General features: G+C 45.1%; 1 protein-coding gene and 1 pseudogene across 2 annotated transcripts; one reads left to right on the top strand and one right to left on the bottom strand.

Annotated features, from left to right (window-relative positions):
- Positions 1–27067: 27067 nt before the first annotated feature.
- Positions 27068–28218, bottom strand: LOC142836116 (small ribosomal subunit protein eS4, X isoform-like; annotated as a pseudogene).
- Positions 28219–121280: 93062 nt separating this feature from the next.
- Positions 121281–266966, top strand: Peli2 (pellino E3 ubiquitin protein ligase family member 2). Of its 2 annotated transcripts, XM_075949336.1 has the most exons (7): positions 121281–121717; positions 172258–172387; positions 214868–214930; positions 247579–247680; positions 256711–256905; positions 258540–258728; positions 262194–266966. In XM_075949336.1, the coding sequence occupies exons 1-7, from the start codon at positions 121641–121643 to the stop codon at positions 262758–262760; spliced, it is 1323 nt and encodes a 440-aa protein (XP_075805451.1). In that variant the 5' UTR covers positions 121281–121640; the 3' UTR covers positions 262761–266966. The 2 variants fall into 2 exon arrangements, with proteins under 2 accessions (XP_075805451.1, XP_075805452.1); XM_075949337.1 differs by lacking the exon at positions 214868–214930.
- The last annotated feature ends 21392 nt before the right edge of the window (positions 266967–288358 follow it).

The following is a 288358-nucleotide window of genomic DNA, read 5'->3' as shown; positions in this document are numbered from 1 at the left end:
GCTTACCTGGCAAAGTTCCCAGCGTCTGTCTCTGGTGGCTCCATGACTTCTCTCTGACTCTGTCTTTCTTTCTCCCAGCATTCAGTCCAGTCCTCCCCACCTAGCTCTGCTCTGTCCACCCTGCTCTGCTATAGGCTCAAAGCAGTTTTTTATTCATTAACCAATCAAAGCAACAATTAGACAGAAGGACCTCCCACATCATTTCCCCTTTTCTGTTTAAACAAAAAGGAAGGCTTCAACTTTAAGATAGTAAAATTACATATAACAAAACAGGTATCAAGCAAGAATTACAGTTACAATATTTATATCTATTTTATCTTTTGTCATATCTAAGGAAAACTAACTATAACTATAAATTCTTTAACTCCATCAAAGACTCCAGAAGGATATATTACCTAAGAAAACAGGAAGTACATTGTAAGCAAGTTCCAAAGCTCTAGAATTGACAGAGACATCTCTCTGACTGGACAGCCACCCAAAGTTTTTCTGTACCGTTGGAGCATCCATCTTCAGCCTAATGGCCTATAGTATCCAGCAGACTTTTCTATGAAGCAGGAAATTTGAAAGACAGTTCCACCTATATTGACAGTTTTCAGTCACTTTCTTCTATGCCCTGAAGAATGTCTGGCAGACTCTTTCATGAAGCAGGAGCCCTGAAGGATCATCTCACCTTTAGACAAGTTTAGCAGTCATTCCTCTGTGGGTCTTGCATGTCCAGTTCAGCAGTCCATGCAGGAGCAGTTTCTTGCCAAAATGGCTAACCAGCTCCATAAGGAGCCTCTTCAATGCACATCTTCCTGTTGAAGTAGCTTGTGCTGCCAGGAACAGATGTGTCTCATTGTCATAAAAAGTCCTAAATTATTAAAACATTTTAAATGCCATATTTTGAATGTCTCTGAAAGATTTGAATAATACCTATCTAACTGAAATATATCTCTATAATCTAGAAAATCTAACTAACATGACTACAAGCTTGACTATTATAAATGAGTATCTATTAACTTAAATTTCTTAATTATACATTTTTAAATGAGCTACAGAAACAAAATACCTTAATCAAGAGCAGAAATACACATATAACAAAATTGACCTTAAATTTGTATCAATAAACCAAGATCCATACCAATGCAAATTATTCATATCTATATCATATCCCCATTTAAATGTAAACAAACATTTATAGACAATATTTGGGAATATGGGCATAGTTTTGCTTACCAGTGTAAAATTCTGGCATCTGTCTCAGGTAGGGCTACATGGCATCTCCCTCTCTGCCTAGCTCTGCTCTGCCCCACCCTGCTCTGCTATAGGCTCAAAACAGTCCTTTATTCATTAACCAATTAAAAACCATATAGACAAAAGGACCTCCCACACCACAGGAGTGCAGGCATCTTTATGCAGCTTAGTAGGAGGCAGGCTCAGGCCTAAATAGCTCCCAGAGGAATCATTTTCTCTTGTGTTCCAGAGACAGCAGGTGCAGCAGGTGGAGTGGAGCTTCGGGTAGCTTTCTCTGGGTGTCACAATGTAGTTAAGTCCAGAACCTAGAACCCAGAGAGAGACACTTTGCCTAGCCCAATTGGCAACTAAGCAAGGAATATTTCATAGGGAGGCTGGCTCAAGGTGAATCAAGTTATGGATGTTCTTCTGCTTTTATTAAATATAATATCACCAAACCATTGAGTAGCTTGCCCACATAATTACTTAATTTTATACAAACTACAAAAATCCCATATCTAGGAAAGTTTACAATCACTGTTGGGCCATTTAACAGATGGCAAGTGAGGTAGGCAAGGCGCCCATCCCTTCGGCTGCAATTTGCTCCTTGCATGTTTACAGGCATGCATGTATGTGGTGGTAAGCACCAATATGTGATTCAGTTCGGAGTGAATATGTGTGAAGTGGAGGTAGTTCCACTTCATTGCCGCAGCCTTCTAAGAGTAAGAGCCACGGTGAGAAATGAAACGCTAAGGCATTATGTGAGAGACACAAACCAGAGCTTTCGACAGGTGATGGGTAAGAGGAAGGCACGGACTTCAAAATGCAAAGGGGATGCCCTGAGGTTCCTCAACAGAACGATCTCGAGAAAGCTTCCAACAGGAAACCGCATCTCACTGCTCTTCGTGGAGAGGCAGAGCAGGGCTTGGATCTTACATCTACCAACAGTAAAGGCACTGATCGGTCACTCCTTCCGAACTCCCAGGCCTCATGGCCCAGCCTTCGGGAATGTCTCAGGAATCCTACAGTGTGAGAAGTGGAAAAGTACTCAGAGGTTTTAAGGCCTGACGAAGTATGAGAATGAAGTATGAGCCAGGCCAGAGAATCGAGAGACCATCAACTTAGTATACACTGATAGCCCTGGCAACACACTTTCCTAAAACTGAGCTCACGAGATGTCCTGAACCCCATGCCTGGCATCACAGTAAGAATATGAGTTCTGAAACAGATGGCCCAGGTTCCAATGACCTTGTCACGCATTGGTCCGGAGCCATAATAATTCTAGCAGATTTGCAGAATTTTATAGAGGACCACGTGAGATACAGCGAGTGCCCCTTGGGTGGTAAATCTGTGTGCCTGTATTAGCAGACGCATGTGTGGGAGTGGATATTCGTAAGATCAGCTTGGAGCGGCACTCCTCAGGAGCCGTTCGCCCTGTTGTTCCAAACCGGCCTGTAAATCACTTGTTCTCCTTGACTGGTTAGCAAGCTGCAGGGTCTGATCATCTAATCCCAACTGTGTGAGTGCAAGGGCATGTTTCTTATGTGGATTAAACCCAGGTCCTCAGGCTTGTATGGCAAACATTATAGCAACTGAGCTATTTCTTCCTCCCTGTGGTCAGTTAATATTAGCCACGGTGATGGTGATGATGATGATGATACACCAAGCATGCTTCCATATGAGCCAACATTGTCTTCCCAGATTCCCAGGTTCTTAAACTAAATCTTATTTTTTTAATGTGTTGGAGTTACACTGAATTGCCTCTAACTCTCCAGGGCAACAATGGCACCCAGTCTATTTAAGTCTTTTAATGAGGGTCTGCATTTTTCTCCAAAAGGGTGGGGAGGAGGCCTACATACCCTGCATGAATTTATTCTCATTTACTGTATTCTCTGTTGCTCTGACAAATGCTGTTTGTTTAACTTGAATTTTCTAATTACTTTTTGCTATTAAAATGCACTTGACTTCCTTATATTAAACAATCTGTTCCACGTCTTATAAACCATCCTTCAATATCAATTCTATATAATGATTTATGAGAAAATCTTTGGCTCTCTGCTACCCTCTCGTTGCTTCTTGTCATTGCTGAGTTATATTAAACTTGGTTTCAGTCCCTCTGAAAACCTCGGCTGATGGAAATTTACCCAGTGGCTGGGCATGATAGCATCAAATGCCGCCTGAGAATGTCACCACCCAGACTGTCTTGCAGCCAAACCTCACAATACATCTTGAGCTGGGCCTGAAGCTTAATGACTTTGAAGGTGGCCAAAGCTGCCCAGTCAGCCAAAGGCATCCACTTTATTAATAATGATCTGTGGCTCCTATCTGTTTATGCATCAGTGAGCATCCTGGCAACACAGCTCGTCTCCACGCTGCCCTTCAATATTTTTGGCTTCCTGGATTCTGCAATATTTTCTGAGTAGAGATAAATTTGTGTTTTCGACTAGAGGCAAACTAAGATGCTCATCACTCAGAGATGAAATGTCTTTATGAAAAAACTAGCTTATTAAATATGTGTGACTTTAGAGGCTTGTGTATTTTCTTGGGAGAAACTGAGAAAGAAGTCATTTTAAAATGTGCACAAATTCACTGTAACTCTAGGACAAACCCCAGAACCTCAGAATCTCTGCCTGGTGTCCTGACTCAAGGCCCAGCAATAAATACTGACTTTGGAATTGCTCAAACAAACAAACAAACAAACAAACAAACAAATTCACTTATCTCCCTTGACCAAGGAGTATAATTCTTTTTTTTTTAGAATAGGAAAATTTATTACTGTGCTTCCACTGTCAAAATTTAGGATCTTGGTCTTTCCTTCTTGCCTTTGTACAGGACCAAAAGGGACACTTTGGCTACTTTAACAACCTTAAAGCAGACTCCAGGAATATCACCTAGGAGTATAATTCTTTATTGAAGGAAGCAGCTTTCTCAGTGGACTTATGCAGCAGCTCGCTCCTGAGAATTTCCTAGAGCCTGGCTAACACCATGGATTTAGATATTGTAGATTGCTTTTGGGTGGGCTACTCAGTCTAGGGGTTGTAACTCACCCGGCAGTCAGTTATTCCAGGGTCCCGGAGAGGCACTACCTAGAAGATATGAGCTAGGAGACAAGAAGGAGGCTAAGCTGGGGTTCCTGTCAAAGCCTCCGTTTATTACAGATGGGGTACAGCTTATATATGGTAAAGAGTTGGGGGATGGGCACAGGGGCCTGGGCTCTTGCCGCGTGGTTCACGTTGGTCACATGGTCCGAGTTGATCACGTAGGCCAGGAAGTCATGAGTTGACACACCTAGTTCCCTAGATAGTTTGGAATGTGGGGTGGATTCCGCTAACAGATAGCTCTCATTAACAGCCAATTTGGGTGTGGGGTAGGCTCTGTCAATAGAACCATTCCTAACACAATTAAGGGTGTGGGGTTCTCTGCAGACTCCCCAGGGTGATGGTTCCTGCAATGATTTTAGGAGGAAATTGGCTCCTGACAAGATATACTTTTGTATGTATGCTTTTAAATCCTATTCTTGCACCTAGCATTCATGACACTGGGCAGGCCACTGACTCTTTCTGCCTACTGCCCGGTGTGTTTGCTTCCATAGTTGACAAGGACAAGTGTGATGGAGACAGCCACTATTTGTTATCAAGCATTTGCGACCCCTGTGTACTTGCTTTCTTCTTCCACCCATGTCTCCAATGCTTGGCGGTATATTCCGGTCCCACAGACATGGTTCTGTCCTCGACGGTGGCTGTCACACCTGCTGCAAACCACCGCCGTCGTCACTGAAGAAACAGCTCTCTTATTCCTGCCTCTTCCTCATGCTGGGGACAGTCATCCCCCCACCCCGGATCCTGCAGTGTTGCTAGGATGTGACTGATACTCTCATTTGCTTTCCTTAGGCATGAAAACCTTCTCCTTTATGTTGTAGGGCTAGAGCTACCCCAGACAAACTAATGGAACAGACGCTTGGTGCCATCATTCATGTTCCTGAGTGCCGTATAACATATACCACTTTTTCTTGCATTATTTAAGGATATTGATCAGCCCAACTCTAGGTTTATTGAATAAACGGACCCAGATCAAGAACTGCCCTACAGAATCAGGATGCTTTAAACAGAATGAATTTTGAAAGACATAAGCCAAGACTAAAAGCCACTATATCCCAAGTAATCTGAGACAGCTCTCTGACTTGCATTGGATTTTCTTTGGCACTGTTAGAAGATATTACAGAGTGAGTTTTTCTATGTCACCCAGGGTCACGATGGGATCTATTCTGTTGCTGCAGAGACCAGAGGATCAGCAACTCTGACCCACAGCAGGTAATCAGCCTCCAAAGTGGAATGTCTTCTGCTGAAGACAATGTAATATTTCTTTCTATTGGCTGTGATTTGTTAATAGTGTTTGGGAAGGAATTTAATTTAACTCATAATGCACTGATTTCCAAATTACAGCATGCTAAACATCTAGTAAGCTATTTTATACAATTCAACAGGCTTAAGCAACCTTGGAGTCTTATTACTGACACAGTCAAGCAGTGCCTTGCAATCAGATCACACTCTCCATTCCTGGGCCCACCAGAGACACGGTGCAGCATTCTCAAAGCACCCATGTTTGCTACCGATGCTTTTCTGCTGTTTTGATCAGGCCCGGTCATCTTTGAGCCTGAGCAAGTCCATTGCATGGTCATAACAGTTTGTTTATTCATTTACTTTTTAACGGTTATTTGCGTTGCTTGGAATTCTATTATGAATAATGCTGGGGACTGGCAAGATGCTTCAGTTGGTAAGGTGATTGCCGCTCAAACACGAGGACCTGGAATCCAGTGCCACAGAACAGCCAAGTGGGGCAGGCACATCTACAAGCTTAGCACTGGCTGAGGTGGAAACAGGCAGATCCCTGCAGCCCACTGGCTGCCGGGCAGGTTGAATTGGTGACTTCCAGATTTGATGAGAGACCCTGTTCAAAAAAATGTAGCGAAACTGATAAAGGCAGGGGACTCAAATGCTGGCCTCCATATGCACACACGTGCACACACGCACACGCAAACACGTGAACAGGCACACACAGAGAGAGAATAAACCCGCTACAATCGTGTAAAGGATCTTTGTGTGGAATTGCTGTGTCCTGTAAGTGTACCTTTAAAAACCGACATGTCCACTATAGCAACTGTAGCGTTTTGTTTTCAGATTCTTATCAGCACTCAGGAGTACCATTTACTCTTCACCATCACCCACAATAGACACTGTCAATCTTCTCGATTTTAGCCACTCCTGCTGAATAACTGTCCAGTTGGTCACTAACAACATAAAGCAGGTGAAAGCAGCATTCATTCAGTAAATCTGAATTTTGGCCTTTTCCTGAGCTAGCATGTACAGCATGGTCATCTCGTGATGCAGGGAGTAGCAGGGAAAGAACCACAGTACCCAATCGGCTGTGCAATTGCCAGTGTCAGCAGCCCAGGGACGGCGGTGTACCGTGTCACTGAGTACAGCGTTCAGTAGGTTGAATGTATGAAATGCACTTCCCACTTAGAATCTTGCCAACTTACAATGGGATTATAGGATATAATGCCAATGAAAGTCAAAGAAAGGCTCGCATGTTTTTCATAAGCTCCTGGGCATTGTTAATACATATCTAAATCTAAGAGATCAAGACTACAAAATCACTTACTTCTTTGAACCTAAAAACAGTTCAGGTCTTGAATTCTAGCCCAGCTCTGGTCTCTCTCTGTGTTCACTTCTGACTAGCAGGATTCCACACCATCTCTAGTATCTGGGCAGCCAATCTCGTTAGCTCCCTGCCACCATTGCCTACTGTCTCATCAAGATCAACCCAGGAACTCACACTGGCCAACTCTGTGACTATACACCCTGCAGCTGAGTTTCGGTGGGTAAGTGGATGTAAGGGGAAGAAGATAGGGTTCACATTCCAGACAGAGGGACCCACAGGAACAAGGATTCAGAGACACAAAGTAGCCCTGCACACTCAGTGGAGGGGGAGAGAGTTAAGTGTCTTGACAAGTGTGGAACAAAGAGAGAACGAGAAAAGGTAGCTGGGAATTCAGACCGTGCTGGGGCTTCAGGCGTTTCCCTGGAGAAGCCTGAGTTGTGGAACGTGGAGTGCTGGCTTTGGTTCAGAGATGTTGCTGTCGTGTCTGTGAGGAAATGAGTTCAAGGGGAGGAAAAGGAGGATGGACAATTCGAACCAACACTGGTTTGCAGATGTGTCCTCAGGACGTAACCCAATTCAAGCTCATGGTGGTGCCTCATAGTTATTTTTGAATGAAAGGTAGAAGAAGAAGAAGAGGAGGAGGAGGAGAAGAAAGAAGAAAATCCTCAAACAGGTATATTGCACACCTGCCTGCAATTCAGCTATGGGAGGTCAGTCTGAGACACATGAGACAATCTCAAAACAAAACAAGAAGGAAGGGAAAAATCAAAACCAAAAGCAGAGTGAATCTTTTTGCATCTTTGGTTTCTTTCTTTTCTGTCTTTCCTCCTCCCTGTGGCCCCATCCACACTGACTGTGCACAGGTCTGAAAAACGGCTTTGCCAGTCTCTGAATTGTGTTGCCATTGGTCGGAGGCTGGGACCCTTCGCTCAGTTCTGTGCTCACTTTGGCCTTTTTGTCTTTACAGTAAGAATGATGTAAGCTGCCCCTCTAGGAATGAGAAACAGCCTTCCTGTCCTCGGGGGCTCTGGGGCTTTCCCATCTTCTTCCACGCGCAGGCTCCAGGTCTGCAAACCTCCTACAAAGGGACAACTAGTGACAGGCTGGCTTTGTAAGCCACTTTGTTCTGGAGAGCTACACAGCTCTGCAGGTCACTTTGTGAGCCACTTTGTTCTGGAGAGCTACACAGCTCTGCAGGTCACTGCAAAGTTGCCATAGGCGATGCTCACCTGGCAAGCCTGGATGGGCTTTCATGAGATTGTACTTAAATACAGAAATTTGAATTAATGTGATTCTTATGTGCTGTGAGTGTTATTCCTCACTTGGTTTCTTTCAGTCATTTAAGCATGTAACAATGGTTACCAGTTCTAGATTTGTGTAAAAATGGGAGAAAGACAGTGTTTGGTTTGTGTATCTCAGTCTTAGCTCTCATCTTCAAACATGGGTTATGGTTCCCACTGCCAGAAAGCACCCTATTTGCATCCCCTATAGGAGGTCTTTCTTTGGACTGCCAACTCCCAAATAATGACATGGAGACTTATTATTAAATATGAAAGCTTGATCTTCACTTAGGCTTGTTCCCAGCTACCTCTCAAAACTTTTTTTTCATTTGTATTCTGTTTATTTTTTTCAAGATTTTCAGATTTTTTTAAATTTATTTATTTATTAAGGATTTCTGTCTCCTCCCCGCAACCGCCTCCCATTTCCCTCCCCCTCACCCGATCAAGTCCCCCTCCCTTATCTGCTCTAAGAGTAATCAGGGTTCCCTGACCTGTGGGAAGCCCAAGGACCGCTCACCTCTATCCAGGTCTCCTAAGGTGAGCATCCAAACTGCCTAGGCTCCCCCAAAGCCAGTACGTGCAGTAGGATCAAAAACCCACTGCGATTGTTCTTGAGATCTCAGTATTCCTCATTGTCCGCTATATTCAGCTAGTCCAGATTTATCCCATGCTTTTTCAGACCCAGGACACCTGGCTTTGGTGAGTTCCCGATAGAACATCCCCATTGTCTCATTGTGTGGGTGCACCCCTCGCGGTCCTGAGTTCCTTGCTAGTGCTTCCTCTCTTTCTGCTCCTGATTTGGACTTTGAGATTTCTGTCCGGTGCTCCAATGTGGGTCTCTCTCTGTCTCTGTCTCCTTTCATTGCCTGATGAAGGTTAATATTCATGAGGATGCCTATGTGTTTGTCTTTGGATTCACCTTCTTATTTAGCTTCTCTAGGAACATGAATTATAAGCTCAATGTCCTTTATTTATGGCTAGAAACCAAATATGAGTGAGTACATTCCCATGTTCCTCTTTTTGGGTCTGGCTTACCTCACTCAGGATAGTGTTTTCTATTTCCATCCATTTATATGCAAAATTCAAGAAGTCCTTGTTTTTTTACTGCTGAGTAATACTCTAATATGTATATATTCCATACTTTCTTTATCCATTCTTCCGTTGAGGGGCATCTAGGTTGTTTCCAGGTTCTGGCTATTACAAACAATGCTGCCATGAACATAGTTGGGCATATACTTTTGTTGTATGATAGGGCCTCTCTTGGGTATATTCCCAAGAGTGGTATTTCTGGATCCAGGGGTAGGTTGATCCCGAATTTCCTGAGAAACCGAAACTGCTTTCCAGAGTGGTTGCACAAGTTTGCATTCCCACCAGCAATGGGTGAGTGTACCCCTTTCTCCACAACCTTTCCAGCAAAGGCTATCATTGGTGTTTTTTATTTTAGCCATTCTGACAGGTGTAAGATGGTATCTTAAAGTTGCCTTGATTTGCATTTCCCTGATCGCTAAGGAAGTTGAGCATGACCTTAAGTGTCTTTTGGCCATTTGAAGTTCTTCTGTTGAGAATTCTCTGTTCAGCTCAATGCCCCATTTTATAATTGGGTTGATTAGCTTTTTACGGTCTAGTTTCTTGATTTCTTTATATATTTTGGAGATCAGACCTTTGTCAGTTGCAGGGTTGGTGAAAATCTTCTCCCAGTAAGTGGGTTGCCTTTTTGTCTTAGTGACAGTGTCCTTTGCTTTACAGAAGCTTCTCAGTCTCAGGAGGTCCCATTTATTCAATGATGCCCTTAGTGTATGTGCTGCTGGGGTTATACGTAGGAAGTGGTCTCCTGTGCCCATGTGCTGTAGAGTACTTCCCATTTTCTCTTCTATCAGGTTCAGTGTGTTCGGACTGATATTGAGGTCTTTAATCCATTTGGACTTGAGTTTTTTGCATGGTGATAGATATGGATCTATTTTCATTCTTCTACAGATTGACATCCAGTTTTGCCAGCACAATTTGTTGAAGATGCTCTCTTTTTTCCATTGTATACTTTTAGCTCCTTTATCGAAAATCAGGTGTTCATAGGTTTGTGGGTTAAAGTCAGGGTCTTCTATTCGATTCCATTGGTCGACTTCTCTGGTTTTTTGCCAATACCAAGCTATTTTCAATACTGTAGCTCTGTAATAGAGTTTGAAGTCAGGGATGGTAATGCCTCCAGACAATCCTTTATTGTATAAGATTGTTTTGGCTATCCTGGGCTTTTTGTTTTTCCATATAAAGTTGATTATTGTCTTCTCCAGATCTGTGAAGAATTTTGATGGGATTTTGATGGGGATTGCAATGAATCTATAGATTGCTTTTGGTAGAATTGCCATTTTTACTATGTTGATCCTCCCAATCCAAGAGCAAGGGAGGTCCTTCCATTTTCTGGTGTCTTCTTCAATTTATTTCTTCAAAGACTTATAGTTCTTGTCAAATAGATCTTTCACTTCCTTGGTCAGAGTTACCCCAAGATATTTTATGCTATTTGTGGCTATCGTGAAAGGTGATGCTTCTCTGATTTCCCTCTCTGCTTCCTTATCCTTAGTGTATAAGAAGGCAACTGATTTTTTGAAGTTAATCTTGTATCCTGCCACATTACTAAAGGTGTTTATCAGCTGTAGGCGTTCTTTGGTAGAGTTTTTGGGGTCGCTTATGTATACTATCATATCATCTGCAAATAACGAAAGCTTAACTTCTTCCTTTCCAATACGAATCCCCTTGATCTCCTTATGTTGTCTTATTGCTATTGCTAGAACTTCAAGCACTATGTTGAAGAGGTATGGAGAGAGTGGACATCCTTGTCGTGTTCCTGATTTTAGTGGGATGGCTTTGAGTTTTTCTCCGTTTAATTTAATGTTAGCTGTTGGCTTGCTGTAAATAGCTTTTATTATATTTAGGTAGGACCCTGTATCCCTATTCTCTCCAAGACCTTTATCATAAAGGGGTGTTGAATTTTGTTGAATGCTTTTTCAGCATCTAATGAAATGATCATATGATTTTTTTCTTTCAGTTTATTTATATGGTGGATTACATTGATAGATATGCGTATGTTGAACCAGCCCTGCATCTCTGGGATGAAGCCTACTTGATCATAATGGATAATTTTTCTAATGTGTTCTTGGATTCGGTTTGCCAGTATTTTATTGAAAATTTTTGCATCGATATTCATGAGTGAGATAGGTCTGTAATTCTCTTTCTTGGTTGGGTCTTTGTGTGGTTTTGGTATCAGGGTAACTGTAGCTTCATAAAAGGAATTTGGCAATGACTCTTCTGTTTCTATATTGTGAAATACATTAAGGAGTATAGGTATTAGTTCTTGGAAGTTCTGGTAGAATTCTGCATTGAAACCATATGGTCCTGAGCTTTTTTCAAAGGGAGATTTTTGATAACAGTTTCTAATTCTTCGCGAGTAACTGGTCTATTTAGATCATTCACCTGGTCTTGGTTTAGCTTTGGTATATGGTACTTATTTTAAAAAATGTCCATTTCTTTTGCATTTTCCAGTTTTGTGGCATACAGGCTTTTGTAGTAAGATCTATTGATTCTCTGAATTTCCTCTGTGTCTGTGGTTATGTCCCCCTTTTCATTTCTGATCTTATTTATTTGCGTGTTCTCTCTCTGTCGTTTAATTAGTTTGTATATGGGTTTGTCGATCTTGTTGATTTTCTCCAAGAACCAGCTTTTTGTTTCATTGATTCTTTGGACTGTTTTCTGTGTTTCTATTTTGTTGATTTCAGCTCTCAGTTTTATTATTTCCAGTCTTCTACTTCTCCTGGGTGCGTCTGCTTCTTTTTTTTTCTAGAGCTTTCAGGTGTGTTGTTAAATCCCCAATGTATGCATTCTCCGTTTTCTTTAAGTGGGCACTTAGTGCTATGAACTTTCCTCTTAGCACTGCTTTCATTGTGTCCCATAGGTTTGAGTTTGTTGTCTCTTTATTTTCATTAAATTCAAGGAAGACTTTAATTTCTTTCTTAATTTTTTCCTTGACCCAGGTGTGGCTCAGTAGTTGACTGTTCAGTTTCCATGAGTTTGTCGGCTTTCTGTGGGTAGCATTGTTGTTGCCTTCTAACTTAATCTGTGGTGATCAGATAGGACACAGGTGGACACTGATATTTTTTTGTATCTGTGGAGGTTTTCTTTGTTTCCAAGTATATGGTCAATTTTTGAGAAGGTTTCATGAGCTGCAGAGAAGAAGGTCTATTCTTTCCTATTTGGGTGGAATGTACTATAGATGTCTGTTAAGTCCATTTGCTTCATTACCTCCAATAATTCTCTTAATTCTCTATTAGGTTTCTGTCTGACTGATGTGTCCCTTGGAGAGAGAGGTGTGTTGAATTCTCCTACTACTAGTGTGTGTGGTTTGATGTCTGCCTTGAGTTCTAGTAATATTTCTTTTACATAAGTAGGTGCTTTTATATTGGGGGCGTAAATATTCAGGATTGAGATGTCATCTTGATGAATTGTTCCTGTTATGAGTATAAAGTGACCATCTCGGTCTCTTCTGATTGATTTTAGTTTGAAGTCAGTTTTGTTAGAAATTAGTATGGCCACACCTGCTTTTTTCTTAGGACCATTTGCTTGAAACACCTTTTCCCAACCCTTTACTCTGAGTAGGTGCCTGTCTTTGTGGTTGAGATGTGTTTCTTGCAAACAGCAGAATGTTGGATCCTGTTTTCGTATCCAATCTTTTAGCCTGTGCCTTTTTATAGGTGAATTGAGCCCATTAATATTAAGTGATATTAATGACCAGTGGTTGTTTACTCCGGTTATTCTTATTGCTTTTGGTAGTAGAGATTGTGTGTCTCCCTTCTTTGAGATGTGCTGGTGAAGGGTCACTAGATGACTGAGTTATTGTAGGCAGTGTTGGCAGTGTTGGATTCCTTGGATTGCGATTTTCCTTTTATTACTTTCTGTAGGGCTAGATTTGTGGCTACGTATTGTTTAAATTTGTTCTTATCCTGGAATGTCTTGTTTTCTCCATTGATAATGAACGATAGCTTGGCTGGGTATAGTAGTTTGGGTTTGCATCCATGGTCTCTTAGCTTCTGCAGTACATCTATCCAGGACCTTCTGGCTTCCATAGTTTCCATAGAGAAGTCAGGTGTAAGTCTGATCGGTTTACCTTTATAAGTTACTTGTCCTTTTTCCTTTGAAGCTCTTAATATTCTTTCTTTAACCTGTATATTTTGTGTTTTGATTATTATATGGTGAGGAGATGTTTTTCTTTGATCCAGTCTGTTTGGTGTTCTGTATTCTTCTTGAATATTTAAATGAATATCTTTCTTTATGTTGGGAAAGTTTTCTTCCATAATTTTGTTCAAAATATTTTCTGGGCCTTTGAGCTGTGACTCTTCTCCTTCTTCTATCCCTATTATTCTTAGGTTTGGTTTTTTTTTTATTGTGTCCCATATTTCCTGAATGTTTTGTGTTGAGAATTTGTTGGCTTTGCTGTTTTTTTTTTGATCTGTTCGTTTATTTTCTCTATGGTGTCCTCAGCATCTGAGATTCTTTCTTCTATCTCTTGTATTCTATTGATTATGCTTGTTTCTGTAGACTCTGCTCATTGACCTAGATTTTCCATATCCAGCTGGTCCTCAGTTTGTATTTTCTTCCTTGCCTTCATTTCAGTTTTCAATTCGTGAACTGTTTCCATTACCTGTTTGATCATTTTTTTCTTCGTTTCCCAGGGTATCATGTACGTATTTACTCATTTCTTCAAACTTTTTGTTATACTTCTCATCCATTTCTATAAGGGCATTATTTACATGTTGTTTAAGGGACTCTATTGCCTTCATAAAGTCAGTTTTTCCCACTTCTTCTGTGTTAGGTTGTTCAAATACTTCTGTTGTAAGATCCTTGGGTTCTGGTGTTTTCATGTTATTTTTCAGATTATTGGGTGAATGCTTGCCTTGGCGCCTGCCCATCTCCTCCTATTGATCCTATCTAATGGGTCTTTTAAAAACCGAATCAGGTTTCCCTGCTGGCCAAGGGCTCCGCTTACAAAATGCCCTAGCTCTGTTTCCTGGTTCCTGCCGCAGGCCAAGAACCCTCTCACCCCTCCGAAGGGTCTTCAGGACAGGACCAAGCTCCCCGTTTGCCAGTGACCTGGCCAACCAAAGGCCTACCTCTTTGATTTAATTGTAGTAGGGCGATCTGCTCTCCTTATTGCACGCCTGTCCCCGCAGCTTGTGTCTGCTGCTGCGCAGGTCCCCCAAAGCCTCTTCCTAAATGCGGTGTCGCTCTGCTGCGTCTGGACCTACCTCTCAAAACTTAAATTAATTTGTTTATATTAATTTATGGTCTGCCACCTGACTTGTTACCTCTTCTCAGTACGAGTCCCACTCCTCTGTTTCTGGCTTGAGAATTCCCTGCACCTCAGATTCTTCCCAGAGTTCCTATCTCTGTCTGGAAGTTTCACCTATCTTTTCCTGCCTAGCTATTGGCCGATTAGCTCTTTATTAAACCAATCAGAAGGTGCCTTGACAGAGACACATCTTCACAGTGTACAAACAGAATATCCCACAGCAATCCCTGTTCAGTTTCCTGCTTCCAACACTAACCCAAGTCGTGGATCTTTGCTGTGAGAATATTCTCCCTACAGTATAAACATGGCCCATTCCATCAGTCTTTGCTATATACACAGCCAGGTGTCCCCAAGCTGTACCACAGGGTCAGTCCCAGTGTTACGGACCTGGCTGCCTCTGCTCCTCACCCCCTCAGGTTATCTCTATTGCTCCCTCCCCTGTCTTCCATATATCAAGTGTCTGTCGCCTCTGTTCTATCTAGTTGCCTCATCCTTTGCTTTGAAGGCTAATCCTGTATCTTCTGCCAGGCCATCTCCCTTGACCTTTCACCCTGGGCACAATTAGGCTTGGCCCCTTTGGGTACCCAGCACTCCATGACCCCTTTGAATATTTGTTGTAATATGGAGTGGCAGGCCACTTCCCGCCACCCGGCTAGCTTTACCCGAAATAATTACATGGAAACTGTATTCTTTTAAACACTGCCTGGCCCATTAGGTTTAACCTCTTATTGGCTAGCTCTTACATATTTCTAATATTCTGTGTAGCACCACGAGCTGACTTACCAGGATAGATCTTAACCTGCATCTGTCTGGAGTTGGAGAATCATTGTGACTGTCTGACTTGGCTTCTTTCTCCCAGCATTCTGTTCTGTTTACTCCGCCTACCTAATTTTCTGTCCTATCAAAGGCCAAGTAGTTTCTTTATTAATTAACCAATGAAAGCAACAGGTAGAAAGATGACCCTCCTCTATCAAATATCTTGTTTTTTTTTAATCACCAAGCTCAGTGGTGTGTTCAAAGCAGATGTTCTGTAGATGGCTTAATAAATTCTGAAATACAGACTCATTTTATTAATATATAATATATATTAATATATGTAGTAGTCTACATGCATTCCTTTATTACTTTCTGCTCCTAGTTTTGTGTGTTATTTTTAAGTTTTATCTATAGATACAGGGTCTATATATTTAGTATTGGCCTCCTCTTCCTTCCAAACACAGACAAGCGTTCTGCAGTCTGTGGGTTCTCCAGGATACCTCTCATAGGCTTCCATTGGAACAGATCTACCAGCTTGCCTAGGGGTATCCCAGTGTCACCAGGGCCCTGTTGGTGTTGATTCTTCTTGCCAGATAAGGATCCTCAGGAGGATGGGTCAGCTTGCCCAAGGATACTTGGCTGCTAATAGCAAACTCAAGAGAGGAGCTGGCTCCTAGTCCTGGTGTTACGGACATTCTAAAATTTGGGACCATCTGCAAGTGAAAGGGCTGTGCCCTGAGGGTGGTCTTGCACAGTGATGAGCTCATAGGTGGGGGTAGGTGGGAACTGGGCATGCCTGCAAGGCGAGGGGGATGGTGATCTTTTGTGCTTCTTGTTCTCTGAAAAGGATTCCTTGTTGGCTGCTGTTCCAAGTCTTTTCTTGCTCCTTCAGCGTATCAATCATTTCCGTAAAACATTGACACTCATTAGAGCTTGCAGACAAATGGTCAAGAACTAGGCAATGCCAATTATTTCACTCAGCATGTGAGGTCGTTTTATGAGAGTTCACAGACCTGAGCGGTAGTGTGGAAAAGACGCAGGCCCCTAGAAGGAACTCTTTGCAGAGGAGATGAGAGCTTGTGTTTATCGCAGCCAGGAAAGGCTTGCTGTGCTATGTAAATCAGCAGAGTTAGAAGGTAGGAGTGTGGAGCCCAGGATCCCCCTGGAACATCGCTTCTGATTTCATCACTCTTTTCTGTTCAGCTATGGAACAGTCTCCTAATTACCATAGAACTCATTTTCTCAACCAAATAGAGCTGCGGTCACCTTGAATCATTTTGTTTTGTTTGTTTTCTTTGTTTTGATTTTCAAGATAAGACAAGGTTTCTTTGTGTAACAACCCTGGATGTCCTGGGAACTCACTTTGTAAACCAGGCTGGCCTTGAACTCACAGAGATCTGCCTGACTCTGCCTCCTGAGTGCTGGATTAAAGGAGTGTGCCACCATCACCTGGCTCACCTTGAATCTTTAAAGGTCTCTTAGAGTCTTGCAATGGAACCCGCCATGGTACCATCTTCACCATGCTGTCTACCTGGGCAGTTAAAGTTTTTGAAATACCAAAAGGGGCCTCATAAAAAGTGCTTTCAGGGGCTGGGCATGTGGGCCAGTGCACAGCACCTACTTAGCTTGTGCTGTGCCCTTTACACTATCCCTAAGTTTAAAGGGGAAGAAAGTGGTCTCAATCACAGGATGACTGTGTGCACACATGTTTTTAAATGCTTAGAAGCCAAAGGCACACATTTCAAAGGTAATTTTGTGTTTGCTATCAGTTGCCTTTTACTTGGACAGCACAGGCAGCTTCTCATTAGATAGGGACTTGTAGGGATGGAGCATTGCCTGGAAAACACATTGACAGCAGAGCCAGAGAGATGCTGAAGATGACTGGCATCTCTCCTCCCATTGTCTCCAGCCAGTAACATGAAGGATTCCTGAGGACAAGCAGGAGAAGCATTCTCCAAGTGACATCATACATCCCAGCAATACCTCGAGAGAGGCAGCCATGGGCAAGCTTGCTTCAAGTTAGGCTGGGCTGGAGAGAAAACTGCCAGTCCTTGGGCAGCCTCCTGCTCTTGGCACCCTTGGCCAGCCCTTGACTGGTGGAACCTCAGGAAATCAGTGTGCAGTCACGGGAATGGATGCCACCATGTCTAAATGTCAGCAGAGGCGAGATGGTTTTCTAAAAGCAGTCGCGCTGGAGTCCGGCACCTCCACCGAGGAGCAGTGCTATCCCTTAAAGGGGCTGCATTCGCTGCCTTTCCCGTCACTGAGACTGCGCGCCTGGAAACTGCAGCTTAAGGAAAGACGAGTTTCTTTTCCGCTCGTGGTCCAAGCATATAATCATCACAGTGAGTGACGTCATGGAACCGGCAGGATCAGGCTGCTCATGTTGGTCCACAGACAGCAATGGATGTCCGCGCTGAGCTTGTTTCCTCCTTTTCAATTGATGCAGGACTCCAGTTTATGGAATGGCACCACCCGTGTGTAAGGTGGGTCCCACCCACCTCAGTTAACCTAGTCTAGATAATCCCACGGGGATAACCAAGGAATTCTTTTCATAGCAGTTCCAAACTACAGGGAATTGATAATATTAACCATTTCAGCTACCCAGAAAGGCTCTGACAACTGGGGAGGGTTAGGCTGGTATGGAGAGGCAGGGAGACATTTTTCTCTAAATTTTCCCTCCGAGGCTTAGAGGTTAAGGAGTTCTCTTTTAGCTCTAATTGTCTTTTGATTGGTTTTTTTTTCTTAATATCAAACGGTTTGGAAGACAGCATGTCACCTCCACATGGGTTATGCTCCTTGTGGTTTGTACAGCTGGCGGGGGGGGGGGGGGGGGGGGGAGGGTGCTGGAGTGACTGGGAATTTACACAGTTCAGGCTCATGTACTTTCATGAAGCCCAGGCCTGGGTGGGGTCTTGTTCGTGGGCATAGTGAGATTCCGTATATGCTGGGTCTCCCAATGGTCTGTGGTGAACTTCTCTCTCTGAGGCTCACTATTAGTGGAGGGAAATGAGGGTCTCTCTCTTTCTGTTTTTTTGTTTTGTTTTTGTTTTGAGACAGAAGCTCACTATGTAGCTCAGGTTGGCCTCAAACTCATAGATTGGCCTGCCTCTGCCTCCTGAGTGCTGGGATTAAAGGCGTGCACCCTGTCTTGTGCTCTTGATACCTGAGGAGCCTGGAGGGATGGGAGACTGGTGGAGGCCTAGGGGAAGCAGTGGACAGAACTGTGTTAACTGTGGCCATGTGATTGATCAAGCAGAAGAACCATGGGGATCACAGTGTCGTGGGATTTTATTCCTTTTTGCCTGTTTCTTTTATTGTTACTTTTCAAATCCTTTTTATTTTTCCTCCAAAAAAACAAAACTACACATGAAAAAGAGAGATCTGAAGAACTCTAAACCAAGAAAAGCCGTACTGAATATCATACTGAACCACAACTGGACTTTGGCCTGACAGAGGCAAGAAACGGCCTTTTAAAATATTCTGAGAAGGGGCTTGCTTGGGAAACAGAAAATATAGAGTTCTGGCCTCAGAGAGTGTGATTAATTCTGGGAGGATGCAGCGGCTCTAGCCACGTAGTAATTTTAGACTTTCTAATTGGCACTTTAAAAATAGCAGCCAGCTTCTGCTTTGTTGGTCCCTTTGTTCTGCCTGGGGCTGCGCCTTGTGCTTAAGTTTCCCCCATAAGTCCTAATACAGGTCTCCTAGGGTACCTGACTCTGCCCTGAAACACCAGGGAGCAATAACCCCTTGTGGCCTTTGGAAACCTTGCCATCCCCACATCAGCCCCCCACCACCCCCCTGCTCACAGATCTAGCCTCTTCCTGCCTAACAACCAGGTGCCTAAGGGGTGGATTTTACCGTGGCATTCCCTTCAGACCACACATCTGGGCACTCTAAGTCGCCAGCCGAATGCCATCATTTCCCAGCCAGGTAATAAATACTTTAGGCTGGCACCAGGTGAAGGGAAACCGAGTATTTACCAAATCCTTTCCCAGATCTGAGTGGGTCCCATTCCTAGGCAGAGGTAAATGCTGGCCTCTTCATTGTGAGATACTGGATCAGCAGAGATGCCACAGCAGAAGCAGCTGCGTTTGTTCCTTTCATTCGTTCCCAGAGGCTCTGAGAGTCCCATCCCACCAGGTGCAAAGTTCCACTCGGAGACAGAAGGAACACTCGGAGAACCTAGCTTCGTTCTCCGAGTGTTCCTTCTGGGGGATGCCTGCAACTTCGCTAAGGACAGTAGGGACACCAGAGTGGTTAGCTGCATGGAGTTGTTCCTCGCGACAAGAACTGGGGTTGCATAAAGCCTCTAGGATCATGATTGGGTTCTCTGCTGCCGATAGTTTAGAAAATGACCTCTGGTTTCATTTGTCACATGACAGTCAACGAGAAGAATCGTTTTGTATCGGAGGAGAGCCATCTATTCCTGGGTTCTTACAATTTTTATATGGCACAGGAATTACATTCATTAGAGTCCAGCCCACCTGTATGCAGGGGCTTTCCTTCAGACCCTGTTCATGGTGTTTGTTTGTTTTCATCGCATTGGGTATGCTTTAAATGTATTTCCTCCCCCCTGACTGTAACTCCATCTCTAATCACATCCTTCGGAAAACAGCTGCCTTTGGGAGGAACCTTCTCCTGTGAAAATATTACAATACTGCCCTTCCTGTGGGGTTTAAAGGTTTATGTGGGATTTTTTAAAAAAAAGAAAAGAAAACGTTTTGAGTTTGCAAGCAGGTACTAGGGGCTGCTGGGGGAGTTGCTGCTGGCTCCCACACGCCCTGCGTTTAGCATTATTTTCAGGGAATCTTGCCTTTCCTAACCAGTAAGGCTGCAATACAAACTGTTTTAAACCGGTCAATTCCAGACTGCCCTAGCCCTGGTCTAATGACTCAGGAAAGTGGCCTTTCTCTACCCTGCCAGTTGTGACTGTCCCACTGGAAGGCAATGGAGGCAGCAGCGTGAAAGCCCTGCCCTGTGAGAGGACAGAGTGCCCTGCCCCACACCTCCCTGCAGGGTCTTTCACTCTCTGCTCCTGTGCCTCTGAAAACCTCTTAGCGTGAAACATTTGGGAAACAGAAAAACAGTTGTTTTATTTTGCAGCAGAAGGTAGAGTCCACTGACAGAATTTTCTCTTCCTTCCCAGGCGCTCCAGAACACAAGAGACATATTAATAGAGGGAGGTGCCCCTCTCTTCAAAAAGGAGAGAGCCCCAGAAAAACAGACCAGGCCAGTCTCTTTCCCTGCAGAGTGATGGTGAGAAGGGCCCTCCGTTCCAGGGAGGATGAATGGGCAGCCTTGGCTCTCCTGTTGCAGGGCTAGGCCTTAAGCATCTTGGTTTGCCCATCATTAGTAGGACCCGACAATCTCTCCTGAGAAATGAGGGGAGAATGAGCTGGAAGAGCCAGCCGAGAACACATGCCAATGACATTCGGGGTACAGGGCTGTGTGTGTGGCGGAAAAAACTTTGAATAATTATTAAGGCATCTTTGGCGATTGCGATCCATGGTCCTTCTATGATATACCCAAGGTAAGACCTTGGACACAAGAGGCCCTCACCCTCAAGGATGAAAAGTCATTGTGCCTGTCTCTCAGCCCAATGCACCTGAGCTCGTTCCTGGGTTCCCTGCCATCGCACAGTCTGGCTATGCTCTCCTGGCTCTTCTCACCTATCTCTTTTGAACATGCTATGTGTGTGTATGTATGTTATATGTATATTTAATATATATATAACCAGAGGAAGAGATCAACAGATAGGGGAAAGAGAAGGTGATGAGTTGATATATACTATAAAACTTCAGAATAAAAAATGCTATATAAACAGCATGCTAACGAGCAAAGAGGGGAGTGACAAGATACAGTCCTCTCCCTACATAGCCCCGCCCCTTCCCAGTATGCCCCGCCCCTTCCCGGTTTGCCCCGCCCCTCCCCAGTCCTTCATTTTCAAAGCCAGCAATGGTTATTGAGTCTTTCTCATATAAGATCTTCTTGATGTTGACTGTTCTTCTACCTCTATCTTCTACTTAGAAGTACTGTGATTAAATCAGACTTCTGTACATAAATCTGAACAGCCTAATTCCAAGGACAGCTGACCAGAATTCTTCCACCAGCATATCTGTGAGGGCATTTTCTTGATTGCAAATTGCAAAACAAATTAGGATGGACAAGCCCGCTGTGGGCAGTGCCAACCCTGGGCAGGCAAGCCTGGGCTGTATAGGAAAGACAGCTAAATGTGAGCCTTCAAGCAAGTTGGGAAGCAGCATTCCTTCGTGGGTTCCATTTCAACTTTCTGCCTTTAATTCTTGCCTTGGTGTCCCTTGATGATGGGTTGGAACCTCTAAGCAAGCAAGCCCATTCCTCCCCTCAGTCACTTTTAGCCCAGGTATCAATCACAGCACCAGAAGGCAAGCCAAACAGGCATCTTTAGAAGTCATTGGTCTTCCAGTCCTGTAGGCTGCGCTCCTTGTCCATGGCGTAGGACCCATCAAGAAGTTGTACAAAAGCTTCTTGCTCAGGATTTAGTGGTAAGAAAGAAAGTTACTTCCCCTGAACTTGTTGGCTTTATACTTCAGTCCCCATATCTTAGACATCAGAGCAAACTGTGGACATTAAAAATCATAATTTGAAGTAAAAACTTGCTTTTATTTCATGCTCCAAAGCAAGGGAAGAGGCATTGTAGTCTACCCAAGGACTTCCTTCTGTCCTTCCATTTATTTATTATTTATTTATTTATTTGATTTTTCAAGACAGGGCTTCTCTGTGTTGCTTTGGATCCTGTCCTGGAACTAGCACTTGTAGACCAGGCTGGCCTTGAACTCACAGAGATTCTCCTGCCTCTGCCTCTTAAGTGCTAGGATTAAAAGCTTGCGCCACCATCCCCCAGCCCAAGGAGTTTCTTAAAGTCACCAATAAATCATTTACTTTTCAGCATCTGGTGCTAAGATTGGATTGGTTTGAACGGTGCCAACCCTGGTTCATCTCTCCACTTACAGCTCAGAGTATGAAAAAGTTGAGGTCACTGTGCAACGCACAGCCTGTAAATTTCCACCTCGCAGCCTAAATGTGCACCAAGTGGCATGTGTATGTCTCCAGCTAGACTTTGCGGCCATGGAAGAAAAATGAATCAAAGGTACGGATTGGTCTTTTAAAGACTCAGAGAAATTTATGGCTCAATTTAAAACCACTTGCAGTTTATCAAAGCAAAAGAAAGGGAATGGCCAGCTCCAGGGCAGAAATGAAGAGGAGCCCGTGCTGTCCAGGTCTGCATGCCAGCGTGCCCTTCCTGCATCCCTGCTCCGAGGCTCTCACGGGCTCCTAACAATGCGAAGCTTAACCCGAGTTTCTGAGGGTCCAGGCAGGCTGCCTTTCTTAGCGGAGGCTGGCTGGAGAGCATCCATGGCCACTGGCGATGGCTGAGGTTAACGAAGGAACAGGAAAACTATAGAGTGTGGGGAACACACAAAGCTTACTACTTAGTCTCAAATTTGACTGCTGACACCCACAGCTTTTCCAAAGCAACCAGTTTCCTTCGTGGGGGTGAGGCTGTGATGCTGAAGATCCATCGGCAGATGGGCTTCTGTTCTTTGAAAGGACACAGTGGTCCAGTTTGGGAGTCACAGGAACAAGCACATTGGTGGGGTTACACATATAGGATCCAGGTCCTGGGGGACAAAGGCACCTGGCAGGGATTGCACAGTTTAGGTCCACTGGTGCTCACGGCCTCGAGGCACGAGGACCTGGAGAGGATGACCTGAGCACAGGATGGATTTCCCTTGCGGATTTGAAGTGTGGAGGTGAATACAGACTGACCCTAGGTCAGTAGCACAAAGATGTTGGAGCTGAGCTCTCTGATTTGCATGGGCTTTTCCTCGCTGTCTCCAGTTGGTTGCTGCAGTTCCAGCCATTATAACCTGAACCTCGGGAAGCAGACAGGTGGGATGGGAGAGGGCCGGAAGTCTCAGCCAGTGACGAGTTCTGGAAGCATCACACGTGCCGCACCTACATGGAAAGACTGCTTTGTTTTCTTTTCTCCCCATTAGGCACCTTTGATCCCCAACAACACAGAAGAGGAACATGAGGACTGGGTAGGAAAGACGCTTCTTTAAAAACTCACACCTGACGTTCAGTACCAGAAGCCTGCTGGCCTGACGTCCAAGTGGCTGAACTCGGGTGGGTTTCATGAAGCTTTTCCGGATGCTTGTAGTATTTATTCCTCCTCGCTTTCTTGTGGAGTCTGTTTTAAAAGCCCTTTGAGGGTCTGGAGAGACAGCCCAGATGGGAAAACAAGTGCTGTGCAAGTGTAAGAGCTAGAGTTCGGATCCCCGTAGCCACACCAAAGTGTGTGTGTCAATCCCAGGAGCAGACAGGGATAAGCTGACTTGCTAGGCTGGCCAAATCATTGAGCACTGTGTTCAGTTTGGAGACCTTGCCTCAATAAACAAGATGGAGGATAATGGAGGGAGATATGGGACATCAACCTCTGCCTTCCACATGTACCAGTGTACAAAGCACATGTACACTTGGGCACACACACACACACACACACACACACACACTATAGATACACACACACCACAGACACACACACATACACCACAGACATACACATGCAATAGAATAGAATTAAAAGGAGTTTTTTTCCTTAACATAAGCTATTTTTTCTCACTCTAGGATCAAGGGTTATACATCATGGATATTAGTGGGTTCTATAAAAAAAGACACTTTCTGGAAACAACGTATTTACCAGTGGTTGTGGGGACAGTTATCTGCCAAGCTTATAGAAATGCTTTGCAAAATGGGAGGGGTTGCTTAGCTAGTGTCAGGAGCAAAATCATTTCCCAGATGTTAGATGGTAGTGGTAACTGTAATTATTATAAGGGTAACTATAGCTTACTGAGAGAAACACAGGTGCATAAGAAAATACAAGAAGCCCACAACTACATCTATGGCCCCAGCAGTGAGAGGGGTAGTGTGGCCGTGTCTGTTAGCATGCATATATAAATCAGGACTGGCGTGGTGGCATACACACCTGCAATCCCTGCACTTGGGAGGCAGAAGCAGGAGAGCTATGAGCTTGAGACTAGCCTGGAACACACAAGGTAAGCCTGTCTCAAATAACGACAACACATAGAGAGTAAATGTCACATATTTCCAAACTCAGCATCTCATATGCTGTGTATATATATATATATATATATATATATATACATATATATATTTAAAAGTATTGAGAGTTGATATGTCAGGCAGAAAAATTACGCAAGCACAGAAACCCAGCTTCATCTTCAGAATTCACTTTTTAAAAATGCCAGGTTCTTGTAATCCCAGTGAGGTGGAAACAGGCGGATCTCTGGGGCTACTGACCAGCCAGTCTGGCCTACTTGATAAGGTCCAGGCCTGTTTCAAACGAGGAAATGAGGGAGGAGATGGCACCTGGGGAAAGACCCTTGAGGCTGCCCTCTGGCCTCCACACACCTCTACACGTGGAAGAAACCAGTGCACCGAGATTTGCACCAAGCGGCGCCGTTCCTCAAGATTGCTCCCAAGCCTCTGCTTCATGAACTGTGTTGTTCTGGGGTCTTCTAACATCTCCCTGTCTTCCTCTCCCCAGAGTGACCTGCACTGTGTGCACAGGCTAGCCTGGAGAGCAAATCTGCCGAGATGGCGGTGGCCTGGAGCCCCAGCGTCCGGGCTTCTGTCATTTTCTGTTGCCAGTCAGGGGATCTTTACCCCTCAATCTGTGACCTGCTTGTTCACAGCCCTGTCTTCTGCCAAGGTGAAAGAAGGCTTTTGGCCCATCAGTCTCTCTTGGTTGCCGCATGGTAAGCTTTAGCTCACAATGGCTGCTTGGTCTGGAGTGATCCTAGACATTGCTGTTTTCAACCAGCTAAGACTACTTCCAGCCAAAGGTAAAAATTTACATTTCAATGATCAGCAAGTTTTCTTCGCACACTTAAGAAACTGGCCTGGGTGCTCAGCCCCTCTGCACAGGTTTTGTTAATGAATTTGGCAGGAGGAGAGCTGCATTCCTAGGTTAAGTCTGAGAACAAAAAGGACCTGTTTTCCTGTGTAATGAATTGCTGAGAAATTATTCAAAATGTGACTTAGAAAGTCTCTAGCCTGCGAGCTCAATTCCCTGGGCCACGAATTAGATAAAAGGCTTTTTCTATGAGTCCACAGAGGGAGACCTCTGAGGATTTATGTGGGCGAGGAGAGAATGTCTGTGCTGTGCCACTGCCTCCTCCCCAGGGCCCATGCACAATGCGGAGGCCCAGGGACATCACATGCCAGCACCAGTGCCAAGTGGAGCCACAGCAGGGATGGACAAGGCAGTGCACATTATTGTTTGCCCCTAGCTCAGAACTGCAGTGCTCACTGGAGCCCAGCGGGGCACCAAACCTGCCCTGCGCTGGGAGCTAGAATGACTGGAAGGACATAAAAGGTCTCGTCCCAGGCCATCACCATCCTAAAGACATGTCCCTGTCCCCTTTCTCCAACATTAATTCAAGTGAGAAGCCCTGAGCCTCCTGTGCCACTAGGATGCAGGGATCCACATGGAGGAACGTTTGAAGATGCTGTCCCAATAGCATCAGCATCGCCTGCACAAACAGAACTCTGAGAATGAAAGGGGAGGGACAGCCAAGAAGGTGGCAGACTTGACAGTCCTTTAACGGAGCTGTCCTAAGGATAAGTCCATTCACAGGCACGTGGAACTCTTCAGTGCAGTGATCCTTCCCCTCCTCCTAAGTGTTCTCCGGTACAAGAGACACAGCCCGTTTGATCATGAGCACTTTGGATGTCTTAACTTTGATGACCTACAAGGCTACATTACATGCCTGCCATGAGCCATGAATGTCTCAGATTGTGCCTCGTGCCTCCTGCCTACCTGGCTGTATGTGCCCTTGTCCTGTCCCCGTGGAGTCCTGACCTGGCTCCCTCCAACCACTTGGGCAGGAGGACAACCTGGATGTGACATCTGTCAGTCCAATAATGGCCAAGCCAGTCTGGCAACACCTACCTTGTTTGATTTCCCAAATGTTCCCCTGAAAGATTAACAGTCTAGTGGCCATGAAAAGCACAAAGGATTTTTCTCTATAAAACTAAGCTACCTGTTATACGAAGGGAAATAGTAAATAACAAACAAGAGAGAAAAATACAATGGACAAGAGTGTTCTCTACTATTGTACTAGACGCTCCACCCCCAGTACAACACCTGAAAAAGATCAAACCCTCTTCCTACCTAGGTGATGTCATTATGAAGAGAGTGAAGATCTCCATCTTTTAAATTCTTGCATCTATCTCGCCAAAGCACAAGAAAACATAGACTTAAGAATATGTGCTGCTTTCTAAGAGCTAGGAGGGCAAATCAATCCCAACAGGAGTTATCCTGCTGGATGAATCCTGGAGGCATGACCCTAAAGCTGAAAGGCTCGGTAATTAGAATGCCAGTAAACGGATTGCCACTTGAACTGGCAAGTGTGTTGGTTAGCCTTGGCACTCTAGTTTCACGTCTGGTCACCTGGTGGCATATAAGTACATGTCCATATCATCCCTCCTTTAATTCAGTTCATCTGTGTGAAGTGCAGTGCCCAGCATTGAAAAAGGGGTTTTCTGAGAGGAAAGAACCAGAGGGACTTACAAACCACCTCAGGATGCCTGGCATCTGCCTGCTTTCCTGCCTTCCTTTTTTCCATTTTTTTTCTTTGAAGTTGGCTTCATTTTAAAATTCAACAAGCTGGTAACCTGTAGCAGAAACAAATACGCATGCCCTGCAGAGTCTGTTTCACCCCCTCTGCTTTGCCGCCAGCCTTCAGTCTTCCTCTTAGGTGACACAGGTTTCTTTTCCTTGCAGAAGAGAAACCCACAGCTTTGCTGCCCTTGCAGATTACGAAGATGTAGGAGAGGAGGGTATTAAAGCCATTGCCATTGCCATCCTTCACGTGGACTGTGTCAAATGAGACCGGGTGATGCTCCCAGTTGGTGATGGCCTTGATGCAGACATACCGGTGCCTCTAGTCACCAAGCACAGGTTGCACAGGTTGAACCCTATGGCATCAGTGATATTGCCAGTGTCCAGCGAGATCAGCACTGTACTGTTGACCTTGATGGGTGGGTTGGAGTAGTGGGTGATGCGTGTGCAGTGCATCACGAGGTGCAGGATGACTTTGGTACCCACAAGGACCTGCCTCGCCTTGCACAGCTTGTGCTGGGCCTCCTTCGGCATGATGCAGTGCATGGCGAAGTGACCCCTGGTGTCATACACCAAGCAGAAGGTCTCTCCACTCTTGTTGATGGTGATGACATTTATGAAGCCCACTGTGTAGGCCACATCAGTTCTGACTTTGCCATCTGCTGTGGGACAATGGTCTTGTCACTTATACTGGCCAGTAGCCAGGCAGGAAAGATAAGTGGGGTGACCAGAACAGGAGAATTGTGGGAAGAGGAAAGGCTCAGTCTGCAGTGGTCATCCAGATGCAGAGAAAGCAAGATGAGAATGCCTCACTGATAAAGGTACCAAGCCATGTGAATAACACAGATAAGAATTATGGATTAATTTAAGATGGAAAAGTTAATAAGAAGCCCGAGCTAATAAGTCAACCAGTTTTATAATTAACGTAGACCTCTGTGTGTTTCTTTGGGACTGAACGGCTGCAGGACTGGGTGGGACAGAAATCTCTGTCAACAGCCGCTGACCTCAATGAGGCACTGCTTGGAGATCTTCTTCATCTTGTCTCTCATCAGTACGTATATAAATAAGTCTGTTCCTGAGGAAGATGCCAGGCGACAGGCACTGGCACCAGCAGCATCCTGTGGTGGAATTCTTAGGACCCCTCCCAAGTCATGGCAGAAAGAGGCAAGCATGTGTGCACAAGCAGAGTGTGTCATTCCTCTTTTCCTTTTCATTCCAAGGTTCTCCTTCTCTCATACCTGATGCTTTTTACTAGGAAACTCAGCCTCATGTTTCTCTACCATTGCTACCTCAGACAGCAACAGGCTAGCAGTTCCACAAACCTCCCTGGAATCTGGCATTCATCTGGCATCTGCATGCCCTAGAACATAGCCAGGACCAACTGCCTAGTCTGTATTATCTTGTGCAATTACTGCTCCTGCTTTTTTATCTGTGCTGCCCTCCTTCACTGTTGCCATGAGGTGGGAAGTTTTCTTTAAATGCTAAGCCATTTCTTTGAGGTCTAGAGAGCTCACTTGGCTTTTACCAGGATGTGTTTTTCAGGGGTGAGAACCAGAATGGAGCCCTATCCAACAACGGGAAACAGCCACAGCCACTTCTGGTGTATATACTACCAGCGCCTTGCTGCCTACTCTCACTGCTTCCCATGCCAGGAACACTTGGCCACTGCCGCTTGCTGGGTCAAGGCTGAGTGTGGTTTTGACTGTGGGGTGACCGACCACCTGTCCCTTTCTGGCCTACTTACATTCATGTCATGCCCTGGTCTCATCTCTCTTCATGGCTCACACTGACACCTTGCCTAAATGAGAGCTGAAAGCCCGGAGACACTAACCCTTGTGACCGACAACCACCACCAGCTTTGTATGCTGGGATATTCCTTTCCCATTGAGTCAGCTCCAGAGTTCTGGCCTCCCAGGGTGACTTCCTGAGTTAGTGCTGGTTGTGCTCTTTCCCCTAATTTCCCAAATTTTCAAATCCAGCCTTTGGCTAAACAAAGAATTTAGCACCTACCTCTCTATATGGTCTTTCTCTTCCCCAACCATTCCCTTCTAGTTTGAAACATCAAGAAAGTTTTAGCAGAATAGAAAAATGAGAAGTGTGTGAGTGTGCACGCACGTGTGTGTCTGTGTGAGTTAGATATAGTTGTTCTAGAAGTTAATTAGCAGTCACGGATAATTAGTAGTGTAGAAGTTAAAAAGAACTCAACTAAGGAAGCATCGAGTAATGCACCCTTACCCATCCTTGCTCTTAATTGGCCATGGAAGGTATCTCTTCTCTTTTCTCCCTAAGAATGTTATTCCTCTTTTCTGTTACTTATTTTTTATTACACTTATCTGTGTGTGTGTACTCACACTTTGTGGTAGGAATGGTAAACATTAAAAGCAGGGAGGTGAGGAAGTAAGGGACACTTATCTGTTCTTCCGCTGGACTTGGATTCAATTCCCAGCACCTATGCAGCAGCTCACAACTATCTGTAGCTCCAGTTCCATGTGGATCAGACCCCTTTTTCTGACCTCTGTTGGCACGAGGCACACATGAAGTATACATACATACACGCAGGCAGGCAGGCAGGCAGTCACCCATCCATAAAAAATAAAAATAAGTCCTTGGGTTTTTGAGAAACTATTCTGCTTACCATATGTAGAAACTATGCTCGCCAAGGAGGAGAGCAGAGCTTTAGAAAAAAAACAGAACAGATTTTAGATGACATCATGGCCCTAGCCATTTCTAAAACATAATGTCCCATGAGCTATTCAGTCCAAAAACAAATACTGTATGTTCTAAGTGAGCTTGAGTTAAAGTTCTCTCCTTTTAAATAAAAACATTCATAAAAAAATATATGCATTATCATCAAGATAATAAAGACATCTCCCAGGACATGATGAAATCATGGGGGAGACAAGTGGTGGTTGTTAATACACGGAAACAACACTTGTAGCAGGAAACACACAACAAGCTCACAACAATCAGCAGGCTTGGCTTCTCAAAGTATTTATTCACTCATAAGGAGAGTGATATTTAAAAATGAAAGACTTCTTTTACTGTAGAGCCCAGATAGTTATAACATGAAAACAACAGTTTTCAGATCTGCTGACTAAAGCCGCTGGAAATTGCTGCGTGGTCAAAGCCTCTTGAAGGAAAAGTGCTTTCCAAAGCATCAGGAATCGAACTGGAATGAATTGAATGACAACAATCTCTGCTTCCCACTTCTTGAGAAAATACAGAGGGATGAGCGAAAGCTAATTGCCCACTGAGCATATCATACCACGATCCAGGGTTTCTTTTAGGATGGGGACTACTTGCAGGTACCACCCGTTAGCCTCACAGAAGAGACAAAGTAAAAGACTCAGTGGCTGAAGTAGAACAGGAGCTTCTGTCTGTCATCACAGTGTAGGGTCTTTCCCAGCTCTCTAACTCCAGTTTCATTGCTTCTCTCCAGGCAACTAGATGGACGTCCTAGTCAAGAGTACAGCCCTCCCTGTCCAGAGTTTTCCACAAAGTCACACGGAACTCTATGACCTAAACTTAGTCAATGTGGTCACCCAATTTTATGGATCAAAAATACTTTCAACAATGGCAGCCTGCTCAGCTACAGATCAGAAATTACATTACTAAGAAAAAGTGAAGGATGTATGTTTGAGGCCAACTAGCAATCAGTGGGTGCCAGGGCCTGGGGCAATAGGCAGGGGCAGCAAGGAAGGATTCTGAAGTGTTTAGGACTGAACTATCATTGCTTTCTAAACTGGACACGTCTTAGCAGAACTGCTGAACTGCCTTTGATAATGACTGTTTGATCTCTTGGATTCTCTGAAAATGGTTGCATTCCAGCTTTCTCTGCTAGGTCTTTCATAAAAAAAAACAAGTTCCTCAAATACATTCTCTAGATGTTTCCATTACCCCCGGCTTTATAATTATTGTATCAGCTAGGCTATCATATAGTTGCTAATAACAGTTGTAGATCAAGATTTTAATGATAAAAATAAAATATGAGTATAGCACTTTTTCTCTCGGTCTGCATCTTTTCAAGTATGTTTTCTGAAAGTACAAAGAAAGCAATCATAGCTGTTAGACTAGAGACCTGCACTTTGGGTGAAGCATTTGGATGATGGTTAGCTCATTATGGAGGAGGATGAGGCACACAGCACTTTCTTGGCTGTTCCACATCTCTCGGTGTTCCTCCAGTCCCACCTCCTTGCTGCCTTCTGACATCTGAAAGACACTCACTGGCACGGCCAGGAGCATGCTCTCAAACCCAGGGGATTGCTAATGGGTTTTAGCACATTGCTGTGTGATAGTTTTGCTGGTTGGTGAGTAGGTGAGTTGCTTTTGGAGATAAGAAGGATTAGAATCCACGCGGTCTCCCCTCCTGAGGTTCAGAGGCCATCAGGAAGGTGAAGAGATTGTAGGAGCCGGAGGTCTGGGAAGATTGGTGTGAAACGGTGTCTTCTGGGCATGACAGGACCACCCCACTCATCAACTTACAGTGCTGTGGTTGCCTGCACGAGATCAAACCAGCCACCGCTAGAACACAGAACAGGAAAGGGTGCACGAGCCCCTTCCCCTGACAGCAGAGAAATGGACAGTGGTGGCTTGTTGGGGGAAGGAGTAGTCAGGTTTTTTTAAGGCTGTGGTTCCTTGTAGGTTGAATATATTCCAGTGGTGGCTTCATATACCCAGGAGTATATGAAAAGCAGAAATTGGAGTTGCTAGGTTATTTTTCTTTTAACACCAGGTTTGGGGGAAGTAGGGAAGTAGGAGTGGGTATTGGAGGAATAAGTATGATCAAATTTATTGCATGAAATTTTCAAAGAATTAATAAAAGTAAATTGTAAAGGATTAGAGTTTATCGAGACCTCCAGTCCAGATGTTACCATGCTTTTTTTATTCTTTGAAGTACCCACATGCAAAGCATATCACAAAAACAGACTTATTAGTATGAACCACATGACGTGTCCAGTGGTTAACCAGCTTGCCAACAAACTAGCGATTTCATATGACTAAGTTTAAGGACAAAGAGAGAAAGAAAGCAAAAAATAAAATATCCAGGGTCATAAATAAGATAAAACAACTAAAGACTAGATTTGGGGAAGAATTATGAGTTGGCAGAGAGCCAGGGTGTTGTGTCACACTCGGATGGAAGCAGGCATGAATTTGGCTCGTATGGTGGAGTGAGGCATCCCAAATGCATAGGCTCCTAAAGGAGTCTGCGGATACAAACTGTAGACTGTTTCCAGCAGCAAATGGCAACGGAAGGTGTGGAAAGCCACAGACTGTTGCTGGGTCTAATGGTTCCCTCAGGGGAGGAGGTGAGAAGGTGCAGAGTCAAGGGCATAGACACCAGGAATTAGGCCAACCGCAGACTCCTTTATTCAGCAATGGGGAGAGTCTTACACACCCTCCTTCCAGCGCCCAAGCTGAGTTCAGACTCATTGGCATTGCATGGTTGCCCCTCATTGGCTGGCACAATCCAGACCTCTGACAGCGCTGTTGCTGGGCCCTCAGGCAGACTCCAGGTTGCCTCATTTCTGGGCTTTGTAGGTCTTATCTTCCTATAAGACTCAGTCTCCCAAATGCAACCAAATCAGATGCTGGTTGACCCAGCAAATCCATGTTACCAATATCACATCAGAACAAGAAAACTAGCCTGGCCTTGTGGGCACATCTGAGAACAAAATAATTACATGCATAAAGCCACTACTCAAAGAAGACTGGTAATACCAAAGGAGAAAGAAAAAAAATCCAAGATGGGCGTGAAAACCCAAAGTCTAGAGCACAGAGCAGTGCCTGTTACAATAGCCAACTTGAGTCTTTAACATGAGTTTGTTCTAGAGGAGAGGAACTCTTAATAAGATTGTGACAAAACTTTAAACCTTGATTGACAACAAAAGATAAATTAGAAAATAGCAAAAACTAATTAAAGTTTTTCAAAATTAAAATAGTCATTGAAGTAAAATGCAGTAAACGCAATTTAATCACAATTATAGTGAAATTAGGGACAACAAATGAGTAATTCATCTGGAAGACAGCATAGAATAGAGAGTGTTTAAAATCACTAATAAATAGTTGAGATATACAGGACAACCCGAAAGTCTCTAACACACATCTGTAGGAGATCCAGAGGAGGTGGTAGGTGTGGTTAAAAATGTATTCACTACTCTCGCTTGCCAAAACTTTACTACATGACATTAAGGGAATAAAAAAGACAGAAACACATAAAAATATAGGTTAGAAAATAGAAAATAGATGGAAATTTTCAGAATCTGGGAAATAAATAACTTAGTAGATTTGGCAGAAACTTAAACCTGAAAGAGAACTTTACAATAAGCTTGTTCTACTTCTCAGGACACAGGAACAGTCAGGAAGTGGAGGGCAGGGTGCCGGAAGTGGAGAGTGGGGTGCCGGAAGTGGAGGGTGGGGTGCCGGAAGTGGAGGGCAGGGTGCCGGAAGTGGAGGAAGTGGAGAGTGGGGTGCTGGAAGTGGAGGGTGGGGGCCGGAAGTGGAGGGTGGGGTGCTGGAAGTGGAGGGTGGGGTGCCAGAAGTGGAGGGTGGGGTGCTGGAAGTGGAGGGTGGGGTGCCGGAAGTGGAGGGCAGGGTGCCGGAAGTGGAGGAAGTGGAGAGTGGGGTGCTGGAAGTGGAGGGTGGGGTGCCGGAAGTGGAGGGTGGGGTGCTGGAAGTGGAGGGCGGGGTGCCGGAAGTGGAGGAAGTGGAGGGCGGGGTGCTGGAAGTGGAGGAAATGGAGGGTGGGGTGCTTGAAATGGATTTGCTGCGAGTCCCTGGCAGCTTGCTACAGGATCAAGACCATGTGGCAGGTCCCCAAACGAAGGTGGCTGGTCCCCGGCCATGTGGAGGCTGGCTGGTCCCTGGTGAGCGGTGTGGGCAGGCGGTGGGTGGGAAGCACAGAGACAGACACACCATACAGAATAAAATTGAAAGTTTATTAGATGGGCTATGGAGAGGAAGGAAAAGGGAGAGAGAGGGAGAGAGAGAGAGAGAGAGAGAGAGAGAGAGAGAGAGAGAGAGAGAGAGAGAGAGAGAATGGGAGAAGAGAGAGGGGGAGAGAGGCTGACTTTCTGAGGGGACAGGAAGAGAGAGAGAGGGGCCTCAGGCTGCAAGCTGGAAGGGAATGGGCTTGTCTTGTCTCTTAAAGAGACAGAACATTACAGTGCTAGAAGTGGAGGGCAGGGTGCTGGCTGTATTCACAGCCCTGTGCGTCTCTCACCAGGTACATCAAGGGGATCTCTCCTGCTTGCTCTCTGAAAGAGGACTGCAGTCTCGCTTTTGAATAAGTGTGCTGGGGAACTCTGGGATCAGAGACAATAGACCTATGTAAACTTAATAAAAACACAATTTTGAATGTTAAAGAAATACATTTGAAGCTTAAAAGGGTCCATCAGAGATCCAGATAAAAGGACCATCTCAATTTTCAAGTCTCTAGTTTGTAGCAATTAAGAAGATCCTAGCATATTTGGAATGCTGTTTTTAAAAGTTTAAGCCCAACACATCCAAACTCAGAAGTGGGGGGGGGGGGGGGCTGGGGGAGGGACTGAGGGTAGAAAACTTGCCTAGTATGTGAGAGGTTCTGGGTTCCATCCTGGCCACCTTAAAAACAACAACAACAACAATAACAAAACATTTAAGCCACTTGTATTTTTCTGTTTCTGTGTCAAACGCCCTGCTGTGTCACAAGCCTTCACTGAAGGAAGTTAAGGCAGGGACTCAAGGCAGGAAGTGAAGCAGAGCCACAGGGGGACACCGCTTACTGACTTGTTTTCTGTGGCTTTTTCACCAGGACCAGGTGGTCCAGGATGGCACTGTCCAGAGTAGGCTGGGCCCTTCTGAGTCAATCCTTACTTAAGAAAATCCTGCACAGACTTGCCTAGAGGCTAGTCTGAGGGAATAGCTTCTCAGGTAAAGTGAGATGACTCTGGCTAATGTCAAGCTGGTGAAAACACTAACCAGCATGCTCAGCACCTGTCCGCTTGATACACAAACACATCATAAGTAAACCATCCTATTTCCTTTCTTGCTTGTCCCCAAGATCTCAGGTCAGTATAACCTTAAAAGCCCCACGATCTTTAATATATTCGCCACTTTACCAGCTCAGTGTCATCTTAAACATCCAAAGTCTCTTAACCGCAGACTCCTGTAAAATCTAAAATAAGTTTCCTACTTTATTTCCAAAGGAAGAAAGAGGGTACCATTGCAATCAGATTAAAGCAAATCAGAAGTCAATGATGCAGAAAGCTCAGTGTGCACTTCCTGAGGCTCACAATCTTCTGGGACCCGGAGGTCTTGAGCGCGTCCACTTCTTCAGCCTTGCCATCTGCAGGAAGCAGAGCTCTTTGCATAGGCTCAGGCTGGCTCACTCTGCACCTGCCTCTGTCCACGGCAGATGTCCCATGCTCCTGAGCCTTCACCAATGGCCTCCAGGCCTCTTCTTGGGTACTCCAACCCAGCTCTATGAGCCAAGACTCAGCTTTTCTGCATGACACTTTCAGTCCTGTGGTTTCCATTGCAATTGGACTGCACCTTTACCGATGGCCTCTTCGAGGGCTGTAACCTCTTTAATACTACAGCTTTCGAGCCATCAAAACTAGTACCACTATTACATATTCACAAGTTCAGCTTCCAGCACAAGGTACCTTCTGGACCACAGCTTCGACTTTCTGATTTCAAGGAATTACTGCCCAGAGGATTTTACCTAAATGATACTGGTTTCTTCTTGATCACCAAAAGTTTCTTGGCTCCAGCTGATCAACATCAATTTTCCCAGTAAAGAAAAGATTTCACCTTAATGGTGCTGGTTTCTTGTTAATCACAGCTGATTCTTTAGCTCCAGCTGACCACAAACCAAAGATTCCTAACTCAAATATACCATACAAATGGCTCTAATAGTCTGTTTTTCTCTGAGATGTCATAAGCCGATTCCATCGTCTGTACCCATCTCAATTTTCCTGTCTTCCAAGAGCCTACAGCTCCAAGGAAGAGTCTCTTCCACCTCTAACTTCCAAAGTTATGAACGCTCTCACAGCCTTCCCCCAAACAGTCGTGTCTCTCACAGCAATAGCCCACTCGCTAGAGCCAATTTCTGTCCTCCCTGTCCTTTGATTGCCGAGATAAAACCTTCCAGCCAAAATGGGGTCTGTTTGGTTTACTTACTTGTCCCAATCACACTTCATTGCCAAAGGAAGTCAGGACAGGAGTTCAAGGCAAGAGCATGGAGGAGAGGCCGTGGAGAGACACTGCTTTCTGGCTTGCCCTCTATGACTTACTCAGCTTGCCTTTGTACAGAGCCCAGGGCCACCGTTCACAATGGGCATGGCCCTTCTACATCAATCATTAATCCAGAAATTGCCCTGATAGATTTGCTGACACTCCAATCTGATGGAGGCATTTAAAGTTTCCTTTCTCTTATCAGATGACCTTACTTTGTGTCAAGTTGGCAACAAACAAACAAAACAAAACAGCAGCAACAACAAAAACCCCACAAAACAAGACAGCACACTATTCAACAGCAAATTCTGAGAACGTGTTTTTCAGTCGTCATAATCCTTCTGGAGAACTAACCAGGGTTCTGTAGGTGGAGATTTCCTGTCCCGACTGCCTGTTCCCAAATAACCAGCAGCCACTTCCCAAGTAACTGACCCAGAGACTTAATATAAATGCTCAGCTGAAAAAGCTCAGGCTTGTTACTAGTTAACTGTTACATTTTATTAACCCATATTTCTTATCTATGCTTTGTCATGTGGCTCATGCTTTGGTACCTCATTTTCTACACATCCTGCTTCCCCAGCGACTGGTTGGCGGCTCTAGACTCTGCCCTCCTTCCTCCCAGCATTCTCCTAGTCTGCTTCTCCGACTAACTTTATTCTGTCCAGCTATTGGCCAGTCAGCTTCTTTATTAAACTAATCACAGTGACATATATTCACACAGTGTCAAGGAATATTCCACAGCAGGATTCCTTAAGAAAAACACAACACTTTTCAAGAGAATGCTGCCAATGACAAAGGATCTTCAACCAGGCCGATTCCTAAAGGTCTTGCTGGCTTGCTCATCAGAGAACAAGCCTCTGATCCATGAGCCCTTCTGGGACAGAGAGCATGGAAACCAAAGATTCACTTTGGACAAGTAATCAACCTCTCTAGTTTCTTTTTTCTTCCATAAAATGGAGATGATAATAAAATTTACCTAGCAAGTTGCTTGTAAGTATTCAGTGGGTTAGAACATGTTAAGTACTTAAGCCTGTCCCTGGTACATTGCTTTCATAAAGTGTTTAAACAAGAGGCTAAATAAGTGAACAGAATTAAAAGGACCTTTCTGTGCTAGAGTTCCCAACACAGTCATTCCTCTGAGTTATTTGCCAAAACTATAAAACCGCATGTTGCCCTATTGTCCAGAATTACCAGTTGGTGGCTAGACTAGACCCTGCATCACCTCCGTGAGCTAAGAGTTGGAGGTCACCTGATCGGAGGAAAGGACCCTGACCTAGTCATTAGGGATATTTGCTTTTTGAGTCAGGCACTGTTGTCTTTAACCTTTCTGTTTGTGTAACTGAAGGACCTATAGTGAGCTTCCATGTGGGGTAGCCATGGGTCTTTTCCTCACTAGTAAAGGCAGACTGTGAAATGTGTCATTTGTTGGAAGGCATGGTCAGGAGGAAAGAGTATAAGGAACTGTGTGCCCGAAGATCAAATAGCCCACGGAATTACTCTTTGCATTGGATGATGTCGGGACCCTGCAGTTCATGTTGCCCTTTTGAATTTGTTGTCTCTGACACAATCTCAGTTTACTCCTGAAGCTTTATCCTAAAAACTCTTTAGATCCCCCTGGATGGGATAGGGATAAATAGGAATTTGTCCTGCTGTTGGGCAGTGGTGGCACACATCTTTAATCCCAGCACTCAGGAGGCAGAGGCAGGTGGATCTTTGTGAGCTCAAGGCCGGCCTGGTCTACAGAGTGAGTTCCAGGACAGCTAGGGCTACCAAGAGAAACCCTGTCTCAAAAAACAAAATAATAATATAATAATAATTATTATTTAGGTCACAGCTGGCTAGGAAATGCTTTGTTTCTTTGGGCTGTGTGTGGGTATAGTGTTGTCATTACCACCCCAATAACACTTTTCACCTTCTAGCCTCACACAAATGCACTTAATGGCAGAGATCAAGGTTGATCTCAGTTTATTAGTGATTTTGGTGACTCCCTTTTGAAGACGGTAGATACAAAAAAAATATCAAGAAACGTGTTGAAATTCCATGTGGGCGTAAAAGACTTCTGTGCCACAAATGCTTTCTAAGTTTTTATAATTACATTTACCTCCTGTGATCAACAGTCAGAATGTAGGGGTGTGATGGGACATTCTCATAGACAGAGAGAAGGGGAGGGAAGAGAAGAGAGACAGAGTGCCGAAGACCAGGAGCCTCCAGCAGACCATCTGTGTAAACAGCCTCAGACCACGAGGAGAGGTGACAGAATTATTTTCCAATGTTAGATGGTTGGGTATCACCGAGGGAACTCGCCATCTGATTAAAAATAATTACAGCTGGCAATGAATCCAACTAAAAATGCCCCACACAATTTATCTTCTACTCCATGCTGCTGCCATATGCCTGACGTGGCGGAGCAGAAGCATTCCCTCCCTCTCTGATAAATAGTACTTTGTAAATATTTGGAGACGGAAGCTCTGGATCGCTGAGCAATCCTGACAGGGAACACGCGCAAATGAGCCTGTTTATCGTGTTCCTGAAAGAGGTTCTCTTTGAGGTGCAGGACCCACAAGCAGGCAAGAAGCTGTGAATTTTCTTCCCCCAAAGCCTTGTTCATAATTAGCAGCCCCGGGAGGAGCCTGGCAGGAATAGCTACCACCAGAGATGCTTTCGAAAAAGCCCACATACATTGGAGGGAGACATTTTGCTGTCTGCCAGGCGCTGTGTAAGCTGATAAATTGCTATGTTTATTAAGCTGGCTTTTCTTTGAACACTTGACTCAAGAAAGAAACCACACCTAGGGTGACATTATTTGGAGATTAAGTCTTTACAGAAATGCTCAAATTAATATGAGGCCCTTAAAACAGGCTCCATTTCATTAATGAATGGAGTCTTATAAAAGAGCACATTGGGACAGAGAGGTGGGCAGTTGGGGAGAGGGAGACAATGTGAGGAACTGAAGATGGGTATCTACAAGCCAGGAGAAAGGCAAACCTACAGAACAAACCAGTCCCTTTGTGTTAAATAATAATGTCCCCTATAAAAAAATAATGTCCCCTATAGACTATGTTTAAACACTTGGTGGGCGGTGCTGCTTGGGTAAGGCTTAGGAGGTGTGGTCTTGTTTGAGGCAATCTGTCACTAGGCATAGGCTGTGAAGTTCCAAAGACGCACGCCATTTCCAGTGTTCATCCTCTACTTCATTCTTCTATCTCAGGGGGTAAGCGCTCAGCAACTGCTCCAGCTGCTGCCATGCTATCCCGACATTGTAGGCTCGTCCTCGGGAACCATGAGCTCGAATAACCTCTTTCTTCCATAAGTTGCCTTGGTCATGTTTCGTTACAGCAACAGCAATGTAGCTGAGACATATGTCAGCACCAAACACTCAGTCTTTCCAGCGGCTAGCGTTATGAGACAGTAAACTCAATCTGGGAAAGCCACCAATTTGGAGCACCTTGTGACCACAATCTTAGAAGGTCAACATAGGAAGAAATAACAGTGTTCTTGGGAGTTTCTGTGTGGAGAAGTTCCAGTCACCTATGAGAAAAGAAAGACTTAAAGGAAGGTTTGTCTCGTTTTCTTCTCAGGTGAAGAGATTGGGCCAGCTCGTGACCCTAGAATTTGGTCATTGATTCCAATGGCCAGCCTTGCTGTCACTGGGCTGACTGACCTCGAAGCTTTCTCTTTTCTCCACTCCTGATCCGTGTAGCAAAGACTCCAGACCATGCTAGCTTCACTGGGGAAGACCATCCATGCTCTAGAAGGGCTACTCTGGTTCCTTTCAGGGAAAGAAGTCCTAGTTCAGACCCTTCTCAAACACGGTCTCCACCCAACTTCTTGGAGAACACAGTAAGTAGTTTGGTATCCATCTTCTTACCCCTGGTAAGAATGTTCCTTTGGCTACAATCCTACAAGGCTGAATAACCTCCCTTGAGTTTGTCAGATTGGGAAGACCCAGACTCCTCTAGGCCTAAGGATGTGGGCTATGGCATTCTTCTTACTTGTTTGTTCGCATGTGGCTATCCCCAAAACTGGAAAAGATTAAAAATAGTAATTGCAGCTGGCTATGGCAAGGATATCAAGAGTTCGATGCTAGCCCGAGCTACGTAAACAAATGAAAATAGTAACCACAACATTCAGTTGTGTGGAGTCAGATTCCTCCACTTGTGCCATTTGTGGAGATCTAGGGTGTTGCCAAAATGAAGGAAATTGCCTGATTAGTGATTCTTCTATGATAGCTGATAACATTCCTGGGAGGAAAAAATTATTGACTGTTTCCAGATCATTTCCGGTGGGCTTCTTCAGGGGAACACCCTGTCCTCATCCATCGGGATCTCTGTGGGAGATGCCACCTCTTTCTGAAGAATGCAGAGCTAAACTGGAGCAGCCTACCAAGGGCAAGGCTGGGCATTTCAGGGTACCAACTTCATCACCTGCCAGCGTCTAGCTGAAAGTCACGTGTTAACCCTGGACTTGCCTCACTAAGCGTGTTGGGTGTAACTATCAAAAAGTCACATGTTCACCTTGGACTTGCCTTGTTAAACATTTGCTGCATATGATTAGCAAAGTTAAAGAGTTTTTCACTCCGCGAGGGGGGCACTAGTAGGGTTTTGATATAGAGAATAGACTATATAGAAAAGCAATGTCAAATGTCATTAGAAACCAAGAACAAGAGGTAAAAATTCTAGAAAAGTGAAAGGCCAGGAAGCAATTTCACTGTTATTTCAGAACCCAAAGATACTCTAAGGGAACGAGAGAGTCCGTTTTCCTTGTTCTGACATTGTGGCCAGAGCCAGCCAGGCAATCAGAAAGAAGGAGGACGGCGAAGAAGAGTCAAAGACAACTATTAGTCGTTTTGAGGCTCGAAGGGAAAAAAGTAGAGGAGATGGTGCATCTGCGTGTATTTTCTCCTGATTCAAACTGCAGAGATAAGTACCAGGGCTTTTCTAAATAGTCATCATTTTTTATAACTAAATATTAGACTGAATGGTATTTTCAAATAGCATTCATACAGAACACAGGTTCTCTGTTCTTTCTCCTCTACCAAATAAAGCAATACTTTACTAGAAAAATTTGAATTTTATGGCTATACACCAGCAGAAATGGGTTTAACACCTTTAAAAAAAACAGATGATTTAAAAACAGCAGTTTCTGCATTTTTTTTCACTAGTGGGAGAAGTAAAAATTCTTTGTTAGGCTAGCAAAAAAAAAAAAAGCCCTCCCTGCAGAAGGGCTGCAGGCTATGCTTCAGTTAAAGGGGCTACAGGTCATCTTCATTATATCAGGGTGACATTAAAGTTCACCATAGAGAACTAAGAGAGGAACAGAGCCGCAGTCCAGAGAAACCTGTCAGGGAACAGCCCAACAAAAATACCTCTTGCCAGGGTAGAGGCGTGGGGATTTAGAAATATAGTAAAGACATGAATGAAAATAATACAACAGAGAAACATATGGAATAGGATCAGGAGGGAATTCTGGTGAGTACTGAAATTAGCCCATGTTTAATTTCCAATTCCTAAAATACCCCTGACTCCAAAAGGGAGGAGTAAGACAAAAAGACTGCATTAACATAATGCAAGGAAATGAACAGACCAGTTGAAGGTCATGGGCTACATTCATAGTTAAACATCCTGTTGCTAGAACAAAACTAGTCCTGCTCACAGCCTAGACCAAAACATTCTGTAGGCAAACCAAATTCTGTAGGTGGAATCCAAAGTTATCTCCTTAAGGGAACTGGAATTTAGTTGGATCCTTAGACTTATGTTCAAGGTAGGGACTTATCTACTTCTCTATTCCTTGAAATCCAAGGTCTGGATATTAGCCACAGCTGTTGACAATAACCTTGAGAGAGCAGAACCTCTGAATTGAATCAGGAACTAGAGGTAAGTTCCAACTCTCTGACCTTTGGTCCATGTGGAAATAGGCTCACATTTTCCGGCCTCCACAGAAACTCCTGGAATGTTGGAAGGTGTGATGTGGGCTGCAGGGTAAAGGCGGTCCCTTCTCAAGAGCTGTCATTGAGTGTGAGAGAGCTATTCTGAGCTTTACTACAACTGGGATTACCTAAAACCCAAAATTCGTAAAGAAATTTTTCTTAATTAAATCACTTAAAGTGGAAAACCACTTTTAATCCAGATCTTTATTTCAATGGCATCCCCTAAAACTTAGGATTCATATAAGCAGATATGAATTTTGTCCATCCCAGTACTAAGTTGACACCTTATTTTTTTCCTATCATGTTTGAACTTTTTAAGCATTTATTTACTTATTGTGTGTGCAGGTGGGCATGCATGTCATGAACAGAGGGATGAGAGGGCAGCTTGCAGGAGTCGGTTCTCTCCTTCGACTGTGTGGGTTCCTTCCAGCTCATCATCGACCCACTGAGTCCTCCCCCCAGCTCCGGCATCACTTTAAAGAGTCAGAACTCCCACTGATGAAAAGTCTTGTGGCTGTGGGAATCCCTCACAACGCTATCAACCCAGCAGACTGGTTAGTATCCTCACTACCTACTCCCATGAGGTTCTGTGGTGAAGACTAGCTACCTTCCAGTTGGGAACTGGCAGGGAAAGGGGATGGTCTCTGTCTTAGTTAGGCTTCTATTACTGTGAAGAGACACTATCACCGTGGTAGCTCTTATAAAGGAAACATTTAATTGGGGTGACAGCTTACAGTTTCAGAGGCTTAGTTCATTATCATCATGATGGTACGTGGTGGCGTGCAGGCAGACGTGGTGCTAGCTACATACAGATCAGAAAGAAATAGGAAGTGGACTCTAGGTGGTATCCTGAACATAGGAAACATCAAAGCTCACCCCCACAGTGACACACTCCCTCCAATAAGCCCATATCCACTCCAACAAAGTGACAGCTTCTAATGGTGCCACTCCCTATGAGCTAAGGGGGCCAGTTACATCCAAACCACTAGTCTCTAAAAGGTTAGGGGTTCCAGAGTCTGGGACACAGCTTTCCTTAGGAAAAGGAACTGTCATACTTTCAAGTTTGTACACTAGCTGTAAGGGTTAGATAGAAAACAAAGAAAAAGAAAAAAGAATGCCTGGAAGGCCAAAGGCTTGGCCTCAGCCTGAACGTGATGAGCCCTCTGTACCTGTTTTTCCAGCATTATCAAACACCCCACAAGCACTCCTCCTCTGGATGATGGCTCGTGTCTCTTTCTTCTGTTTTCACATCTTAAGAATGGGGTTGGGGCAGGATTGCTAATTTCTCCACTTTTTTGTTTGTTACTCATTCATCTGATTATGCTAATACAGAATTTAATAGCTGCTGCTTCTTATCTTTTCAATAGCAATGTCTAAGTCCCTCCCAGGAGATTGTAAGTTTCTGAGGACATTGACCTACCACAAAATATTTATTTTCCTTATACTGCCAAGCAATGATGTTTTAATTAAAAGATGGATGGAAGCTAAGGTTTTTGCTTTTGTTTTCCTGTCCCTGCGATTCTTTTCATCTCTTTGCCAAAACTGCTAGTTGGTCAGGTTTTTATGTCTATGATGTGTTGTATGTGGTCCTAGAAGCTGAACCCAAGGACCTTGAACATGCTAGGTAAGCAAGGTGTCTACTCCGAGCAATAGCCCAACATTTTGTGAAGCAACCAATGGCACAGATTCTGAAGCAAAATTTCTTGACCTCCCAAATCTGGCTGTGTTCCTTCCTAGACATGTGGCTCTGAACAGATTTCCTCATTTGGAAAACACTGCATAGAGAAGCTTATGTCACACCAGAATTGTGGGTTTACACAGACGGTCTGGACAGGGCAGCTATCTAGGATATCTTGAATCTGAATATACGCTGATGTGATTCAAGTTGTCTGAGTGTTCAGTGATGATATCCTTGATCATAATGGCAAAGTGATAAGACCTGGAGTAAGTGGATGAAAAGATATATACTGACTAAAGTAAAAAGGTAAAATAAAATCACCAGTAAGACTAAAGTTATGACACAAATTTCTGTAGTGTGCTTCCAATGTGCTATGTCCAAGACCTGAAGAATTAAACAATGTATACTAGAAATAAGCACAAGGATATATATATATATATATATATATATATATATATATATATATATATATATATATATATTCCAGGACATCTAACAGATGATGAACAAACTTTAGTGGCCCGAGCATGAAATTTTCCAGCATTTGGCTATTTATCTGGACACACCAAATGCAAATAACCTAGACTCTTCTAGGAGCCAAGTTATGGCCTGCTTGCTTTACAGGATAGCTGGAATGTAGCCTAGCTAGGTTTGCTCCTGAAGAAACAAACTTAGAGGTGGAGATTTATTTGCAGGAGGTTGACTTGGCTCATGCTCAGGAACAGGCTGGTCAGGAGACAGACCAGCAGAAAGAAGTCCAGTGGCGCCATAGCAACAGGTGCTCCAACATCAATGGGGGGGGGTGGTTCTGAGCCAGTGTACCATGTCCACTGGCCCCATGGACCAACCTGAGGAAGGAGGGGGCAAAACAATGAGCAAGGCAGTTCCTCTCAGCTGTTGGCATCGCCTAAAGGGCCACTCAGCTGGGAGGCTTCAGTAGACAGTGCTCCAGAGGCTGAGGGACTGAGTAGCTAAATCCTGAAAACACGTTCTGGGTGACCCCTTCAGCGTTTGACATATCATGCAAGAGTCAGCGGTTCACGTGGACTGGCTGTACCATTCTGATTAGTGAAGTAAACGACATAGTCCCTGGCAGTGGATTCTAATCTCGCTAGTCTCTGAATCCCAATTACCCAGGGTTCCCATGTGGACGTTAGAGTTACTGCGGAAGAAATTGCCAGATTTGGCCAGGCAGTGGTGGTGCACACCTTTAATCTCAGCACTTGGGAGGCAGAGACAGGTGGATCTCTGTGGAGCGGTGTTGTCTTGATCACAGACAGCCCTTCCTCAGGGCTGTTACTTTAAGAGACAGATTCCTAATCCTTGTGATTTTTTTCCCCCACCTTAGGCCAAAAGAATAGCTTATACACCCTGTCTATTGAATTCATCTTGAATTTCTATGGGCAAGTAGGGAAGAGGTAATCTGGTATAATCATATGGACTGTGAATTGCATGGTATTTCCTTCCTCACAACCAAATCTACACAAAAAATGAGAAAATGGGAGGATTCTGCACACCCTTTGTGCATCTGACCCCGGGAGGTGTCATAATTTCTGTTTTTTTTTTTTTTGAAATCTGACTGAAGCCCTTGAGTAAACAACATGTATTAATTGATCCATGCATTTAGGTGAATAATAATTTTGAGCCCTATAGATTGATTTTTTTTCTTTCCTGAGCAAGACAATGGAGTGAGTAGACCCTGCATTATTTATCGCTGGCTAACCAGTTCAGGGTGTGAGCCCCGCTTCACGTGTCTCCTCCAGGAACACAGTGGGCTAGTGTGAGGGGAGGTCAGGCTTTTATGCCGCATCTGGTTTTCACTCCGAGCCTTCTAAAGCATCACAGAGGGAGCACCAGAGTGTTGTGTCTTCCAGCTTGCCCGGTGAGCAGAAAAATACCAGGGAAGATAGTCGCCTGCGGCCTCGGAAAGAAGGCAGCAGACCCAAATGAAATCACAAATATTTTTACCAATATATGAGTCATTGTGCCCATGAGGTTAACTATTATTAATGATGTTAATTAAGGAATCTCATGAAATATTTTTCTTGGAAAATGTGGATCCATGTGCCTTTGTACTGTTGGATTTTAGCTTTCTGCTGTGACTGCCTGCTTTCAAAGCATCCTATTAGTGTTTAGTTTCTGGTGCCCTGTGTTAAGAGAGCGAAGCCGAGGGCCTACTATACAATGGCATCAGCCACCTTTTAGCCTGACATTTAACTATCAGTGGAGCTGGATTTATTCTTGTTCATTCGAAGCCCCCAACTTGGAATGTAGAAGACAAATGGGCCAATTGCACCCATTCTAATGCAATTAACTGGCAATTGGGGCATTCCATCAGAACCTGCTTGAAGGACTTTGACCTGCCAAGATGCTGTTGGTGTGGGGGGAAAAGAAAAGATTAAACTTCTAGTTCATTTCACACCTATACTCTCACCCTGAGCCCAGATCAAACACAAATTGAGCTCACCAACAAATAATAGTATATGGGTTGAGCACTTATGAACATGTCTTACAGAAAAGATGAACAGAGTTAGAAGCCATTATTATACCAAACACTCAGGTCAATAATATTCATGTTCTGGGTGTACATGACTAAAATCATGCACGCTAGGGAGGCTGAGACAAGAAGGTGATGAGTTCAAGGCTAGCCTAAGCGACATGGTGAGACCAAAAGAGGAGAAACTTTTAGGAATAATATAGGTGTTGAAATCAAGAAATCTCAATGACCACGTTTTAGTACTATAGAATATCAATGAAGCGAGTAGTTACTTCAGTTTGCTACCTAAAAATCAGATAACCACCTAACTTCATGATAGACACATGGAAGAGGCAACAGACAAGCAAGGTTTTACGGTTTGCATAAAGTATAATCAGCATTATATATGTATTTGCAAGTCAGTAGTTAAGCCTGGCTATGCAGTAGAATCATGTGGAATATTCTAAAAAAAAAAACAAAACAAAACAAAAGCAGAAACAAACAAACAAAAAAACCCAAAGTGATTTCTGAAAAAGATTTGCTGTGGTTCAAGTATGATTTAAGTAGGTTCCCAAGGGTAAGTGTGCAGAAGCTTGGTCTTCAGAGTGATGGGGGCAGAAAGCAGGGGAATCTCTAAAAAGTGGAGCTTAATGCAGAGTAATTAGGTGATTAGGCAGGAATGTAGCTGGAAGGAATCATTGTAGCTCTCATTAGGTCCCAGCTAGTCCCCACAGAAAGGACTGATCTAAAAATAAGATGGCCCTTGCCTCCTCCCTGGCTCTCTGTCTTGCCACATGATCCCCTTCACGGGCGGCCTTGCTGCTGTGATACTTACTATCCAGCCGTGAGTTCCCACCACAGAGCCCATGGCTGTGCCTTGTCCCTGAGCCTCCTCAACTCAGCAAAGGAAGTCTTTGTGCTTTCTGCCTTCCCAAACGTTCAGGCTACGTTTCTGTTGCTGTCCTAAAACACTCCAACCAAAAACAGCTTAGGGGAGGAAAGGGCCTGTTTAGCTTACAGTTCCAGGATGCAGCCCATCCATCCTCATGGGAAGTTAAGGCAGGAACTGAATCTGCTAGTCACATGACACCCAGAGTCAAGAGCAGAAAGAAATGAGCGCATCATGCCCGCTGTTTGCTGTGTTGCTTATGCTTGGCAAGCTTCTCTATCCCTACTGTCCAAGACCACCTGCTCAGGAAACGGCGCCACCCGCAGAGGGTCTTCCCAAACCAGTCAACAGTCAGGACAACTCCTCACAGACAGACATACACACCAACCTGATCTAGATATTTCCTCCGTTAAGCCTCTCAAGTTCTCAGCTAAATTCAGGTTTGGACAAATTGACACTTAAAACAATCATGCACACCAGCCTCGGGACACTTGTTTTAGTTCAATCTGAGCAGAGGATCATTGAACCATTGCATGCATTTTTAGAACAAGTTGGATTATGTCAATGTATCAAAAAGCACTAATATAAGCAAATAAACTCTTTTTTAGCTTTAATTGATGGATACAAAATGTGGGAAATGTAGGTGTGAATGTAGATGGATAGGACTCCTGCTGTATATATAAGAGGAAAAAACGTATTCTTGGACCGTCTAAGTCTGGCTTTGTAATTGCTTCTCCGCCGAGAAATTGCAAGATCTTTCTGGCGAGCAGAGAGAACTAAAGAAGCGTGGTCTTTGCCTCACGTCAATCCTCCGAATCTCAAGCAGCAGCGTTCCTGTGCTTTCAAGGGCAGAACAGGAAAACCCTGGAGGAGGAATGAAACAGAGGTTGAACACAGCATTTGAGACATTTCTCGTTGCTAAGGCAGGAGCTTGGTTAGTCAACCAGGATATTTGGTTGGTTCATTTGTGGTCCCTTTCAAGGCCTTGTCATCTGGCACACACTGAAGTTGGTTGTATTTCTTGCTCAGAAGACCAAGAACCATCTCTAGGAGATCAGAGCACATGCCTTTTCCTGGTTTTCACTACCATTGAGTGATGCTGTCTCAGTTACTTTTTCTGTGGTTTTGATAAAATACCCTGACAAAGGCCATGTAAGAGAGAAAGTGTTTATTTTGAAACACACTTCTGGGTTTCATTCTGCCATAGTGGAGAAGAAGCAGGCAGGAGCTTGAGGGTGTTAACTACATGGTATCAAGTCAAGAAGCAAAGCAAAACCGATGCAAGCTGCTGCTCCCTCTCCCTTGCTCCAAGTGTATAGTCCAGGACCCAAGCCAAGGAATGACGCCACCCACAGTGGACATGTCATCCCACCTTGATTAAATGCAATGAAGATAATCCACCTACCTCGATTAAACGAAATGAAGATAATCCACAGACATGCCCAGAGGCCTAGCTAGTTCCAGGTGACCCTTACACTCATATCAATACCTATGGTAAAAACTTGCTCTCCTCCACTTAAGATTTCAGTATTTAACTGCTACCAAGCGTATCTAACTAAAAAGTCTAGGTAACCTCAAGTTACATCTTGGCAGGACTACACTTGCCACTCTTCTGACACTTTAGGTGTTAATAATCTTACTTTCATCAGGCACTCAGCTGCATCCCAGACTCTGTGTGAAGCACCTTCTTTTGCCTCACCTCCCATATCTATCTCTCATAGTCCGTGATTTGCCTCCTCAATCTTTCATATTTATTTCATACTCGTCAGCCATGCTAAAGCTTTCCAGTTCAGAACTGTATCATCTCCCAGGGAGATTCTACAAGAATTTCCTGGCTTATCTGCCTGACTCCAGCCTTCAACTTTCCAGACTTTTGAGGTCATCTTCTATATCTGATCTTAGTCAAATGCCAGAGATGCTACTTGAAGTTTTCTTTAATCTGATACAGGCTGACCTCTTCCTATCTTAGGGTTTCTATGACCAAAAAGTAAGTTGGGGAGGAAAGGGTTTATTAGGCTTACACTTCAGCATTGCTGTTCATCACTGAAGGAAGTCAGGACAGGATCCTGGAGGGAGGAGTTGATGCAGAGGCCATGGAGAGGAACTGCTTACTGGTTTACTTACCATGGTTTGCTCAGTCTGCTTTCTTATAGAACCCAGGACCAGTAGCCCAGGGATGGCACCACTGACCATAGGCCCTCCCCCACTGATCACTAAATGAGGTGATGCCTTCCAGATGGATCTCATCCAGGCATCTTCTCATCTGAGGCTCCTTCCCCTGATGACTCTAGCTTGTGTCAAGTTGATACACAAAACCACCCAGTACACTCTATATTTGCCATAAATGTGAAACAATGTGATGGGTATTGGCAACTGTCAACTTGAAAGACTCTGGGTGATGGGCCTCTGGGCATGCCTGTGGGAGATTAACTTGAGGCTAGTGATGGAGGTGGCACCATTCCTGAATAGGATACTGGGCTATACTAAACAGAGAAAGGAACTGGGCCACACTCATGCGTCACTGCTCTCTCTGGCTATGGACATTACATGACCGACTGCTTCTGCTGTGCTTACTTCCCACCATCACCAATCTTACTGTGAATCAGAACAGGCTTTCCCCCCTGAAGCTGCTTCCATTGGAGTATTATGTCCCAGCAACAAGGAAAGAAATTAGTGCAATATGTAAGTGGATAATCGTGCTACATTCATGGGTGCTGGCTAGTTTCCGTCAACTTGATACAAAGTGGGTTTGTCTGATAAGAGGGAGCTCCAATTAAGAAAATGCCTCCATTCTATTGGCCTGTAGGCTAGTCTGAGGGGGCACTTTCTTGATTAATGTTTGATGTGGGAGGGCCTAGGCCCCTGGAGAGCAAACACAGGCAGATGGTCCTTAAAGGTGCAAGAAAGCAGGCAGAGCAAGCCATTGGGAGCAAGCAGCAAGCAGCACCCAACCATGGTCTCTGCTTCAGTTCCTGCTTCCAGGTTCCTGCTCTGATTTAGTCCTTGCTTTGGCTTCTCCTCTCAACAATGGTCTGTGACTGGGACATATAAGCTAAACAAACCCTTTTCTCCCCAAGGTTATCACAGCAACAGAAAATAAATGAAGACATTACTCAATAAAGTTACTTGTTATTTTAAAAAATGAACTGAAGATTTATGTAAAGACATGAGTGAATTTTTGAATTATTATGGAAAGTGATAGACACACTATACCATTGATAGCACATAAGACCCAACTATGGCCAAGATCAAAAACACTGATGACAGCTTATGCTGGAGAGATTGTAGGGTAAAGGAAACAATTCTGCATTGCTGGTGGGAGTGCAAGCTGATATAGCCCCTTTGGATGTCAGTGTGGCGACTTCTCAGAAAATTAGGAAACAACCTTTCTCAAGACCCAGAAATACAACTCCTGGGTATATCCAAAGGATGCTCAATCATACCTCAAGGACATATGCTCAACTATGTTCATAGCAGCATTGTTTGTCATAGCCAGAATCTGGAAACAACTTAAATGCCCCTCAACCAAAGAATGGATAAGGAAAATATGGCACATTTACACAATGGAGTACCACATAGCAAAAAAAAATGACATCTTGAAATTTGCAGACAAATGGATGGATCTAGAAAACATCATATTGAGTGAGGTAACCAAGACCCAGAAAGACAAATATCATATGTACTCACTCATTAGTGCCTTTTAGACATAAAACAAAGAAAAACTAGCCTACAATTCACAATCCCAAAAAATCTAGACAACAAAGAGGACCCTAAGAGAGACATACATGGGTCTAATCTACATGGGAAGTAGAAAAAGACAACATGTCCTGGGTAAATTGGGGGTATGGAGACCACATGAGAGGGTAGAAGGGGAGGGGGAAAAAGGAAGGGGAGTGGAGAAAAATATATAGCTCAATAAAAACAATTTTTTAAACATTCTAGAAAAATGAAAACTAACTTATGGTGTCAGAAAGCAAACCAGTTTTGTACCCTAGAACAACAAGGAGAGGAATTTAGAAACACTGGAGAAAGTTTGGAATGGGGTGGCATACTTCCCCATCTTGACTAAGGCAATAGTTTCAAAAGGTATGAATGGACCAAAATATCAGGTTGTAATCTTTCTGTATAACATAACAATTGAAAGCAACACAAATTAATGGCCATCAGCACAAGGACAAATCTAAGTATTTTTGACATACATTATAACATATCTGCATAGTACATAAGAAAACTAAATTGTCATAAACAGAATACAGCAGGAGTCAATTTTTTTTAACTTTAATGTCCAAAGGTGTCACCTGAGATCCCTCAGTGTGGAGTGGAACTTGATATCCTGCCTCTTTTTGTTACATTTGTTTATTGTGTCCGTGAGTATACAGTGTGCATGTCTGACATGAATGACATAGACTGATGCCTGTGCATGGACAGTAGCTATAGCCTGCATATGCTTCACATCCCTGCCTTAGTTACGCTTTCTGTTGCTGTGAAGAGACACTAGGACCATGGCAACTTTTATAAAGGAAAAAACATTTCATTGAGGTGGTGGTTTGCAATTTCACAGGTTCGGTCCATTATCATCATGGCAGGGATCGTTGTGAGGTTTGGGCAGACATGGTGCTGGCTACATCTTGAACAGAAGGCAACAGGCAATGGACTGTGATACTGGGTGGTATCTTGACCACAGAGGACCTCAAAACAAAGCGACAAACTTTCTCCAACAAGGCCACACCCCCTTCAAAGGGTCACACTTCCTGATAGTGCCGCTCCCTTATGAGCTTAGAGCGGGCAGTTACATTCAGACTACCACGGTCCCTCATCACCAAGTTCATAGGAGACTCTAATTTACAAAGTCTTGAGTTACTGGTATTTAAAGAGGCTTAGTCTGACTGAGATGCTTAGAGTTGAGGACGGGGGCTGGAGCGATGTCTCTGAGGTTAAGAGCACAGGCTGCTCTCCCAGGGGACCTGCGCCCATGTGGCAGTTCACAGCCTTGTGCAGACAAGTCATACATGCAGCTAAGACATCCATACACATGATTTTTTTTAAAGTAGAGGTTGGGCTTCAGGAATTTGGCAGATTAAATCTCTGAAGTGACACCCCAGATTCAATCTCAGTGCTTTACCAGGAAGAGAGAGAGTCCTACCTAATGTAGAAACATATGCACTTTTGCCACGGTGGGATCTAGTCAAGGGAGACACTTGCCATGGTCTAGGCAGTGGTCATCGGACTTTGTATGGCCATAACTGAGTCAAAATAAATCTCTTTCTTTATAAAGTAGTCTTCCTTGCTTACTTCCTCAGCGTAACTAAAATCTAACAACCATTTAGAAAATAGAGAGGAGAAAAGCAAGTTGCCAAAAAAGATGCATGTTACATGATATATTTGGCACAAACGTTTTAAAAGCACAAACCAATATTACATCATACGTTGCTCATAAATAGACATGATTACAACCGAAAAATGTAATATAGACATTGAGCTTAGACAGCAGGAAAGGTTAATTATAGGGGGAGTAATGAGAATAAGGAAAACTGGGAAAGGAAATAATAATTTATATTTCAACCACAGCATTCTACTTTATTTATATATTTTTTAAAAGCCTGAGGTAAAATCCAAAGCAGTAACATTCCTTTCTTTCATTGGATGTATGATGTGTATACAATTTTTTATAGGGTTCTGTTAACATTGGCATATTTCAAGCCTATAAAACAATCACTAAAGGCAGCAAAGCCCCAATCCAGCCTGTTATGCCACTCAGCTTCCATAATAACAGGCCTATATCGCTACACACTGGGTGTTGAGACGGCTAAGTTTCCCAAGGCTCTAGCAAGCACGTCAGTCATGTTTCCTGGAGAGGAGGGGCATCTCCTGATTATGTGTAATATCAGGGCAGCACTCCGAATATGATCCCACTTTGTGCCATAGTCTTGCTCTCAATCTAGTTCCTGTTGCTGGAACAGAATACCCAGGGCTGGGCAATTAATAAAACACAGAAATGTATTTCTTCCAGCCTGCATGCCGAGAAATCTGAAAGCATGGTGCTAGCAGTCAGCGGGAACATTTCTGCTGTTTTATCTCATGGAAGGACGGGAGGCCATATGAGATAGAAAGAGTGGAAAGAAAGAGATCAAAGAGTTCCCTTTCATTGGGAACTTGTTCCTGGAGTAACTACCCCGTTTCTAGGATCCAGTCATTCATGAGGGGACCTTCTTTGTGACCTAGTCACTTCTGAAGGCCCTACCTCTCAACTCTTACAATGGCCATTAGATTTTTGACATGCGTTTGAAAGGGTAGTCAAACCATAGCAGTCTCCCTAAGCAAATGTCATTTAGTGACATTTTATTTCTTATTTATATCCGTGCCCTGGTATACTCAAAGTTAATGGGATAAACTTGTAAGTACCTAATGTAATTGGTGTGTGTGGTGTGTGTGTGTGTGTGTTCCCTGTGTGTGAGTGCAGACACAATACTGTCATTTGCTGGTGTGGGTCCTTGCCCTCCACACTTAATAATAATTTATAAAGTTGGTTGCAATGTGATGTATGGCTGTGTGGATGATCTTAGCTATATGATTTTAACTGTTTCTATAGTCTGGCTACCTAGTACATGATAAGACAGTCCAGGCTTCATGACTGATATCTGTCTGCCAGAGATGGACCAGTATTAGTTGACCCCTTGAAAGGGAAAGTCCTAGAGAATCTAAAGCATCCCTAAGCTGTACTACAACTGCTACCACTCTCAAGACCTTTTAACTGTTTCTTCTTTCAAATGAACAGAGAGCGACTAAACTCAGGGACCCATAGTCTGTCAGAGCGACTCCCTGTTCACTAGATCACTTGACCTCTCCTGAGCTTACAAGAAACCAGCCCTACGTTTAATATGAACCCTCCCCGCTTGCCTCACTGGGTCAGTCAAGGACAACAGAGGATGTTAAAGCTAACTTGTTGTTAAAGCGTCCTCTGAATCCATGCTTTTGTGTGGAGGAAAACTATCACGTTTCACTTCCGGAACTAGAGAGCGCCCTTAGACACATGGAAGAGAGGCCTTTCGGTGCAGAGCTCTCTGTGGTGATGACAAGTGAGCCTCAGCCTGCAATCTGCTCTCCTCACTCACAGAGACATTGTACCAGCAGCAGGATGAAGTGGGATGCTGCAGCCCAGGGCCCTGAAGTACAGAGAAGCCTCTGTAGAGACAGAACTTGGCTCCTGGTCCTCTGGCCACCTGTAGAGGTAGAAGTCCATTGGTCTTATTGTTGGGAAACTGGAGAGATGCCACCGTACCTTGAGGCCAGAGATCTTGTCATCATCCTGCTTATTTTTCTTTTTTTAAAAAAAATGAAGACTTAAGAATGCTTTTCTTCTTTAGCCCAGTCAGGAAGATGAGAGGAAGAAGGACGGCTCATTGAGCTTGCAGTGCGACAGTACTTAATAAACAGCCTGTCCTGTTTCACGAATGACTGACGAATGCTGTCAGCAGGGCTCATTCGGCAGATTCTGGTTTTTAGCTGTTGGACCATTTCCGAAATCACCTCTCCATAGCTCTCCATGACTACTTGTCTCTAAGACTTGGTTGTCTTGCTAGCACCTACTGAGACGACCCCAGTTCTAATGTGGCTGTGCGGGGGTGAGCACTGGACAATATTCAAGTCCCTTGTTTTCCCTGCTGTCTCCAGTCCCTGTGTAAATGAGTGGATAGGAGGAGAAATGCGAAGGGCAGGAGCAAAGTCTACATCTGCTGGCCTGGTGCCTGAGGGTGCAGTGTCTGCCCAAGCATAGCAGGGACTCTGTGGTCAACGCGTTACTCTCATTTCCTTCATGGAATTCCATGATTATCACGTGGACTTGCACAAATATTCAAATATGATCTAGATACGACAGTCAAAGCTCAGTGAACGAGGGTTGAATCAGTAGTTTAGAGAACAGAGAACTAGGTGGAGAAGACAGATGAAAGGGGAAGACTGTGAGAAGTGGCATTACAAGCTCTTGGAGAGAAGTTAATAAGCCCAGTAAACAATTCACAGGCTGGGTGGACCTGTACGTGTGGAGAGGGATTGGGGAACTGTCTCCAGGGCAGGGCTCCCAGTGGAAACCTACCCTCGTAGGTGGGGCAGGAAGGCTCACAGTCATGGGCAGTCAATGGCAGGCAAGAGGGCAAAGCTTAGCTGTTTAATGAGTATAGGAAGCTCTGCCCACTGTAAAAATGCAGTGGGCTGATAACTGGGTCAAAGGGGTGAGAGACAAGAGAGGACTGGGGAAAAATAGGTCAGAAATTGCTACAGTAACTTGAGCAAGATCTGAGGTGAGGGGGAGAAGGAGAAATCCCAGCTGTTGTAAAAGAATATCCTCTAGTACCAGGCAGAACAGGAGGGTGAAAGAGTCCAAGGAGCCCAAGGAGCCTGTTGAATGATGGGACAGTTGAAGAGGAAAGCCATCGAGAGGAGTGACAGGTTCTTCTGAGGCCTGTGGCCTTTGAGGTGATGGTAAAGTCTGCAGTCTGACAAAAGACAAATAACTTAAAGAAAGACAGATGTCAAGCACAAAGTTGGAATTTAGCTTGAGAAGAGTAGGCTGAGACTGACGGCCTACAGTGTAACTTAACCTCGTGACATCTGGAATTTTCGATAGGCATAAGTAAAATGGTCAGAGAAACTGGAAATAGACAAGACTCCATTCTGTACCATGGGGTGTCTGTGGTGAGGATCATTCACGCAGACACGAAGGTGGTGCTTGTGAAGAAGCAGCTGATTGGTCTGTTTTTTTTTTCCGGTGTATCACCTCTGCCTCACATCAGCATCAGGACCATGGACCCTACAGATAAGAACTGAGGGAATTTACAGGGTCTTCAGGGATTCGGGTATATTCTAGCCAAAGACAGTGCTTGGCTAACATTCCAAAACACAGATGAAATACTTGGGTGATGGAGGTGGGTCTTGTATCTTATCTGTTGCTTTCATTGGTTAACTAATAAAGGAAACTGCTTGGCCCTCTGATAGGGTAGAATTTAGATAGGCGGAGTAAGCAGAACAGAATGCTGGGAGGAAGAGGAAGTGAGCTCAGACTCCATAGCTCTGCTCTCTGGAGCAGATGTGATGAAGCTCTGACCCAGGATGGACGTAGGCTAGAATCTTCCCAGTAAGAGCACTTTGGGGTGCTACACACATTATTAGAAATGGGCTCGTCCAGGTGTGAGAGTTAGCCGAGAAGAGGCTAGATATAATGGGCCAAGCAGTGTTTAAAAGAATACAATTTGGGGCCGGGCGGTGGTGGCGCACGCCTGTAATCCCAGCACTAGGGAGGCAGAGGCAGGCGGATCTCTGTGAGTTCGAGACCAGCCTGGTCTACAAGAGCTAGTTCCAGGACAGGCTCCAAAACCACAGAGAAACCCTGTCTCGAAAAACCAAAAAGAAAAAAGAAAAAAAAAAAGAATACAATTTGTGGGTTGTTATTTCTGGTATAAAGCTAGCCGTGCGGGAGCCGGGTGGGATGAAAAGCAGGCCCGCAGCTCTTACTACACTTGGGCCAGAATATTTGAGTTGACTATGTAATGTAAAGAGAGAAATAATTATTTTAATCACAGATACTTCTGGGAAAGCCTTTTGACTAGCTGTGAGTTTGAGTCATATAAGACCGAGTTTGGAGCTTTAGGATTTGGCTGGCAGAGAAGAATTTGGATTTGGGTTTTGGAGTGGAGAAGACTAGGCTGTGTGGTGTGGGTTGAAATGTGCCAGCAGTATCTTTACAGAGAATGGAGAGCCAACCCAGAAGACTATTGTTCAAAATTACTGAAATCTTATGTTTGGATCACCTCCTCTTGGGAATAGACAGTATTTCTTAAGAAACAGCTTTTTAAAAAAAGGTATGAACTATATAAGAAAAAATTTGGTAAGTCTGACTAACAAGCATCAAAATATAACAATGGGGCCAGCAAGGTGGCTCAGTAATGCAAGTCTGAGGACCTGAGTTCAAATTTCAGAAGCTATGTGAAGGAGGAAAGAGCGGAGGGCTCATCCTCCCACCCCTCACCCCTGTGTATATCAACATGTGCCTCATCCTACACATTATGATAATAATTGATTTTAAAGACAGCATTGGAGAACTGAATAGACAAAATCAGTCAGAGGAAACGTCTGTGGAGCATCTCTGACAGAAGACTTCTTCTATCTAGAATAGATGAAGAGAAAATGTTTGCAGAACATCTCTTGGATAGAGGGCTAGCTTTTGTCTAAAACAGATAAAGAGCACTCAGTTTGACACACACACAAAAAAAGCAAGTCGGAGATTTGAACAGACACCTCAGCAGAGAGAAGTATGAACGTCCAATGAGGACCTGCAAAGATGTCGGTGAAATAAGGGAACATACGATACCCACAGCTAGATGGTACCCACAGCGAGACGCCACCACACATGTCCTGGGACAGCTTTTTTAAAAAGACTGCCAATGTCAAACACTGGTGCAGTATACAGGAACTACCTTCTCACACGCTGTCAGTGCGGTTCTAAAACAGTACAATTAGAGTAAAAAAGAAATGCCAGTTTTATGAAATTAATCATACTTATTGAATAGGATGACCATTCCCAATCTTGGTATTTTTCCAAAAGAAAAAGAAAACTAGATATCCACAGATAGACTTTTAAATAAATGTTCATACTAGATTTAGCTATAATCACTAAAACCTCAACGATATGCAAATGTTTACTAAGAAATGAGTAAATAATTTGCACTATAACTGTACAATGGGCTATTACTCAAAAGGGGAACATATACATATTGTTTCAGCCATTCACATCTCACCAAGGACATATTTTAAGAAATACACACTTGGGTGATTTAATCGTGTTACCACACAGTATACTCGCACAGATAAAGATGTCTATGACATTGCTGGACAACATAATCTTACAGAGTGGAGCTGTTGCGTGTGTGTTCCATTACTGACCAAAACAAAACTAGGCAGTGTGTAAATATACATACAACAGAGATGTACCTCAAAAACATGTTGACCAGGCCAGGTGTGGTGCAACTTGCCTTTAATCCTGCACTTGAGACGCGGAGGCAGGCAGATCTCTGTGAGTTCAAGACAGCCCAGTCCACATAGTGAATCCTGTCAGGAACAGGACAAAAATCAGAGCAGTGTTTGTGGAGAACTAAACGTGTAGCGGCGTGCCTGTGAGACCAAAGGACTTTGCATGAAGACAGAGTGCTGTGTAGTTTAATTTTCACAACTACAAAATAATGGTGTTGACCAACTGGACACTTAGAAGTAATGCTTTTGATCCCATGCCTTTTCGTCTGCTTCTTTTCTTACCCCAAATGCTCACTAGACCACCTCTTAGATGTGCAGCTGTATGCAAATGTTTTGGAAATTAAAATAGTTCACATCAGGGTTAATGTGTTATTGGATAGAAGATCACATTTGAGTTAGTGCGAAGAACCAGAAATTGGGTTTCTGGAGTGACGCCTTGAGCCAGCAGTGAAAGCCAGAATGCAAAAGGAGGTTCTCCCATGCCCATCACCCCCAGGCCTCCATGCCACTTCCTGAGCCTTCCAGAAATCTCATCACGGAGTCATTTGGACCTGCATAAGATACAGTAAGGGTATAACTTGTCTAGGTTTCAAGGGGACTAGGAGATTCTAGCCCCCACATGGGCTGAGTAAAGAGGCTTCACCCCAGCAGTTCTGCTATGACTCACTGGATTGGATAAGCATTTGAAAACTTCGTATCCAAGGACCTTGAAGGATCCTTTTCAATCACTTCTCAGCAACTGTTACTCAGTTCTCACTGGTGATGATGTCAAACTCAGCTTAGCATGCTAAGTTCTTGTTTCTGCTCTGTGAAGACTTACAAACCAATCTTCTCTCCCATCTCCTTCCTCCCCCATCCCCTTTCTCTTCCATCTCCTTCCTTTGTGCTCCCTTCCTCTTATTTCCTGTTTCTCTAAACCTTTTTTAAACCTCTATTGACATAAATACTGTTTCAAGGAATGACCCTGGTAAAAAAGAGTCACCATTTATTTAAGAATAAAAATTAACCCTTGGTTTGATCCTTAGTAGTGCTCATTCACACACACACATACAAACACACATACACACACATATACACACATACACGTACAAATACACATACACACACATATACACACATACACACATACACATACAAATACACATACATACACATACATACACACACACCACTTACTTTACAGACTAGTACAATGACGTATTGGTTAAAGGAACTTGCTGCTAAGCTTGTTGACCTGAGTTCAATTCCTGGGACCACTTAATAGAGAGGCAACTATTCCCACAAGTTGTTCTCTGATCTCCATAACCATGCTATAGTGCACACACACACACACACACACACACAAACACACACACACACACATGCATGCACACACTAATTAAAAATTCATTATGGTTCCATGATTGTCTAGCTTGAACAAGGCTGTGTGTTTGAAAACACAAAATGAAATCTAAACATCCAGGCATAGTGGTGCCTACCTGTAATCCCAGCATTTGGTAGTTTGAGACAGGATGATTATGAATTTAAGACAAGCCTGGACTCCAAAGGACTCTCCTATATAAATAATAATAACAACAGTAATTAAGAAAAGAATGATTCTACCACATTAGGCATTGTTTTATTTAACTACCAAGCTCATGCATACAAAACAGTTGAACCTCAAACAATGAGTTGCGATGGTAGGGTCATGAAGATGCCTTGCATTCAGACAAGCTTGAACTGTCATCCAAAGGAAACGAACACCAAACAAAAGGTCTGGCTAATTTATGAATGAACGCCTTATATCAACTCACACAAAGAGCATAGCTGTCCTCATATTGTCCTCCTATGGCTACTTCAGGCTTGCAGCACTAAGTAGTAAACAGCAGCGAGGAACAGCCCACCAAGCAGGCACAGTGCTGAGCAAATTAGCCAGAGAAGGGAACAGCGGATGTCATTTTTGTGTTTCTTTTATCGGGATTGTTTTTAAGTCAAAAGATGCTAAGACTGGAAACCCATAATAGACTTGGGACAGACATAAAAACTGTCTGCGGCTCTCTAGAGAGAAAGAAAATGGACAGCTTCCAAAGCATGGGGTAGCTGTGGTTGCAGAGAAAGCTTTGGCTCTCAGTTTTCCCTCTGCATCTGAGGGCTCCCAGAGCAGCTTACAATTAGGCAGAGAAAAACCTTTGAGAACTTATTCTAAAGGGGTTATTTTTGGGAAAGTGTAATTGAAAGAAATCATGGCCAGTTGGTTTAGAATTTGCTCATGTAAAATGCATGCCGTCCACAATGCACAAAGGGTTCCTGGTATAAGCCTCCCTCATACCAGCGAGGAGAACTGGTCTACTGGCAAATTTATTGAGGGATTTCTCAGCTTAAATACTATTTGTCTGTGAAATCTTTTGCAGATGGTAAAGTTATTTTAGTTCACCGCGATATCCTCCGCATTTGTAGAACAGAAAGACAGAAAACCCTAGACCTGTGGGTTGTGATGCCAAGAACTACTTACACACTGTCCAGATAGTTTGAAGGAAGACATAAAGTCTAGCTGATGTCAACAACTCTTATTTTAAAATAAGATAAAGAATGTATCCCAAATAAATAATCTAATGCTTCAAGGCATCAAAAAAGACAAAAAGGAAGGGAAGGAGAGAGGAAAGAAGGAAGGAAGGAAGGAAGGAAGGAAGGAAGGAAGGAAGGAAGGAACGAAGGAACGAAGGAACGAAGGAAGGAACGAAGGAAGGAAGGGTGGGACGGAGGGAGGGAAGGAAGGAGGGAAAAGGGGGAAAAAGGAAAGAAGGGACAAAGTGGGGAGGGAAGGAGGGAGGGCAGTGAAGTAGAAGCAGAAGGGAAGGGCGAGAAGGAGGAAGGGAGGGAAGAGGGTGCTTCTCACTTCAAAAGGAGAAGGTTTGCAGAAAAATAGAACCCATTCATCTGCCACCTGAGGCACCAACTTTTAGCACACATGTCACTGACCCTGAATAGGATATCAGCTGTGGGCCATATGTGCTGTTGACAAGAAAAGGATGCCATTCTGAAACCTCAGGTTGCTGTCTCATCACCAGGAAATCAACTGGCCTGGACAGTCAAGGGTGCCATTTGTCTTAAAAGACCCCAGGAACCACGAAGAGAGACAGGTAAGCTCCCAGCCAGCAATGCTGGAGCAAGAATGGAAAGCAGAGGACCTGCCTGTCACAGCACCATCAGTGACGATGACTTAGAGCATGTGGCTTGAGTGTTCATTTCATTTCAGCGGCTGCTCCTAGAGATCAAGGTCAACACCTTTGTCCCCACAGGGGATAAAACTGATAACAAGAATGAAAGAAAACACGGCTTTGGGAGGCTAAGTGATGTGTCACAGCCAGAAGAGCAAAGGCCCAGTGGCATGGTAGCCACCATGGAACCAGTACTCACCTCTGCTACTCTGTGTGGGGGTGGACAGCGGAGCATCAGCTCTTGGGCTGCTTCCCATTTCCTGAGTCCCTTTCTACTCTCCACAGTGCACTTCTCTTCCTTTATCCCCACCCCCAAATGGCAGTGCTGAGAAAGGCAACTCCTCTGTAGATTATCCAGAGAAGTAAATAAATAAATTCCCGCCACAAATAACGGCAGGCTTTCTCTACAGCCAAAGCCCAGAGACCCGAAGAGCCATGGGCAGATGGGACAGAAGGGGCAGGTGGGGAGCAGGAGGGAGCCCATCAGCATGCAAGACACCCGATGCACTTCTCTGTTTACCACGGATTTTCTCTGTTTTATGTGGGCAATGCTTCTGTGTTTCATTTAATATCAAAAGAAAGTTGGGAAGCAGAGTGCCAAAGAGAACTCTGAAGTTATTGGACAGGGCCAACAGTCTAAGAGATTTCAGCCAATGGGAAGGAGAGGGAGAGAACCACGATATGTGTTGTCCTCAGCTAAGGGAGAAGCTGATCTATGTGTTAATTTCCATATGGGTAGCACCTCAGCCTGGAGATGAATGTCTCCAACAGCAGTGTGTTAGAAATTGGACCACTGCAAAGTTAACTGAAAGAAACCCTTTTCCTCTCTTCCCTAAGTTTGCAGTTACAAGCCGAGGAGCACAGCTACTGTCCACTAGGTAGTCACGAAGGCAAATGGACCGTCACGGTGCACAGTGGGACACAAGGCTACCAGTTATTAAATCTAAGGAACAAATGCACTGACACCAGACGTGTCCTGGAAGGGAGTGAAGGCTGGCAGCGGGTAAGATGTGTCCTGAGGTCCCAGCACAAGATCTCAGGCGTGTCACTGCAGCCCGGACCTGCTCAGTCCTTTGTCTGCCAGTGCCTATCACTGCCTCTAGCCCCATCCCCACTTCTCAAAACCACCTCCAGGCCTTCAGGCTAACGAAGGGCCACGTGCTGCGTTAAGAGCTCACTAAGCCCTTTTGCCCAGACTTGTAGGATTGGCTTTTCTCTAATCATTTTAGCGGCATTGTCTCAATAACCAGGGCCACCTCACTCATTTGATAAACGCCAACATTTACCCAAATGTTTGGTTAACGTTTCTGCATAGTAACATCCTTGGTCAAAACAGGATAACCAGTGCCTTAACCCTTGACTCAAGGCAGGTCTTCTTTCAAGAAACCAGCTAGTGGGAGTGGGTGGGTGGAGAGATAACTAACATTTAAGAGCATGTCCTGAAGACCTGCGTCCAGTTCCCAGCGCCCGTGTTGGGCAACTCACAATCACCTGCTGCTTTAGCTCCAAGGGTACAGTATCCTCTTCTGGCAACCGTAGACAGTGCACTTAAGTGAACAATTTATACATAGATGTACACATATATGCATAATTAAAAACAAAGAAAACCTTATGGAAAAAAAATCAACCAGATTAAAAAAAAATTTTTTTTGAAGGATGTAGAGCCAAACATGTTCCTCATGGTAATAAAGCAAAAGCAAATAAAAGTTTGGGAATTCTTAATTTTTAATTTATTCAACTTAGCATTTAAGGATTATCCAGTTGTCCTTAACATAGTATTTTCCATAGGCCTTCTTTCTTCTGTTTTTTTTTCTTTTCTGAAAAAATTGTGTAAATCTAAGAAAGTCTAATAGGAAAAGTGGGATCAGCTGAGGTTTTGAGTTAATCCCTTTATGTACTTCATATTCATGCCTTACATTAATAACGCTCTGTAGATAGCCTAAAATTAAAATAATGCTGCATTCATGTTTTCAGATAAATTTTGTAATTATGTATTGGCATTTTAAAAATTGGAAACAAAACTGAAAGAAATACAAAATACCAAAGTTCTTAGATGTTTTAAAAGTAATTCTTTAAATCAAGCCCTTGCCTCTGTCCTGTGTATTAGTTTTTAATAATGGTATTTCTGTGGATATTATAAAAAAATCTGAAAGTGACTGACTAGAAGCCATTGTCCCTTCTTAAACAGAAAGATGATATAATGATAAAGGTGATATTTGAAAGTTTGGCAGCTTTGGGGGCTGGATATAGAAACCAGAACACTGTGGGAGCTTCTTAGAACAGTTGATTCTTCTCATCTTCAGCATGAGGGGAAGTTTCAAATAGATAAACATATCATTTACAGACATGCTGAGGACATGATGTTAAGGAAATTAGCAGAAATAGAGATGTCCCATCACCAGAACCAGGAACATGTCTTCCATGGAGCTGCTCGTCTTTAGAACCCTGAAGACCTCGACTCTGCCAGCCTAGCTGCTGCAACAAGAGGGTTCTCCTTTGTTTCTGCCCTTTCTTATTAGCCCCAGACCTGGAATCCAGGATAGCTGCCTCTGGTTAGTCAAGCCCAGGTGCCAGACCATGACAATAGCTGCAAGAGAGGCAGAGAAAATCATCTACTCGCGTTGCCTTCTACAGCAGAAAGAGGTCTCTAGCTTCTATTCAGATTCAAGCAATTAAAACTTCTCTAAACACTGGAGAAGCAGTCTGTTTACCACGGCCATGCTCAACTATTATACCATGGTGGCTTCATAACAGTGTAGTGAAAAGGGCTCAGAGAAGGAGGCAGACGAAGGAAAAGCTAGAAGAACTAATCTGAGAGGTGAGAAGAAGAAACAGATGTGGTGATGGTGTGTGTGTGTGGGGGGGTGATTAAGGAAAGGCAATGGAGAAAGCTAACTCTAGGCTTCTGTCCTAATATGGGTAAGAAGCAAGTACTATCGACAGATACAAGAACTGAGAGAGGAGGGAATTTTAAAAGATCCTAAAGTTGCATTAACAGCATCAGACAGCTTCATTATTTTTACCTATCTCCTTCAGTTAGTACTAATCTTTGAGTTTATTTGTAATGACTGTGTAATGATATCTGTAATGTCTATTACTGGCTTGAGGACTTTTTCAGAATATCTTTGGTACTGCTGGTGGTCCGATAGTCCTGATGGCTCAGAGCTCATTGAGTCAGTATTTCCAGGTAACACTGTAGTCTGAACCCGCAGTCTTTTTCATCACTAATTTTCCATGCATTTTAGCTAAAAAGGAATTTTAAAGAGTGATAATTTCTCTTAAAGTTGTATTAGTTGGGACTCACAAGAATCAAAATTCTGAAGCCCTGGGTTCAATCCCCAACACCACACACACACACACACACACACACACACACACACACACATCACAGTTCCCATTGATCAAGTTTAATGTCACAAAAGTGTCTGGTCCATCCCCAGAAGCACACACCTGCACAGAATGATAAACCTGTATAGTCACTAGCTGCCTACGTCACTCTTCTTGTAATGTGTGCTTCTTCTGTTGTCATTGCTCTGGTGCCTTTTGCTCTCCCCCTTTGGGACTGGAACTAGGAACTCATCATTATTGATTGACAAGGTTGATGCATGAACTTCCTCAGTGGCATCACGTGTCTGACTGCAGGTCTGTTCTACTCCAGACTTTGCAATTATGGAAGCAGCCTGGGGGGCAGAGGGACGGCTCATCAGATAAAGGTGTCTGCTGCTGCCAAGCTCAATGATCCAAGGTCAGCACCTAGGACCACATCGTGGAAGGAGAGAATCAACTCCTGGAGTTAGCCGTACTCTAACCTACACCACACACACACACACACACACACACACACACACGCACACACCATGGGCACATGTGCTCATACCCAGAATGTGGTTTAAAAATTAAAATAATAAATAAATAGAAAGTGGGTCGAATATCAAAGGCAGGTGAAAACCAAGACCAGAGAAAGTTTCGAACTGGTTCTAACTCCCTTGCAGCCAGTTTCCATCAGAAGAACAGACTCAGACTCAGACAGACCCCCAAACATCACGTAGCACTCTTTCCCTGGTAGCCGCTCTCCTAACACCTTCTTTTCCTTATACGTCAGAAAAGGAGAGAAAAGCGCACAGAAGGGATCGAGCTGGAGTGGGAATTGGGCATTGAGAAACTGGGGAAGAAAATCTTCTAAGTTCTGGATAATATAAAAGAAGTCAGAAAATACATGCTGATGGGTTTTGAATGAGTCCAGATAGATTACTTTTGTGATTAAAAAAACCAAAAAGTCACTTTAGACTCCAGTTCAGCCTTCACCCCCACCCGCACCCCAGTGCTTCCTGATTCTTGCGCCAGCAGGCATTAGGGACTGGAGATTACTTTCTTAAATTCCAAATCAAAGGAAATTAAAAGCAAGGAGGCAGCACAAACCCAGCTGCCTTTTGTTGGCTTCAAAAGTCTAAAAGGTGCATTGCACTATAGGATACTTAGGATGGCTACAGGTCATCCTGAGGTCATCCTCCCTGGAATCACCTGCAGGTCCCTTCCCTCAGGAAGCTCCCCCTCACTCCTCCCACACCCCCAGGCCACACCCCATCATCCACCTCTTAGAGGTCACCTCTGGCGATGACTGACAGGGCCAGTTGTCACATCCCCCCCATCTTCTTTTCATAAAACTCAAAGCTGCACTCAGAGACCGAATCCCACACCCCAAGAACAGGAAGATGACTTTGGGGTGGGGTGGATTTCCCCATACCTTGCTCTGGGCTTTATGATTAGAAGTTTCTCTGTAACTGCTTCCTTAATTGACAGTTCCTCCTTTGGCAGAGGCCCTGGGTTCCCACTCTAACCTTGCTCACACCAATCCTGTGACCTTGACTGCCTCTCCTTGCTAATATAGATTATTTATAAAGAGAGGACTTGGAGAAAACGGAAACCTTAGGACTTTGTCCTGTTTTTGTGATCCTGAAATGTTAGCTACCAAACTGTTTTGGTGGGTTTTGTTTGTTTGTCTTGTAAACTAAGTGAGATTTAATTTAAAGTTTGTTTTCTTGAGAGTAACTACTGTAGAGTCTTGGTGACGTGTGAAAAAACAAGGCCTCGTCAATTACTAAGATAATCAAACCTGATTGTTTTGAGCTGGGGGGGATGCTGATATTGAGATAGTTGTGGGGGGGGGTCCAAATTATCCACTCATAGGAAATACAAATTGCTGAAAATAAGGTTGGGGTGGGAGTGGGCATCTATCAAAGTGAACCAAAAAGCTGTTTTAGGAGCAACTAGTGGGGAAATTAAGGAAACCCTGGTGTGTACACAGGGAGCAAGCCTTCTGCCTTGTGGGGGTGGACAGGTGTTGTATGGAGCTGTAGGGCTGCGTTCAGCTGCCCCCGCTCCCACATGGCTAGCTTATGCCCCGAAATAATTATACAGAAACTGTATTCTTTTAAACACTGTCTGGCCCATTAGTTATAACCTCTTATTGGCTAGCTCTTACATATCAATTAACCCATTTTTAAGAATCTGTGTAGCCCCACGTGCTGGCTTACCAGGAAAGATCTTAACCTGCGTCTGTGTTGGGTGGGAGAATCATGGTGACTGCCTGACTCGGTTTTTTTCTCTCAGCATTCTGTTCTGTTTTCTCCGCCTACCTAATTTTCTGTCCTATCAGGGCCAAGCAGTTTTCTTTATTAATTAACCATTGAAACAACAGATAGAAAGATGACTCTCCTCCATCATTTCCCCTTTTTCTGTTTAAACAAAAAAGAAGGCTTTCATTTTAACATAGTACAATTACATATAGCAAAACAGTTATAAAGCAAGAATTATAGTTGTAATATTTATATCTATTTTATCCTTTATCATAACTAAGGAAAACTATAACTATAACTAACCATTTTTTAACTCCATCAAAGACTCCAGAAGGATATAATATTACCTAAGCAAACAACTTCCAAAACTCTAGAAATGACAGAGACAACTCGCTGCCTGGACAGTCACCCAAAGTTCCTCTGTACCGTTGGAGCATCCATCTTCAGCCTACAGGCCCACAGTATCCAGAAGACATTTTTATGAAGCAGGAACTTTTAAAGACAGTTTAGTCACTTTCTGCTGTGTCCTGTAGAATGTTTTGCAGACTCTTTCATGAATCAGGAACCCCAAAAGACCATCTCACCTTTAGGCAAGCTTAGCAGTCCTCTCTCTGAAGGGTTCTTTGTGTCCAGTTTATGCAACAGTCCAGGCAAGAGCAGTTTCTTGTCCAAATGGCTATCAAACTCCATAAGGAGCCTCTTTGATGCCCATCTTCTTCTTGAAGTAGACTGGTGCTGTCAGAAGCAGACATGTCTCATTGTCATGAAAAGCCCTAAGTTATTAAAACATCTTAAATTGCCATATTCTGTAGTCTTTGAAAGATATGAAGAATGTCTATCTAACTGAAATATATCTCTATATATCTTATATTTTGGTTGTGAGCCTAGCCTTTAACGGCTGAGCCATCTCTCCAGCCCTATCTCTATATATCTAGAAAATCTAACTAACATGACTACAAGCTTTACTATTATTGATGATTATCCTTTATCAACCTATATTTCCTAATTATACACTACATTGTTAAATGAACTACACAATCACAATACCTCAATTAATATCAGAAATACATATACATATAACAAAATTGACCTTAAAATCCATACCAATGCAAATTATTCATATATATATCATATCCCCCTTTAAATGTAAAAGAACATTTATAAACATATAATTGGGAATATGGGCACAGCTATTTCTGGCCCATTAGTTCCAGTCTCTTATTGGCTAGCTCTTACATAGTGATCTAACCCATTTTTAAGAATCTGTGTAGTCCACGAGGAGGCTTACCAGGGAAGATCTTAACCTGCGGCTGTGTCAGGTGGGAGAATCACGCTGACTGCCTGACTCGGCTTCTTTCTCTCAGCATTCTGTTCTGTTTTCTCCGCCTACCTAATTTTCTGTCCTATCAGGGCCAAGCAGTTTTCTTTATTAATTAACCAATAAAACAACAGATAGAAAGATGACCCTCCTCCATCAGACAGGGAAGCTCCTGAGGAAAGCATGGACATTGGAGTGCTTGGTGACTTTAGGCTGTCACCTAACAAGAGTCTGCAAATCTCTATCAACCTGTATAGATCTCCACACATTTGTCATCTGCCACGTTCTGCACCTTGGAAGAAGACTGAACTCCACCAGGCACTCAAGCAGGGAAACATCCCTCCCTGCCATGCCCCAGCCATGACCATGACCAGTCTGTGTCCAGTTGAAGGGATGAGCTGGGGCCCTCAAGAATCAGTGAAATTTGCCAAAGAAGAATAGATAGGACCAGAGCAGATTGCACACCTTGGATGCAATGTCTTCTTAGCCTCTGCTAACCCTCAAAGCCATCAGAGACTCAATATGTCTGACGGCTAGGCTACCACTTCCAAGTAAGTCCTTTGTGGCTCTAAAAGGCTCCTCTCTTCTTCTGGCAAGCTCTAAACAAAGAGGTGGAGAGAGAGGCTGAGCCAATGAAACAACCACTGAGCTCTGCTGAGTGACTCAGGACTAGGTACTGTGAAAAAGTTGCCGCTTTCTCTGCAGAACGGCTGTCTGGCGTAGGCACTTTCTTCTGGATTTACTCTGCAGGATAGCTGTCTGGTGTAGACACTTTCTTCTGGGTTAGGAAACTGAGGCACAAAACCAATGACTCATTCAAGGATGTGGGCTGTTCAGTGGGGCCAGGATCTGTACCCAAGATATAGGACTTAGCAATCCACACTTTAGCTACATGATCAAATGACTCCCAACCCACAGCCAAGACATTGAATATCAAATATTTACCCATGGATTACTGGGCATACGTCCTTGAGCAGGGTCCGTAGCTGACATAATAAAGGTTAGTCAGTCTCAAAAGCTCCTACCATTATGTAATTTATATGACCTTCCTTCCTCCCTCCTTCCCTCCCTCCCTTCCTCCCTTCCTTCCTTCCTTCCTTCCTTCCTTCTTTCCTTCCTTCCTGTCCCTTCTTTCTCCCCTTATCCCACCCCCTTATTGTGAGATACAATTTTTCTACATGGCCCAAGCTAACCTAGAACTTGCTATGTAGGCCAGGATGACATGGAATTTGCAGTTCTCCTACCTTGGTATTGATGTGAGCCAACACACTCAACTCTCCCTTTAATTCTAGACACAACTGTAATATGGAGGAAAGTAAGGTCAGCATTTGTACAGGATCATCTAGATCAGTCCTGGAATGAAATAGGACAATTGGATTTCTGATATAGGAAATCCTTTAGATTCCCATGACTGGTTTGGGGGTCTTAACAAACCAACAAGGAACTTCCCGAGGTGAGAGGGATGCAATTCTGTTAGATCTGCCATTTGGGAATCAGTGGTATCTGAGTTTTAGTGTAATTTTCAGGGCTCTGAGGAAAGCTCCAGTTTCTTCCTTGAAAACTCAGGGGATTAGGTCAGGGGTGTTCCCTTCATTCACTGAGGGCTCCTAAGAATAGAAATGCCCTGTGCCCAGCCCTGATTCCTCTGGTTGAATCTGCTAGGATGGGACCTGTACATCTGAAGTTTGCTCAGTTCCCTAGGTGACGCAGCAACGCAGCCAGGTTGATGACATGATGTCCGAGAGCACCTTTTGTTTTTCTCTGAATGGATCTAAGCATTCATATTATAGAATCACTGGACCAGGAGAGAGGCAATCTCACCTGGTTGTAGTAATGGGAGCGGCGGGGCTGTGTCCCCGGCACCCCGGCCGCCTACATGGTTAGCTTATGCCCGAAATAACAACACACAAACTGTATTCATTCAAACACTGCTTGGCCCATTTCTATCTAGCCTCTTCTAGGCTAACTCTTGCACCTGGACTAGCCCATTTCTAATAATCTGCTGTAGCCCACGAGGTGGCTTACCAGGGAGATTCTAGCCTACGTCCATCCTGGGTCGGAGCTTCATGGCGTCTGTCTCAGAAAGCAGAGCTCTCGCATCCGCCCTGGAGATGGGAGCATGGTGTCTCTCTGAGGTGTCTGCTCCCGAGAGGAGGGCTGTCGAGTCTCTGAGCTCACTTCCTCTTCCTCCCAGCATTCTGTTCTGTTTACTCCTCCCACCTATGTTTTAACCAATAAAATGGGCCAAGGCAGTTTCTTTATTGCTTAACCAATGAAATCAACAGATTGATATGACACTCCCACATCACATGGTCTTTAGGGCGGTTTGTGTCCGGAACGCAGAATCGCTGGAAGTTAAATGTTTGGGTGTGTGTACATGCTCACATCATATGTCCTTATGAAGAAATTGCCCGTATTAAGCATTGTCTGTGCATTTCTGGGCTGGCAGATGTCTGCATGGGGAGTCTTTTTTTTTTTGGACCTAAATGCACTGTGTTCTTCATTCTCTCTAAACTGACATAAGGGGGGCTGGAGAGATGGCTCAGAGGTTAAGAGCATTGCCTGCTCTTCCAAAGGTCTTGAGTTCAATTCCCAGCCACCACATGGTGGCTCACAACAATCTGTAATGGGGTCTGGTGCCCTCTGCTGACCTGCGGTCATACACACAGACAGAATATTGTATACATAATAAATAAATAAACATTAAAAAAATAAAATAAAATAAACTGACATAAGAAGTTAGCTAAAATCCCTAGGAAGTTCTAATTTGATTTTAGTCTGTTGTGGAGAGTAGGAAGAGCATTGTCGAGAACAGAGCTCAGAGCCAAAAGTGTCACTCACTGAGAGCAGCGAAAGAGTGGAAGAGGAAATGGGGACAAAGTATTTGCTCTAAAAATGCATGGCCTGAGAGTATTCATTCTCTGGATTAGGGTAGGTGCATAGCTCTATTACAAAAGGGGGAGTGGTGGACAGAGAACAATATCAGTCCGTTGAGTCAGTAGCGTAGCTAACAGCACATTTACCTACACCATTTCTAATCCCAAACATTCTGCTTAAGTGATACCCAACCTTTACCAGGAAGGAAACAAGTAAGGAATCTTGACAACGAAACATATAGGGAATCTAGTCTTAGAGTGATTGGGAAAGCTCCGAGGATGAAGTTTACAGCATTTGCCTCTGGTTTATAGCATTTGCCAGTCCTCCTGGTGCAAACACCCTCACCACGGCTGACTTCAGGCTGTCAGCTGGCGCCCTTAATGTAGAGCTGAGGTGTGGTCAGTCATGAGCTGCCCCAGCATACCCTACTCAGGCTCATTCACAGAGTCAGGTAAACTAACCAATGAGTCTATTTCTGTGTCTGTGACACATGAGCAGCTAGTAAGCTTCTGAATGACACAGGGGTAATGGGGGGGGGGGTAAGTAAGGTGACAGGAAAGAAAGCCGGGCATAATGTGCAAGCCGTTGCCAATCATTTCATCGTTGTTTACACGTGGATATTATTTATGAACTTCTTTAATAAATCTTTAGTTGGGCCATGATAGAAAGTCCATTATGGTTTGAAGCAGAATGCCATCTTCTTTCTTCAATTTATAATCAAGATTTGCCTAGAGCCGTTCTGAATCTTGGATGGTGTTAAGATGACCTTTCCTGGGGTTTATATTAAACTTTGTGTGCATGTGATCTGGTACTTGATCTCAGGATGCTTGGCATGCTGGGCAAATATTCTATGATGAGGCTACATCAGACCAGAAGGGAGACCCAGTGGACAGGGTTGTCACAGTGACCATCCCGCTATTTAGATTCAAGGGAAGGATCAGCAATCTATAATGTTATTTTAAGAAGAGAAGGAAGAGTCAACAGTCCCCAATGCTACAGCCCTTGTAAGAAGCATCCTGATATGGCGTGTTAACAGAAACAGTTGCATCCTTATATATAAGAATATATCCCTAGTAGCATTGCAATTGTTATGAGGCAAAACAACAACAACAACAAAAAAAACAAAACCAGCTCCCATTTCTTATTAAAATTATTTGAGGAGAAATATAATTCATAATTTTGTTTCTCACCACTGTATGACAATGAGGCCTTGCAGCATCAATTGCTTGAAACAGAAACATTGATCTTTTGTCAGTCAATACCAGTTTTCTACAGGTTCCTTTTTTCATTCAGTAGGGAGAAGGTGAGGAGCAATTACCCAGTGGATTCAGGAATTGGGGGAGGGTGATAGAACCTTCTAAAATTAATTGTAGTAGTGGTCACTATACCCTGGGACAATAATTAAGAGTGTTCATTCATTTATTCTTTAAATGTTTATAGTGCACCTTCAACGTGCCAAGCCTGGCTATTTCTCCTAGAGATACAACAGAGAACGAAACAGGTGCAGCCTTTCCCTTGTTGGGCTTACAATCAGGGGGAGGGATTCAGAGAGCCAAGGCCAGGCAAACCAGTGGTCATTGGAAGAACAGATTCAACATACAACCCAAAATTCTGTGCTCCGATAATGAACTGAAGTACAATTTTTGAGCCCTGGCATATTTCTCAAAAGCTTTAGGTTTCCAAGCATTTCATACTTTGAATTTTTAGATTCACGATTGCCCTCATTGCTTTCTGTTGCTGTGATAAAACCTGACTTAGTTAGGGTTTCTATTGCTGTGGACAGACACCACGACCATGGCAACTCTTATAAAGAAAAACATCTAATTGGGACTGGCTTACATTGCAGAGGTTTAGTCCATTATCAGCACAGCAGGAAGCATGGTGGCATGCAGGCAGACATGGTGCTGGAGAGGAGCTGAGAGTCCTGGTTCATCAGGCATCGGGAAGAGAGTGACACACTGGGCCTGGCTTGAGCTTCTGAGACTTCACCTACTCTAACAAGGCCACACCTCCCAATAGGGCTGCTCCCTATGAGCCTACTCCCTATGAATGCCACTTTCTTTAAACCACTACATAGCCAAAAGCATACTGGGGAGAAGAGGCTTTATTTGGCTTCCACTTCCACATCATAATCTATCCCTCAGGGAAGACAAGGCAAGAACTCAAGACAGGAACCTAAAGACATGAACTGAAGCCGAAACCATGGAGGAATGCTGACTACTGGCTACCTCTCCCGGGTTTGCTCAGCCTGCTCTATTTTACTACCTAGGGCCACTTGCCCAGGGGTAGCCCCATCCCCAGTGTGTTGGGCCCTCTCACATCAAATTATTAATCAAAAAATGTTCTGCAGATGTGCCTACAGGCAATCTGATGTGGCTGTTTCCTCAACTGAAGCTCCCTCTTCCTAGATGACCCAAGTTTGTTTAAAAAAAAAATCAAACAGCACAATGATGTTACATCTATGCAAATCTCAGCAACATTTCTAATCCCAAACATTCTGCTTAAGTGATACCCAACCTCTACTAGGAAGAACACAAATAAGGAATCGTGACAAAGGCAAATATAGGGAATCTATCTTAGGGTCACCGGGACAGCCCCCAAGTGCATGTCAATCTAAACATGAACGGTGAGGGATCAGCTAAGCCAAGTATGGGGGTATGGAGCCTTAGAGCTTTGGAGCTGCCGGAAGCAGCACTCCATGGGCAGGACAGAGTTTGGCGTATTTGAATCTAAAAATAAGCCCAGACAAATGTATGAAGACGGAAAGTAGATAAATGGTTGTCTTGGCAAGTTGGGGGAACTGCTAATGGGTACAGGCTGGAGGAGTGATCAGATGTTCTAAAATGGTTATGACAATGGTCAAAGAAGCCTCTGAAGTCTAAAATCCATCCAGTCACATACTTTAAATGGCTGCTCGGCATGCCATGCCAATGGTAACTTGAGGACATTGTTTTCTCAGCACCGTCATATGGAGTCGAATGAACGAGTGTTGGAAGTCAGAGAATAAGATGACGTTGGCGGTTCTCAAGCAGGCTCATGGGTCCTGGGAGGAAGCTGAATTTAAGGAGCTGTCCCAGTAACATTGGCACTGTTTGGATTTAGGGAGGGCTGGAAAGACAAGAGGAAGGAGAGACACCAGCATTAGAATGGCCCAGGTGGGATGTGCTGGCTGACGGGGCCCAGGGGGTAGGATAGGCACAGGGAAGAGCTGTGGCACAGAGCAACTTGAGGGTTGAAGAGCTTACTGTCGCAAGTTACAGTCCCTCATGGCAGGGAAGCCGAGGCACCCAGAGCCTGGGGGAGCTAGTTCATCACATCCTCTCCTGCTGGGTTTGTGGAGATGCCACAAATCCCAATAGCTCTTGTTATGTCTTTCAAACTGTTGAAACATCTGAAGAGCCTCATTTTTACTATAGTGGTTTTAGCCAAGTCTATCGGCTGGGGAAGGGGGCACAGGAGGGAAATAAATGATGACTGCATTTTTCCCTTCTCTGTGAACCCATCAGCTTGTCCATCGTCTGTGCCACCATTGCCCATTGTCTGTCACCATTGCCCATCGTCTGTCACCATTGCCCATCGTCTGTGTCACCATTGCCCATCGTCTGTGTCACCATTGCCCATCGTCTGTCACCATTGCCCATCGTCTGTCACCATTGCCCATCGTCTGTGTCACCATTGCCCATCGTCTGTGTCACCATTGCCCATCGTCTGTCACCATTGCCCATCGTCTGTCACCATTGCCCATCGTCTGTCACCATTGCCCATCGTCTGTCACCATTGCCCATCGTCTGTGTCACCATTGCCCATCGTCTGTGTCACCATTGCCCATCGTCTGTGTCACCATTGCCCATCGTCTGTGTCACCATTGCCCATCGTCTGTGCCACCATTGCCCATCGTCTGTCACCATTGCCCATCGTCTGTGCCACCATTGCCCATCGTCTGTCACCATTGCCCATCATCTGTGTCACCATTGCCCATCGTCTGTGTCACCATTGCCCATCGTCTGTGTCACCATTGCCCATCGTCTGTCACCATTGCCCATCGTCTGTCACCATTGCCCATCGTCTGTCACCATTGCCCATCGTCTGTCACCATTGCCCATCGTCTGTGTCACCATTGCCCAAAGTCTGTCACCATTGCCCATCGTCTGTCACCATTGCCCATCGTCTGTCACCATTGCCCATCGTCTGTGTCACCATTGCCCATCGTCTGTGTCACCATTGCCCATCGTCTGTCACCATTGCCCATCGTCTGTGTCACCATTGCCCATCGTCTGTGTCACCATTGCCCATCGTCTGTCACCATTGCCCATCGTCTGTCACCATTGCCCATCGTCTGTGTCACCATTGCCCATCGTCTGTGTCACCATTGCCCATCGTGGGTCACCATTGCCCATCGTCTGTCACCATTGCCTACATTCTGTACCTTCATTCCACCAGGTAAAGTTGACTTCTCCTACAGTAACACCGTATTTCCCTCCCAAAGCCACCTGAGATGCTAAGCCTCTGGCCTTTGAAAAGACTTTTGTCACTGCAGGAACTCAATGACTGTGGCCAAGTGGTGACCCTAGGAGAACTCACAGCACATCCCAGTGGTGAAGGTAGCTTCCTGGTCTCGCCACCCCCATTGCTGGGCCCACCTTGCTTATATTGGCCGCCTCTCTGTTATCCATATGGCTCTTAAAACAAAAATATGTCTTTCCTTAGGCCAAAAGGACATCTGTCCATGTCCTTAGTGACACCTCCATCCCTGTATTCCTCAACTGTCTCTTGACAAAATGGAGAGCATTGAAAAAGTGGTTTTAGAGTCAGACTTTGGCAGCAGACAGAAGACTCCTTGCTCTTCTCACTTCTGTTGACCAAAACTCTCTCCAGAACTTCAGTTTTACAAGGAACCACTGAAAACAAAGCCATGTGTACATACGAATGGCTGCAAGGTCAGACATCATTATGTACATCAGTGAATGTTATCGGCATCCACCCTCGGCAAGGGGGCTGCTGCGGAAAGCAAAGCACACGAAGCTCTGCCCAGTGGCTGTCACATTCTCTCCTCTAACTCCTAAGAATTTGCGGGACAGGGCAGTAAGGTGCTTGGTGAGTGGAGAGCTCGCCACGTAAACATGACTAACAGAATTCAATCTGTAGAAGCCACACCACGGTGGACAGAGAAAACCAACTCAGGAAGTCGTCCTCTGACCTCAACGTACACACTGAAAGTCACAAACACCGACAGTACACAAAGACATTTTTAAAGTCTGGAAACATGATACAGCCCATATGCAGAGAAGCACACGGATCCTAGATGTGCATGCTGTGTGTGTGCATGTGCGTGCATGTGTGTGTTTGTGTGTACGTGTATGTGCATGTATGCGTATGTGCATGTGTGTGTGTGCACGTGCGTGCATGTGTGTGTTTGTGTGTACGTGTATGTGCATGTATGTGTATGTGCATGTGTATGTGTGCGCGTGTGTATCAACGAAACCACCACCCAGGCAAATTCCCCAGCCCACACTACCAGTGCTTGCTTCTAGGGGAGTAACTTCTCTTCTGACGCCTATCCCCACAGACTAGTTTAGACTCATTTCTACAAATGAAATCAAATATGTCCTTGTGAGCTGTTATTTTTACTTAGCCTCTTTTACTAAAAAAAAAAAAGAAAGAGTTGTAAATGTTTTCATATTGTTGCATGTGCTGTTGATTTTTTTTAGTTACTGTACAATATTTCATTTTTGTAGTATTGGGAACTGAAACCAGGGCATTTCATATGAGCTACACCCCAGAGATGTGTAATATTTCATTAAATGAACACATTAGGACTTATCTCTCCATTTTCCTTTTGAGTAATAATGGATTGTTTCCCATTTAAGCTTTCGTAAATACAGTTTGATTATGTACTTGTTCCTCCTATATATTTAAGAGTGGCATTCTTGGCAATATGGAAGCTTCGATAACCTTGGGACACATTGACATATGGTTTTCCAAAGTAGCTGTAGCAATTTACAAACCCGTCAGCAACATGTCAAGATTCCATTTGCCAGTGGAGAGGAGGGCAGAATGAAAACATGTACTGTGGCCTCTTAGAAAGCTGCATAAAAACAAAACCCGGAGGGAAAGGAGGAACTTTAAGCAGTGAGTTTAGACATGTCTCTCTCTCTCTATCCTTTCAAACCATTTTCTATCCAACATATTCAGAAGTGATTTGACTATCATTTAAAGGGAACAATCTTTATTGAGTGTTTGCTGTGTCCTCACCACTCCATCAGGGGGACGCAGAAGAGGAATCCAGCAGGCAGGCTGTCATCACAGTGCCAAATGGCCTCCTCTGAGGAGGTGCAGATCTCACTTGCCCAAGACGTGGTCATCTTGGCTATTACAGTCTCTGTTATTCACAGTTAAACCTAATCTTAATGGATAGACAGCCGCTTTGATTTGGAAGGGTTTTTTTTTTTTTGACAAATTAAAATTTACAAACCAATTGCCAGGTGATTACCATCACACATGATAGGAGCTGCTCTGTTCATTCTTCCAGTTGCATTTTAAATCACAAAAGTAGGTTCATACTTCTAAATTCTATGAAGATATTATATATATATATTATATATATATATTTAATATATATATATATTAAAGATTGACAAATTCTCTTCGAAATTCTTACCCTTCTCTACTCCTTTCTACTTCTGGCTTCCAAAGTACACACGTGAAAAGCAGACATCATCTCACAGTTCTGTAGGCAGACACTTATGAGCATCCTTCAGCCCCCATACAAGGCACACGCTTTTACTGAAAAGCCTAATAGGCATGTTTTATGCAACTTTTTTTTTGATGATTTTAGTTCTGTAGTGTGAATTCTGTCTGAATTGGGGGATATTTTTCAAACACTTTGAAGCATTTGATAAGTACAGATAAACTATAATTATTTAATAAGTTGCCTCTCCCTCTCTTCCTGAGTTGAGTCTCACTATGTAGCCCAGACTGGCTTCCAACCCATAACCCTCCAGCCTGAATTTACCAAGTGCTCAGATGACAAGCAGGTGCCACTGTCCTGCCACAGTTGCCTCAGGTACACTCTCAGGTAGTCCCCAGTTCTCAAATTATAAACAACAGTTTGAACAAGACCCCTGTGGTCATATAAGCTTACTAATATGGACATTCAGCAGCGAGTCTACCTACATTTCTTAGTGGTCAAAAGCTCCATAAAAATTCTTTATTTTTCCTTCAAAGAGCAGATAGATACAAGATGGCAGAACTCAGGATAAGATGGTGATAAGGCTTGGTGCCCATTTCATCCTAAAGAGACTGGAAAGGGCATGCTCTGTGAACTGAGAGACATCCTGTGAGTTCAAGAAGGGATGGAGCCCGTGGCCACATCTGACTTTGTGTCCACTTGAGGAGAGCACTTCCTGACTTCAGATGCCCCTTCTCCAACTTCCCAAGTTCTTCTTTGTGGCATATTTATCTCAGAGATAATATGCAGTTCTTCCCCCTTGTTTTATAATTATTAGAATCATAATCTGATTTAAAAGAAAACAAACACAAGACCAGGGTCTTGCTAAGTCACCTGAGCAGATATAGCCCTACATACTCAGGATCTGATTGCCTCGGCCTTTCAGGTGCAGGTCCTGTAGGCTTGCTCCACCATGTTGGGCTTATCATATCTGAGGTTAACAGTCAAACAGCATTGCGTGTTCATCTTAAGAGTGCCTCATGACTAGGATCAGAGCGGACCATCGCGTTGGCTCACAACTTCCCAAGAACAACAAAGGAAAGCTCCCGGGGCCTGTTTTGAACATAAGACTGAATCTACAAAAACCAACTATTTTGGGAAGGAGGCCAGAGCTTCCTAAGCAAACAAGTCATGCTTCATCTCCATTTGCAGCCAACTATTTCCTTTGATTCCTCATCTATTTCTGGAGCCCTTAGAATAGGTCACATCCTTCTCAGCGTATGGTTGCTCAGCAAAAGCAGTGACCTATTGACCAGGATCACAGCCTTCAAACTCAGGACCATAAGTTCTTGACCTTTCTCTCGTCCATGAATACATTTGGCAGCTTTCTGAAGCCCATAAACTCCTTCTTGGAATAATGTTTATAAAAATATGTGGCATGACAAATGAAGTAATATCCAAATAAAGTTATTAAAATATTAAAAATGAATGTGGGGTAAAAATATATATATGCCTTCTTGTCTACATTAAATAACAACATTTAGCAGTAGGCCTAACAGCTAACACTATTTTGAAAAAGTAATAAGTGGAAATAGAATTTCAGATGTTTGCAATGACCAAGGCCTGCTATGAACATGTCTGTTTCTAAAGCAGCTAATCCTGGGCTTCTACTCATACTCCTGTGCTCTGTGGCCCAACCCCATAAAGGAAGCTCAGAATATGAGTTTGAGCACAATGAAGAGAAAAATGTGCTTTTTTTTCCCATCTAGTTTTAAAGACCTTGGTCTCTACTCTAAGAATTTCTATATGAAAATCAAGAGAGCAAGGATTTGTGGCACTTGGTGCATAGAGGCCGTAGGATGGAAGTTCAAGGCCATCCTAGACAGAAGGAGATCCTGCTTCAAAACAGCCACCATCAAAAGACCACAAATCAGAATCCTTAGATTTCTCAAGAACAATCAGAGAGGAAGACAATATCTGGAAACACCAAATAAAAGTTATTTCCAGCCTTGAATTATAAACAAACATTCTGCAACAAGCCAACTGTGGTTTATGGTAAGCACAGCTGACGTGGGAATAGTTCTTACACAGTTATAATCTTACACACAGCACTGAGAGCTGAACAAGACTTTCACTGTCACCATTTGGTGACCAGAAAGTCAGGAAACAAATCCTATAGTATCATTTATACTAATTGAATGTCAATAAAATCATTTTAGACATCTGCCTGCATATTCTCTTATCTGTCTGCTGGATCTCTCACCTTGATGGTCCATAGGCAATCTAAATTCATAGTGGCATGAATTCTCCACTTCCCATGTTCAGAAACACACCGCTCTTCCTTTGAATTCCTCCTGCGTCTCCTCCTCTCCACACTGCTGTTCTGTGCATTGGATGGTGTCTGTCTGGACCTCTGCCCCTGCGACCAGCCTTCTAGATTGTTGTGGGGTGATGATTCCAACACAGCAATGTCTTCACTGCTTCCGTAGATTTGACCTCTTGCATGACCTCCAGTCAGAGCAGTCTGCCTAGCATGACTTGGAAGACCTTCTGAGGCTTGGTCCTACCACATCAATGTCTCTGTCAGGGGGTTTCCTCGAGAGCACTCCAGGATCCAACCAGAGGGAGGGCTCCACTTCTCCACTTCAGGCAGCCTAACCCAGATCCCACCCTGTTTCCTGAGTCAGTACCCACTTGGTCTTCACTTACTTTGCTAGGCTGGTGAAGGGCCACCTTTCCCACGAAACTATGAGTCTGCATCCCTAGCCCTTTCTTGTAAAGGGTTTTCTTGATTGTCTCATTTGAGGTGGGAAGACCCATCCTAAATTTAAATTATCTGAGGTCAGGAGACCACCCTAAATTTGGGCTACACCTTCTGGTGACAGCCTACATGAAAAAATATGGAACAATAAAGCTTTTGCTTTTGTCTTCTTGCCCTCACTCTGATGGGCAAGTTCATCTATCCGGTTACTGAGGCATTCCTTCCCTGGTGTTAGCACTTCGGATTCCGTCAAAGACTCTCTGAGAATTCACTAAAACTCCGGCACCAGACTGAGACTACTGAGGCAGCCAGTCCTGTGGGCTGAACAACTACTGAACCTTTGACCTTCTCACTAGGAGACAGCCATTGTTGGACTCCTCCTACCACAGCCTATTAAGACACTCTAATAAATTCCATTATATATTATATCATCCCACTACATATACATGTAATAGTATATAATGTATGATGTAAACTTATGTATAATTATATACATAATTAATATATAATATGATAATTATATACAATATATCACAATGTATAATTACATATAATATTATGTATAACAATATAATGTATAATTTTATATATTCTGTTTCTCTACAGAACCCTGACTAATACAGCAACATTAACTTCTGGTCTCCATATGCAGATGCACAGGTAAAAACACACACAGCTCTTGACCCTCACCTACTGCATTAATTTGCAAGCAATGACTGGTCAGGACTGGTTTACTGGTATTGCAGAGCTTAGACCCAAATGGTGTGGAGTGGGGGTTGGGTGGAGACAGCAGCAGTTCCCCAGAATTCTTTCAAATGAAGAAACAACATTGACCTTTACCCCTTTTTCAGATCTGTGAATAGAAGAATATTATTCCATGGGCCATCAAAGATGCTGATGGTTTTTATGATGGCATTTTGGGATTGTCTGAAGTTTCCCTGCACATGTGTCCCGTCGTCCACGCCTCTCGCCATGGGCTTCTCATGTAGCCGTGAACGGTATGTGAAGTGAATGAGCTGCAGCAACCTCCTTGAGAGTATTTGGCTTTCCTGTTAGGAAGACCTTCATTATGACAGACTTGAGAATGGCTGCCAGGTACAAGACAAATGTGATGTTGCCATAGTCATCCATCAAGTGAAGGGAGAGAGTGACCTTTGCCATCTATTAGCACAAGATGGAAAGCTCTGGCGTTCGCTCCTTTGGAACGGTGTATCCATCCATGTCTGTCCTATCAGATGTAATCATGGTATTTCTAGGCGCCGTTTGGCTGAACGGTCTGGTCCTCCACAGATGATGTTTTACACAATACAGTCTCTTATCCCAGTGCCTCCCCTGGTGCCCTGTCCTGTGAGACTCCCCATCCAGTGTCTGCCTTGTTCGGACCAGAGTCATCTTCTGAGAAACAGGAGAAAATCTCCCACCAGAGCGGGCTGCCTTCGCTGAGGTCTCCCCTTTCTTCTGGTTTTGCAAGCATAAAGCACACATTTCTTTGGCTAATTAGTATTCCACAAGCAAGCTCAGGGACAAGGCAAGGAATCCAGAAAGTTTTTAATTTGTAGAAATGTTTTGGTTTTGATGTAGCCAAGGCAATTTAAACATATACTCCGTGAGAAGCAAGAGAGACATGGGAAGTGGCTGTGAGGTCTCGAGAACTCAGAACAGAACAGAAGATGGGTCATAGAAAAAGAATGGGAGACTATTAGGGAAAAAGGAAGAGGACCAGGGGGATAAAAGGGAATACTGGTATGGATAGGACCCAAGTATATTGTGTGCAAGTATGAAACTGACATAATGAACTCATTTTTAAAATCTGATTTCTTTTGAATTCTCACACATTTACCCCAAGGTATATGTGTGCGTGCACATGCATTTAGGTGCCCATGGACACCCCGTGTGTGTGCTGTGTGTGTGCACATGTGTGCAGATGCCTGTGGACACCCCATGTGTATGCTGTGTGTGCACATGTGTGCAGATGCCTGTGGACACCCCATGTGTATGCTGTGTGTGTGCACATGTGTGCAGGTGCCCGTGGACACCCCATGTGTGTGTGTGTGCTGTGTGTGTGCACATGTGTGCAGGTGTCCGTGGACACCCCATGTGTGTGTGTGCTGTGTGTGTGCACATGTGTGCAGGTGCCCATGGACACCCCATGTGTGTGTGCTGTGTGTGTGCACATGTGTGCAGGTGCCCGTGGACACCCCATGTGTTTTCTGTGTGTGAGCACATGCGTGCAGGTGCCTGTGGACACCCCATGTGTGTGCTGTGTGCATGCACATGCATGCAGGTGCCCATGGACACCCCGTGTGTGTGCTGTGTGTGTGCACATGTCTGCAGGCACCAGTGGACACCCCATGTGTGTGCTATGTGTGTGTGCACATGTGTGTAAGTGGATATCAGAGGCCAGGGATATTGAATTTCTCAGGAGCTACAGCTTGTTGTGATTCACAGGTGCTGGGAACTGAGCTCCAATCCCCTGCAGGAACAGTGTATGCTCTTCACCACTGAGCCATCTCTCCAGCCTGCAAACCCGCATTTTATAATCAATACATGGTAATTAAAAAGAATCCTGATGAGCAGACTTGAGAGCACCTAGTCTCTGCATATAGAGGGGGTCTCAGCAAGAGTAGTCACAGATACGGACCTTGTCACCTCAGGATCCTGTATCTCTCTGTCTTTATAGCATTTATTTTGTTCTCCTCCTGCCAAGTTCTCTGAAATCCTAACACTGCCAAAAGAGCTGGTCTCCTTAGAGACAAAACTAGTGCAGGCAAAAGCAAGTGTTCCTACTGGGCCAGACTGTTAAATACTCTCAGGCAAGTCAAAGTGCTAAGGCATAGAGTAGGCTCTGTGGGGCAAAGCGACCATTAGAAGCCTATGCTAGGGAGAAAGTTTCAGGAGCACGAGGTTCCAGGAATCAGAGCCAGGCTCTAAGAGCCTTGCCAAGAGCTGCCAAGCCAAGGGATTAAGAGGGGTATTCCAGGTCACTGACCCCAAAGTTCTCCCCCGGACAGACTCAGATCATACAGAGCATAGGGTTCAATGGAGCTGGATGAGCTGCTACTCTCTAGCTGAACCTATCTAGTGTGCATATATACAGGACATTCGGGTCCACACTGGTCCTGTCTTCTATCTCAGAAAGATGCATTCATCCATCCTTAGTAGAGCTAGGGCCCTACCAATGAGTGTCCTGGATTGCACGTCCCTCCATGACTCCATGGTGATAGGAAACCACCATTCTGGAAGTTTTGATAAGTGACCTCCTAAGGTCCGTCTGTAAAAGGTTTGGTTCCTGAGGCAGTGCCGCTGGGAAGTGCTGTGGGGGTAACTGGAGAACATAAAGTTTGGAGCTGTGCCCCTGATGGCTTGGTCACGAGATGTTCCTCTCCTCTGTCCTGGCTCATGATGTAAGTGTAGGTTTTTCTCTGCCACATGTTCTTTACCACAAGAGGCCTAAAGGGATGGGCCCACTTGATTTTAAACTAGGAACTCAAGAACCACAGGTCAAAATGACCCCTTTCCTCTTTATAAGTTAACCACCTTGGTTTTTTGCTATAGGGACAGAAATTGAACTAATATGGCCACGCTCTGTCTGTGCCCCTAGCATCTTCACGATGTCTCTCTTTTTTGGGACTTCACAGCATCCATAGAAACCTGCTCTGTTTCCTCCAACCTCAGGGGTCAGGCAGAAGAATGGCAGGAGGAAGAAGAGGAAGTCATTGTCTAGTGCAGTGGTTCTGAATCTTCTGAGTGCTGCGACCCTTTAACACAGTTCCTCATGTTGTGGTGACCCCAACCAGAAAACCATTTTGTTGCTAATTCGTAATTTTGCTACTGCCATAAATTGTGATGTAAATATCTAATATGTGACACTAGAGGGTGACAGCTCACAGATTGGGAACCGTTGCTCAATCAGTAGCAGCAATTAGGATCCAAAGCTGATAACACAACAGTTGGCTGAAAGATGCCTACCGCTCAAGGAGACTGTATTCCCCTTTGGTTAAAAAATCGATTTACATCTCACATCCATATGAATAGCTCTCTCTTATTTCATTCATAATCAAATGTTTTACGATGACTTATTTGGGGGATGTTACCTTCTGCCGCATCTGTCTATGTAAAGGTACCACACTACACGCTACAAGGTTCTGTGATAAACCTGGTGCCCCTGTGACTCGTGATATTTCAGCTTTTGTTTTCCTTCCTTTTCTGCACAACTCCTTGGCCTGTCGGTAGTATGGCCTGGGATCTCATTATCTCTCATTTGCTAAAGAGCACTTAGGTATAAGACACAAGGTTTGGGGGCTACAGATAAGGCTCTCTAGTTAAGAATGAATATTGCTCTTCACGTGACCCAGCACGGGTTCTCAGCACCCAAGTCACACTCACAACCTCCTGTAGCTCTAGTTCTAAGAGATCCAATGCTCTCTTCTGACTTCCAGAGGCATCTGCACATTTGTGAGAAGAGAGAGGGAGAGAGAGGGAGAGAGAGAGAGAGAGAGAGAGAGAGAGAGAGAGAGAGAGAGAGAGAGAGAGAGAGAGAATAAATCTCTAAGAAAGAAAAGTTATACTTGAGAAGTGTTTGATCTCCTTCTGTTGCTCTGGTTTTGGGGACAGGCTTGCTTCTAGAGGAGGGTTAAATAATCCAAGTGTCAGGTTAAGATTAAGTAAGAACTGATTACTAAAGAAATAAGAGTCTCATAATTATGTAAATGGAAAAACCAAATCACACACACAAAGCACAAAAAGCAAGGCTAAAGTGTGAAGTGAGCAGCAAACCCACCTGGAGTGCTTCCCCAAGTCTCTCCTTCCAGCTGCACGCTCCGTAGGAATCCAGGATTTTAAAGTTTTGTGTCATCCGAGTTATTATTATTAATTCTCTGTGTTTCTGGATATTAATGTTAATATTCTACTATCTTCAGCAAGAAAGTAGCGGTCATCGATATGCCCTGATTCAATTCCAAGATCAAATATTTGAAAAGTGAGGGTGAAGTTACATATAGACCAGTTTTACCCCCCACAATAAAAGACAAGAGTCTGAAACACGTGGAAATTTGCCCTTTCTCTTCGTCCCACGCCCAAGGTCAACAGCAACAGAACCTCATAGCCCTCCTTCCTGTGCTCTGAATGACAGCCTTCAAGTCACCAGTATGGCAGTCAGTGTTGGGGGTGTGTCCAAACAGATTCTCACTTTTGCTGGCACTGATGGGGGCGCGTGGGTACAGGAATTGTCGATCATCTTTGTCTCAGTCACAGCCCTGAAGGAACACTGGCTGCAAGAACCTGGGAGTGGCTGTGTGGAGAAGGAGCCTTGGCCAAAGGGGCAGCTGAGCTTCTGTGATCAGACAGAGAGGAAGTTAAGCTAGGGAAAAGAGCACCCAGCTTCTTAGTTTCCTGACCTCTGACCTCCTGATGGTGTGTGCTACCAGCCGGGTCCTGCTGCTATAGTTTGTCAACAATCCCTGGCTGCCTAAAGTAGAGTGCAGAGTTGACCAGATGGGATCATGGGAAAATTCCACCTGCTATCAGGATGGAAGTGTGCTGTTGGTTGGTGAGTGCTGAGCAAACAAAGCAGGGTGGGCTGTGGATGCCAGGGGCCACCGGCCTTTTCCTTCTCTCCTTTCCCAGCAGCCAGACAGAATTGCGCCCTGGGCCTCTCAGATGGATGATGCAATCTCCAGGCCAAGTTTAGCAGTCTAAGTCCACTGGATGGTTTGGCACGACAGTCCCAGCCGGTGCTGTTAGAGAAGTGGTAGACTATTTTGCTCCTAACAAGTCTGAAGCAAAACATCCAAGAAAAATTTCCTCTCTCCTTTTCATCATCTGCGTATGGGATTCTTATGCTTCTCTGCTTCTGAATCCCTGGCCACCAGAGATACTGGGCTTTCAGGGGGGTTATTTATACCCAGCCTCTGTGGTTTTGATTGAAACCTGACACCTTGACTTCAGTGTCTCACCATGGCCAACAACAAATGTGCTTTTTGTGGGGAAGGGGTGTTGTTTGATTGTTTGTTTGGTTTTTTGGTTTTTTGAGCCAGGATTTCTCTGTGTAGCAGCCCTGGCTCTCCTGGAACTTAAGGTTTCAGCCCACTACTGGTTTTTTGTGTCACAAAGAGGAAGCTGGTTTTTGTTGTTGTTTGTTTGTGTTGTTGTTTTCCTCTGTTGTGGAAAATGTTTGTGTGGCAATTTTCAGAAATAAATACTCTAAAACTGTCCATGGAACCTTCTAGAAAGGACCTTAAGAGTGAGAAAGGCTTTTCTACGTCAGATTCGTGTTAGCATCTGCCTTGTCTTTAAATGATCACTCGAAGAGAAGCCTGTGGGAATTCAGCTAAATTAGTTAAAATATTGACTGCTGATGTAAAGATAAGAGGGAGCCAGAAAGAAAATTTGATGTTAGAAGTGAACCTACCACACTGTTGCCTTCTCTCTCTGGTCCAAGAATAGGTAAAGCAGGGAGTGCACATCCTTATTCTATATATAATTTATCACATTTCTCATCTTGTCGTTAAAAATGCATTCAGTATTTATAGGCAGTGTGGTCAGTGTACTTATTTATAACATGATGTATCTTCTAATTGTATTTAAAGACATTTGCCCACTTTAATATTTAAAGGCTACTTACAAAACAACAACCCCTCCCTTGGTATTTTGTGCTTGAAGTTCTCCCAAAACATTATCAGTAATAAACTTGAAAATAACCTTATAAACATATGTTTTCATTCTTCCTGCATTAGGGAAATTAAATGAGGAAAAATTAGGGGAAGCCATGGGGCTCTGTCATTTCTCTCCGCCGTACCTCTACGCTTTCTATGTCCCAAACACTGCTCAGGAAGCAGAGAGAGATGAATGGATGTTGACATCATGTCTTTGATCAGCTCAAATCACTGGCCCATGAGATGGTACCATCCACGTTCAGGTTGGGTCTTCTTACCTCAGTTAAATCTCTTTGGAAATGCCCTGAAGTGTGCCTCCTAGGTGACTGTTGATCCCAGCTGGCAGTCAAGATTAGTCATAACCTTTCCACAGCTGTCTTGAGCTCCCTTTACTGTCCCGTCTAAATCCTCTCCCGTGTTCCATCATCCCAAGCCCTCTCCAGTCACTTCCTTTGTACATGCCTTCATATGTACTCCCTTCCCTGAGCTACTCCATCAGTGGAGTTAAAGTCAAGACATAGTTATATAAACTACAGAACAAGCCCCATTTGCCTGTTCTCTGTGCCCCCTCATTCCATTCACATCTACTCAGCCTCCCTAAGGGAAAGCACACTACTCTGTACGGTCTGGAGTAACCCAAATTTGGCACTGGCCCTGTGAAGCCAATAGTGACTTAGAGTTGTGGTATGTTGGCCGAGGCTGCTCATTTGTTCCTGGCCTCTTAGGCCCTAAATAATCATACAAAAACTATATTATTTGCAACACTGATTGGCCAATAGCTTTAGAATATTTCTGGATAACTCTTATATCTTAAATTAACCCATTTTTATTATTTTATACTTTACATGAGGCTCATGGTTTACTGGCAAGGTTCCAGTGGTATCTGGTGGCTACATGTCCTCTCTCTTTGACTCTGCCTACTCTCTCTATGTCTCTTCCAGCCTGGCTCTATTCTGCACTGCTACAGGCCAAAGCATCTTCTTTATTAACCAGTGGAAATAAAACATATTCACAGCATACAGAGGGGATCCCACATCAGTGATATACGTTATAAGTACAGGAAGGAGCGTCTAAGGGATGAGAGGCTTCCCAAGGAAGAACTGTTTTTGACCAAGGGTGGACGGATGCAAAAGGGTCTTTAGAGAGAGCAAAGCATGGACCAATCTCCCGTAAAGAAGGGAGAGCAGCTGAGCTCATGTTCAGCTAAGGTTAAGTGGCTCCTCCCTGAAAAATGATTTTCTGTGATACTGAGGATCAAACCGAGGGCTGGGGACTTCCTACAGCTGACGTATACCTCCAGTCCCATGGATCAGCCAATCAGAGCAGCCACAGCCTGAGGTAAGGGTGTGAACTATGCATCCCGAGAGATGGAGAACCTGTGGCAGTGAGGACAAAAGCACAATGGAGGAAGGAAGAGTGAAAGGCAGAGGCCAGGAACTGGGCGGAGCTGGGAGAAGAAGAGAAAAGTAGGCTATGAGGATACAGAGAACCAACACCAGGAATGGGGTGGAGCTAAGTGCTCTGTAATTAGAAAGCTTTGAGCTTATCTTTAGAGCTTAGAAAGCTCACATCGCTGTAAGGAAACAACCAATCAACACAGCCGAGACACAGATTTTTCTACTCCTGAGGATGTAGCTCAGTTGGTAGAGTGCTTGCCTGCATAAGCTGGGTGTGTTGGTGCATATCTATAATACCAGATTCTGGAGTGGAGGCAGGAGGATCAGAAGTTCTAAGTCATCCTGACATGGCGAGACCAGCCTGGGGTATCTAGAAGCCTTTCTTGAAAAACAAACAAACAAACAAAATATAGTTTAGTCACTAAAACCCATGAGAAGAATGACAATAAATCCTTATGGACCGATTGCCATCTTCCTACCATTGCCCTGAAGCATCCAACAAAGCTAAGATTAGCATGCAGGCAGAATTGGTGATGCCAACACACTTGACTCTGCAAATGTTGATCAGAATTGGGACACTGAACAGACCTTGTCCGGGGTAATTAGGAGCCTATTGCAGTCACCTCAAGTGAGGGTGCTTGGGAATAATTCAAACAAAAAAGTAAAGTCATTGAGCTTAGCATCTTTGCCAACAATTTTGGCAGCAAAGCTTGAGACACAGGGCAGCAGCTTAAGAAGACAGGAAGAGACAGAGGCTTGTCATGGACGCTGTTGTACTAGGGGTGTGATTCAGTGCAACACATGTTAGACACTTGCCTTGATCCTCAATGTCACCAAAAAATCTGCCTTAAGGGAGGAAATACTTAAACATTGCACTAAATATGAGCTTGAAATTCTGAGAGGAGATTCCTGTGAAGAAGATGGGAAGAAACAAGACTGGAAAGACAACCCAAAGATTGTCTTGGAAAGATGAGAGACCTCAGGCTCCTACTCTTGAGGAAATAGGAAGGCAGGAGAAATTGAGTCAATGTGATGCCAAGGGTGGAGGAGTTGAGGGGTTCATCTTAGGTGGTCCCCATCTTTCCACTTGAGATTGCTGATGAAGGGGGCCTAGAACTCTGAGCACAGAAGCAGAAGGAGGGTTGTAGATCATGTGCTTGGAAAAGCCATCTTAGTGAAAGTAGGAAATGTCTCCTCAGAATGATGAAGAAGGCTATTTGGGGCATAGAATGCAGAACGGGAAACCAGCCCTGGCAGAAGGTGAAAGGGAAGCTGCAAAAGCAAGCCACCCTGGAAACAAAATAAACAGATTGGCATACCAGCAGTACCGCGACTGCTCCCATCACCGAGTCTTGGCTAAGAAAGTGGTAGACCAAGTAGTTTGGATATCACTATCCCACGAAGACCTCTGATAAATTAAAAGCCACCTTGGCAGCAGGCAGTGCTCTGAATGTGCAGGGTGGAACAAAGGGTTCTTTGTGGCATAGATGAGGGTTTCGGGTAGGAGCTCCAGAGCGAGTTCAGGGAGGAACAGAAACGCTATTTCATCTGCTCTCCTCACCTTCCACAGAGCAAAGCAGAGTGAAAATAACAAGGCTGTGGGGCTCCCAGAGTTGGGAGTCTGGATGCTCCTTTCACAGTGTGCTGCCTTTGGTAGGCTGCCCCATCTCTTGGAGCTGTATTTGTAGAGACAGGAATGTCTGGCATGGGAGCCCGGCATAACTAGATGGCCTAGCAAGTTCTGTTGTTGTTGGTTTTTTTTTTCTTTTTACCTGACTGAACGCTTTGAAAATATCTAATTTTGAAGTGTGAAAAAGAGATATTTATGATATCCATCAAGTTCTGTAAAGCCCTCAATCAGAGATTTAAGTCTGAATGTTAAAATTCGTGAAAGCAGAGAAAAGGATCATCAGAAACTATTTCAGTATACTTGTGGAAAAATGCGGAGCTTACCTGGATTCCCTGGGGGTTCTTTTTGGTCCACTCTTTGCAACTTTTGTCCCTCTAGTCTGCTCCCCTAAATTCTGGGAAAGAGGTTGACAGGGAGACAGCATCGCAAGGCTGAAGGAAGAAGCTGACCCTCCTAAAGTCAAGACGATGGGACATCTGGGGCCTCCCTCTCCCTGTAGTCACAGAATCAAGCATGCAAACTATCTAACCTGGGTATAAGGAATCTTCTTAGACAGGTTTGATTGAGCAAGGTGGTTCAGCAGGTAAAGGAGGTTGCAGCTAAACTAATGACCTGAGTTCAATTCCCAGGATCCACATGGTAGAAGGAGAGAACCAATTCCCTCAAACTAACCTCAGCACATACACATAGGTACACATAGATACACATACAAGATTTTAAAAATGTAAATGAAAGAAGGAAGGGCAGGCTTAGTTTTAAGGTAGAAGCAAGGTCCATTCTGTAGATTTTCCTAACTTAGGCACAAAACTAACAATAATCTATATTCCCAGCACTCGGGAGGCTGAGGCAGGACTTCACAAAGTCAAGGCCCTGGCTGAGTTAGGGGAGACCACAAGTAGCAAGGAGCTCATAATACGTAGCTATTTCACCCAAGTCTTGGTAGGTTTCCCAGTCACAAGACCCATAAAGTTGGCATTCTTAGGCTTCACAGGAATGCTGGAAGCCCCTTGTTTGTGTGAAGTGCCGCATGGCACAGAATGGTCCCAAGGTCTTGCAGGCTGCTTGTGCCTGGCCCAATCTCTACCTCATCTCCTGAGATCCAGGCCAGAAGCCCTGTGTGTGCAGCCATTCCACTCAGCTCATGTGCCCTAGGAATTCCCCCCACTTCTACACCTTCAAGCTCTCTCTGCAAGGTTCACCAGCTTAGCAACGTGAAGCTGCTGCCGGCTGACATCTTAAAAATCACCCCCTTCTGGGGCAGAAGGATTATCAGAGCAAGACAACCAGAAGGAATGTTGGGGAGTGGTGTCTTCTGAACAGGCTGGTTCAGAACAGCTACGGTTGTGTGCATAATCCCCGTGCAAGACCACATGAGCCAATAGCCTAGCGTGGAGGGCAAGCCCTCACAGGGCCACAGGCAGGCAGTGGCTACTGAGCCAGGGAAAGTCGGCTTCCCTCTGGAAGGAGAACCTCAGTAGGCTGTCCAAGTGGTCAGTTCCACACCCGTTAGCTTATGGACAACATTAATTGGACTCAGTAGAATATATGTCACAATAATTATCTCAATGAAGAGGGCATGAATTTGAGAGCGAGATGTGAGAGGGGCCTGGGAGGAGTTGGAGAGGAGGGACAGTGGATATGACAACAATACACTGCACCTATGGATGAGACAGCCCAAAACAAATACATAAATAAAATACTTTTTGCTGTTCTTCCAACAAACCTGGAGTCTGCTTCTGCCTGTACCTTCGCGTTTGCCATGCTCTCTTCTGGGACTGGCCGCCCTCTCAGGCTTTGTGGTATCTAGAGCGCTCACTTCCTTGGTTGTCCAAATGTAACCATTTCAAAACAAAGCCTGTCCTACTGTCTTGCCTCATTTCTTTCCTTCTCCTTGACACTTATCACTATGCATTTTCCTTCCTTGTTTATTTATTCTCTTTGTCAATGGTGTGGAGGTCCCCAAGGGCAGATAATGCTCTCTGTCCCTCACAAAGCTGTATTCTAGAACCCAGCCCATGGTTTGGCACACACTATTTGTTGACGGTTGACGGAATGAGTTTGTTAATTCAATGTATTTGGACAGCTGAGGACATTGTCACCTTACTTTTCCAGAAGGTATTTTGAGGGAAAGGTGGTAGAAATCTACTATTTAAACTTATTCCAGGCTTGGGGGAATGTAGCTCCCAGCAGTAACTTTACCCACTGCGTTCTTTTAGCTGAGTGCTGAGGGCAGGCCTCCAGCCAGAGAGCAACCCACCACCAGGGAAGTGCCAGCTATATGACTCTAAAATTAGCAATTATTATGTCCATACTGCCAAGTAAGAGACCATGGCAGCGTGGAATGACTCCTCAATGATTTGTGTCAGAGGGATAGGACAACATGCTAAACAATGAGAAAAACATTTATGAAAAGTTATTATGGACTTGCTTATGGTTATGGTTATAGCTGTGGCCATGATAGACAAATAGGAACATCTCTTCTGCCATGTTTGTGACCCAGGGACGTTCCACAGGCTCGGAGACCTGAGCTTAAGTAGTGCTAGCGCCCCTTCTATACAAAATAACACGACCTGAAGGCCTCTGTCCTTGAGGAAACATGGGCCATCTAGCACCCAGGTCTAGGAGATTTATAAACCATGAGTTTGTAACACTTGAATTCACAAAGACCTTCCAGGAAGTTCTCACCCCAGATTTAATACATGATTTATCCCTGTGATGTTGATTAAGCTTTTTAGACTGTTTGGAAATGAAGTCCACATCTGGGATCTAATTTGCCCTTCCCTCTGTTTCTGTCTGTCTGTCTGCGTGTCTGTTTGTTTCTCGCTCGCTCTCTCCCTCTCTCTGAGACAGGGTCTCATTCTCGCCTCAGACTTGAGGCGCTCCTCCGACTTCAGCCTCCTAAGTGCTGGGAGGACAGGAGTCAACACTACTTACTCCTCATACTCATTTGATATCACATCAAGTTCCCTTCAAAACAAAAGGATAGTCTTTATCCCACATACTTCATATTTTGCTTATGAGAATAAAATGCAATACTTCTGAAAGTTTTGTTTAACAAACCCATTGTCCAGACAAAGATTATTATTATTCTTACTGATCTCTGCAAGGTTTCTTCTTCCTCTCCTCTTCCCTCCTTTCCCTCCCATCGCCTCCATTCTTTCCTTCCTCCTTTATTTTAAGGCATGGTCATGTGTAGCTCAGACTAGCCTGAAATTGCCTATTTAGCCAAAAATGACCTTGAACTCCCACCTCAGCCTCCCAAATGTATGCCACCACTCCCAGTGGTAGATGTTACTGTGCCCAAAACATTATAATATGTCAATGAAGGGCAAATTTAACTATTTTAATATATAAACCATGTTCATAATTACCATATGATTTTTATAAAGTAACTCTTCTCTAAAAACCTCTTTTGGTTATGCCTGTTGGGCTGGATGTGATAGATGAGCTAATTCCAATCAGATTAAGAACTTGAATAGAAACTGACAAGTTCAAAAGATGTTAGTTTCAGGCTGAAATCTCACCGGAGCTGAGTGGCCTTTCTGTAGATCAACTCCCTTTATGTCAGGTTTGTTTTCCCGCCTTGTATAATTGTAAGGTGTCTTCTAGCAGCTTCCAAGACTATCTCCTTCCAAGTTAGAATATGACTGTCATCATTAAAGCCTTTGTCCCTCCTGTATTAGTAAACACGCAACAAGTCACATGCAAATCTGCTGAACCAATTCTTGTGATCAAAGGAAATAGAGCATATTCTTTGACTTAGCCTGTCAGAGCCCTGTCCTATCGTCCTGTCCATCGGCTTTAAGTGCGGTAGGAATAGATCCTCCCAGTCCTTGGTCCATGAGGAAAGGAAGCAGAATATGTGTGTTCCCGGAGAAGCACCTGGCTCTTGAGAGAGATGACTCATGGTTAGGGATGCCTCCCCTAGAGCCTCTTCCTGAAGATTGAAGCGGAAACCAGAGGAAGGATGAGAAAAGGGTTTTGTGTTTTGTTGTTTTGTTTTCCCAACACTTGGAAAGTCCCAAATCTTTCTTTTCTTTTATTGAAAAGAGACTTTTTCCATCCAATACATTCAGACTATGGTTTCCCCTCCACCTACTCTTCCCAGTTCCTCTTCACCCCTCTCCCAATCTGAACCTATACTTTTTCTGTCTCTTGTTAGAAAACAAACAAGCTTCTAAGAAATAATAATAAAATACAATAAGATTAAAACTTGGGATAGAACAAAATGAGCAAACAGAAGAAAAGAGCTAAAGAAAAAGCATGCATTTACACAAAATGCAAATAGACAGAGACAAACACATTTGGAAACACAAGAACCCCATACAAACAAACGAAAGACAGAAGCAATAGTATATATGATAAGAGAGCTTTTGATGAAGTAGAAGTAAGAAAAGAGACCTTGGAGAGACAAAGAACTGGGTGCTTTCAGCTGTCCTTTAGGTGAACATGACAGCCGTGTTCTTTCCAGGATAACATTAGTCTTGGGCATGAAAATTATGCTGTATTTCCTAGAACCAACTGAGGCAGAAATAATAACATTCCATTGCTGTTGGTTTTAACTTTGCAGTCAGCTACAGGATGTTCTATGTGGAATTTATGCCTGGAGTGATCTTTTAGCTTTTTGCAAGCTTTAGGTCAGGAAAACACAGCTAATTGCATTTACTGTTATCGGTTTACCCTTTAGCTTGGGAGTAGTTTGGGAACAAAGCTACTTTTCTGGTTTATTTATTTTTAACTTACATTTTTATTGTATTGAGAGAGAGGGGGGGTTGTGTGTGTGTATGCATGCATGCACACACGCATGCACCCATACCACAGTGTGGATATGGAGGTCAGAGGACAACTGCCAGCAGTCAGTTTTCTCTTTCTGCCATGTGGGTTTAAGGGATCAAACTCAGGTCACCAAGCTTGACATCAAAAGTCCTTGATCTTCTAAGCTATCTTGTAGGCTTTCGGCTTGCTTTGAAGCAATGACAGATTGAGGCTTGCCTTCTGGCGCATCAGTGTTGGTAAGTGTTAAGATGCCTTTTTGAGAATCTGCACTAACTCCTTGCCTACCCTAGCATGTGCATACACTTCACAAGAAAAACCCAGCCATCAGCTCTTACCATTGCTGCTTGTAATATCTCTGGTTGCCAAGAGAGCAAGGCGCATCCTTTCTACAGGCAAATAAGCGAGCTGCCGGGAGACCAGGGTGCATTAACTGGTGTTAATAGAAAGCTTGAGTTTACAGAAGGAAGCCCAGGCTCCCTCAAGAGCTGGGGCAGCCAGTGGTAGTTTTCTTGTTCTTGATTTCAGGAAAGGTTGACAGGCACGGACCAGCCATGCCATTGACAGCCAGGAGAAGGGTTGCTTGTCGTGAATATCCGGCGTTCTCTGGGGCTCCACAGAGGAGCATCATTCGCACAGGGACAACCCAGTCCTTCCTCCGAGAGCAAATTAAATACAACTTTGTGGGTTTGGTGGTTAGCTGCCAATGAGAAGACGGATCTCCGAGTTAATAGTTCGTGACAGGATGACTCCAGAGCTCTTGGCAGAGGGCACTGTTTCCAATATGAACACTCCGTCTGGTGAACAAGGCACATGTGTCCACGGTCCAGATTTCCTGGTAGTATTTGCATAAAGGATTAGGTCTGGGATTCAGTTCAATGCCAATGTTTCCCAAGATGGAGGAGATGGTAGGGCCTCAGCGTGAATATGGTGATGTAGCTAGTGTGGCTAGGAGCCCTGCGAAGGGATTAACTGTGGAGGATGTACCGGTAGGCAGTGTCAGGTTTGCACATGAGGCTACATTCCGCTGGGAATATGGATCACTCCCCCTCCCCCGTGGCATCTGCGAACTGAATCTTGTAAAGGAAACCCCGCCACAAGGAGATTTGGTTAAGCTGTCAGGCCGTTGAATGAAGGGCTCAACCTTTCAATAAAGAAGAGGAATTTCAACTGCCAGAGGGAGATGGGAAACGGTTAGGAAGTCTACCGTGGTGGCTAGTCTTCATCTTTTCTTTATTTTTCTACAACAGAGGAGAAAGCACGTTATTAAGACACCTATGCGTCCCCTTTGTTAGTTAGCCAGACTCATGCCCTTCCTATAGTGATCACTACTGAGAACCGGGACTCAATGTCTGCAGTAGCCAAAACGATTCTGACTTCTTCTGTTCTTTACTGCCTTCATTGTGATGCCTGTCAGTCTCATGAGACAGTAAGCGAACCCCTGTGTGAACACAAGGCTAAGGGAAGAGGAGAGGAAAAAACAAACTAAGGTTTAAAGATTGCATTATTTTAGTTGCCAACTATTTTCCTGTTGAAATAATTTTGATTGGTGTTTTTTTTTTTTGGTTTGGGTACTTGCTAAGTTTTGTTCCATGATATCTGTCACCAGAACTACTAACAGCAAAGTTAACGACATACCAGAAGCCACCATTCCAGCCATTTCTGCAGCTTCTGCCAGTCTGAAACCAGCTGCTGTCTTTGGAGGCTCATCCCTGGCAGCGCCTATACACGAAGAGGTGGTAAGAAATTGCTGCACCGAAGCAGTGTGGCCTTTATTTATTTTTAACAAGATTGGCAGGCTTTCCCTGCCTCTTGAGGGACAGTCAGGTAACATTTATCCCGGACAGGTGGGTAAGTGTCACGATGAGATGTGAGGATTCTGGGGTGAAGTGTGGCAACCCACACTGCCTAACAGCTTTGTGAGTCTTGGCAGGGTTCCAGATCTCTAGTCTTGTTTTGTCTTCAGTACTCTTGTGCCGAGTACTCGTGCTGAGAGTAGTGCCTTGAGAATTAAAGAAGCTTAAGGGCATACCATTTTCAATTTCAAGCTCTTAATTAGTGATCAGTAAATATGGATTCTAATAGTTATTATTACCTTTACTGGAAATATTTGGTTTTGCACTTACGAATTGAAAACTGTAAAAGCAGAACAAATCTACAGTTATGTACTCATATGATTATCTCCGTGTACCCAGAGACAAAAGTGCACCTTATCCACACAAATATTGGATCTTAGAAACCCAAAGTCTTTATTCCAAGTGTGAGTAGGAACGCTAAGAGATATAAAATTGGGAAATAACCCGTGACTTTCTCTGGGATCACCTCAGCGGTACACTTAGTTTTATATCGACTATGTTTTTGTAGAAAAAGCTTCTAAAAGTTGCTGGGCAAGCTGTGAAGACAAAATCGGAGTGTACATTTTCCCCTAACGTCACACACACACACAAACACAGCACACACTCACACACTGTCAGAAACAGAATTGCATCTCTTCTCTGAACAGCACAGCCAGCTCTTTGTAAGCCTGGCCTGCTGAATTTGCTGGAATGTTCCCATTCACCGAAGCACATTTCAAAGTGGGAAGGAGGAGGGTGTTAAAATAAGAAAGTTGTCTTTGTTGCCTGCTCCGAGCTAGGCATATGCTAAGGACCACTGAAAGCAGCCAGGGGCTTTCATGGCCTAAATGAGACCCCCAAAGACCCTGGGAGTCCTGATCATCTGTCATTCCAGGGACAGGGACAGACAGGAGGCAAGGTTCCCAGGCAGCTGCTGTGGCTATACGGGCTTATTTTTGCCTGGCATAAACAAGGGTCAATAACACATCTTTCCCCCATATGGTGTCAAATCACACACACGCAGGAAAATGGGTGTCTGTCCCCATTTTAAAAGAAAAAGTTTTGTGTTTCCTTTCTGTGGAAAAAATTACTTAGTAGGGAAAATAGGTGTGAGACTAAAGAATATATATTTTTATTGCTTTGGCTGATGGATGACCCATGAGAAATTGGAATTTCCTTTGTTGAAATTAAAGGAGAAATAGGGGAACCTCGAGCTGGTTTCTGGAGTCCTTGGTCACCTGACACAATGGTCATCTCTGTCAAGATGGCCACTACAGTATGATTTAGAGGTGGCAGTTGTTATGTCCTGGGCTCAGGGGGTTCAGGGATGGTCACTTTGGCCTGGAAATGGAAGAGGAAGGCCATTTAACAGCGTGGTATGAGGCTAATGGGGGCAAATGTGGTTACTTCTATATGCGAGGATGCTGGTCCCGTCTGGTCTCAGATAAGCATAGCAGAAGTCTAAGCAGAGGCTCGGCTTGTGTAGGGAACTCCCACTTGAACTATCAGATGTTCCACGTGAATCTTTTCTTTTTCCATTGCAAAGGTTATCTGCTGCTGTTGTTGAAGGTATCACGGAGATTCTTTATGTTACTGTTGTCCCGAGGAAATCCCCTAATCTGAGGAGGCCATTCTCTGCTTTTCTTATAGAGTGAATTCCACAGCAAGCATTCTAGAAAACTCCAACTGCACATATCTCTGCAGAGTGGAGCAGCTTCCCTGGCCCCTACCTGCCTCTGCTCATCTTTAACTAGGAACAGAAACCAGGCCTCCCAAGGCTGACTTACTGGAGAAAGAAGCATTATTGCAGAAAAAAAAAATCAGGACAGTCAGCCTTTCTAGTAGTTTCTGAACCAGGCAATTTACTCTTACTTATTTCTGTCTGCTTGTTCACTGTTTTTGTTGGGCAAAAATAACACACTTTATTCTGTTTTCATCTTATTTGCCTAAATTTAAAATTAAATTTAACTAAAGTTAAAATCTAGAAAAAAATAAGTGAAAAGAAAAATAAGTGCTAAAGAAAAATAAATAACGAATAAAAAATTAATGCAGCACGTGACTTTTCTCAGGTCCCGTGTCTAGACTCCTAAGGTAACGAAGCAGACACAGGACCTTTCTTATCTGTCCTTCCTGCTCGCGTTTTGCAAGGAGACAAGCCCACTCCATTTCTGCTGCATCTTAAGCTCGTCCTGGGTTTCTGTGGAACTTTCCATTCAGGACGCTTATTACCTGGATGCCTCTTATAACTCCCAGAAACTCATTTCCAGCAGCATTAAAAAAAAAAATACAGGCAGAATGCAATGCTTGCATCACTTGCAGCAGACAGGCGTTTCTGTGTTAATGAAGTCTTTAGGATCTCATTGCTGTAAGAGGGTCTTCGCCTTTGCTCCCACCCACTCTGCAGCTCCAATGAGCGCATTGCAGGAACCTTTGCTGCGGGGCCCACCTTTGAGTTTACAGAGATTGATGATCATAAAATTGACTCTACAGGCCACTGGTAAAGAAATTGACCATATCCAATTTTGAAAGGCCTGAGACCCCCAAAGAAACTGCAAATTAGCAGTGAGAAGGTGATGGGGAGCCCAAGTTGGAGTGTTGCAGAACATCAAGTAACATCTCCAGCTCCCCAGCTTATTGGGGGACCTTTTCTGTTTTTGTTTTATTTTTGAAACAAGGTCCCATGTCTCTTAGGCTGGCTTTGAACTCCCTATGTACCCAAGGATGTCTCCAACTTCTACCTGCTAAGTGCTGGGATTACAGTTTTGTAGGAATGGCCCACCATACCTGGTGATGAAGCCGGGGAAGCACTGTGACAGTTGAGCCTAACCCCCGACCCAACCCTGCTAACACCTCACTTAAATTTCTCCTCCTGCTCATTCAAGCTCTTAGCTACCATTTCCCCTGGTGCAATTAGTAGCTTCATCAATTTGAGTCCTTTTCCCTCAAAGGAAAACACAACTGCTTTCCCGCCCCCTCCCTGCCTTCCCTTAGCATTTCAGGCTCCCATCAGCAGCCAAGGTGGGGATGGGGCTTCATACCACAACTTTGGGGTCACCTTCCTGACTGACACAGGTAATCTGTGGTGCCCATATGCGATCTGATGAGATGCTAAGGGGCAAAGCACTGAGGAGGGACATGGTGAGTCCTGTCTCCTGTTCTCATGCTGCCAATCTCCTCTCAGGGTGCTGCAGCGTGGCATTTAAAATCCAGCTGAGAAAAGACTGTACATGTATGTTCTCAGGCTAGAGCTGTACAAGCAGGGGTGTGGGAGCATGGGGTGATGGGGTGGGGGGAGGGTGGGTCGGGGGCAGGAGCGTTCCCCATAGCAAGGGTTTGGGGGGAAGTGCCATTTTAAAGACCCACTTTGCAAAGCTTGGTTTTCTTGCTCCTGTCCCACTCCCCGTCCTGTTGACCATTTCTTCGTGACTTTATTCTCAACAATGTCACTCTTAAATTGAACATGTGCTTTACAATAACAAAAGCTAAAGAGTCGTGTGTGTCCTCAATTGATTTTCAATTTCTTTTCAAGGGAAAAAAAAAGATTAGCTCAGAAGAAGGGCCATCAAAAACAGAGTGTTCTGCCTCCTTTTCTCCCACAGACACCGGGCTTTGTTTGGTTCTTGGTAATTTTCTTTTTGGAGTCTTAGCACATATTTTGAGCTGTCTTCCCCCTGGGCTACCCCTCAGTTTGGCTTAGCATCCTCAGTTTGGCCAGTCTCCAACTGCCTCTTGTTTATGTGATACATTATTAGAAAAGCAAAAGAAGCTTTTCATCATGAATACGTCAATAAAATGCTGGACCAATGTGCTCCTCTGCCTTTCCATCTTCCTCCCCCACTCCATTTTCAGGGCAACATGGATACACCAAAGCCTAAGGAGTCACACTAAACGAAGCTTCCTCAAGCTGGGAGATCATAAAGTAGAAACAGATAAATGGCTTCCTCTGTCTTTAATTTGCAAACTTATCAGTTTAAGAAGTCTGATAAAATGGGAGATTTGCTCTTCTCCCTTGTGGAAAATGGTATCACCTCTTTTTTCTTCCTCTAGACATGTTACAGATCATCTAAATTTGAATACGCGAGACATAAGAACCCAGAGTTCTGTTCTCTGGTTTATTTCTATAGCAACTGGAGTGAAGTGCTATCTACAGAGGAGCCACGCAATGCATGTGTGCAGCTTCCTCCCAGATGTTGCTGCAAGTCTTGGGTGATACTAAAGAGATGAAGAGAATGATGTACACAGAAGAAACTAATGGGTTATTGCCAACGCCTGAGCTGCCCAAGGATGCCTGAGCTGCCCCAAGATGCCTGAGCTGCCCAGTCCTGAGCTGCCCGAGGATGCCTGAGCCGCCCGATGCCGCAGCGCATCACCAGAACACAGGCGCACACCAGCTTCTAATTTCTACAGAAAATTTAAGGCGGGGGGGGGGGGGGAATCCCAATGAACGCACCAGAAAGAGAGTGTTTCTGAAACACATTAAATTATATAACCAGAAGTGTAATTGCTTTTTACAAATGAAAGAATAGGGGAACTGTGATCTAAATTTGATATCATTTAATTTAAAACTATGCTTAAGCACAAATGACCATGATGGAATTAACAGAACCGAGGAAGTGTTTGCTCACAGGGGCTTGGGCATGGGAGGAGTTGATCTGAACAAAAGAGAGTGGTGATGGAGGTAGAGACGCTTGTGAAACCCATGTTTATGTCCTGTAGCCTTGCAGCCATGGCATCAAGCTGCTTCTTTCCAAGTCTGCAGTGCTTTACAAACAAGGGCTTAAAGCCTCTAGCTCTGGAAACAAAGCAACAGCGAGGGCGCATAAGGAACATGGAAAAGGCTTTTACCAATTAGATCTGCCCTGAGGACCACAGGCTCCATTTTCAAAGGGAAGTAAACAATGCTAACTGCTTAAAGAAACCCTTGGAATGGAAAGGAACAAACACAACTGTTGGAGATTCAGCTCAATGCCACAGACAAGATGCTGAACATTTCCCAGCTCAGGTTCTTCAGCCATTGAGCTGACATCAGGCGTCAGCTGCTGTCCTCGGGAAGAGTCTTTGGAATAGAGTGGGTGAAGTTTATAATCTATGGTTCTCTGGGGTTGTGGCAGATGGGGTAGCGGGATGTATTCGTTACCTAAGAATGCCATGGTCAATGATCACAAACCGTGGTTTGGAACAACAGAAATGTATGATTCTAAAGCCATAAGTTTAGATCAAGGTATTGGCAAAGCCGGACTCCCTCTGAACACTCCACGGGCAGAGGGGAATCCTTCCTTGCTTTTTCAGCCTCTGGTGGCCTGGGAGTTTCTTAGTTTGCGACTATGTAATATTCATTTATTCTAAATAACAGAAATAGACAGTCATTACAGTCTAAGCAGGGTTCCAGGTTCTGATAGCACGCTCCTTCATTCTCCTGGAAATCTTATAAGGTGGGGATACAATTCTCGCTCCTTCTAATTAAAGGAAGAGTGACTCAAGACTTTATATGACTCCCCCAGGCTATCATGTGAGTAGGTAGATCAGAAGATCAGGAATCAACCCCAGGTGTCTCCACCTGTGAGGCCCATGCCTACTGTAGGCCACAACCCTCCCGGGTTTGTGTAGGAGAGGGAAGAGGGACGGGAGCCAGAAGAGAACAGCTTCTTATCAGGAAAAAGGGCTCAGCGCCAGAAGAAGAGACACCATGTGACAAAGAAATGAGTCCCCTGCTTCCTATACCCCATGTCAGCACAGCCTCTCTCAAACGCTGATGGACAGGCTGATCTGCCTGCCTTGGAGAAGGAGGTGGAAAGCTGCAGTATTGAAGGTTTCGGGACAGCTTTACTAGAAGTACATACTCACACACACACACTCTCTCTCTCACACACACACACACACACACACCACACGGCATATGGTTGTTCTCAGAAGAACTTTCTATATAATAAATGGGATTAATATGTTAGAGTCAGCCAATAAGAAACTAGAGCTAATGGGCTAAGCAGTAATTTAATTAATACAGTTTCTGAGTGATTATTATGGGGCTAAGTGGCAGGGAACCAACAAGCGGCTCTCTCCTCCAACAGTCTGTTCCCCTCTAACTTCAGCTACAAGTAATTTTGGGATGTTCTCAAGTCAATTTTAATGCAGGTTGAAAATATAATATCCAAGACATTTAGGCAAGAAGCGTTGGGATTTCAGATTTGGGGTGATTTAGTAATATTTGTACACAAAGTGCGTGTGACCTTAGGGAATAAATCAAAGTGTAAACGTAAAATTTATCACTAATTTAATATTACATATATTATATATGCATAGCATGAAGCTACTTTTATATAATATTTTTATTTTTAGTATATAATAGTTATATATAATAATGGATTTCATTATGAAATTTTCATACTTGGGCATAATGTATTTTGATCATACCCATTCCATTATCCTCCCCTTTCCCACTTCCAATAAACTCCTTCTTCAACTAGGCATCTAGTCCCCTTCTATTTTCTGGCCTGTGGGTGTGGGGGATGGGAGTTACACTGGAGTTACTTGGAGGAGCATCATAAGTGAGTTTTACAAGCACACAGGCCCCTGTCGGTGGTCACACCGCTGAAAGTACTGAATTGCCCTGCTTGTGTTGCAGATCGAATTACTCAAAGTTGTTAGCAAGAAAATTCTTAAGAAGAGAATGTGGGCAAAGGAAATGAGAAATTCCTCTGACATAGGAATCTTTAAAAATTACCGTGGAAGTTTAACTTGGGAAGGAGTATGATATTTTTGATTACTTGATTATGAGACCATTAAAAATAAAACTCCTGAAACTGTGTTTCAATCTTTGTACCCAATGTTATTTCATTGTTTTACTGCTAAAATATATATTTCTCCCCAACTCACTAGTTGTCTCCCCAAAGTTTTGTGAACTCTGACCAGGGCTAAGTTCTTTGAGCTTTTCCCATTGCCTCTAGTAGTTTGGTTCAGTTGGAACATTTACCCTGAATTAAAGTGAGGCTGATGAGGGTGGATCTCACACCAGTGAGGAGGGTAGAGCTGGGGATGCTTCTGAGCTCAGACAGACGAAAGAGACTGTGAGCAATCTTGAGCCTTTCTTTGATCATTTACTAACGACCTTTTTCAAATAATACATGAATTTACTGAATCATGAACTTTGGAAAATATATATCATCTTATATCTGAAAGATTAAAACAAGAATGGCCAGGAAGAAATGCAAATTTAAAGTTTCTAAACTTTTATGACCTAATTTTAACGTTCAAAGTAGATGTTGCTATATTGTCACAAAGATCTTGTTTCACTTTGCTCCAAATATCTTATCTAGACACATTTATAGCACCTGCTAGACTACAACAGGTCCCCGTGAGAGAGAGAGACAGACAGACAGGCCGACAGACAGACATGGACATACATAGAGAGAACCGGAGCTTAAGGCTGGCAGCCTTGTTTTCTCTCTCTCGAGTTTCCCTCTCCACTCTGCTGACTGGAACAAGACAGAACAACCACCAAAGCTAATCTGTAGCTCCTCATCTGATGTTCAAAAAACATCTGTTGAATCACTTAGATTCCCTCTCAAGAATGTAAACTAATAAACGCACAGAGAAGGAATCCAAGAAGCATTATTAGGAGCAAAAGTGACTCAGTATGCTACAGGTGGGTTGGATTTCCAGTGACCACTCTGCAGAAGCCAGAGAGAAGACAACAGGAGTCGAGAGAAGAATTGGACACCTATAGGAGAAAAGAAGCCACGGCTTAGCCCCAGAGCCCCGGAGAGAGACGGGCAACCTATCAAACGGTCTCAGTTCTGTCTTAGGATCCAGGTAGAGACTTCAGCAGAAGCCCCCTTTTCTAAAAGTTTCCCTAATGAATTTCTCTGTCTCTTGTTATTCAAAACAACCTAATATCAATGTCTTGTACAGAGTTCATGTAAAAGGGCTCAGGGCTGCCAACTTCCACTAGGCAATGGAACTTGATAATTTGACGTTCAGGATACTGACATTGATCCTTCCAGTAATGAAATCTGAGAAAATTTGGCAAGGCATTGGCATGTTGGCCTGCTTTCCTGAAACAAATTTGTCTCTTTTCCTCCCCTATGCTAACATAAGCCAACCTAGTAGCTCAGCGACGGAGGAGAAAAACCCCAGCAGAGGACTTCAGAGCTATGGAAAGCAGTGTGGGATGTGGGAGGTCGCCTACAGTCCTTGAGCAAGCAGAAGGTGCTTTAGCAGGAACATACATGACTCCTTGACCTCAGAGTGAGGAGTCAAAAGGGCACTGAAGTTGAAGAGTTTTTCAAGAAGTTTGAAACAGCAGAGTGTTTGTGCGTGTGTACGCGCATGTATGTGTTCACATGTGTGTGTTTGTGTACGTGTGTGCACATGTGTGTGCATGTGTGTGCACATATGTGTGTGTGTGTGGTGCTGAGGCAACAGAGTGGTAAGCAGAGGCTGGGCCTATGATTGCTGGCCTCTGTCAGGAGAAAGTTGCCATGTATGATCAGGAGAGTGGTGGACACCTCGTCTGGCTTCAGGAGTGCACAGCTCTTTCTGAGAGTCACTCGTCACAGTTCATGACTCTCCTCATAGCACCCTGAGAACAGACATCTTCAGCCCTGTGGGTTTTGTCTCTTTGGGGCATGAAGGCATTTAAGTTAAAGTCCTCCAGCTAGAAACATTGTGACTGAAACTGTTGACCCCGATAGACATATAAAGGGATATTCCATGACATCACTAATAGGTATAAAGTAAAAATACAAAAAAAAAAAAACAAAACCCTGCCCTAGTTACTTCCCCATTGCTGTGATAAAATAAGCCAGAAAAGGCAACTTAAACAAAATAGTTTTTTTTTTTTTTTTTGCTTATAGTTCTAAAGGAACCAAGTCAATCTTGGTGAGGAAAAGAGACGGCGGCGGCAAAGCCTGGTATCCGGAGCTGGCTTGTCACCCTGTGTCTGCATCACAATGTCAGCACGCAGGAAGCAGATGGGGTGGAGAAAATGCATGCTGACACTCAACTCTTTTTTTTTATTTATACAGTCCAGGACCCCAGCCGTGGAAAGGACTTAGAGTGGGTGGGTCTTCATACACACAATCAAAATTATCTGCACAGCCACACCCAGAGCCCTAGCTCCCAGGTGACTCTAGATTCTGCCGAGTTGGCACTGTTAGCCAGCACTATCGTTAAAGGGCACCACAGCACACTTTTAAAATGCATGGACTAGGAACCAAATATTTTGTATCTAACGCTCGCCTCTGCCGCTTTCAAGCTCTCTAAGCCCCGATTTCTTTGTCTCTATCGTGTGGGTGTTGACAGTCTCCACTTCATTCAGTTATTGTGAAAATTAGATATGGCATCTGTGAGGCGTCCTTAAGCCATGCCTGGCACAGGATAAGCACACTGGTATTGTTATCGTCATCTGCTGCAGGTCACGAAGACAGGCAGATTTGCAGAAGATATTTGGTCAGCCACAGACTGGAAGGAATTCAAGTTCTGTTTGATACTGGTTCTTTCTTTTCTTTTCTTCATCTCCATTTTACTTTAATACTTCACAACACAGCTGAGCTTTGCCCTTCTCATGCTTCTGAAGGAAGTGTAAGGCCACTAGACTTCATCCTCCCTTAGGGGTGCACATCTGCAAAATGAAAACGGAAGCTTTACCGGCAAAGTAATGTCCTTTGCTGATTCATCTTTCTGTGTCACTGAAAAACTCTGGTCCTGTTGTCACCCTTCTTCCAACAACCTGTCCTTTCTCCCAGATTCACGCAGGAGAAGAACCATAAGCCACTCCCCGGCCCAAGCAGTGTATACCGTTGGAACACTCCAGAACATCCTATAAAACAGTCCAGTGTTCATCACAGAGAGCTGGCACGGAGATGCTCTGAGTCTTTGAATGCCAAATTTGCTCCAGCTTCACACATCTTCAGCCAGACTGCTCTCCCTCAGATCCAAGTTCTTCATCTCCTTGACGACTTAACCTTCTGCAACACCTTCTGCTCGAGCCACTCTCTTCTCGCCCACTTTTATCTCGCAGACAGTACTGCCTAAAACTCCTCCCACACTTTCAACACCTGGGTTTACCGTTAGAAACATAGTCATGCAGTTGGGCGAGCCCCACCCCCAGTCAAACACAGACTTCTCTAAAGAGTGCTCCCATCCAGCCACTGGTGGACCTAAGAACCTGTCGCTCAACCTCAGCCTTTGTGACCTAGGGTGGGCTCCTGGCATAAGTAAGCTAAGCTAATCAGAGTCTCTCCCCACTAGAACTTGGCATGGGGTGTGAGAAGGACCAAGCAGATTTTATTTATCACGGCGGCTAAGGCCATTGCCTTAGAGTTTCCATTGCTGTGGTAAACACCATCACCAAAAGCAACCCAGAGAAGGCAGGATTTATTTTAGCGTACGGCTCCCAGATCACATTCCATCACTGAGGGGAGTCGGGTCAGGAACTCAAAGCAGGAACTTGGAAGCAGAATTGATGCCGAGGCCATGGAGGGATGCTGTTTCCTTGATTGCTTAGTCTGTTTTCTTATAGCACCAAGGACCACTAGCCCACGGGTGGCACTGCCTACAGCAAGCTGGGCCCTCCCACATCAATCATCAATCAAGATGAAGCTCTAAGGTCTCATCCACAGGTCAGTCTGGTGGAGTCATTTTCTCAACTGAGGGTCCCTCTTCTCATATGACTCTAGCTTATGTCAAGTTGATATAAAACTAGCGAGCACAGTCCTATAACCTTAGGAATATGGTAAAGTCATCCTCTGAGAGACAGAGACCATGTAACCTTGGTTTCTGGTCCTATCCCGAGGAAGCCCAACTCTGTACTTCTTGCCCTTGTTTTCCCTGAACTACAAACAAACATTTGTTTCAAGTTATCAACTCCTGGAGGTTAGTAATGTGAATTTCAGACATTTGCAACTAACAACCTATAAATAAGAAAGTACTGCTCAGTCCCAACGTCAAAGCTGTAAGTTTTAGATATGATTTTGACAGCATCCCCCTTCCAGGTACCAATATCCCACCTCTGTACCTCCTCATTCCGACCTTGAATTCTTTGTCTCAGCCTTTCGGAAAACTGCTGCTTTTGAATAAACCTAGATGGTTTCCTATATGTCGAAATACCATGTGGACAGAGAGACTACGCTGGGAGATAGCACAAGCCCAGGTGTGGAGGCTTTCCAGCCAAGGCCCTGGAAACATGGGTGAGAGCAAACAGGACCGTCCTGCACTCAGCAGATGGTCAGCCAGCTGCAGTGCATGAGCTAGCTAAGAGGCATGCGGCAGAAGAAGCACCTTTTGGAGCATAGTCCACATTCCACCCTGCAGAGGATGTGTAAATTGACTTTCTTTTTTAAAAGCTACTACATTTTGGAATCTTAAATTCTATAATAATAGGTACTTGATAAAATATTATCCTCTAAAGTTGTTTGTGTAAAATCTCTAATTATAAACTAAAAATATGTTTAAGTTCTATTTCAACTTGACATTCATATGATTTTACTATAAACACATTATTCTAAGACGTTTCTCTATTGAATACGATATATGTAGACCCGAACATACGGCACGTGTGTGAGACATGCAGAAAAAGAGTACACGATTTTTAATTGCCGAGGTGGGGAGAGAGGGTGAGTAATGATGTTTAATTGATTTATTTTTAATTATGTCCATATGTTTGTGTGGGGTGGTATGTGCCCATGCGAATGCAGGTGTCCACGGCATCCAGAAGAGGGTGTTGGAACCCCCGGAGCTGGAGTTATAGACAGTTGTGAGCCGCTGGATGTGAATGCTGGAAACGGAATCTGAAAGAGCAGGAAGCACTCTTAGCCTCTGAGCCAGATCTCCAGCTCCGGCAATATATTTCTAAAGGAGCATTTTCTCTTTGGTTTGCTATTATTTCTGCTTTAAACATCTGTTGGTCTGGATGCAGATAACAAGATGTTTTTAGCATTTGCTCAGATGTTCCTTGCTTGATAGAAATTTGTTTGGCTTTCTTTGATTTTTTTCTCATAGTGTCTCTTAGTCTTGGAACTCAGTCAGTTTTGTCTTGGCTGTTGTATATTTGCAGCTTCCTTTTAGTTAACAGCAGATCCTTTTGGTCTATTGGCCGCAGCCAATCATAAAGCCCATGACAATTTGGCATGAGAGGGGAAAGGCCCCGTCTCAAATAACTGACCAGTGAGCAAGCAAAGAGAAAGGTTAGCAGGAGCTAAAACTGACAAAGCAGGGGAATGTCATGTGACTTAACAATTAGATTTTGTGGCCTTCAAGTGTTTAATTCTCCCACGATGGCAATGACACCACCACCTTAGCTTAAGCACTTTCAAGAGGAATGCAAATGTCATCTCATGTTACAATTTATCTTCAGGGAGCAGTTATAACTTCTACTTGCTATCTGGTGCTCATTCCGACTTTAATTGTTGACCATGGGGTAACTTCCATCTGTGCTGAGCTGTGTCAATGTGCCCTTGGATTGTTTCTGTGAGTGGGCGGGCACGTGGCAATGGAGATGCAGTCATGCTGATGTCTGTGTTGATTTTGCAGCTGAACACTCCCAATCCCTTTGCGTGTGCAGTCATAACAGCTGTACTGTAAATATTATGGAAAGGCTAAGATAAAATGAGTATGGCCGGCATGACTTAAGGTCAAACAATACTTATAGACTGTGTGTGACCTCTAACCTCAAAATTTAGCCCTGGTTTCCTAACAGAAGCAGAGCCACTGTGTGCTCCCTTGTAACCACACTGTTGTAGAGCACTTCACAGTTAGAAAGCATTCTCATTTGGGCTCATTTCTTATTTGATTCTGAAATTTGAGTTGCCACAGCTGGAACATTTGACATTTCACAGGAGAGCTCTGCCAGCCATAGTATGCCAGATTACATCCCAGATGCAAATCGTCTCTGGCTCCTGCATAACAGCTGTCTACTGGCCACTGTGCCTCTGCCATAAGAGACTCCATTGGTCAGGTGTGCAGCTGCAGGACTGAGCATAGCAAGTGCACGAAGCTGTCAGCACACACTGCCTGACTGTACATGGGTCAGCTACAGTGCATTATCCTGTTTGAGTTCTTAAAACCCTGTAAGGTAAAAAGGTAGAGACGTGATAGTCTCCCTTCACAGACGGGAGCACTGAGGCAGGCATATGAAGATTGCTATGGAATTGTGGTCTCTGAATCCACAGGCAAGCCTCTCCCCTTTCCACGCCTCTTCCCTTGTGTTCCCCTTCCAGCAGCGCACAGGAGTCGGGGATCCACTATCTATGCCACCTCATTGTTAGAAGTTGGTTTTCTTGGTTTTGGTAATTCTAGCTTGGGGCTAAAAAATATAAAAATAAATTCCTTTAAAGATCATTTATTAGGCAGTTTTGAAAATGCAATCTTGAGTTCCAGAAAGCATTCTGGGGTCTCTCATGACATCTATGTAGGCAAACTTGTTCAATGACGACGTTTTGTTATTTCAGCAACTATACCAGACTCTAGTGGTTTTCATTATCAGAGAGAAACTGGTCAAATCTTCACATCGGTGCCCAGCAGGCTCTATGTGCCCTGTCTCCTTACTTACTTCTGCCCCTTCATCCGAATCCCCTCTTTCCATGTACTCAGTATACTATTCCAGCATAGATGTCTTCCTGCTTTAATATATACTACACTCATTCCCAGCCTGGGCCATTTGCATTCATGGAGTTTGCTTCGTGAACACCACAGGCCCCTTGGATCTCACAGGGGTGGCTATTTTGCCATCATTTATCTGCTCAAAGCCCTCCTGGAAGAATCTCTTAGGTCATCTTGCTAAGTGAGAAACACTAGGTACATAATAATGCATATAGTATACTACCATTCTTTATATTTTCTTTATATTTATATAGAGAATATATTTTTAAATATAGAATATATATTCTTTGTATTTATATAGACTATTGTAAGAAAAACATATTAGAAATTAATCATGATGGCGGCCACTAGGGAAGACTGTATGATATAATTGAGATTAAAGGACCAAAGAGATGGCTCAGTGGTTAAGAGCACTGACTGCTCTTCTGGATCTGGGTTCAATTCCCAGCACCCACATTGCAGCTCACAACTGTCTGTAATTCCAGTTCCAGGGAACCCAATGGCCATGGTAAAATACTAATTCACATAAAATATATTTTAAAAGAGATTAAATTTTTTCCTCTCTTTTGTAATATTTGAGTTTATTTTCTCTACTACTTATTGAAAAAAATTAGTATCATTTTCAAAGAATTACACAAAAGGATTCATTAGATTTTCTGAAACAAACGAATTGGAAGTAGAAAGGGAATATATATTTGATACTTCACTAAATTCAAAAATTTAATTGCATAGAACATAGAGAGGAGGCAGGTCCTGATGACAAACAATGTATCTAATATTTTATTGACTACAAGTGCGGTATATCCAAACCACTGACTGTGTTCAATGCATCTATTCAATAGCAGAATCCATGTTCTTCTTAAGCACACAAAACATTCTCCAGGACAGATCAAGTATGATCACAAAGCACAGTATAGCAAGCCTAAAGAGACTGACATAGTATCAGTTATAGACCTCAGCTATAACAGGATGAAGATAGAAATTAACTTAGAAGGTAAATTTAAAAATTCACAAATATGTAAAAACCAAACAGCATACTCTTGAGCAATTAGTGGGCCACGACAGAAACAAAAGAAAAGAACAGAAAAATACTGTGAGATAAGTAAAAAAGGAAATACAATATTCACAGCTTATTGGATGCAGTAGTAGAAACGGGATGAATGAAAGTTGCCTACTTTAAAAAAGCGGGTGCCTCATGGCTGCACAGACGGCTCACGGTTAAAAGCACTTGCTCTTCTTCCACAGGACCCACGGTCAGGTCCCTACCGCCACTGGTAAGGGACCAGATACCTTCTTCTGTCCTCCACAGCACCCACTGCCCTCTGCCCCCGCATGCACCCCCACACACAAATATGTATATAAAAACAAAACTTTCTAAAATTAGAAAAAGAGGCTTCTCAAGTTAGCAATCTGATTATACATTTCATAGAAACAGAAGAGGAAGAAAGAGGGACCCCAAGATTAGCAGGAGGAAAACTACATAGAAGAAAAAAAATTAGAAACAAACAAAACATAGAAATAAACTAAGGATTAGTGGTATTGAAAAAAATCCACGAAATTGGTGAACTGTTGACTAGAGGAATTGAAATGAAAATATCCAAATAAATCAAACCAGAAACTGAAAGAGATGTTGTAACAGATGCCAGAGAGGTGTAAAGAACTGTGAGACTTCTCTGAGGAACCGCATCTCAGAAGTTAGAACGTGGAGAAAAGCACAGCCCATCCCTACTGGCCTGCTCTAGAGCAGTGGTTCAACGTGTGGGACCGGACTGCTTTCAGAGATGAGTGACTCTGCCACAGGGTCGCATGTCAGACATCCTGCATATCAGATATTTACATTATAACATAACAGCAGCAATGACAATAATTTTCTTGTTGGGACCACAAACATGAGGAACTGTGCGCAAGGGCTGCAGCACTAGGAAGGTCGAGAACCAATGCTCTCCAGACTGGGTCACTACAGCACAGGAAATCGACACCGACTAAAAATGACTAAGGGATTGAATTAATCATCAAAATTTTCTTAACAAAGAATAGGTTTCACCAGCGAATTGTATCAAACAATTAGAGACTTGATGTCAATTCTCCAACAATTAGAGAGGAAAGAACACTTCCCAATTTATTTTCCAAGAAGGGCATTCTTATGCCAAATCTAGACAGATGTACCACAAGTTCCAGAATTCCAGGCCTCTGCCATTGCATTATCTATCACGCACCTGCTCCCTGGTGCCGCTCTCATTATTGTCCTGCTGTCTACCAAGAGCTCTTCAACAAAGCAAAGTAGAGCCCGGTATCTCTTGAGCCTCTGGAAGTATGAGAAAAACACACACATCTTTAATTTTTACAAATTACCCAGCCTCAAATATTTTGTTACAACAGCTGAAAACTGGAAAATACATAATGCAAATGAGCTCAGTTGATCTTACAAGTCTATCAAGAAAATGTCTCCGCCGGGTGGTGGTGACACACGCCTTTAATCCCAGCACTAGGGAGGCAGAGACAGTTGGATCTCAAGTGAGTCTGAGGCCAGCCTGGTCTGCAGAGCGAGTTCCAGGGCAGGCTTCAAAGCTACAGAGAAACCCTGTCTTGAAAAAAGCAAAAAATAAATAAATAAATAAATAAATAAATAAATAAATAAATAAGTAAAAGTCTCCAACAATGGAATGAAACAAGTGAAAAATTGAAAACACAAATGAAAGAAATTGTACCCTACCAATTTATGTTGGAATATACTTCAAAATACTCGCAACAAAATAGTAGCAAGCTGAATTTAACAGCCCATTAAAGGGATTATACATCATGATCAAGTGGATTGAGTCATAAAATGCTTGGAACAGTTCAGTGTCTGAAATGTAGTATAGCACAGAACACTGGCTAAAGATCACACAGTCCTGAAATGAAAGAGCCTCTCTTCCAAGACTGGGAGCAAAGCATGCATGTCCACACCTGGCTGTTTTCACTCAACACAGAACTGGAAATATTAAGAATAGTATAAAAGGCATTAAAATTAGAAATAAGGGCAGTAAAATTATCTGTGTTCTACAGCAAATTTTGAAGACTCCACAAAAACACAGCTAATAAATGAATCCAATAAAGTTGCAGGATGCAAAACTCCCTTGCATGTCAAAACACTAAGAATAAGCAATGCGGATCAGGTGTGCTCCTTTGATCCCAGCACCCAGGAGACAGAGGCAGGTGAGCCTCTGTGAGTTCAAACTTAGCCTGGTCTACAGTAAGTTCCAGGACAGCCAGCAGTACACAGAGAAACCCAAACCCAAAACTAAAACAAACAAACAAATACCATGCTAAAAGGATATTTTAAACCATATTGCATATGTGTGTGTAGATTTGGGGATCAGTTATTTCCTTCCACCATGTGGGTCCTGCATATTGAATTTATGTCACTATAGTTGGGTTTTTAAAAATTATTTTGCTCTTTGGGGCTTACCATACAACTCCCAAATAAATACAGGGAGGCTTATTCTTTCTTATGAATGCCCAGCCTTAGCTTGGCTTATTTCTAGCCAGCTTTTCTTAACTTAAATTATCCCATCTACCTGTTGTCTCTGGGCTTTTATATTTCTATATTCTCTATACCTTTCTTTTCTTCTTACTCCATAGCTGGCTGTGTAGCTGGGTGGCTGGCCCCTGGTGACCTACTTTCCTCTTTTTTCTTATTCTTCCGTTTCTTTTTCTCTCCTATTTATTCTCTCTGCCTGGCAGCTCTGCCTATCTTTTCTCCTGCTTTGCTATTGGTCATTCAGTTCTTTATTAGACCAATCAGGTGTTTTAGACAGGCAGAGTAACACAGCTTCACCGGAATGCAACACATCTTTGTATCATTAAACAAATACCGCACACATAAACAAATGTAAGCCATCTTCAACTAATATTCCACAACAGGTCACCGTGGCAAGTTCCAGAAGATCCAAGTTCGGATCAAGTATTCTTTTCTGGTACCCTGATGATCCATTTCACTGGGCCCAGAAAAGAAACTTTTTAAAATCCTACTTAGTATAGTTTCAAAAAGAATAAAACACTTAGGAACAAATATGGCCAACGAGTCTACTCTTGTAGGCCATTAACTTGCTGGAAGAAACTGCCAAATGAATAATTCTGGATTAGAGACATATTAGCCTGCTTGTATTAGCCAGAATCTGCAGATTCGATGCAGTGCCAGCCAAAATAATCAATGGCACTTTTTGCAGAATTATAAAATAATGAGCTAAATTTTTGTGTTGAGCCACAAACATTGATGACTTGCCAAAATGATCTTGAGAAAGACTCAAGATGGATGCCCTCAAAATCTAGTCAAGGCCTAATGAATCAAGACAAACATGGTAGCAGCATAGAAAGCTACAGATTGAGCAAGCACTGCAGGATGTGCCTATAACCCAAGCATTTGGGATCCAGGAATATCACAAGTTTGAGGTCAGCCTGGGGGAGAGAGGGAGACTGTGCTTTAAAAACATAAGGACAGGCTGGAGAGATGGCTCAGGAGGTAAGAACATCTGCTGCTCTTCCTGAGGACTTAAATCCAGGTTTCCAGCACCCACATTGACAGCTCACAAATACCTGTAAATCCAGATCCAGGGGATCTGATACCCTCTTCTTGCTTCTGAGGGCACTGCAAACATATGTGCACACACACACACACACACACACTAATAAAATAAAGGAAATGTTTTAAAAAGAAAACAACAACAAAAATAACACACAGACCAACAAATGAGCTCATGAGCTATGGATGTTATGGCTTACCTGTGCCACCTGAAGTGGTTATGTGTGGGAAGTGTGGTCTCCGGTGTGGAATCTTCGGTGGTCGAGCACAGAGGGAGGTAATTAGGTTATGGGAAACACTGTCCTCTGAACAGATTAATGCTGGCTGTTGTAGTTACATTTTAAGAGTCCCTAAAAATTCCTGTGCTAAGGGTTTGGTTTCTGGTCTTGTTAATGAGAGGTAGTAGAATTTTTAGAAGGTGGAGTCTGGCAAAACAAAAGCCACAGGGTGTGTCCTTGGAGGAAAGTTTGGGACTATAGCCCCCAATATCCCTTGTTTCCCAGTTATCATCATGGGGATAGATTTACCCGACCACATGTCCCTGTCATGATACCCTGCCTCACTACTGGCCCCAAAGCAACAGAGCCAAGCAATTATTGGTTAAAACCTCTGCAACTGTGAACCAGTGCAAACATTTCTTCCTTTAAAGTTATTCATCTCCAGAGTATTGGTTATAGCCATGGAAAGCTGACTAACACATAGACATTGCAGAGAGTATTAGTTCTCATAAGAGGGAGTTGTTAGAAAATAATTAAAACTGGGTGTTTCCTATTCTCTGACTTCCTGCCTTCTAATATGACATCTACCTCTTACATATGCTCCTGTCATTTTTCTGTGATGTCATCTACCAGAAAACTTTCATGATAGCCAAGCAAAACTTGCTTCTGCATTGGATCTTTGGAACAATGAGCATAATCTCTCCCCTCCCCTCCCCTTTCCTCCTCTCTCCTCCACTCCCCTCCCTTCCCCTTTTCTCTCCTCTCTCTCCCTTCTCTCCCCTCTCCCTCTCCTCTCCTCCCCTCCCCCTCCTTCCTCCTTTATTTTCTCTTTTCTTCTCTCCTCTCCTCTCCTCTCCTCTCCTCTCCTCTCCTCTCCTCTTCTCTCCTCTCCTCCCTCCAAACTGCCCAGCCTCAGATATTTCACTAGAGCAACGGAAACCACAATGATACATATAAGACATATGGTATCCTAATTTTTGGCAAGTGCGCCAAGACAGGCAAAAGCCAAGGATTGTTTCAACAAATGGCATTGGAACAACTAGAAATCCACACACACAGAAATGAAATTGGATCTTCATCTTACAGCATATATAAAAACAACTAGAAATGGATAAAAGATTTAAACATACAACCTCTAACAGAAGGGCTGCGCATGTAACTCAGGGATGGAGTAGTTGCCTAGCATGTACAAAGCTCTGGGTTTTACTTCTCACACTTAAACATGCCATGCCAGGGCTCAGTTACAAGCACCTTTCATCCCAGTGTTTAAGAGGCAGAGAATCTCTGTGAGTTCAAGGCCAGCCAGGGATACAAAATAAGACCCTGTTTCAAAAACAAAACAAAACAAAAAATGCCAAGACCTCAAATTCTTAAACTTAGAGAGTGAGAAGACCGTAGATGGGAAAGAGTTGGGGGCGTCCACATGGTTGGTTTCTGGGCTGTGTACAGATAACAAAACAAAGGTGGCAGGCAGAGCTACATCAGAATGAAGGACACTCAGTGAGCCAAGCGGCCCTCAAGCTTCTGAGAGAAAAACGTCTGCAAACCGCCTGTCTGGCAAGGGCTTAATATCTAAAATAGGCAAAGAGTGCCTGTCCTCCAAAAGCAAAACAAACAACACGGAGCTCAGAAAACCCAGGCAGGCTGAAAATGTGCAAAATTTAAATTGGCATTTATTTAAAGACATTGTACAAATCCACAACGATCAACAGATGTTAATACATCAACAGATACAGCAAAAAAGATGCTTAGGATCAGTAAGTTGCCAATCAAAACCACGATGCAGTTCACGTCATGCCTGTTAGGACCACTTCATAAAGAAAAAGGAAGCAGAACAGAAAGTCATAGCTGGGGAGAAATGGGGAGAAATGAGGAGAAATGGGAACCTTTGTGCCACGTTAATAGGAAGAGAAATGGCACGGCTTCTGTTGAACACAGGATGGGGGCTCCTCAAAAGAAACAAAACATCCCCAAACTGTCATACGAGCCAACAAACCTACATCTAACTACTTATTAAAAGAGTCGAACTCCAGATCTCTGCGAGATACTTACTACTGTGTTCATTGCAGCAGCGTCTACAGTGTCCATCAAAAAGGAATGGGTGAAGAAAAGAGAAAAGTCAGTCTAGACAAGGAAATCTCGTCACATTCTGCAATATGGATGCATCTTGAGATCATATGATATTCATAGTAAGCAGGTCATAGAAGGAAAGCTGTGATTCACTTGCAAAATAAGAGGCTGTGGGGGAGGGAGTGAGGGAGAGAGACGATGCTGGCAGAAAGATCCAGTCATGCACCAGGCAAAGGTTCCAGGACCCTGTGGTAGAACACCGCTTTTAATCCACAACACAGGAGTGTGTGTGTGCTCAAGATGGATGAAGCCAGCTCTCACATTGTGTTGTTACACAATCAAAGTAAAAGTGAACACACTTCAGAGTAGTAATCATAAAAGTGCAATTAACAAAAGGATTACCTGAACAACCAGTGAGGATTTCAAAACGCTGCTGGGCTCTCCCGTAGGCGCTCCTTGACTTGGGGTGCCCTGTAAATTGGCAGGCCCTGTTCATTTCAAGAAACACTTTGGAAGTATGCATCGAGAGGTCTTTAAAATGTGCACACCCTTTGATGTAGTAATTATTTGTAGAGCTCCATTTCTGCAAAATTGTAACAGATGCAAATATCTTTATAAGTGAAAAAATTTAAAAATATTCCATAAAGGAGAAATGGTTAATAAATATTGATACTTTTGATCAAATTCCCCAAATTATCATGAGGGTTTAGTTAAAAAAAAACACTCAGAATCTAATATTAAAAGGGAAAATTAGGACAACAAATTCTGTAAGGGAGGATATGTCAAATACAAAATGTGCACACACCCCTACAAAGAAAGAAAGTGGGGGAAACCCTGCAGTTTGAAGTAAAAATTCTTGCTACCAGCCTGGTGACCTGAGACCTATGTGTGCATGCATGTTTCCTTCCCTCAGACAAATAAATAAAGGTGTAAAATTAAGTTTTAAAAAGGAAAACACAGCATGATAAATAGGGTTGTTTCTAGTCGAGTGTATGTATGGGCGATTTTTAAAAATGGGTTTCAAAAATTCCTTTTCCTCACAGTTTCCAAGTGCTTGGCAAAGAGCTCACATTGCTTTCTCAGTCAGAAACAAAAAGCAGCATGATGCCTACTTGAAGACATGGTTTAAAAAGTCAAATGTCTGATGCTTCACACCCATGAAATCTACTTTTCCAAATACCTATTTTCGAAACAGAACTGCTGTTCCTTAGTTTTTGTAAAGATAAATATAGTGTGATCAAAAGTTAGACTCCTCATTATAGAAATATGGTGATGTGTATGACTGGTTTTATTTCAAGTATGTCAAAATAAATATAACCTTTGCCTAAAGCTCTTCCATTGAAAGGGAAGGAGGTAGATCTATCAGGGAGAGACATCAAGGGGAAGCATTGAGTTATTTTAGAAACTAAGGCTTCTGAAGTGGTTTGGGGACATATACGACAGAGCCAGCAGGGAAGGTAGGGAAGGGGCTGGTGGGGGTGGCAAGGACAGCCAACCCCACCCTGGCTCTCAGTGGATTGGCAGATGGTATAGCCAGATTGTCCCACCAGCCTGGAGCTAGTAAAACAATTACATTACATTGGGTGGGGGGGGGGGGGAGAATAACTTCCTGTTACAATCGGATTCCAAGTGTTAGCTGGACGGTGGTTATGCTCTTACTGGTGTAGGCTGCAAGCAGATACCTGATGAGGGAAGGGATGGGAAGAGAGAGATACAGTTTGGCTTTTTTAGGGTCCCAGAGCATCGCTGCTAAGAACATCAAGTCCACCACTACCTCCCAGCTCCACTGTTTGATATCATTTGAGGAGTATTCATTTATTTTCACTCATAGCTGCTTCCTTAAAATCAGCAAAAGCAAATCTGGGGGCTTGGGAACCACCTAGAAAGAGGACACAGTTTCAATGGGCCCACACTGTGTTTAAAGGGCAGTCAAGCAGAGCATATCATACATGCAAATCCCAAAAAGCTTAAATGTATTTCTGACCATTCAATATTGGGAGGTTAAGCATAATCAGGACTGGGGACTTAAAACATGATTCCTATACAGAGGAGTGGGCTGTCGTTGTCACGTGGCAATAATTAGGTAGAGATGAGTGTCTGATACTCCCTTGAGAGGCCACAGGCCACCAACGTGCCACAGCCCTCATTTGAATTTCCCATGCCTGTGTCCCTTAAGCACATATTCCTGCTGGTGGTCAGCAGACTGACTCTGGAAGCTTGCAAGGCTTACAGTGACTGGCAGAAGTGATCTACCTACTAGCCCTGCCTGAGCTGTCTAACATCAAAGTCTACATTGATAGAAAAACTCAGGGAAAGCAACACTTTCATAAAGTAACTTTCATAAAGACAGACGTGATTAGATACTACTGTGTGACAGGCCCGAGTCAGGCTGGGAGAGAAAGATGCCCCTGCGGAGGCAGAAGTGCCTGTGTGGCCGATAGCAATGGAGGAATCTCTGCCAATGCTCGGACAGCTTATGGGCAACTCAGCCTAGGGTTTGGAACTTAGTAGGAGGTGAGTTAAGTATTGTCTCCATCCGCCCATCAGCAGATGTGGAGAGCAGCAAGGAAGAAACGGAGCCAGAACAGTGTAAGCAAGCAGGAAACCATAGCATGCCAAGAGAGAAAGGGGGAACTGTAGACTAGAGATCAGCAGCGGCAATGGAGCCGCTCTGGAGAAGTTCAGATGACAGAGTTAGGTACTGTAATTAGGGATGTGGATAACTATGGCACGATTCAAAGGGCCGTTGGCAGTCACATCTATACAGTAAGTAGGACCAGAGAGGAAAGAAAGCTACACTAATCACACAAAAATCTAACAACACTGTGTGAAGAGGAAGAATTCAACTCTCCAATGGAGGGTCGCTGCTTAAACCTTTTACATTTTCACAGCAGAGCAAACTCCAGAGGATATGTAATTTCTGCCATTAGCGGAAATAAGGCAATTGCTTAATAAAGTTTATTTTAGGCTCATCAATAGTGTGGCTTTGTTACTCTGGAGTAATTTATTTCTAAAGCCTCAATTAAAAGAAGAAAAAGCCAGTTACTAACTGAAGTAAAATTCCAAAAAGCATGACACAGTAATAGCCTGTCAGAGAGTGATACACACTCAGCACTGAACAGAAGAATGGAAGGCTACCCATGCAATTATTTCTTTGATAGCTCTTAGAGTCATAGCCTGTGTGTGTGTGTGTGTGTGTGTGTGTGTGTGTGTGTGTGTGCGCGCGCGTGTGTGTGACACTAGCTGTTTATACATCGAGTAGCTTTTGCAGTATTTATTTCTTTAAATATTTAACAGTCTGGGAAGGCAGTGACAGGCAAAAATATGTAGCGTCTCTAGCGTGTTGCAGGGGCTTAATAAATGCTAGAATAATAAATCCCTCTATGATGAAAAACAGCAGTCAGTAAAACTATCACAGTCTACAATATTTTAAAGACATAGTAACGTAAAAAACATAAAATACAAACCTTGCTTTGATTAAACCATGGCAATAAAGGGACATTTGTATTCATTAAAAAACAAGTCCACCTAGGTAATTCCCTAGGGGGTTAAAAGAAGGGACAGTGACGTATAAGGGATTTAAAATAACGTTTAACTTTTTGTTTTCCTTCTTTCTCTCCTTCTTCTTCCTTCTCTTTTCTCTGTTCTCCCTTCTTAACCTTGAAGTGGTGGGGAGCTCCTGGTGCCTCCCAAGTCCCTCCCCCAGCCCCTCACTAATGATTCCTTCCGTTTTCCCCGCTATCCTCAAGAGCTTGGCCTTAGAAGCAGAGACCCCCAGGTCGGTGTGTGCAGCACTTCCAACGTGAACATGGACACGGCGAGCAAAATGCCTGGCTTCCACCCAGGGCCGGGCAGAGAGCCCCGGGCGCGCGGCTGAGGCCGGAGGACCCCGCAATCCAACTTTCCGGAGGAAGTGGGGAGAAAAACAGAGCTGCCCCTTTAAGGGCTTCCCTTCCCCTTTACTCTATGTTTACATAACACGGGGCGCTCGCGGGCCGCGGGGGTTGGCGGGCGGGCGGGCGGGGGCCGCGGGAGCGCGGAGGCGCGGGCGGCGACGCGGCCGTCCCACCTGCCCGGCCCGCTCGGCCCCCCGGCGGCGCGCGCTCCTCCTCCCGCGGGGCTCGGGTCGGCCGCTCGCATTCCGTGCCGGGTCGGGCTCGCGGCGGCCGCGGAGCGCGGATCTCGAGGGGGAAGCCGGCGGGCGACGCGCGCAGCCACGACGGAGCAGCCGCGGGACTGGCCGCCCCGCGCCCCGTTCGCCGCCGTGCCGTTCCCCGGTGCGCTCACCCCGTTTTCGGGATGGGAGTGTAGCGGCGGCGCGGACTCGGCGGGGATCGCGGTGGAGGCGGCTGCGGCGGCCGAGCGCGGCTCCATGTTTTCCCCCGGCCAGGAGGAGCCCAGCGCCTCCGACAAGGAGCCGGTGAAATACGGGGAGCTGGTGGTCTTGGGGTGAGTTGGGGCCGCGGGCGTCGGGGCGTCGCGGAGGGATGCGCTCCCTCGGGCCCGGGTCCCCAGGGCGCTCGGTGCTGCGGCCCGGAGAGTGCTTGGGCACCGTGCGGGGTCGCTCGGTGCAGCCGGGAGCTGGCGGCGGTTGGGGGCTTCTGGTTCCCGAGCACCACGAGCGCCGAGCCCCGGTCCCGGAGCCCAAAGCGCGTTCCGCGGGGGCTGCGCATTGTTCCGGTCTGTGACCCGGGCGGCCCGGCTGGCCTCCGCTTTTCTGCTCCCGGAGTGAGCCCGGCTGAGGGCCTGGACCGGCTCCTGGTTTTCCCAGGTCCCCTCACCCACAGTTCCCGGATTCCCCGGCACTCCGTACCCCTCGGGCCCGGGCCTTGCAGATACCCTCGGGGCGGCGGTGGGGAGCTCGCCAGCTTGCCCGCCTCGACTCCCACTCCGTTGGTGAAACCACATTTTGAAGATAGTAATTATCTGCAATCGTTAAATGGCAGCAATTAGAGACTTCATTTACTTCCTGAGTTTCCTTGTGACATTTCTATTGTTTACCCGTAATAAGCCAGGAGGGAGGCTTCGCAGGATTAAAGAAGGGTAAAGTGGGCAATGAAAACGGAGGGGGAGGCGGAAAGTGCAGGAAACTCCGAGCTGGAGCAACTTGGGTTTGGTGCTGCTGGGAAGGATTGTTTTCCTTTTGGATGTGCCAGCTCCAGGGAACCCGCGCTTTTGTCTTCGGTTGAAAGATCTGTATTCAGACCGGCACGGGCGCTGCTGGGTGGGCTTAGACACGCGAGGAGCCCTCCCTGTGCAGAGACACTGGCAACTTGGGAGAAATGCGTTTTGCTGACTACGTTGAAGTAAGTGCCGGCTTAAAAATAATTTTTAAAAACACTTGAGCGTCTAGAGTTAACTCGTCTACAGTTTCCTAGTCTTCCTCGGGTTGTAACTAGCATTTCAAGTGGGGTGGTACTGGAAATACCATTGCTTATTTGGAAGCTCAGCAGATGAGCGCCTTCGGCACCTGCATGGGAATTGTATGCACTTAAGAGACTTGTCAGAGTTCGCAGGGAAGAGGGAGGAGTAACAGGGGAAAGCCACAGTTTAGTCTGTCTTATGTAACTTCAGCCTAGCCTAATTTTGTGGAGTTTGGTTTTGTTTATGTGGCTGGCTTCAGAGTATGCTTAACACTGAATTTGACACAGAAGATTAACTTGTGCCAGAGCCATTTCGTTATTTCCTTTTGAGGCAATCGGCTGAGATGTTTCAGAGTAGTGTAGAATGAGTCTGGAGAGGTTGTGTGTGCCTAGCCAGAGAAAGGATTTATGCTAGAGACTTGTCATGTAGTGTCTATGTGAATACATTGCCGGTAGCACCTGCACCGCCCTTTACTGGGCTTTTCCTGGAGGAAGGCGCAGTGGTTTCTTACCTAATGGTTGGAGGCAGACAGAACGCTCACCTCTTTACTACATGCCAACTACGTCGTGGGCATTGGGTATTGTATGGTGGTAGATGGAACACTTCCATTTTGGTGCCCACCAAGGTATAAGTAGAAAGAAAGATGAGTAAGTGGGTAGGTAAAAATTTCAGGGGTTGCCACTTTTTCAGCAGAAGTTGGTTAACAATGGAGCACGCTATTATTGGTGGGTGTTGCTTCTTGCTAGCTTAGGGGAGCTCTTTAAGGGGGAAGTATGGGAGTAGCAGATGCTGGTCCGGATTGTGTATCCCTGAATTGTGTCTGTCCCCCACCCCTCATATTTCTGAGTCTTGCACACTAAAAGTGCATGTAAAATAGAGCACTAGTTAGGTTTTAATGAAGCCTTATGTTCCACCCACTGGACTTGAGAGAATGTTTTTAGAAATAGCAAGTGCATTTAAATAGAAACCGCTATCACTGCATGCCTGGTCCTTTGGGACATGAATATGGGTGAGCAGAGACTGTCTAGGAAATTTTCTTGATGAAATTACTATTGAGGCTAAGAATGGTCTGCGTTAGTTAATGCTAGAATTTCTTGTTTACTTGTGAAGTACAGTGGTTTTATTTTAGCTGCTGTTCTGAATTGCATGGTAAAATGTTACTGGGAAATTTGGAGAGCAAACTGAGAAGTTGATTTAGGTCTAGATCTACATTCTAATGCTTGTGATTCTTGTCCTAGGTTGCACAATATGAGAAAATGCCACATAGGATTTTAATGGGGTCATCTTGTTCTAGTCAGAGAAGTGGAATTTGAATTATTTGATAATTCTAGCCAGCTATTGTCTCATAGTCACAAATCTTGGTTGTGTCCACTACTTAATTGAAGGCGGAGAAATGATTGATCTAGTTACTCGTTTTAGCCAAGAATTTTAGTTTTATTTATTTATTTGTTTTTGGTTTTTCGAGACAGAGTTTTCTCTGTGAAATAGCCCTGGCTGTCCTGGAACTCGCTTGGTAGACCAGGCTGGCCTCCAACTCACTGAGATCCACCTGCCTCTGCCTCCCCAGTGCTGAAACTAAAAGCCTGTGCCACCACTGCCCTGGCTAGCTGAGAATTTAAACTTGGCTATCACTTTAAAGTTGGGGAAGTAGTTTGGGATTTAAGAGCTATTCAGTGTGATGGGACCCTGATTAAATAAAGTCTTGTTCTCTGACCTCTCTGTTTCTTTAGCAATATCAAGATAGTCCCCAAGAAGGCTTTCTGGCATATACTCTGTTCTGTCCGCTGGCACCAATGGGGGACACACATAGTTAACAAAGACTAAATAGCCTGAAATGGGCTGATTCTGTGAGTCTTAAAGTGATAGCGCCAGAACTCACATGGGCACGCATCCAGTGTCAGAGCGGCAGAGAAGCAGCTAGTGCTGGGGTGGGGAGAGGGCTCAGTGTGCTTGCTGCACAGGCATGGGAACCTGTGTCAAAGGGAGAGAACTGCCTCTGTGACCCCCACCCTGGGGAGGCAGAGACTCGTGGATCCCAGGGGCTCTCAGGATGGGCCAGTCTAGCCCAAATGGCCAGCTTCAAATTCAGTGAAAGGTCATGCCTCAAAAATTAAAGTGGAGAGTGACAGCGGAAAACCCTTACATTGGCTTCTGTGAGTATGTGCACATTTAGGCGCGCGTGCGCTCACACACACACATACCCACACACAGTCCGCACGAGACAGTGAGATGATTGCCCTTTTTCAAGTAGTTATGCACAAAACAGACTTTTAAAAGTTGTAACAGTGTACAGATTTGACTAATTGGTATTTCATATACAAGATCATGCAGATTTGGAAAAATTTTCTGCTCTGAGTTTCAGAAAGGCGGAGATGGGGCTGGTGAGATGCTCAGTAGGTGTGAGTGCTCGCCATCAAGGCTGGCAAACTTGAGTTTGACCCAGGGTTCACATAGTAGAGACCAAGATCTAAGGGGCAGCACACACATGCTCCTCTATTCCCATCACACCTGCACGGCAGCACACACGTGTCCCTTTATTCCCATCACACCTGCACGGCAGCACACACGTGTCCCTCTATTCCCACCACACCTGCACGGCAGCACACACGTGTCCCTCTATTCCCACCACACCTGCACGGCAGCACACACGTGTCCCTCTATTCCCACCACACCTGCACGGCAGCACACACGTGTCCCTCTATTCCCATCACACCTGCACGGCAGCACACACATGCCCCTCTATTCCCACCACACCTGCACGGCAGCACACACGTGTCCCTCTATTCCCACCACACCTGCACAGCAGCACGCACATGCTTCTCTATTCCCATCACACCTGCACGGCAGCACACACGTGTCCCTCTATTCCCATCACACCTGCACGGCAGCACACACGTGTCCCTCTATTCCTACATCACACCTGCACAGCAGCACACACGTGTCCCTCTATTCCTACCACACCTGCACGGCAGCACACACGTGCCCCTCTATTCCCACCACACCTGCACGGCAGCACACACGTGCCCCTCTATTCCTACATCACACCTGCACGGCAGCACACACGTGTCCCTCTATTCCCACCACACCTGCACGGCAGCACACACGTGTCCCTCTATTCCCACCACACCTGCACGGCAGCACACACATGCTCCTCTATTCCCACCACACCTGCACGGCAGCACACACGTGCCCCTCTATTCCTACATCACACCTGCACGGCAGCACACACGTGTCCCTCTATTCCCACCACACCTGCACGGCAGCACACACGTGTCCCTCTATTCCCACCACACCTGCACGGCAGCACACACATGCTCCTCTATTCCCATCACACCTGCACGGCAGCACACACGTGTCCCTCTATTCCCACCACACCTGCACGGCAGCACACACGTGTCCCTCTATTCCCACCACACCTGCACAGCAGCACACACGTGCCCCTCTATTCCCACCACACCTGCACGGCAGCACACATGTGCCCCTCTATTCCTACATCACACCTGCACAGCAGCACACACGTGTCCCTCTATTCCCACCACACCTGCACGGCAGCACACACGTGTCCCTCTATTCCTACATCACACCTGCACGGCAATACACACGTGCTCCTCTATTCCACATCACACCTGCACGGCAGCACACACGTGTCCCTCTATTCCCACATCACACCTGCACGGCAGCACACACGTGTCCCTCTATTCCCACCACACCTGCATGGCAGCACACACGTGCCCCTCTATTCCCCAAAGTAGATAAATGTAATTACATTTTAGGAAAAAAATCTTGTTTTGAAGTTAAACAGACTGAAACAGACCGAAGGAGGAAATTGTATTATTTAGCCCTTCACAAAGAAAGCAGTGCTCCTGAAAGGCTGGGTGCTCCTGTGTTGGACCTGTCTCTGCTTTCATGATTTCCTGCCTGTAGACCGACTCTAGCTGAGCTGCCAGGGCCTCAGAGCCCCTTCTGAAGTCATTCTGAAGCATGCGCTCTCTTGCTAACGAGTGGCCCATCAGGTTTTGGGGATAAAAATATATTGCTCAGTCTCTTGGTTCCCGCAGCTCACAGTCAAATGGGTGTGCATTTGTAAGGCTCCAGTTCGGAGTTGACATGTCACCAAAAATAACGGGTTTTTCTTTCATTTTTCCACACTCTGAGCAAAAGCTTCTAAATCTAGGGTCCACAAATGGAATCCAGGTAAGCCACACCTGGGATTTGGAAAGGACTCTTTCATCTTTACAATTCTCCACTCGAAGTATAGCATTTCACTCAGGAGAAGAGGCAACAGCAAGGCCTGCTGCCCATTTGCTGCTTAATGTCTTAATGCGAGTACAGATGCAGGCAGGTCATGGTAGTGCTCGTGTGGAATCCTCGGGAGTTTGTGACCATCCTCAGCTAATGGCCAGCTTGTGCTAACGGAGACCCTGCTCATATATAATACATAGTGCACGAGGTATGGCTGAGAGTATGACTCAGTGGTGAAGCTACTGCCTAGCATGGGCAAGGCCCTGCAGCACTTCAACACAGACTCCTAGAAGCACCTATGATTATTTTCCAGTCTAAAGCTGTTTTGATAACTAAGTAATAATTTCATTGCTAATTTATTGTATCTTATCCATTGAAAACCATTTTGTACTGGGTGGTGGTGGCTCTCACCTTTAACCCCAGCACGGAGGAGGCAGAAACATGGGAATCTCTTAGAGTTTGAGGCCAGTCTCTACAGAGAGAGTTCCAGGACAGCCAGGATGGTTATACAGAGAAACCCTGTCTTAAAAACCCCAAACCAAAAATAAAACAACAACAAAATTCTTTTGCTGAGAGGGCTCAGTAGGCTTCACCAGACTGCTAAAAGGTCCTTGGCACAAAAATAGATAGGTAGATAGATAGACAGACAGACAGATAGATATAAATAGGTAGATAGATAGTAGATAGATAGATAGATAGATAGACAGACAGACAGACAGACAGACAGACAGACAGACAGGTTTAAGAAACCCTTGCAGTCAAGGCTCCTCATTCACTGTTACTAGAAATGAAGCCCTTGGGCAGGTGCCTGCTTCTCCTTTGATCGGCAGCTTTTCTGTGAGGTGAGACGAAGGGCTCTGTTGCTTGACCACATTATGGACTTTTATTTATTTATAAAAGCTCTAATTCACGTGTGCTTTCTGTGCTGTGCTCTTTGGCCTTGCCTTGGCTGCCTCTCTCCAGTAGTAAGGAGGACACTTACAGGATCATTTACTGTACGTTTCCCCCTTTAAAGTTGCTCACTCTAATTTGAGCCCAAAGATGTCAAGCATTGTATTTTGTAGACTAAAAGATCATTGACTGTTTTAAAATAAACAGAATCTTTGCTGCCACTCAGCCTGGTGAGCGATGTGGAGAGCTATGGCCAGTCTGTCTGCGGGTGAGTGCCTTCTGTGGGTGAGTGCCTTTTGTGGATGAGTGTCTGCAGGCTAATATGGATCATGGTGTTACTGGCTTTGGGTTGCTTTGTTTTCCTTTGCTAACTTTAGCCTTGTTTGGTGTGTGTGGCTGTCTGTGTGGCTTTGGGGTTGCCAGTCTGGCTTTTTTTGGGATTTGTTTCTTTAACATGCCAAGACTGGAAACTTTATTAGGACTTTTTATTTGGAATGTAGTTATGTGATTATTATTTCAAGATGCTCTGTATAAACAAAATAAAACCAGATTGATTCAGGGTCCATTGACTTTACAGTATGTATTTATCCAAAAAATAAAACATAGACAAAATGAAACAAAACGAGACATGGCATTCAACCCATTGAGGGAGAATGGTATGGCACCTTGGGCTGTGTACAGGGGTTGTGACCTCCCTGAAGTGATGACGTAGAGTTGTAGGTTGGCTTTAAGTGACCGTAACAGCAACACATGAGCATTGGCGTGGGAGAAAAATACCCACGGAAAGGAATTGCTACTGCCCGTGATTTAATTAAAGGATTCTCCTGGGGTGTGCAGAGACCTGTTTCATTAAAGGAAAATGAAGGTTAAATGATTGACTTACAAGTTCTTATGGAATTTATTGTCATTTTCTGGAAAACGTAATTACAAACTCAGAATGTGCTCCATATGCCCTAGTTTTGCAAAATCAGCTATTCCACACCATTCTCTCAGCCACCTCCTGTGTGATGATGGGTCTGGGGGTGTGGCTATTCTGTGTGATGATGGGTCTGGGGGTGTGGCTGTCCTGTGTGATGATGGGTCTGGGGGTGTGGCTATCCTGTGTGGTGATGAGCCTGGGGGTGTGTCTAGTTACTTATGAGAAGCAATAAAGAGCGGCTCTTCCAATTGATTCAGTGATATCTCTTTAATGATGCCATGTTTCCACCATATATGCATTGTTATATGTTTCCTCAAGTGGGAGAGGAGGGGTGGAGCTCCATCAGGCAAGCCAGGAATTTATTCTTTCAACAAATATTTATTGGGTGTCTACCCTCCCAGACCCCGGGAATGCAGCTAGAAAATAAGGCAGGCAGGATTCCCACCCTGGTGAGCTGCCGGATATTCTTGTCACATCCCCTCAGGGACCAGCTGTCACTGAAGCCAAGTTTATTTATCCTCCAGATATTTGAGTATCTTCAAATATTGTTAGAAGCCATGCTTGGTACTCAGATGTACAGGATAGACTTAGTCCTTGCTGCAGAGCTTCCAGCATAACCAGGAAGAGCAGAAGGCTGTGATGCGTGCATGCTGGCATGTAGCAAAAGGTTGTAATGCGTGCTGGCATGTAGCAAAAGGTTGTAATGCGTGCTGGCATGTAGCAAAAGGTTGTAATGCGTGCTGGCATGTAGCAAAAGGTTGTAATGCGTGCTGGCATGTAGCAAAAGGTTGTAATGCGTGCTGGCATATAGCAAAAGGCTGTGATGCGTTATAGCATGTAGTGAAAGGCTGTGATGCATACTGGCATGTAGCAAAACGCTGTGATGCATGCTGGCATGTAACAAACGGCTGTGATGTGTACTGGCATGTAGCATAAGGCTGTGGTGCATGCTGGCATGTAGCAAAAGGCTGTGAGGCATGCTGGCATGTAGCAAAACGCTGTGATGCATGCTGGCATGTAACAAACGGCTGTGATGTGTACTGGCATGTAGCAAAAGGCTGTGAGGCATGCTGGCATGTAGCAAAAGGCTGTGGTGCATTCTAGCATGTAGTGAAAGGCTGTGATGCATGCTGGCACGTAGCAAAAGGCTGTGAGGCATGCTGGCATGTAGCAAAAGGCTGTGAGGCATGCTGGCATGTAGCAAAAGGCCGTGAGGCATGCTGGCATGTAGCAAAAGGCTGTGGTGCATGCTGGCATGTAGTAGCAGACCTTCTGTCCCCTGTTAGGATGAGGAGAGGAAGCCTGGAGAGAGGCAAGAGACTACAGAGTAGGCTGATATTTGGGAGTACAGGAGGGTGCTGTGCACAGTTCCTTCAGGAATGTGATTGGACGGAATAATGAAGTAAGGTGTGAGATGGGAATGGAGCTGGGCACGAGAGGGTTATGCATTGTTGGAAGAGTTTGAACTCTTAGGCTGATGGGAGACAACTGTAGGGTCAGGATAGAAAGGCTGTGGACAAGTCTTCAACAAAGAGGACATAGAGGTGATGGAGGAGGAAACTGAGATAGAGTCCACCAAGGCAAAAAGAATGGGCTGTGAGCCAGAGACCAGCGGCCCGGCTTTCCAGACCCTGCTTCCTGTCACTGGGACCTTGGTGCCCCATGTCCTGTATGATGGATCAGTTTGTTCACTGACTTCAGTCTTACTGGCTAAGGCCTGGCCCTATCCCTGGACCATTGTTGCAAACAAGCACCTTCTCTGTCTCCATCATTTACTTTTGAGGGGCAGAGTTGGCAAGCATGCAGGCAGGTAAGAAGCAGAATTTCAGAGAATGAGTAGGCGTGCCCAAGGGGTGGAGTAGGGTGGGGTGCTAGGGATGATGATGGTGGGACGCCTTTCAGGTAGAACAGTGCAGGAAAAGCAGCTGAGAAAACAGTCCTCTCCTCAGGGCATCCACCGTTTTGTTTTTCATTGACATGTCTTTATATTTTTTCCTTGTTAATGCACATTCTGCTGTTACAGCCCAAAGGTATTGGGGTATTCACTCTGTCTGCTACGGAGGCAAGGCAATTTCCCAAAGGGAAAACAGAGGGACAGATACGAAGACCAGTATTACTAGGAGCATGGGTCAGATAGAAGTGACAAGGTGGTGCATGCATGTACCCCTTCTCCCCAGACAGAGCAGGCACCGAAACTTCATTCACTTTCCTGGACACGCCCTTAAGGGCCGGGACCCGTGACTTCGCCAGCTGAGGGGTGCTGGCACAACGATGCTCATGGAGTGCCTGTCTCCTTGAGAAACCACTGACAGCAGCTATTCCGATTTCAGCTCTTGTTTGTTTTTCTTTTCATGAGTTCCCCAACAGTCGTTTTGTCACCTGCACAGAGTCCTCGCGGGGAGGCAGCCCATCTGTTCTGACTTTGCCAGCTGCTCTGAGCTGCATTGCAGCACCGCGGTGGCGTTGAAAGGCTGTGGTCATTAATGCAAGCTAGCGAGCTACGGCTGGAAATCCTGTGGCAGGTGTCTTGGATGGCAACCTAATGCATATGCAGCAGAAGCATTTCAGCTTCAGGTCAAGAAGGACTTGGGTTTTCTTTCCCGCCATCCACGAAACGCTTCTCACCCAGACACTTCGCTCTCCTTGCTTCTTGTGTTTTCAGCTCAAGGAAAACCCAGTTTTAGGATAAGAAATGGTTTCTGCAAGCTTTCTGCTTCTGTTCTAATTAGTAATGGTCTAACAGAGTTTAACCAGAGGCGGTTGCTGTGTTCTACTTGTAAGTTTGGTGCAGGAAAATGGGCTCTTAAGCACCATAGCAAGCTCCTCAGAGGAGCCTTGGCCTCTTCCTTTCCTTTTTCTGCCCTTCCCTGTCCTCCACATCCTTTCCCATCCCCCTGGTCTTCTCTTCTTGTTCCTACACTGTGTGTGTGAATTGTCACCCAACACTTCCTGGTCTGTGTAATTGGGTTTTCCTGGGACACTTGAGGACTGGCTGGTTCTTTGTTCAGAAGTACTGTACACGTGGGAATTTGCTTTTGCCCAGATTCCAGAAAAGTCTGCAGACTAGCCCTCTACTTTTCAAGACGTTTTCCCCGTGCTGCAGCTGTTTTCACTTAATACGCCCTGTGCTTCATCTTTAATTCATTGAGAGACAGAATTGCACTGAGCTACCGAGGTGGCTGGGAGGCCATCTTCCCAGGTGCTCACGGGGCTGCTGGGGATCAGAGACAGAAGTCAGGTCTCTGACCTCACCTCTGCTCTAGTCACACAGACAGAGCTCCCCCTGTCCTTCCTGGAGTGCAGGACATCACGGGCTGGTGAACTCTTCCCCTTCAGACCTGCAGGCTGCTATTTGCTTTGGTCACCATGGTGGAAGTCACAGGGCTCAACTTCTGTGCTTTGCCTTCACGGCTGCTACAGCCTTTGCCCTTCACCGCCCACCCCTGGGGCCATCCTAACAGAGTACCTTAGACAAAAGGACACCAGAAACTTAACTTGTAGTTATGGAGGCCTCTGTTGTTGGCTAACCTGCTCGCATGTTCTCTGGCTTCTTTACCTTGTCCTCCTGCCTCTGGATGGGCCTTCTCTCATTACCTCATTTAACTTTAATTACCTCTCCTAAGGCCATCTCTAAACACAGCTACATTCTGGGGCTTTCTGGGGCTAGTACTTACACTTGAATCTTACGGGAAGCACAATTTACACCATGATATCCCGTAGAGGAGGGCTGCCACGTCAAGAAGTCTGACCACTTTCCTGGAGAGAGTGGTGCTGGCATACTAGAGATTTACAGAAGGCTTACATGACCGGTACAGCCAAGGAAGGCTAAGGACCTACAAGGGAGCCCATCATAGCTCTTTGGGCTCATTAAGCTGCCAGTTGGCATCACCCAGAACAACATGGAAGTCTCTCTTCACCATCCTCTGCCTAAATGAAAGACTTGTGAGCAGACAGGGTGGGGAGTAGGGGCTGGGATGTGGGGTGGATGCGGTGTGCAGCTGTGTGCTGCCCTGTGCTGCCAGGTGCTGCTGGTCGCTGCTGGGAGCTGCCCTGTGCTGCCGGGTGCTGCCCTGCACTACCACACTCTGCATTTGCTCACTTGTCGGGTCTGACAGCTGAGATGAAGGACACTCATGGAGCTTTCGTTGAACTGTTTTTCTTTCCTTTAGGTTATTGATTGTTTTAATTACAATATTTTGGATGAGTTATTCTAAACGTTAAGTAGTGTAGGGTTTGAGACTCTTAGCTAACGAAAGTGTCTGTGGAATAACTTTATCAAATGTTAACCTGCGAGGTTCCTTGCACAATCTCCATCCTCCTGGGTACCACCTGAGAGCAGGCAGCTGACCACTAACCCGTCTGAACTGAGAACAGTGCTTCTGGAGAGTTCCACACGAACAGAACAGCTTTCACCTGGGACAGCTAAGTGCGTGACAGAATTTCAGGCTCTTAAAGGTCATCTGATGTGAAGTAATAGAGCGAGCAGAGGCTTGAGAAGGGGTAAGAATCCCTGCCAGCATCCTTTAGGAATGGGACTCTGGCTAGACCAGAAGAAATATCTTCGCATTGTGTCTGAGCACAAGCAACAGCATAGAAAGCTCGTGTAGATCTTTGGGACTTCGGGAAGCAAGAATTAGTACAGTTGCAAACCACCAAAGGCCTTGCATGTGCCACGGAGAACTGCTCTATTCTGGCTGAGAAGCAAACAAAGGCAGACGGTGGCTGTGGTGCTGTGCAATTTTGAGGGGGACTGCAGAGCAGCCAGATGTGGTACCAGCAATGCAACAGACTTTCCCGTGCTGGGTAGGGAGCAGACATGGGAGCCGATGCTGGCTCTAAACTGGACATGTCCCTCAGGAAGAACAAACAAACAAACTAGTGACACATAGAACAGAAGCTCTTCTTGTAGGTAGCGAAGAGAAATGTGATTTCTATGGTTTACCTAAACAGTTTCTATTTCGAATCAACAAAATATTAAGTGGGACTTTCAGATGCTGTATTTTTAAGTTTCTAGCATTTGCAGTTTTGTAGTGTTAACACTTAAAACTGCAGTAGTATTTGGGTCCACATAGAAAATTACATGTGTTCTACTAGGGTGTATTTTACTAAAACAAGATTCAGCAAGCATCAGAATTGAGTGGCGTGAGCCGTCAGTTTTGTCTAGTTTCAGCTAGAGCTTAGGAGTTCTGGGAGCCAGGCATGGAGTGCAGAGGAACAGCACTCACGGGACGTCACGTGCCAAGCTTTGTTAGGCGTTTTATGCCACCTTTCCAGGATTGGGTTTTATTATTTGGGCAATGAGGTCCAAGCTTAGAGACTCTTCCCAGCTGCCCTGGTGGCAGAGCCTGGCCGGGAGGCCATTGTGTATGGCCCGGAAGTTTGACCCCTTCCACCAAGCAGAGAGGTGTTACTTGAGGCAGCCTTTGAGCAGTTTTGAGGGGAGACTTTGATTCTTCTGAGCTGAAGTACAGAAGCCACAGGGACATTGGAACCTTGAGACTGATATGCTTGGGAAGGAGATGGAGCTGGAGAGTGTGGCTAGCCTGGTATCAGGAAGTCAGTATACCCGGGGACTGACCCTAGCCCCTATTTTCTTGAACCTTGTAGTATACTGGCAGAAAGGACTTTGAGCAAATTACACCTAGCTAGGTTCTGCCAAGTATGAGGGTAGACATGGGGGCAAAGCTTGGGCTTTGTGTAGGGGAGGGGTTCTCTGGCTGCACCTCAGCGGGAGTGAAAGGATTTGTTAGGAGCTATTGGGTGGGGGAGCGTGGGTCAGTGAGGTGAGAACACGGTTTACTAAGCTCTGGGAGAGCTTGGGATGTTGAGAGACTCAGAGTGCTTGGAAATCAAACCGGGGCTGGCCTTCTGGAAATCCCTGCAAAGGCAGAGGCTGTGGCCAGGGCAACCCCACTGAGAGCAGGCCAGAGAGCCTTCCCTGTGCAGATGCTCCTGTGGGAGGAATGCTGGGGCCTGTGTATTCCTCTCCTGCCGAGGGACAGTCACTCTGTGTGGGTCTAGCACCCATGGGCAGTGGCATTTCTGGAGCAGTGTGGAGTGCGGGCATTTCCTCACATGGCTTTTATTTTTGAGTTATGAGCTACAAGTGATGAATGTATTAGGATTGAACCCCAGTGGCCAAGTCGTCAGGGATTTGATAACATCTTCCCTTTCTATACCTTCCCCCACCCCCTCCAGCCTGGCATCCCAGCAGGCCCAGGTCATGGTGCCCCTGTGAGTATCTCCTGGGGTGGGAGGAAGTGGATGACATCAGAGACCACTGTTTCTTTCCTTTTCTTAGGAGGCCCAGTGTTCTCTCTAATAGATACAGGAAGCTGCTGCCTGCTGCCTTCCAGACCATCGCTGTGGTCGCCGGATGCAGGCCGTTCCCTCTACTGGAGTGTCCCCCCCACCAGAAGGAGTGTGCACAGGGCCTGGCCTCTTGCTCCAGACCCGCTCCCCTGATGTGTAACTAGGCAGAATTCAGTTTTAGTGATGTTTGAGGGAGTCCTGATTGTTGCTTGCCTGCCCTGCTCTGCCCTTCCCTTCCCTGCTCCCTTCTTCAAGTCTGCCTGGCCTTCAGGGTGTGCCAGTCCCATTGAGTCGAAGCAGCGCCTCCTGGTGCTGTAAGAACCCAAGTTTGAGGTCTCCCCTGAGGAGGAAGCATCTGGTGCTGAGCCTTTGCTTTTCTCAGAGGCCTGAGTCCTGGGTCCTGATGTGGCTTCTGACCTTACTCTCACCTAAGTCCTGTGTGAAGCATTGCTGGCCCCAGGCTTTGAACTCTGAGGGAGGTGGCCTCATTTCTTGTCCAGTAGTGAGGAAGCAAAGGATTTAGAGCTTTGACTTGAGACCCTCCCCCCATGCTGGCACCACCCCTTGCCTTTTATTCTTCTTCCTCCCCCTTTTTCTCAGCCAGGGTTGCTTGTAGCCCAGAGATCTGCACCACCTGGTTTCATCCTGCAGGACTTTAGGGGTGCCAGGGATGGAACTACGGGGCGGGCTTCCTGTATGCTGGGCATATATTCTGTTCTCTCATCAGAGCTACAGTGTGCAGCTGAGCTCAGCTAGGCCTGCATCTCCACTGCAGTCAGATGCTCCAAAGTCAGATGCTTCGCAGAGCTGATGCTCCGCAGAGTCAGATGCTCCACAGAGTCTGATGCTCTGCAGAGTCAGATGCTCTAGAGTCAGCTGCTCCACAGGGTCAGCTGCTCCACAGAGTCAGCTGCTCCACAGAGTCTGATGCTCCAGAGTCTGATGCTCCACAGGGTCAACTGTTCCACAGAGTCAGATGCTCTGCAGAGTCAGATGCTCCACAGAGTCAGATGCTCCATAGCTTCCTCTGCTTGGCAGCAGCTTTACATTCTTTAACTGACTTTCTCAGGGTAACTTGCACTGGATTGTTTTCCTTAAACACCCAATGCAAGACTTCCTTCCTTTGAGGAAGTTGCCAGCAGTAAAAGTGTTTTCTTGTGTTTATAGCTTAGATTAGCTTCTTTAGTAAAAAAGTTTGCTTTGTTCCTGGTGAAGAGACACCATGATCACTGTAGCTCTTACTAAAAAAACATTTAATTGGGGCTGGCTTGCAGTTCAGAGGTTCAGTCCATTATCATCGTGGTGGGATGTGATGGTGTGCAGGCAGACATGTTGGAGGAGGAGCTGAGAGTTCTATATCTTGACCCCAAGGCAACAGGAAGTGGACTGATACACTGGATGTGGCTTGATCATACAGGAAACTTTAAAGCCTGCCCCTATAGTGACACACTTTTTCCAACCAGGATATACAAAGCCACACTTCCTAATAGTGCTATTCTCTCTGACCTTATGGGCACTAATTACATTCAAACTACCATACTGTGCACTGTGTGTGTGTGTATGAGAGAGAGAGAGAGAGAGAGAAAGAGAGAGAGAGAGAGAGAGAGAGAGAGAGAGAGAGAGAGAGAGAGAGAGGGAGAGAGGCAGGGTTTCTTTGTGTCATAGGTTTGGCTGTCTTGGAATTCACTTTGTAGATCAGACCGGCCTCAAACTCTCAGAGATCCACCTGTCTCTGCCTGTTGTGTGCTGGGATTAAAGGCTTGCACCACCACACCCAACCCTGGTGCACTTTAAAACACTAAATGCATGAGTTTTACTCCTGTCGTCGTCCCCGGATGGATTGCAGTTGGGTTGGTGGCTGAAGGAACGCACGCCTTGATCACCTAGAGCAGCAGTCCTCAGCTCGTGAGCTCTGACCCTTTAGGGGGTGGTGTATTAGATATCCTGCATGTCAGATACTTACACCGTGTTTATATTAGATATCCTACGTATCAGATATTTGTGTTGTGATTCGTAATAATAGCAAAAGTATAGTGATGAAGTGGAATGAAATAACTTTATGGTCAGGGTCACCATAACTTGAGGAACTGTATTAACTGAAGGGTTGAGAACCACTGGTCTCTGTAGCTTCTACGGGGATCTGCCAAGGGACAGTTTAACCTTGCCACTGCAACTGCGTGGAGCAGCATTTTTATTAGGCTGATCGTGTAAGGAAGAAGCTTTAGTGACATTTTCCTTCCTCGGTAAAGATTGGCGTGGTCTGTATCTCACTGTTTCTGCCTGTGGAGTCTTCCTTTCCTGTCTCCTGTTCCTCCTGTTATTGATTAAGGGGAAAGACTCACAATCCTGTCTCCTCAGTATGGCTTGTTCCAGTAATGGAACTCATTCTGCTTATCTGGGAGCAGAGGCCCGCAGCAGGATGGGAAAGGGGCCTTTGTTTGCTTATCCTGAGTGTTAAACTGGACCAGATTCCAGCTTTAGGGCTATGGTGTAATGCAGTGACTTAGACCCTGGGAAAGCTTTATGGTGTGGGGGCTAACTCTTCCTGTGACCTATGACCTGTTGAGGGACCTATGACCCCGGGTTTCTCAAAACATTCTTAGCAAACAGGCATCCTAAGATGCCAACTGGTCAAATGCCAGGGGACAAATATAGCATCTTCATGAGCAACATTAGATGTTATGTGGGGGAAAGCAGAGACCTGAGAATGTTACAAGGAAGTGACTCCATCAGCCATTTGTGCAATGAACCAACCACCCAGGGTGAGACTCGGTGAATTACTGCTGCACTGCAGGTGGCTGCTTAGTGATACTGTTTTAATATTAAAAGATATCACAGTCCCCGCCCCCAGATGAGAGAGAAGAAAATATCTTCATCGCTGCAGTTATTTTTATCCCCCTCCACCACCTGATTGCCATATTCATGCTTTGAGGATTTGCTTGGGAATCCTCTCGGGTAGGGCAGGGTGTTAATTGCCCATAGGATGTGGGAGCATAGGGTTCTATGGTAGACAGACAGGAGAGGACCCTAGGCCTTTCCCACCTTATTAAAGGACCCAAGCTTTTGTCATGGGCTCAAGCATAACCATTCTAGAGGGGGTGATGCCAGTTTTCCCCACTGAACAAACCAAATGTGGAAAGCTGGGGCATCGAGTGTCTGTAAAGCCACCAACGGACTTTGAAATGGAGGAACTGAAGACAGAGTCTCATGGTTCAAGTCCCACATCTCAGCTTCTGGAAGACTGTGTCACCGTGTTCTGTGGCTCCAGACTGAAGACACTGCTTTGGGAATAATTTTCATTCAAGATGAGAAGCAGGTAAGGCGGTGGCTGTAGTTGGCAGTGCCGAAGACTCCCTTCTGGATCAGCAGGGCGTAGGGAAGGGGTAGAGGCTTCTAGAAGTCCTGCTGGAGCTGGCTCTGCTGTTGACATTTCCCTGGAGTTTCTCTTCTGGGAACTTGTTGCCGTGGGCTCCCTGCAGACCTCTGTGGACAACAGTGGACTCCATCCGGGAGAGAAGGACTGAAGGTCCGTCCGTGTGAGTCACAGGACTACTGCACTTCCCAGTAAGCCTCTGCGTCCTCCTTCTTCAGTTTGGCACCTGCAGCTTCTCTAGGTTATGTTCACTTTAAGTTATGCGTCCTGGATTCCTGCAGCTTTCAGATGTTAACACCGATCACCTTAGCTTTCCCTCACCGAGAAGACTGTAAACAGAAACCATTAAGGCAGATCATGTACACTCTAGCAACATGGTGATACCCCGAAGAGCTGTAGTAACAAGTCTGTAAAAAGAGTGTATTTGAAAGACAATGCTAATTTTTGTATTTTTGCAATCCGCTCTGTAGTTATGCTTCCTGTACAGATACTTCCTGCTCTTCCCTTTATGCAGCTATGCGCCCCTTTGAAACCTGCGCCACCAACCTGCTCTTGGAGAGAATGATTCATGCTAAAATTGAAAATAAGTCCAGTATAGCTGATCTTCATCAAAGTAGGTCTGAGTTAATCTGCCATTTAGCACAGACACCCCTTTTTGGAGGGTGAGGAAGGACAGGAGTTGTCCTATCATTTCTAAGGTCCCTGTCCTTTATAGGGTATACCAGAGGAGGCCCAAACAGACCAGGAGATTTCAGGAAGAGCAGCACATGTGTGAGGGTGTGGCTTCTGAGTGAGGAAAAGACACTTCCAGGGCAGTAAAGTTTATGCTTCCTTCCGGGCTTTCCCTCCAGAATCTCTGGAATGTGTCTGGAACTTTGTCCCCCTCCTTTTCGTCTTCCATGCTTCTGCACAGGGCTCCTTCTGCCTTCTTGAAATCCAGGGCTTCCTGCCTACCTCATCCTGCTTACCTGAGGGGCCTGGCTGCCTTCCCACATTTCGGCCTCCTCCCACAGCGGGATTGTCTAGTAAGGCTTCCTGGCCTATGTGTCCCCGTAGCTGCTCTGTGTCCCAGTGCTGGACGCAGTACCTACCACAGCAAGAATGGGCAGGAAGCGTAAAGAAACACTTTCCTGGGTGTAGGAAAAGGCTGCTCTCCTTGGTGCCTCGTTTCGGTTTTAAAAGTATATTCTGTACACTAATGTAGGTATTTCCGTATTCATACATCACTGGGCTTCTGAAGTGTTTTGCTGAGGTGCAGGAGGCCATAAAGTTGCCAGTGCACAGATGTGTGACAGCTGAATGTCCCTGGAATGAGATTAATTAAAGAATTACAGAATTAAGTTTTTTTCTTCTGAGCTTTAACAAAGATAAGGCATTAAAATGGGCGAATACAGGTTTATGACAGCAGCTTTGACTTCTGTAGCTGGAGTATTAGAAACTCCCCAGAAATATCAGCAACCTCAGCTGTATTTTGACAGTGACAAAGCTTTGGTTTTACTTAAAATTAGGTGCTGTGGCTTCTTATCTTTCGCTCTGAAGTCACAGAGAAATATTCTTCCCATTATTTCCCCTGTGCTTGTCACAGCCGGCCAGGCACACTGCGTGAGTTCACTCTTGCTTCCAGCTCCTTCCATTTGCTGCCTGGGGACCCTCTCACTTGCCGTGTGTGGATGATGTGAGCTGGTAGCCAGTTGTGATACATGTCCTTACAGACACGCCCTGTGGAGAGAGGCTCATTGTTGCTCTGAAGCCAGACAGCTGGGGTATTCCGGAATTTAACTTGAGTTTCTGTTTTGCTCCTTAGCAGAAGGAACTAGAGACCTTATCATTACCCTCTGAATTGTGGCTAGCAAGGGATTATCTATAAGCTATATCTCCTCTCTGCCTTTCACCTTTGCCCCCCTTCACTCTCTCGCTTCCCACTCAGTCTTTGTGGGATTCTCAAATGAATATTCATCTCCTTTGTCCCTTCCCACCCCCTTCCTTGTAGGGGCCATGGTAAATAATGAAATGTCTAAAATTCAGATGATTCATGTGGTTTATAAGAAACGAAAGGGGAGAGTGTGCTGATTTCAATGCTTTTCTTGTGCATTGACTAGCAGTGTAGTTGAACAAATAACCGTGAATTCAGGACCTTGTTCTTAGTGGAGGCCGCTACCTCACTGCTGTGTTCTAGGTAGGAAACAGACACAGACTGTCTGTGAGCCCAGCGAGCCTCAGGACTGCCCAGTGCAGAAGGGAACGGCTGGCTGCCGAGCATGCCCACAGATCTTTGGGAGAAAGCTGCAGTCCCAATGATTTGTGAGCTGTGGTTTTATAATGTTATTTAACGAATCTGTTCAATTGGTTGCAATTGGATTACAACAAGCAGCTGCCTTATGTTGAATATCCAGCTGATAAGTTTTGCCTAGTAGATCTTCTTTCTGGTATATGATAGACGCGTACTATCAATAAAAATAAGATGACCAGGAAACTACAGTACTTGAAGAATGGTAACCTCACCATGCATGGCTCACACCTTTAATCCTAGCACTTGGGGGGCAGAGGCAGGCAGATCTCTGTTCCCAGGCCTGCCTGATCTACAGAGTGAGTTACAGGATAGCCAGGGCTGTTAACACAGAGAAACCCTGTCTCGAAAACCAAACCAAACCAAAACAAAAGAATGGTAGCCTCAAGATTGGGATGAGGATGTAAGTGTTCAATGAGTAAATTTATTACTGAATCTTTAAAAGGAGAGTTCTCCAGGAGGTGATATTTGACTTTCTGTTACAAATGGTTGTGACATACACCTTTAATTTCAGCACTCAGGAGGGAAAGTAGATCTCTATGAGTTCCAGACCAGCCTGGTCTACAGAGCAAGTTCCAGAATGGCCAGGGCTATTACACAGAGAAACCCCGTCTTTGAAAAAAAACAATAAAACAAAACCAACCCCAAATGTATTAGCTACACATGGTTACTTATTAGATTGAAAATAGCTGTTACATCCCTGATAGAATGTATTTTGAGATCTAGAACACTTACTTCTTCTGGACCAGAGTACCTGGATTTTAACAAAGACATAAGGCCAAGAGTGTAATGTGGGCAAGATTTTGCTTACTAAGGAAGCTGAACCAAGTAGTCAGCTGCCTCTGTTTCTGCAGTGGAGACCCTGCTTGACTAGCATGCATCGGGAGTATATGCTCCTGTGTCATGGATGGGAGACCCAGATTGGCCAGCATGCCTCGGGAGTATGTATGTGCTCCTGTGTCATGGATGTTGTGGGTGAATTGCTTACTTAGCAGACAGAAGTCACTGTAGAAGAACTTATCTTATTTTAAGCTATAGTTGATTTTTTTGTTTTTTTCTTCACAAATAAAACTGGTATCTACTTGAGTTGTTGGTGGGCACAGCTTGGTTCATTGATTTTTCTGTATATTAATGATTACCAGATAACTGAAATTAAAAGAGGTGAAAAACAGAGGTCTAAGAGAATACTCTAAAAGTTCCTCTCAAACATATGTTCCTGGAAAGTTAGAAAATAGAGCTCAACCCTTTAGACAAGTGATTGGGAGTGTTCAGGAGACTGCTGTGTTTTTGCCCAGGGAGTCGCACCCGGTCCACATGGCTGGCTTCTTCAGTGTCCCTCAGCAGGGTTGGTGGCTCATTGAGGCCAGGGTGTCCTTTGTCATGCCCAGAGCGTCTGGATTTAGACAGTATGGCAACAAAATAAACATGCCAGTCTACCCATCTGTGGAGCATATAATTTAGAAGCACCCATATTAGATAATTATATTTTAACCTCTGAAACTGTGGCTTCTTGCAATGGTGGGCCAGTGAAAATGAGATTAAATCATGGTTTCAACCTAGGAGAATTGGGACCAGAAAGCCAAGCTGAAGCTGTCATCTGCGATCCGTCATTCTCTGGGAGTGCTCATGTAGAAGAAATGCCTTTGTTGAAATAAGAATAAAAACAGTAATTGACTACTTCAGCCTCCTGACCTTGGTAATTGTTACATCCTCTGATGTAATTTATTAGTGTAATTTATGGAGTGCCAAGGGTTTTAATTACTGAATAAAGCACCGATTCGTGTGGGCTCACGCCAGTCTCATGTGCGCCTTTTCCACTTTCCTCACCCCTTCTACTTCTCTTCCTCTTCTTCTCTTCCTTCTTTCTTCTATCTCTTCCTCTCCTCTTGTCTGTCTCCCCCCATTCCCCTTTCTCTTCTCCCTTCTTCCTTCTTCCCCCTCCACTTCCTTTTCGTATGTCTTCTGTGTTTCTCCGACAGCTCTCTCTTTAGGTAGGTAGACCTTGTTGGTTTGTCCTTTGCAGTGTCTCCTTGAAGCCAGGCTTCCTTGCCTTCGGGATGGTGGTGACTTCCTGGGGATGGCTCCTCTCTCATCCCTTTGTTTGGGTGCAGTTTTCACTCACTAGGTTGGCTTCCTTCACTCCCTGGCCAGGAGGAAACAGCATCAGGGTTCAGCCTTACATTAGAATCCTGTAGTAGTTTTAGTAGGGTTTTTTTCCTCCCCCTTTATTAGAAGGAAGATTTTCTCTGTAGAAACTTGAAAAGTTTCTTCCATAATCAGTGGACCAAACAACAGGGAAAACAAACTTTTTGAGCCATGTAACATGTAATCATGTAATGCCTACGTCTGGATTAAAGGGCATAAAGAAAGCACAGCTTCCTAAATTTAGTGGGTCATTGGGTTCTTTTCTACCTCCAGGGTGGATCCCTGCAAGACAGCCACCTCCACCCTGGTTCCTTGTCCCCTGGAAAATACTAGATTGAATCGTCTTAGGTTCGATTCTTCTGCAGGCATTGTGCTTGTTCATATATGAAGAGAGAGGCTGGGAGAGGGCTTTGCTCATGTTTCCTTCCTTTGCAGTTATTTAGCAGTACAGCTCGTATGTGGGAAAAGGGGCGCTCACATTGGTGTGTGGCCTTCTAACTTATCCTGTATCATTTAAAAGGCCAAGTTGTCTGCGCGTGATGCGGTTTGGGCTGATGGTTTGAAATCCGGATCTTAAGCTGCTCAGCATTTGTCTGTGTTGCTTCAGGGAGTTGAACCCAGTTGATCTTTGCAGAAAAGTTTAGAAATCTTTGCTTTGTTAGGGAATTTAGTGTGGCAAGCATTGTTGGTGTTTCTGCCTGTAGTGTGTTAGGGGAGACTGGGCACCAGGAGGTGTGTTCCCATGATGCCGCAGGGGGCCTTTGTTGGGCTCTACTGGAAGAGACCTTACCACGCTGAGCAGGCGCAGAGATGAGCCTGTGCTCTGCAGAGCATCACACTACTCGGTGGCTTTCTTCAGGAGAGACAGCATGCTTCTATGTGTTCTTTCCCCTCCCAAACTGACAGGTACTTGGCGTTTGGTATTTTCCAATAGAGGCTGAGTGGCAGCTGCCACCCAGGGATATTATGTAACAGGGACTTGCTCAGTTTGAGTTCATCAAGTTCTGAATTTGGGATCCTTATAAAACATCCTCTTTGGCACATTTGAAAGTCAGGCTTTACTGGCAGGGATATGTGAGTAATGATGGGGTATTTAAATATTAAGTAAGGGTTGATCAATGAAGCTAATCCTTGCACGTGTTCTGTTGTTGCTGTCTCTAACCGGTTTGTGGTGTAATTGGTCGGCTGTCAGTCACCTCATGCCTGTTCCTTTACTCAGCTGGCTGTCCTCCACATAGCTCATGGAGAAACAGTTCCCTCCTGTGTTGTCGGCTTGTTTGCTTTCTCAGGTGCCTCTCACTGCCCACCTTTCACTCCTGCTGACAAAGTTGATGAGCACGCAGGAAACAGGGCTTGTATGCAATCTCAGCCAGCGGGGAGCTGGAGGGGTTTTCAGAAGGGAGGCTCCTCTGTTGGAGGGACAGCTGGTTGGAGGCGGAGCCTTTGGGAAAGCCCTAGGATCTTTAATTATCAAACCCAGCACCAGGCCCTGGCCTAGACCTAGGGAATAGTTTTGGCTTTCCTTAGTTTGCTCTGGCTGGGGGTGGAGAAGGGAGCCAGGAAGGAAGGGAAGACAGATGGGCTGGGGAAGGGAAAGTGCGCGGGGGGGGGGGGGGGGGAGGGGGGAGGCTGCTGAGCCCACTGAATGGGTTTAAAACGCAGATGTGGTGGCCTTGCAGTTTGTCTTGGACTGGTTACGAAGCTGAATAGAAACTGATTGGCATTCCCTTTCTGCCCGCAGTTGCTTTTTATAAGCAGAATGTCCAGCGTCCCATGTGAGCTGTTGAGCTGACCCTGGAGTCTGTTGTCACTTCTCATCATTGTTTACCTTTCCCTTCCTCCTCCATCTCCTCCTCTTTGGCCACATTGTTATTTTAGTTCACCTTGCTTGTTTTTAAATCTTAGAGTCATTTTTATAGATGGAGACTCTTAAAATTTTAGACTTTTATTAAACTTATTTAATTATTTAAACTTTTATTGAAGTGGATTTTCCCTCTTCATGTAATATATCCTGGTGTGGTTTCCTTTTCCTCTACTCTTCCCAGTTCCTCCTCACCCTCACTCCCATCTAGAAAACAGACTTCTAAGGGATAATGACAGCCTACAATATAATAAAATAAAATGTAATAAGATAGAATAAAAACACATTAGCATTGGACAAAACAAACAGAAGGTAGAGTCCAAGAGAAGTCCCCGGAATCAGAAACCACTTGTTCTCACACTCAGGAGTCCCATAAAAACACTACACTGGAAGCCACAATATGTACACAGAGGACCCGGTGCAGACCCGTGCAGGTCCTGTGCATGCTGCCTCGGTCTCTGTGATTTCATGTGAGCTCGTTCTCTTTGTGTCCCATCTTACAGTCTCTCTGCCTCCTCTTCCTCAAAGTTCCTGAACCCTGAGGGGAGGAATTGAATGGAGATGTCTTCCTGTTCAGGTCCCTCATCTCTGCACAGCCCTGGCTGTGGGTCTCTCTATTTGTTCCCATTTGCTGCAGGAGGACACTTCTGCTCCCCATCAGGTCTCTTCTTATTTTGGTGGTGACTGTTTGTCCCTGTCACAAAAATATAGTTAGAGCTAATTTTCTACATAGACGAATCCGGTACCCAGTGAGCTAAGCCAAGAAGTCCTGATGGTAGCCTCACATGCCACGCCCATGGGAGATGAGCTCACAGGTAAGCATCCCACTCCTTTCTTGGAAAACTTGGTACAAACTGACTTTATTAAAGGAAGAGGCCGGCTTCTGGAATTTGAGGCACAATCTTGGTGTAGAGTGTTTCATTGCTCTTGAAGTTGATCTTCATCAGAAATTAATGTCTCTTCCTTCGCACACGGGACTGGCTGAGTGGGACCAAACTGTGTGCCAGGCCTGGCCCATGCCTAAGTCAGAGCTAAGCTCCTTCCTTGAACAGGAGGACATCCCCATCAAATTCCTCTCCTCAAGGTTCAGGAGCTCTGAGGAAGAGGAGGCAGAGCGAGTGTAAGAGTCAGATAGGAAGGAGGACACCGGGAGAACAGGCCTGTATTTTTATAGCGCTGATATGTACTTTCCATGAGCGCCCGTGAATGTTGCAGTGAATACCTTGTTAACCCACTCTTTCCGAAACAAAGTTTGTCCTCCACTTACAGTTATTCACTTAAAATGGGCAGCAGATAGCACCAAAGTTGCTTTATGGGAAACTCACTGAAATAGGCACACACTAATGTAAATTTCAAAAATAGCAAAAGCAGCAGTACACAAACCAGTTAGTGGTGCTATTCATTTGATTTTGCTTTTATGGTAGCCTTGGAAACTGACTTCTGAGTTACTTGGGGGAGATAGTTGGTCTCTCCTTGTGGGACTCCAGCATTGTAAGACAGTGATTAGGCTTAAGATTACTTTTAGTTTTTACCTAAGGGGCCAGGAGTCTTTTGTTTGAAATTCCGATTTAATAACACTTGAAGGAAAGTGGATGGTGCAAGAGCTCTCATGGGACGAAATGGACTGATGGGCTTGACTTGGTGCTAGCGGTCCAAAGGAACATAGTGAAGGCCTGGGAAGATTCCGGAGTCCAGAGCTGCTGGCCAGATGAGAGCACCAGGTGCAGCTACTCCCGCCAAGCATCGTTGCCACCATTTCCCAGGCACTCTATTGTTCAGCTGGCCTACTAACCCCAAAGAGGATGCGGTCAGTGATGTATGGACTGGCTTGGTGTAAGCATTACAGCTCGGATGGAAAGGTATCCTGGCAACCAAGAGCCAAGGAATACCACAAAGTCACGCTGCACAACGAACCTCACACAAGAGATGTATTGGGAGGGAAAACCAGGATGGTGACTGCCTCCGCTCAGATATGAAACAGCAGCAAACTGAACAGGATAGAGGCCTTATGTAGAGTTTCTTGGGAGCTGGAGGCAAGATCAAGTTCAAAGTCATCATAATGAGTTCCAGACCAACCTGGGATACGTGAGACATCGTCTTTCTAAATAAGTAAATGAACAACATAACACAAATGAAACTGTTGATCAAATAACTAAACAACAGGTGTGTGGCTTATTTCTACACATCAGGGGGTGGGGCCTTACTGTATCCTGCATGCTGTTACCACAGACATTTTGGTGCTGTCCACTGTACCGTGTGAGAATGTGGGCTTTCAGCAGGATGTTTCTACTGCTTGCTTGCCATTGCCTCCCATTTACTAGTAATTGTCCTTGAATGTCTTGCAATTTATATTTTTTAAGAGAATTAAGAATTTAAGGATTAGCCAGGCAGTGGTGGCACATGCTTTTAACCCCAGCAAGCAGGAGGCAGGGGCAGGCAGATCGCTGTGAATTCGAGGTCTGCAGAGTGAGTTCCAGGATAACCAGGATTACACAGAAAAACCTTGTCTCGAAAAACCAAAAGAAAAAAAAATAAATTTAAGGTTTAGGGATAGCTTTGTCTGTGAGCTCTGATCGTAACCAAGAACTATTAGACTTTAGAATATTTTGGGGTATATTTTATATAATGCACCCCCAAGTTTTTTTTCTCTTTGGAAGTGAGATGTCTATTTTGTCATGTCCTCATATGCTGATCTTAGGGGAAAGGATGCTGGAGGAGAGGTCAGCATTGCTACCAGTGCCCCATGCAGCCGTGGAAAGTCAAAGCACATCCTAGTTCTTAAACAGCCAGTACGTTAAAAGTAAGCTTTAGGGTATTCATTGCTGAAGACTCCGAAAATACAATTGTGAAAAGGGCCCGTCAATCCTCAGAGCCCTTCCTGGCTGGGCTTCTTCTGCTGGCCATCGACAGCTCTTCCCTGAAGCCCTGCTTTCTGCCCTGCAGCTCTGGGGACCCTTTCAGGAAACTGTACATATCCATACGTCACTTACACAAAAGGTGAAATTAAATTATACTTTTATAGTTACACATACTTAAAAAAAGCACTTAGAATTGCTGTTTATAATGTTTATGTTTAATAAAAATAGATACATACAGTCTTACTGTTTTTTCTTACCACTTCAAAAACATACGGCTTCACCTCCCCCTGGTCTGCTGTGTGAGGGTGAGGGAAAGATGCCCCCCCCCGCCACCTGTAGTGGGCAAGAGAGCTGACCCTCCCTTCCCCTTAACCAGCTGAAGCACTCAGTGGACCTGCACCTCCCCTGGGCAGCATGTGTGGGGAGTGAGGAGGAGATGCACTGAGCACCAATGCCTGAGGCAGGTGGAAGAGCTGACCCTGAGGTCATAAGAGCAGGAGAGCTGTCCCTGCCCCTCATCAGCTGCATCATTATGTAGAGCAGCCCCTGTACTTCACCAGGGCAACACAGTAGAGCGGCCCCGAAGGTGTAGGTGTCAGAGAACCGATTCTGAGGACTTGGAAATAGGAGAACTGGCCCTGTCCCTTGCTCATTGCTGCAAGGGTGAGCTAGGGCAGTGCTGGAGAGCTCACCCTGGTAAGCACAGAGAGCTGGCGGGCTGACTAACCCTGCAACTATCCAGGCCCAGAACCAGGCTTACGGGTTGGCCCATCCCAGCACCCACTCCATCTGTGATCTACTGGAGCACAGGGCAGAGGGAAGGGTCAGTCCTGCTGTCCCAGGGCTGCAGGGTCTCCACGACACAGGTTAGTAACAGAATGTCAAGGAAGAGTCCCTGTCAAGGAAGACAGGGGCCTTGAAGCAGACCAGTGATTCTTTGCGAAGAACGCCTGCATGTATGAATGTGTGGATGAAGGCGTTCACTGCGTGACTCACTGTGTCACACTGCAGCTTCCATAACGAGATGTTCTCCCCCCTTTTTTTCTTTTAAATTTTATTTTGTTTTAGTCTGGTATGTGTGGGGGATCAGGAGGCATAATGTGAAAGACACAAAGAATAAATAATATAAAAATAGATGTTACACACACACACACACACACACACACACACACACACACACACACACACAGAGCCAGATTTGGATCTCTTTGGATTGCAGGTCTTTTTTTTTCTTCCTGTTTTGGAAAGTTTAAATCCTGCATCAACATTGTAAAAACAGTACAAAGATTTTGTGTACACCCTTCACTTGGTTTCTCTAAATGTTGTCAGTGTTATAACTACTGAATAATTCCACACTAGGAGACAGTAGCAGGGCATCCCAGAGCCTAGACAATAGATGACAGACTCCACCTGGATTCCACCATTTTCCTAGTGACTTCCGCCTTTGTGGCAGTCCAGTCCTGACCATCATGATCCATCCCTTGCACCTCTCCCGCTCTCCGGCAGCTCTGGAAATTCTTTAGCCATGGCCAGTAATTAGGTGCTGGCAGTGGCATGATGTCCCACTGAGTCCACAGACATAGCGTGTTGGTGAGTCGGGCCATGGTGATGAAGTAAGTCCACAGACATAGCATGTTGGTGAGTCGGGCCATGGTGATGAAGTAAGTCCACAGACATAGCATGTTGGTGAGTCGGTGATGAAGTATCTTACCTTGGTGAGGGGCGGCTGCTTACCTTTGCTGTAAACTGCTGTTCTTGTGTAATAGGTAAAGATCATGGGAAGACTGTCCCAGGTGCGAGTCTGTCTTTCTCTTTATGCTTTCTCTCACTGGTTTTAGTATCTGCCAGTGAATTTACCAAGAGCAGTTATTTACCTGAGAGGTTTACTTGATGATGACCCCCCCCCCCGCTTTTGTATTCCCTAACTTGAATTCTGTGAGGAGGAACTGTTCGATCTCCTCCATCGTTTATATGAAAATCGAGTTAATTAATATTTATTTTACTGCCTGGTTGTAATCTTAAAGTTGCTTCCTGCCCCCCAAAACTTTCCTCCACTTTTTGGGTTGCTTCAGCTTTGGTCATGAGCAAACTTGAGATTGCCGCCCCCCCCCCCCCCCCGCGACATGCCCTCTGGCGTTGCCCCATCCTTTGCTGGGTGCTTCTTCCATTGTGCCAGTCCAAGGTATTTCAGACTCATCTAATGTTTTACCCACTCTGCCTCTGAAATCTAACATGTTTCCAAGGAGCCTTAGCGCTTCTTTCTGGAGAGTAATATCTAGAGACTAGGATTCAGGTGTTCACAGGCCCATTGCTGCTCCAGATCCTCCTATTTTCTCCTAGGAAATGTCTCTGTCTCTCTGTCTCTCTCTCTCTCTCTGCTCCAGATCCTCCCATTTTCTCCTAGGAAATCTCTCTCTTTCTCTCTCTCTCTCTCTCTCTCTCTCTCTCTCTCTCTCTCTCTCTCTCTCTCACGCACGCACATATGCATACACACAGCAACATATACGTACATGTGTGTGTGCATGCACGTACATACACACGTGTATTTATATAAACATGTTTGTGTTTGCAATTCCAAGCTGACATCTTGTACATTTTAGTGTTCTCCTTCCTGTGTTTGAAACTGGTTTTTGTTGTTGTTGTTGTTTTTTACTTTTAGTCTGAGAAACAGTATAATTCCTTATTCATTCAATTGATTGCATCATTGAAGACTGAACCAGAGCAAGAGAACCATTTGGAGATACAGCACACAATGTCTTTCAGAGAGTTGGCTTATTTCAGGATAGAAACTGGAGTGGGGTGGATCCCAGTCCATGGGCGGATGTGCACTGTAAACAGTGGGGTTTCTTGAGGACACCCTCATGTGCACTCGGAGTCAGGGCCATGCCAGCTTTCTTTTATAACAAGTACATGAAATAATTGATGAGACAAAGGTTTGTTTATAATTTATAACTTGGTTTATTGTGTCTGTCCCATGGAGCTCCAGTCTTGTCCTGTGACCCCAGTGCCAGTGACCATCTGTCAAGTGGGCAGAATGAATGAAGGTGCCCATCCTAATGATTTATTATGACCAATTTTACGCTTTGCCAGTGTTTGCATTAAAAGACAGGAACAGTGAAAGACCCAATTTGGGAAGGGTGTACAGAGACAAAAAGCTGAGTGTTGGGTTTCCTCGGTTCCGAAGAAGTGTTTCCCTTATTTGGAGCTAATTTGAATAGTTTCCTGCCTGCTATTCCTTGTGTTGCTGCAGCTCCTCCCACTATTTTGCTTTGGCTCGTTTGTACCCTGCTCCCTACAGTTTAAAGCTTCATGATAGGCCGGCTGAGGGCAGTGTCAGCGTTAAACAGTGCGGTTGTCATGGTGGGTGTGTGGAGTAGCAGAAGAATGCATGTTGCTTTTACACACGTGTGCCTGCATTGGGATCATCTGGAGAATATAGATTCTAGTGTATGTCACCATTTAGAGATGAAGTGTGCTCCTAAAAGACTCGTGTGCTAAAGGCTAATGGATCCAGTCCCTGAGAGATGATTGGATCCTGCAGGCTGTGACCTCATCAGTGGGTTAGCTACTTAATGGAGGCATAGTATGGTGGCAGTACTGGCAGCTGGGGCAAGCCGGAGGTGGAGTGGGCCCCTATGGGTGATGTAGGTCATCAGGAATGTGCTTTGAAAGAGTTCCGTCATCCTGTGCCACTCTCTGACTGCTGTGGAGTGAGCGGCTTTCCCTACCACATGCCGACCGCTCTGCTGATCATGCCTTGCCACGAACCTGGAAACCTTGTAGCCAGGAATCTGTGCACCAAAACCTCAGAATACACGAGCCAAAATGTGTTTCCTCTTTTTAAATTCTCTCAGCTGTTTGACACAGTGATGAAAATTTAATATATGTACTCTCTATTTTGTCCTGAATGTTGACTTAAATTCCTCTTTAAAAAAAGTTTAGGTTTATAGAAAGCATTTTGCTTGTCTCTCTTCTACTACCGTATAGAAAAGCCAGTGTGTGATGAAATACAAAATTACGAAGTTTGATAAATTTGGATCTCACTGTCAACTGAGTGTGGCAAATGATGTTTTGCTAAAACAAAAGCCTTATTTGCAATACAGCATTCTGTGTTGACTGGCGTTGGCCAGGGCTCTGAGTCTGGCCTATCTCTGTGCCATGGGATGACTCTTCTCACCAGTGGTTCTGTCTTTGAGGCTGAGGGCAGCTTGCCATCAGTCCCGATGGCAGAGTTCTTATGCTTTCATGAAGGTGTGTTTTGCTTGTGTTGTGCATAGTAAGACTAAAGCGTTTCTTTTTCCTATCTCAGCCTTGTTGAGATAGACCCGATGCTGCCCACATTATCTGTTCAGCCTAGAGTTGAGTGGCTTATGAATTCATTTCAGTCCAGTGGTCGAACACTGAGCACCCTCTGTGCCCCCTCCTGCCAGTTTATGGTTGATTCCTGCTTCCTGCCTGCCTCTAGCAACTGCTGATCTCTCTCTGTTATTTTGCCTTTTTAAGAACATTTTATTTTGGATTGTTCAGACAGTGATCATTTGTGCCTGTCTTTTTCCACTGAACTAAGATTCTCAGTGTTCACTCATGTCACGGCATATGCTAGTTCTTCATTATTTTCCTATGTCCAAGGTGTTCTGTTCTGTAGAGCACATTTGATTTGCCCGTTGGCCAGGTGGTGGACATACAGTTAGTGAATGGGCATTTGCCCGCCAGTTATTGTGGTTTGATTTGCGTTAGTCAGTTCTTAGGAGCGAGTGACTGTAAGTCTGTGTAAACTGACAAATTGCTCCTCCCAAAATACTTGGCTTATGGGATGTGTGGTCTTAATGGCTACAAGCCACAGTTTTGTCATAGACAGTTCAGGGCGAGCAGCAGCGTGTGTGTGTGCGCGCGTGTGCGCGCAGCGGAGAGATGGCACGATGACCTCACTGTGGTGGGGAGGTGATTTCTACACAGATTGTACAGTTTCGCTTCCTGAGGGTATTACAGTATTTGTTTTGAAGTATAATGTTACTATTAATTCATTTCTTTCTTTCTTTCTTTCTTTCTTTCTTTCTTTCTTTCTTTCTTTCTTTCTTTCTTTCTTTCTTTCTTTCTTTCTTTTTTGGTTTTTCAAGACAGAGTTTCTCTGTGTAGCCCTGACTGCTGTCCTGGAACTAGCTCTTGAGGACCAGGCTGGCCTCGAACTCACAGAGATACACTTGCCTCTGCCTCCCGAGCGCTGGGATTAAAAGCGTGTGACACCACCACACGGCTTAATTCCTTCTTTCATTAGCTCTGGTTTCATATGAACTAGTTGTCAGTCACAGGAGTCTAGAGAAATGCTCTTACGTGGTCCTCAGCTGTGCTGGAACAGATCACAGCTAACTGTCTTGTGGAATGTTCTGGCTCTAACCTTCAGAAAGTTAGAAGAAAGCCACAAATGTGTCGGAGGAAGGGCCAGTGTTTGGAAGCATATGTTTGGGGTGTGTGTCCAGACTGGGAAGCTAGGGCATGGTTCCGTGATTACCCATGTGGTGTTTTGACCACAGTGTTATTAGTGTGACAGGGTCATCAAATTAGATTTGCTATGACTGAATGCCCCGTGTGAGGGCAGCTCAGGAAGCAGGAGGGTTGGTGGGAAGCACAGATTACTTATTTCATGGTAACAATGTGAAGTTCTTTCTCCCCCTGGAAATTGTCTCCCTCCCTTGGATTACCCCTAAGCAGGTGGCACTGATAGCCCCACTGGCTAGTCCCAGATCTCTGTCCAGTTCGTCTCACCTCCACAAAGACCAAGTTTAGCTTTCTCTCATAGTCTTCATTTCTAGCTGAGACATGGCTGTGGTCTCGCAGTTCCTTTCCATCCTTTCCTCATCTCCATCAATCCTGCACAGCACTTGCATAGACATGCTTCCTCGACTGGTGCTCAGACGTTTCCATTGCTTCCGGGCCCTCGCGGAGCCTGCCCTTCCCCAGCCATATCTGTGCCACCTGTCCAGGACTTTGTATGGGTGCCCAGCCCCTTGAACCCCTTCTTAGACCCTCTCTGGGTCCCCACGTCATTTTCCAAGTCATCCTGTGTGGCTTTGGTCCCAAGTACAGTCACAGTGAATTTGCTTATGTCCTCTGCTAGGCTTGTCTTCTGGGTAGTATTTGTGACCCTGGCATCTAACACAGTGTTCAGCACCAAACATGCTCTCACAGGGTTTCCCAGACGGTGAGGGATGAGGCGTCACTTAGGGGTTTGGGAACGCAGATGCTTGGGAGAGAGGAGAGGTAGGACACATGAGGGGCAGTCTTGACTGTGTAGGGAAGACGCGGGCTCTGTGAGGAAGGCGACTGTCAGCCTTCAGCCTGTATTCACTGAGAGAGCTGCCTGAGAGGTCCCACCACCTTTTAGTTATCAGAAACCCTCCTGCCCAGAAGATGTAGACGGACGCCTCACCCACATCCTTTGATAGGTTTGAAGCCTTAGGCTGCTCCTGTGAAGACAGACTTTGAGAGTTGTGAAGTTGGATGCCTTTGTGCATGTGACCCTCCTGGATGACATAAAGTGAGGGTGGTTCTGCCTCACTTGCTCCTGCCACCCTGCTGTGTGTCCTCTCTTGTTTGACAACTTGTTACAAGTAATAACTTACAAGTTATGTTTTAAAAAGTAAAACAACAGAAAGCCTGTCTGAGGGAGTCGGGGGATATAGGTTGTTCCCTGTTTGGCTTCATCAGTTGCTTTTCTTGGAGATTGGAGCCCTTGCACTTTTCTGGTCTTTTGGCCCCAGCTGTGAAGTCTTTGTTGACACTGAGCTCCAGGAGCCCCCCCCCTTCTTTGCTGGTCACCTTCACTCTGAGTGTTTGTGTGAGTGGCCTGTGAGATGCCTCTCTAAAGGATTACATAAGTTCTTGGGCTAAGAACCCAGTCTTCTTTTGATAATATTGATACTTTTGTTTTGCACTCATTATTAAAGGATATTTAATGTCCTTTATTTTCAGTTTAGACTGGGCATTTCCCCTCCCTGTTTTTTTGGTGGTGATGGAGAATTCCAGATCCTTCTTCCCTATAACCTATCATGCTGTCTCCATGTAACTGACTTAGTGGCCTTTCTGGAATTCTGTGGGATAGACCCGAACAACACAGCCTTCTCTGGTTTGCCTATTTCTCAAGGCAGGCAAAGGGTCCCTCAGTTCTGTACTCTGAGAAACCTGACTCAGACTTACTACAGAGGTCTAAATGAATGTAAGACCTCAAAACAAGAGCCTCAGCCAGCTTTGTTATATTTGAAGCTGAAATTTAGACAAGGAATGAAAGTGAGATTGCAGGTTCAGTAAGCATTTGCTTTAGTTTTGAGGCTTAAAGTCTTCCCACCACACCACACCCCCCTGAACTCTGCAAAGTTGTCACAGCATGTGGCCCCTGCCTAAGCAGTCCCTCTGATTCCTCTGCTTTTCAGCCACCTCCCAGTGTACCGCCTCTTGCTTGCTCCATGCTTGCTGCACTGCACACTTGTCGCAGGCGCTTTGGCCCTGCTATGTTGTTAGTGCCCTGAGAACCTGTTCCAGGACAGCACGTGTACATTTCTCAGACTTGTGGTTCCTAAACATGGTGCTTTTTCTGGGTCATTACCACCAGGTAGACGACTCCTTCTGAGTGTGCTTAGAGGGTCAAGTATTTCTGTTCGGACCTAAGTAGAACACGAAGTTTTATTTAGAAACAAATTATTAGAAATGATTACAGAAGACAAGGTTCAGGGCACAAACGAAAGCCCGCTGTTTTAAACAGATGCCACAGGACACCTGAGTATTGCAGGGGGAATCCTGCAGATGTTTCTTCTTGGGAAGCAGCTCAGAGTTGCACAGTCCAAGGCTGCTGGAATCCTAGGGTCATCCAGAGACCTCACTCCCTTGAACGCTGAGATTCCCAGGGAGATGGCGTTGTATAGCAGAAACTGCCCTGTCTCCGGCCGCTGGGAGGAAAGAGGTTGGGAGCTTTAACTTTCTGGAGAGGAGGCAGAAGTTAGGCACCTTACTCTTTATTTCACGTGGTCATACATAGCACAGACAGGTGGCTCTCCAGCCTCTCCTATTCCTTAAGGTCCCTTGGTAGCCACAGATGCATAATTAACTGTCGGTTTCAGAAACTTAGGTTCCCCTAAGCCTGTCTCCCAGAGACATCCCCGTCCCGTCTCTGCTCACAGGTGCTTGCGTTAAAGGCTCTTGTTTATGGTTTTCATTTTCCATTGTTTCTATTGTCCATCATGCTAGCTTGCTGTTAACATGCCAAAGAGGTCAATTATGGGAGGTGTTTGTCACTGCATTGTTTATAACATTAATTTTTTAATTTTTTAAATTTTATTTACATGTGCCTGTGAAAGTCAGAAAGGGGGTGTTGGGTCCCCTGGAACTGGAGTCACAGATGGGTACTGGGACGTGAACTTGGGTCCTCTGAAAGATCAGCAATTGCTCCCAACCACTGAGACATCACTGTAGCCTCCAGTGTTAGTTCTCAGTGCAGCTGTGTTTGGGAACAGATGGCTCTGTGGTATCGTTTCACAGATTGAATCAGTTTCCAGTTGTGCTCAGTTGTGTAAGTCCAGGGATGTCTAACTGCTGTCCCTCCCCCATCATCTGTGAAACAGCACGGTAGACTTATGGTGTGCCCTTGAGAGTTACTTGTGCATGTCACGTAGCAGGACAGCAGGACAGGTAAATGTGGGGGCCCTGCATGCTTTGTCTCGCGCACGCTGTTGGTAGTGGGGAGCTATGAGAAGGGCTGGGAGAAATGCTCTGTGCGGTCAGTCTGAAAAGGAACTGCTTTGGCTCCCCGGTTGGTGAGCAGTGCCAGCCTCCTTTGTGTGTGATCATACAGCTGCCAGTGCTCTACAGCCTTGTAGTTCCTGTGCTGCGGCGTCCAGGTGAGGGGACCACCAACACCTGCGTGCGGGTGCAGGGAAGGGCGCGGAGAGGCGCTGGGAGGAGAGAGATGCCAGCTTGGCATTGTCTGATCAGAGCTGTAGGAATTCTTCCCTAATTTTAGGAATTAAAGCAGAAACAAAATTTCAAGTTAAAAATTTCCCCAAGTATGTCTTTAAATCAGTTTTGTACTTTACCTAAATTATATACATTAAAAATTAGACAGTAGTTCTATGTAAACAAATTAAATGTATCCATGTCATCAGTATCTCTGGTAAAAACAGGAATTATTTTTATTTAAAAAGAAAGTACATGAGTAATATATAGAGTTGGTTTGATGTTCTTTTGGTAGAACAACCGGTTCGCCAAACATGCTATATAGTTGAGGTGGAGGCCAACATCACCATGCCTCTGGAATTACCTAGTTTTCTTATGGGCCAGAGATAGTCCATATATGAGTATGAGATGTGCTGTTCTCCTGAGTATGTGTTTGAGCTTCTCACCCCGTGGGTTGGTTATATCTGGGTCCTGTGTGAGTTAGAGAACTCTACTGTGGCCGGGTGGTGGTGGCACATGCCTTTAATCCCAGTACTTGGGAGGCAGAGGCAGGCGGATCTCTGTGAGTTCGAGGCCAGCCTGGTCTACAAGAGCTAGTTCCGGGACCAGCACCAAAGCTACAGGGAAACCCTGTCTCGAAAAAACAACAACAAAAAAAAAAAACAAAAAACAAAACAAAAAAAAACTCTACTGTGCTACTGGAGAGTGAAACAACCGTGTGTTTGTGTGTGTAAAATACTTAATTCTGACTTGAAATAAGTCCAATGAAGACATCTAAAAGAGAAGAATATGAATAAAATTATTTCGTACAATTCTAATAACCACTGTTAGTATCTTGATATGTTTCTTTTGCCTTTTGGTTCCATGTGTATTAAACATTTTTAGCATCAAAGAGAATATCGTACACATTTTTCATTTTTATATAGTAGAGTTTTCATACTCTACTTTGGTTGCTATTAAGAATTTATGGTAAATATTTCATCATGTAGATTTACACAAATTGATCTATTATTATTGAACATTCTGTCACTTGCTGGTTTTTGCCACTGCAAGTAATAATATATTTAACATCTTTGTGTGTAAAATTTGGCTTTCATTTCAAAATTATGTTCCTGGGATGAAGCTCTCAGATTAGAATTGCTAGACTGAAATATTTTGGAAGGGTGTTGCTGTGTGCCGCTAAATTGTTCTGCAGAGGAATTATAGAAGCTAATATTTCCACCAGAGGCTTGCCAGGGCACAGTGGCGTTGGAACAGAGATTGAGAATTTGATTGGCAAACAGTGCATTTTAAAATTCCCAATGAGGTTGAGCACTGAAAAATAGGTGTGCACTTGTTGCTGCTCTGTGAGCTGTTCTTGGCCTTTCTGCTTGCAGCTCTGTGAGAATGTCTGTCTTTTTTTTTTAACCTGTAAAGAAAAAAAATAGCTATTAAAGACACTGTGCTTTCCATATTGTTGCCAATATTTTTCTAGATTCGTTGAATATAATTTTATAACTTTGATGTGTAGAAATTTCAAACTTTTATGTATTTAGTGCTCCAGTCTGTACTATTGTGTTTATGAGACTGATTCACTAACAAGACGAGCAATCAAGTTTTCCCCTTTACACTTTGTTCATATTTACCTCTTGAATGCTCTGAAGCATGTTGTGGGACACACATTTTCTTTCGTATTTCTTTTCTTTCCAGAAAGCTCCCAGTGACTGACACGTAGTCCGATTTCCCAGTGCACGGTGCTCCTTTCTTCATTGTGTTCCTGTTTACCCAAGGGTTTCCTCCTGCAGAATTGCTTCTGTTTGGGGGTTAGTGGCTTTGTCCCCTAATCCACTGTCGTCATGTTGACTGCACCAGCGCTCGCTCTGTGTCTCTTAGCAGCAGTCCGTCACTCACACATCTAGTGCAGGTTTATTGATTAGGCTGGAACTTCTCCAACTAGTGAGTAAAATAATAATGGATATCCCTGTTTTGCCTCTGGAATAGTAATGGATATCTATGTTTGCCTCTGATTTTTAATCAAAATGCCTTACTGTTTTATCTTTAAACACTCATGTGAAGAAGTATTACTTTTAGTTTCTTAGACAACGCAGCACTGTGTTTCATCGGTGCCTGTTTGGCATCTGCAGGATCTGTATTTGGAAGTTGTTTGTAGGATGAGTTTTTGTGGGTGAATCACACTTTGTTAGTAACTTGCCTTATAAATTCTGAAGTGTGTCTCTAGAGGAAGTGCGTCAGCCTCAAGCAAAAAATACATGATGCCAGAACGTTTTTCCCTCAAAAGGTAGCAGAACATTTTCTTGATCACCAGTCAGGGTGGGGCCGGACATCTTCAAGGAGAGAGAGAGAGAGAGGGAGGGAGGGAGGGAGGGACGGAGGGAGGGAGGGAGGGAGGGAGGGAGGGAGGGAGGGAGGGAGGGAGCTTGGGAGTATGTTCTAGCCCTGGCATTATGTCAAAGAACTCAAGTGTGCTCAGAACCCGTTCGATTCTGGAAATCTCAAAGATATACTTGAATAGGACTCAGGATTCTTCCTTTGATTGGCCATGTGATTTCAACAAGCCCTTTATTTGACATGCTAGAAAGCAGGCGTGCGTGCTGTCCAGTAGACCCCGTACATGGCACCCAGCCTGTACAGAGGTCACTCGCTAAACTTCTGAGGCTGCGTGATAAACTAGTTTTAACTTTAAACTGAAACTTTAATAGGTTCATATGGCTAGTGGCTACCACATTAAACAATTCAGATCTGCATGGTGAAGTCTAAGGTCATTTATAGTTTATGAACTGTGGCTCTATTATCTTTCTGTATTGCAGTGATTTACAAATGGAGAGATGGGGTGGATCTCGGATGTGCTCCAATTCCTGAATAATTGATGGTATTGTCTCTTCATTAAGATTATATACGTTAGCTGGTTCCCAGTGGCCATTTAAGACTAGCGTGCTGTCTGCTAATCGACAAGGTAATGTGTGTTTGTACTGCCAGGGTGGCTTTCCTCATGAAGCCAGTGGGTTAATGGCCCACAGCACATTAACTTCGGGTAGCCTGCTTCTGTGGCACTGAAGGGTTGGCTGTGGCAAATGCCACTTCTGCTGAGCGGCTCAGGAGCACTTTTGTGTAATCGACCTTCTTTAGCTGCTACTGTGCGGTTAAAAAGTTATCCTGGCTTTGTATGCAGTTTTATTTTCAATATTTCCCAGGCTTGTGGTCCAGCTGCTCGAGGACAGCCTTGGGAAGAGGAGCGATCTGTGTGACACCTAAGGGCATGCCGGGAAGCCATGAGTGATGTCACTCTCTGAGGCTCGTCACAGCATTGACATTTGACCCAGAGTTATGGTGTCTTAGCAACTTCTGCCGTGAATAACTGAGCAAGACTAAAATATTTTTAACCAACTGCAGTAGGAATTGAGCTCTTTGTGCAGCAGACGGTGGCCAGCTAACCATGAACTGACAGCCGATCAAAGTTCAGAGAGAGTGATGGAGTACTCAGCCGGAAATGGTGCAGCCCTTACCACACCCCTTCCCCAGGGCTCAGGAAGGAGCAGAAAGTGTTAGCCAAAGGTCAGAGAAGACTGAAGCAAGCCTCAGTAAGAAATCTATTTGCGTGTTAGCATTCACAGGTTATACATACACATACACATACATTTTTATTAGGATTTGTCCGAACTGTCAACAGTTGGACAACATATCAGAAAAAAAATCACACACATGAACCATAACATGTGTAAACTTGCACAGCTTATATATTTGTATATAAGGTTACTGTATATTTAAAAAATATCTCTAGGGACTCATGGGGCTTGGGAATATTCAAAAGACATGATTGCTATATTTCAGTATTTTTTTTTAAAAAATCCATATAATAAGTCTAAGCATCAAGCAACTGAAAGAAACATCTGACATTCCATGTAAAAAAAAACTATAAAAATATAAACTTTCAATAATATCCAAGACAGATTCTCAGTGGTGCACCCCTGAAGTACCTAGCCATCCATATTTAACAGCTCCTTTCCTTTTTATAACCGAAGTCGATAGGAGCGCTCTGGCTTGTCTGTATTTCCGTGAGCTTCTAAGAATCGTCTGTGTACACAGCGGTTTAAGCACATTGGCATGGTTTGTTTGGGAGTAGGGAGGGGCATGCCATGGCATTTTTAAACAAGGGAATGATGGGACGTGAGTATGTCAGTGCTGGGCATGGGGACGGTGCAGAGGACATCCCAGAGCTTGCCTATGTTGACACAGTGCTCTCAGGCTTTGGACAGTGACCAGATTTCTCTGTGGCATTGACTTTTGGGTTTTGAAATATGCTGTGTTTTGAAGGTTTGGCCAGTGCTCCTTTCTTCAGAGGGAGACTGAGGTGCTCATTTCTAGAGACTTCTTGCTGAAGTAGGTTTGTGTAGAAACGGATTTTTAAGGTTCAATCCTTTGCCAAATAATAGGTAATTTTGCCTTAATTTTTTTGTGACGTGTTCAATTAGGAAAGATCAAAATTATTGTATGTTCACATTAATGGGTTTAAGGGACCATAGATTTTAATGGACATGATTTATTGGAAAAAAATACAAATATTTCACCATCCTCTTATTGTACACATTTTGAAATTCCATTTTTAAAACCAATTTGAAAGGGAATACAGTTGAAATTATCTCTAATTTGCGCTATCCTTCTGAATGCATTTTCTTTATATGTAAAAGTATGGAAAGATAGTTAACGTATATGTTTGGCCCCAACTCTTTTAAGTACTAAAGAAATGACTTAGTTAATGTGCCATTGAAATGTACAGGTCAGCTATTCATTGCCATGTGCTACTTTGTAACAAATATTCCTTAAACCACAGACATTTCTTCCCAGTCTGTGGGAGGATTGAGGAGACTGTGTGAGGCTGGGCTGAGGTGGCATTGTTTCTTTCTACATTCATGAGATTTTTTTTTCTATAGTTAAATTTTTATTTTAGTCTTTGAGAATGTCATGCATTTTTTGATCATATTCACCTTCAACGTCCCCTCTTAACTCTTCTTTGATCCACCCCCATCTCACTAGCTCTCCACCCCCTTCCTCCTCTTCCCTTGTACTCCAGTTTGTGCTGGTCATCTATGTCTGAGTGTGGAACATCCACCACGTGGTTGATCTGCCGGGTACCACACCCTTAAAGAAAACACTCTCCATCCCACACACTCTCCCAGCTGCCCGTGGAATGCCGACGGTTTTCTTCCTGTCAGGTCCGAAAGATGCTGCTCTGCTGAGTCTGCCCACCTCTGGCTCATCCTGCCTTTCTGCCTGCTTCCACATGGTCCTGAGCTTTGGGGACAGGATGAGATCAGAGTTGTCCATTTGTGACTGAGCCCTCCTCTGTCACTTAATTCTCTGCATTTTGACCAGTTGTGAGTATATGTGTTAGCATTGTCTGTTAGAGAAACAGGCCTTCTCTGAGGAGGTTGGTATCTGTCCTAAACTCCTGGCAGAGTTCTGCAAATTTAGAGGAAAGTTTGATAACTGTGTTCATATACAAAGCTAGAGAATAGTAGTAAATTCAACCCTAGGCCTGAGAGTACCCAGACCACTTTTTTTTTTCGTCAGATTTAGAGTACCATGCATGTTTCCTCTTGTGGAGTGGGCCTTAAATCCAATCAGAAAGTGGTTGGCTACCTCCATAATGTTAATACCAGTGGACATATCTTGACACAGTAGTAATTATTCTAGTTCACAGGGTTCACAGCCGAGTCAGACTGCTGATTACCCTCTTTCTGCAAGAAGCCTGCATAGCACCTTCCACTACTGTCAGGGCTAGCCTGCAGGGAAGAAGTTTCTTGATCAGTGCTAACGTGCTAACTCCATGTCCTGTGACCAATGTGTAGGGTGTCTCCAGCCATCTGGTCATACCATCAGGTTCTCATGGGAAACTGGGAACAGTGTCAATAGCCTGTGTAGTGTGGTGTGTCCAGGACAGGCTTGACCAACGACTTGAGGGAGGTATGTCATATCTGATACTGGGCTCTTTATTTGGCCTCATATGGTGCTGATCATAATACATTATGATCCCATTAAAATCAACCAGGAAGCTTATTACATTTTCATATGGCCTTAGAATTAGTTATCCCATCCCTGACACCGTCCCGCCCCTCCCCACAGTTAAACCTTTCTCTCCTTCCTATCACCCTGTTCTACTCTCCATCCATGAGATAGCATCGCTCCTGGTGCCTCGTTCCCCTCGGCTTGGAGACAGCTGAATGTGTTTCTGTGGCTCTAAGAGAGGTTCCCAGAATCCGTTTCCCCCACAAGTACATGTCTAACCTTTGCTTGTCTCAAGTCTGTTCTTCCTGTCCTGACTAGAGCAGGTCCTCCCCAGCCTGACCCATGCAAGGGAACGAGCTGGAACTATATATTAGCAGGCACAGTACCTATATTTAGGGTGGAATAAAGAATTGGGGCCAGATTTTTAATCTACCACCTATTATATACCTGACTATCTTAATTTTGGTAGTGAGAGGCCAAACCAAAATAAACAAATGTCAAAGTTATAAAAAAGGAATATGGGATTTAATCTGTCTTAAAAATTTATTAATGGAATATGAAAATATATTTGATTATAGAAGACATTCAGAAGCAAAATTTAATGTTAAATCTTTCACTGATCTCAAACTGTATGTAATAAATATGGCAAATTCATCTTTTGGCTTCATCTTCTTTCTTTTTTTTTTTTTTTTTTTGATTTTCGAGATAGGGTTTCTCCGTAGCTTTTGGTTCCTGTCCTGGAACTAGCTCTTGAAGACCAGGCTTGGCCTCGAACTCACAGAGATCCACCTGCCTCTGCCTCCCGAGTGCTGGGATTAAAGGCGTGCTCCACTACCGCCTGGCCCTTCATCTTCTTTCTTAGTTTGGCATGTTTGTTCTTTTAGATATAAAAAGTTTTTTTCTTTTATTTATTGTTTTTATTGCGTTCACCTCCCTTTCCTCCCCCATCCCCTTCTACCCTCTCTCATGATCCCTACGCTCCAATTTAACCAGGAGATCTTGTCTTTTTCTACTTCCCATGTAGATTAGATCCATGTATGTCTTTCTTAGGGATCCCCTTTGTTGTTTAGGTTCTCTGGGGTTGTGAATTGTAGGCTGATTTTTCTTTGCTTTGTCTAAAAGCCACTTATGAGTGAGTACATATGATATTTGTCTTTCTGGGTCTGAGTTACCTCACTCAATATGATGCTTTCTAGATTCATCCATTTGCCTGCAAATTTTAAGATGTTGATATTTTAGCTGCGTAGTACTCCATTGTGTAAATGTAATTTTTTTTACACAATTTCCATTTACACAATTAAATGTAAAATGTAAATTGTGTAAAAAACGATCGAACAAAATTTCATGGATATGGTTTCTGGTTCACATTGCAGCAAACCTTCCAAAGACTACTGTGTGTCAAGCTTGGGCATGGCATCCAAGAATGCCCAGGAGCAAATGGCATATAAACATCTCTCCTCCCAAGGGCATGCCTGTACGAGCCTGGATGCTTTTAGGCTGTTGTAGTTGACTGATGCAGATGAAAACACAAATCTGCTTCCTCCTTCCATGAACCAAAGACACCTGCCAAATTGTGAGATAGTACCTATGTTCTTACTGACTCTTCATGGAAACAGAACTGTTTTTCATTAAAACACTATTACAGTAAAAATAAATAAATAAAAAGGTAGCTACAGAACAATAATTCAAATTTTCTCCAGTAGAGTAAATAGTCTCTGACATAAAGCATAGATTAACTAAACCTCTTAGTTGGAGACACTGTAGCTTGTGGGCGCCAAAGGCAGGCTAAAAGAAGTAGTCTGAGAAAAATAGTGTTTGAACAGAGAGAGGAAAGGCCCTTCTTATTCTTGCTTGGCTCTTTGCCTACCCTCTTCAGTGTCCTGAAAAATGTTTGCTTAAATATCAAACCTTAGCACAGTAAAACAAAAATTACTTTGCATGACTCTGTGACAGCATTGATATGAAATGAGGAAAACCTCAAAAGTCAAAGTGGTGAATATTAGATAATAAATACTATTCTTTTTTATGAGTGTCTGTCTTGTTGTTTAGGCACACTAGTGTTTTCTTTGTACACTTTCTCTCTCGTTCTCTCTCCCTCTCTCTCTTCCTCCCTCCCTCTCCCTCTCTTTCCCTCTCTCTTTCTCTCTCTCTACCTCCTGTCCTCTTTTTGTAGCCTGCTTGGAGAAAGATATAGAGGAAGTTTGGCTTTCAAGAATCAGTAAGAATTAAATAAAAGCAAGAAAGAAGAGAGTGCTTGCCCAGGGATCAGCGTGGGTGTGCAGAGTACTTGTCCAGGGATCAGCGTGGGTGTGCAGAGTGCTTGCCCAGGGATCAGCGTGGGTGTGCAGAGTACTTGCTCAGGGATCAGCGTGGGTGTGCAGAGTACTTGTCCAGGGATCAGCGTGGGTGTGCAGAGTGCTTGCCCAGGGATCAGCGTGGGTGTGCAGAGTGCTTGTCCAGGGATCAGCGTGGGTGTGCAGAGTACTTGCCCAGGGATCAGCGTGGGTGTGCAGAGTGCTTGTCCAGGGATCAGCGTGGGTGTGCAGAGTGCTTGCCCAGGGATCAGCGTGGGTGTGGTGCTAATGAGGTCCAGGGGGTGAGGATTCAGACCTCTTGAAGCACACTGGACAGAATCCACATTGCAGAAACCCTCCTGAGAACCCCCAAGAAGTGTAGGGTTTTGTAAAGGTCATGTGAGAGGCTGAGGTAGTGCCAGGATCCAGGCCTCCCCCCTTCACAATAAGAGCTTGCAGATGTGCCCACTGGGGAAGGGCAAGGGACAGTCATCTGAAGGTGCATCTCGGATTGGGTTCTGGATATTGAGGGAGGGCCCTTTGCATGGCTTGGTCTTTGGAAGGCTTTTTATCATGAGGAAACTGGAGAACTAGTTGATAAGCAAAAAGGTAGCATCACCTGTAGCATCTCTGCAAAGTTGGAGGCCACTTGTCAACTGTGGTGGCAGTATGTATTTAAGAAGTGACCCAGCCCATGGGATGGGACCTCTTAGGTGGGATGTACAGTATGCCAGCATTAGAGCTGGATGGACAGACCGCCTCCTGTGTCCACACTGAGTGGAAGTGTTTGAGAACTGCTCTTTGGAGTCAAATGGGTGGCAGTTAGGATTTTTCTGTCTCATGATCCCTCTCTTTGTGGCTGTTTAATGTACCTTTCCTCCGTGTAAAGCCTCCAGGATATGTGTATAGAAGGAACCGCTCAGAAAACAGCCACCTTCCAAATGGTAGAAGGAAGCTGAAGACGTCACGGGGGTGTGGTGTAGAAGATGGTTATTACTCCACATCTGGACTGTCGTGTGTGGGACATGACAATACATTCTCCTCCAGGACACCAGAGCAGTATCATAATGCAGTGTTCCATTGGAGGCCTGGGGCCATAGCAGTGGTAGTAATGTGTTTAGCGTATGCATGGCTTTGGGGTCACCAGTCACTAAAAGATAAAACTGGGAAAAATGACACAGTCACACTCCTTTGATTTTTTTATTTTTATATTTATTTTCTTTCTGTAACACTTGCCAGTATAGGTGTTTTATTTTTTCGACAGCATCTTCCACCTGCCCAAGTCTATGGAGATTCAGGTGTGTGTCTTGGCCCTTGTGATCCTGCCTTTAGCCTGATATACCCTATATACGCCTGATTCATTTTGAAAGAACATGGCTGTGTATATGTCTCATATTGAACACTTTTTGAATAGCTTCTTGGAGCAGGGATTATTTCCAACAAGAAATTGTGACTTGAACATCTTCTACTGCCAAAGCTGGGAGACTTCCCTGAGTGAACCAATGTCTACAGAGCAGGAGAAGTTTCCCTTCAGAGGGAACAGACGTTTCGGTGATGCCGTAATTGTTTCTCTGGCTGATATCCAATTCTGCTGCTACTTTACGAGACTCCAGTGTGAAGCACCGCTTGTGCAAAGAGACGTGAACAGTGTGTGTCTTTGGGCCTTACAGTTGATCATGACGGGAGAAGTCCAGACATCAGTGTGCTAAATAATGCAGGGTTCGAGACTGTAATTGCTTGCACACAGTGCCAGGCACTTGTGGTTCGCGTGCATTTCTTGCAGTTGCAGCAGTACATTGCATGTGTGAGTCAGTAGGGGCTGCCTCAGCACAGCTGCCCCATTGTAGGCGTTTGTCAGAGCTGGTGCCTTGCCTGCTGGCCTCTCAAGGCTAGGGTCACATCCGGTTCATCTTTGGTTACAGTGCCTGCTTGCTGTTTATTGGTGAAGGTGACAGGTGTCACTCGGAAGGAAGGCAGAGCCTCCAGTCTGTCTGGATCATGACCATTGGATGCTGGTGGTGCCTGCATTGCTGGAGCCCACAGCTCTTCATTCCACACTGATGCCGCCGTCAGAGCTCATTACCTCTGTAGTGTCTCCAAGGTGGGGACTCTTGGCACCCTTTCTCTCACTGTTGTGTTTTCTAAGGATTTATTTATTGACAAGTGAATTTTTAGGTGGCAAGTGTTATTTCAAGACGGTGTCATTGTGTCGTGTGTCAGGAAACGCCTTGAACTGATAACTTGTCATTGCTGTCGACTGGAAAGCACCCTATTCGGAGTGATACAGGACTAGACATGACTTTAGGTTCTGCCTAACCTTTCCTGCCTGTTAAGTCTGTGTGTTTTTCCCACTTTGAGGTTTTTACTAGTGTAAGAGCATTGCCTCCATCTCAGAACACAAGTGCACAGAAAATGATATGGATGGACATTAGTATACGAACTCTATATTGTAAATCAAGGGGACCCCTTTAATTCTTGGGCAGATTCCCCCCCCCCACAGCATTTTATCTTTTGAAAATTCCAAATACGTCTACTGCAAAGCCAAGCTGTTTGCTCTGCATCTTGAAAGAGTTTTTAATCACTCATCAGCCAAAAAAATGGATGTTTAAAACCTTCCTCGGATTTATTTTTTTAATGTGTATCTTATGGAGCCCCCTGTGGGCTCCAGCTGGACACCCCATTCAGTGGCTGAAAGGTGAGTCAGCCGTACCCGCACCTTCAGTTTCTGTAGATTCCCCTGTGGAAGGTGCCAGGCAGAGGGCATTCTGACCTCCTTCTATGAGCAGTGCCCTTTTTTTGCCTCTGTAAGCACAATATTTCCTCTCTGTGTGGGCCCACCAAAGACGCTCTGCTAGCCCAACGGGCAGGGCTTTCCATGCTTACTGTGTGTTTCTGGTGCAATGTGCCAGGTGCCCAATTTCCCAGGATCCCACAGTTCTCTTGGGGGTGGTGGGACACCAGATGGGGAGGGGAGTGGAGGGAGGAGAACTGGTGTTGGGGAGGGGAGGGGAGCTGGTGATGGGAGGGGAAGGGAGGAGAGCTGGGGATGGAGAGGGGAGGGGAGGAGAGCTGGAAATGGGGAGAGAAAAGGAGGGGAGCTGGGGATGGGGAGGGGAGGGGAAGGGAGCTGATGGTGGGGAGGGAAGTGGAGGGGAGTGGAGGAGAACTGGGGATGGGGAGGGGAGCTGGTGATGGTTGTCAGGTTGTTTCAAGCCCCATTCCAGGCTTGAAATCGATTGAGCATCAGCATAAAGACTGTGAAGCCGAGAGCATCACCAACCATTCTTTCAGTTGCCTTAGTAGCATCTGAGGCAGCTCAGGGTCCTCAGTGTCCCAGCAGAAGCCACAAAGCTTCTTTATGCCTGGTGTGGGAAGTTTCAGACTCTGGCCACTCCTACATCTTGTTGGCAAATAGGTCATAGGTCAGAGAGGTCGACCCACGTTTAGGGAAGAGGATATTAGAGTCCCATTTCTCAGGGTGTCAGTAAGGAGGGATTCGTGACCACCCAGACCAAGTTCCTTGACAGGAGAGCCTCCAAGGGAGACCTTGAAGTGAAAAGGGTGGAGGGACATTGGGTATCCATGGCCGATGACCAATACTCCTGTTCTGTTCTGTCTTTGTGATAAAACTTCCTCCTGGCCTGTATCCTTCTACCCACGCCTAAGAAGGGTGGGTTCTGGTAGTGGTTCCCACCCATAATCGTTGCCTCCGCCTTCTTCATGTCCTAAGAAGGGTGGGTCCCGGCAGTGGTTCCCACCCATAATCATTGCCTCCGCCTTCTTCATGTCCCACTCTGCACCTTCCCTTGAACAGTCATCTTGTTCATCCTCTGATGTTTGCCCCCCTCCCCCCACAGCAAAAGCCTTTGCCACCAGACCTCTGACATCTGCCCTCCTTTGTGTCTTCTCTGAATAGCTTGGAAGTCCAGTGCTTATTTCAAGTGTCTTCACCCTGGCCAGGCCAGAGCCTCTCTGATTTTTCCCTTCTCTGCCTACACCATTGAATTGTTCTGGGTTCGAGGTATGGATCTGGAGCCTGCTCCCCATGCTGCGTTAGAATCTCCCAGGTGGAGCTTTCCATATTTGTGTAAGACTCTCTAGTTTTGCTGATTTTTATACCATCTCAAGACAGCGCTAAACCTTTATCGTGCCCTAGCCCATTTGGCTTTGAATCAGTCTATGGAATTTCCTGGGCTCGTATAAATAAGTGAGCACCCACTTGGTGGTTTGAGACAACAGCTGTTGATATTTTCATAGTCCTAGAAGGCTTGAAGGCTGACACCAAGGTGTGGACAGGGCCCCATCCCTGTGATAGCTCCAGGGGAGATCCTTCCTCGTTTCTTCCAGCTCTCTGTGACTCCAGGCATTTCTTAGAGTGCTTGTATAACTTTGGGCTCCCTGTCTGTCTTACATGGTCTCTCCCTCTCTTCCCCAATGCCTCTTAAAGATTCCTGTCATTAAAGCTAGGATCTCCCAACAACACAAGATGACTTTATCTTGAGAGCCTTTGCCTTTTTCTGAAAGGTCCACTCACAGGCTCCAGAATGTGCTTATACATTTTTGGGAGGAGGGGGAAGTATCCATCTTCTGCCTGCCCAACGGCAGTGACGGTGCTCTCTGCTGATTGTTTCCAGCAATCCTACTTGTTTATCCTGCACTTTGAACCCTACTGGATTGTTGTAATATGAGCGGTGGCGGGGCTGCGTCCCCAACACCCCAGCCGCCTGCTCGGCTAGCTTATGCCCCGAAATAATTACACAGACACTGTATTCTTTTAATCACTGCTTGGCCCTTAGCTCTAGCCCTTACTGGCTAATTCTGATATCCCAATCAACCCATCTCTAATAATCTGTGAGCACCGGTCTTACCGGGAAGATTCTAGGTCGGAGCTTCATCGTGTTTGTCTGCCCGGGAGCGGGGCATGGCGTCTCTCTGAGGCGTCTGCCCCCGAGAGGAGAGCTGTGGAGTCTGACCTCACTTCCTCTTCCTCCCAGCATTCTGTTCTGTTTACTCCTCCCACCTATCTTCTAACCAATGAGGACCAAGCAGTTTCTTTTTATTTAACCAATGACCTTCCTCCATCACTGGATAAGTCCCTATGTCCTGTCATGCTGAGCAAATCCTGCCAGACTCCCTGGTCTCCTGTACCGGTCCTACAGTGCCTGCTCTTGTAATCCCACCTGTCTGTTTTCCCCACCTTTCTTTCCACGGCTTCCCCACTTTGGGAACGTAGAACTTGGAACTCCCTCAGCCCGCCTTGCTTTGAGTGTGCTTGGATTCAGGACAAGTCCAGCGCGTCTTTCCCTGCTCTGCGCTGGTGCCGCCTCTTGCCCCGTGTGTTTGCCACGCTGCTGCAGCCTTTGCTCCTTCTGAACAGAAGGCTCTGTGAAGGCAGGAAGCTGGTTCTCATTGTAGCGCTAGCACCGGGCACTATGAATATTGAATGAATGGCTTGGGAGCTTCAACTAATTAGAAACTCGTCTCATCTTCATCACTGCTTTCCCGCCACTGTTTTGTTTCCAGAACGATTTTTTGCTTGTCATCATCTAGATACATTAAGTAGGCAATCTGTCCACACACTGGTTTGTTTGTCTAACCTACAGTATCTGTTCATCTATGTATGGACACAGGCAATTGAAATTAAATTGTTTCTGCATGTGTTGGCATTTCTGACTTGGTCTCTTCGGGCTGGATCTAACGTTGAGGCTGTAAACAAGAATCTCATGAGTAAGGGTTAGAGTACATCTGAATCAACGAAAGCCCTGATGAATTCTATATCCCTCACTTTTGCTTCAGTCAGAATGTGACATTCCCCTAGCTCTGTGTTTATGTGGTTAGGCCACCCGCAGGAAACAGTCAGTTGTCCTCGTCCCAGTTTTATATGTTCTGGATGAGGGAGTGTTGACCAGATTGGGCCAGATGTAAAGGGAGAGGGACAGAGAGGGATGTTGGCAATACCATCTTCTACCAAAACAGGGAATCTCAGGTGTGAGGGGAGGGGCAGACTGGGGAGAAGGGAATGCCGCACACTTCCCAGGCTGGGACCCTTCTGAACTGGGCTGGGCCCCTTCTGGACCCGGGCTGGGTCCCCTTCCGGACCAGGAGTGTGTGAGTGAGTGAGGAGAGTATGGCATGGGAAACCTTGACAGAGCTTGTCGTCTGTCTGGTCCACAGCAGTGAAAATGCTCCTCCACGTTGTGTACTGTCTCAACCTTAATTGGTTCTGTGTTTCCTTTAATATAGACTGCTGGTTCGGAGTGTGGTGTCAAAATACCTAGAAGTGAGTGCTTGATAGTAGTGATTGCAGATTCATGGAAACTGTACATTTTTCTGATCTTGCCTCAGGGAAAAAGGAGAGGCCTAAAAGGTGAAACAAATTATTTATTTAGTCCAGAGGCATCTTTAGGTAGCTGGTTCCTTTCTGATGGGCATGGAAACAGATGATAAGCACAGTAGAAAGAGCTGCTGTGATGATTTGAAACCACAGTCTGGTGAGGCTGTTGACTCAGCTCTTAAATATACACCCAGACCCCTTTGTTCCAACTGCTGCAGTTCCCAGGGGCCTCACCCTCCCACACCACACCTCTCTTCCTGGATAAGGCAGAGTAGGAGCAAGCCACCAGCCCAGCGGCCCTTGTCTTTGGTGTTCTCAGAGGACTTTGGAGCAGCTGTGTTTATCTGAGTAAATTTATACGACCCCCTTTCACTCCTCTTGAGAGGAGGTTCTCCGTGTTGCCAGCAAAGAATCTTAGTTAAATCTGCGTGGCCACATGGGATGCTGGTTAAAACATTCAGAGATCAGTAAATCTATGGTTAGCACATGCAGTTAAAACCAGACTGTCAGCTGTAATCCTGAATTTCTTTAAACTCTGTCATTAGCTAAATGTAAGAAATCTACCCAGGACTTGTTTACTCGCCAGGCTTTCTGAGAGTGGCTAAAACGAATGTGTAATTTGTACAAGCTGGCTTTTTTTCTCCTGTTAACCTAGCAGTACAGGGTCAAACAAATGAGAATGCATATAGGATCCAAAACTTTTAAGAAAGTAAGTAACTAAATTCAGTCTTTTTGCAGAACAGATCGTCAAGAAAGCATTACGATGATTTGAGAGATGAGTTTTAATTAGCATACTCTTTGCTAACTAGTTTATCTGAAATGTTTCTCAAGTGTTTCCCGAGGTCTATTAGAGCAGTACAGGCTGGATCAAGCCAGCCCTTGCGTGACCTCTGCAGACTTCTCGTTTGTCTTTTCTGAAAAGGATCCGAAGATTCCGTCTTCATAGAGTAGGAAACCTATAATTACTCGTTCATCACTTTTCAGTGCAGTCTCTGGGAGCCATTTGGGTTTTGTTACAGCTGAAGTCTACTTGCAGCGTTCTCCCTCCTGGGGGCTCAGTGAGCAGCTTTCTCACCATCCCCCCCCCCCCCACCTGCTGTGAGCCTTCGCCCTTGACACTTTGAAAGTTTGCAGACAAGTGAGTGTTTCTGTTTTCATTTTAGGTACAATGGTGCTTTGCCTAACGGTGACAGGGGCAGGAGGAAAAGCAGATTTGCCCTCTATAAGCGGACCAAGGCCAACGGTGTCAAGCCCAGCACAATCCACGTGGTCTCCACACCCCAGGCATCCAAGGTAGGCGGCTGTGGCAGATGGTGGTGTGCGTGCACCTCTGGTCTCCATGTAGGACAGAGTTTCAGCCATGTCTGTAGAGCTGAGCTGTGCACTGTGAGATGTGTAGCAGCACCTTGACCTGACCTCCTCTTCCTGTTCCCCATAGTTACTGTGCCAGCATATCTGGAGACCTTCCGGGATGGCTGGGCAGGTGACTCTGAAGTCGATGCCTGTTTTAGGGATCACCAAGTTACTGCTGGGTTTGAGAGCTGTGCGATGCCCTTTCTCTTACGGAATTTTTTGTATGAAATCTGGGTGTGCTAAGATCCGTTATTTTCCTCCTCTCACTTGAGCACAGCGTGTTTCCACATTATCTGCATGTGACTTGGAATTGAGTTTGCATGATTAATATGATGTAAAGTGCGCATGTCTGAGTGATAGGGGATGCTCATTGTGTATATGTCATCCCAGTATGTTTGTGTAGTCTGAACAAGAACTACCACCTTAGGCCCCAAGTAAATGCTTGGTTCCCAGTTGGAACTACTTGGGAAAGATTAGGAGGTGTGGCCTTTTTGGAGAGGGTGTGTCACCGGGGGATGAAAGCCCACACCACGCCCAGTCTTAGTATCCATCTGTGCTTGCTGCCTGTGGATCAGAATGTAAACTCTCAGTCACTGCTCCAGTGCCGTGCCTGTCTGCTTCCTGCCACGATGATCATGGTCTAACCCCTAAAACTGGAAGCAAGCTCCTGATCAAAATTTTATAAGAGTTGCCCTGGTCATGGTGTTCCTTCAGAGCAATAAAACAGTAACTAAGACAGAGTTTGAAGTAAATAAAATGTTAAATTTTAAAAAAGGATTAAATCATGTGTTCTCTGATATATAAACAAGAGAAAAATCTGAGTTTCTAGACTGGTTGTCAGTATAAGTTATCACTATGACAGATTTTTACATATTACACTCTTGACAAGATTTTTTTCAGTAAAATCAGTTCTTTGCTATATAATAGTTATCTTTTTAATAATGCATGATGTTTCTCATGGGCCTTCTGGGTGTGTTTGTGATTACGGCTTTGAACAACCTGGACAGATCAAGTGCTGATTGTATTGTTCCTGGACACCAGCCCTCAGGGAACATGACGGACGCTTCCTTGGAATCAAGTGTGGCCTGTGCACAGCTTTAGCTGGTCAGCCTGCCATCACTTGGGTATCAGGAAATCCTGAAGCAGTGCCATCAAGAGAATCCGATAGAGTGTACCAGCCCAGATAGTCTGCTAATGATGACCAAAGAGTCGAGAAAGATTAATGTTGAGTGCACATGTTTTGGCCACAGAAAACCACAGTGGACCTTGGGAGAGGAAATGACATTTTATAAGTAAACCTACCTTTACCAAGATCTGAAGAAAGGAAGAGAATAGCAACAAGTTGTTGGGAAGTCAAGGACACTGGAAACATTAGACAGTCTGTATTAGTTACTTTTCTCTCTGGCTCACTTTCGGGAGGTGCCACTTGATGGTGGCCGTGATGCCACAGATAGTGGCTCAGTCACTGGTGGCTAGACTTTGCAGTGTAACCTCTTCCCTTTATGGTGGGTCAGGAAGCAAGAGGGGACTGCGGCCCAGGCTGAGCACAGTGTCCTTCACAAGACTGCCTCCAGCCATCCAGCCGGCTATGCTTCCCTAAACCACACTATCTGCTGGGGACGACACACAGTGGCCTGTGAGGGAGGGCACGTCCAAGTGTCTGGTGAGGAAGGAGAGTAAGACAGACATTTGAGAGCACATGACAAGTACTAAAAATATTCCTGCAGTATAAATATGGTCTTTTTAATTTTACATAGCCATTGGCATTTATCTCCCATTCCTTATTTTTCTATATACTGTTTATTATTTTTTTTAAAATAAGGAATTTTATGTTAATAGAATGGCTGACAAAAGCTACAGAAAGCTGGGGCTGTAGCTGGGTAGTAGAGTTACTTGCCTAGCATGTACAAGGTCCTGAGTTTGGTCACTAGCAACACACAGGCACACGCATGTGCGCGGACACACACACACACACTATAGAGATCTTGCTTTGACGACCCAAATCATCCTCTGATACAATGTAAAACTGTAGCTTTGGGCACATGGGCTCAGTGGCTCTTCTTTATTTGTTCTCTGCCTTTCTTACTGCCAAGTTTAGCTCTTAGTGTTTTACTATTTGCTTAGATTTCATTCAATAGATTTAAGGCACACATCTCTTAGTAGTTGTCCAGTCTGTTTAAACACAGTATCCACAATACTAAGAGTTGGGCTTATCAGGTCTTGACCCTCTTTGTAATCTGGAGAAAAATCTTTTCTCCTCAGCATCTTAGGATACTCATTTGTAAGCTAAGCAAATTGACAATAAGCAGGAGCCATAATATACTTTGGTTGTGAGCAAATTCTGGCAATAAATAAATAAATAAGAAGGGCAAAAGTAGAAATGTCATGCTAGAGAGGGTGCAAGAGTCAGACTCAGGAAAGCTGAGCAGCCAGTGTTGTGAAAGAGGATAATGCATGTCCCAAGGAAGTTATTGGTATGGCTGCTCCTTCCTCCACTATGTAACTGTCACTACTAAAGATTCGTATTCTCAGAAGAGGATCTGATAGCTGAGCCTGACTCACCATGGCCGACTAAGATGAAGATACAAGGGACCCGTGTGCTCGCGTGTGTGTGAGCACGTGCATGGGAGCCGCTGGTCATTGTGGCCTTACTCATTTGTCCCACTGCCTCTGAAGGCCTGTACCTAGTAAAAACAGAATATTGTTTGCACTGTGAATAAGGACTGAATCTGCTTCCCACCGTCTAGGGACCTGGACCACAGTCCCAAGCTCTGGCCTTCTGGGACTTCTCAGATGTACACCGATGTCTGTGTGGCCATGCCATTCTTGCTGCTGCATTTTCTCTGCTGGCCCTTGCTGCTTCTGAGTTCCGTTCAGCCAGGAACAGTTTCTTCATACTTAGGTGTTTAACTGAATCTATAAACCAATAGGCTTTGGCTGACAGGCAGTACTGGGAAGTGAACTCCCAGCTCCTAATGCACCTTTATGATTATTCTTCTTTCCATCTCTTTTTGGCTGTGGCATTAGACATACTTGGTTCTGCTGCCGTTCCTGTCTTCTCTGTTGACATTGCTGGTTTACCTTGTCCATTATCCCTGCTGCCTCTTTTGATCTCTAGTTTCCTCTTGTGCGTTTCAGTGTCCTGATGTCTGCTTGGTATTTCTTTTGGAGACAAAATATTTCTTGGCCCATGGTAAACAGCAGGAGATAGGGCCTCTTAGTCACCCATGGATGCCAGCATCTATGCCGAGGCAGATTCTGATGGCAAGCCTGCTTTTGTTGTATGATCTCTATTTGTATAGCCTTTATTAGTGTGCATATTTGTTCTTGGGCTAATACAGGTATTCTCTGATTACATGCTGTCCTGCTTTACTTCTGACAGATCTGTTACATAGGCATAAAGCCTCATGATTTATTCACCCATTCATTTATTCACCAAATATTTATCCAGCACCTTCCACGCCCAGGCACAATGCCAGGTATTGGATAGAGTGCCTCGAACAAACACATCAGCGTGGAGCTAGTCGGGCAGTGTAGGCAAACAGTGGAGACTTATTTGAATACATGTGCAGCTGTGCCCTGTGAGAAGTGCTGGGAGGAAAAGGCACAGATGTGGACCAGGTAGTCAGGGAAGGAGTCTGAGCAAGGCCATAGAAGCTGCAGGCTGACTAGGAGAGTGAAGAGATCAGGGCCTAGCTGGAGGATTTGACCTTTTCTGAGTGGGAAACACTGGGGAGTGTCAAGCTGAGGGAATGGCATGGCAGCATTGAGAATTTACTTTTTATGATAGGAGGAGACTATTATACTGTTACTCCACCAATCAGGAGCATAGTGGTCGTGATGGTGCCAATCTCTGGTAAGGGGTATTTTTACTAACCACATGCCAAATTTAGCAGCATTGCTATGGAAAACTCTTAGTTTTTCCCTTCTTAGTTTATGTTTTACAGAAATCTCCTCTTGGGGATATTTTCACTTTCTGAAAGTAATTGGAAATCACATTTATACCTAGTGTGTTTCATAGTGGAAAATGGTAGCATTTAAGTGATGGTTAGAGAAAGATTAAGGCTATTAATACACCACGAGTCCAGGGCTCTCTTTAGTCTGTGTCTTTGCCCTCTTTATGCGGCTATGAGAAAGGACATAAGTGCTTTCTGAAGAGATTTGTTTGTCTCAGATGTGCTCGGGGCATGTATCAGTGAGGAAATGGAGCAGATAGGCCCGGAGCTACTCCTCAGAACACTGCTTCTTAAGGAAACTTATCCAGCCTTGAGACCTTACCTGCTCTGTCTGTAAAAACAGTGCTCATCCCTTCTGAGGGTGGTATCAGCGTGGCCTGCCTCGTAAGGGTCACCGCCGTTCACCGTTGCTAGACCAGGGACCCAGCTGCTAGCACGTGAGCCCTTGGGGACAGACCACATCCAGACCACAGTGGCGTGTTTGAGTTGGTATGGCTCTAGTTGTTGATGCACTATTCGAAGTCTTGTGTATCACTCTATGAATGTGACTGTAACTGTGGGAAGCCGTAAAACTGATGTAATTTTCAGTGTTAGCACCTTATCTTGACCTAGTCTGTAGGGTTTAATGAGGGCCACTCTTGAAGCGTGTGTCTTCATGGTCCTAAAAGGCTTAGCTGGACTCTCATGCGCCTCAGGAGAAGCATCAGTCCGTCAGTATCTGAAGTCTGTTCACTAATGCTGCTTTCAAATAGTTTGGCTTTAGATAGTATTGATTTTGGTTTCCTTTATAGTCGTTGTATTATAATTCCTCAGTGTATACTCTCTTTTTATTTTTATTTTTTGGTGAGCTAAGATATGCTCTGTAATCCAGATTAACCCTAAACTCGCTGTCCCCTGCCTCAGCCTTCTGACTACAGGTTGCCACACTGAACTTTGTTTAATATTTTTAAGAATTAATGAATGAAATTATAAATGATTTAATGAAGTATTTTATTGTAATTCAGGCAACAATGTTTTGATAAGGCTTTTCCATGTAGGTACTTTAAGTATTCTAAATCTGTAAGAGAAGAAAAAAATTAAACACTGCACTGCAGGGCTGACTGTCTCTGTTCTCTGTAGAGCTGACTGTCTCCGTTCTCTGCAGGGCTGACTGTCTCCGTTCTCTGCAGGGCTGACTGTCTCTGTTCTCTGCAGGGCTGACTGTCTCTGCTCTCTGCAGGGCTGACTGTCTCTGTTCTCTGCAGAGCTGACTGTCTCTGTTCTCTGCAGGGCTGACTGTCTCCGTTCTCTGCAGGGCTGACTGTCTCCGTTCTCTGCAGGGCTGACTGTCTCTGTTCTCTGCAGGGCTGACTGTCTCTGCTCTCTGCAGGGCTGACTGTCTCTGCTCTCTGCAGGGCTGTCTCTGCTCTCTGCAGGGCTGACTGTCTCTGTTCTCTGCAGGGCTGACTGTCTCTGCTCTCTGCAGGGCTGACTGTCTCTGTTCTCTGCAGGGCTGACTGTCTCTGTTCTCTGCAGGGCTGACTGTCTCTGTTCTCTGCAGAGCTGACTGTCTCTGTTCTCTGCAGGGCTGACTGTCTCTGTTCTCTGCAGAGCTGACTGTCTCCGTTCTCTGCAGGGCTGACTGTCTCTGTTCTCTGCAGGGCTGACTGTCTCTGCTCTCTGCAGGGCTGACTGTCTCTGTTCTCTGCAGAGCTGACTGTCTCTGTTCTCTGCAGGGCTGACTGTCTCTGCTCTCTGCAGGGCTGACTGTCTCTGTTCTCTGCAGGGCTGACTGTCTCTGTTCTCTGCAGGGTGCCAGCTGGGAACAAATCACCCATTTCCAGAATGCGCGTCCACTTATTTCAGTACAAGGATGGGCACAAGTCAGCTTCTAAAACGTTGAAGTAGCGACTTGAAAAGCTTTTTATTAATGAGTGTTGATAGAGGGAAGACAAGATACCTGTGAGATTCCAGCATGCTGTGCGGTTGAAATGATTTCCTGACAAAATATCCAGACTCCCAAACTAGTTCTTGTAGGAATGGATCATGTCAGTGGAAACGCATGGTCCTGCTCCTTATAGAACAAATCTACTGAGATGAAAAAACACCTTTTGGAAAACTTAAAAAAATCACAGCAATAAAATTGGAGTCATTATTGATGAGACTTCAGCTATGTCACAGAGGTTTAATAATTTACTTAAAAAGCAATATTGAAGACTTTGAAGACCGCCTGACGGCTTTTGTTGATTTCATGGAGCTGGAGGGAGCAACATCTGAAATCTATTAAACTTCATTGTGGTTCTCAGAAAGAGTTTAAGAATGGCTTCCGTGAGCCGTGTTTCCAGGAAGACGGCTGCATTTCGCATAGATGGTGCATGCGTGGTGCTGGGGAGAAGGGTCCCTCATCCAGATGCCACCAGCATGGACTTCATTGACTAAACACGAGTAATGCAGTTAACTTTTAATAACATCTTTTAAATTCATTGATCCCTAGGACCTGACCAGTTGTTTTAAAAACTCTGTAGATTGAAAGTAACAACCCCATCTAATATGTAACTTCCATGCTTAGGTGATGGTAGAATAGCGAGCGTGTAAATCTCAGCGCAGTCAGGTCAAGAGCAGGTGTGTTGGGTGTGTATTCGCTGTGCGTAGGGGACTAGGAAGTGCTCCTTCAGCACCATCAGGGTCCTCGTGTGTAAGGACTTGTTTGCCTGCTTCCTCCAACCAGATGAAGCCCTGGACTTGCTCGGCTTCTTCAGTCAGCTCCTAGCTCAGACATTGAGTCATATGCGCAAGTGCTTCAAAGAAAGGATCACGCTAACAACTTGTAACAACTAACAGATGGCTTGGAAATAGTGGGATGACTTGATGAATGATTGATGTAGCCTGCAACGCTTGAGTGTAGTTTCCTAGTATGAGTACTAGAAAATATATGGGAATGTTTTTAAATATTTAAAAGCAGCTTCACTTATGTTTTTAGGATTTGAAACAGCATAAATTCCTTATCAGTCCTCTTCTGTGAATCTTTCAAGTAAGTTTCAACTTATTGTATAATGTATCTTAAATTAAAATTAAAAGTCTGATTCACAATTCTTACATTGAGTACTTTCAGAAAGGTGATAGATTGATTCAGAATATTGGGATTTTCCTAATTTCAACAAATAAATGTTTGACACTAATATTTTGTGTATTCTCTAACCCTCGTGTCATAGTTTCAAGTGCCAGCGACAGCGTGCGACTCTGCTGTGTAGTGTGGATAGTAGAGCTCACACTTTGAGACAAGAGGGTCTCTTGTGTTTACTCTGACATGGATGGGGCCTGTGCCTTAATCGCTGGGGCTTTGTGACTATGTTGCCCTCCTGGCAAAGGAACTCTGCAGATAGAATTAAGGCAGGAACTTTGAGAGGGATCAGCATGGATTGTCCAGATGGGCCCAGTGGAATCACAAGGGCCCTTAACAGGGGAAGTGAGGATTGTTGACGAATGACTGAGAGAGAGATGAGGGCAGAGGGGCAAAAGGGACTCTGAGGAAGGGGACCATAAATCAAAGAGTGCCTTCATCCTCTAGAAGCTAGGGGCAGATCTGTCAGCCACCACGGAAATGTAACTTCAGTCTTACCGTCGTGGGGACTACAGGCAACCTGAGTGTCTTGGAGACAATCTTCCCTGGGACTTGCTCACTCCTTGATGTCAACTGGTGTAGTTCTGGCAGGGAATCTGTGCACCTGATGAATACTGGTGAACAGATCTAAATGATAATTTATTGTGGTTTCAGCTGCAGAGGTCTTTAGTGACCTAGTTAGAGCAGGAAGGGAAAACTTACGGATGTTGTTCTATGGGAAATTAAGAACAAAATGCGTATATGTGTGACTAGTTCTTAGTCTGTGTTAGAGGAAACAAGGATATTGAGATTACAACGGGCAAGGAATAATTTTGGACCTAGACTATTAAAATAGGAAATTTTGATTCAAGCACTTGATATCTTTAATTATCAGTGTAATTATTTATATTACATTTATATAATAATTAAAATTTTGACTCAGTGAATATATTAGTTGGAAAAATAATTTTATTTGTGTTGTCCTTAAAGCAAAATTTTACCTATTTGTCTTAACATATTAGTTCTGGGGAATGTGTTTATCTGTAATTATGCTTTTAATCAAGTTTACTTGAATTATGACCTAGTCAGCCACTTGCAACCCTGTTACGGACATTTAAAATGTCCAGAAGAGCTGGGTGGGTTGACTCAGGTGGTTCATATGGGTATGCTGCCCAGGCCCCAGAATGCTGGCCTGTTGTTGCTGCAGGTAGTAAATTCCCTAGAGAAGGGGACGAAGGCTGAGGTTTGCTGCTGACTGTCCCTCCTCCCAGAAGTGTGACTTTGGAATCCATCCATCTCCAGACAGGGACTGCTGGGGTGACAAGGTGAACTAGCCCAGCTCTTGCTCATGTAGGTGGAAGTGACCAGGCTGGTGCGACGGCTCAGTGGGCAACCTGCTTGTGCGCAAGAGCAAAGACCAAGTTCAGATCCCAGCACCTACATAAGAGTCGGGAGCAGCAGCGTGTCTGCGCATCTGGAGCCCTCGCAAATCCCCAGAATGTGCCGGCCAGCCAGTCTGCTGAGCTCTGAGCTTTGGGAGAGACCTGTCTCGAAAACTTAAAAGGAGAGCAATAGAGGACACCTGACGTCAGCTTCTGGCCTCCGTGTGCGCACGCACACTTGCATAGAGCACATACACGTGCTCACAGCACACACACACTCTCTCTTACACGCATAAATTTAAAAGATTGAAAAAGGGAGTTGCCTTACAGCTGAATTGACACCATAACCGTAAACCAGTGGTTTATGACATCAGGTGCTCTGCTGAGTACTCCTCTGCAGAAGTTGGCTTTGATAATAGCTAGTTTGTTTACACAGGCGGTTATAATAGCATGCTGTAGGTGCATGGAAATGAACTCAGTGCAGCTCGTTGACTGCTTTGGAACCACTGCTGCTGTTCTAGACACATCTGTAGTAAAGTGCACTCTTCCTGAGAAAGTGTCCCGGCCTCTTTGGATCCTGTGTGGCTGTGTCCAGCAGTAGTTACATCTGGGTGATTGTTTAACTGCATGTTTTAGTTACGAAAAGTGTGGCTGCTGGCACCTTTGCTTTTGTCTTACTGTGAGAGGGGATGCTTGCTTGTACTTCATTCTCTTCCCATTTCCAGCTGCCCCTGAGCTCTCTTCCTCTCTACTCCTCAAATGGCCTTTTTTGAGGAGTTTTGTACTTTTGCTAGTAACATCCTCGCTTGTTAAGATGTGCTTCAGTCTTATGTACCAACTTGTGCTTTGGTCTCTCAGGACTTTCCTCTCGCCCCTGGTCTTATCAGAGGTCCTGTCTGAGCTCACGGAGGGTGTGCATAGATGCTAGTGAGAGTTTGACCATCCTTGTCCTCAAAGGCCAGAGTGCATGCATTTCTGCTCTCCTGCTGCCTAGCAGGACGTGTTCCATGCTTAATCAGATATATTCTTACCTGTCATGGGCCTGTCCCGGGACAGCAGGTCATCCTAACAGTCTGCCAGCTAGTAACTAAAGAAATACTTGAAATGTATCAAATGGATTGGCTAATGTGCAGTGATATTGGTGAGGTGGTCTCTGGAAATAATTACTCATAAAAAAAAGTCATAATGGGCTCTGGTTACATGAAGCCTGGCACCCACATTTATTTACTGACTGTTGAGTTCTATGAGAAACTTAGCTAAAGTGTATTGATGGGTTAAAATTGAAACTGAATTTAAATATATGCTTCCTCTGTGAACTTGATAATTTAAGTTTGTCGTTTTCTTAGATCCCAGCAGTGAAGCATTAATAACGACCAGCTTCTGCATCGTTGAGTGCACTCACTGTGGGGCTCAGCACATCTCCTCACTGGAGAATGTGGTCAGCGACGAGGATTTTGGGAGAAAGCCTTCCTAAGGGGTGGTGTGTGAGGCCCAGCATGGCTCTTGTTGCTCATGTGCTCCTCAACTTGCTGGCTGAGTTCCATTCCTTGCTCTTTGAACAGAGGAGATGTTCTGCACTTGTTTTTCCATGTAGAGTCACACCTTTGTTAAACACGAGCAATTAGATGTAAAAGGATTTTTTCTGAGTTGGTCGGTAATGCCTGGGTGAAATTGTTAGCTGCCTGCATCCTTTTCCACAAACGTTTGAAAATCATTTTTATTCGTGTACTAGTCAGGGTTTCCTGAAGGCACAGACCCCAGAGAATGAGGATTATTGGGAGGAGGTTCCTTAGATCACCTTGCACGGCACTATGGCTGGACCACGGCTGAGAGGCAGAGTCCGGCAGTTGCTCAGCCCATGATGTCCAGAGCCTGGATGTCTCAGCAGTTCCAGTTTGGAGCTGAAGGCCTGGAATATTCCTGGGAAGTTTCTGTCTCGAGTCTGTGGGGAACCTGAAGAAGCTGGTTCTGATCTCAGGAAAGGGACACAAACAGTGGTGACACAGGACGCGTGAACTTGCCGGCAAGAGTAAAGGTGTAAATGGAAAGCAAGCCTCCGTTTCCCAGCTGCCCAGACCTGAATAACCACACAGAAACTGTTTGGCCAATAGCTTAGGTGTATTCCTAACTGGCTCTTACATCTTAAATTAACTTATTTCTATTAATCTGCATAGCACCATGAGACTGTGACCTACCGGTAAGGTTCCGGTGTCTTTCTCCTCCGGCAGCTACATGGCGTCTCTTTGACTCCACCTATTCTTCCAGCCTGGCTTTATTCTGCCCTGATATAGGTCAAAGCAGCTTCTTCATTAACCAATGGTAATAAAACATATTCATAGTGTATGGAGGGGAATCCTACACTATATAAAGATAAGCAGGCAGAAACACACTTCCTCCTCCATCTTCCCTTATCTGGGCTGGAAGGAAGTTGCAGCTGACATTAGAGTGGGTTGTTCCTCTTTGGAATGGTCTGGCCAAGGAAGTCTCTCCCCGGAGTGAACAGGTGCTGGCTTTTTAGTTGATTCCAGAACCAGACGACCAACATTAACCGTCCCAGTTATGTTCCTTTTGCAACCTAGTGTCTTAAATAGAAGAACGTCATTAATTTTTTTTAAAAAATACTTATTTTGTGTGTTTGGGCAGACATGCCACCGTGTACGTGTGGAAGTCAGAAGACGACTTATGAGACTCAGTTCTCCTTCCACTTGAGGGATTGAGTCTGTCAGGCTGGGCAGCAAGTGTCCTCACTTGCAGACACTGCCTGCTCTCCCCAGAGTGCCCTGTTTGAGCGTCTAAATAGCACTGATACTCAAGTCCTACAAGCAAGGTAGACCTAAGGTCAAACCCAGCTCTCTTCCATCAGAAAGGTGAGACTTCTGGCAGATAGATCTTACTTAAAGCTTCCCCTGCTCATTACTTAGTTGTGATGCCAAGTGTAGCCTGGGGCCTGATACATAACAACACAACCCTGTCCCTGTACACCCCCAGATCTAGTAGGTTTCATTTTATTCTGGCTCTTTTCAACATGCATACGTTTTACATGTGGAGTTTGGTGACTTTTCACAAAGTAAACACCTGTCTACCCAGCATCCAGATCAGGAAGCAGTACTCTGTCAGAGCCCCGGAGATCCTGTCGCTCCCCCAACCAGATTCTGTCCAACCCTGCTGACAACCAGGTAGTCACCACCTACCCTAAAGCTGCAGGTGGCTTCTGCTCATTGTGTAAGCGGGATCCACTGTGTGTGTTTTTCTGTTCCTGACTTCTTTCGTGTAGTATCATATTTGTGAATGAAATACTCTGTTGGACGCAGTAGTTTGTTTATTGCTATTTAATGGTCTGTGTGGATAGTCTAATAACAAATTTTTGATAGCATTACAATGGTATCTGATATTTGGCATTGTAAAAACTCTTTAGGATGTAAAGTTAAAATAAATATAAGTTAATCATAGGCACCAATACTTATATTTGTAGACATCTACAATTTAAACTCTAGTTTTTACTTGCAAGTGAAAAATATATTTTCATTTGGAAAATTGGTAAACTTCTAAAACAGCAATAATTTTTATAGAATTGAATATTCTGGGGGAAAAATCTAATTTTATGCTTTTTTAATGCTGTCGTATTTTGCTGTCCTCTAGAAAACATTCATAATACTCACTGGGGGCCATGTACCAGGTTTCCCTTAGTTTCCATGCTTGTGAGGTCTGGCAGTAGCTTGACTTAGGAGGCAGGGCTAGTGTGAACCAGTGTAGGTGAACCCGACTGGACTCTTACACTGCTCCTTGCTGGCTGAGAGGCACAGCTTTTCAGAATTGCTGGCAAAGGGTGGCCAAGCTGGGCAGTACACACTTCTGCCAGGTGGGCTCTAGGGAACCAGCAATTCTCATAGTGAATATGCAAGGGCCTGATAAAAACACGAAGGGATCATAGCTCTTCAATAGCCTCTTCTGCCTACGTTAGTGTCCTGGACCACACAGTGTGGTCAGCCATCGAGCAGACGCAGAATGACTCTCTGAGTGCTTACGAGCACATTCTGTTGTAGCTCAGTGTCAGATCGTCAATTCCAGGAAATTCTTAACGGAAAACTAGTAAATACATCCTTAACAGTTTATTCTTAAATGTTTGTGGTGAGTGGTCGTGAGCCAGTTCCGTGCCATCTTCAGGTCATCATATTCTAGGGCCCAGGCCCCTTCCTTGCCTTGGTCACATGCATTTCGGTTCCTACCAAACTGAATTCACAGCAAGGCGTGCTCTCGCCAGCAGGTGCCTAGGTAATTCACAGAATTGATGGCATAAACAACAACTGCTTTTAGTTTTTGGAACCTCTTGCCCTCCAGGCAGTTTACTTGATCCCCTGAAGTGTAAAGAGACTTCAACAATGTGGGAGCAGAGAGTAAAGAAAAATGTCTCAGAAAATACAACTTCTAGTGTTCTGGCAGCTGAAATACCGATACAGCTTTTCTTCTTTCTAGAAGTTTAATCATTATAAAGCTGAATGAAATCTCATGGGAAAATGAAAGTGTGTCTGACTAGCAGCGATAATGAGTCACCAAGAAAGGGGTCAGAGCAATCTGACCACCAAAGGCCTAGCTCTACCATTGGAAGTGGTACCTGAGTGGACAGAGGTAAAAAGAGAACAGAAGTCACATGCTGAAGCTCAGACGAGGATGTCTCCCTCAGCTGGGGAAAGGTGGGACCACAAGCCTCTGAGAGTGGGCAAAGGTGGTGTGAAATTCCCTAGTGGAGCTGTGTGTCATCTTCAAAACTTGGAACCCAGGGGTCAGAGAAATAGCTCAGTGGCTCAGAGCTCCCGTTCTTGCAGAAGCAAGAGTTTGGTTCCAGGTGCCCACTTGATAGCTCACAACCATCCCCTCACTCCAGTTCCGGGGACACAGTGCCCTTTTCTGACCTCTGCAGGGACCATATGTGTGCGAGGTACAGTTATATACATGTAGACAGACAAACCCTTGTAATAGCTCACAACCATCCTTCACTGCAGTTCCTGGGACACAGTGCCCTCTTCTGACCTCTGCAGGGACTGTGAATGTGTGAGGTACAGTTATATACATGTAGACAGACAAACCCTTGTAATCCAAGCTGTAATCTTGAGAACGTTCCTCCTTGAATTATATTTTTATTTGTTGTTACTCTTGTTTGTGAACAGTTGAATAAAATTTCCCGCAGCTCACTGAGCTTCTGCTTCCTCTCGTTACACTAAGTTTCTGGTGTGTGTCCTCTGCCCTGCACTCCCACCTGGACGGTGTCTCAGTGAGCAGGACAGAAGGTTGCTCGAAGTTAGTCGGGAGGGTGTCTCAGCCTCAGCACTGTTGACAGTTTAGATAAGTCCTTGCTGTGGCGAATGCTTCCACGCACTAGATAGCAGTAACAACCATCCTCAGTCGTGACTGCCAAAAATGTCCCTAGACATTCTTCAGCTCGGGAGGCCTACGTTAGTTAAGGGACATTGACTTAAAACGTTCAACGCTAGCGTGGAATCTGGAATTGAGCTCCCTAGATTGCAATTCCAACCCCTTTATCTGAGTAAGAACTGCCCTGGCCCTCGAGTTCTCACATATGGACAGCATATGGGATATTATTACATCTTTCCTTCTAGGTGTGTGTGGTTGTGTTTTGTTTTGTTTGTTTGTTTGTTTTTTGCCATGTCACAGAATGAAGTCTGAGGATAAATCATAGGATATAAAATTCTCTTGCAAGTGAACTCCATATTAAAAAGCTGCCTTGCCACAGCCTCTGATGTGACAAGGGGACGGAAGGAGCATCAGGCTCCCCCAGATTCCCTTTCCCTCGGTGACAAATACTGTGTAGCAGAAGCCTTCACCTGTGTTAGGCATCATGAAAATGAGGTTAGGCTTCATGGAAACGGGGGGGGGCAGGTTAGGCTTTGTGGAAATAGGGGGTTAGGCCTCATGGAATTGGGGGGTTAGGCTTTGTAGAAATAGGGGGTTAGGCCTAATGGAAGTAGGGGGTTAGACCTCTTGGAAGTGGGGGGCTAGGTGTCAAGGAAATGGGGGGTTAGGTCTCCTAGAAATGGGGGGCTGGGCTTCATGGAAATGGGGGGTTAGGCCTCATGGAAGTGTAGGGGGTTAGGCCTGAAGGAAATAGAGGGTTAGGTCTCCTGGAAATGGGAGGTTAGACCTCCTGGAAATGGGCTAGGCTTTGTGGAAATGGGGGGTTAGGCCTCATAGAAATGGGGAGGTGCTTTGTAAATGGACATTTGATATGTGGTGAATCTGGCATTAGTTTGGCTTAGGAAGGTCTGGTCTCAGTTCTCTGAGCCTCTGTTTCCCAGAGTTGTCAGCAAATGTCAGGACCAGCGTCCCTGACCCCAGGACGAGGCAGCGAGAAGCCTGTGGAGGGGAGAATTTGCTGGAATGAACGTTGATTTTATTTCATTTTTTTCCTGGTGGTTCAGTTTGTGGATGCTCCTCCTCTCTGCATTCAATCTATTATCTGATTTGACAAGGATGGATTAACTTTGCCAAGCCTTGGTTGCGGTAGTGGTTACTAATTCCGTGGAATGAAAGGGCAGGGCTGGGTAAAGGAGGAGCAGAAGGAGCAGCAGGGATTATGTGGGGGGAGGATGTGTCCTTATCACCTGATTGTGGAGAAGGAGCTTCAGGTAAACAGTAGCCCTGCTAACAGCGGCTCTCAAGGGCTTTACCTACCCCAGCACTATCTGCTGAGCATGCAGTGGACTCACATTTGTAGGTGGGGGGGGGGGGGGAGATGCATCCCAAATTGGTTAATAAGAGGTGTTCTTTAAAAGTATTATTAACCTTCTGACTTTTACAACACACATTTGTTTAAAAAAAATCAGCGTTTTCAGTTTAGAAATATACATTAAGTTAATATGAATTCTTAAAGGTAACTTTATAAATCTTTTTTTATGTCAAATGGAGGTAGATTTACCAGGGAATCCACAGGGATTGGGGCTGCAGATGCCCTATAGTGCCTTGTGTGAAGCTGAGCAGTGTTTGACGGGCCCCACATACATCCTCCCAAGTACACACTCTCCAGGTTAGAGACCCAGTGTGGTGCAGAAGCTGTGAAGGTTATTGTTGTGTCGGAGGCCACCCACACTATTTAGACATGTGGCAAATGCAGATTTTGCTTTTTGTGACTTCCTGAATTTGTGGCTACTCCCGTCGCTACTGTTGGTGCTGCTGTGGCGGCTGCTGTTGAGCCACGGCTGGCTGAGTGTACCGATGTGGAAGGCTGCTTCTATCGTGTGCCCTTGGTTTTGGTGACAGTTTTCCAGAAGTCACCTAAGAAAGGTCCTGGTTCCTCATGTTCATTCTTGCCAGTGTGGAAGCTGAAGCCAGCGGTCCAGAACCTTCCAAAGCCTCCTCGGGATTAAGCCCCAGAGTCTCACTTCTGCCGCTCTTTATGTCCTTGGGTGCACGTCACAGCCAGTCCTGTTCACACCCCATCCTGCTGGCGGGTGGCCTTTGCTGGTGTGTACTGGAGCAAGGCCCATGCTCCCCCCACCCCCTGGCGCTAGGTATGCTTTGTGTCTCGGTCACAGCCCCATCTCTATGTCCTCACAGTGTGAATGGGAACATGTGGCACACTTCCTGTTTCCTTCCTCTCCTGCCCAGGGAACCCCCAAAATCTGCACCCTGTGTTTGTCACCTCATGATCTCAGGTGTCCATGTCAGTTGTGGTTTGTGGATGAATGAGTGGACCCCTCGCGGTTTCCCTTGACTTGAATCCACGGCATATTAAGGTAACGAGGAACGCTTGCTTCTTCAGGGCCTGCTCTCTGTTCAGGAGCACCCCTGCATCGAGCTGTGACCCTAACTAGCACACAGCCTTCACCACGCGATGTGTCTGACCGCTTTCCCTCACCGCACCCCGTTTTTCGGCACTTACAATGTAGTCAGTGGGGAACTCTAAAGGGTTATGTGTCTAAGATCTTGTTCCTTATGTTGGAGAATCTAAGAATGTACCAGTGCTGGCCCTGTCCCTAGAACTCAGGAGCCAGCTGTGTGGAATTCAAACCTGCCATCCATTACTACATGCCGTGATGACCCCAATGAGCGCAACAGAATTCACTGCCTTCTGGTGGGAATTTAATCTAAAACTGTAAACTGGATGCTCATTCATCTGATGCTTTTCCTTGACACATGTTTGCAGCTGTTAGTAAAATGTTTCTAGGCATCTGTGAAAATGGAAGGATGCATGCAAGCCAGAGATAAAAAAAAAAGTCTAGAGAATGAACAACCTCTTGTTAGTAAACCGTGCTACTGTGATGCCCCCCCCCCACGTCATTGTCTCATAGTTATCTTTGGCAGGCTCCTGCTTGAGGCTGAAGCAGTTTTCCCCAGCATCTGTTCACCATAGCATGTCTGAAGCAAGTGGACATCACTACAGCCGTGAACCAGGCTTGTTCCATGAAAGGCTGTGCAGCAACCCAGCTCAGAGTGGTAGAGGCAGAGGAGATATTTTCAGTCATGCAAATTGATACCAGGGAAACAGGTGGGGATAGCTGTTCTCCAAACACCATCACCTCTGGTGCTAAAATTCCATGCACAGTTCATGAAAAGGCTCCCCTGCTCTTGCCCTTTGGATTGTGCTTACCCCCATCCTAGATTCTGGGGAGAACCTTGGTGGTTTAGATGTGGCTCATGGCAGAAAACTTGATCTGTCTCTGGAAGTTTGGGATCCCATTCTTAAAGGTCATGTGTCTGCAAGAACTGTGGTTGTCTGTCACCCGTGGCTGTCAGGTTGAGTGTGGATAGTGCGCCTACCTGCACAACACCACCCATCTCCGCTGTAATCCCAGTGGGTAGATCATAGCTTCCTTTCAGCTCCACAGTGCTCCATGGCTTCTGTAATTCCCGTGGGTAGAGCATAGCTTCTGTTCAACTCTACAGTGCTCCGTGGTTCCTGTAATTCCCATGGGTAGAGCATAGCTTCTGTTCAACTCTACAGTGCTCTGTGGTTCCTGTAATTCCCGTGGGTAGAGCATAGCTTCTGTTCAACTCTACAGTGCTCTGTGGTTCCTGTAATTCCCGTGGGTAGAGCATAGCTTCTGTTCAACTCTACAGTGCTCTGTGGTTCCTGTAATTCCCGTGGGTAGAGCATAGCTTCTGTTCAACTCCACAGTGTTCCGTGGTTCCTGTAATTCCCGTGGGTAGAGCATAGCTTCTGTTCAACTCCACAGTGCTCCGTGGTTCCTGTAATTCCCGTGGGTAGAGCATAGCTTCTGTTCAACTCCATAGTGCTCCCATGATTCCTGGGGGTGGCAACTGAGGCAGGATGTTGCATTATTAACAGGTGACTACAATAGATGACAGAAATGTTTTTTTTTAAATATAACTTTCAAGCCACGTGTTGGTGGTGCACACCTTTAGTTCCAGCACTTGAGGCAGAAGCAGGTGGATCTCTTTGAGTTCCGGGCCAGCCTGGTCTATAGAGAAAGTTCCAGAACAACCTGGGCTACACAGAAAAACCCTGTCTCGACAAAACAAAAGTGAATAAGTGAATGAATGAATAAGACTTCCAGGATTGGGGAAGTTGCATCAACAGGATTAATACTAAGTGATACTACAGGCTAGAAAGAATAAATTATTCTAGAATGATTTCCTTCCTTCAAATAAGTTTCTTGCAAAGCTAGGTTGGTCCCTGTGTGCATATACTAAGCCCTGAAGTAGGTGTGCTCTGATTTCTGAAGAAGGACTCAGTTTGTTTACTGAGAAGTTTGTTTGAGCTACATGTTAAACTATAGCTAGATAAGCCTGTCCCTTTAGATTTCTCCTGTTTGCACGCTCGTGCCTTGTTTAAGTAATCTTTCCCTCATGCCATGGAGATGACTTCTAATACTCTTTTAATAACTCTTAAGGTGCTTTTGTAGACAGGACTTTAGACACCTGGGCTGTATTCTACACAGGTAGGAAGCTGTAGGGAGGCTTTGTTTTCATGCTCAACAGGCTCCTCTGCTTTCTCGTATTCTCTGGTAGCCCTTCCTTAGTCATGCAGATGGAGGATCACATATGTGGTGCCATCCCATTGCTGACTCAGCGGCACGCTGTCGTCATGGCAATGCTGCAGATGGTCCCTCCCCGTCACAGCAGCTGACCGTACACCTGAGGGAATGCCATTTCTGTATGTGTGTGGGTATGTATATATGTGTGGATATATGTATGTCCATATGTGCATGTGTGTGTATATAGTTACTGATTCTTTTTTACTCTTTCTGTTTCTATCGCAAAATTTTTCTTTATTTTTTTGGATTTACTATTACAAATGATGTCCACTGGATTTGCTCTTACACATAAAACATTAAATAAAATTATCTCAGTTAATCATTCGGAACTATAAATTGCAATTTTTTTCTTAATAGGTACATTTTTGCCTCCTGTTAACACACTTTTACCTGTTTTCACAGAAATAGATTTTTGACCTCACTAGTTTTTATTTTATAAAGTTTTCTTAAATTTTACTAATTTCTGCTCATACCTCTTCCTGTAGTAATTATTCAAGCAAGCATGATTTTCTTACTGCTGTGTGTGAGAGCCAAAAGTTTCTATGTTGCTGCCCACGGTCTTTCTCACGAGAGAGGTCACGTGGCATGGTTTAGTCATCTGGAACATCTGGCCCAGGTGTCTCTGCTCACCCATGTTTGGAAACGGAGCAGAGCCTTCTGCTTGGTCCCTGATGGCTGTTTACTTCCGCTTTTGTTTATGCAGGAGACATTTTAGCTCAGCCACTTTGGCTTTCCATACGTTGCAGCCACAGAACCGAGAACTTTGGGATTGGATGCGTCCTGCTAATCATGGTAGAGTCTCAAGCTTGATTCAGAATCATTACCGCTGGGAAAATTAAGAAGGGAGATTTTGTTTAGGATGATAATTTATAAAATCTACCCTGTGCATTCCCCTGCTGACTGCTAAGGGTCTGGGCAACAGTGAGTTAACGTTCCTACAAATGTCTATACTGACCACGGCTCCCGGGCCTGGACTGGACCGCACGTTCTGCTTAGGCTGTTCAGGTAGCAGGGTGTGTTGAATCTTTGCTAGAGTTTACCTTCCCCATCCAAAGAACTGCCTTGTGGGCAGCAGCACTGAGTAGACACCTACCCGGTGGACAAGGATTTCCTGGCCGTCATCGGGCCAAGTGATCAGGCAGAATTTTGTCAGATGAACGACAGTTTATTAAAGCGGGAATTGTAACTCTCAATTTAAGAATTTCATTCTTGGTAATCTAGGCTGTGATGCATTTCCCAAATATTTCTCACTGTTATCCTTCCTTGAAGAAAGGTTGTGTTCTGCCAACCTGGTTTTGCTGTTCCTACACCACAGCACTGTGAGAGCAACAGCTGGCATGTGGAATCTGGTGTCTGCTGGGGATTAGGCCAGATGCTTGTTCTGTACTTAGCGATTTTCCCGTGCTTCACATTGAGGGGTAGGACCTCCACCATTTTCGCTTTTCAAGCGAGGACTCTGTTTGAGTTTCCTTCACCAGGCCACAGAGCTGGCGAGAGAGGTGGAAGAGAGACTCAGAACTTCCAAACAGTATCTGCTGTTTCCACACAGGGGGCAGCATTTCTAAGAACTGGAAGTGGTGCCCATGAGGAGAGGCATTGTATGCAAAGGTGGAGAGATAAACGAGACCCTTTGAGATGCCAGGTTCCAGTTGTAGAGTTCAGTGACAGCAAGGGTGAAGGTGCATCTTGGAGAAGCTGGCTTTTTCAGGCTTAGATCCATGAATCCTTTGATACTACAGTGGGCCTTGGCGAACCTCAAGGCATTCCTGCCACTAACTCACCTCTGAGTTTCAAGTTCACGGTATGGCCCACCCATTTGGGGTCCTGTCACCTGCTGTAAGTCAGCAGGGGAAGCACATGATGGACACCTGGGTCCTGTCACCTGCCGTGCATCAGCAGGAGAAGCACATGATGGACACCTGGGTCCTGTCACCTGCTGTACGTCAGCAGGAGAAGCACAGCGTGGACACCTGGGTCCTCTCACCTGCTGTATGTCAGCAGGAGAAGCACATGATGGACACCTGGGTCCTGTCACCTGCCATGCATCAGCAGGAGAAGCACAGCGTGGACACCTGGGTCCTCTCACCTGCCGTACGTCAGCAGGAGAAGCACAGCGTGGACACCTGGGTCCTGTCACCTGCCGTACATCAGCAGGAGAAGCACAGCGTGGACACCTGGGTCCTGTCACCTGCCGTACATCAGCAGGAGAAGCACATGATGGACACCTGGGTCCTGTCACCTGCCGTACATCAGCAGGAGAAGCACAGCGTGGACACCTGGGTCCTCTCACCTGCTGTACGTCAGCAGGAGAAGCACAGCGTGGACACCTGGGTCCTCTCACCTGCCGTACATCAGCAGGAGAAGCACAGCGTGGACACCTGGGTCCTGTCACCTGCCGTACATCAGCAGGAGAAGCACAGCGTGGACACCTGGGTCCTCTCACCTGCCGTACGTCAGCAGGAGAAGCACAGCATGGTCACCTGGGTCTCTCCAGCTGCAAACAGTTGGACAATGCACAGCATTTGAATTCTTTAATTTTACAAGCATTATGGCTAAAATTATTTATTGAAAATTTTAGTAAAATGTGTGAAATTTTTTTCCTGTATGTATTAATCTCAGAACAGTAAGTGACTAACTGTTGTTTCTTTAAATAATTTTCTAAGGGATCTTAATAGATTTCTGTTGAAACCTCAGTGTTAACATTTTCATAGTTTGTACTAAAATTAACTGATACAAAATGAGTTTTATGCATAAATCATAATTTAAAATTAAATATTTCTGTCTTTAGAAAAGAAAGAAAGAAATAGTCGAACAAATCCAGCACAGGCAGGATTTTATAGGACCTGTGGCCTGAACCCTTGAGTAGTGTCTGTCACAGCTCCCTGTCTTCTTAGCACTCAGGAGGCTGAGGCAGCAGGACTGAGTTTGAGAGCAGGGTTGGCTGTACAAGACCTTCTCTCAGAAAAGCCCATCGTAAAGAACCAAGTTGCCTTAAGATAGGAAATAGCTGAGCTGTTTTTCATTAAAGGAGATGAAAGAGGAAGGACGCCAGTGCTGCTCTCTCTAAGTCAGTGGGCGCATCTGAAAACAGGTTTATCTCATCGGGAAACATGCTGTAAGTTATCAGTAAAATTCCTTCGTTGGTTTTAATTTACTGTAATAACACTCTCTTTTCCCACAACAGAATTCATCTTTCAGAATTAACATGATAATATTTGCTCTAAAACATAGATGGCCAGAATTTTATTCACAGTTTACAGTGAGGACCCAGCTCTGGAGGCAGCACTGAAACAACTCAGGAAGCAGTGCTCTCTTCCCAGCACACAGTCCTTAGCTCTGTGAGTCTGGGTGCACAGCAAAGCTGGGTTAACCTTCAGAATTATGTAGCTCTTAATTCTGTTTTTGTTTTTTTTTTAAAGCCACCAGTGACTCCCCGTGCTGAAGAGCAGACTGGTTTGTGGGCACACCCAGAAGCCAGCCCTTACCTGTGTCTTCTCCAGTCAGTTTCAGCTGGCAGGCTGTCCCTGGTCTCCCCAGAATTGCCTTCCCCACCTCCAGGCTCACAAGAGAATCCAGACCCCTCTAAACTTTTGTTCCCTGGAGCCAGAATTTTTACAAAGTGCCATCTTGGTGCACTTTTCAAACCACCAGTGACGTTACAATAAGAAAGAAAATGCAGTCACTGTTTGAAGGTTGGCGTCGCAGCTGTTAGAATGGCCCTGTGATGACGTAAGACATCGCTGAATACTCAGGATGAAATGTCATCTCTGTGGCGCACTCTGCAAGTTCAGCTTGCCCCATGTCTGTCTGCACGTGTGTTTCTTTCTTGCACACAGATATACATTTATATGTATATAAGTATGGATTTATATATATATGTATATAGAAGGTATAAATATGTATGTGTACATATATAAAATATATATATGTGATGCATGTATGTAAATCCCTGTAACTGTCAGCACCTTTCTGGGAATTGTTTATTACGAAAACATTCATGTTCATTTCTCCCAGTTGACAATCAAAGGAGAAAGCAGTGATTGGCAATTCTGTGAGGTAGTTAAACCGCGGTGTTCGTGAGGTCGTTTGTTGGCGTTTATTAAAGATTTACTCGGGACCTGTTAAGGTTATTTTGAGCAAGTGGTATACAGTCCTCATCCTGGTCAGCCTTATGGCCTGATGCCATCTCGTGCGTAGTCACACTGCTGATTTGGAGCAAGGGCTTGGCTTTCCGCACTCTGAGCAGAGAGAGAATCATCTTCTGCAGACAGCGACTTTTCAGTCGAGTTCCCTGAGGAAGAGCCTGGAGTCCGTGTGTCTAGTGGGGAGCTGCAGAGAGAGAAACTTGGGAAGGGAAAGATAGTAGGAAGGAGGACTTCCTTGGCAAGGGTTGTGTGGAAAACACAGCAGGAAGCAGAGTTGAGCTGGAAGAGTCCACCCACCAGCTTTCCGCAGGGACAGACAGGCTTTCCAGGGGACCAACCAAAGCACGAGTGTCTGCGTGGGAAGTCACGTCCGTGGCGCCTCGAAAGGGTGAAAGCAACCAGGGGCCTCATAGCGAGTATGACAGATGAGTGAGCTGTTGAGCTATAGACCGAGATGGTGGCGGTGAAAACAGAAAGCAGAAGATAACTTAGCGCGACATTCTCTAGATTCATCTGGGTGCGTTGGCTGTCCTCCAGCGGGCTGGGCGCACAGCGAGGCGGAGTTAGACTGGCATGGCCCACGGACTGTTGACTTGAAGAATGAACGGGAAGCTTGGGGTCCTAGGATTCCTGGGAAGAGGAGACAGGATGAACGAGTTCAGGAATTGCTGAGTTTAAGGTATTTATGAAACCAGCATGTGCTGGTCTCAGAAGGTGGTATGAAGTGTGGATTCGCAGCTCGGGAGGGAGGGCTGTGTGGGATAAGGACGTTTGGGAAGTACAGATGGTGTTTCTAGAGGTAGGGAGTGAGTGCCCTGGCAACTTTTAAGTATTTAGGAGAGAGAGACAGACAGACAGACAGACAGCGACAGACAGACAGACACACGTGTTTATGGGCTCTGAGCCCAAGGAATAAGGAGAACCTGATGTTTTGAGGAAGGCAGCAGCTGGCAGCAGGTGTGGACTACGAGGGGCTAAGCAGGAAAGCACTGAAGGAATGCATTGGTGCCCCTGGCATAAGGTGGCCTTCAGGGGTGCTCTTCACTGAAGGTGGCACTAAAGTTGGGGTGGGCTGTAGAGGTGTGAGAAGCAATGATAGTATTGGCAAGCGTAGGAAACTGAACCAGTGAGTGATGCTGGTGCCGGAAGTGGAGTTAAAGAGGGCTTCATTCATACGGACTTTAATGTATGAATAAACGCTCATTCAGACATCCTTGAATGTCTAGCCCACAGACAGGACTGGCCAGGGAAGCAACAGAGGACAGAGGAAAGCTCAGTACCTGGGTGAAGGCAGTGACTCAATAGGAAATGAAAATGAGTATTTAGGAGAGGTAAACCATTTATTGATTTGAACCGTGAATAAGGTCTGCTCCCTGGGCTAGTAGCAGTGACCGGATGACTGCTCTTGCCAAGCACAGTGTCACCCCAAGAGTGTGTCAAGGCCCTTGATGGCCTTGCAGGGAACCCGTGGCCAGAGGCCCCCTGTATGTACTTGCTAGGCCCTAGCTCTTGGGTTAGAAACTAGTTAGGAGAGGGGAACAGTTAGTTAGATGCAGTTGGGATAGAAGTTTGCTGTGGGTACCAGATGTTGATTGGAGAGTCCGAGGTTCTTGTGGACTAATCTGTAATCGTTAGTTTCCACGCAGGAAGAGCACACAGATACCCTGACACAGCTGTCAGCTCTCAAGCAGTGTCCCTAGCAGAAAGAATAGCAGCTATCCACAAGCCTGCCGTGGTTGACAGTTGGACACTGTAGTGCGCACTTCATGCATTGCTACCTGTAGCAGGGAAGAAGGTGACTTAGTTAGAATTTGAGAACTTGCTGTATCCTTGGATCGCTTCCCTACACGTTATCAAAACAAATCAGGTGTGACTTGTTAGCAGGACTAATCAAAGAACAACAGAAAACCCTGTTAGGACACGGGGTTGTATACCATCCTCCCCCACTCAAGGAAAGCAGGAAACCCCGTTAGTTAGGACATGGGGTTGCACACCATCCTCCCCCACTCAAGGAAAGCAGGAAATCCCGTTAGGACACGGGGTTGCACACCATCCTCCCTCACTCAAGGAAAGGAAAATTTAAGTTACCCTACATCAGTGATTTTCAGCCTGTGGGTCATGACCCCCTTGGTGGTCACACAGCAGATACTCTACATATCAGATATTTACATTATGATTCATAGCAGTAGCAAAATTATAGTCATGAAGTAGCAACAGAATAATTTTATGATTGTGTCACCACAACATGAGGAACTGTGTTGAAGGGTTGCAACCTTAGGATGATTGATGATAAATATCTTTTAGCAGTCTCTTCCCCTAGCTGAGTAATCTTGAGTGTTTCCTTGCAGTCACTGTTCTGGTCACAGTGTCAGAGCTCAGCAAGTATGTGTGCTGCACTGGCTGTAATATCTCCATCTCTAGGATTCCGTCAGAGGCTGTTTCGTTTTGCTAATGGTTCTTCATTCCTAGAAAACACAATCAGAGCGGTTCCACTTGAGACGGTTTAAAATAACAGGGGAAGCTGCGTGTTCTCACCAGCCAGGCAGAGTCCCGACAGCTGGCATCTCACCAGTCAAGTTGTTCCCTTCAGCCACGGCTCCCTTGTGCTGGCTGTCGAAGTGTCTCAACTCCTCAGATCGCTGCCACTTCCTTTATTAAAATCCTGGAGGGATTGGCAGTGTGTTCCGTGAGACTAACTCCTGTTCCTGAAATGTTTGCCCGGGCCTCATGAAAACATGCTCCATAAGTTGTCAAATAAGGCCCTGAGTTTCCAGTGGTTGCGTGGCTGTTGAGTTGTGGGTCCGCAGTGTAATTCTGGGGAGATGGCGGAAATTAACACTCAAATCACTACCTAAGAGCAGAAACTCATGGTCCCCGGCACTTCTCATTGCCCTGAGATACATGCTAGGATTCTCATCCTAATACAGAATGCCAATAAAATTACTGAATAATTTCTGCATAAGCCATAGTGTTCCTGTAATTACCATCCCATCGCAATCCAGACAACTTCGCTGTTGCATCTCCTGTGTCTTAAGTCTTAGAGTAGGTACTGGGTATGTTAATTCAGTGTCCTTTAGGATTTATAACTTAGTGAGACGTTCCAGCAAGCAGTCGGCCCTATTAGAATCTGGTATCCTTGGGGTATTTGAGGAACAGGAACCAACTTTGATGGTAGATACATTTTCTGTTAGCAGACGGTTTGTACAGAACCCCAATTATATCTAACTCCAAATTGGGACATGGGTAGTGAAATTGCTGGTTAGACTGGAGCTCCATCGCCATAGTCAGGAATTCAGTGCCAGCTAAAGGCTGACAGGACTTAGAGCCATGACGACAACCAAGGCCTGTCTATGTGGCCAGAAGGTAACAAGGCCTGCGCTGGCAGAGATTCCAAGCACAGAGTAGCACCTCTAACCAGTAGTATGGCCCTGGGTGCCTTTGCCTTTCTGGGGACCATGACCTCATGCCTTCTTTCTTATGGATGCTGGAACTTTATCCAGCTGGCAGTCATACTAGCTGTCAGGTATTCAGACTGAATCCAGAAGGCAAATAGAAAGCCAACCTTATCTACATATGCAGACAATAAAAGCCAGGCAAACGCTCTTGCATATCAAACATGGTGGCAACATTCAAAGAAGTATATTATCAGGTGACGTCAGCCAGAGTGATGGAAGGGACTTCACAGTTTAGGGGTCAGTCTGGTAAGCAAAGAACAAGTCCTGGCATGCATGCATAGGAGAGGGGACTTGAAGAATCTAGAACGCTCACCTCAGTGCGCTGGTGCCGTAGACATGGCCCTGAGAGCACACGGCCTCCAGTCAGGTAGGTAGAGATGTCTTTCCAAAGGTGAGTTTAAGGGGGAGGAAGTGGGGCAGGGATGTGACAATTCACATAGGCATAGACAAATCTCTTCAAAATTCAAAGTATTTCCCTTCAACTGTAAGGTGTGAGAGATGGAAGCCATTAGGATATTACTGCATTGCTGTTTTCTGCGTTGACATTTGCACTAACGGTTCAAGAGCAGTGGTGGGTAAAGCTGGCATTTTAGCCTGAGTCAGTGCAGTAGTTCACAGCTGAAGTCATTGTGCTCCTCATCGGCACAGAATGCAGTTTTAAAAATTCACTTTCACCTGTCAAAGCAGAAAACTTTGAAATGACCCTTCCCCGCCTTGAGTCTGCACGTCTTCACCTTAGTTGGAATAACGTGAGAAGTGTGTTCATAGAGTGTGTGTTGGGCCAAATCGCAGTTGCTCTGGGAAGAGCATTTTTGCAGACTTGCAAACTGACTGGACAGTTTTCCTAGAAAGGTAATTTTACCTTAAGGAACGTGTAGAAGCATGTTTTTGCCACGTGACTGGTAACCATTTCCTGAAAGGTGTTGGTAGGAAGTGTGTGTTATCAAGTTCTAATGCAAGATGAGGATTTTAGGAAACTCGCATCTGTAACTGAGACTTGAGAGTTCCCAGTGCTTAAGATTATATGCCAACTGGAAAGTCGGTGCAGCGATTAAAAATGCATGCTTCTCTTGCAGAGGACCCGAGTTTGATTCCCAGCACCCATATGTAGTAACCTGTAACCCTCTTCTGGCTTCCACAGGCACCCACGCAGATGCATCCATGCAAATGCATACCTTCACAAAAACAGTTTTTAAAATTAATTTTTTTTCCTGCTGAGCTTAGTGGTGATATCAGTGTACGTGGGGTTTTCATCTGTACAGGACATCTGTGTCTGTCAACATTTCAAAATTGCGTGACTCAGTGAATTGAATGTCCCAAATGATCAACACAAGATGTTACAGGATCATGGTTTAGTTTTTTGTTGTTGTTGTTGCTGTTGCTGAGATTAACAACAAAAAAACAAACAACAGCAGCAAAAAAAACCCTGATAAAAGCAATTCTGAAGAGAAGGGTTGATTTATGTACAGTCAGGTTACAGTCCATCACTTCAGGGAAGGCAAGGCAGGCACCTGAAGCTGCGCTCACGTCTCTTCTACAGTCAGAAGCAGGGAGAAAGGAACGTGTGCCCTCTGAGTTTAGAGCCCAAACTCAGGCCCTGCTTCCACCATCAGTGGAAGGGGCTTGGTACATCAATTCATGTAATCAGGACAGTCCTTCAAAGACATCCCCATAGGGCAAGCTGGTCTAGACAACCTCTCACTGAGATTTTCTTTCTAGGTGGTTCTATATTGTGTCAAATTGACACTTAAACTAACCACTGCACAGGCATAGTTAAAAGATAACACAGTGTATCAGTTAGACCGGTGGGTTTTAGTGTGACCAAGAAGAGCATTGGATTTCGTTTCAGATCTCACATTACACCTAACCTCTAGGAAATGACCCCTTCTCGAATTCGAGAAGTTATCGTATAGATGTCTGCAGTTAGCTGCAGTGCTGTGAAAGCAGCCGCCCACCTCCCAGCCACGTATCCAAATGAGGCTGCATTTCCTTCATAGACTTCGACCAGATCAGTGCCCAGCCAGGCATGCAGATTTGCAAAATATAAAGCAGTGGCATGCTTCCCAGTACATTACACGTTCATATTGTGAAATACAGGATTTTGTTCATAAAGTGTTTTGTAGTGATGTCATTTTAAAGTGAACTAGTGTTATTTAATTTTTTTAACTTCAACATATGATAAGGTAAACATTTGCAGACAGAACACATAAAAAAGCCTTTTGAAATAGAGAGAGTGTAGAGGGGGGAGAGGAGGGCTTTGAGATACTGTTTCAGACCTAAGTATCTGAATATGTAAAATGGAAAGGGTTCAATACCAGGAATTGGATGCCTGCCAGAGCATTTGAGAAGCTGGAGGGGAACAGACCAGGGTAAGCCCTCGCTAACTCAGCCTGTGCACTGGCTTCGAGTTGCTCAGGAGGTTGCTGCAGTAAGTCAGGAGCTGCATGAGAGGAGGTGAGAGATGGGGCAGCTGAGTCAAGTGCACAACTGAAGATTAGACCCTGGGTCTGGAGAAATGAAACAAGAGGGTCTCGACTGGGGAAGTTTCAATTTGGGCAGTAGATTAGGTATTTTCATATTAATGTTGAATTTCTGTGCTCTTGTTTCTGTTTTTATTGGGTTGATTTGTTTGTTTGAGAGGGGGTTTTGATTTTTTGACTCGTCTGACCTCAGACTTGAGATCCTTCTGCATCAGCCTTCCTAATGCTAGGATTATAGTGTCCACCATCAGACCAAGACTAATAATGGGGTAATTATTTTTATTCTTAGAAGCAGCCATCAGTATTTAGGAGGAAAATGTCACACCATCAGAAAAGAAAAGATGAGCATATACAAAGTGAGAAGATCTGATGAGATGTTCAGTTGGTAAATCTAGCTAAGGGTCCACAGATTCACGGTGGTGTTCTTAAAATCTTGTGGTCTCAGGTTCTCAAAATGAATGTCTGGCAGACACATAATACTAGGGTGAAAATAAATGAATCAAAAGTTTGGAAAATAGAAATTGAAATACTTTGTGGAATGGAGAGGGGTGGAGAATAGAATGGAAAACGAAGTAATGTATTAAACATTCCTTGATGACCTCCAGCCACACTCGTAGGCTAGTGCATCTCAACCTCACTGAGCACAGAGGCCCACAGCCTGCCATGTGGAGACCGTGAGACACCGAGTGCTCAGCGCTGAGCCGCACATCTGTATCGTGCCCCTTCTTCCCAAGATCTGGGGGCCGTTTCAGAGGGAGGAGCCTCAGAACAGTGAGCTAGAGAGAGTGAATGGCTACAAAGAAACTGTTTTCCTGACAAAGCAGGGGCTCACAGAGATTGTGACAGCAGGCACAGGACCTGTGGAAGGCTGAGAAGCCCCAGCTGAGAACTGTCAGTCGCTGATGACTGCAGGAGAGGAGAGCTGGCTTTCTTTAGGGTGTGGCCCCAGGCAGGGGGAACATGCTCCATTGATGGTCACACACCCAAAGAGTTTATGGAAGTGCTATTTTTTGTTTGTTTTTGTGTTTGTTTTTGTTTTTTTAGACAGGATTTCTCTGTGTAACCATGGATGTCTTGGAACTCACTCTGTAGATCAGGCTGGCCTGGCTGCCTCTGCCTCCCAAGTGCTGGGATTAAAGGCATGTGCCACCACAGCCTGGCTTGGACAGATCTTTTAACAACAGAAAAATAAATAAATAAAAGACGAAGACATAAAGCTGAGTAAACATGGAATGGGGAATGGATCTGAGAAGATGCGGGGAAGAGAAGTGAATATTATGGAAATATGTTCTATGGAATTCTGAATGAATTAAAATAACTTTCATTACAAATGAAGTGATAGAAAAGAGAAAAAAAATAACACTGTCAGGAAAATGTGAGTCTAAGGGCAAACTGGAAGGAAAGGAGTTAAGTAATAATGGGATAAAATCGGATGAAGTATTGACAAACCACCAGAAATGAAAAGAACTAATCTGAAATTCAGAATGCCAAGCATAAAGGACATAGTTTCCAGAGATAACAGTCACCACACATGAAAACCCGGGAGTCAGGAAGTCTTGTCTCCAGGAACACGATTGAACAGTGTTTTTAAAACTGGGACTGAGTTCCCCTACCCCCTCACCCCAGAAATGTATTTCCTGTCAAACTGCCCATGATTCATGGGGATAAACCAAACCTGTCTTTATACACGAGGGCATGAGAAAGTGTCCCTGGCTCTTACTCTCTTCAAAGTTACTAGAAGATGGATTTTTATCCACAGGAGGCAGTAAATAGGTGTGCCTTGGGTCTAGGAACTAATCCCATGGGGCGCGGGGTAGGGGACGGGAGATTGTGATAAAAATGAGGAGAACCAGGGTAGCAGCTGGCATACTGCAGGTTAGAGCAGTTACCTGATATTTTGTTTGCAAGGGGGAATTCAAAACCAAACACACCCAGCAGAATGGTGTTTTTGAACCGTCTAATGACTGACCATATTGAGAGATTTATACTTTTAAAGAGAGTCAGAATTAGTTGATACAAAACAAATCGAAAGCTAGTAAAACTCCAGGGAAAATTAATAATTGAATAGGAAAATTTAATCATTATTCACCGCAGGACTTGGCTTTGAGCACCATTAATATAGTAGAAAACAAAGCCATGATGTGTCCTGACTTAGCCGGAAACTACACAGCACAAAGCCATTGGAGGAGTAAAAGAAGGTAGTGTGTGTGCTGTTGGGGGCAGACACAGAGGAGGGGCAGCACATGGTCAAGCAGGGGATGCAGACGGTAAGCTGCGCTGTCTAGAAACACAGAGGTAATTAGCAGAAGCGGCAGCTGCAGGAGATAAGATTGGATTTCTCTGAGGACAAAATTGGTTTTGCCGTAAAGGTGGATCCAGCTTTTGTGTTTGACCTTTAGCCTGCGGGATAATTTGATTTTCCTAAGCTTCAAACTCTTCTAAAACTCTTGTAGCCATTTGTGATCTTTTTTTTTTTTTTTTTTGCTTTGTTTCTGAGGTGGGGGTTTCAATATGCACCAGTGTTGACCTCCATGGCCCAAATCCTGCCTGAGCCTCCCTAGTGCTAGGATTACAACATGTACCACGCCAGACATTGATGGTGGCTGTCTTCCTCAGTCACTCTCTACCTTATTTTTGACACAGATTTGCTCACAGAACCTGGAACTCATTGGTTGGCCTAGGCTGGGTAGCTGGATCCACCTGTTCTCACCTCCCTAGCACTGAGATCACAGGCCTGCATCTCACTGTGCCATACTCTGCTTCATGGGGCCTGGGTTCAGAGCTCATCCAGGCCCTCATGCTCATGTGGGAAGCACTTCACCAACTGAACCCCTGTCCCAGCCTCTCCCCCTGGATCCCTTCAGTACAGCAGCTGAGAAGGCCATAGTAGGGCAGTGATGGACGCTCTGGTCAGTAATGGACACTCCAGTGCCATGTAGGGCAGCGATGGATGCTCCCAGCGTAGGCAGCGATGGATGCTCAGGTGCCGGATAGGCAGCGATGGACTCTCCCGGTGCCGGGTAGGCAGCGATGGACGCTCTGGTGCCTGGTAGGCAGTGATGTGTGCTCCCTGTGCCTGGTAGGCCTCTGAGTGGAGGTGCTCGGCTTTGTTGTATGGTCTGTCGCTTGAGAAGCCATCTCTGGCCTTGCCACTCTTCCTCCACACGAGGCTGTGCTCAGTGTCCATAGGTGCTTCTCACAAAGGCATCTCTTAGGAAGCTCTCGCCTTTTGTATTGTGCATATTTTCAGGTAAAATCAATGCTGTTAGCGCAGAGAACATGCTGTCTGTATTTGCGGCTCCAATTGTAGTCCTCAGAATTGAAGTAGAAATCCTAACCACAGGGTGTAAATAGAAGAGTACATGGAAATAGGAAGACATGTGACATATCAAAGCTAGAGAAATTTTGTTACAGTGTTAAATATATATTGTTTTGTATTTATTTCCGATGGACAGGGTTGCCAGATGACTGAATTCCAAACCAGCAGTAGGGGAAATCTACTAGTAGTGTTTTTCATTATAGATGTAGCTTGGTTACTCCTTCTTTTTCCTGGGGTACTGGGGAATCAAATATGGATTCTTGCAAGTTTTATACAGTGTCCCACTGAACTTCAAATCCACATTCCTCTTTTTTATGGGGGAGGAAAGTCCTTGCAATCCAAACTAAAATCCCTACAACCCTGCTGTCTTCTAGGAAGAGACGCGTAGGGCTGGGGGTCAGCTAGCAGGCTGGACCTCATCTGTCAGAAAGCTGAGAGCCTGGGCCAGGAGCCCTGTGTGCTTCTGTGCAGAGGGCAGCACGCTGGAGAACTAGATGGCAGTAAATATCACCAAAGAACAAGAGAAGATGGGCTGAGAAACAGGGCAGAGACACTTCTCGGGATGCTAATTTGTGCCCCGAGCCAGAGCCAGCTCGGGGCAGCGTCTGGAGTCTCATACTGCTTGCTCCTCAGCGGGACTGATTGGCTTGCTTTTCATAGCTGCTCTGTTGGCACTTTTATCATTTTGAAAATTGTTACTGCTCCTGCCAGGCCCAACTTGCGGGAAATTCCCGCGTCTTAGAAGTACTAACCCGGATGCCATCTGCCCCAGGCACTCTCTCTTCTACTCTTGCTCTCCCTGGCCAGTCTCCAGGCTGTACAAGACATAAGAAACAGGCCAGGTGATGGTTAGAGGTGTTAAGTACACCAGAACCCCCTAGCTCTACACTGTCCTTTGCGGGAGGAGCTGCTGACCTGAGGTCACAGTCTTGGGGATGTTTTCCTCAGCACCTCACCTGCCTCCTGGAGACTGGACCATGAGGCTGCAGTCCAGGTCCATGCCCAGGGGCTGAGCACACCCACGCCCTGCTGGAAAGGGGAGGCCTGAGCCTTAACTAAGAGCGAGTCCCTGGGAGGCCTTTGGCCAGGTGCAGCAGTAGGCCGTCTTGAGAATGGAGCAGCACCCAGGCTCAGAAGGGGCATGAACCTGCCCTATGTGTCACTTTTCGGAACCCAGGATGTCAAGTGGGTGGCAGAGGCCTCTCCCAGAACTTTAGGTTGACAATCATTGCCTTATCTTTCTAATATTTTCTGCCGGGTTGTAAAGGACACACAGACATCCTTTTGTCCTTTCCTACCGTGTGCAGATGGATGGGATCCCAGTTCTGATCATAAATTACTTGTGGGCTTGGATGTTTTTTGCATCTTACACATACATTTTGCACAGTAGATATCAAAGGGAACCCTGGAAGAAAATGGCTTGTTGGAAACCCAGTAAGGAGCCTATTTCCCATGCAGGGCTGGAATAAGCATTGGCCAGCAAAGGCATGCCCACCAGCCGGTTTAGGTCGCTTTCCAGAGGGAAATCAGGCCGGTTTGCAGAGGCTGACCCAGGATGCAGACTGCTTGTTGTTGAGTTGACAGAGGTCTGACCTCAGTGGCGGAGGTGTTTTCAGTGTGGAGGTGCTCTGATGTGTTGGGTGAGTTAGTAGTTCAGAAGCAGAGAGAGTTTGAGGGAGCAGTGATTGATGGCAGACAGGAAGCTGCCCGCCAGAAGAGCAGTGCTCTGGCTGGTTTCCTCCCGCAGGATGTGTCAGTTCTCTGAGTGACAAACTTGACCTTCTGCAGTGTTAATTTTCAGAATCGTTTACAAGGCTTGTCCTTGTGTCACTGATATAATTCAGTAAAATTCATAGATCTAAATAAGCACCCACAGGGACATCTATTTTCTGTTCCAGGCCAGGCAATTGGTCTTGAGTTCTCCTTGGGGGGGGGGGGGGGATTCTGCAGCTGTGAGACGTGGAGAAAGGTGAGGTTGAGGGAATGTGGAGGAGGCGAGACGATCGTGAGCGGTGTGTGACCCTTGACAGGCACTAGAGGTGGGTTTGGGAAAGAAAGTGATGTCATTTGCCTCTGAATTCATTTTTGCATGCTGGATTGTTTTAGTGTGAGAGAATATTGTATGCAGTAGCCAAGAGTGGTAGAACTCACATTGTGTTCATAGGTAAGTCATGCCTTCGTGGGAAGACTAGTCGCTGCCTTCGTAGACTAATCTTACCTTTAGTTTCTCCTCTCCCTGGCTGTGCCCTGAGCAGCGTGAGTGCTAAGCTGTGGCTATCACTGCGTTGTTCTCCTGGTAGGAAGGAGCCCATGTGTCCTGGGGGACTAAACTTGCTGTCAGATGCTTTTCCATGACAAGGCAGTCTTGGAGGGTTAAGTGGCTCAGTGGCCTCTGCCCTTAGAAGGTAGCTATATGGTCAATTTGTTGGGGGTATTTAATGTGTCTTCATGTGTGAGATACCCATGCAGTGCAGAACACAGAAGCAGATCATGAAATACTGTGGGGAAGAGATTCTGTGACTTTCAGGATGCTTCATGGGGTGCAAGATGCTTCGGGGAAGTAAGACAGCTCTGGGCTTAGGGGTTTGAAAGGTGAGAGAGACAGGCCAGCATAGTATCAGCTGGAGACCAGAGCCACGGTGGCAGGAAACGTCTTGCTGGTCTTGCTGGCTCGTGGTTTGCTGGAGACCAGAGCCACGGTGGCAGGAAACGTCTTGCTGGTCTTGCTGGCTCGTGGTTTGCTGGAGACCAGAGCCACGGTGGTAGGAAACATCTTGCTGGCTCGTGGTTTGCTGGAGACCAGAGCCACAGTGGCAGGAAACGTCGTGCTGGCTCGTGGTTTGCTGTGTTTCCCTGCATTTACATGTGCATTAATAGTCACATACACAGTTAGCTGGTGATTTCAGAAGATGTTTCCGTGGTTACTACCAGCTTCATACTGAAACTTGAGAATGCCAGGGCCTGCCCTTCCTGAATCAGTCCGTCACAGTCTCACTTGGCACCGTGGGTTATGTTGACTTAGATGATCAGCCCTGTGGTTGCCTGTGTCTTCTCTTTAGAGCACATTTATTCCCTAGGAAATGTACCCTGCAGGCTAAGCCCTGTTTGTGAGCACAGAGGCGTGGGGGGGGGAGGGAATAGGGTGGAAAAAGTGCCCTCGTAGGCTGTCGGTGGAACCACACAAGCTCACCAAATATGATGAGGGGAGGGTTGCTGAGTGCGTTAGAAGCCAGGAGACTTTGGTGATCTTTTTACATGGCTTGGGGGCTCTCCAGTAGACAGGTAGGAGACAGTCATCCTTGCTTTCTAGATTGAAGACTTACTTGGTGTGTGTACGTGAATGCGTACACGTTTGTGTGTATGTGTTTGCATGGTTGCTCTTGTGCCTGAAGAGGCTTGAGGTCAGTTTCAGCTGTCTCCCCCAGTCATTCTACTTTCATTTGCTGAGATGTGGGCTCCCAGTGAACCTGGAGCTTCTGAGTGGCCTAGACTAGCTGGCCAGCAAGCTCGGGGTTCTCCTGTCGGCTTCTCTAGCCCTGGGGTTGTAGATGTACATCATTTTGCCTGGCTTTTCATATGGACATGGGATCAAACCCAAGCCCTCAGTCTTATACACCAGCCATCTCCCCATTTATAGCTTTAAAATACAACACGCATGCATGCGTGCACGCACATACAACTAAAAGAAGTGACTGGAAAGACACAGACCAGCTGTTGGAACTTCACTTTTGATGTTATGCTGTAGCATTATTTCAGCTGAACAGTATGATTAAGTAGAAGAACACAGGAGTTCAGGCTTGTATTATTTTCAAAATTAACTGAGTCTTAAGAATTAGCCTTGAAATACAGCCTAGTTTTATGAATAAAAAACTTGAATTGAATTCACGGTTGCTTAATTCCTCCTGTCAGGTCTTGTCACCATCCCCAGAGATGTGAACTGTGGGTGCCGAAGACTCACAGGCACTGGTCAGAAGAGACACATGGTTTTGTAGTGTCATACTGCTTTGGCTGGTAGGAATCACGCAGCTTTGCTTGGTGGCCACGTCGCACATCCGGGCACTTCAGACTGTATGCCACATTTGTGCACGTCTTTTGTTTTTTAATCGGGACATGTAAGCCAGTACAGCTCAAGAATTTGCTTGATCTGACTTATATTCTGCAGAGATGTCATCTTTAGGTTTTCAAGGTAGTAATTAATTTTGCTTCATTGTTTAATCAGCATTACAGAAAAGCAAACAAAAGTGTGCTGACGTGGCTGTTTTTATGTGCCTGTGAAGTAGTCCAGCTCGTTCTGGTTTAGATTCGCTTACGTGTGTGGGTGCTTGACTGGGGCGGGTGGAGGCTGTTCAGAGTCAGCTGCATGTGTGGTTGACATTATTCTTCTTCTTTCTTCTGCTACTTTCAAAGTGCTTGTGGAGATGTTACACTGTGTTCAGTCTTGTTCTCTGGTTTCATCTCCAGGCCATTGCAAAGGACTTTATTTATTGAGCAGTAGAAGCTAGTGTTGGTGGGTATTCAAGCCACACTGTTATTTTACACACACACACACACACACACACACACACATACACACATGCACACACTCAGACATACTCACATATATATATATATATATATACACACACAATCACTTCATAGGCTGTTTTGTGCTGCAAATATAGTCATTCCTAAAGGCAGGTGTTCATACAATTTATTTTCGTCAGGTTATAGTTCTTGATCTGGTTGTAGTGTCTGAGTGTCATGTATTTGTTGATAGCTTGTACAGTTTTGTTTTAACCCAGTTTAGAGCTGAGGATGGAGCAGACCTTTGCGAGCAATGACTGTATTCAGAACACAGTTGCTGTCTAGGTTCGTGTTCCTGGGCCTTGTTTTCTGGCTCCTCTAGAAAAAAAAAAGAATTCGGTCTCTTTACTTACTCAGCTGACAGTTGCCTCTCAGCCCAGAGCTGCCAACAGCAAGGGCTTCCCAGAGAGGCTGATTAGCAACTTACAATGTCTCTAAGAATAATTTTGATTACCTATGTAATAATTTGAGAATTTAATAATTTCTAAGCATGCCCTAAATGAGTCGTTCTTTTGTAGTATCTCACTTAATTCTAGACTTTTTTGCTTTTTTTCATGTAGTCATGTGGGTGGGATTGCTTGTTTGTTAAACACCATAAGAAAGTGTTTCCGAGCAGTGATTGAGTTTTACCTTCTTGTGCTGTGCTGAGACTCGACACACGTGGCCTGTGAGAGTGAGGGCAGCCCTGAGTTAGAGACAGCTGAAGCTGTGAGGGAACCGGGACAGGCGAGCACAGCCCCCAAGTACCGCGGGGTCTGCAGCTCTGTCTCTCAGCCACAGTGGACACATCGCAATTTTCCTTCTTGGATGACAATTGGGTGGGAACAAAGGAGAGGGTGGAAGTGTCTCATTGCCCATAGCTGTGTTGTGGAGACAGCTACCTTCACAGACAAGGGCGCCTTTGTGCTGAAACAGTAAGAAGGTGGTTCTGGCTGAGGGTGGGGTGTCCATCTCTCTGCCCTCCCTGAGTGGTCAGGCAGCCTTTAACATGTGCTGTATTCTGGGTTTATACAGCAGTATCTGAGATCCTGTCATTCTGTGCTGCACCAGAGGGGAACGTGCATTTCACCACAGGAAAGCAAGAGGTAAATGGAGGCAGTTTTCTCATTTTAGGGATTTTAACCTCTGGGAGACATCTGCTTCCCCCATCTGTATTCCCTGTGGCTTATTTCTCCTCAGCAGGGCTGCCTCTTCTCCCCTCTCTCACCAGCTCTCGGGGAACACTCCTCACCAGCTAGGCACTGGATTTCCTGCTCAGCTGAACCTACTAAACCTTCCCATTGTAAAGATTTTGAAAATAAATCAAACTTTCATGAAGAAAACTGCTCAGTACTTCACGTCTAGTTAAGGGCATGGCTGGAGTTTGAACCCAAGCTGTTGACCCCATCTTCAGGGATCTAATAAACGAAGAGCCCAGTTCTGCCTTGGCAGATTAAATGCCATGCTCGGTCATCTTCTAAAACATTTTCCTTCCGAGTATGAGCTTTGTTTGTCCAACAGCTGACAACTTTTGTATTTACAGATTTCTTTGGTGTGTGTGGGTGCTCTAGCCATTAAGTAAAACTACTCCTGTCTATGATAAATGTCACAAATTGTTTGCTTTCTCCTTTGTCTTTATACTTGTGTGGTCCTGGAGCAGATTCCTTTAAAAGGAATCAATCTCAGAGACTGGAGGAAGAGGACGATTGCTTCCTCTTACACTTGGCCAGTTCTGACATATTCAGAGGCTGACTCGCTTGTGTAAGTAAATGTTTCCTATCACATTGAAGATAATTTCTTGTTGCCTATTTTTGCCATCCCTAAGTGGCCGCCTTCAATTGTGTGAGCTTCCTGGTTCTTATTTATGCTTTCTTGCACCCGCCTGGGTCAGTGAGTGGTTCCTTCTTCCGTCTCCTTTCCTAGTAGCAATCAGAATTCTAGGAGGTGAAAACATTCATACAGAAGCATTTTGATTACTCTTGTCTCTTCATTTTTCACAGTTCTTCAAAAATGTCAACCTTACTGAAGGCACACACTGTTTTCAGACCTCACAGATGCCAGTTTTCGTGGTCTGGGTCCCACTCTTTTCTGTCCTTCTGTCTGCCTGTGATAAGACAAGGTGATCCCTTTTACTTCTGAGCATCTTCTCACCCACGCCTGTCTCACCTCTCTGAGCAATGTTTCTGTCAGTCTGAAAGAGGTCCTAAGAGTTGGCATCCCAAAGAAGTGAGGCTCAGGCTGTCGAACACTCCCACATGGCCTTGTGGCCCTCCCAGGGCACTCCTGTTTGTTTGTGGGTGGCACTTAACTGTTGATTGTTTTCCATTTCTGTTGTTAGTTTAGAAGCAGAAGGTTCTATGTAGGTTGATAAATTAGAAAGTAGCCTGACAGACATTTGCTTTATTCAGCTGAAGTCCCCCCTCCCCCTGTATGTTTATAACTTGCCATGTACACAAAGGACTGGAGGTAGCTGACATCCTTACGGAGAATTGCCTGTTGTTTCTTTAATAGATACAGACTCCTTATAGACACTCAGGATTGAAAATCTCTTGCAGCTGAACAGATAATTTGAGTGTTGTGCTAACACTTTTTATTGCTTTATTAATGCTTGTCATGGGACTCGTATCCCAGGCAGCACAGGTAAACAATACATTAGCAGTAGACACGAAGGATTTTCCTGTCTCGCCGACATGCGCCTTATCTGTGAGCTGCAGACGTTCAGCTCGCTCCTTCCTTCTGCTCTCTTCATAAGGCGCAGAACAAGAGACACGCAGCGGACGTGTCCCAGCTGCCGATGACTGTGACAGCTCTGTCGCCAGCACCAGGGTGACTGCAGTGGATGCACTGTGGGAAGAATGCTTTAAAACTCTGCATTTCGTAGTCGGATTAATTTCATTTGCACAACAGCGCATTGGCAGGGGTGTGTTTGCCTCTCCGACGCACAGATGACAGTCTGGCTGGAAGCTAGTGTTTGGGGAAAATAACTGAAAAGAAAATGATGGTTTTGAAGTAACCCAGTTATAAGACACAGCATGGATCTGTATTTTTCTTCTGAAAACAACGTCAAAGTTTTCATCCTGGAAAAACACCCCAAAAGCAAGCAGTAACCTTCTTGTGTTTGGGCGTCTGTAGAGCCAAAGGATAGCACTGTCGACAGTCCTTCTACTGTGCGTGCTGAGGTTGCCAAAACCATGGAATGAAACAATCATGGTGTTTGCTGCTTGGTGTTAGACTCTGTACGGATAGGCCAAACAAGGGGAGAAGGAAATTTCCCCGGGACTCAAGAAGACCACGCGGTAGTGACCTGGAAAGCGGCCCTGTCAGTGCACAGAAAGTCACAACCTCGCCGAGGAGGTGAAAGTGGGCGCAGGATTGAGAGTAACCGGGACAGAGTGGCACCAGTGGTGCATCCTTGATGTTGTAACCCCGAATTCCAGAGAATGCAGACGGCAGTCCAGTCCCGCTTCCCTGTGGATTGCATTTACTCCTCTGACCCTACCGCTGTGGCCATGAGTCACTCTTTGCTAGTCTTTAAACCATCTGGACAGGTAGGCCCAGTCAGATGCTGTGACAGGGACAGCTGCATTTCCTAGAGATCAAATCCTTATCTCCACCCTGGCTTGCTCAGGAGAATCTAAACCTGGAGCTGCTACAGGGAGCAGCATAAAGGTACATGGGCTAAAGAATGAAGGGACAGGTTGGGGTGAGCTCCCAGCACCAGGGATGTGGGAATGTGGGCAAATGGGTTCAGGCCTTCATGTGACTGCCCTGAACTTGCAGTGCTAATGGCAGAGTCCAAGGACTTTGCCTTTCACCTGTTGAAGCAAATAGACCCGAGAAGAGGTGAATGCATCCCTGCTCCAGAACACCCAGCCACTGTGTGCGTGAGCGGTCGCTTTATTTCATGACGCCAGTTGCAGACACTTGTGCTTGTCAGGGCCACGTTGGAAATGAGGATCTCTCCCAGATACCTTTGTCTGATGGCCAAGATAATGTGTTCTTCCAGAATCATGAGGACCAGGCTAAAACAAAGCCCTCCAGATGCCCCCACATAGACACTGTTTCAGTGAGTTCTCTCCTGTCAGTGGTCAAAGGGAAAGGTCACTGACAGAAGACTTAAGCCAGGGAAGGCAGCCAGCCAGAGACTGCAAGCCTGGCCCACCACTGGGCGCCACAGCAGTGAGCAGGTGTGGTTGGAGAGATGGCAGAGAAAGAGGAGTGGAACAGCTCAGGTGCTGTGGAGGGAGGTGGAACTGGAGACACGATGGCCGTGAGGAGCAGGCTGACGTGGGAGGTCTGTGCTGCCACCTGAGGCCATGCTGATGTCTGGACCTGTGCTGCCCCTGAGGGTCATGTCTGAGCCTGTGGTCCTGCTACATCCAGGTTCTGTGTTGATGTCTGTAGCCTGTGTTACTATCAAGGCCATGCAGTGCCTGTGGTCTGGACCTAAGGCCATGGTGATGTCTCAGGGCCAGACTGAACTGTCTCTCTACCTCCTCGCTGGTGCTGGGAGAACTGGCCCCACCCCTCACTGGACCTGGAAGAGCTAGCCCTACACCTCACCAGCTACAGCAGTGGGAGAGCTGGCCCTGCCCCTCAGAGCAGGGGAGGTGTCCCCCCACTCTCCACCTAGGCCCACCCCAACATCTACCCCCATCTATGACCTAGTGGAGCACATGAAGGAATGATTGATAATCCTGTGGAACCACAGCCACGGGATCTCCATGGCTCTGGACTACAGCAGGATACCCGAGAGGAGTCTCAGTGAGGATCCAGTATTGATAGTGTAGCAGAAGCCAGAGGCCTTGAACCAGATCAACGATTCATTGCAGTGAACATTTACAAGAAAAGCTGTTTGGGCAAAAGGGTCTGCTGCATGGCACACTGCGGCTTCCAAGGCCACTGCAGCAATTGCATAGCACACACTGCAGCTCCCAAAGCCACTGCAATAATTGCATGGTATACCACAGCTCCCAAGGCCACTGCAGCAATTGCATAGCACACAGCAGCTCCCAAAGCCACTGCAGTAATTGCATGGCACACCAGCGGCTCCCAAGGCCACTGTAGCAATTGCGTGGTACACGGCAGCTCCCAAGGCCACTCCAATAATTGCATGGCACACCATAGCTTCCAAGGCCACTGCAGCAATTGCGTGGTACACAGCAGCTCCCAAAGCCACTCCAATAATTGCATGGCACACCACAGCTCCCAAGGCCACTGCAGCAATTGTATGGCACATTGCAACTCCCAAGGCTACTGCAGCAATTGCATGGGACACCACAGCTCCCAAGGCCACCGCAACAATTGCATGGCACATTGCAACTCCCAAGGCCACTGCAGCAATTAAATAAGTGACGGTGGGAAGGTGGGTAAGATGAAGGAGCAAAATGGCTTTTTGTTCCTTCTTTCTTTGGGGGTGGAAGTTATAGAGTGGAGGGTGGATATGAAAAGACTGGAAAATGAATGGGATCGGGGTACATGATGTGAAATTCCCAAATAATCGATAAAAAAAATTCAAGGGTAAAGGGAAGAAAATTTAAGCTCCCTGAAATTCCTGGTGAGTAAGTGACTCATTGGAGATGACTTGAGCAGTCAGAGTTTTAAAAATTGGAATAGTTTTCAGTTTCTTTAAAAAAACAACAGGGTAACCTTTGTAACCTTCAGCTAACACAGTTATGGCAAGCTTACCAGCCATCTTGGTGACATGGGACAGCTGTAGCAGGGACCAGTAAGGTTAGATTCGCACCTCCCACTTGTGCAGGGGTGGGGGAGCAGAGCAGTGTGGGACCGCTTCAGTAACTCACTGTGAAGGAGGTGTGCCTTCTCTGCACAGTGCCGAGGCAGTCTTGTCCTTGTGGGGCTCGGGCTGCCGCTGCACAGGTTCCCACCTCTCCACCTTTATTTTAAGTTGACTAAAGCCCTGCTCTGTTTTGTGGATGCTTTCTTCATCTGCGTTTAACCTTTATAGCAAGCTGTCCTTTTCTTTGGTCAGCATCCATGTGACTTAGTTCAGTACATTTTGCAGCTGTGATCCATTTTTTTTTCTTTTCAGATTGCAGAAGTTGTTTTCTTGGATGTAGATGAGAAGCTCAGTGTCCATGAAGAAGCTACCCATGTAATTATATTGTATCTTAAATGACACATGTTTACTCTCAAAAGCGTTTTTGGAAGGAATTTGTTTTGTGGGAGGATCTGTTAGTTCACAAAGCTGCGGTAGGAGAGTAGGAAGCAGAAGTAACCCTAGTCTACACAAACTAAGAGATGTGGGCAGATTGGATGAACTGCTAGCACTTTCTCTTTGTTGCTGCTTTTTGGGATGCCCTGTGTGGCACTTCTCATGCAAAGCAGAACAAGGTCTCCCTTTCTGGGGTCGACACAGCCTGATACCGTGACTGTGGCCTAAGGAGCCAAGAGCAGGCTGGATACGATTTTCTTGGGTATTGCAAGATGCAACCTGGTCTAGCCACATGGTCGCTGAAGTGTGTGTGTGTGGATGTGGGGAGGATGGAAAGGGAATGGTGGGAGAATCGAGATACGGATGAGAAGACGTGAATGAAGGAGCAGGCAGCAGCCCTGGGCACAGCGATGGAGCACGAGTGGGAAAACACGAGCTTACTGTAGAGTTGGGAGGGACGGAGAGTAACTGCAGCTGGTCCGTGCTAACTCCTTTCCTGTTAGAGCCTGCGGCCAGAGCCCGAAGGAAAGGAGGGTTCTGCACACCGCAGGCAAGTTACACTGCTCCTGCTGCCACTGCTGCTATCGAGGGCAGTTGCTTTTCCTCCACCGCAGCTCTTTGAACTGGTCCTATTTCTGTGGCCGCAATGTTTGAATACAGTTGAAGATAGGGCTGGTTTGTAAGGGGTGGAGCACATTCTCAGGCAAAGGACTTAGTGACACGGGAAAGTCAATTGAATGGCTCTAGCTCCTGGATTCCCTTCCTTGGATCACGTGGGCAGCTCTCCAAAACAACCATTCTGTGCCATAGTGTCCTTCAGCCCACTGTTGGTGAGCACTCCCCCTCTCTACCCCTGATATTCCGATAGTCTGTGGATTACAGATGTGCAGAGAAAGGTCAAGAAGGTAGGGTCAGTGCAGCCTTAATAAGAGCAGAGAAGATGGCAGCAGATGTGGATTGGAGGCAGAAAAGACTCTAGCTTTTTTTTTTAATAGTAGAGTCAAGAAACACTCCTTTATTTTTTTTAAAAAAGATTTATTATGTACACAGGGTTCAGCCTCCATGTATGCCTGCAGGCCAGAAAAGGGCACCAGATCTCATTACAGATGATTGTCAGCCACCATGTGGTTGCTGGGAATTGAACTCAGGACCTCTGGAAGAGCAGTCAGTGCTGTTAACCTCTGAGCCATCTCTCCAGCCCACAACTCTAGCTTTAAAAGAACCTTTGCTTCTGATAATTGTTGTCTTAGGGTTTCTACTGCTGTGAAGAGAAACACCATGGCCATGACGATTCTTACATAGGAGAACATTTCACTGGGGCTACCTTGCAGTTCAGAGGTTTTCTCCGTTATCCTCCTGGTGAGAAGCATGGCAACAGGCAGGCAGCCATGGTGCTGGAGAAGGAGCTGAGAGTCCTACATCTCGAGCTGCAGGCAGCAGAAACAACTGTGCCTCACACTGGGCATAGCCTGAGCAAAGGAGACCTCAGAGCCCACCCTCACAGTGACACACTTCCTCCAAGGCCACATCTCCTAATAGTGCCACTCCCTATGGGGGCCATTTTCTTTCAAACCACCACACTCATTATTTTTGACAAGGATACTTGTCCTGGATATTTCCCTTCTTTGATACTAGAAGATATTTGGACCACTTATTAACTTTATCAAGGGTCAGATAACAGATACTATGTTCTATGTAACTTTCTGAAAGTATGTAAAGCCAAAAAAAAAAACCAGTTTTTTTCTGCACTTTTCCTTTAAGTTTTTAATTTCAAAATTCAAATGTTGGGTGTTTTGCCAATATGTATGACATGCGTGCTTGATGCCCTCAGAGGCCAGAAAAGGGCACAGGATCTCCTTGAAGTTACAGGTAGCTGGGTGCCATGTAGGTGCTGGGAACCAATTCCATGCCCCCTAGAAGGACAGCCAGTGCTGTTAACCACTGAGCCACCTCTTCAGCTCCTGTGTTTGTCATATGTTGGCATCCTTTTTTTCTAGTTTCACAAGATTTAAATACCACTTGCTAAGATACCAGGAGATTCTAGGCAGCTTGTGTTATATAAAACCTGTGTCCTCCAGCCCAGCATGCTGTTCTGCAAATGTAAACAGGAGGGCGGTGGCCAGTGCACTGTACAGTGTTCCTTAGAGTGAGTGATTTCCTAGCCTGCTAATTAATGGGCAATGTAGAAATTCCTTCTGTGGACATAGAGTGTGGGTGGGAGATTGATGAAAGTGTGTGCACTTCTAAAAGTGCTGGGTAAGAAAACCCAGCAGGGTCAGAGATGCCAGAGCAATACCTAAATGGTTCCATGTTCATTTGAATGGCTGATCTGAGTGGGAGGCATCAGTGATGGCTGTACTTGCTTCACGAAAATGACCTCCTGTTGTTTGTTCTCCTGAGACCTGCGATCTCAACTCAAGACAAAACAGGTTCTCTCGTGGACTTCCTAAACCTGCCTTAAATCTCATGGCCTGCTGTGTGATGTAAGACGGTGTCTCCAGCTTGGAAAGTCACAGCTTTTGAAGAGCTCGTTCAGTAGCGGTCTCTGAGCTTGACCTTGAAGTCGTCTAGTGAGTGGAACTGCAGTGCAGTGGAAGGGGATTTGAACCTCTCCTAATGCTGTTTTGTCAGGCTTTGTCTTCCCTTTGAATATGTACACAATTAAATCTCTCTCCATTCCATCAGTTCTGCTTCTTTAGAGAACCCTGACAAGCATAGTGATTAGCTCAGAAAAGCAACTCAAAGTTTAAACAGTGTGTTTTCCTTGCAGTGTTTAGGTTGTGATTGTACACTTGGAAGGAGGTGTTCTGTACCTTATATAACAAGGAACTCACCACTTAAGTGGATGTGTGAGACACAAATGTGAACACGTAAATTATAGTTGAGGGCAAACATGAAGACTGGCCTCCCCTACCCACATCTTTTCTGGGCCCCCGATTCTCTCTGTACACTCCTGACCTGGTGCCAACTATATTGCCATATAATAATTACTTGTTTGCCAATCAGGTTCCCTCTCCGTGTGCTGCCTGCGTTCAAGGTCTTGTCTCTAAGGTGCTTGTGTTCACAGAGCCTGCCATAACGCTGGTTGCTCACTGTATCGAGAATAAGTAGATAGATTCATTCATACACACACGTAAAATCAGTTTGATAGGATAACCATTGAGAGTGGAGGTCGGATCCTAGGAAATCAGGAAAGGAAATGGCTAGTCCAACTGCTCACAGCAGCAGGTAGATTGACAGACTGGGGCAGGCACAAGAGTGTGTAGTAGTCTGGGAGCAGGTCAGAGTGGAGGTGCCCTGCTCAGAAATCTAGGAATCTAAGTACTCTAGCTTAGCACTGGCTATGGAAGGATTGGCAGTGACCTTGGTGCTGTAGGACTATCTATGGTCAAAGGAGGCAGAGGTGAGAAGGGAGCCTGGAACTTCCGCAGTGAGTGAGGTGCAGAATCATGAACTGGTTGAGTGCTTTCCAGTGCTGCCCTGTGTTAGCTGTGAGTTAGGAAGGCATAGGCAAAGGGACAGGGAAGGGCTATGATCCCTGCAACATTACCGTTTCAGGAGAGATCACCTACCTGGTCCTGACCCATGCTGCTTTGTCTTGTACTTTGGTTTTGCCTGTCCACCTTCTTGGGTGTCAGCACAGCCTGTTAGGTATCCCTTGCTGACCAGCCGACTTACTGATTACATGGTCATTTGGGACAAAGAGGTGTTTTGATCCCTTCTGCTAGCCATAAATGGCACACCGACATGATAATAAGACACTGTGCTCTTTTTTTTTATTTCCTAAGCCACTTGGCTGGCTATCAAAGTGTATTTGTAAATAAATATACAGGTGCTTAAACAGCCCTAAAATCCTAAGAAATGCTACATACCTTTATTAAGATCTTGGTGAATTTTAAGACTTCCTACACTTGACTGTCTCCCAGATGTAGATATGTTCATACTCGTGTTAAGGTTGCATTTTATCAGCTTTGAAACATGTTTCTGACTGTGCCCTTTAACTTGTTTCTCTGAAGAAATTGCTCTGGGTTATCTATTAGGGTAAAATAGGATTTTGTTTGTTTGGGCACAGTTGTCTGTTCTGGCATGCTCTTCGTGGGTGTTCTGGGTGCCTTTGGTGGTATTTAGTGAACTTCTCATACCTTTGAAAACCCATGCTTTGTTAAAATGATACCCTGCTAATGTACACTTCACGACAGACTCCTAGTCCTTGGAGTTTGCTTTGGCTTCTGTTCTGGTGCCAGTGGGATTCTCCTTCCTCCTCTCCTGTCTTTCTGTCTGCTTGATGGACGAGTCGAAGAGGTTGAAGTGGGAGCTGTTGCTAGGTACCCTTTTAAGTTTGCTTACGTCATCTTTTAAAGGTTGGACTCTATACTTTGACATATGTTTCCTGAGCATCGCAGCAGTCTTCAGAGCTTGTTTTTATCACTCTGACTCCCCATCATCAGCCCTGTGAGTAGTGGTGTTTAGGAGGGCTCGGACCATGAGCAACCTTTCTGAAGCAGGACGCACGGGAGTCGGTACTGGGTCCTGAATCCCTGGCCCCGTCAAACACTGTTTCGTTGGGTCATTGGAGCCAGTGACACGGGAATGGTGCTGGTGCTGGGTAGCTTGTCTTGACCGCGCAGCTTAGCACTGGTGTGCAAAGAGCCACGGAAGCAGCGGTAGGTAGTGGGCAGACAACAGCAACAACAAAAATAGAGTGTTTGTTGGTTATTATAAAGTTTGGCTGATGTCTCCATTCTTGGTAAAATTTTCCTTAGTCTGCTTTTTAGTTAGCCCCATATTCACAAGGCTGAGGATGTGCTTGGTCCCATCTGATTGGGCTTTTTCTCACCTTTTCCCTGGTTACTTTTGTCAGGGAGAAGTGGTAGGTTTATGATAGGGCATCATATTTTCCAACTGTCCATCTCCTGCAGAGTTCACGTAACATTTGAAATAAGTAGAGCCTTGGCTGGCCTAGAACTCCCTGTAGACCAGACTGATTGCGAATATGTGACCATTTGAGGTTTTTTTTTTTAACCCCAACTTACTTATGTGTACAAAATTGGGCCTGACTTGAGTTTTCAGTATGAAGTTCTGTCAGAATACTTAGGCAGATCTCTAGAAATAGAAGTCATATATTCTAAGGTTGCTTTGAACCCTTGCTTAGCCCGTCTGGTCCCCACTATGGCTGGAAGGATTCACGTATTTCCTGCCTGCAGTACTGCAAATGCTCTCCCTACACAGTGCACGCTGCTTGTGCGCAACCTCACTCTAGCCAGGCAGCTCCACTTCTTTGATCCCCTTGTTTTTCACAGAATTAAATTCTACCTCCCTGTAATTTTTTTTCTGGTTGTTTAATATTTGGTTCCTTGAATCAGCAGAGATGAATTCTTTTTCATGTGGCTTTGGGGTTTTCTGCCTCTTGCTTCCCCCGACAGACAATAACTCTCTCTTTCCTGAATTAAACTCTTGGTGTTTCCAGACTTACTGAGCATTGTGATGAAGTCTCCATCCACATCAGGAGTGCTAAGGATTCCCATCCACTGGGTGTCTACTTGGTCCCTCAGTCACTGTGTGTTCGCAATGACCGTGATGTTGTGACCTGACCTTAGCCAAGCACAGCGGTGGCCGAATGCTTCTTGTAGGGCCATGCATTTCTGCAGCTCCGTGTTACTGTGCAGCGCAGCAGCTGACAGCTGATGGCAGATGAGCGTTTACCCCACACTCCCTGCCAGCGCACTCTCAGCCCCGCCTTTCTCGTGCTAACTACTCATCCTGGGACTAGGGGAATATGCCTTTTAAAATGTAGACAATGTGCTGTCCTTTGATTCTGTTTGGGTGGACTTATGAAAGCCCTGATTCTAGCCTGTTTATCTTCACTAAGGAAGATTTCCTTGACTAGAAAATTACCCAGGATATAAAAGTCTTTTGGAATGTTTAAAAACACATCCTTCTCATTTAACATGCTGTCAGTCAGTTCTGTCTGCAGAGGTTGGTAGATACGCAGTTATAATTAATAACCGAATCATTAATTTAATGTGCTCCTTTCAGTTATGTTGACTTTTCAAAGAGTATGTTTTACAGGAGGGATTCACTTACTGCCTTTAATTTAAAAGAAGGAATTAAAGCTTTTATAATCACATTTACCCAGTATTTTGTATCAATTGCCATTTTGTAATGACCATACTAATTAGATTTCCTTCTGATTTCAATCTTCCAGTACATACTTGATCTTAAAATTTAGGTTCTTATTGCAGAGTTTCCTGAGGGTCATGACAGTTAAAGGTAATTAGTGGTCTGTGCCTGTCTCTACAATAGCCTTGTGTTTCTTAAAAACTGGGTCTTGGAGCTCTTAGATTCCTGAAGGTTTTGATTGATTGATTGATTCATTGATTCATTCATTCATTCGTAGACAGGTTCTCTTGTCACCCAGGAACCAGCCTCCAATTGCCTCTGTTGCCAGTGCTGGCTTTGAACTCCGATCCTCTCGGGTTCACCTTCCAAGTGCTGGGATCACAGGCATGCACCGTCGCGCCCAGCCAGGTCGCGCCCAGCCAGGTTTTCCTGACTTGACTGTAGCCCTTACTAGACAGACTTACAGTGCTTACGTTTATGATGTAATTTTTATATTACAGACAGTGAAGTTGGGGTCTAACCAATTGGTTACTTCTGGAACTTGTTGTGCAGGGTTTGGAGCATGTGTCGAGAGGCCCGATGAGGGTTGGTTACTTCTGGAACTTGTTGTGCAGGGTTTGGAGCATGTGTCTAGAGGCCCGATGAGGGTTGGTTACTTCTGGAACTTGTTGTGCAGGGTTTGGAGCATGTGTCTAGAGGCCCGATGAGGGTTGGTTACTTCTGGAACTTGTTGTGCAGGGTTTGGAGCATGTGTCGAGAGGCCCGATGAGGGAACCTGTCTGACACAAATGCTCAACTCTGAAGATCGGAGCAAATGAAAGGGTTTCTTCAACAAACTTGAAAAAGAAACTTTTTTTTTTAAAAAAAGAAGAGTAACAAATTAGAAAAATAGCAAAAGCCTCCTTGATATGATTGAGTCAACTCAAGTGGTAAATTAAGCAAGTTTTTCTGTTAATGGTGAAAAAGCGTTTTGTATTCCTTTGCTTTTGACTGAAAGCCTGCGTGAGCCCTTAGTCTCAGCTTTTGAAGACGACTTTGGTGCTAATATATGTTGGTGAACTGAGGCATTAAAGTATAAATTGACCTACATAAAAAGAGCTAAAATAATGAAAGTCATTAGTTACTAAGCCACAAACTATGCTCTTGGCTTGGGTCCATAGCGTTTCATACGTTTAAGAGTTGCTTATGTTGATTTCATACAGTCTTGAAAATCTAAAAATATTTATCTAGTCTTTCTTTAGACTTATAATAGGTAAATAATCCTCAAGGCGAGTATAACATAGTATCCGCTCTTAAAAACTCCTCGTGCAGCTGGGCATTCAGTTCAGTTACAGAGCATGTGCTTAGCATGCACAACACCCTGAGTTAATCCTGAGCACCTCAAAACAAACTAAAACCTCAGTGGGCATGCTTTGTTTTTTATTCAACCGTTATGCTTGAATGTTGCCTAGGAAACAGTCTCTGTTAAACCTAGGAGGGCTTCTAGGGTTTTGGAGAGACAGCTGATGGTCTGTGCTGCCGTGGAGTTTATACTCTGGTGAAACTGCACTGAAAATAAATACGGCCCGCATTAAAATACATGAAACTGAGCTGTAGCTGGTCAATGTGACAATAACTGGGCACGTAATAGTAAATTTGAAGTTTGCAAGTGAAAGCAGGATGTGGTGGCGCATGTCTTTAGTCCCAGCACTCGGGAGGCAGAGGCAGGGGGATCTCTGTGAGTTCAAGGCCAGCCTGGTCTACAGAGTGAGTTCCAGGACAGCCAGGGCTACATAATGAGATAATTTTGTCTCAGTGAAATAAAATAAATTCACAAGTGACAAAATTCTTTAGTGTGAAATTTTAGAACAGCAAGGATAAAGGGAAGATAGTGGGAATTTCTCTGGAGTAGGGAACTGTTACATTTAAAGAGCCAGGAATAAGAAGTATCAAAGCTCTCAGTAGTGAAGTAAGTTCTAGCGATAGCTCTGTACCCAGCCAAGCTACCGCGTGTGAGACCAGAACTGAGAAGTGTTAGATGTCAGCACCGAATCATTAATTACTAGGTTGTTCTCCACAGAAACAAAGGAGTAAACTACAGGACACAAAAGATCTAATATCTGGAATGGCACTAGGCATTCCAGAGTGAAAGGTAAACAAATGTCTGGGTGGTGGTTCCCAGCAGAGTCACCTCGATGGACAGGGAAGAGTGACTTCTGGAAGAAGCGGCTGTTGGTAAGAGCTGTGGGGACAGGTGGAACACTAGTTCATGAACTCAAGGACTTTTGTACAGAGTACCTTTACAGTCGTGTTACAAGTTTGCTAATAAATTTTTTGTAGGAAAGTTCTAATTAATTCCGGGAGAAGTAGAGTTATCTAGAAAGGAAACGCAGTGACGGCATGCTGTAGACTCAACTACAAGCGTTACACTCATTGTCTGAGCCATGGGAACAGTTAGTGCCAATTGAATAGCAACCAAATATTAGGATGAGAAGGAAGGAGTCTGTGTGTGAAAGCGAGGCAAGAAGGAAATAAAACAATTTGAAAAAAGGAAGAAAATAATATGTTAGCTCCTGTGACATTAAACCAACCTGTCAAAGGAACCTGAATGACTTTTAGCACAGTGAGACTTAAGGATGAGGAGGAAAAGTCATCGACCAGAGCTGGGCTACCCATTTCTCCAGCAGACCCCATCTCAAGGGAGTGACTGAGTGGCTTCTTTGTGTGCAGTGCCCCTGCTGGAGCCACCGGAGGCTTCACAGGACAAGCTTGCTTCAGTAGACCTCTTTAGACCTCTTTGTGGGATTCCTTGGACTGTGGGATCTGTATCCATCATGCCTTTGATTTACTTTCTGGGCTTTGACCTGTATGCATCCTGTCTTCATTGAGAGGGTCACTATAAAAATAAGCCTGGTTGACCTTTAGCAAGTGATGTCGTTCCTCCAGTTCGCTGTGCTGTGTGTAAAATAGGGTAGTAGCACCTCTTCCTTTTTACTGTGAAGAACAATCACTGGAAATATTTGAGATCGTCCCAGGAACTCGGTGGTCCTCAGCCTTTGAGGTGTTTATCAGATATTTACATCACAATTCCTAAGCTTAGCAGAATTACAGTTAGCAATGAAGTAATTTTATAATTAGGGGTTGCCACAACATGAGGACCTGTATTAAAGGGTGACAGCATCAGGAAGGCTGAGAACCACTGCAGCAGTTCGTGGTTCATAGCAGGCATCTTACAGCATTAGGATGTGGTACATAGTAGGCATCTTACAGCATTAGGACGTGGTACATAGTAGGCATCTTACAGCATTAGGACGTGGTACTTAGTAGGCATCTTACAGCATTAGGACGTGGTACTTAGTAGGCATCTTACAGCATTAGGATGTGGTACATAGTAGGCATCTTACAGCATTAGGACGTGGTACTTAGTAGGCATCTTACAGCATTAGGACGTGGTACATAGTAGGCATCTTAGAGCATTAGGATGTGGTACTTAGTAGGCATCTTACAGCATTAGGACGTGGTACTTAGTAGGCATCTTACAGCATTAGGACGTGGTACTTAGTAGGCATCTTACAGCATTAGGACGTGGTACATAGTAGGCATCTTACAGCATTAGGATGTGGTACTTAGTAGGCATCTTACAGCATTAGGATGTGGTACATAGTAGGCATCTTACAGCATTAGGATGTGGTACATAGTAGGCATCTTACAGCATTAGGATGTGGTACATAGTAGGCATCTTACAGCATTAGGATGTGGTACTTAGTAGGCATCTTACAGCATTAGGATGTGGTACATAGTAGGCATCTTACAGCATTAGGATGTGGTACATAGTAGGCATCTTACAGCATTAGGATGTGGTACATAGTAGGCATCTTACAGCATTAGGATGTGGTACATAGTAGGCATCTTACAGCATTAGGATGTGGTACATAGTAGGCATCTTACAGCATTAGGATGTGGTACATAGTAGGCATCTTACAGCATTAGGATGTGGTACATAGTAGGCATCTTACAGCATTAGGATGTGGTACATAGTAGGCATCTTACAGCATTAGGATGTGGTACTTAGTAGGCATCTTACAGCATTAGGACGTGGTACTTAGTAGGCATCTTACAGCATTAGGACGTGGTACTTAGTAGGCATCTTACAGCATTAGGACGTGGTACTTAGTAGGCATCTTACAGCATTAGGACGTGGTACTTAGTAGGCATCTTACAGCATTAGGACGTGGTACTTAGTAGGCATCTTAGAGCATTAGGACGTGGTACATAGTAGGCATCTTACAGCATTAGGATGTGGTACTTAGTAGGCATCTTACAGCATTAGGACGTGGTACTTAGTAGGCATCTTAGAGCATTAGGATGTGGTACATAGTAGGCATCTTAGAGCATTAGGACGTGGTACATAGTAGGCATCTTAGAGCATTAGGACGTGGTACATAGTAGGCATCTTACAGCATTAGGATGTGGTACATAGTAGGCATCTTAGAGCATTAGGATGTGGTACATAGTAGGCATCTTAGAGCATTAGGACGTGGTACATAGTAGGCATCTTACAGCATTAGGACGTGGTACATAGTAGGCATCTTACAGCATTAGGACGTGGTACATAGTAGGCATCTTACAGCATTAGGACACAGTATGTAGCAGGCATCTTACAGCATTAGGACGTGGTACATAGTAGGCATCTTACAGAATTTTGTTTTACTTTAGTTAGCCTTTGGAGTTTTTAAAAATTGTGGGTTTTTTCTTTTTTGAACTTACACAAATGCATCAATTATATAGAAGTGGTTCTTTGAAATATAAAAAGAGTAACAAAAATAAAAACAAAACACTGCAGCTAAAAATAACACAAACAAAAAATGGTGATGAGAAAACCAGTATAATTACAGAATTTAATTCTTAATGTCCAGGGACAAGCAAATTGGACAGGTTGATAATTTCAGTGAAAAACAGAAGATGTGTCACTGGGAAGTGTCACAGTGGCCCTCTGAAAGTTGGGTTTGACTCGGCAGGTGGTCTGTTTGTCCTGTCCCCAGTGCATTCTGTTATGAAACTGTCAGAGAATGGCCTGCAACCTCAGCACCTTCATGCCAAGTAAAAAGCCTCTCATGGAAGTGGAGTCGTCCAGACCACGTACAGACTGGGGGTGGGGATGGGGTGGAACTGATGGGTTTTGTCACTCAGGCCAGCCCAGATGAGGTCTGAAAGGCATCCTTTAGAGCTGGATTTCTCATGGCAGAAGCCGCTGTGCCGAAAAGTTTGCAAGGTCAGTCCCAGAGCTCATAGCAAACAGATTCAGAGAGTGCAACAAACTTTTGGCAAACCCCTCGTCAAGAGCTGCAGCCTTGTGGCCCACAGTTCAGGGTGTGCGGACCCCTCGATCTGCTGCTGTGTGGCCCACAATTCAGGCTGTGCAGTACAGAAGAGCAAGTGTATGAATGAGACTTTATGTTTCACTTAGGGTTAGTTAAAACCACCAATGTGCAGAATGAGAGTCAAGTCATGAGCATAGTCTGGGAACACATTTGAGGGCAAGTGTTTGGTGACTTCCAATACTTTCTGTCACTGGAAATCTCTGCTTCAGAAAGTCGGGGCTGTGGTTATTTTGTTTTTAGTTGATCTATTATTAGATGTTGGTGCTGATGGAAAGGTTCTTACTGTTCCTCCTGACAGGGCAGCAAGTACTCAGAAAGATGCTGTTGTCCTGGGAGTGCTCAGCCACAAGAGGGCAATGAGCAGGCTGTCCCAGGAACATGGGAACCAGTCCTCAGCGCATGGATTTCAGCTTTGCCATATTGAAATTTGTTAGCCAGTGTGATTTTAGATAGAAAAGGAAACGTATGTTTCCCTTTTCCTGCATGTGTGTGTGTGTGGTATGTATGCCTGTTTACAAGTGTGCAGGTGAACATGGATGTATGATTACGTGTACATGTGTGTGCATTTACACGTGGAGGGCAGAAGCTGGGACTCCTCGGTACCTCAGTGTTGTGTTTATGGAAGCATGTCTTAGCCACTTGAACCTAGAGCTTGCCAGTGGAGCTGTTCTGGCTAGCCAGCTTGCTCAGGGGAGCCTGTCTCCTAAGTCCTGGGACTACAACCGGCCACCATACCCACCTGGCATTTGTCCACTTTTAAAACATTTGTATAGCAAATGATTTTACTAGAAGCTTCGCCCCAGCCTCCTGAAATGAAGAGTTTCTTCATGCTCCCCCAGTCAGGTGGTGGAGCCCATGAGTGCCCTTACCTTTTCGACCTGAATCTCTTCATGGTTCATGTTGGAAACAAGACTCTGGACATTTAAAACAGCAACGCCAGTGGCTGGACGCTCAGTCTGATTCTTTTCTAGCATGTGCTGATCCCTTATCAAGAAGGTGAACTGTCAGGCCCATGTAACAATCTGAGGCAGTTGTGTGACTGAAGAATCTGTTCACCGTTTTCCCCGAGTTGAGATGTTCCATCTTAGGGGTCTGACAGGTAATGTCTGTTCTTGTAGCGACCCTGAGAAGCCTTTTCAGAACATATGGTCCATTGATGCAAACATGTGGACTACCCACCAGAACACAACAGTGCAACAACTTTGCACCGTATGAAACAGTAGATTGTAGTTTCCTAACTTACTTAGATTAAAGCAGATTAAGTTAATTGGTGTAGATGGAGGCAGACTGTTGCTGAAGCTGAATATATCATGTGATACCATTGAAAGGCTGCACTGAAACAGGATATGATTTTCAAATGGTCTCTTTCATTCATATTTAAAAATGATGATGAGCATATGGAACTTCGGTTTGTGAGCTGCAGAGATGGCTCAGTAGATAAGAATATAGCTGCTCAAGCCCAAGGAACTAAGCATAGATGCTTAGACCTACATTTTAAACAAAGAAAACTGTAGGCATGGCTGCCTTGTTCTGTATCCCAGAGCTGTTCAGGACAGGTACAACAGCATCATGAGGGCTTCCTGTCCAGCCAGTCTAGCTTGAACAAGTGGTCCATCTTCGTAAATGCTGTTCTTGCAGGATGGAAAAGTGACGCTAAGCAGCTCACAGCTGAACTTCATTCTGGAGAGTGCCAAGCCCATCCTGTGCTCTTTAGTTTTCACAGCCACTTGCAAGACTGAGAGTGGATTACTTGTAGTAAAATGATAAGAATACCAAGTCAAGTGATAGAGAAATTGCTCAGGGAAACTTAGCTGGTGAGTAGCAAAACTCTGTCTTCTCTTCATTCTGTCAGTCCAGTGTTGGCTTACAGTTTGCAATCTTTTTCATAGGCATTGATTAGACACAGTTCCTTTTCTTTAATTTGTGCAAGAAACCCATTCCTCACACCTAAAACTATGCTGATGACTGTCTTTTAAAATTCTGGTCCTCTTGCTTCTCACTCTGCACCACAACTGAATAAAATGGAAATATGAACGTGCAGTGCAGTCCTTAGAGGGATTGGAGAAGTTCTTAGTGGAAAGCACATGCAGAATAACATCTGCTACATAGGAGGAGCCCAGATGTCCTGCTACACGCAGACACACGCCTGCATGGTGTCGTAACACCGGCCGGAGCTCAGATATCCTACTACACACAGACACACACCCGCAGACACACAAGGCTGTGGGTTCAGATGTCCTGGTATACACAGCCGCACAGACCTGCAAGGCATACCACTGCAGTCTTTGAAACTAAACCAAGAGTGGAAATATTGTGTGTTCCATACCCTAGACTGCTGTGTCGCCCCATCATAATCGTGGATCTTACTTCCTGTCATTATAGTTCATTCCACTAGGTATTTGTCCTACTGTGTTTTGCTGCTGTTTATTTTTTGTTTTGTTTTAGCTGCAAAGTATTCTGTATGCCCTGTTAATGATTAGATGCTAGGTATTGTAGCAAATAGTGTTGCATGATGAATGATCTGAAACATAATATTTTTTGAGAATTGATCTTCTGAGCCTATATGTAGATATTTACAATTTTCTCTTTCAAAGAAATGTTTCATGCTCTTCTATCAAGTCTACTTTTGGAATGGGTTGACATTGAATATATTTGACCAATGCAGTACAGTGGTTTGATTCTTTGGTTTCAGACATTTCGTGTGTGTGTGTGTGTGTGTGTGTGTCTGTGTGTGTGTGTCTGGGTTGTACATGTATGAGTATTCACAAGTGTGCAGATGTGCCTATAGGCCTAAACTGACCTTTCTATGTCTTTCTGTTTATTTTCTGCCTTACTGAGGCAGTTTCTTGCCAAATCTGTAGCTCCCCAATCTCAGCTGGTCTAGCTAGCCAGCTTCCCCACCTCTGCCTGCTGCCCTGCCTGTCCACTTATCTGTGGTTCTGGGAATTCAAACTCTTGTCCCTACACTTACATAGCGAATGTTTCATCTGCCAGCCATCTCCCAAGAACACAGATACTTCAATTTTCACATTTATGATTAAATTACTCTCTTTTAACAGTATAAAAGTCATGAATTTAAGAAGGTTGGAGTCCACAGTTGAGTGCAGAGTTCTGTAGTTACCGCTAGAGAGCTCCCGTTAGGTTGAGTGTGTCCACTAGGTATAAATGTTCAGTATACCTTCTGTCTGCGTCTACCCGTTTGTTTACAGACGTGCCTCTGTGCCTCATGGGCACCTTTCTCACATCTCACTAAACTCATTTCATGAGTAGCTGTTGTTTCCCAGTCTGGAAAATGATACCATTCTCTATATTTGGAAAAACTTGAAGTTAAATGATGAGAGACAATCTATGTTTTTTTCCAGAAATGTATGAAAATGCTTAAAAATGTCCATATTTTTATTGCCAAAAAGAAAAGAAAAATCTTGAGTTCTGTTTTGATTCCATTGGGCTAGCTGCCATATAACTGACACCCACAGAGAAATGCCATTTGGACAGTTTTTAGAGAGATCAGCTGTAGTGCCATCCGTTCAAATATATTTTCAGAATATTGGGTTAATTTAAACCATTAAGGAGTGGCATAAATTTTAATTGAAGCACAAAAATAATTTTCCGTGTCTACACTGCTTTTATTATGTAGTGAACATGTCTAGAGCCAACTAAGTGTGTGGTTCCAGTTAACATGGTAAATAATAACACTGTTTGCACATTCTTACGTCTTTCTATGGTTTTGAAGGCTAGAACAACTCTCACTTGAGAGTTTCAAGATCTATAGCAAAATCAGTTCTTTCTAGTCTTTAGTCGAAAGAATTGATGAATGGAAATTTTAGGCTGCCTAGAATAGTGAGCCATGCTGTCTTAGAATCATGCAAGAGGTGACCCTAACCGGGGCTTCACATTCTGTTAGGGGTGCTTGACAGGGGCACCCAGAGCAGTGCAGTCACGTGAGACGGGGGAGAAAGCAACCAGAGAGCTTGGGAAACAGGAAGACAGGGTGCTCTTGGCTGGTTTGTGCTAGGGTATGGGCCCAGAGGAGCAGGAAGGAGACCACACTGCACTGTCCCAAAAGTGAGCCCTGGAGTCTGGCCTTCAGTCAATGAAAGAAAGGAGAAACTGGGCCTTGAGAGGGAAGACCTGAGGCTGCCTCTCCTCAGCCTGGTGCTTCACGGACTAGAACCGATGGCCTTGCCTTGTGTGGGGCCGAGCGGTTAGTGTAGTGGGTACCCTGCCCTGGGCCTCTCTGGGTGAGGCCGCTGCTTTTGCTCTGTGTGGTCCAGGGTCAGTTCAGGCACTGAATGCACTGACTTCCCACTGCGTCTTCGTCCCTCTGCCCGGGGCTGCTGCTGCGCTTGGCCACTGAACTTTGTCCCCTCTGTCAGTTCCTCCCTGCCCCAGTTTGGCTGTGGGAGATGGACTGTGTTTACTGATTGGCAGCTCATGAATGAGAACTAATGTTTTCTGATACAAGCAATATTGAGCATCTCTGGTGTAGCAAATAGCTATACAGGTAGAGGGATGAAAATTAAAGTCGAGTCCCCATGCAGATGCCTGGACTCTATGTTATTTGGCATTGTGTTTACATGTGTTGCCTGTGCCGGCCCTTTTCACAGTGTTTAATCATTTTCTCATCACCGTGAAAGCTTCCTTTCCCCTTGTAGCTTTTCCTCTCATCAACTTTCTGCACCTCAGAATTCAGTTCAGAGACAACTTCTTCCTAGAACCCCTGGAATCTCTCCCAATGCGCGGACCACAGTTTCTTCTAGAACAGTCTAATCTGTTCAGTGCAAAATCCTACACGAGTAACAGAAATAGTGTCTGTCCTAACTTTAGCCTTATAAGGTCAGAGCGCAAAATGGTGCAGGGGCTCCAGCTGTGTCTTCTAAACAGCTAAGAAGTTTGCACTTCCTCCAGGAAGCAATATGGAGATGTGTCTCCAGAGAGTTAATTGACAGTTGGGGAAGCATATGACCAACAAAATACGTGGTCGTGGTCTTGTAATCCCTAGCGAGGGCAGTCAGGTCCAAACTGACGAGTGTGGAGCTGGGAGTGCATCCTGCTGCTGTTCCTGTGACTGTGGTTTGACCCAGCCATTCATCAGAAAGCCATTGAGTGCACCAGAGTCATGCAAGCCTACATGTCATTGGGAAGAAAGTGCTTTGGGGAGAGTCATTTGGCCTTGTGAACAGAGGTGCGTTTTGTACAAGTAAAGAGGGGTTCTTGGTTATTCTCTATGGGATTGGCGTTCCAGCCCCACTTCACCTCAGGCTCTAGGGTTTGGTAAACCCTGTCTTCATTGAGAATGCTCCAGGCAGGGCTCCATCTTCTCCCTCCCATGTTAGCAATGTCCCTGTCCAAACTTGACATCAGTCTCATTTCCAAGTAGCTACCGGTACTGGGCTTGTGTGGCACCATCAGATACAACAGTGATTCCTAATGCAATTCTGGGCCACCCTGGAGACATTTCCATTTTCTGATGGTTGCCACACATCAGCAAGACAGTCAATCCTAGGAGAGAGGCACTGGCAGTACCGTAAGTCAGTTGTCATGCCCATGGAACTTGCTGGGGTTGTGCTAGTAGATAGAAGAGGTGACAAGTGTAGAAGATGCTCTTAACCACGGTCGTGCCCAGTCTGATCCCCCAGGGGCTCTGGGGTGAATAGGCACAAGGTGCCCCACCTTGAGTCAGGGGCTCAACTTTCCTTGTTGAGTTCCAGGCTGCAGGCTGCCTCAGGGGAAGGATACCATCTCACAGGCTTTCTGGACCAGGTGGTATCATGGCAAGTTCTCAGTAGGAGAGTTAGTCTGTGAGCTGTCATTAACCATTATTCCGCTATCCACACTCTCCGTGGTGGGGGCGGGGCTCAGGTCTGTGAGGCCATTGGCAGAGATGTCTTTAGACAAGGCCAGTTGACAGCTAACCCATAACGTTCTGTTCACAGTTCAGTCTTTTCCCTGAGGGAGACAATGGCAAAATATGTGTCTAACACTTCGAACTTTAAACCCCAGGTTTCTTTCCTTACTTCATTTGATCCCTGCAGCAGCCCTGTAAAGTAATCAGAGAGGCTGTTGATTGTTCTCAGCTGAGAACCGTGTAGCACCTGCAGATTGAGTGAGTGATCAAAGTGATTTGCACAGGGTCCTTGCTGCATATCCGTGAGATGGGCAAACTGTTAAACACAGTGCTGTGTTTGTTATGCAGGAGGTTAGGTGACTGTGTTCTAAGAGCGGGTATTGCTTGGAACTGCCATAAACTGTGTGGACATTCAGTCTCAGCACACCCTGCAGGCCCCTCGGTGTGGACATTCAGTCTGAGCACACCCTGCAGGCCCTCAGTGTGGACATTCAGTCTCAGCACACCCTGCAGGCCCTCAGTGTGGACGTTTAGTCTCAGCACACCCTGCAGGCCCTCAGTGTGGACATTCAGTCTCAGCACACCCTGCAGGCCCTCAGTGTGGACATTCAGTCTCAGCACACCCTGCAGGCCCTCAGTGTGGACATTTAGTCTCAGCACACCCTGCAGGCCCTCAGTGTGGACATTCAGTCTCAGCACACCCTGCAGGCCCCTCGGTGTGGACGTTTAGTCTGAGCACACCCTGCAGGCCCTCAGTGTGGACATTCAGTCTGAGCACACCCTGCAGGCCCTCAGTGTGGACATTCAGTCTGAGCACACCCTGCAGGCCCTCAGTGTGGACATTCAGTCTCAGCACACCCTGCAGGCCCTCAGTGTGGACATTCAGTCTCAGCACACCCTGCAGGCCCTCAGTGTGGACATTCAGTCTCAGCACACCCTGCAGGCCCTCAGTGTGGACATTCAGTCTGAGCACACCCTGCAGGCCCTCAGTGTGGACATTCAGTCTGAGCACACTCTGCAGGCCCTCAGTGTGGACAGTCAGTCTGAGCACACCCTGCAGGCCCTCAGTGTGGACATTCAGTCTGAGCACACCCTGCAGGCCCTCAGTGTGGACATTCAGTCTCAGCACACCCTGCAGGCCCTCGGTGTGGACATTCAGTCTCAGCACACCCTGCAGGCCCTCAGTGTGGACATTCAGTCTCAGCACACCCTGCAGGCCCTCAGTGTGGACATTCAGTCTCAGCACACCCTGCAGGCCCTCAGTGTGGACATTCAGTCTCAGCACACCCTGCAGGCCCTCAGTGTGGACATTCAGTCTCAGCACACCCTGCAGGCCCCTCGGTGTGGACAAGGATCAAGTCTGGAGCTCGTTTCTGACACGTTTGATGGTGAGGCGAAGCCACTAAGCAGAGTGATGGGAGACAATGATGTAAGGTGCTATCTGTGGTAATTGCTGAAGCTAGCCTAACACATCAGGACACCAGCAACAGCTCCTGCTTTACTATACGCCTCTGTTCGCCCCGTGCTCTCATCTAGATTGGCATGACAACAGCAAGGCATAAGTGGATTATGAGGCAGGTCTTTGAGAACTGTTAATCAGCTTGAGAATAGCATCAGGTAATGATATCTCGGCAGCTAACTGCGTCAAGGGTTTATTTGTCCGCCGGCATTCTGAGCACTCTGTGGTGGGTGCACTCTCAGCCGACAGTTTGTAGACCGGTGGAGTTGCTGTAGCGGAGGGTCAGGTCTATGTAATAGAAGCAGGGTTGAAGAAAATGGGTAACAGCCTTTAAAATTACCCCCTCAGTTGACGTTGTGTATCACTGCTGTGGAGTCATCTTCCCAAAGCAGAGACGTCTCTGCTCATTAGCAGGTGCCATCCTTGCTGGACTGTTTGTGTTCAGAGCGCTCTAACTCCGTCCGTTGGTCACATTCAAGCCCAGCAGCTTTAAAAGAAGCCTTTGAAAGTGTGTTCTGAAATGACTTCGAGAAAATCGTGTTGAGCCTGGAGTGTAGTTGCTGTTGGTCATGATGGAGTCACTTTTGGATAGGCAAAACAGCACGCTACTCCCAATACTCCCAATAAAATTTAACTGGCAGTGTCAGAAGCCAGCTGTGCCTCTGAGGGGAGAGTGCATCACATCTGGTTGAAAGTGTGTTATTTATTATGTTGGAATTTTGTGTAGGGATTAAATCTGTTTTCCTTGTGGAAACAGACTATAGTTAGAAGACATAAAACCTCAAAAAGCAATTGGAAAGCAACCAATAGCTAGCCTGTAAAATCTTAATCAGAAATATTCTTAGCATATAGATTTCACACATCTCCTCTCCAGTACTTTATGCTCTGATAAGCATGGTTCATACCTTTGGAGCTATGGCTTTGGAGATCGTGTCTCCTGTCTTTGGTATGCAGGCTTCTATCTTCAGTCTTACTGAGGATACAGGCGCCCTGAAGGGGCCGGCTGTCTGAATAGCTGCACAAGATCCTGTAAAGTTACATTATTAAGTTGATAAACATTAAGGTATATGTTGCCATGGTTTTTTTGTTTGTTTGTTTGTTCGACTGGTTGGTTTTGGTTTTTCAAGACAGGGTTTCTGTGTATAACAGCCCTGTCTGTACTGGAACTCCGTCTGCAGACCAGGCTGGCCTCGAGCTCCAAGACTTCTGCCTGCCTCTGCCCCTCGAGTGCTAGGATTAACACCACATGCCAGCCGTGTTGTGTTCCAAGGCAGAACTGCATGTTAGTAATGCATAGTGGCATCAAGGACATGTAAGGTATTATTTTATAGTAAGTATATTTTCTATTATCGTAGCACATACTGTATTATGCGAGACATACCTACCAAGACACAGAACAGATATCTGTGGTTAGGTAATCTTGTTCTGCTTGTATCCCAGGAATTATTTCATGTGCTGAGATAAATAGTATAAAAAATATAGACCATCCTACCCTCTCATACCAATGTGGGCTAAGAGAAAGTAGGCAAGTAAAATAAACAAATGTTTGCTTCTACTAAGTGCTCAGAGTTAGAACTGAATTGAAGTGGTCCTTAATATATGGCATTATTAGGAGGGCGTAATAATTCAGTAATTGAACTGTTTAAGATTGAAACTGCCACCAATTCAGTTATACACAGTGTATCTTCCTATGTTTGAATGAATACCTGTATTATAGACAGTGTGTATATGTGTGTGAGAGACACACAATAAAGATTCTAAATTGTAGGCAAAACGAATTTCACTTTCTACCCATAAAGAATTGCCCCAATGCCTGAAGAGACAGACGACTTAGCAAGTAGCTCAAACTGTGTTCCGTAGGAGCAGCAAGCCAGAAAATGTGGTGATCCTCAGTCCGCCCGTGGTGATCCTCGATCCACCTGGGGCAGTTTCCGGGCCCAGGCACAGTAATGACGTCACTGAGACGAGTGTCAGCAGTAGGGTTGTGAAGGAGAGTTGAAAGGGCCTTGTACTCAGAGAGCATGGGCACAGAGGGTGTCCCCAGAGCCCACTGCTGAGCGCTGCCCTACTATTGTGGGGTGCAGCTCCTCTGGTGGAGGCAACAAACCTAACAATTTCTGTGTCTCACAAAGGAAGATTAGTTCATGTTCCCACCTGCAATGTGGAAAGACCACATAATACAAGAGAAATAGGATGGGCGCAGAAAAGTCTTACCCAGATAATGAGAGTAAATTACCCTAGATCAGAGCCTGCCTCAGACTTGCCCAAACAAAGCCGAAAGCAAGCCCTGAGAGATGAAGCTGCTCTAAGGAGACTTACTGCCTGCCGGAACAAGCCCAACACTTTAACAAACCCAGCACCCACGAATGTGAAAGTAGCAGGGCCCCGCCTTCAGTCACAAGAAATGCATAAAATAATAAACTGTGACCTAGAGAATCATTAGGAACAAAAGCAGAAGTTATACTAGGAATGGCATAGTCTTTTGAGACCTCAGAGCCCACCCCCAGTGATGCACCTTCAACAGGCTACACCTCCTAGTCCTTGCCAAGCAGGTCTACCAAGTATTTAGATTTATGAGTTCATGGAAACCATTTTTATTCAAACCAGTACACCCACCAAAAAGAGGTACACTAGACTCTGTTTGTGTATTAGAAAGAATGCAGTTGCAGTAAAGCCCCATGATGGCAGCCATTCTGTAAGTTAACTATGTTAAGTGGAAGGAGCAGGATGGGAACACTGCACACCAAGCTTCCATCACTATATTAACACCCTACTGGTACGGGCAGTTGGCCCTGGAAGGACATAGTAGGAGCTGGTGAGTGGTTCTCTGACTTTCTCACACTGCACATCAAGCTTCCATCACTATATAAACACCCCACTGGTTCGGGTAGTTGGCCCTGGAAGGACGCAGTAGGAGCTGGTGAATGGTTCGCTGACTTTCTCTGCTATAGACTGGAAGTGGAAGGTCCATCATTTGTACTTGTGCATATTTTACTTCATTAAAATATCCTTTGTCTCCAGGGGGCTGGAGAGCTGGCCCTGTGGTTACAAGCACTTGCTGGTCTTCAAAGGACCAGGGTTTGGTTCCCAGAATATGCATAATGACTCACAACCCTCTGTAACTCCAGTTCCAGGGGATCCAGTGCCCTATACTGACCTCTGTGTGCACCAGGTACATGCATGGTGCACAGATATACATGCAGGTAAAATACTCATATATCTAAGAAAATAAAAAGGAGTGAATCTAAAACATATAAATAAATTATATGAATGTCTTATAAATGAATCAAGAACCCGGAAAACACCATAAATTAGTTTATTATGATGGTTTGCACCAGGAGCAGTTCTGTTCTGGGCACTGTACGTCTCAGATGTCAGGCCCACACATCGTTCATACTCGGTTCGTGCAGAGGATTGCAAGGGACTCCGTGTAGCAAGGTAGCACATGCCCTTAATCCCTGCACTCAGAGACAGCAACAGCTCTGAGTTAGAGGCCAGGCAGCCTGGTCTACGTACGGAATTCCAGGCCAGCCAGGGCTACGTAGTAAGATTCTATCTCAAAAACAAAACAACCACCCCCCCGCCCAGAGTTCAGTTTTTCCTTTTCTTTGCCATTGCTATGCACTTGGGAGGTGGAGACTGGAGGGTCCTTTTGCTTCAAGCCTGTCGCAGAGGTGTGATTTGGGCTACATGAAACCTTCTCTCAAGAAAATAAAGAAGTTGAGTTCTTTGAGCCTCGAGGAGCGGTGTGGAGCACACCCAGTCTTCCACCAAGTCATCTGTGGAAGTGTCACATGACGAGGGTGCTTGCTCAGCCAGCCAGCCGTTGTCTTCCTCCAGATTTCTTATATTAAGGTTGCAATTTTCTTGAATCCTACAGGCTCAACATCCTGAAAATGCCAACTGCCAAGATGTTTTCTTTTGAAAATAAATATTTTCTTGGTTCTATATAAGTAGAATTCTAGATTTCACCGATAGCATAATGCAAATAAGATTCTTTAGCAGATGGACAAATTTTAAATGTATCTGAGTCGTAAAAACAAAAGTCAACTAAGGGGAAAATTGAACTTTTCTTTTGAATGAGGTCTTTGGCTCCAGTTGGTAGAGTAGTAATCTAGGGGCTTTGTGTATTGTTCTATTGAAGCAACAGTAAATGTCAGTCTTTCTTAGCACCCGGGATTGTTTAGACAGCTGGTGAAGTGGCCTACATTTTAAAATATGTATATGGTAGGTTTTGGGGTATCTTAGTATAAAATCATTTTGTGTGAGGGCCAATTTCTAGCACCTGGAAATTTGCCTGCACAGCCAACAGAGCGCTCAGTCCCGGGTGGAAACACAGGGCCCTGGAGCTTGCATTTTGAGTGAAGTCAGTTGTAAGATACTTTATTCTACTTGTGATTCCAACTTCCTAAGAGTCACTCTTCCAGGGAGCTTTGCTTCCTGGGATGAGTGACTCAGATATTTGTCAACGTAAATGTTTAGAGAACTTATTGGAAAAGATCATGGAAGACAGACACACACCCGTAAAGCACTTTCTGTTGACTGATTAAATATTTTTCTGTTAGTTACCACTCTGTACGCCGAGTCTGTCTGTCAAGTCTGACATATGCAACAATGAGAAAATACTGCTTTAGTTTTGCCGAAACACGTGGTATTTCAGGAAATGCTGCATCTGCCTTGTTTACGTGCTCCTCTTGCTGTGTCTAGCACCATAGAGTGTTCAAAGGCAGATTCACTGCTGTCCCTGTAAGGAGTCTGCTGAGAGTCGCTGCTCCACTCTTACAAGACCAGGGTCCTCCCTTACCCTTCTTCAGTGGCCCTCCAAAGATCTTTATCATCGTGTGAACCCTGGGGTGACTAGCAAGGCACATGCTTAGGAACTTTCAGGACCCATGTCCTTCCTCCTCCTCTCGTGCTCTGTCAGGAGCTGCTACAGAGTCAGTGTGGAGAGATGTCTCTACAGAGTAGTAGAGCTTTGCAAGTCACGATTAACATACGCTTCGTCCATGGTAACCGGCGCAGGGTGCAGTTGGTGCTGGGAACATGTTTATATGTATAGAGTGTTTAGATCTCAGCTTTCCTGCATGGAAAACTCTACTCCGCCCCGATTTTCCCAGAGGTAAGACAAAACAGAAGAGGTTGTGCATTGGATTGGCTTTGTGTGTTGTAGGGTGAAATGAATCATCCTCCAGCTTGGGTGTGAGCATGACCGTTGATATTGACTGCCAGTTGACAGGACATAGAATCGCCGGGAGACAGTCCCCCAGCCTGCTGCTGCTTTCACCGTAGACCTTGACAAGGATGGTGAGCAGAATGAATCCTCTCCTGCCTTGAAATTTCTGCCGTCAAACACATTAGTCCCACGACTTTTAAATTCAGCCTCCCTCGGGTTCTCAGGACACAGACAGAAGGCAGCCAGATTTGTTGTCAAATTTTAACCTGAAAGCTCCCATTGCAATCATGGCAGAATCCTTGTTCCCGTCTGAATCCTCATGAGCCTAGGCCTCTACCATCCACATTTCTCTCGGGCTTCTGGTCTTCCAGACCCCCATCAGAGGAACCCACTAAGCCATACTCATACCATCGGAGGACTTTCCTAGCTCAAACTTCCAAATTCTTCCTGTGCCTCCTGGAGACCGTGTGGTCAGGTCTGTCACAGCAGTAGCCCCCTTCCGGGTACCAGTCTTCTGTGTCAGCTGCTGTCTTGGCACTCAGCTCAAGGAAGGAAAGGGTAGTTTTGGTTCATGGTCCCAACCCTTCACTGCAGAGAAACCATGAGAGTGGGAGCATGAGGAGCCTGGTCCCACAGCAAACACAGGAAGCAGAGAGAGGTGACGGCCACATTGACCCACTTTCTCCTTTTTATTCAGTTTAGGACCTCAGCCCATGGAACTGGGCTGCCCACAGTTAAGGTGGCTCTTCCACCTCAGTAAATCTAACTAGATGACCCTCCCACGCCTGCCCAGAGGCTGGTCCTTTCAGGTTGGCAGTGTTAGCTGTCGCAGCAAGCCCTTGACTTCCTCTACCTTGTGCTTAACTACAGATCCAGAGTAACTAGAGGTGGTAGAATCCCTGTGGACAGATTTTCAGAGAGTGCAGGAAGTCGCTTTTCTACTGTAGCCTTCGCTGTCCCTGTCTGCTGAACTATCAGAATCTAGCCGTCTCTTGTGGCTGGTACCACCAACCAAATCCAGCTTCCTTGTAGTGACCCCAAATTAGAAACAGGTGCTTCTTAAGCATTCTTGTCTCTGGCCTCTGAGCTTGCTAACTGATTGTCTGTCTGCCCCAGGCACTGTCCAGCACTATGTGTACAGTAGCTTCTCTGTCAAGGCTTATAAAATAGCTCACTTAAGCTGATGTGGACGGGAACAAGAGTGGCCTAGTGCCAAGTTCAGGACCCTTGCTGCTTATCATTTGATTTACTAGGAAATACTATCGCTTTTGATTAAACTCACATTAGCACTCTGACTTGCTTATCATAGCCATAGCTTAGGCACTTGTCTGAAATAATACGGTCCCTTGACAAATGGAATATCTTAAAGTGTGTATGTGTGCACCGTGAACAGAGAGTTCTTTTAGAATTAGCACGCATACATATTTTATACATAAATTGACAAGGATGGCAGAAACTCATCTTCCCTGCAGCAATTTGAACCAGACTGATTGAGGATTTATTGCCTAATTATACTTGTCATCCTGACATAAAAGTCATTAGTTCTAGAAAAACGTGTTTGTCATACCAGGATCATCTCTAATTAATACAGTCAGTATCGAACATGTATTTAAAGCCAGAGAGAACCGTGTCTACAGCACGTGTGACGGGCTCCAAGGAGCGGATAGCGAACCTGCTGAGGGTCTCATGTCGTGCCTTAAATGCAGCTTGATGTGTAAGGAAGGAAAATACCGGGCTGCACGGCATCCCCTGTTTCTGTCCCTCACTCCCTTGTTGAGGAATGGTCGGCTGAGGTCCTAGACTAAACAGTCAGAGAGAGAGGCTATGTGTACTGCAGGGGTCCTGGACTAGAACAGTCAGAGGGAGGCCGTGTGCACTGCAGGGGTCCTGGACTAGAACAGTCAGAGGGAGGCCATGTGCACTGCAGGGGTCCTGGACTAGAACAGTCAGAGGGAGGCCGTGTGCACTGCAGGGGTCCTGGACTAGAACAGTCAGAGGGAGGCCGTGTGCACTGCAGGGGTCCTGGACTAGAACAGTCAGAGGGAGGCTGTGTGCACTGCAGGGGTCCTGGACTAGAACAGTCAGAGGGAGGCCATGTGTATGGCTGAGGGCCTGGACTAGAACAGTCAGAGGGAGGCCGTGTGCACTGCAGGGGTCCTGGACTAGAACAGAGGGAGGCCATGTGTACGGCTGAGGTCCTAGACTAAACAGTCAGAGGGAGAGGCCGTGTGCACTGCAGGGGTCCTGGACTAGAACAGTCAGAGGGAGGCCGTGTGCACTGCAGGGGTCCTGGACTAGAACAGTCAGAGGGAGGCCGTGTGCACTGAGGGGTCCTGGACTAGAACAGTCAGAGGAAGGCTGTGTGTACTGCTAAGGTCCTGGACTAGAACAGTCAGAGGAAGGCTGTGTGTACTGCTAAGGTCCTGGATTAGAGTTCAAGCCGGATCCAGTGTGCAGCTTCCTCAGTTTAAGTTCTAACCACGTTGATCTTGGCAGTGCCCGCAGTTGGCCATGTCCTCTTTTCTTAAAGTGCATGTAAAGTTGGAGCCCAGAAGAAGAAACCAAGCGCTTATGTCCAGAGAGCTGCCATTATGTGAATGAGCTCGGTGCACGCTGGATTACCATGGGCCCTGCAGCGAGGCAGTACAGACCCATGTGGTGGACTGTGACAGGTGGAGCTGCTGGTCTTAGCATCACCGAGTATGCGGTGCTCAGGGCGGTCCCTCTTCCAGCACTTGCTTTAGGCTGCACGGTCTCAAGCAAGTTAAACCAGTTGCCTGTAAGGTGGGCATGTTTCTACCACACACATAGAGGTCAAAAGTTGATTGAGACCAAAAAATGATGCAGTAGACCTCAATTCAGACTGACCCCCGACTGTTTCACTATTGTTTCCTGTAGTGAAGGTGTTTCCACAGATGCACACTTCGGTATGGGATGCGTGCGGTTAACAGTGAGCCTGCTGTGAGCGGCCACTGCAGGTTGTTTCTTCCTTCATCAGGTTCTCTCTGCAGCAATCACCTTGTGTAGTTATCTTCCTTAAATTATATAATGGACTTAAATATTAAATTACCAGTTAGCGTTAATATACAGTGACTTAAGATACTGCCACCTGAAACATGCAGGGGCAGGGGAGGGCTGCGGTTGACCCATCGGGTCCTAAGGAAGAATCCAGTGGTTGTGAGCTTGATAAGCTCCACATACAAGGGGTCATGGCTCCTAAAGTAGAATATGAGGTCATATTCCCAAATTACCCATCAGCTGGCTGAGGGGGCGGTACAGAGTGTGAAAATGTTCCTTGGCTTGAGCTTATCCAGTCCCCAAGCTCCACCTCCCCGGGTTGCATTGGTGTCTTTGCGTTGACACAGTGGAGAACATCACACTTGGCTACATACCCAAGGCAATACTCTGAAAGCAGGGCTGGAGTCGGATGGGCTAGGGTCTCCTGGTCTCCCTTCCAGGAGGCAGAGATAGCTCCACTTGCATGTTCCCAGAGAGGAGACCCGGCAGAGTGAACTACCAGAAACTCTGTATCCTGAGTTAGTTGCCCGGCCATGCTCCAAGCAGTTCTGTAATAACAGACATAAAAGGCAGCTAGAAAGACTTTATTAAAGTTTTGAATGATTTGGTTCCAAGAGATGTGTAATAACAGACAATTTTGGTTTCATTTTAAGAAAAGGAATTCCACTTCCTTGCTTTTGAAATGCGCGCGTGCACACCCACCCACCAATGCTATACTCTCTTGGCTGTTGTTAATGTGACAATGTGCATGCTTAACTTTATGAGAGGAGGAGTTGGAACCGTGTTTGGTTTTGAGTCTAGAGGCCTGAGGAACTCCCTGACTTCAGGCTCTTAGTTGAAAGTTGAACCGGAACATACAGTAATTGTCCTCACTCTTAATGGCAAAGGCTGGCCAAGCCGAGCCCGTCACAGGCTGTACAGCACAAGAGAGATATAGCAGTGCCTGGCTCAGAGTGGACCTCGCTTTCTCAGGTGGACACAGTGCCCAGTGTGTGATCCAGTCCACTTCACACATACAGTAAAGTAGCCTTTGTGGGCCGAAACAGTTGGGGTGAGAGTTAACCTGTTGGTCACTGTCAGTACTTCCATTAGCAAAGAGCAAGGACAGCTAGAGGAAGGAAAATCTGAGTGTCATCTGTGTCTGTGACAAGTGTTTTGTTGCTCATTCCTTTGTCACTGGATGCTGCGGTGCCCTTGGATCTTCTCAGATCAGGACTGAATGAGGTCAGTCCTGCTTTGAGGTGCTGGCGGTGTCCTGAGACCCACTCCACACTGGCTGCTTCTTGGAACTTGCACAGAATCTCTCATCTTCTCCAAACCCAGAACCTCCAGTCATAGGCCTCAGCTATGAATTTCTAAATCAAAAACATGCAGAGAACAAGTTTTCTTAATATAGTATCATTTTCCCTTTCTAAGCCTGTCCATCACTGTGTGGCAACATAACCCACACGGTTTAAAATAATAATTTTATGACAGTGGGGCAGTGTTCGGTGTCCTGAATGGGCACTGAAAGCCTTCGAGTTCGGGCCCCACCCCTTGCCTCTTGCACTTGGGCATGACTTTTCTGTGGTGGCAGTTTCTGCAGAAGGTAGTCTGTCCCCATGAATACCTGTGCTAGGTAGTCTGCCCCCATGATTACCTGAGCTCAGTGGTCCGCCCCCGTGGACACCTGTGCCTGGTGGTCCATCCCCATCCTGTGCCGGGTGGTCCATCCCCATGGACACCTGTGCCGGGTGGTCCGCCCCCATAGACACCTGTGCCGGGTGGTCCGCCCCCATGGGCACCTGTGCCGGGTGGTCCATCCCCATGGACACCTGTGCCGGGTGGTCCGCCCCCATGGGCACCTGTGCCGGGTGGTCCGTTTCCATGAATACCTGTGCCGGGTGGTCCGCCCCCATAGACACCTGTGCCGGGTGGTCCGCCCCCATAGACACCTGTGCCGGGTTGTCCGCCCCCATAGACACCTGTGCCGGTTGGTCCATTCCCATGAGCACCTGTGCTGGGTGGTCCGCCCCCATAGACACCTGTGCCGGGTGGTCCGCCCCCATAGACACCTGTGCCGGGTGGTCCATTCCCATGAGCACCTGTGCTGGGTGGTCCGCCCCCATAGATACCTGTGCTGGCCAGTTTCTGTTGTCAACTAAAGACACCTGGGAAGAGGGACTCCTGATTGAAGAATTGCCTCTCCAATTGGCTTGTGACTATGTCTGTTAGAAGTTTTGACTGTTGATTGGCTCTCATGCCCACTGTGCGTGGCACCCTTCCTCTGCATATGTATGAAGGCTAGCTCCCCATCAGCCAGAACAGCATCCTTCCCACATGGTTCCTGCCTCCAGCCTACTACCTTGAGTTCCTGCCTCACTTCCCTCGTGATGAGCCGTGACTTGGAAGTATGAGCTGCGATAAACAGTTTTCTCCTCAGTTGTTTTCTGGTCATGACATTCGGAGCAACAGAGCAGCACCTAGGACGATAATAGCTAATGCTAGTGGTTGTCGTTAGTGCACAAGAATAATTTCCAACTAAACTTAGAACAATTGGACTCAACGTGGCATGTCCCTAGGTGATTTGGAGTCGTCCCCAGGGCACCTGCACAGGGCTGAGCCAGGCCCAGCATCAGCATCAGTAGGCTCCCAAGGGGTGGTCCCCAGCACATTGGGGGAGTGTTAAAATGTTCATAATGATTTGAAGGGACAGGTTTCGAGAGTGAGGAACCTGCCTCACAAGTTCTTGTCCTAGACATGTGCAGGGTTTATGGTGGGAATGTGAGAAACTGCTTATGAAGGGACCGTCATACAGAAATACATTCCTTTTCCAGAGGTTTTCTGTGTGGCACTTGTTACCTCCTCACACAAGTAAACCATAGGCCTTGCTGTTGTGTATAACGTGTAGACAGGAAGGTTGTGTTAGAATTGAAATGGTTGCATGTTTAATTAATCTTGAACAAAACATATTTTAAGGAACCTTCAAATTATTTTAAAGTAACACCTCCACAATTAGTAGTTTTATGAGTTTGGAGGCTTTTTTTCACTAACTATAAAGATAGATATACCCACTTAGTGCAGTGGTTCTCAGCCTTCCTAATGCTGCAACCCTTTAATACAGTCCTTCATGCTGTGGTGACCCCAACTGTAAAAGTATTTGCATTGCTACTCCATAACTGTAATTTTGCTGTGCTATGAATCATGATGTAAATAGCTGATACACAGGATAGCTGATATATGAGCCCCCAAAGGGGTTGTGACCCATAGGTTGAGGACCACTGACTTTGTTTATAAAATGATTTTGCCCAGATTTACTAAAACAAAACTAATATAAACACTTTGAGTGTACACTACCGTAAGTTGATTAGTGTGCCCCTCGTATCTGCCTGTCTTAAAGTGAGCAGTTCTTTAAAAATTTGACTTTTTAATAATGTCACATTAGCAATGGCATGACTATCATTGGTTAAAACATTCTATTTTTAGCAGGGCAGTGGTGGTACATGGCTGACCTACAAGAGCTAGTTCCAGGACAGACTCCAAAGCTACAGAGAAACCCTGCCTTGAAAAACCAAACCAAACAAACAAAAACCATTCTATTATTATGTATGAATCCATATAGGACATTCACAGTTTTTTCCAACATATTTTCTGTGCTTATAATCTTTGTAGCCTAGGAAAAAAATAATTCAACAACATATTTTTTACCTGACATGTGAAATAAAATTTTAATTTTTAATTTATTAGTCTAAAAATTCTACTACTGACTTTAGGAAATCTGGAGAAACTGTATGTTTGGGGTGTTGAGGATGGCTCAATATTTGTAAAACGTTACTCACATGACCATAAGGACCCAAGTTTGAGTCACTAGCCCCATATAAAATAACAGAGATAGGTTCTATAACTTCAGTTGTGGGGAGCAGGGGCAGCTGGATCCCCAGGGCTAACCCAGCTGTGGGGAGCAGGGACAGCTGGATCCCCATGGCTAACCCAGCTGTGGGGAGCAGGGACAGCTGGATCCCCATGGCTAACCCAGCTGTGGGGAGCAGGGACAGCTGGATCCCCAGGGCTAACTGAGTAGCAAGCTCCAGGTTCAGTCTGAGACCCTTTTTCAAAAGTAAGATGGAATTTAAGAGAGAAAGACACCTCAGACACTGACTTCTCTGACCTTGTGCAAATGTACGAACACATCTGTATGTGTCCATCATGGGGAGGGGTGTTTCTCTAGCAATATGGTTAAACAAGTCTCCCAAACTAATAAGGAAGCTTTAATTGAACTTAAATAAAATATTGTTCACCTTAAGGTAGAATTTAACTGACCAGACCAGTGAAGATTTAGAAGACATACTTGGCGGCATTAAGTGAGAAGTGTTTTTGAGATTTCTGGCTATATTAAAGAGCTCTGCTGCCTTTAATAACTGCGTTAACTTAATAAAGAGTTATAAAGGATCAACCGCGGAGTACCTCAGTAGAAGTTATTCAGGATCTGCGAGGTTCACCAGGTTCATGGCCACTGCGTTCTCTGCTGCTCATTGCTCTGAGCAGTTTTAGTCAAACAGGGATGCTCTGAGCTTTCTGAGTTAACATGCTGTGTGTGTCCAGCACTGGAGAAGATTTTCCTGCTCTCAGACAGTGCCTTCCTTCAAGGAATGTTTACTAGAGAGGCTTATTAAAGTTCTATTTATTACACTTAATATAAAAGTAGAGTACAATAAATAAAAGTACTATAAAACATGTAATTGAAATAATTTGGAGTATAATTTAAATTGATTTCCCCGTTAATTTAGAAGCATTAAGAGCATTTAATTACAATTTAAAATGTGTCCAAACATATCATGATGGAGACGATATTAGCAGTATCGTGTCTTACTCCTAGGTTATTTGAAAAAGAGCACTGGCTTTATTAATTGTAAAAAAGAGAAGAAACAGAAAATTACCAGTGGGTTGGCCTTACTGTCGAGGTGGACGCTCTCTCTTGCCCAGACCGACCTCAGGCTCACGGTCTTACCTCCATCTCTCAACAGAGTCTCAGTAGTGTGGAGCCTAATCCCGCTGTCCTGCTTTTAAAGTTATAAAATGTATGAGCCCAGCAATTGCTTATGCAAGATATAACTGAGATGCAGAACCCTGTGTAGATATAGCTGGTATGGGTTAGAACATTATATTGTCACGTAGACATCTTTGCAAGATATTAATAGTCTTTGCAATGACTTTTTTAGTGTGTTTATAATCCCTGTAAGAGAGGAAGCAGTGAGACAAAACACTATTAATTTACCCACTGTGTGAAGGAAATTTAAAATTTTTAAAGAAATCACTATAGTTAGTCTAAAAGTTCAGTCGCTTAAGTTTGGTGGTAAAGAGAATGTATATATTTTCTGACAATATAAGTAAATCAAGTGTTGCAAATAAACTTATTTTTCTTACACATGTATAGAGTATTATGATAAAGCTTCCCAAATTTTACATTTTCACTCCTCTGGATTTTCAGACTGAGCATGCGGACAGCTCTGACCAATGCTGGCCAATGCTGGGTTTTCCTGGTAGAAAGGTGGCTGTGAACTGGAACAGAACTGTGATCAGTCCCTAGGATGAGATTTAAATGAGTTTTTTTTTTTCTCCTCTCACAATTAGGCTATCAGCTGCAAAAGCCAGCACAGCGTATCCTACACTCTGTCGAGGAACCAGACCGTGGTGGTGGAGTACACACACGATAAAGACACGGACATGTTCCAGGTAATGCGTCATCTTTAATGAGAACTCTTGCGTTTCCCTTTGCTTGTGTATTTTGCCATGCAGCCAGAACATGTGTTCAGTCACGCCAGGGGAAAGAGGTGAGAATAATAGAAAAAATCCCTCCCATTCTAAAGGGTAAGAGGAATTGTACTCTGTGTCCTCAGATAACTATGGTTGTTTCTCGTTTGCTTTTGAGATTGTATTAATTCCCGCATTTCTCCCTCCCATTTCTTCAGCCCTCCCGCATACTCATCCCGACTCTCCCTCAAGTTCATTGTTATTCATCAATCTTAATGCAATAAAAGATTATACTAACAATAGACAAAAAAGTAAAGCAGCCTCTTTTAAAATAAAAAATAAAAGAAGAATTTTTCAAATAGCACAAGCCAAAGAAGACATAAAAATATTAGAGGCTTCCAGAAATAATTGGAACAGGGTATGAAAAAACATATGCGATGTGGCCAACACCTTCTAGAAAATGTAAAGCCTAAGTACTTTCTTAATCAAGTTTAGGACAATATGATTTATAGTGAAATTAGTAAGTGCTTATTTCTAAAAAGCATTTTTGACTTTTAAAAAAGTATAAGATGAGTGTAGGAAGAATCAGAAGCATATTACAGAGTCCAGAGATGAACCAAACAAAAGCAGTAGAGAGAAGAAAACATCATCTGAAAAGAAAAGACTTAGAAAATGCACCCAAGATTCAATACTTAAGAAACAACAGGAAGTTGTTCTTTTGGTTTTTGTTGTTTTTGTTTTGTTTTTTTTCAAGACAGAGTTTCTCTGTGTAACAGTCCTATCTGTCCTGGAACTAGCTCTTGTAGACCAGAGCTGGCCTCAAACTCACAGCGATTCACCTGCCTCTGCCTCCTGAGGGCTGGGATTAAAGGCGTGCACCACCACCTCCTGGATAACAATGGAAAGTTTTTTTTTGTTTGTTTTTTTTTTTTTTTTGGTTTTTCGAGACAGGGTTTCTCTGTGGCTTTGGAGCCTGTCCTGGAACTAGCTCTTGTAGACCAGGCTGGTCTCGAACTCATAGAGATCCGCCTGCCTCTGCCTCCTGAGTACTGGGATTAAAGGCGTAGTTTTAATGTGGACTTGTGAAGACAGAAGGCAAACCTGAACCCAAGAGGTGAGCCCTGCACTTAAGTATGGGGAGCACATCCATGGACAGAGTGAGGGCAGAATGAAGAAACAGAGGCCCTGCAGCAAAGCTAAGATGGTGTCATGTCTTAGAGTGAGAAGGATTGGTTAGCAAACGAGGCAGCAGGATTTGTGTTTCAGTGTAGCTTCTTTATGAATGTCAGAAACGTGAAAGGTGAAGTGGGGACTTGAGACAGCAAATCCAGGTGCCACAGGTTGATTCCCTTCCTGCATTAACCATTTCCCCAGACTCTACGAAAGGAGCAAGAGCAAAACAGGGACAGCTGTCCAAATGAGAACCTCAGATAGCCAACAACTCTATTTAAGATTATTCAACACGGACTAGCTCATGGCAGAGCACTCATTCCTGTTGCTAATTGGAAACAGAGCACAGAGCGCCGTGTGTGGAAGTGGCTTCTGAACAGCACTGTGAGTGACCTCCACAGGCAGAGTTGCTGCAGAACCAGTGATGTAAACCATTTATTTATGCATAAACCATATAGCTACTAGTTTATACATAAATAGTTAAGGAATATGAAGCGTGACTTTACCACAGATGTGGTAAAGAATGACATTTCCTAACAAGAAAAACATAGGTGAGTGCACACTTCAGCATGGATTGAGTGGGTAGACCAGAAAGACCCAGGGCTCCCGTGAGCTTCAACAGCTCTGACCAGCAGAAGAGCCAGCCTTCATCAGAGCTGTCCTCAACATTTTGAAGAAATATTTAATTATCTTTATAGCTATCATATTAAAAATTAAGATCAAAATTGTTGTAAGTAGCATTCTGAGGAAGAAAACTGTCTCAGAACTAACACTATACAATTCTAAATGATTAAATTTTCAAGGTTTTTTTTTTATTAAGTAATCATTATATAAATTGCTCAAGTTAAAATATCCTAATCCTTGGGTGCTGGAGAGATGGCTCAGCAGTTAAGAGCACTGACTGCTCTTCCAGAAGTCCTAAGTTCAATTCCCAGCAACCACATTGTGCACACAACCATCCATAATAGGGTCTGGTGCCCTCTTCTGGCATGCAGGCATGCATGGAGATAGAGCACTCATACACAATAAATAAATAAATAAATAAATAAATAAATAAATAAATAAATAAATAAATAAATAAATCTTTAAAAAGTCCTAATCCTAACATCCCCACAAAACATAAAACAAAATTTGTATTTTAGTTAAATTTTTTATATCCAAAATAAAATAAAAACAAAAGGGAAGTGACATTGGGAGAAATATGTACAATTCATATCACAAACAGTGACACTAGACAGTGAGTCCTATAGTTAGAATTGGAGCTAGTTACAGTTGCTTACTGTGAAATGCCAAATCATTAAATCATGCTATTAAATAAGGCAGTAATGACAAATACTAATACTAAATATTATATTAATTATTAAATTAGTATCACTGTGAATGACTTAAACAGTTCATAGAAACTCTCTAAATAATCTCTAAAATGGTAATTGAAACATTGACTAGGCAGCTAGCTTTGTGAGGGAAGAACTAGGCAGTTGGTGTGCAGATCTGGGGACCATGAGTTCTAGACAGCCAGGCACTGTAGATCACCAGCCTATAGAACAGTTGGGAAGCAAGGATGTATTTACACACAGTGTTAGCAGCAGCGCCACTCTCCGGGCCAGCCCGCAAACCTCCTGAGTGCTCGCTTCTGCATTGCGCCAACGGTGGACACACGCTTCCTATCAGTGTTGTTGTAGAACTTATAATGACGCTTGTGTGTGTGTTTCACTGCCAAGCCTTTTTACTGCAAGCGAGATCACTGACTCTTTTCCACCCTGCAGTCAGCAGCTGCTCTTTCCCGTGAGGTGGGAAAGCAGGTGCTGCTGATGAGAGAGGGTGTACTTTTTTAAGGAGAATCATGGTCCTTTCCCACAGCCGGGCAACGTCCTCCGGATGAGTGCGGTCTTCTTTGTGCCCTTCCCTTCTCAGAAGGAATAAAGCTGTAGCTGGATTTTGTTCCACTAACTTCTGAGTGCCTCATTTTGTCACGGTACTAAAAAGAGTCAAGATTTAATAAAATCAAGACTTTTTCACCGGCAAGTATGTGGCAATGCAGAGGGTGCAGCTAGAACGCCCACTGAAGCACCACAGTGCCTGTCTCTAGCACCAGACCCACAGAGGGCATCACAGGGGGATGGAAGTGCCATCTTTTTTTTATTCTGGAAGAAATTCGGGTTTATGGACTTACACCTCTTGATGGGGCAGAGCCTCAAGGGCTCTCTGGGGAGAGTGGACCACGTTCTTACAAATTACTGATTTGTGGGCTGCAGAGATGGCTCGGGCAGTGCACAAACATGGACCTGTTTGATCCCCAGCATTGACATAAAAGCCAAGGGTGGAAAGATCTAGACCCCTAGGATGGGCAGATCCAAGAGCTCGCTAGCTAACTAGTCTAGTCAGGTTGGTGGGGCTCCAGGATCAGCAAGAGATCCCCAAAATAGAGTAAAGAGAATCAGCAAAGGGACCCAGCTGGTAAAGGCATTTGCCACCCAGCCTAATGACCCAAATGTAATTCCCACAACCCACAAGGTTGGAGAGGACAACTCAGGCAAAATGCCCTCTGACCTCCACAGAGCGCCTCACATGCCCGCCCCTGACCTCTATGCCACGTATACATACACATGCAAAAGAAATAAACGGAACAAACTAAAGATAAATAATGGTGAAAGTGACTGAAAAAGACATTGACTACTGGCTTCTTGAGTGAGTGTGTGTGTGCACACACCTGCATGCGCACACATACACACCCTTTATATACATATACAGAAAAAGGGAAAAATACTGATTTTTTTTTAGTTGTTTCTTTGCCAACCTCTAAGTTGTGGGCCTGAAAATTCATGTTTTTAAAGGATAAAGCTACTTAAACTAAGGCCAGAAATGATAGTGACAGAAATAGAGTAAGGACTTTGTTTTAACAAGACAAAAAGATTTTCTAGGTTTCTTAAGAAAACATGACGCTGGTGGTTTCTCCTGAAGTAATCTTAGGTTTTAAATGTGTCTCTGTGTGTGGAGAGGTGGTCTCAGAGGCCAGGAGAGGTGCTTATCTCCCAGAAGGCTGTATCTTCTATGCTTCAGAAGGCTGTAAGCTGCCTTGTGTGGATGCTGGGAATCAAATTTAAATCTTCTGGGGAAGAGCAAGTGCTCTCAATGCTGAGCCATTCCTCCAGCCCTGAAATAGCTTCTCTCACTGTCTACAGTAGTAAACAAAGCATTGTGTTAAAGACTGGCTGGGCTCTGTTTTGTTTTATTTTGTTTTTGGAACAGGGTCTCACTTTGTAGACTAGGCAGGACGTGAGCTCACAGAGATCCACCTGCATCTGCCTTCCGGGTGCTGGAATTAAAGGCATGTACCACCATGCCCAACTTTTTCTCCTTTTAACAAGCTTGTATGTTCAGATCCCGCTGGCAAACATTCGCTGTCCGAAGGATGAGCCTCAGCCTTGAAGGCTGTGCCCTGCAGCGTCCCCCTTAGCTTGACATCAGCGTTTCAGGTGCAGTGGTAGAGTATCAGGGCGAGCCGTCAGGGGTAGATTTAAGGATGGCAGAGTCTGAATTCACATACACAAGCAAGATGGTGGTAATTGCTTTCTAGAGCTGGAATAAATGAAGAAGGAAATACAGAAGGAAACTCTCAGCAAGAGAGTAAAACATAGAATATGAGAGAATCAAAGGAAGAGGCAGATGCCCTGCAGTGTCCCTCAGATGGGACAAAGTCCCAAGTGTACTCTGACCATAACGTGACTATAGTTCAGACATAGCACTTCATTAGCATCAGTTTAGTTTAAAAAACATTAATGATACCTCCATGTTAAATTATTATTCTTGGAAATGTCTTGTACTCGTGTGAGTGTGTGTGTGTGTGTGTGTGTGTGTGTGTGTGTGTGTGTGCGCGCGCGCATGCATGCAGAGTTGGTCACCATTAGAGTCCTTTATCATCTTTGTATATACATCAAATATATGAAGTTGAATGAAATTTAAGCCCTGCAATGCTGAAGCATGCATGGGCAGCCCCTATATGGCGGTTCTGTTGAACTTTCCATATTGGGTTTCATGGTCTAAGTTGATGAGGACGACTGACCAGGTCTTTTCCTCAGTATCATATGCAGACACTCACGCGCGCTCACATGCACACACACACACACACACACAGTGCATCTACTATCACAGGGTAGAGCGCTAGGACTGTAGCTCAGCCTGCCTGGCATACGCAGTCCCCTTTTACGGCTAACACTGTACATTATCTATGAGACCAAACAGACAGGTAGACTACCCATCAGCAGGCATTCCAGGTCGACAGCGAGTTACCAAAGCCCCAGACTGGAATGGGCGCTTCCAGGAAGGAAGTAAGGGAAGATAGACTACACAGATGGATAGAGTGAGAAGGAGGAGCAGGTATATAAACTAGAATCCCTGTATACGGTGATGATAGCTGGAGCCACACAGGGAAAGTGGAAGGACTTGCAGTGTGCTTTCAAGCTCCGTTGACAAGATTACACAGAGCAAAGTGAAGACTGGGGACAGCCATGGCCGTGCAGAGCAGGGCAGCAGGCGCCACAGAATGGGCATGATCCCAAATGAAGGAGCAAGTGCAGCTTAGGGGAGACGCTCGGGACCAAGGAAAACAGTCAGAAAATAAAGTGTGTAGAGGAAGGGAAAGGAAGACGGGAGAGGCCTTTGTGCCGCTTCAGCACCGTCTTCCTGGGCTCCACTGGCATTCAACAAATGAACTTGGATTCTATATAAAATTTCGAGTCCGGTGAGTGAAGTTCTCACTACAGTTACTCTCTGAAAGCCAGCATTCTATGAATAGCAGATGAATTTAGAAGCATCTTGGCTTGTGTACCACTTAACTGTCAAATGAGATTTAGAGGCATCTCCGCTTGTCTACACGACTGCCTGTTAGGAAATGTGGAACTGGCCGCAGAAGAAAGGACGGGCTGCAGGTTTCCCACACCAGCTGGGTTTCCAATAAGAAAGCGGCCAAAATTTCTTTGCTGGCAAAAGCAAGCTGAAGCTTGTGTCTTAAAGGAGAAAGTGGAACACTTTGGAGGTTAGAGGCAAATGGAGGTGACGTGGTAAGTCACTATATGACCAGCCACATAAGAGCGTGACTTAAAATAATTGATCCTAAATGAATTTAGTAACTGAGGTAAAGTCACAGTATGGCACTCCTAGGGGGAAGGAATGCTGTGGGCGTGAGGTGGGGGGCCGGGATATAGTCCTGTGTGGCGTCTTAGAAGAGCGCTCGCGTTTAGCGAGATGCATGAGCGTGGGACACGGGCTTTATTCGGGTTTCGTGAGCAGGGAGATGCGAGCTTCTCACATTTCCTCCACTCCTAAACATCTTCTGGAATAAAGTTCAGGGTGGAAATGCTGCTGAGTCTGAAGAAGCCTCCTTTTCTCCTTTTTATGCTTCTATAGTTATTAAATATTTGCAGCATTTGTGACCCTTCCCTTAAAAAGGTGAAAGCTTCAGAAAAGAAGGACATGTAGAGCTTGCCTCCCCAGGATCCACACAAGATGAAGAGAGTTGGTCCAGCGGGGCGGGGGTGGGGGGAGGCTGACAAGGCCCCACCCTCACCGAGGAGCACTTGACAGCTCTTTGAGGTTGTGGATGCTGACAGGTGGGTGGACTGTGCCGGACACCAGTGCACTGGTGGGCGGCACTGGTGGGAAATAACAAGCTGGGAGTAGGATTTGGAGAGGCATCCTGGAGAGGAATAGAGGCTGGGTGTGACCAAAACGCATTGTATACAATATAAAAAAAAAACCTCAAATAACATGTAGAATATATGTTTCTAAAAAGAAAGGAGATGTACTTTTATTCTGTGCTTTTGTACATTTTTATTTTGAGCGATGTATATGTAAACCTTACTTTTAAATTTATTAATAAATAATTTCAAGTTTAAAAAGAGACTCACGGCTTTCTCAGTAGAGCTGAGTTACACATCCATCTTGAAAAGGGATCCAGCAGAGGGAGGGTTGTACAACTTCATAAAGATGAAGTATGTGGTATGGTTTTATGGGATCTCTAGCTTAGATTTTTATGTTGCATTTTTAAGCAAGTTATGTATTTCCTAAGCCTGACATGCATATGGCTAAGCAATATTCATCTGCTTAAATTGGTGAGCTTCAGTGTAGCCTGTCACTTCGTTCATTCCAGGCACGTTTCATCAGAACAAGGAATTAAGGGCCATTGAAAAACAAGAGGAAATAATCGTCTCTTGGCTGTTGGCTTTATGGGGGTAGTCTGTGTGTGGGAACATACAGGAGAAATTTGCAAAGGAAATTAATGGCACTTCTGGGAAGCATGCAGAGCTAGATGATGTAAGATCTCTCTACTCATTTGAATTTTTTAAAAAGTCATGTTTTTTACATTGCTTATCTTTTCAGACAGAATTCAGGATCAGAATAAAAACACCTTGGAAATTGATTTTCATAGCCTTATGTGCATACATGTCAAGGCCCATGTGTTCCTCCCACTGGCAGGAATCAGTCTCTCTTTCCAGGCAAGGGCATTAGTGGCATATTTAGCGAGGAATTCTTCATCTTCATGTAAATGGTTTTGATTGAAGGCCATGTTTGTCTCTGCCTTCTGGGCAGACCATAGGGAGCATTAGTATATAAGTGTTTAATATCCCATCCTGAGGATTTTCTTATTCATAAGCAAATGTGTCTTCTGGTTCGCTGGAGGAAGTAGGGCTTGTTTTAGTGGAATCTACTAAACAGGAAAGGCTGTTAAAACTCTAAGATCGTAGTGAACTACAATCTCCTGGGAGCTTTGAAATCTCACCAAGGAAAGGAAGCCACTATAATATTGGTAGCAACTTTCAGGCTTCCATAGAGAGGTTTCCTTTATGATCCCGACATGAGGTGCTAAGTCTAGCTTTTAACTATTTCCTTCACTCACATTTCAAACGCTGGACTAACTCAGAGAAGCCCCCATGTTCTCCTCAGTTTCCCTGAACAGCAGCAGCTGCTGTTTTCCCACCATCCCACGCAAGGGCTTTGTTTGCTCAGTGCTGTGAGTCATGGACTGACTGACTTAGGGAGTCCAGCGAGTAAAGAGTTCCTTTGTTTCTTTAAAAGTTTGCTTCCTCCGGAAATAGAAAACAAAGAATGATCTGCTGTAAAAGTAGTATCTCCAACTGGAACCAAGAGAGAAAAATCTAACGTCATTTTCCCAGAATAGGAAACAGGAGCTTTCTCATAATACTTAAAATTGGTGGATTAACAGACTGTCATAAAGTTTCAGTTAAAATGAATAAGATCTAGGCGTATGCTGTATAGCATTATATATACCTATACCTATATATCACACACACACACACACACACACACACTAGCATTATACCTGTAGTGTTGAGCGTTTTTATGTGCCCATCTCAGGCTGTGGAGTTAGCTCAAATTGGCAAACTTCTTGGCTCTCAAGCTTGAGGACCTAAATTCAAGTCCCGGAACCTCCTCTAGTAGTCTCAGTGCTGGGGGATGGGAGAGGTGAAAATAGGCTCACTGCAGCCTACTGAACTACAGGCCAATGAAAGACTGTCTCAAAGGAAGTCACAGCATCTCTAAAGATGACATCTAAGGTGGTATATGCATGTGGATACACACACACACGCATGCACGCACGCACATACACATCTGATGGTGGAGAGGTGCAATCTCATTAAGTGTTGGTACCATGATAAAATGAAGTAGGTTTTTTTAAAAGACCTGATGGTTGTGTACTGTACTTTCTCTCTTGGGTAGGAAGGAAGGGCACACGGTTGACAGGGTTCTAGACTCCCAGTCCTGTGAATACACCGCAGAGCCTGGTGTTTTTCATGTGAGTCATGAGAGTGTTGGTTTATTCAGGTGGGCAGATCAACAGAAAGCCCTATCGACTTCGTGGTTACCGACACCGTTTCCGGTGGCCAGAACGATGATGCCCAGATCACACAGAGCACCATCTCCAGGTTTGCCTGCAGGATCGTGTGTGACAGGAATGAGCCATACACGGCACGCATATTCGCAGCTGGATTCGACTCCTCCAAAAACATCTTTCTTGGAGTAAGTACTGCAGACCATTCTGGCCTCAAAACCCACCCGCTCCCGTGACAGTCGCTTCATCTGGGAGGGAACTGCTTTGTGTAGCGGCTGTGGTGAGATTTTTGAAGTTTTCGTTTTCAGAAGCCAGCCTGAAAAGATGGTGGTAAAAGCCTGAAGGTAACTTGAAGCTTGGTCATATGTACCCAGCACTCAGGAGGGCAAGCATGAGGGTTATAGATTCAAGGCCAGCCTGTGCCTGTACTACCTAGAGAGACCGTGTCTCAATCAAAAGAAAGACTCTGCAGACCACTCGGTTACTGTTGCCCTTGTTCCTGCTGTATCAATTATAATGTATGCTGTACTAATTTTTAAAGAAGTACTTGTTAACATTATAATACATTTATGGTGAATTTGAGAAAAAATGTCAAGGGGAAAAGTAAGTGGCCAAATGTAGACATTTAGAGCTCAGAGGAGACTTAACTGTTGGTTGAAGGGGGGAGTGTTTGCTCTCCGTTCCATACTGGACTTGGTATGTGGTAATGAAACAAAAAGCCCTGCCTCATAAACAAACTCCAAAAGTGTTAGTGACTGTTCTTTCTTAATAAAAATACCTTTTGCTTCAGAATATTGGCTGCAGAGAGAAAATTGTCCATTGTGACCTAAAGAGTAATTAAAAATACATTATCCCACATGGCAGGAAGTACCGAGGGAGGCCAGTCGAGCACTGGTTGATGCATGGCCCTGGGCCATCTGGGACCAGTTCTCTCTGTCTTGCCCGTTGCCTCTCCTGGTACACCAGCCACCTGGGAGGTTGGTGAGGGGAGGACTGCTCCTGAGTGTGCACCTGCTCCTGAGCTTCCCGACATCTGCTTCATGGGGCAGCTCCCGGAGAAAGAGGAGGGAGGCCGTGAGGCTCTGTGCTTCTGTTTCTTCCGGGGGCAAAGCCGCCTCCCCGCAGGCACATCCCGTCTCCTTCACCAGGCTTTGGGAAGCCTGGGACTGTTCCTGTGGGTTTACACTGAGCAGGACCCCATCCTTCCTGCCCTGGCACGTAGACAGAACATGAGTTCTGCCAGGGAAGGAGAGGGGCATCAGCAGGGTGACGAGCCAAGAATGTCTGTCCCATCACTGCGACCATCTCCTGGGGAATAGACATCTGTTTGCGTGGAAACACACTGGCCCCCAAGTTATTGGCTTAATCTTTTTAAGTTTGTACCTTTAACAAAAAGTACTGTCTAGAATATTGTTTTTCCTTCGGTGTCCGGGTAATGAGTGCTTGTAAAATACTTTTAGGAGCAGGCTTGACAGAGGGGTAGGCGGTCTCGGAGTGCGGAACTGAGGGGAAGGTAATGTGTAGCTTCAGACAACTTAGCGTCTCTCCTGTTGTCAGAGCAGCACACTGATCCTACAGTTACAGCTCTAAATAGAAAAGGAAATGCCTTTTTTCTGTGTAATCCTAGCTGTTCTGAAACTCGCTATGGAGACCAGGCTGGCCATGAACTCACAGAGATCCGCCTGCCTCTGCCTCCTGAGTGCTGGGATTAAAGGCGTGCGCCACCACCGCCCGACCAGCTTTCCACTGTATTTTAAGGAGAGTCTGGAGTCCCCTCTGAGTGTCACTTTTACTTTCTCTGGTCTGTGGTTTTATTTTCCAGGAAAAGGCAGCAAAATGGAAAAACCCTGATGGACACATGGACGGGCTCACCACCAATGGTGTTCTGGTGATGCACCCTCGAGGGGGCTTCACAGAGGAGTCCCAGCCGGGAGTCTGGAGAGAGATCTCTGTCTGTGGAGACGTGTACACCTTACGAGAGACCAGGTCGGCCCAGCAGAGGGGAAAGCTGGTGAGTGGACTCTGCTCTGGGAAGTGCGCCAAAGTGCAAATGCTTCACTGCGGCCATCGTCATGGTCGCCATCTTCACGGCGGCCATCTTCACTGCGGCCATCTTCACTGCGGCCATCTTCACGGCGGCCATCTTCACTGCGGCCATCGCCTTCCCACTGATAAAGCTCAGAACCTTCGTGCAGGGTGGAGTGTGCCATTCTCTGATCCAGAAACAGATTTCCATAAACTCCAGACTTGAATGGGTCCTGTCCTTATAGCTGGCCATTCCTGTGTGGAAGTGTGTTACTTTTTATCCTGTCTTAAGAACAGGATCCTTCATTACATTTATTACTAATTCAGAAGAATCCTGAGCAGTGGGAGACAGTGGGTGAAATTTTTATATTAAAGATCTAGATTTTCTAAAACTAAGAAATAGCTAAGTTGGCATTTTCACCCCCTTAGTTTCATGGTTAGAAATTAATAGGGTTCTAGGTATTGTTCACCAGGGATAAAGATAGACTACTTTGCTTGAAGTCACTCCTGTACACATCGGCATGCTGGTGTCTCCTAAGTGTCGTTGGCAAGCCTTAAAACAGGTGCTTCTGGCGCCTGTCTTGGTCCTAAGCGGCAGTCTGAGGCTTCTGTCTGTGTGGTAGCCTGTGGGACAGGCTTGAAAGACTTACTCGCCTTTACTCCTGCTCTGCTACAGAAGCTAGGAGGAGGGAACAGGGCCCTTTTGTAGATTATGGAAAAGAGCACACGGAGCGGAGGGTGTGTCTGTGGGCTGCAGCGAGCCATGTTTCTAGGATGGAGATAGGACGCAGACCCAGTGAGTGGTTGGCTGTCCTACGCCTGCCTGAGATTTGTTTCTAAGGAATCCCTGTTATCTCTGATTCACACCCTCTAGGGGCAGGGGAGGACCCCCATCATAACAGCAAGGCTGCCTTGTCGCAGTGTCTCTTATGAATACACAGGAAAAGGTCAGGTCGAGGCTGCTTTATTTAAATACTTTTCCAGAAATTATAAATAGAAAAGGGAGTCTGAGAACAGTTTCTTTACGGAAGTGATTCTGATGACCCAGTAGTTTTTACACACGCTGACCTGGGTGAGCAGACCTGTGACTAGTCCTTACAGCAGCAGTGGAGACGACAGCGGGTACAGACACTGCGTTAGCTATTCTTCCCATGGCTCAGCTCCTTCCCCCTGCAGCATAGCCTCCAAGGAAGCAGTCACCCACCTTAGCTCTATAGATGGGTCACTAAGCCAGACAGTGGCCGCAGCTGAGATTCTAGCTCCTGCCTTGAGTTCCACTCCATGCTGCATCACGAAAGCCTATGCTTGGTGCTGACCTGAACTGGTTCACACTTGAGCGCTTGCCTGCCAGTGTGAATAGAAGCCGCAGGCTGAGCTGGGCACAGTAGCTGGGGTGGAGGTAGGAAAATTGTTGAGTTCTGGGTTTGGCTGGGCTACATCGTGACACCCTGTGTCAAAAACCAAGGAGTAGGAAGATAGCTCAGTAATGCAGCTCTTACCTAGCCTGTGCAAGGCCCTGCACTCAGTCTGCTGCAGGAAAAAAAAATGAAGTAAAGCTACCCTGAGACCCATGGCAAGATTGTCCAGCGCGCATGTCACCAGGTGGGTTTCTTACCCTCTCTGATTATGGCCGTATGGCTTAGGCAGCAGTGTGTGCATAGACTTTGCTAAAGTTGCTAAAAAGAAATGACTCCAAAAATGCCTTGTATTGGTGGGGGTGGTGCGTGTATGTGTGTATATGTATGTATTCACATGTGCATACAGAGATGACAGGGCAACCTCTGGGATTGTTCCTCAGGCAATGCCTACCTGTTTTAGGCAGGACCTTGCCCAGTAGGCTAAGGTAGCTAGCCAGTGATGCCCAGGGATCTTCTTGTCTCTGAGATGGCAAGGATACAACACCACACCTGGCTTCTTTACAGAGCAAGTTCTTTCCCAACCAACCATCTCCCCAGCCCAGACAGACTCAATTTGAAATTAATGCCTATCAGTAACGTGTCTTAGATCTGTAGGTAATGTGGACACCTTTCTTCCTTAAATCAAAATCGTAGAACTGTTGGGTCTTATACGTTGTTGCCACAGACACTCTGCGTAGAGAAGGAACCTGTACCGACCGCCCTGCACCCCTCCAGCCCACCTGCTGTAGAGTTAGATGGGAGGTACCAGAAGACACACTGATTCCCTTGGCACCAAGACCTCCCACCCAGCCGCCCAGCCTGGGCCTGCTGCCTCATGCTGTGTTGCCCACCACCAAGCATTCCCCAGCCTGCTCAGTTCCCTAGGGCCCTGGGAGCTTCTCGTCCACTCCACGCATAGGGTGACACACCTCTCTGGTCTGCTGGTCTTTTCACCCTCTTCCTGGCTCTTGACAGCTTTTCCAAATCTCCATTCGAGAAAAGTTCTTCAAAACCCTTTTCTGTCCTGTTTCTTTTATATATATATTTGTTTATTATGTATACAATTTCTGTCTGTATGTATGCCTGCAGGCCAGAAGAGGTCACCAGACCTCATTCCAGATGGTTGTGAGCCACCATGTGGTTGCTGGGAATTGAACTCAGGACCTTTGGAAGAGCAGGCAATGCTCTTAACCTCTGAGCCATCTCTCCAGCCCATCAAAGGGTCAGCACCAACAGTGTTCACTGCACACTGGGCCTTCTACCTTCCAAGAATTCCCTTTTTCTCATTTAACCCTCACTGCCACCTTCTGCATTCCAAAGAAAGGGGTAGTACGGGACCAGGAACCACCCCAAGGCCACACAGCTGTAAGGGACAGAGCCAGGTCTGTAACAGGCCAAAAGCCCTAGTCCCCTCTCAGCCGCTGAGGGTCAGCAGCCAGCCTCTCCGTGCTTCCTTCATGGGCCTCCCTGGGCTCTTGTTCCCGTTACACCTTAGTGTGCGTCTGGCACAAGTAGAGGTGAGCTGAGTCCTGCTGACGAGGCCCAACCCTACTGCTGCTCAGCTGCTAATCACCTGTGCAGGCTCTTGGTGCATAGCCCAGGTGTCCTGCGCAAGCAAGCCTTTTTGGGAAGGTCCACCTCTGACAGAGAAGGTGTGTGCCTTGAAAAGGTCGCCTGGAGCGTGGCACTGGCTCTGCTAGAGGAGCTTGGGTCTTCCTGGGCAGCACACCCGTCATCCCCCATAAGGTGTATGGGTGAATTACCAACATAGAAAAATCAAAAGTGAAAATGTAGTATGTGTGAGATCTTAGAGGAACCTCTGCATTAATCAAAAATGAAAGCTCAGAGTGCTGCACCCTGGACTGTTGTGTGTATTGAGGCTTGCGGGTGGGAAAAGCGGGGAGCAGGGGAGGTGGCAGTTCCCAAGTCCTGTTTAGTCAGATGTGTTACCTCCCCGTGAATTCTGTTTTCTTAAGGAAAGAAGGTTGGGGTGCCTTTGCTGCATAGTTTGCAGGATTTTGCTTTTAATGGTCCCTCTGTTGAACCTGCTGTAGGTGGAAAGTGAGACCAACGTCCTTCAAGACGGCTCCCTCATTGACCTGTGCGGAGCCACACTTCTCTGGAGAACCGCTGATGGCCTTTTTCACACTCCGACTCAGAAACACATTGAAGCCCTCCGGCAGGAGATCAATGCAGCCCGACCCCAGTGTCCTGTGGGTCTCAACACCCTGGCCTTCCCCAGCATCAATCGGAAGGAGGTGGTGGAGGAGAAGCAGCCCTGGGCGTACCTGAGCTGTGGCCATGTGCACGGCTACCACAACTGGGGCCATCGGAGTGACAGAGAGCCCAATGAGAGGGAGTGCCCCATGTGCAGGACTGTGGGCCCCTACGTCCCCCTCTGGCTGGGCTGTGAGGCAGGATTTTATGTTGATGCCGGACCCCCAACTCATGCCTTCACTCCCTGTGGACACGTGTGTTCAGAGAAGTCTGCAAAGTACTGGTCTCAGATCCCGCTGCCTCATGGGACCCACGCATTTCATGCTGCCTGTCCGTTCTGCGCCACACAGCTGGTTGGCGAACAGAACTGCATCAAATTGATTTTCCAAGGTCCAGTGGACTGACACCCTGGACAGCCACTACATGTTATTAACAAGTTACTGTGAAGATTTTGCCACTAACTCTAGATTCTATCTTTTTGTAATGCTTTTTGTTAAGGGAAAGGCAGACGGGTTTGGGGAAAAAGAGGGGGTTCTGGTTATGAAACATGGCAGAAGTTGACAGATAGCACTGTGTTTTGCATGCTTGGAACAGCAGCAGCATCATTGAAGTCTGCCTGATTAAACCTTAATACCTGCATAATAATTGGATTTCAACTACCATGGTTTTATTTTTAACTTTGAGTGTTTAACCAAGTTTTTTTGTTGTTTTTTGGTTTTTGCTTTGTAAACTTAGACAAGGTTTTACATCCTTTTTACAAGTGCAGAGGAAGCTTATTCAGCAGATGTCCTGCAGTGTTGCAAGACACAGGTGTCACCTACAAGATGTTCAGTGGCCAGAATCGGACCCAATATCAGGGCCTGCTGTTGGCCTCCCAGAAGCTCCAAGGGAACAGGAAGCATAGGCAAGGCAAGGCAAGGCACTTGTTCTCAAACCTACAGCTTTGTTTCTCATTTATTTTCTGACTGTGGGCGGAAGAGAATATCCATATGTTAACTTTATTTTAACGTGAGCAGAATTGATTTACACATTCATTCATCAGATACATAGCATATCAAACAAAGCCTTTCCTGGAAGCTTTTAATCTGCCCCCTTATTTTTGCTTAATATGGGCTGTCTCTCATCTTCATCTTAACACATCAAAAACTGATTGATTGGTTAATTAAAACCTAGCAGCTTTTCGAAATTGACGCACTGAGGGTGGCAGCAGGAGTCAGGAGCCACGCAAGGCTGTGTCATCTGTGAGGCTCTGTGGGCATGTCCTGAGTCCGCTAATACCAGCCTTATCTGCATACCAAATTGCTTAAGACCCAAGAGAGATTTGAAATATGCTTTTACTTCTAAAGCCACTTGTTGACACTTCATGGTATGGCTTCCTCCCTCCTCCTCTTCCTTTTTTAGAAAGCTAAATTTTGTGAGCCCCAACGCAGCAACAGACAGTGGAAGTGCCGTTTTTCCACTACCTTTCCACCGTCAGTTCCCTTCCCTTTGAGGTGAAGCAGCCCCATACGTTTTGAAAATGTTTGCAAATCAAACCAAGTTTAAATGTGACCACTAGATACACAGAGCACCAAGGGTATGTCTGTGATCATTTGAAATTTCTGATTTTGAGAGAGCTAGTGAATGGTCACTGAGAAATAATTAAATCAGAATTTCATGAGTTGTGCTAGCCCTCGGTTAGTTTTACTTTGTGTTGATTAATAATTCCTGAATGCTCATTTTCTGGGTTTGTTGCCAGGATTGATGTTGCTCACAGAGTGTAGATACTCTGTCAGGCTTAGCTACGTTCCACCATACCCAGGGAGAAAGTCTTCAGTTAAGCTAACATCTGTTGAAATGGACCGTCAACGGACTTGGTTTAGTGTTAGTAAATATGTATAATTTATGTGAATCTGATATGCCATGTCCATACTTGAATTGGTTTTTCCATATTTTGCCTGTTTACAGATATTTCCCCTATTTTGAGCAAAGTAAACCTATTTGAATACCTTTTCTTAAAAACAAAAAGGAACATTACTCTCTAATGCTGCTGCCTCCCTGGACCAAGTATGCTGGTTTTATCTGTCAGTTTTAAAATAGCTTTATTTTTCCAGGGAGACCATTGTGTAGAAAGAGGTATTTTTTTTAATTATATTTATGATGTGGAAATCTAACAACAACCTTCTATTAGTTTCCTCTGTTCTACATAGATTACCTACAGACAAAAAAGAAAAAGAACTTTTTAGAAAAACCCATTGGCTGCCATCTGATGCAGCAGAGCTTCAAGCACTGGCTTTCCTAGAAGGATAAAGGGTGCGCTCCTTCCCTCCCCTTTTTATATGGGCAGTTTGACAGTTTTTGATTCCTAGTAGTATCCTCTAAGGTGAAGGGTCTTAACCCAGAAAAGTTGAATTTCACCCATCCAAAGAAAAATATTTCTCGAGGACATTCCACTCTGATACCAGACTCCTCTGTGTCAAGATGTCTGCTTGTTCTGCGCATGATGCATGCACCTAAACAAGGGAAGCGTCTGACCTTTGAATCCAAGATTGCAGACTCAGCCACTAGTTCGGGGGGGGGGGGCAGTAGCCACCTTTATCTTTTCCTTGGGTTTCCAGGTGAGGAACACAGCCATGTCACCTGCACAGGAAGCCGTGCTGACTTAGACAACTTGTGATAAGATAGATCACTTTCTGCTGAGGGAAGGGTTTTCAAGAATAAAGAACCAGTTTATCCATGTAGAGTGTGATACAGTTGAGAAAAGGAAACTTCCCCAAGGTCGCTTCTGTTTTCATGTTGACTCGCCATCATATTTAAAAGGATGAATCCTAATTCCCACCCACCCACATGTACATAAGGACATCACCCACCGCTCACCCTGGTCTCAGCCTGACCAGTTGTCTTTTTCAAATAGGTTTCCAGAAGTACAGACCCAGTTACATGCTTCCATAGATAATAGCTTTTTCCATTCTTTGTGACATTTCATTACAAAAAAGAAAAACAAAAAGATTCAGAGTGAATGGGAGAGAGCTCTGAGTATTTTTCTAGTGTTTTGTTATTATTGATCTGTGTGCTGGGCCACGCACACTGCAACTCTCCACACTTCCCTGATTTCCTTCAGCTTTCTGCAAAAAGGGCTACAGTTCACACTGCAGAGGAAGTAGTAAGCTTCCTGGGTCTCACGCACACACACACGCGCACACACACGCGCGCACACACACACACACACATACACACACTTCTGTGGCCCAAAAGAAGTAAAATCTTTTAATATAAATAGAGAGCATATTTATATCATTCCTCAATAGTTAATTATAGTGTTTGGTACCTTTGTGCCTCAGGGAAGCCACGTGATGTAACTGGTTATAGACTTTCAGGGTTAGGGTGTAGAGAAAGGAGAAAGCCATTGGAAAATGCGATGGGCTCCATTACGGAGACCAATTAATCTAGTGCAGAAGCATGCCAGGACTGGCATAAATGTGATTGTAGTAGAGTTTGTTACCCAGTACTAGTAGGGAAATTATTTTAAATTATTACATATACTGTATTAGGAGAGTTGGGAACTCTTCATAAAACATCGATGCCTCTCTTGCTTACCAGTCTCTGTTCTTGGGAGCTCAGTATTCATATTTGAACACTTTTAAGAGTTTAGGGAACACGTTTTCTACTTAAGTGTACTAAAGTTGTTCTGTGGTTTCACTCAGCTTCTTTCCTCCTCCAGAGCTGTTCTGTTCTTTGGATGTGCGCGAGAGGTGGCTAATCATGCCGCCGTCGGTGCTGTCTTCATGCATTCTTGCCTCTCACAGTGGGCATGCAGACAGACAGCCCCGAGGACCTGGATTTCCAGCCACATCTGCTTCTGTTCCCTTGGCTGTCAGTCTCACTGCCCATAGTTCTGCCCTTTGGACTAAGGGTCTGGAGCTCCCGCTGTGGTGGTGAGCACAGGACACAGCTCCGCTCATCGCGTTAGTACTCAAGGCCAGGGAGATAACTTGGGGATAGTTTTAGGAGATGCTAAGCATTGCAGAAGAGGGAAAACATTCTGTCTTGTCTTTTTAATAATATGTTCTCACAAGTGTCTGCCCCCATGACTCCCTAGTAGACAGGAGGGAAAAACAAATATATTTTCAGTTCAGCTTAACTTTCTAGAAAGAAATCCGTGTGCTGAAAGGGATGTTCTGTCTTTTAAGCTGAGATTACAGATTGCTTCTCTGTATTAAATAACCTAGAAGTTAGGGGGCTGGTCATATTTACCATGTATAGTGTTATAAGCAGTTAAATTTTATGGTTATATTTGTAAAAATCTTTTGTATTTCATGTCCAATTGAAAATTTTATTTCTTCACTGTTGTACTTGTGGAAATACAAGCCATTTTACAGGGAAAAAGTCTTCAAAAGTTATTAAACAAATCTCCCATGTTTGTAAGTCGTCCGCGACTCTGTTAGCACCGGCTTCATCGGAACATTCAGTAGGACATGGATACAAATGTAGACTTGATTTGTGCATTTCCTATCTTCCACACAGATCCCAAGCAGACGGGTTGACTGTTGTTTTATACTCTGCACACACAAACTTAAATCTGTGTTCTGAAAAATTCCCCAATTTTTTATTAAACTCCATTGGTGCTCATACTACAATCTCTTGTGACATTTTATCACTGTCAAATAAATGTAACTTGTAGGAGACTTTAACCTGGCTTGGAGAATTAATGGATTTTTTTCATGATCATTATAATTGTGTTACTACTTTTGTGGTAGCCTTAATTCCTTTTTAATAGTGAAAAGATGGTGTATAGGCCTTCAAGTCTTAAACTAGTGTGTCTGCCATAGTCTGTATTTGTACTTGTAGGAGATTTTTTTCTATCCACATTGATATCAAGGATTATTCTATTGTTGAGAGAAATAAGATTTTTTTCATTAAAAAAGAATGCAAACATAATCTTTTATACAGGAGGCAAATGTTCTATTTTTATCAAATTTGAGATGTCATGAATTGTAAAATGTGTTTCTGTAGTCAAACAGCCAGTTATACTTGTAAGGTATATCCTACTCAGCGGGTGTGCTGGAATTCATTCAGTGTGGGGGAAAAAAAGTTTTCAACAAATGGGTGGGGGACCACTGGATACATACATGCAGAAGAATGAAATTAAGGCCCCTACCGCAGACAGTATGCGAAAATAACTAACTAAGCATGCAAGCTCGGTGGAGCAAAGAGCAGAACTGTAGAGTTTAGAAGAAAACATCAACTCTGGTGACTAAATTAGTCAGTGGTTTCTTACAGTACAACACAAAAAGCAGAAGGAAAGAATAATGAACAAATTGGATTTCATCAAAATCAAAAGTAAAAACTTTGGTGCACAAAGTGAAAGTGTCCTAAGTAGAAAGACAACTCACAAAATAGGAGTGACAAGAGATGGTGGCCTAGGTTTCACGAGGACATTGAATCAAGTGTATGTAAGAACTTTAACTTGTTGGCAAAAACACAACCCACCAACAAAGGTCAAAGTTTATTTTTTTTCCAGAGAAGATCCATAAATGTCCAATAAGCGTATAAAACATGCTCAACACTATCAGCCATTGGAGATGCAGGTTAAAACTACACAAATTCTACTTTATGTCTCCTGGGATAACTAAAATAAGAGCAGCACAGGACTTGTTCAAGAGATTGGAACGTGATGGGGAATAACGTTCCCGCTTTGGGACGAGTGGTTCCCGGGATGCCCAATGAGCAGTCATTACACCCGGGTGTCTGCACAAAGAGCTGAAAACACAGAAGCTGACAACCTTCAGCTTAGGAAGCAGTAGGTGGCCCTACGGGGCTGCCTTACGATTTTGTTTGATCCCTGCGCATCCACACTCCAGCTCGGATCCCTGCGCATCCACACTCCAGCTCTGATCCCTGCCCATCCACACTCCGGCTCGGATCCCTGCCCATCCACACTCCGGCTCGGATCCCTGCGCATCCACACTCCGGCTCGGATCCCTGCGCATCCACACTCCGGCTCTGATCCCTGCGCATCCACACTCCGGCTCTGATCCCTGCGCATCCACACTCCGGCTCTGATCCCTGCGCATCCACACTCCGGCTCTGATCCCTGCGCATCCACACTCCGGCTCTGATCCCTGCGCATCCACACTCCAGCTCTGATCCCTGCCCATCCACACTCCGGCTCGGATCCCTGCGCATCCACACTCCAGCTCTGCCCCCTCTCACAGAGCCCCTCTTCTGCTTTATTACCTTCCCTCCTCCTCCTCTCAGAGCCACCCTTAGTCTCCTGGGCCTCTAGTTTCCCGGCCTTTGCTTTTATTTTCTCCCACCTGAAGATGCATGTTTAACAAAGGCCAGCATCTGTGTGTAAGAGAGTGTGTGTGATTTGTCCTTCTGAGCCTGGCCTACCCCACTTAATGATTGATAGGTCCATCCACTTCCCTGCCAGTTTTGTTTTCCTTATGACAGGATGCAATGGTGCTGTGTGTGCTGCGTGTGCGTGTGTGTGTGTGCGTGTGTGTGTGCAACATTCCCAGTGTCGATCCGTCTGCTCAAGAACATCCAGGCTGATGATCCCTTGCCGTTGTGCAGAGCCACAGGTGTGTCAGTGATGGCACAGCGTTATCCATAATAGGAAAGGCCTGGAAGCCACCCAGATGGCTGTCACCTGAGAGAAATAAACAAAATGTATATACATACGATGAAATTTGGACTGAAAAACTGAAGTGCTGGTACGTACTTAGCACAGATTAACCTTGGAAATACAGTACGTTTGTAAGAAACCAGACACAAAAGTCAACACATATGTCAGAACCGGAAATGCACAAAGGCAAATGAAGGGTCACTGGGAATTAAGGGAAAATAAAGAATGGTTGTAAATAGGGATAACGTTTATGGGGCTATCATGAAAATGTTCTAAATTTAGGGGTGGTTGGTCAACTGTGACTATGCTAAAAACAAAAACACTGAATTGTACACCTGAAAAAACAACTACATGAATTTTATCTCAAAACTTATTTTTAAAAAGGATACACCCTAGTACCAGGAGGTAAAGGTACTGGCCACCAAGCCTGGAAACCAGAGTTTGATCCCAAGGATCCACATAGTGGGAAGAGAGACTAGACATTCCATAAGTTGTTTTCTGACCTCCAAACACTCACTGTGACATGTGTATGCCTACACATGCATGCACGCACACACACAATACACATGCTCATACACACGCGCACGCCAACATACACACACACCATTAATGAGGAAGATAATGAGTAAACAAATGTAATTTTTTTCTAGTAAGTTGCATCCTAAATTTCAAATTCTGAGTAGTTATGTTGCGAAAATTTGGGATCTTCCAATTAGATACCATACTATAATTTTGTGGCAATATTTGACTTCCATATTTGGCCTGACTTAAGATGTTCCCTAAAGTCTTAGAACACAGCCTGTCACTGTACTGGCATTTCTTTTGTATGTTAATAAATAAAGCTTCCCTGAGGATCAGAAAAGTAAAACAGCCTCACTGGCCAGCCTTGCAGACCAGGCAGCAATGACATACACCTTTAATCCCAGGAGCCAGACTAGCTTGTCACGGAAACAAGGCAATAGTGGTGCATGCCCTTAATCCCAGAACTAGAGAGGATTATAAGGATTATAGAGGAGGAGACAGCTCGGGGACACAGTCTCATTCTGAGATTCCTGGAGGCAAGATCACCATTTTCATACTGAGGTAGAGGTAAGAGCCAGTGGCTGGCCACTTCCTTTTCTGACCTTCAGGTTGAACCCCAGTATCTGTCTCTGGGTTTTCACTGACTGTGCTTCATGTCCCTGTGTGTCGCCCTTCTCCTTGCTGTTAAAGAGTGCGTGCTATCAGCCTTCCAAAGCCAGGTTAGCAGACAGCTGCAGGGGCCCACTCTGCCTCTTCCCATCAGGGGGAAAGCACAGATCGCATTCCCAAAAGCTCCAAAATCCACTTTATTTAAGAAGCATCCAGCTGGGTTTGGTGGTGGCATGACAATGTAATTCCGCTGCTTAAAGGTAAAGAGGTGGGAAGATCAGGAGTTACAGGTCACAGTGAGTTCTAGCCCAGAGACCTGGATAGAGGTGGGCGGTCCTTGGGCTTCCCACAGGTCAGGGAACCCTGATTGCTCTTCAAGCAGATGAGGGAGGGTGACTTGATCGGGGGAGGGGGAGGGAAATGGGAGGCGGTTGCGGGGAGGAGGCAGAAATCCTTAAATAAATAAATTAAAAATAAATAAATAAATAAATAAACATGGGAGTTATAAAGTAAAAGATATTTCATAGTCTCAAATGAAAATTCTTAACATTTAGAACTACATATTTCTAAACTTGAATACCTATTTTAAAATTTTAACTTCAAATTTGAATGCTATGGTTTGAATCTGAAATTACTTCTCCCCCCATAGGTTTACATCTTTAACACTTGGTCCCCAGCTAATGGCTGTTGGAAAGATGAAGAAAGCTTTAGGAGGTGGAAGCTTGCTGGAGAAAGTGACTTCCCAGGGGAGGGGCTTCCTGAGTGTGGATGCAATGTGACCAGCCAGTCTCTCGATCCTGTCACCTGCCTCTCTGGGCCTGCTGCTGCATCTTTCTCACCATGCTGGACTGTGTCTCTCTAAACCAGGAGCCCAAATCAACCCTTTCTCCCTTAAGTTGCTGTTGTCAGGGCTGTTTTATCACAGCGACAAGAAAGTAACAAAGACAGGAGGTTTAAAGAAAAAGGCCATTTATAATTCCATCGCCTGGAAATGGTCATTGTTACTGTTGGCAGGTACCTATAAACTTAAAACATGAATTTTTATTGTATCCTGTGATTGCTTTTGTTCTAGTCTTGCTTTTGGTTTATAAGCAAAAGGATGGTTCTGCATAAGGAATGAGGTTTGGGGGATGTGGAGGAAAATGCTGATCGTCGCATCTGCAGCGGGACTGTCTGGAGCAGGTAAAGTGCAATCGCAGTCATTATGGCTGCTGTGCTGTGATCCTTAGCAAGCGTGTTACAAAACGTCCCACCGCCCTGAGCGTCCATGAACAGTAGGAGGCCCAGCTGGACCGTTCTTAAGCGTCACCTGGTGTTTATCTTCTAAACGAGCTCTAATGGTAAAGTATCAAGATTGGTATTATAAATGGAAAGAGACCTCTTCTTGCCTAACCAGGTCAGAACTTGAAGTTGCATCAGAGTTTCCTGAGATAGGTGCTCACGGTGGAGATTTTGTAGCCGCTTCTGTGTGGGTTGGCATTCTGGGGATGAAGGATTTTCACTTGGGACATGTGTCACTATGGGCTGCCCACAGGCCATACTTAGAGGAGTTCTTCTGCTAACCCATGCTACTGGCTGTCTGCTCCTGCGACGCAGTGTACTTAGTCCCCCTTGGATTCATTGCTTTGGAAGAACAAGAACTTGGGAACTTGAGGCGTGTGACCTAGCGGAGACAGGTAGAGATGGGACAACCAAGTGCTGTCACCTTGAGAGTCCAGCTCCAGCCCCACTAGGTGAATGTGCACAACTCTACCAATTCTGTTTCGTCTTCCCTGAATGTTTGTTCTTTATTTCTATAGTTCATTTTTTTTAAGACTATTTCTATCTGGCAGAAAACAGCCATTAGCTATTTTCAAATTAAATTGAATTCTTTCAAACACAATGGTGAAGTTTACACATCAGTGTCCTCCTCTATTGCTCTTAGCCTTATTTTCTTGAGATAGGCTCTCCCACAGAATCCAAAGCTTACTCTTTTCTCCTAGGCTGGTGGCCAGCCAGCCCCAAGAATCCTCTGTCTCCACCTTCACCTGCTACTGCCAGTACCCAGCACTGGAGTTACATGTCCGCATGACTTGTCTGGTCTTTTACGTGTGTTCCGGGGATCTAACCTCAGGTTCTGATGCCTGCACAGCTAGTGTTCTTCACCCCTGGAGCCTTCTCCCCAGCCCTCACATCATCATCATCATCATCATCATCATCATCAATCTTTTGCATTTGCTGGAGAAAGACAAAAAGGTTACCTGTGCTCTTACAACTCTTCAAGCCAAGCCAGAAGCTTGAAAGGCGGGTCCTGGATAGCCTCCAAAGTAATTTACACTGTGTGGCAGTTAATATCCATTTTGATTAATAAATATTCATGTCAGACGAGAAACACCATCTAGAGTTAGAGCAAAGCCATCTACTGCAGGACAGCCTAGAGTCCCTTGTAAAGCACATGGCACCAAGCATACAGGACTGGCTTGCATTCTTATCTTGTAGGCCTGAATTTTTTCCAAATAGATTACATTTATGAAGAATTAATGTTGTGAGAGTCCTGTATGCAACATTCTCTTCGAGACAGCTCTGCCTGCCAGGAGCCTGCTGCCTGAAAGGACCTAATGCCACAAATTATACATGTAATTTTTAATTCACTAATTTGGAGTTTGGGATAGCTTGAAAAAGATCAGCCTCTGTATAGCAAACCCTTGGGTAATAATGAAGATAGTAAGGGAAAATTTCAAATACTTCAAAAGAGATCATTTGAGATATGGCAAATATAAGGTTCAATGTTTATTAAAAATGAATTAATTATCATACTAGATATAAATATCTGCTGTGGAATTTTAGCTGAAGATGTGTTACATTTGTTTATGCTGTGGAACATTTTTTAATGATGCAAAGATGTGTTGTATTCTTTTACACTGCATTTGTTTAACTCTGTGAAACTGTGTTACTGTGCTTGTCTAAAACACCTGATTGATCTAATAAAGAGTGGAGTGGTCAATAGCAAGGCAGGATAGGTGGGGCAGGCAGGCAGAGAAAATAAATAGAAGGAGAAACCTGGGAAGACAGATCAAGGAGTGAGAAAAGGAGGAGAGGAGGGACATCAGGAGCCAGGCACCCAGCTACACAACAAGTCATGGAGTTAGAAGTAAAGAAAGACATATAGAATAAAGAAAAGTAAAAGCCCAGAGGCAAAATATAGACAAGATAATTTAAGAAAAGGTGGTTAGATATAAGCCAAGCTAAGGCCAGGCACGCATAAGGAAGAATAAGACTCCCTGTATTTGTTTGGAAGGTGGGTAGCAGCACCCCAAAAAGTAAAGAATTAAAAACATTAATTATCATATGCATATGTAATAATGATCTGTGTATTGCATTAGTATCCATTCTTTACTATAAAATTGTATGTGTGCATGCATATGTGTGTGTATACTAACTACATGCGCCCTTGTTCATGCAAATGGAGGCAAGAGTGGGATGCAGGCGCCTTTCTCTGTCGGTCTTGACCAGACTGCCTGAACAGAAGCTTACCATTTCGGCTCCAGAAGCATGTCAGTAAGTTCTCAGCATTTGCCTGTCCTCGTCCTCGGATGCCATGCACTGTGGACCATAGCGCAAGCGCTGAGAATTCAGATTCATGTTCTCAGCTTGCAGCACACGTAGCCTCACCCACCGACCATCTTCCCAACCCTCCTATAAAAACTTAATCAAGACTGTAGGAGATTTATTATGATTATGTTTAGAGTAGTTCTTTCTCTTCTCTTACTGTACCTGATTACCATAAACCCCCAGGCTTTCCTAAGAGAACCCCATGGGCAATAGGGCTCAAAAACAATATGCAAAGAAAAACACTCTAAACATTGAAGCAGAAGGAAAAAATATTAGAAAAGGAGAGCCTCTAAATACCATATGCTGATGAAATTTATTTTATAATTCCTTTCTCTGGGTCCATGCTTAAAAGAAGTTGTCAAAACTCACACAGCTATGTGGAGTCTCTACAGGGCAAAGTATTCATTTGCTGCAGGGTCGCACCATCGTTTTAATAACTGCATGGTCAGTAGTAGCCGTGGCAAAATAATCTCTGATACAAGATTAATTCAGTGATTAATTGAGTCTTGTTAAAGCATGTTCAAACTTGAACTCATCTATATATTTTATTTAATCTTCAAGAAACTCTTCAGCGTTTCCTCCTGGTTTTAGTCCAAGTCCTAAGACTCTTGAGCTAGAAGTAACATGCTGATGTGTGAAATTAAACATCAAAAGAAAATCAGCTTTCTAATGGCTCTTTCGAGTAAAAACTGAAGAGCAAATGGAGAGGGCAAGGGCAGACCTGTGAGTTCCTGCGGCTTGCACTGAGGAGTGCATCCAGGCTTCCCACCCTGGGACAAGATGGAAAGGGTATTCTACACAGAGCCTGTGGACTGGGAAGGAGCAGGAGAGAATTTATAGGCTGAAGAGACCTGATGAAATCATCCACTTTTGGAGAAATCGTTTGTGCTGGAGCAATGAACACTTTCCCTAGCGAGCGAGTCGAGGAGGCAGATGTTCCGGTAATAGACGGCTGCTTTGCATCTCTGCACCTTCCATCGCCGAGCTGCCGAGTGGAACACAAACATTAGCTAATAAATTAAACCCCGTGGCACCTCTGCGTGATCGATAGGTGCAATCGCCGGTTTTATAGGGTAGTGAAGGCAGCACCCTGCTCAAAACTGTGGCAATCGTTTGCCCAAGGTCATGGAGAGGAACTTCGAAGTGGCACTCCAGTCCCTGCTCCCCCACACCGCATGCTTTCCTCACTGGCCGGATTAGCCAGATTAGCCGCTGCATCCTTCCCTTCTCCGCACCCAGCGGGGACGAACAAGGCAAAGGGTATACCTGGGGTACGATGACTTACATTGAAAGGTTAGCTTTTGAACTTGGGAATTATTTGAAAATACCAAGTCTTGAATCAAAGCCTTAACTCCTTTCTGTCTGGTTCACCCAGGAATTAATTTGTTAGCGAATGCTGTTTTCTTTCCCGGGATAATGGCCGCCTTTAGCTCTGAAGTTGTACATTCAAGTTACTTAATCCGATTATGCAAAGGACTTAAAATACTACAAGAGTATCAAACATCACTGACGTGTCTAGATAGGTATTCGTGTAAATTAAACGCTATTTTAATTTCTGTAAATCCCATAATGTTGTTGTTGAAAAATAGTGAGATATGGCTCTAGAAATGCCTTCCAGAACTGAACTGGTTTGTCTGGGTTGTTTTGTCGGTGTGTGTATGTGAGTGTTTCAAATACTTTTGTGAAACATTACTGTGTATCTTCTCAAATTGTTCCTCCCTGTGTTGCTATAAGCTTGGTTTTGTAACAATCTATTCCATAGTAGTAATGTCCTGCCCTCTACTTCCTCTTTGGCCACCGCATCATCATGTCTACAGGATAGCGTTTCTCAACCTGTGGGTCGAGAAATGACCCTTTCATTGGGGTCACCTAAGACCACCAGAAAACACAGGTCTTTATATTACGATTCACAACAATTGTAAAGTTACAGTTATGAAGTAGCAATGAAATGATTTTATGGTTGGGGGCCACCACAATATGAGGAACTGTGTTAAAGGACCGCAGCAGTGTTAGGAAGGTCGAGAACCACCACTGCAGACTAATCAGGCAGCACAAATCAAAGCAAGAGACAGTGCTGCTCACACAGCCTTTCAGAAAGAAACAGCAGCTATGAAACGACACTGTTTCTGCCTCAGAGCACGGTCCCGCCTTCTCAGAGAGCAGCCAGTACAGGTTCCCCGCCTTCTCAGGGAGCAGCCAGTGCAGGTTCCCCGCCTTCTCAGGGAGCAGCCAGTGCAGGTTCCCCGCCTTCTCAGGGAGCAGCCAGTGCAGGTTCCCCACGTTTTCAGAGAGCAGCCAGTGCAGGTTCCCCACATTTTCAGAGAGCAGCCAGTTCTGAGTCACTGGCAACTTTTCACTTGTTCTCTTCTTTGAAAGCAAAGGACGTCTTTAAAAACGAAGCAAGGTGAGCTCCCAATAGATCAGCCCCACTGTCTCAGTGGGTGGGTGCACCCCTCGTGGTCCTGACTTCCTTGCTCATCTTCTCCCTCCTTCTGTTCCTCATTGGGACCTTGGGAGCTCAGTTCAGTGCTCCAGTGTGGGTCTCTGTCTCTATCTCCATCCCTCACCAGACGAATGTTCTATGATGATATGCAAGATATTCGTCAGTATTGCTATAGGATAGCGTCATTTCAGGTTCCCTATCCTCAGCTGCCCAAGTAACTAACTGGGGACATCGCCTTGGGCTCCTGGGATCCACTCTAGGTTCAAGTCTCTTGCCAACCCTAAGGTGGCTCCCTTAACTACGATTTGTGCTTAGGAGCCTAGCCAGTTTGGATGTTCACCTTCCTAGACATGGACGGAGGGGGGAGGACCTTGGACTTTTTACAGGGCAGGGAACCCTGACTGCTCTTTGGACTGGAGACGGAGGGGGAGAAGAGTGGGGGGAGGGGGAGAAGGGTGGGAGGAGGGGGAGGAAAATGGGAGGCTGGGAGGAGGCGGAAACTTTTTTTTTTCTTTTTCTCAATAAAAAATTAAAAAAAAAACGAAGCAAGGATGGAGGTGGGTGGTCCTTGGACTTCCCACAGGGCAGGGAACCCTGATTGCTCTTTGGGCTGACGAGGGAGGGGGACTTGATTGGGGGAAGGTGCGGGAAATGGGAGGCGGTGGCGGGGAAGAGACAGAAATCTTTAATAAATAAATTAATTAATTAAAAAAAAAACGAAGCAAGGCCCAACACACTGGCTGCTGTCTGGCGTCCAGCCTCCTCCGTTTCCAGAGCATTGACACTGCCGGCAGGTGAGGCTAGGGCACAGAACACCCACAATCTAGCTACAGATAGCTTTGCACTGCTTCACGTGTTCCCAGCCTGTCCTCGTGGAGACCACTGGGTGCTGTAAAGTAACCTGGTCCAGGCACGGCCAGGATGACTCTTGTCTCTTAGCATCTATTCTGGGCCCAGTGCCGCAGAAACCACATGCATGTGGAGTCAGTCGGTGCCAGAAGCAAACCACAGCCTTGGGAACTGGAAGAAAAGAAACAAAACAAAACAAAACCCTCTGTCGCAGCTTGTCCTGGGTGTCTCAGTGTGGGATGGGTGCTTATTCAAAGGGAAGAAAGACAGTGAACACTAAGTGAGCAGAAAGAAATGCTTAGTGATTTGTGTACAGCCTTCTGGGAGGCGGGCTGGACCCATCTTCACAGAACATGAAGGTTTGGTTTTTTGGGTTTTTTTTTGTTGTTGTTTTGCTTTGTTCTGAGTAAAATTTGTCTTAGAGTCAGGCCATCGCTAAGCTTTGGCGTCCACTCCATTTCTGACACCTAGACTCCCAGGGTGAATGCTAAGGACATGAAGCCCACGACAGTGACGGTGATAGCCCACAGCTATTGAGCAGCCTGAGCTCTGTGGCCAGGGCCCTGAAGCCCTTCCATGGATAAGGTCAATTCCCAGCACTGGCTCTGTGGAATGCTTTTGAACTTGGGTCCTACCATGCCTGTTGCCCCCGCCCCCCCCCCCCCCATGAATACCTGTTGCATGACACTACTTCTGGGAGGTGTAAACAAACATCACCTTAGGTGAGGAGCAACGACAGATCGAAGTACAGATAGCACCAAAGGCAGCCTGCCTGAGCAATGAGTTTTGTTGGGGTTACAGGAATATGGGTGAGGGCTACTTACAAGAGAAGAAAGGACTCAAGGACAGCTGTATGACCAAAAGCCTGACACAGCATGGGTGACGGCTCACGAAACTCTAGAAACCTCGTGGTTACTGCACAACCTTCAGGCAGCCCGACAAGTTGGAGTGAGCCTCTTTCAGGCCCCTCAGGTGGTCCGAGTCTCTTCTATATAGCTCAGCTGACTTCTGCCTCTTCCTGGTGGTTCAACTCCCTGCTTCCTCCAGGCAACTTAGCTGGTCACAGAGCATCTCTCAGTATTCCTTAGGGGCCTGGTGCATCTAGTCAGTTTCAGTGACTCTCTGAAGCTAGTGAGTTGTTTTCTTTGTAAGTTCAACAAACTTCTCTGCAAGATGGGCTGTTTCGCCTCCTCTCACAACAGAGGTTCTCAACCTGTGGGCTGGGCTCCCTTTCATAGGGGTTGCTAAGGCCATTGGAAAGCACAGATATTTACATTATGATTGATAACAGTAACAAAATTATACTTATGAAATACCAATGAAAAGGGTTTTATGGTTGAGGTTACCACAACATGAGGAACTGTATTAAAAGGTCACAGCATCAGGAAGGTTGAGGACCACGGTCCTAGAACAATCTATTATGTCACCTCTCCCCTTTAATACTCTGTTTAGCAAGCTGTCCTCCAAGATGGAAGATTTGAATCATAACAGAAATTGCTACACAGCTGGCTCCCAGGGTCTGCTGAAGTAATACCCACATTGATCAACCCTCATTGTTAAGGGTTTTAGAAAAAAAAGACAATGGCCTCTTCTTTGGGACTTTCTACTCCGACCCTTAAGTCAGCCCTAACAAAAATACCAGAGAGTAGCGTTAGGGCTACTGATACTTGCAAAGTCTTCTTTTGCGAGACAGAGAAAAATGATTTCTGAATCATCTGTGCCTCCCTGTGTCTGAGCGCACTCAGAGTGCAATGGTTCAGAAACGGCTGAAAGATTCAATTAAGATTCTTACACAGTGAAAAAACAGTTAGCTTCCACTTTGATTTCAAATGTCTCTTGACAAAATGGGAATAATGAAGTATTTTCTCTATATTACCAATGACCTTACAAGTCACAGAAATCAACACAGGGTAACCTAAGTGGTAAAAAAATAGAGTAGAGGGGGTCTATTGCAGAATCAGCAGGAGGACTAGAAAAGTCAAGATCGTGGGCAGAAACTGGAGGAGACAGGACATAGCAGAATTGCCCAACTGCTCTGAAGGAGTCTGCAGCTTCCGTCTGTCACTTGTCCTTTCCCAGTGTCTATCACCTCTGGCAACATCTAAAAGGCCCTCTGTTCAGAGTGCTGCAGGCACATGAACGTTCCACAGGAGTGCCTGGATCGTCTGCATCCTGCCTTCAACGTCTGTCCAAGGAGAAAGCGGTTCAATGCTAAGCAGTCACAAGGCACACTGCCTACTGAGAGGTGTCACATTCAATTGCCTGAGAGAGTCCCAATACCCAGTGAACCTTACTCTGGAGCCTGTCCCTCTCCCTTAAAAAGAAACTTGAAAAATAGAAAAGTGTACCGTGACTAAATACATACAACACGGCAAATGTCATGTTAGCCGCTTTACAAAGCACAGTTTAGAAGCTGGAAAGATATTGGGTGGTTAAGAGCGCTTATTGCGCTTTTAGAGGTCCAGAGTTCAGATCCCAGCACCCATATCAGGTGGCTCATGAACATCGGCAGCTCCAGCTCCAAGGGATCTGACGTCACCTTGCACCCTCCAGAGGTACCCATAGCCACACATACACAGGCACACACACACACAAATAAAACAAACCTTTTAAAAATACGCAATCCAGGGCTGGAGAGATGGCTCAGTGGTTAAGAGCACTGCCTGCTCTTCCAAAGGTCCTGAGTTCAATTCCCGGCAACCACATGGTGGCTCACAACCATCTGTAATAAGGTCTGGTGCCCTCTTCTGGCCTGCAGACATACAGACAGAATATTGTATGCATAATGAATGAATAAATAAATAAATATTTTTAAAAAATACGCAATCCAGAGGCGTGAAGATCATGCGCTTTGTTGTGTAGCATCATCACGTGTCATTGAAAACTAATCCCCCAACCCTGGTGTGTGTGGTCAGAGGGCCGTGTAAGCATCTTGCGAAAGCTAAGCCAGAAACTAATCTTGCCCAGGGAATGGCCACAAGTGTGCCATTGATGCCACGGTGTAGCAGCTACAGTGCCATTTATAGAACAGAATCTCTTTCTTACCACTTGGTCACAGAAACACTAGTCTTGAAGGCTGAACAGTCCTGGGTGGGTGGAGCTCTTTGGTTATAATATGGCTGGTTAGTTTAGCATTGAATCCTTTCCTTCCCATTACTTGTAACATAAATAACTCTCCCAGGCAGCTAGGAAACCAAATGAATTCCTTATCAGTGCCATGGTCTCCAGTGTAACACCAATAAATACTAGTATTATTAAAGTCACTTGTTGTAGAATATTATTTTAAGGTGTGTTATGTTTGTTTATGCTGTGAAAGATACGTTTAATGATACAAAGATGTGCTGCATTCTTTTATGTTGCATTTGTTTAACTCAGTGAAGCTGTGTTACTGTGCCTGTCTAAAACACCTGATTGGTCTAATAAAGAGCTGAATGGCCAAGAGCAAGGCAGGAGCAAGGATGGGCCAGGCTAGTAGACAGAGAGAATAAATACAAGGAGAAAAAGAGGGATCAGGAAGCAAGAAAGATCAAGGAGTGAGAACAGAAGGGCAGTCACACAGTCAGACAAGGAATAAGAAAAAAAGATATACAGAAATAGAGAAAGGTAAAAGTCCAGAGGTGAAAGGTAGTCAAAATAATTAAGAAAAGCTGGCAAGAAATAAGCCAAGCTAGAGCGTGGCATTTATACGTAAGAATAAGCCTCTGTGTGTGATTTATTTGGGAGCTGGTGGGCCCTTCAAAAGAGCAAAGAGCGAAGAGCCCAGAAGAGTAAAGAGTAAGAGAAGCAACTACAGGAACTAGAACATTCTTCACTTCATTTGCAGCGTGTCATCTGTTGCTGGCCCAGACTTCCTCACGCTCCTACATCATCTGAAGAGAGAACTAGCTGACGGTCCTTGTCACAAGCACGTCTCAGAGCCCACTCTCCTGGCAGAGAAGGTGTCCCACCTCAAACATCGCAACACAGTTGATAACCACACAATGGGTGCCACTGTTCCTACTCTTCAGGAGTTTCCCAAGTGTGATAATTAAGATCCTTTCCGTGAATTATGTCCTTGAGATTATTGTGGTTGTTCACACTTTGCTCAGAAAGTAGCATAATCTAGCTGGTTTGGTATAGTTGTTCTGAACAGAGAATAAAGGCCAGTGTGAGGATGGAAAGACTCGGCCTTAGAGTCTGACCCAGTGCTCTCAAATAATCGGATAGAGAAAGCAAAGAATTGTGCAAAAGATTAAAAAGTACCCCGCTTAACTAACAGCAGAGAGAAAGGGCAGGTTGGCGGTCAGCATGAGACCTCCCACAGCCCAAGGAGACAGGAGTTGTCACTGTCTGGTATATCCCCACCCTAACAGAAGAAGGGGCCGGTTGGGTTCAGCATTGTTGAAGGACCGACAAAGGGTGAGTTCTAATCCCTACAGCAAACACCGCTCTTCCCCTGAAGAGGCACCTGCCTCCTGCCCTTCAGAAGCCATAAAGTAGGTCTGGTTCAACACCACCAATTGATGATAGGGTCTTCTTTAGGGACAGCCTCATCTCCCTTTCCTCTCCCCATCTTCTTCTCTGCTGGGGACTGCATTCAGAACTGGTCTTTGTAGAGAGCTTTGCATGGAAATCTTTTATATTTGCTTCTTGCTGTCTCCTTTTCTTTTACATGGTGAATAGCAGCTCGGCTGATACAGGGAATTTGGGTTACAGATGAACTTGTTTTGTGGGGCTGGTGTCTCCTCAAATTGCCTGTCATCCCACTTCTAATCCTTACTTAGGAAGGTACACAATTATAATTTAAGGGGTTACTATGATAACCCCTATACTTTATCTTTTAGACGTTCCAGACCTACAGAGCTTAATTGGATTGTAGGGATTTTAATTAATGACATTATATTTCTTTTGATAGCATGTTTTTAAATTAATGAATTATAAATAGAAAAACCGTAGATTACTTTTTGTCATATTAAAAGGTATCTTATTTTGATATGCTGCACAAACAAGAAAGCGTTATTTCAATCTGAACTTTGTTATTGAAAAACAGGTACTACCTCTGGACTAGGTTTCCATACGGGGAGCCTGAGACAAGAGCCCCAGTAGAGTTGGACTTGCTACCTTGGTATCTGAAGTTGGCTCTTGTAGGGTGTCTCAGTCTGTCCTCCGTCACTGTCAGATACGGAATTGCATTAGAAAGTGGACCGCTGGGGTGTCTAAAATACTTGAATGTTTTCTCCTGAGGTTCATCTGCTTTTTTGACTCCCTTTTTGATCTAAAAAGAGGAGTAGAAAAAAACAAAGGGAGGAGAACATGAGTTTTCACTGACATTTTGAGACAATAGAATGCCAACTTTATTAAAGTTTTTATATACATTAAATGGTTTAATTATGGTATGAACAGAACTCATTTTCAAATTTCCTTACTGTTACATTTATCTTCATCTTTGACTTGCATCAGATGACAGAATAATCTTTCTGTATTTAGGGAACATAAGCCCATAGAAAAAACTATAAAATGCCACTTATGGGCTCATGTGAAGACAGGCTTCATAGGAAGCCACACACTTTTATAAAATATATTTGGTGTGTAATGTGATCACTGTCTCAGATGTGACCAGTGTTTTCATCTTTATTTCTTTGAATTGTACTGAAGCTACCTGAACTTCACTCTTCTAGGGTTTTGCAATCAAAAATGACAGTGTTGAGGGCTGAGGGGCACACTGCATCCTGTATGAAACCAGTGCTTTACATAAAATATGTAGGTGAATAAAGACACCTTCCACCCACTGCCAGCTCCATGCTCAGCACCCTCCAATCTTTTATTTATTGTCGATACAAGATCTAGCCCAGCCTGGTCCACAGATAGCCACAGCTACAGCCACAGCTGTGTGGGGGAAAAGTGAGCCCTCTGTCTCCATTGTCTCCAACTGTCCCCTTGTTTGAATGGAGAATCCAGAAGACTGTAACCACACTCCTGGCCTGTAGATTATGGCATGGAGGATTCACTAAAAGGGGAAGTCACTCCGAATATTGGTGGCACTGCTCATTAAATTGAGATGAAAGAGGAAGAAAATCACTGTTCATTTGCTTCCTGGTAGTGGTGATTTGCCCTGCCCTGCCCCTACACACCAGCCCAGCCACAAGAGAGGGAAGACTCAGAACCCATGAGACAAAAATCAATTTTCCCTTGGTTAAATTGTTTCTCTCGTGAATTTGATCACAGTGACTGTATTGGCTACTTCTATGTTCTTGTGATCAAAATACCTGATATAATTTAGAGGGAGCTTGGCTCATGGAGCGCCTGGCAAAGCACATCTTTGTGGGCCAGGACGCAGAAGGAAGTAACAGAAGAAGAGTCCCAGACAAGAGCATGACCCCTACCAGTGGCCTATGTCTCCAGATAAGCCCTGCCCACTACTACTCATCTCCTAAGAAAGCCAGCACGTTACGAATCCATCAACCAATCCATTCATTTGTTAGAGTGCTCACAATCTGATTGCCTCAGAAAGCATCATCATGGACACAACCAGAGGTATGCTTAACTTACCTCCTAGACATCTATCTCTCAATCTAGTCAAATTTCCAATGAAGATTAATTATCAGCCTATCAGACTTGTTATGATTGATTTCCTGTTGACACCAAATGGTATTGTTCATAGATGGGAGCAGTTAATCCAAGACAGGATTAGGTATGCAGGGACAGAGGGGGTGACCCAAGATAGAACTATGTGGGCACAATCTTTAAGCAAAGAAACCTCAACTCAGTGAGCTGAGCTTTTAGCTTTGACCCAAACACTCTACTGGGGAAAAGCCAAGGCTGTCACCATAAACACTGATAGCCCATATGCCTTTGTCACAGCCCTTGTCATGGGGTTCTGTAGAAGGAAAGGGGATTGCTTTCTGGTTACCCACAAAGGGGATTCCTCCGAAGCCAGAGGTAACAGGCCCTAGAAACAGTGGGGCTACTCCAGGTCTTGGTAGATTGGTAGTCTTGCTGGAAGCCACTTTCGTGAACTGCCACCTGGAATGCAGGAATGTACTCCAGGGCTAAAGTGATTAGCCAAAGTAAGAACTAGCGAGAGACACACAAGAATGACGGAGGCTAGACCTGTTCTTCCAGGAAGTCTGGGAAAGCAGCTGTTAAGGATCTCTATCAAGCCATCCACTAAGGGGCCAGGAGAACAAACTGTTTTACACCCCAGAACCAGGTATTCTGTCCCAAATTTGAAAACCTGATTGCATACACCACTTTTTGATATATTTGGTACCTGTGCTCAAGGGAAGGGGGAAGGAAGACCCCTCAAGGGATCCAGGCTTGAAGCAATCAGCTTTAGAAACACGGGGAACTTTACTGAAATCCGACCTACTGGTTTGGGCTATAAATATATGCTGAGCTTTGTAGACACCTTTTTAGGATGGGTGAAGGCCTACCCCACCTGAACAGAGTCCATCACAGTGGTTACTAAGAAACTTCGTCAGGAAATAATTCCTGTTTGGACTGCCCTAGTTTTGGAGTCTGACAATGGTCCAGTGTTGATGGCCAAAGTATCTCAAAATTCAACAAAGGTATTAAATAGTAATTGGAAATTGCACTGTGTGTGTAGGCCACCGGGCTCAGGTCAGATAGAAATGACAAATGGAACTCTTAGGGAAACTGGCCAAATTGATCCTGGAAACTGGCCAAAAACTGGGCCAACCTCCTCCCTTTTCCCTGCTCAGGCCCGATGCGCTTCTCCCTGGAGGGGGCTTCCACCTTTTGAAATGATGTTAGCGGAACCCGTCCCATCCTCCCCAAACTCCGAGATATTCCCCAGGCAGAAATGTGTAACCTGTCCCTTTGCAGGACCTTGCAGGCTGTGCGGGAAGCTCATCAGTCATTGTCTGTACTGTGAAGGGAATCCTGTCCTCTCCACCGCTGAACCTGCCCACCTTTCCCCACCTTTCCCATCTGGGAGACTTGTTATGGGTAAGAGGATCCCTGCCTGGATCCTGGGGCCAGTCTGGAAGGCACCCTACCCAACCATCCTCATCACCCTAACTATTGTCAAAGTAGCTGGTGTCATTCCTTGGAAAAATAAAACACTGAAGACAATGACAGATGGGCCATCACTTGGACCTTGGGCCCCTTAGAGAAGAGACTGACCAAATTTGACTAAACAGGGCTATGCAATCCCCATCAGCTCCAAACCTGGATATAGGAATTAAGAAAAACCAGGGATGGGAAACTCTATCTTTTGGGTGGACCTTGCTCTCTTATGTCCCTTCCAGTGGGGAATCTAGGGGAGGGGCAAGTGCCAATGAATTGGAAGGTACCTGCATGTCGTCATCAAATCACCCGGCTTGCTCGCACTAGCAGTTTGTGGTTGTTCTAATTAAATGTGCCTCCCCCGGCTCACTGGAAGTTCACACCCCCATTCTATGTAAACTGGCCCACGTTATCCCCAGGTATACGTCTATAAAGGAGAGGGGGGTGAGAGCTCATATTGATCTTGACTCAGTGTTAATGAAGATCAAATGGACCCAATTCTGACCTGATCATTGTAGAGGTAGGAATAACCAGTGCATCTGCCATAGGCGCCTCAGTCTTGGTTGTTGGGAACGGAAACTTTACGAAACTCTGTTACCAGATAGACTTAGACTTGGTCATTTGGAGAATTCTATATCTCCAGGCTGGAGAGCCAAGTTGATTTCCTTGTAGAGGTAATATTGAAGAAGGAGGAGGCTGGACCACCTTCTTAAACAAGGGACTTTGCAAGGTCTTAGGAGAAGCTTGCTGTTTCCATGGTAACCAATCAGTGATAAACCTTGCCATGGTCAGAGAAGAACTCAAAGAAAGAAAAAAAAGGAGATAAATATTGGTATCTATTGCTGTATACATGGTCCTCACGGCCCACCACTGTACTGTCAACCTGGGCTGGACTGTTGATTCTTACTATGGTCGGGCTAAGGATAGGAACCTATATCCTCAACTGCATGGACGACTACAACCAACAGATAATAAATTCAGTTAAACTACTGGGCCTTTAGACCAACCATGCCCCACCCTCCCCCAGAACAAGATGAGTCAACAATATGCCTTATGCCCATAGAACCAGCAGGGAATGAGATGGTGGCAGGACAGTGCAGAGGTTCCTCCCTCTTATATTCTGGCTGAGGCCATTTCAGGTTTAGTCAGAATTTGATCTCCTTGGTGGAACATTCCATGGAAAATTACTCGGTTCTATTCTAGGAACCCAAGGTCAAGACGTCCTAGCTAAGTTAGCTTAGCTTCTTTTAAATTGCCTGCCCTCATAAATCTCCCTCCGGCTAACCACTTATCTCAGCTTCTGTCAAATTGCTTGCTTGTGTGAAACCCCAACTCCAAAGCTGCCAAGTAAAATGCCAGGACGTGGTTTCTGCCTTCAAAAGCCCCATGCTCTACCTGAATACCTGGGTTATGTAGTTGTAGCCAGATGGAGTGAAGACTTTCGATGGCTATACACCTTTGTGGGCTCCCAGGACACTTTGAGTTTCAGACGATGTTTTGATCTTTTGAACAAGACTGAAACTGTTAAGACTGTGGACTTTTGAATTCAGGATGGATGAATTTGGTATTATGAGATGGAAGACAGGGTAGAATGTTATGATTTAAAAGTAATGTTTCATTGCCTGTGTTCAGGTCTTCCCACCCTCTGATACTCACCCTGTCTTCTTCTTTCCTACATGTTATACTGCAACCGCATGTACAGCTGTTTACATATCTGCATCTGTTATTGAATACAAGTTATGAAAGGGATGTTTCTCTAGTTTTGACCATCCATATTTTTCACTTTTGTGGTGGACACATGAATAAAAGTATGTTCCACAGTGAGAGTATAAACCCTCTGAGCCCACAGCCTCTGTGTCAAGCGGCTCTTCTAACTGTGCCAAAGCTCATTGAGCTGGACAGTCTTTGGGACTGCTTAATTTTGGTGTGTGATTTTTCTTTTATTTGTAACTTTTTCTAAGAAAAAGAGGTCTGTGATCCTCTGGGATGGTTAAGACCCCAAAGGAAAGAAATCTCTCTGGTAATACAATTAAAGTAAAACACAGAAAAACCTCTTGCCAGTGTCAAATACTAAATGTCAAGAAAAGAGAGACAGATAGATAGATAGACAGACTGGAAGACAGACAGACAGAGGCAGAGAGACAGGGAGAAAAGAAGGGAGAGAGGGAAGAAAGAAGGAATGATGGAAAGAAGGGAGGGATGGAGAGGAGTGAGGAGGCAGAGGCAGAAGTAAGTCCTGTGCATACCATCATTTTACAATTGTGGGAGCCAAGACAGGAGACAATAAGGCTGCTTGCCCAATTTATGCCATTGCTGAGAGGCAGGCTTGGTTTCAAATGCAAATGGTTGAATTTCAAGCAGGAGTGATTAACATCCTCGTAGATGACCTTTGCAGAACCAAGAAGTTCTGTGTCAGTGGATTGCAACTGACTAGAAATCTGTGTTCCGGATTTCCTACAGAAAGTAATTCTGCACAAACATAGATACTTCCTAATGGTTTCCTGGGAGAACCGCTTGGTGTGGCTTTGTTTACCCATTTGTTCTCAATGCTCCTATTGCTAGGAGACATGAATAAGAGGGAATAGATTCAAACATTGCATTAAAGGAAGCCACCAAAAGTCCCAATAAAGGGAGTCAGATGCCAACTGTGTGGATTGCTTAGTCTCACTTTGGAAATGTGCTCACTTTTAAAATGCTTAGACCTTAAACCAGGAGAATCTGCTCCTGTGTCTCTGTGCTTGTGAAACCATGGGACACTGCCGTAGAGGTGTGTTTCAGAGCGTGGCACTCGGGGAGTGAAGAGTAAGTGATGAATGGGAAGACATTATTTGAGCAAGGCGGCTTCCAGATAGGGCTGCAAGAGAATATATTTTTGGATGCTTCTGTTGGTATTTAACTTGGAGACTGAGCATGCAGTAAATCAGGAGAGCCATCGTTCGGTACAGAGGGGATGTTTTATGTATGGTTCTGACACGGCTCAATGGCTGCCTTGGTGGAAGGCGTGTGGATTTATGGTTCCACCCTTGCAGGTGGTAGCAGCCAACATGTATATATTTGGTTCAACGTGAGGTAAAGGAATGAGCTAGGGCAAACTGCAGACTTTTTGAAATGTGAACTGTGCACTGACTGCCAGCATCTTAAGGGATGGAGAGAGCTTTGAATTACCAGCACACCGCTCAGCGCTCTCCAAGGCTTCCTCCTGCAGTCTCACACAGCACAGGCAGGTCCTTAGTGGACCCCTCCTTTAATCAACAAGGCCAGGCTGTTTTACCCAACAACAGGTACTGTGTCTGCCTCCATCAAAACGGTTTCATCTTAAGAGTTTTCAAATCAGAAGAGCGTGTATATATCAATATTAAATAGACATTTAA

The sequence above is a fragment of the Microtus pennsylvanicus genome, chromosome 15 (genome assembly GCF_037038515.1).
Source record: "Microtus pennsylvanicus isolate mMicPen1 chromosome 15, mMicPen1.hap1, whole genome shotgun sequence".
Taxonomy (NCBI): domain Eukaryota; kingdom Metazoa; phylum Chordata; class Mammalia; order Rodentia; family Cricetidae; genus Microtus; species Microtus pennsylvanicus.
Note: the sequence above shows the minus strand (reverse complement) of the source record. Positions and strands in the feature narration are given on the sequence as shown.

Coding starts and splice junctions, on each gene's coding strand:
- Peli2 (XM_075949336.1), top strand. CDS start 121,641: ATGTTTTCCCCCGGCCAGGAGGAGCCCAGCGCCTCCGACAAGGAGCCG. Junction 172,388..214,867: donor CCACACCCCAGGCATCCAAG/GTAGGCGGCTGT, acceptor TTTTCTTTTCAG/ATTGCAGAAGTTGTTTTCTT. Junction 258,729..262,193: donor CCCAGCAGAGGGGAAAGCTG/GTGAGTGGACTC, acceptor AACCTGCTGTAG/GTGGAAAGTGAGACCAACGT.